Source organism: Gymnogyps californianus, chromosome 5, assembly GCF_018139145.2.
Source record: "Gymnogyps californianus isolate 813 chromosome 5, ASM1813914v2, whole genome shotgun sequence".
In the NCBI taxonomy this organism is placed as follows: domain Eukaryota; kingdom Metazoa; phylum Chordata; class Aves; order Accipitriformes; family Cathartidae; genus Gymnogyps; species Gymnogyps californianus.
In genome coordinates, this window is record NC_059475.1 from 52,323,296 (window position 1) to 52,588,704 (window position 265,409).

A 265,409-nucleotide genomic window follows, 5' to 3' on the forward strand; every position below is an offset into this window, starting at 1 on the left:
TCATCACACACTGTTTCTGCTGCTCCTTTCTCCTCAGAGGGAGGACTCCTCACACTCTTCCCCTGCTCCAGCGTGGGGTGCCTCCCACGGGGGACAGCCCTCCATGAGCTTCTCCAATGCAAGTTCTTTCCACGGACTGCAGTCCTCCACGAACTGCTCCAGCATGGGCTTTCCCAGAGTCATGGCCTTCTCTGGTCCCAGCCACCTGCTCCGGCATGGGGTCCTCCATGGGCTGCAGGGGAATCTCTGCTCCACCGTTAACCTCCATGGGCTGCAGGGGGACAGCCTGCCGTCTCACCACAGGCTGCAGGGGAATCTCTGCTCCGGTGCACCTCCTCCCTCTGCTTCTTCACTGACCTTGGTGTCTGCATGGCTGTTTCTCTCACATCCCACTCCTCTCTCGGCTGCAGTTTTTTTCCCAGCAGTCTTTTTTCCCCCTTCTTTAAATATGCTATCACAGAGGCACTACCACTGTCACTGATCAGCTTGGCCTTGGCCAGAGGTGGGTCTGACATGGAGCCAGGGAAGCTTCTAGCAGCTTCTCACAGAAGCCACCCCTGTAGCCCCTCCCCCGCTACCAAAACCCCACCACACAAACCCAACACACTGTTGAAAAGTGAACAAATAAATTTCACGGTAACTGGAAATCAGAGTTACTCCTTTTTCATCTGTTAAGTCAAAAAGAAAAAGTACAGAGTTGCAGTTCCTAACTAGGGTGATTGGGAATCGAGATTTCAAATATTTTAAGTATTCTACACACACATACACATGTAAATTAATACACCCAACTTGTCAACAGTAAAGCTTCAAAGGCTGTTCTTCAGAGCTACACTTACAGTCAAAGTTCTTAAAATGCTGGCTGAAACAAATGAAGTTTCATTGATTTTTAAATATCTTGAGATCTGAAGTTTTCACTTTGTCTTTTCACCAGAGAATATTCTTTAGGCAAAGTACACTGGTGATACTTCATCTTGTCCGTACTTCATTGCAGATTCAAACTCTTTGAAGCTGATGCGGCCATCGGAATCCTGATTGACTTCTCTGTAAGAGAGAAGAGATTTGGTATTTAAAACCCAAAAGACATTATGTAAAACAGACATTATGCTTAGCTGTAGACATCCAACACCAATATTGTTTTTGAAGAGCTCAAGAGTTTTACCACTTGAATTCTATACAAAGAATTAATGAACTAAAAAATGCTTTTTGTGTAGTACATCTCATATGAGGATCTCAAAGCTTTTTAAAAAGAACAAGTATCACTATGTGTGTTCAACAGGAGGTAAAAGTTAATTACAATGTGACTTGTGCAAATTTAGCACTTTTAGCACAAATTTAGTTTTTACACCTCATCCCTAATTCCCCAAATTCAATCACCTGTGGCAGAGATCCTCGAAGTTCCATAACACAACATGCAACCCAAGACCTCTAGGTTGGGTTAAGATACCGCAAACTTACATTTAAAATTTCCCAAATTGCCCCATGACCTTCCACATGCTGCAAGCAGCTTATTTTGAAACAAAGATTATGTTTATTAACAATTAAAACACACAGGGCTAAGTTTTATTAAATACATTTTGCAAAATTATTTGATGCAGTTATAAATTAGGCTGACAAAATAGTATTCTGTAAAGTATTTGTCTTAGTTCTGCCTAGCTTTCTTACTAGAAATACAACACTTACACAAAAGTTAAAATTAAATAATTAAAAAACTGATTAATTGTTGGATCTCAACATTCACTCATCACCTAGGAAAATATTTGATTGGTTTATACCAAGGCACAGTCCATAATTTTATTCATAATCTGGAACAAAATTTATGATTATTACTGATAAAATTTACAGACAACTTACTTAAAGATTGCTGGAATTATAGTGCTGCAGACTTTGCCATCACCATTAATGTTCAATGGTAGTATTCCTACCATCTTGCAGCATGCAAAATGGGACGCATCTTCTACATAGACAAAATTGAAAATTTCAAAATAATCCATGCTGTTTAGCAGAGACACATTTTATTATCCTTTGAGAGTGCACTGGAAATTTCAAAGAGACTCTGTACCCTGAAGAAGTAGTACAGTAATTCAGTTTTAAAGAAAGCCTTACACAAAGGGATAGGATGTCCTGTTTGACACTTATTCTAAACGCACTCTTGAGAAAAGCCTAGTAAAGGTAAAAGAAAACAGTTTATTTACAACAGCTTCAAATACAGAAACACAGTTACAAAGGTTACGAAGACTGATAAGAGAAAACAGAAAACTGCTTACATCTGCCTATCATTACCTCAGTTGCAAGCAGCTTCTCTAGATTGTCGAGCTTTCAAGACATCAATGACTATCAAATCATGGGACTAAAGAAAGATTTCTTCTGAAAAAAATACTACGTCTTTAAGTTTGTCTTCACAGAAGAGGGTCTCAATTTGGAATACGTGCTTCCCCTTTCCCTGAAGAAGTACTATTTAGATTAAAATGTTATTATTCTCCCCTTCAATAAAAATTATTAATCTTCATCTTTTTCAAGAATCCCTCAGACTACTAACTTCCCACCTCTTCGGAACTTTTAACGTCATTTGGTAAGATTCCTCTTGTCTCTTGGCAATAAACAATCTGTACAAGTGCTTAACTTGGCTATCAATGAACTATTAACCTCTTGTGAAGTAGACTTGGTCAGACAAAGTTCAAGCCTCCTGGTGCAATGATGAACCTTACATGGCCATAAACATGAAATGACACCCTGTCATTATGGAAATATTTACGTTAAATAAATTAATTCCTTCAGCTCATTGTTGGCTCTAGATTAAGACTAAAACATGCTGATATTCTATTGCTTTTCAGATAAGGACAAATTTGAGATGATGATCACCCTTTATCAAGTCTTTAGGGACAACACGATAGCTGGAGATGGACCAGTCACTCAGTTAGTTGGTGAAAGGGATCCTTTCAAACACCACATGTTAAAATACAAAGAAATGCAAACCTATTCACCAGTGAAGGATGAATGCAGGTCATAATTACAAAATGGAGATGCTGTCCTGGAAAGCAGTGACTGAAAAGGACTGAGGAGTCATAGAAAGTAATCAAATGAAGATTATCTCCTACTGCGATGCTTTACATAAGAGGGTGAATATGATCCTTGAATGTATAAGCAGGATAATATCTAAAACAAATACAAGAATGATTTCATTTCAGAATACAGTGTTAGGAAAATTAAGAAGGCAATACCGTGTCTACTTTCTGGTGCCCGCACTTCAAAAAGGATACTGAGGAACTTAAAAGAATTGAGAAAATAACTACAGTAATTATACGAGTTCTGGAAAACATGCCTTATAACGAGACATTAAAATACTCTGTTCAAAAAAAGATTGGAGAACTGATCCAATCAAATCAAGACCATAAGTATCTCTCTAGGGAAAATATTTTGGATAGTAAATATCTTTTTAAGCTTACAAGGAAAGAAATTATGATAGGCACAAGTTGAAGCCAAAGCTAGAAAATTTTTTAACTTAAATAAGGTGGGTTTTTTTAAAGGAAGTTGATGAGCTATTAGGTAACTTACCCAGGGATATGGGAAGTGATACTTCCTTGGTTTACCCTCCTTTGGTGTATTCTCTGTATGTTCAGGAGTTTCCAACCCACACGTGTATATCTGCATGTAATTATTCATAATGTATATTTATTGCATGGATTTGTCTAACAGCTTTTTGAACTGATGTGAAGCCCATGGCTTGAACACCTGCTCTGTGATTAAGTACTGCCTCTTATTTGTTTTGAACTTGCAAGTCATACGATACTACTTATAATTTAAATACCCTTCTCAGTGACTATATGTATCAAAGCATGCATAAAAGGGATCTGTTTTTAAAGATCAGCTCTTGAAGCATTTTTTAACAAAAAGCCTATTTTAATGACAGTAAATATTATTATAACCTGTGCTATTTGCAAGTAAATTAGTTCATTCAGAGAAAATGTACAGATTTAAAAACCTGAGACAATGTATAATAATAAAATAGAAAAATCTATTTTTTTATTATTATGATGTATTTTCAGAATTTAATTCTGGAAGATCACTTCATGAGTATTTTAGAAGCTAGTGTGGACAATCTGGCTAAACTGAAGTTAATGGGAGTTTTGCCATTAATTTTCAGGAGGCAAGGATTTCGCCCAAAATATCTGAGTTATGGGCGTAAATCACATCTTTAATGTTTATATTCACTACGTGTGCCTGTTTGGAAGCTGCTCTTGAAAAATGGCCCTCAACTTTACGTGGTGTTTGTTCAACACCCTGAAAGCCACTAAATGACTCTTTGAATTAAGAATCATTGTCTGAACAACCTTTCAGCAGAGATTAGCAAGATATGTTGCGTGATAAATAAATGACAAATAAACTGGTAAGTAGCTAGCTGTTGTAATCTGAAGAAACACTACATTTATTTAAATGTTATGGATTTTTAGAACCTTGCCAAAAGTAATCGGAAAGTGAGAATGGCCTTGGAGTGTTAAATTTTCATTTTCATCTAGCTGAAGCAAATGATATATTCATCCTTGTGATTATGAAAATACTATGTCACAGCATATTGATCTTTATTTCACAGGTCACTATTCATTTAACATTCTTAATAAAATATATATAGATATTTCAAGGTATGTAGTCCCTCAGGTAGATTGTCTGATCTTTCACTGAAAATTGAGTAATAATCAGCATCACAAGTTACTGACTGTGAGATATAAATTATTCTCTTATACAATTAGGTAATTGAAGACTCCCCAAATCACCTAAGTGTATTTTCATAGGAAACTGGAATAGATAAATGGTACTTTCCTTCTGACAGGAATCTTTTAATCGTAAATCTGAGTAGAGTAAATGAATAACCTAAAAGACTAATGTTTAATATAAGTTGCCTTTTGAAGTTTCATGTTTATCAATTCACTGAAAAGAGTACTTATCAGAAAAGTATCCACATGCAAATACAGCCTAGTCTTTTATTTCATAAAGAGCTGTATATATTAATCAGTCACTTAAGCTTTTTCCCAACTAACCCCACAACAATTTACATATGGTCAGATCTTGTAGTTCCTGAGATAAAAACACAAATACAGAATTTGGCCATAATATTTCTTTTTGTATGGAAAGACTCTCACATAAGCACTACCTCTTAAAGCAGGCACACAATTTGAAATATACTGTCTCTGATTTATACATCATTTTTTTCATTAATCCATCATATCTGCCCAAAACATGCAAAAACATAGATCAAACATCTTAATTCTACCCTGTATTTCTCTAGGTAATTCAGTATCTTTCCTAAGAAGTGGTAAATCACAGAATTAAGCCATCATTTCTATTACTTAAAAAAAAGAGTAGTGAATGCACTGGAGAGCCAGCAGAGACTGCCATGGAGTTGGCTTTCAACTGGTTAGCTCAGTAGGACAAGCCCCAAAAGCTGAATAAGAGCCAGCATAAAACTCTGCTCAGATCTCTGATGCCATGGCCGTACATGAGATATATGCAAGTGAAGATGGTGGCTTAAAACTAGCTTAGATTTCTCCACTATGTAGACATCCTTAGAGATCACTAATTATACTACTAAAGATGGATGGTCCTCACTTCGACTTTGAAAGAACTGAAGTTAACCCTTGGGAAGGAAGTTTTCATTTAATTTTTTTTATGCAGGCAGAAGTTTTCATAGAGATCAGTGAGGAGAAAACACCAGATATATCACATAAATGAAATATAGGAAGAGAAATAAAACATGTGGGATATACCACTGAGAATGAAAACTTCAAGATTCCTTCTCACAGCATTCTAAATGAATAGGGGTTCACTTTGGTTACTGCTCAAAAAAAAAAAAACAACCCCAAAACCAAAGAGTATTTCTTTAAAAGTGATAGAAATGGTTACTTGACTTTCCAAATAATTTATTGTCTAATGTATGACATAAAAACATAAATGATACATTTAAGTTTGGGTAAAACAGAATTAACAGTTACCATAACTAAATATAAAAAGACTGCTTTCTGTTTACAAATAAACATAACATTAGAAAATTGAGGAATTTTAAATACTTGTTTCCAAACACTTTTAGTTTCTAGTTGACTATTATGAGAAACAAGTTACAGAGGCTCCTACTTTCCCTACACAGTTGCAATTTATCAAATGCTTACATGTGGAGGCATAATACATGGCCTTTTATGCATTGCTATATAACAACCATTTTCTCAGAGCACATGAAGATATAATGACATATACCATATGTATAAGTAACTTATTTCTGTAACAGTCCCTAAACTAGAGTGATTTTCTTAATTGTCCATATTTTTTCTTCTGCACTGAAAGGCTTAGCAATATTATATGCTAGTCCTCCTGAATTAGAGACAAAAGCATGCCAGGCACACAAGGCTGGGTCTTCAAATCATGATTTCTCTGCAATTTATATTTCCCTGGTTTTAGGACATACCAAGAATAACAGTGGGTTTTCCCTATTTATTGTAGCCATACAAATGAGATTAATGAGCAATACCAATGACACATTTCTGTCATAAGCCTCCAAAATCTGTATATATCACGTTCCTTGCTATCTCATTATTTAGGTGTATACTGTGAGTAAAGGGAAGTTGTGCATTTTCTCTAAATTATTTCAGAGAAGTGCTAAGGAGTGCAGTTTCCTGAATTACCATTCTAGATTGTATATCTGAACTGCTTTTAAGTAGTGTGAACCATTCCTCAGTGCTGCCTTGCAACTCTCACAATACATTTATTGTCTCATTAAATATTTTCTACATTTCAAATGCCGTATGTTACTTAGACACCAGAGGCCAGCAGGATTGCTGGCTATGAATGATTTAGGCCTGGAGTCCTTTTTGCAAGTATTTCTGGGCATAGTTCTTTTATGCTTAAGTTCCTGGCACCATTCAGGTCTAACAATGTCTGCCTTGCCTTCACTCTTCTGACCTGGCTGTGACAATCCAAAGCCCATTTTCTATTAAAATAACTTTTCTCATTGTATTATTTATAGAAATCTAATAGGAACGTCATAGGGAGCCAGCCTACGCAGGAAACCTATGGTGATTTCATAAGGAGAAGGCACTGAAGAACCCCATTGCCTTTTTCACTAATATCAAATGATGTTAAATTTTGATCTAACTTGCAATTCTCAAGGAAGCAGAAGTACTGAAGAAATGCAACTTACCTCGTGATCCAGGGATCTTCCTTTACTGCTCCTCCACTATTTCTGACACTATCTTTCCTCTGCCTTAGTCAGAAAATCTGGATTCAATTTCCAAGGGAACCATCTTTCCCATTAAAACTTTATCATCCATTGTATGTGCCCCAGTGATGAAATTTTGCAAATTACGTTTGTCTACTGTATGCAAATTCTATTTAACCCTGACATCCATTACTGACATTACACCATCTATTACTGACATCCTTGTCTTCCACGTTCATTTGCTCTATAGAGCTACTTGTTAGTTCTCCCAGGCCTCCTCGAAGCACTGAGCTTCAAAGCAATATGGGTAATTGATACTTGGCTCTCATCCTGTTGGCCCTCATTTTAACTTATTCCTTGTGACTAGAACAATGTCAAATGATCTGCAGGGTAACATGTTGCCTGCCTGCCATGAGTTGGAGATGCTTTACTGTGTTTTTCCTCAGATTAAATGTTAAGAACATGAGGCTCAGAATTTTCTTTTATGTCTTCACTATCTGACTGAGAACTTCAATCCTGACTTCTTTCTTTGGGAATTACAATACAAATAATAACTAAAAAAACCCTAAAAATAAGACAATTTACAAATACAGCTCTGTTAAACATGTTTTCCTACTATTTGGTCACAGTTTTATGAATTAATATTGGCTCCAATAGGCAACTATCGTAAGCTAGAAAAATAAGTAATATTAACTGGAAAAAGCCCCTTTTTTTTCTCCCATGCAAACTGCTTATGGAAACAGCAATGAAAAGAACAGAACATTTTCTTAGACTTTCCAAAGTACCAGCCTGTGAAACAAACAGATTCATAAAAATATCCCATATGATTACAATATAATTCCAGAGAGTAAGCAAAAATATCACTTGAATATGCATTAAACTATATAACGACCATACAGACCTGTGGGTCTACAACAGCTGAAAACTTGTATTTCACAGTTTGAATTGCTCTGAGTAAGAAACTCACTACTTGACAATTACTCAGAAAGAAACTACCACCACCAAATAACCTGAAAACAATTGCTAGAAACTGCAGAAACTGATCACATGTATATAATCTCAACAGTTTAAGAATAAAGTTTTCACATCCAGAGTTTAAAATTGATTATATCTTTTACATCCAAATTTTATTGCTATTACATTTATTTTATATTTTTAAATAAACCATCAGGGAATAATTTAAATCAGAGCCAAGACTTTCACTGCATTTAGAACCAAAGCTGTCATACTGATTGAACAGTGAGAGTAGAAATTACACTTCATGCAAGGAGTCCCTGCCGAGGACAAAATGACCCACCAATTGAAGATTCAAGGATGACAGCTTCTTCAACAAGCTGCCTTCTCTTCTGATTAACCAGCTGGTTCTTTCTACTCATCCTGCTTACCTCCTCGTTGATGGGATTCCTGCAGAGCTCCACAGCTGCTTTGTTACTAATGCGTATATTAATTTCACTTCTTTAAAAACCTAAGTGTTGAGAAAAGCCATTCTGATCTTTAGTAAACACGAAAGAATTATGAAGATACCCCTGGTTTTGCTTCCTGAAACAGGACATGCTATTGGAGTACTAGCAGTCAGAAGTTTCAGTTAGGTAGGAGAACTTAAGGAAGCATTTAAATTGTCATAGAATTATATTACTATTAAGGTAGAAATGCACTTCGCTTTACCTTCAATGTTGCTGAATTTTTAAAAATTATTTCTAAAAGTAGAGAACAAATGAATTACTAACTGGGGGGAGAACTGCACCAACAATATACTACCTTCAGTTATTTCTTCTCTGGGATAAATACTGCTCTTTTTTTCTGAGTGCGCTGCCTGACTACTGCTCTCAATAACTGTAATATACTTTCTTCTTGATGCCCAATTTTCTGCCTGCAATATTCCTTATCCATTGATGTATGCCTTCCCTGATTTTCTTCTCTGTGAACAATGGAAATAGTCTTGGACACCCTAGTCCTGCCAAATTTTGTCCCTTCTTTCTTAACTGGTTCTGTTTTTGAAGTCTTTATCATTCGTGCCATGGCTGATCCCATCAGACTAGTAGTGGTACTTGGGTAGAGTAACTCTTCAGTTTATTTCTCTGAATGCTTCTCAGTGAGCAAACTACCCCAGACCCTCTTCTCTTGATCACTTCTGCCTTCTTTTTCTGCTGATCAGGAGAACTCCACAGAAGAACCTCTGAGCCTCTACTTCTCTGAGTATGTTTCCTAGGTTATCTTGAATTTTTTTGGTGTGCAACTGCCCACTGTAGCTTGTCTTCTCACATCTTCTCACTCTCTTTCACTTAGGAAAAATAATTTACCTTTTGAATATAAATGACCCTTGCTTATGTCAATCTTTTTTACTGCTTGTTCTTAAGCTTCTGCCCCCTAGAAAAGATCTACTGAAATCTACAAGGATCTCCAGTTTTTACAAGTGAATTAAGAAATGCCTTGCAGAGCTCAAGAAAGAACTGCCATTTGGAATCACTACCAAATGTGTGTGTTTCTGGTGGATTTATTTAATGAGCAGTTGTAGGAACAGCATCATTAATAAATATTTTCATCCCTGACTTGGAATTAAGTAGAATTTATATATTATATGTATTATAATAATATCTAATAATATAATCATACATACCACAGAATATATAATATATTATATAATACTTAATATGTAATATTTAATGTGTAATATAGAATATAATCATCATAGAGTGATACAATATTATATAATATTATAATTATAAACAATATATGATTAGTGGATGATTCGGAGAATGATGCAACAGTATGTAATGTGGAAGACATGGTAGTTGGATACAACAGTCTGAATTGTGCATTAAGCTTGCCTGTTCAAACAAAATCACTTTTTGCAGAGTCAAAAGTAGAAGCCTAGGAAAAAGAAATGCAGGTTATATCCCCAGTGGGAGGTTTCTCATAGAAAGATGATCATAAAGAGCTCTGGAATCTTAATGGAAAAGCAACACAGTGTGAGCTTTTAAGGAGCAGTCAAGACATGAAGAGTGAACCCATTTTTAGTTACACAAATAAGGGAGAAGTGTTATTTATGCTGCAGATGCAAAATGCCATGGATAACACCAATACTGGAATACTGCATTCAACCCTGCTGTCTGTTTTTTGAAAAGAATACTTAAAACATTAGACGATGCAGAAACTTAACCTGCCAAAAAATCATTTGGAAACAGAAATTGCCCAAAGGAATTCAGTTCCTCCATTTCCATCAGATGCTGTTGACATGACCATAGTGTACCTCCATAGAGATGATAATTAATATCAAAGGAATTTGATAGTGAACAAGAACCAGTGACAAAGGCTAAGAAGAGACAAAATGAAGAATAAAACAAAAATGTTTAGGAAAAAATGAGTCAAATTATATAGCCTGTAATGTACAAATATTCCAGCTAGTATCTTTAAAAAATCTTAATCACTATACTTACGTCAAAAGTTCAGACAATCCCTCAAATCTTCCTATTTTACTAAAAGTGTAACAGCTTTAAAACCATCTTCCTTGCTGAGGACTAGACACCTAACTTTAGAGCTACTAATTCTGCCTTTAGTTACTCCGTAAAAACACTGAGGCTGACTCAGAGATTTACTATTTTCTCCATAGTACTAACTCATCAGATGAGGAAAAAAGGGAGTTTAAAAATCAAGTTTTTAGATATATCTAATGTATTTAATATTTTCATCCTTTTATCTCCTCTGAATAGATTTATTTGAAAACATGAAATACTGTACTTCATGGCTAATGTGTTTAACTATTTTTATCATTAATATTCATCTTCTGCTGTTGCCTAAAAGCCCCAATCAGGCTTGAGGTCTCATTTAACAAGGAACTACAAAATACAAAAGACAAAACCTGGAAGAAATGAGCTTATACCTAAAAAAGAAAACATGACAAAAACTGATCAAAGTAGATGAGTACTAGTCCATCCAAGTTCCGTCTAAATTGGAACTTAGGTTAAAACTTCCTTAAACTCCAGGTGGCAAATGGTCACCCTGCTTTCCAGAGCTGCTGAATCTTTAGGATGGCTCATTAGACATCACTTTGCTTAGCCAAGGATCCCCTGTGTGACAACTGTTTACCCTCACTCACTCGGGTTTGGTAGAAGCAGAGGAGGGCATGTAACCACCTAAAGCTCCAGTTTGAGCAGATGGTCACCTGCACTCTCCTTGTGTTCCCTGGAGAAGTGCAAATAGTTAAACATCATCAAGCAACTACATTCAATCTAACTAGATGGTGTCCAGTTTTTGCCTCCATATCTTAACATTTTTTATTCCAATACTGAAAAAGAATACTATTCTCTAGCTAACTTGCAGACTGCAGGAAAAAACACACATATATATATTTCATGGTTTTTCTTACTATTTAAAGCTGCACTCTCAGATCTTGGAAGCCAGGTAGGATCACATCTGAAAAGTTTCAAATAAAATGCATACGTTGGAAAAGAATGGAGTAATGTTAGTGTTCCAATACTCATTCCTCTAAGTCATTCTTGAAACAATGTTCTAGCATGGACAAAGTAGATCCTCTGTGACATAGGATGCTATCTTTCTAAAAAGATTAAAAGTTGAGTATTGAAGGTCATGGGCACATGAATAGGCTGAGAGGTGGTGAGTTGAGCTCTCCTATCTGTCCAAAGCTGCAAACCCATGATGCAAACTTTGATAGAAGTGGCAAATGTCCTCCTTGATGAACGATGCAATTTTCTCGCACTCTTAAATGTTTATCTTTGATGAACAGCCTGCTTGTTTCTCCTGCTTTCAAATGTACATCTGCTCATCTGTGTGCAGCTGCCATGTTGCAGCAAAGTTAATGCTTTGAGCTTCACAAGTTAAGATGGCACCTTGATGTGGTAGTACTACACGCACACATCTGAATCCAATGTCACATTCAAAAGATATCCTTGCTAGATCTTGATTACTATATTCTTGTTGCCTACACTTTCAACTGGATACTATCAACCACCTGTCATGATCTGAAGTTATTGCGGGACGTGGGCTAGGAAGAGCATTACTATCACTGTCAGATAATCCACACTATGAGCACTGTGGTCATCCCTGCTCCTTTTATTCAACCTCTCTATAGCATTTGACATAGCTAATGAACTATGAACTGTACAGAAAAGAGGCTGACTGGTTTGAAACAGTTTATTTCAAGAGAGCCATAACCAGAGAGGAGCAGTAGAAAAATGTACCTCACAGTTCCCTTTTTCTTCAACCTTATTTAAAATACAGACACAGAGACTGAAAGAACTGGAAAGGTGTCATGAACTCCAGTGAAAACACTATGTAGGCATTACAAAATTCCACCCTTTTATCATATTGTATTGCTTACAGTAACACAATGTTACCAAACTGCCTCAGTACTTGAGCTCATGGATAAAAAGCAGAAGGTGGAAGCAGAAACTGAGAAAAAGATAAGTTACACTTGGTGGCAGGAAGAAACACTTTAAGGAGTTTGTGGCACAGTGAAGTACCTACTGGCTGATGTTACACAACCCCATTTAGGCAAGTCAGTCTATAACTTAGAACTGATCCTGGACTTCTCTCTCTGACAATAACTCTAGAACAGGTACAAGAATTCATCCTGTCTTTACTGTTAATTTGGCCTCTGTAATACATGCTTTTGTCAACTTTCAGCTGGACTACAGCAATGCAATATCCTGGGCACGAAGCCATTAGCCCTTAGGAAACTCAAGATAGTACAGAACACAGCAGCACATTTCCGCTGCAACCCAGGGTACTATAAGCACATCAAATCTGCTTTCATCTTCTGTACTAGCTCCTGTAAAATACTGAGCCAAGTTTTATGTCTTTGTCATTATCTTTAAGGTGTCCAGTAGTCTAGGAACAGAATACCTAAAGGATCAACTGAGAACCTGCAGCTCTGTCCCATTAAGGACAAAGCTTATTTTGTGCTATAGATAGAGCTTTGACAGAGAATAGTCTAAAGCAGTTGAACAAATGCTCATAACATCTAAAGCATCATCACTTGCTATTGAGTACAAGATGTACATTTTGGATCTTAATCTCAATAACTAGTTCTTTGGTAATAATAATGCAGCAGTTTGAAACAAATTCAAAAAAATCCAACAAGTTTTTGTTTGCTGTAATAGGAGGCAATGAAGGAAAAGAGAATCACACTTAAGTGTTACCCGTATTCGTTCTGGAAATGACTCAGCTACAAAGATAATAAACTACGTATAAATATCTGAGTAGAAGAGCATTCGCTGTTTCTTCCAAATATAGTGGCACTGCATGTCTTACATGAACCAGGATATTCCATGTCAGTGACGATTAATCTAATTGTTAAAAAGAAACACATCAGAGCAACATGTTTTAGAAATCTTTAGGAAAAAAGCAAAATATTAAGAGGCAATGTAAAAATTTCCAAAACACTTAAAAAGTTTGAGGATCAAAGTGTAATTTATTTTCAGTGAGACAGAATTGTAAATGCCTAACAGACCCAGAAAGTAATGTGTGTGTTAGGCACTTTTAATAATTCCATTTAAATTTTATTAGACAGTAATATATTCAAGGTGATATAAAAAACTGAATTTCTCATGCCATATCTCGTGTGCAAAGATTAAATTAAAAAAAAGGACTGAAAATCCAGAAACACTCTATTCAGCAAAGGACAAATTTCTTCAGGGATATACTAATCTTAGTGTCTCTGTACAAATTATCAAAATGGATGCCATATAAGATTAACTAAAATATTGGTTTTATCAACAAAAACTGTTCTGTAATCAATTCACCTTAGGAATACTAACAATTATATAATCATCATGCAATAAAAGCTTTTGAAAACTGATGATTATTCAAGTGAAAGGTCCTGCCTCCCATTAAGCCTTCTCTGAGGCATCAGGTTCCCATTCTCTACACCTAATTCAGGTACAGAAACATTTCTTAATTTCTTAATTGTATTTATTAGTATCAATGTAAATAAGAGAGTTTGAAATCTTACCTCTAGCATATCAGTTCCCGTTAGACAGATTTATACTCTAAATGTCACTCAAGTCTTCAAGTTAGGGGACAGTTACAAGGAATCATAAATATATTAACATTAATGGAAAGAAATCCATCTGTCTTAAACACTGTGATACCAAAAAGGAGATCAAATAATTTCTATTTCAAATATATAATCACTTCAACTGAGCTATCCAGTACCATCTTGAAGTTGATTATAAGATGAAAGAAATGGGACAGAGATGATAATAATTTAATCCCTTAAGAACAGCTATTCTGAAGAGCTTTTCACTTTGTGCTCAACAGTATTCTAGTATGTTATGATCCAGCTAGAAAAGAAGTATACTGATGAGGAAAATTATGTTTCCAGTAACAGAGAATTTTCACAGTAACAGGAAGTCCGACAAAAGAAACAATACAGGGAAACTGACCACTTTAACAGATGGTGTCATAGATGAGTGCGCCGATGCAGTCTTTGACAGTGATGAGTTCATACCATCAGATGTGGTGAGGATTTGTAACTTCAGAACTACTGTAGCAGAGATTAATACATATTTGCCAATCCTGGATGCTGACGATATATGCACATGGGAGTGGATGGGATGAGAGACAGCATGGTTCTGACTGTACATTCACTGACATGTTCAAATGAAATCCTAGTCGTGATTCCCAGACTGAAGGCGCAGACAGATGACACGTGAATACCCAAGCAGCTTCGACGTGGACTGTGGGAAAAGGAAGTGCAGTTGCTCAAGAGGGAGTTTCAAGGACCCCTTGAGGACGTTTGACTAAGTACAACCCATCTGTCCCCTTGCTGGAGTTCTTTGCTGCTACCAGACTGCGATGGAGCCCAAGAGAAAGGCATGTCTGGGATGCCCTGAGGTCTGCGGGAACAGTTAGCGTTGTTCCCGCAGAACCCTGACACCACCTTCCCCCCGGGTGAGCAGCAGAACACCACTTCAGAAATAACTCACTGCAGAGAGTTCCCTTTCTACGATGTATCTAAAAGAGCATGAACATGACTGTATAACCTTCCGATCAGGTAATTTTTGCTGAGACTGCTTTTACATTTTCAATTTCAATTTTTAAATACTTTGGAGAAGCTTGTCTATTACTGTGAAATGTTTTAAAATGTTTTAACCAGATGCTCCTTAGTGGCTGAGTAAACACAGAAGTAACACTGCATTGTGATGTAAATCAAAATTGCATGCAGTCTAAAAGACTAGTTTGAAGAAAAAACTAGTAAAAATACCACTAAAGCAACTAGTACAGCAACTTTTGATTAAACTGGATTCGTAAGATCTGTTTGCTTATAGGTTACCAAATATTTATGACTAATATAATTTCTTTTCATAATATTGTATGTGGTCTAGGGAGGACAGCATTCAACATATGTTATCCTTTTCAAACCATGACACAATTTCCTTAAAGAACAAAATAAAACAAAACCAATGCAAAATAGGAACTAACATCAGTTATTGTGCTACATAAAGGGAACAGTATACAACAGAGCTCTGGTTCTTAACATTGCTATGTGTTGTTAACAGCAGCTGGAATTAGTACATACCTCTTGACTCACCGAAGCACAGATACAGTTACAATAGATTTCAATTAATACTTCACTTGGTAGGCCGATCACACTGCATCTTCTACCTTCAGATTTACATAATTGATTTCTTAAACTATGCAGGAACCGTAATATTATTTTAAAGATTCAGTTTTTTAGGTCAACTTCAGATACATAACTTTTCCATGATATTTTATAGAAAAAGGAAGAACGTGACCATTTCATTACATGCGCTACTGGAAAAAGTAAAATGTCAACAAGACCTCTTTTTAAAACACTGGCATTCATATCAGATTTTGTAATTTGTATGTATTTGGCTTTTAATAAGAATGTTTTCTAAAACATTGTTACACTTAGTGAAAAATTAATATCTCTCAAGTAATTTTATTTGCATCAGAAAATCTCCGTGTGATCACCTATTGATACTACTAATTAACCAGAACAGACTTCTTGGTCATCTGTGTACTTTAAGAAATACAGGCACTGTGGTTTCTTGTGACTAACATTACATGAAAGGTAAATCCCTCATGAAATAAATAAGAATTAATGAAGCATGCAGTCAACCTTATACCTTTGATTATTACATTCTGCCTACCTAAACAACTCTCTGTAATTGCATACAGTAGGCCTTACGTATTGATTCCAACTTGATTCTTGCATTACCATACATTTCTGCCACATTTCTCCTCAGAGGTGCCTTTATTCCAGTGACGGGTTAATGAGTTTGCATATATGATTGTGAAATGTGAAGTGATGCAAAAATGCAAGTTCCTAAGAGTATTTGTATTCTACTCCGTAAATCATAAATTTTCTTCCAGTACCAATGGGCCAGATTATATTATTTGTTTTGAGGCATAAATCTCAAGGAACATCAATCGGGAGGTAGTACTAAATTCTGAAAATGGTATCAGGAATTGACACATTTCACTGATAGTGTCTGCACTCTAGTAAGAGTATATCATTCACTGATAGTATCTGCACTCTAGTAAGAGTATATCACATGACGGACACCTTAAAATAAATACTTTCATTCAAAGATTTGATATTTTAGTGTTCTGTTTTCTCCCACATTTTTCCTATGCACCTTTATCTCAATTTGAGAACACAGCAAATATACATTTTTCTAGATATTAAGAGAGGGCTTAGGAAATTATTTTAGGAAATTATTTTAAAAACAAATGAACCTGTAAAAAGTGTTAGTTACAATGAATCTGAAATCACTTTTGTGCTTTGTATTTTCTATTTACTAAATATTATTGGGAAAAAAAACATTGTATAAGAGGTAAAAATACCATTAACTGTGTGTCAAACGTTTTTCACTTTGAGGTTTTCAGATATTTATGACTTCTGATTAACTCTTCTCATTTTTCTCCCTGTTTAGCAACTGGATTCACCATCTGTTTCAGTATAAAGCATCACATAAGGGTAGCATAGAGCTGGATAACATAAACTGCCTCAAAAGCTGCCTTGATAAAAACAGATGGAATCATACAAACATAATCTTTAAATGTGCCGTTGCTGAAGTTATACTTTTTCTTTATAAAAGGGAACTTTCAGTATTCATTTAAAGAAAACCAGGCCAGCTATCTAGACTATTTCGGTAAAAGATATGTTACTATATACTTTGAACATTGAACTAAACTATCATTAAACCTGCATGCTTCATTAGGTGTGCTCCTATATAGCAGTATTATACTCAGCAAGAAGTAAAGATATGCATCAAAGCATAAAAATACAAATACATGCTAAAAGCAGGTTTAAGAAGAAAACAGTAGAGGTAAATAAATCTCTTTTCAGATTTACAGAAATCATAAATTCAGAAGAAATCCTAGTTATTTACTAAACTTACTAAATAAATATGTTTTATAGAATCCATTATTCTGCACTGGCCAAACTGTATTTTCATTAAACTGTCTTTATTTATGTTAAAAAAAGTCTTCATAGACATACTAAAGAAGAATAACCTGGTTTTACCAATATCACATTAAAGTTATTTCAACATGCACAATACCAGCATATGCTATGCCTCAGAAACAGAAGCAACACATTTATATTCAAAAGTCTTAAAGGAAAAAAAAGGCTATTTAGCAGTCTATGGAGCTAGAGTATTCTGTTTCTGCAAATCCCCACTACTGGGAAGTGCATGCTTTCACTGTTGAAAGCAGAGGTCTGTGAACCAGGTGTATGCTACATCACAAATACAATACTCTATACTGAATTTCATTAAAAGCTATGTTCCTTACTGTTGTAGGGGATGTCCACAGATGAATTAATTTTTTAAAAGCCCTAAAGAAGTGAGAAAATCAAACAATTTACACTTAAATTCTTCCACTCACTGGTAGAATTCCTTTTTCTTTCAGGAATCAGTTCTATAGTTTTCTCTCTGCTATTGAGATATGACTGCAATAGGTAAGAAAGGTAGTGGGAAAGAGTAAAAATAACAAGATGATGTCTTCAAAACAAGAATCTGATTAGACTCAGAGACTATAATTTTTCACTGGCACTTCACATTTTTTCAAAATTTATACATTCCTACAGCAATCTATAGAAAGCTACTTCACATTTTATGGATAAATGTTCTGGTACAACTGCACCCTCTAACACCATAAGAGGATTTAATGCAAAACCTAATCCATTTGCATAGCATCTGAAATGAACTAGCTTTCCCTTTAACCTTATGTTTTCACATTAGAAATAAAGAATATAAACACAAAAATTGCCACACTAGATCAAATCATTGGTTTTATCTTCTACCCAGCCTTTGACAGTTATCAGTAAGAGATACTTCAGGAAAAAATACTAGTACTTTCCAGTATTCTTAAGTATTGAAACAGGCATTCACAGAGGAATGTTCTTCCCAGTGCTCATTGATATGTGGCTGCCTTATACTCTAATTGTTCATATTTTCTCACCTAAATAAAAATCTACTTAATATACCTTTCTGTATTTTTACTCCTCATAGGAGTAAAAGGCTTAAGACTTTTCTGAATACTATTGAATATTAGGATGTATATAACGTGTTCTGTGTTCATGCAAGCCTCATTGCATTTTTTTCACATGGTGTTTGTACTTTTATTACAATAGATGATAAGTACTAGTTTGGAGTTCCTTTTCTTTTTTAACATCCTCTTTTTTGTTTCTTTCATTCATGCATGTTCTTATTCATCTCTTATCCAAGCTAACTGATCCCAATCTTTCCAATTTCTTCTCACATGCAAGTTTGCCCTTATCTATAATACTTTTTGCCCATTTCTGGAATTTTTCCATTAAAAACAAAGCCCTTCTGAGTCAGGAGGTAGAATTTATGTGGTCTAACTTGTCATCAAAAAGTTCTGTGTAGTTGAAACTAGTTATCTTGGTTTCGTCTAGCCACTGGAGAGAGGGAGAGGCACTTCCTGAGAGGAAGGCATCCCATCCTACCACAGGCATCTAAGATAGGTGGGATGAATCATCCCCTGTAAATAATCCTTAAAAGAAGATGAGAGATGAGACTATCAGTTTCCACTTGTCCTGGTTTCGGCTGGGACAGAGTTAACTCTCTTCTTAGTAGCTGGTACAGTGCTGTGTTTTGGATTTAGTGTGAGAATGATGTTGATAACACTCTGATGTTTTAGTTGTTGCTAAGTAGCGCTTATCTTAAGCCAAGGACTTTTCAGTTTCCCATGCTCTGCCAGCAAGCAGGTGTGCAAGAAGCTGGGAGGGAGCAGAGCCGGGGCAGCTGACCTGAACTAGCCAAAGGGATATTCCATACCATGGAACGTCATGCCCAGTATATAAACAGGAGGGAGTTGGTTGGGAGGCGCGGATCGCAGCTCGGGAACTAACTGGGCATCGGTCAGCGGGTGGTGAGCAATTGCATTGTGCATCACTGGTTTTTTTCCTTTCCCCACCCCCCTTCCTTTTTTTGTTGTATTCCTTTTCATTACTATTATTATTATATTTCATTATTACCATTGTTAGTATTATATTTTAATTTAGTTATTAAACTGTTCTTATCTCAACCCATGAGTTTTACTTTTTTTTTCTTCCTTTCCTCCTCCTCACCCCACTGGGAGGGGGAGGGGGAAACGGCTGCGTGGTGCTGAGTTGCTGACTGGGGTTAAACCACAACACCACTGAATCACATGGAGCAACCAAAGGAAAGGAATAACAGCAGTTTACACCATTATATTACAAATATTCCAATATTACTTTTTTTCTTGTTCCTTTTGCTTCCCAACACTATCCCCATATGTTTTTGATATTGCTGAATACAAGCGGAGATATTCATTGACATGGCTATGACAGTATGCAGGTCATTTCCTTGAGTAGTTGCTGAGTTAATTTAGAACCGAGAATGCACATGATTATTGCAAACCATTCCTTTGGCTATATAGAACCTTAATTCTTTAGGTAATGGTGTTCATCTCCTACTGGGCTACCAATTTACTTTGCAATGAAGGTTCCATTAGATATCTCGATAAACTCACACAGTCTCAACCAACATAAACAATCTGACATTCTTTACTAACCAGTAACTTCATTATTCACCCCATTTTAGTTAATAAATATATTTTAAAAAGTAGGATTTAATCAGATGCCATTCCACTATTCAAGTCTCATGTTTGCAGTTTACTCTTTATTTTAGGTATGTAATTTTCTGTTTTTCAGACATAGACATAGTCCTAATCCTAAAAGTGTCCAAAGCTCTGATCAGCATAGATGCTTGTATGGAACAAAAAGTAAAATGTCCACAGAGGATCTGTAGTGTCTTTGTGGAAAGAAACATATTTTTCCCTACCCTAAACTCTCTTTCTGAAAGTAAGCATGCTTTTTCTCCTACTTCCACACCTGCCAAGGCTAGGTAAAAAACAATTTAAATTAAATACATAAAAGCAGTTAGGTACACTGGATCCTCTATACCCATAAGTCCCAAGGAAAGTAATGAGATCCCATTATTTAGCAGTGTACGTTATGTAAAAAGATCATGTGAAAAGGAGACAGCCAACCTGCAATGGTGAATGTTTTAGAAAATTTAGTAAATCTTCTACCATATGATATTATTAATTTACATGTAAATTTACTTATAATTATCTTTATTTATTAGAATTCGGTTTTCTCAATGACAAAAAAATCTCTGTGATCAGATGCAGCTGTTTATTTTATGCTGAAATACTGCAAACAGTCAACAGCTCTATAAGCAAAACAGAAAAACAAATGAAAGCAGAGTAGTAAGTAATGTCTATTTTACTATTTAGATATAAATACTATATTCTTTTCCATGAAGGCTTGTAGTTGCTCTGTAAATAAGTTACATTTCTGTATCTCAAAGGAAATCATATACAATTGGAAAGGCACTGCATAAACAGTGAAATGTGTCATTCCACTTTAAAAACTGATATATGAATTTAATAACCAATCATAGACTCATAAAGAAGAAATATGGCTGGCAGACAGATGGTCTAGTCTAGAACTGGAGGCCTGGGTTCAGTTACTGGTGCTTCTATTTGTTCCGTGTGTGACACCAGCCAAGCTATTTCATCTACTCTGTGCTTCAACTTTCCTGTTTACAACACGGAGAGAATGCAACCCTTCACTCCCCAAAACCCTCTCATTATACACTTAAAAGTGGCTGTAAGATACTCAGATCCTAGTCTGAGGACATAAAAGTTCCTAAGAAATTTACTACACTCATCACTAAGGTAATTCATAACTTTATTATGATATCCAACACAAGACGACCTTTTTTCCCCGTTTTGTCCAACATATAGATAAAATCACAGCTGCTTAGTAGTTTAACCATGAGCCAACTACAGTTAAGGGGTTGTTTTCTCTTTTCATTCCTACCTGTGCTTCTTTTTCTCTGTTTTCATTCTTTGTTTCTGTTTTTTCTTTGTAGCTATTTTTCAATAGTTGAAGCTATTTTTCAATAGAGTAGCTTTTATAGCTATTTTTCAATAGAGTTGAAGTAAGGAATTTGTATTTTGGTCCTGAAGACAACAAGACTAGGTCAACTTTCTCTCTTCTGGTAAGAGATTTAAAGCTTCTTCCCTTGCATTGAGGAAACTCAGCTTTGTAGTTCACGATGGATTTAAGAGTTGAAAAGTCATTACTGGAATTTGCACTACCTCCAGCACCTTTTACCAATACTGTTAAAAGCCTTTAATATGAACACGAAACTACCAAATTCAGCTAAGCATAACAGAAAACTTTATTGCTGGGTAGGAAACATCAGACTGATGGTCTTAAACAGCTTATCTGAGCACATGGATTGCTACAGCAAAGACTAACAGATTGGAATTGCAGCGAATATCTTCATTAGTTCATGACGGCAAGCATCACTGTGGCACAGCCCACGTGTCGTAAGACAGAATGCAGTCTGCTATTTATTTGCATATGCACAAAAAAAAGACGTGTGGTTTTGCATTTTTCTGGCTTACCCAGTAATTCTGTGGATTCTAAAAGGATATCAATTGCAGTCTGAAAGGTGACTTGGCAGCTTGAAGAAAAAGTTCCTCTAATCCACCCTTGAAGTGGAACAAATATTACTAAGTTAAAGTACTACTTCCTACTAATACTATTTGTGTACTCTTTTTCTTTTCAGAGGTGTTTTAGCCAGGTTTAGTCTCATCCAGGCAGATGAAGAATTGGAAGGCAGCACTCTCTGTGACAAGTGTAAAGGAGATGTAGAGCTGGATGATGACTGCATAGAGCTGACATTAAGGACTGCCGTGTCTCAATAGCTTATATTAGCCTAATCTTATTATTAAAAATTAAAGAAAAACTAACTTTCTGAATTCCATAGGCGAGTTTTTTATGATCACAGAAGAAGCTGCTTATCATTATTTTCAATGACAAAAAGAAAGATATTTATAGAAAATTAATGCAGCTTTTGTGTATTATAATTTTTTTCTTCATTGTTGATCAGTTGCTAAAATAGTAGAAAATGTAAATATGGCATGGCCAGACTGCTCAATTCTCTTACTTTGGAAAGTAAGAGACATGTTATGAAGGGACTTTCATTTCTCTGAATAAGAATAGTTCTCCATACATTTCCAAATGAGTAGATAGTTCTTTCATTTGGAACTCCAACATCCAGTTTCTGTAAGACAAAGAAGTTTTTAGTTTCAGAATATCAGTTATGATAAAATCAATGTAATGTTGTCACAACTGAGATGGTCCAAGAATCGAAAAATTTGTGGGAAGAGGTAATATCTTTCATTAGACAGCTGGATAAATCAGGCAAGATTTCCAGCATACAAGTTCTTCAAATCTTGTTTCTTTTAAATGAATTGATTTTTTTTTTAATAGAAACAATACACTAAATGCAATATTATAATTTAAATGGAAGGAAGATAGAGAGTTTTAACAAAACCAAGAATTTTTAAAAACAAAAATAGCTCATGCTAGATTTTAGCACATTTGGAGGCCACCACTGAAAGTTCTTTTATGTATGACATCTAAACAGCTAAGGTACATAAAGCTCTTAGCTACAGTGAAAAACAATGAGAAATAATGGTCTAAATGTTAAAAGATCGACTATATCTGACTTATTCAACTCTTACTAGAGCTAGTGAAGATATTAATTCACAATTTCTATGAAGAAATTACATTTGAATTTTTATTTTGTCAATATCTGACAATAGTGGTGAGATTTTGGAAGGCAAAATGTTTGCTGACCATCATTGTCCAAAAGTAATTTTCATCATTGCATCCGACCAGCTTTATCCATTTGTGCAGAACATAATGCATTTAGTGTTTTAGAAATTACACTTTCAATCATCATCAGCCCAATAGAACAAAATATTAAAGTTAAGTGCTGAAAAGTGTATAGCTGTCTATGAATTCTGGTGGGTAATTATGCAAGACAAACAATATACATTTGTAGTAAATGGTATTTACCTTCCTTCCATCCAACTATTTTTTTGTTGCAGGGGAGAGTCATTTTTTTAATTTGTAGCTCCTCACATTTTTACTATGCAAACCAATGAAGCAATAAATTTGTTTGTAATGAAGGAATATTTCTGCCTATTGAAATTTTAATGATAGTGGCATCAAAATACAGATTTAACCTCATAACTACAAAAAGAGAACAATAAAACCAAATTCATATACCCTCTAACATATCCACAAAGAATATACAGTTCTGAAAGGTACAAAATACTGTTAATCCTTTACTATGACTTTACTGATTAGTAGATTGTTCACAGGTCATAAGTTCACCATATTTTCCAATAGATTACTTATTAAATACTTCTGTGTAGATAACATTGTTTTAATAATAATTTTTTTGTATGAACTGTTTTAGAGAAAGAAAAACAATTTCTCATGTGCGAATGGGTCAGAAAGCAGATATGTAAACTAATAAAAAAAGAGGAAATCAGTTTAATGTCTCAACACAGTTTGAATCTATAGGCTACCTGCTTCTCCTCTATTAACACAGTGGCATTTACAGCCTAATTGCCCTGTTATCATTCTTGAATTTTTTCCTTTCTCTAAACTCATATTTCTAAATTCATATTCATCTTTCCAGACTACCTTACCTTTCCTCCTATTGCTTAAATCTTCAATGCTGTTAAAGAAAATATATTCCCCTTTATTACTCTCTCTTTCTTTCTTTCTTACCAGCTCCTTCCTAAGTTCCTAATAAAATGTAAGAGTTATATTCAGGAACAGCAGCACCTATATGCACTTTTCCTTGTTACTCCAGTTGAAAACATATTAGAAAATGATGATGTTGTTAAATTAGTAATGTACTGGTTGGAAAATAATTATAGCTAAATGGTCTAAGTCAAATGATGAACATTTTGGACGTACAGCAACAGTTTCTTTATCGCTGTCTTCGGAGGGGGGTGAGAAATTGTCAATATTTAGATGGATTGATAAGAATACTACTCCAAGTAAAGTCCTATAGGAGCAATACAAACTGGATATTTCCATATCAGAAGATTCTGATGAAGGATATTTTTATAAGGATTTTAATACTGGGAAAATTAGTAGTTACTAATGCAATTCATAGCAATCATTAATACACGCTGAACACTACAGAGTATTACATGTAAGTCTTGGCGAGAACTAGAGAATAGTGCTATAATATGTCAGTGTAGGACACGTGCTGTGCCAGAACTGAGGGTCGTAACACCCACAGATAGGACTGTCAAGCAGATTAAAGAGAAACTGACAGCAGAACTGAGACTTGCAACCAGGAGGGATAAGGAATCATGTATTTAAAAGGTTCAGATAGGAAACCGAGAAACTAAGTCATCCAGCCTCTGTACTTCCATACCAAAGAAATTCTCTAAATTCTAACTGATTTGATATTGAACCTTTCAACAAATGATTTGGTTTCTTTATTTGTCAGCTGTTGCCCTATCTGCTTACTGTTGTGGACAGGCCATTTAGAAGGTCCTTACTAAAACAAACACCTCATTTTGGTACAGTGAAAAATTCAAGAGAGAGAGAGCAAAGTGATAAATATTTAGTATTAAACAATAAAATTCTTCACATACATACAAAATCAGACTGAAAAAGAAGGTCCAAAGATGGCTCTACTGTGTCTCAAAGTAGGACCCACTCCTGGAACATTTCCACTATTTAGGTTACCAAGTACTTAAACACATTTTCTAAAGTTAATTAAGAGCATTATGTCATATAGGTATAATGGTTTACAGGTAGCAAAAAACATTTCTTACTATATCAAAGTCTTAACTAGTGAAAAGAAAAAAACATTTTTTCAAAATACAGAAACATAGTGTTTCAAATGATTGTCCGTCTGACAACAGCAAAATTGTTCTTTTACCTTGTAGTGGATTAAAAAATCTAAAATTCAACTGATTACAGACAGATGATTAATAGATTCATTGGATTAAAACTAAAATGGCTTGCTCTAACCATCTAGTCTTCCTTGATGCATGACAGGTCCCAAAATTTCCAACCAATAATGCCTCTGATGAAGTAAATTATTCAGTTCAGCTTTACAGCTAGTCAGTTTAGGTTTTTACCTTAGATATAGATAAAACTGCTTTATTTTCAGCAACCTTTGAAGAAATAAGAGCGGCTTTCTATGGGATAGGTATCTATATATTCATTAAATGTTTTAATGAGCTGATTTAGATAAATGGATGAAAGGCAACAGCTTTGATCATAAAATACTGTTTTACTCTTGGAAACCATCTCCTTCACTATAACCTTGAATAATATAGTTAAGGAATATCACTTTATAACATTTTATACTGTTAAGTTATAACAGTGTCATTTGATACTGTTTATGTCTGAAATATTTGCACATCATCAAAATATTGCGTGAAATAAAACATTTAAAACCCTAAATTTTGGTTTAGTAGACTCATTCATTAGAATGTTTTGTGACAAAGATAAAAGATCAACTTAATTTACAAAAATCCACTCCTGGAACACACACTATGATGTGCACCATTACCATTCTGTGGGAGAGCCTAAATGACATCTCTCATATCTCCTTGGCTCTCAGCTGTACTAAGGTCTAATTTTTACCTCTCTGAAGAAATAAGAAGTCTGATGCTCCTGTCCATGCACCTCAACTATATAACTTAGGAATCCTTTAATTTTTATGAATATTAGGCCTGCTCGAGGCAGTGGAAAAAACTCTGATTTTTACATGAGCCTGAACAAATCATAATACAGAGTATGTTATGTTAGTAAGGGACTTACTTACTTAAACATATACTGAATGCTTTCCATCGCTCACAGACCTTAGCCCCTTGTATCTAAGGAATCTAAAGTTAACAGAAGGGCTAGCTACAAAAAGTAACATTTTCTTTTCACATATCATTTTCACATTCCGTGTTCATAGGAGAAGAGCTGAAGATACAATTCCTATCCAAAATCTTTATGAAACGTGTAGAAATAAAAAACCCCTAGCATTATATATCAATCTGTCCAGTGCTGAACTACAAAACTGGCTATTATTTGGAGAAAAGCTAGTAGGAATCATCAGACTAGATTCTGGTTGCATATGAAACTTTGCATATGAAATGAAATATTTTATTTGACAGGTCCCCTCACCTGCCTGTCTTACATGCCTATAAGCATGGAGGCAACATCTATGATGGAAGGATGCAAATTTTGCTATTGATTTCATTCAGCATGGAGTGATGCTTCTTGCATTCTATTTCTCATATGGAAAATTGAGGTAAAAGTTAATTCTTTTGCCTGATGAACAAAAAAAATAAGTAAACCATAAATATACAAAAAAGTTTGTAGTTGTAAAAAACTGTATTACCAAGATTATCAAAGATTTGGCACAGACCCAGATCATCCTAAGAATGGAACTAAATGTGTACAAAGCCAACACATACAAAGCCAATGATTCCTAGAATAGCTGAAACTCACTAATCTAAAGATTTGCATAATAATCATCCATCTGTATGAAGCACCATATGGCAAACAAGACTGTAATTTCACTAAATATGTTTTCTAGGAGAAACATGTTGCTTGTGTTTTCAACTAAGTAAAAAAACCCCAAAACCTAGTCATAAATGGTAGATACACCCAAGTGAGGGGAAGCTTTTGATGTAAATATGAGGAAGGCACGGAAAGCAGTGTGCCACAATAATCACACATCTGAAAAATATATTTCATGTGTGTAACAGAATATGTAAAAGAACAGTTTCAAGAGGAAGAAAAGCAGTGGGCTACTGGCAATGAATTACATGTTCAAATCTTCATAAGATTTTTTAACATAAATAATTTCAAGATATTAACATATCAAAAACTGAATTCCAGCTTAGCTTTTAAGAGTTACATCTGTACAAATAAAATGACCACTTCAATATTACTTTCTTACACACATTTGAAATAACAGAAAAGATAATCAAGATTACACACGCAGGGATAAGATCTAGAACTCTTGTATCTGTTTATGTAAATTCTGAGGATATTAATATTGACAGGTTCTTCAGGAAGAGAATCGAATTGTAGCATATCTATACACACCACATACCAGTCTATCTATATTTAGATAGCTGTGCTTCACCAGAAACATGAGTTCACTGATTTTATAGTAAACAACAATTTTAGCAAAGCAATACTTTCAATAAGGATTTTAGGAATGCTGTGGAACTGCATGTGCACTGAGAGGTTTCCTGGTTTTAACCATTGATGAGGCAGCTTTTTTAGGAAAAGCATTTAAATAGACTACCCTAGTCATTATGATATATAAATCCATTGCTTGCCTTTTACAGATTCAGCCGCATAGAGAAGTATCAAATCAAGGAAGAAACAGAATTCAGCAATAGCTGAATGGGCCTGTTTTGTGGATTTTTTTTTATAAATGTGGTGAGTGTGTCGAGGAGTCTCTTGCCTTTGAAGAGGAGAACAGGCAAATCTATTTTTGTAGGCATATATTCTTAGCTCTTTGGAGCTAGGTACATCGACAGAAGACCACTCAGTAAGAAGATACAATAATAGGATTAATTTTCAAGGAAGAAACCTGTTAAATCTCAAGCAATCTAGGGGAATAAGTAAATAAAAGTAAATAATAGAACAGGAAGGAAGTAAACGGTAGCAGAAACAAGACCAACTGATTGGAACTATATAGTAGAAATACGTAGGATTCTTTTATTAATCTAGACTTACATGTCTAACTGGAACTTGCACCAAAAGGAAGTACCTTATGAAATGTCATTTTCATTTTTGGCAAAAGGAAGTCCAAAAAACCACCTGAGAGATTCTGTTGAGAACACACTAATTTTTGCCTCCATTAACCACAATTTAACAATCGGAGAAAGCGTTTCCTGCATGAAAGACCCTCTTGTCAGCTGACCTCTGAAGCACTAGAAACTGCCACAGAAATTAAAACAAAAATAAATTGGAGAGATCTTTCCAAGTTAATCTAACGAGATGTTACTGAGAACACAAGTGACCAAATTAGAACTCCATTTCATCTCTTTGGATGAAATCCTGTCCCACAAAGCCAATAGAAATTCATAATTGTGATGGAATTAACCATTTAACTGAGAGTGCACGTAGATGGTGATGATTCAGTCTGCTGGACAGAAATGCTACAGGCGGGCATCTCCCTGGTATATTTATGCTTGGAGCTGACATTTTTGGTGAACCAAGAGAAGCAATGCTGAACAGCTTCTATTATTTATTGTTACTATTAGTTAAGGTTAGCCAGGAATAGAGATCCTAACAAACACATTAAAAAACTTGGTATCTTAAGAAAAAATGAGTAAGCCTCAGACTGCTACTAACTTTGGCCAGTAATGATGTTTACTATTTACATAAAATTCAGAATTTTGGATTACTATAATAGGTTACATGAGGAAAACATTAATCTGAAAACTACTGTGGTTTTCTGAAGCTGAAGAACTGAACTGATTTATAGAATAACTCGCTTACTATATTGATCTCAATTTCTGTAGATGTTGCTTGGCGCGGTGAGGGGATTAAAAATACTAAAATATTTTGAATATAATAATGTTTCAAGAAGAGTATCCATATATATACTTTAAAAAAATATTTAAAATCTCCTGAAGTATACATACAATTAATTCAAAATGAGAACATTGTGTAACTTCAGTAATTTTTTTTACTGTTTTAATTTTACATTTATTTGTACTAAGGTGAAACAGCATAAAATATAAAACACTTCAGTGCAATCACTTCAGAAAACACCATACAAGCTGAAAGAGAACCTGCACACCTGTTTCTTCACACGTGACAACTATTAGGTGATCATATTAAAATAGAATCTATTTCAGAAGCAAAAAATTCTCAAATTCCTGTGTACAATACTGCCATTTTGCTCAGAAAACTTAAAAAATGCAATGAGGTATGGAATTTCTGTCTTTTTTCCCACTCTTCATACTAGTAAGTACTTTGAATAATTGTATATTTTGGGGAACTGGGCTGGCTTCGAAGAGATTTATAATTGGACAGAGGACTCCACCTTCAATTTACCAGATCATATCTGATATAAGTTCTTTAAAATTCTTAAAATTGTGAAAACCAATGATTACCAGTGATAGTGGTAGTCTAGTTCCCTACAAGCTAGTGCCTCTGCCAAAAACCTACCACCTGCAACTTCATTGGCAGTCTCAGCAAAGAAACTAGGGGTTGAAAGCTATGAAAACACAGGAATCAAGTGGTAAAATTGGCATGAAACTGATTTTCTTACTGTTACGGTGGGCTCCTCCAGCCTAGGCTTGAAGCACAAGAAATGGGCAGTGTAGAACAGCATACAGTGGAACTGTACCTATAGTACATCATTCAGTTAAATCAAACATGATTTCATCTAATTTTAAATATAACCTCTCTATATGTTCATGTAAGTATGGTCTCTCTGTATGTATATCTAAGATAAGGAGATGCTTGGTTTGGATAATTTGAGATTATGGAATTATTTTGGAATATTTAATTTTATTATAAAGAAACAAGAGCTGTGAATTACTTTTACTTCATTTGTATGACACATTCCTACAATAAAATATTAGTTGATTTAAAGTATTATCCAGTAAACTTTTGCATATTACTAACATCTAAGGAAAAGTATACCAGTAGTATGGTTTTGATACACTGACATACTTTTGATCTTTAATAACATTATGTTTTTAGTTTTCAAAACTGGAGCACAGATTTTTAAGTCATTATTGGGGCCTGCAGATTCCATACAAGTTCTTCAGTTTTAACCATTTAAATATTTCAAATGTAAAGCTTCTGGGGAACCTTAACATTCACAGTATTTATTTTACAGAAAAAAAAAGCATAAATGCGAGATATTAATGGGCTTACATGGACTAGAAATTTCACATACTAAACTTAAGATCCTCGGTCATATCCAGCACATGTAAAAGAAACTGCTTCAGGCTCCACATTTTTCTTAGGTATCTTGCAGAACTGCTACTACTGCTTATATATCTTTATTAAAGAGAAGAGGTGGTTAAGATAATTAGTATTGGCTGGTAATCATAAAAAAATACACATATAGGGCAGGTAGGGTCTTCTATTTAAAGAAAGTCTCTTTACTGATGGAGTCTTCCAAACTTCTTATATAGTTGCACGTATCTATCATGTTCATTTTAATGAGCTCTACAAAAAGGTTACATTTTTGACCTCTGGAGCTCAAAGATCAAGTTATCACAGTTTTACTTCTTGTTAAAAACCTCTGGAATCTATTCATATCATGGGCATTATATGACCAATTGTTTTAATGAAAATTGGGCAAATACTGAAGTATGAGTCAAAGTGATGTGTTGCCTACAGCCCCAGTGTCCATAATTGATTCATCTTTCAATAATTACCATATCACCTATAACCCTGCCAAAGCATGTTTTAAGACTCAGGACTCCCTGGAGAGAGCCGTGTTTTATTACTAATTGGTGTTGAGAAGAGAAGATGGAAGGAGAAGGAGGCTAGCTTTAACTCTACTTCTTCTTCAATGTTAGCATAACAAGCAGGTAATTATTTCTTTTTATGCTGGTCTTCAGTGTTTCTATGTTTGTTCAGTGCTCACCTATATGTAACTGGGTAGCAAGACTAACTGCAGGTTAGTACCAGGTCTCCAATGACAAAGCTACAAACTTTGCCTAATTTTAGCAGCTATGGTGCAGTAATTTCAGTTTGCACTTTGCTTTCTGAGCAGAGTTAATGAAGGTGAGGCACACACAGAACCTGAGGCAAAATATAAACCCCATGTAATTATTTCAGAAAGATGGCAGTAGCCATGCAGTAGCTCTGAATTTGTTTTGTTTTGCTAAAGTACAGAGACGCATGCATATTCAGTAGTAGAACTATGATACTGAATGTCTTCTTCACAATATTAGAAAATTGAAGTTGAAATGGTTGGTAAAACAGTTGCAACAGGAATGAGTGGGGGAAAAAAGACCTGTCCAAGGAAAGGAGAATGACTTTGGGGTCACTATACCTGCCTACACTCATAAACTCTGTGTTTAGTTTCTGTTTCACCTACAGATTTTGTGTGTTATCTTCTGTATGTCTAATTTCTGTGACTCAGTTTTTGATCTGTCAAATGAGAATTAAAACCCATATTTATTTCACTTCCCACTTCCCTCAGTTCTGGCATAATTCCATTTGAGAATATAGCAATGTGAAGAGCCTGGACATATTGTCTGATAGTTCAGATTGCCTCTAAATGGTAGTTGTAAAAAGCATGGTCTTTACTGTAACTTACAAAGAAATGCTAATAGCACTTTGTAATGGTTTAGAAAGCTCAGTTTTGAGCCAAACAAGAATACCAGACACTTCAGAAACTTGTTAACCAAACACCATTATTAAAACTATAATTAAATTTCATTCCTTTTGTCCAAGATAAATGAGATGCGAACTCTCAGTGGCAATTATGCCTCATTGTTGGTATGGGACCTTGAATTTAAAGCAGATGGTTGGTTTTGACCCAGATCTAGAAATGATACATTCTGCACCTCACTGGACTGACTCACTAGTGTCATTTACAGTGCTGCTGCTAGTAGAGGTCTTGGCTATGCATGTCTACATCGTTCTGTGAGCCTGCAACAGCGGCCTGAGGAGTAGCCTGAAGACATTCTCTGTGAACGGTGAGCCATGCATATGGATATGCTTAGTAGCTGAGTACATTATTACACATACCCATATAGGCTGTCTGAGGTTTATCATAGAGATTAATATGCTAATCTGACTGATCACAACTGTTCCTAAAAGCAATACAGATAGAATTAGTTGTCTTCTGCTACTGGAACAGGCAATATGACTACTGACTATTGAGATAGTTTTTCATAGATTAATAAAATTTAAAGTTAAAAGGAATCATTAGCAAATCTAGTGGGACTTCCGGTACTGCAATGACTCTTTTTTTTTTTTGTTAATTGGCTGCATTGAGTCAAATAACTTCTATATAAAGTAACCAAAATTTATTTTAAAATAACAGGTACTTCACTATTTCTTTTGATAATTTGTTCCAGTGGTCACTCTCTACCTGCCTTTTCACCATTATTCTTTGCTATTTTGCCCATCTTAGCGTAATCGACTGTGTTGGGTTTGTGTAGCAGGGGAGGGGCTACAGGGGTGGCTCCTGTGAGAAGCTGCTAGAAGCTTCCCTGGCTCCAAACTCAGACCTGCCTCTGGCCAAGGCTGAGCCAATCAGCAATGGGAAGAAGCTGCTGGAAGCTTCCCTGGCTCCAACCCGGACCTGCTCTGGCCAAGCCTGAGCCAATCAGCAATGGTGGTTGTGCCTCTGTGACAGCATATTTAAAGAAGGGTCAAAGGCTGCTGGTGGAGAGAGTAAAAAGGGTGGAGGAAGATGGAGGAGGAAGAAGAAGAACAGCTACAGTAAAAAGAGAAGAAGAAGAAGAAGAAGAAGATGGAAGAAGAACAGGCGAGGAGAGGAGTGGGATGTGAGAGAAACAGCCATGCAGACACCGAGGTCAGTGAAGAAGGAGAGGGAGGAGGTGCTCCAGAGCAGAGATTCCCCTGCAGCCCGTGGTGAGATGGCAGGCTGTCCCCCTGCAGCCCATGGAGGTTAACGGTGGAGCAGAGATTCCCCTGCAGCCCGTGGAGGACCCCATGCCGGAGCAGGTGGCTGGGACCAGAGAAGGCCATGACTCTGGGAAAGCCCATGCTGGAGCAGTTCGTGGAGGACTGCAGCGCATGGAAAGGACTTGAGTTGGAGAAACTCGTGGAGCGCTGACCCCTGTGAGAGGGACCCCACGCTGGAGCAGGGGAAGAGTGTGAGGAGTCCTCCCCCTGAGGAGGAAGGAGCAGCAGAAACAGCGTGTGATGAACTGAACACAACCCCATTCCCGTCCCCCTGTGCTGCTCAGGGGGAGGAGGTAGAGGAATCGGGAGCAAAGCTGAGCCCGGGAAGAAGGGAGGGGTGGGGGGAAGGTGTGTTTTTAAGATATGGTGCTATTTCTCATCATCCTGCTCTGATTTGGCTGTTAACAAATTAAATTGGCTTATTTCTCCCCAAAATTGAGTCTGTTTTGCCTGTGACCATAAGTGGTGAGTGATCCCTCACTGTCTTTGTCTCGACCCACGAGTTTTTTTGCTGTATTTTCTCCTCCCCATCCCACCAGGGGGGAGGAGTGAGTGAGAGGCTGCGTGGTGCTTTGCTGCTGGCTGGGCTTAAACCGTGACATTGACATATTCTACCAGCACTGACAAATCACAAAAATATTTAATAAAATGAAGCCTTGTATTAATAACTGCAAAACCCAGAAGGAAACACCTCAATTCAATGATAAGTTTCCAATGACTTTCTGAAATCTGTTCAGTCAGTTCTTGGTCCATATAACACACGTATAATCATGAGTCCAACCTTTAACCTAGCACTGCCAAGTCCACCACTAAACCATGTCCCTAATGCCACATCTACATGTCTTTTAAATACCTCCAGGGATGGTGACTCAACCACTTCCCTGGGCAGCCTCTTCCAGTGCTTGACAACCCTTTCCATGAAGAAACTTTTCCTAATATCCAATCTAAACCTCCCCTGGCACAACTTGAGGCCATTTCCTCTCGTCCTATCACTTGTTACTTGGGAGAAGAGACTGACACCCACCTGGTTACAACCTCATTTCAGGTAGCTGTAGAGAGCGATAAGGTCTCCCCTCAGCCTCCTTTCCTCCAGGCCAAACAACTCCAGTTCCCTCAGCTGCTCCTCATAAGACTTGTTCTCCAGACCCTTCACCAGCTTCATTGCCCTTCTTTGGACATGCTCCATCACCTCAATGTCTTTCTTGTAGTGAGGGGCCCAAACCTGAACACAGTATTTGAGGTGCGGCCTCACCAGTGCCAAGCACAGGGGAACGATCACTTCCCTAGTCCTGCTGGCCACACTCTTTCTGATACAAGCCAGGATGCTATTGGCCTTCTTGGCCACCTGGGCACACTGCTGGCTCATATTCAGCCGGCTGTCAACCAACACCCCCAGGTCCTTTTCCGCTGGGCAGCCTTCCAGCCACTCTTCCCCAAGCCTGCTTTTGCCAGTTCTTACTTGGTGGCTGTGAAACTGCTTCTGTCAACCTAACTGCAAATAACTAATGTAACTGCAAATATCCTTATTATTCATACAACTGTCTCAACTTCTTGAATACAGGTAGGCTTTAGACTTTGGGTTATATTTCATGGAATGCATTCTTTAGACAACTATTCTCTGGTCTGGGCCAAAACAAATATCAAAAAGTATATCCTTTCAACAAAATTAAATACTTTCACTCAGTTCTATTACTACCCCTTTGCTTTATTACCCTCATCAGATGAAAAATGGAATTATAACATTTTACATCCATAACAGGAGCTGATACTATGTATCCTAATACTTATCTGCTTTCTAAACTAAAGAGTCCCCACCTTTGTGGTCTCCTCTCATGTGGAAGTCTAACCAGGTTTGCTCCTATTTCCTTAAGTTCTTTTTAAGCTGGAGGAAGCTAGTGTTCAAAGGCAGAACATACCTTTGATTCACACATTTTTATACTTGTTCATGGTATTTTTTCTATCCCAGTCTTATTGGATATTTTAGTGCTCTTTGAAATTAATTTCACATTTCCAGTGAAAACTCAACATTAGCACTTCTCTTAATTCGATAAAAGATATCTGAAACCCAATAAGTATTCATTCTAATTTGTATTAGCTTTATTGTTGAACACATCTCTTATCAATCATTGGGCAATTATCAGTCATTCCTCCTAGCTTTACTGGACACCTCTGACTCCTCTAAACTTTCTCTATGTATAACTAAGGTAAATAACATTATGTAATTTGTAAGTATTGCTACTTGATTGTTCATCTTCTATATTGGATTTTAAAACCCTTAGGCATTTCCTTACAAGCCTTTTGAAAATTAAAAATGGTCTAATTTTTCTTACTCTTTTATTCTCATTCACCATTGTACAGAAATACATTTTAACTGATAGCTAACATCATTGAAGTTTCTCCAAAAGGTTATTCTAAAAAGCCTTCAAAAGTCTTGGAAGCTTGACTTCAGTTAATATTTATGGAGTACTTTGGAAGCATAATCTTTCTTGAGAATAGACACACCTATCTTTTAATTCAATGTCACCACAGAATCATTAAGGTTGGAAGGGTCCTCTTGAGATCATCTAGTCCAACCTCCTTGCCAGCTAGGCTGTCCAGGATCGTCTCAAGTTGGTTCTTGAACATCTCCACAGATGGAGACTCCACAAACTCTCTGGGCAACCTGTTCCACTGTTTGGCCACCCTTACAGTAAAAAAGTGTTTTCTTGTCTTTCCACCAGCATTTAAATAGCATCTTCATTAAAGACAAGTTGCATATTGAAAATAATTTTCTAATTAAAAAAAACCCCATAAAATATAAAAATGGACATGTACAACCTAAGATTAATCTCGGCATTATCTTGGTACATAATTCAACAATTTTTGAATTGAAAGTATTTTGGAACCTACTGGATCTAATTTTTCTGTTTTCTAAGTATTCTTATCCAGTTATTCTACAAGCCTGAGCTGTCTCCTCTGGGAGACTTATTCTTGCTATGTTTGTATACAGAGTTCATTGTTTCAAGTGCTCTGCAAGTCAGATTAATTAAAGTATTCATTTTGTTTATTTCACCGCTGCTGAATCAAGGCAGACCTACATCTTGTAAGAATATAAGTACTTTACGCTTCTACTTTTAGAGCACATTCCACGCAAAGTAGTTGATTTTCCTCATAGGGACCAATTATAAAATACAAAGGAAAATGACACTTATTCACTGATATTGCACCTTTAAAAAGGCCAGCAGAAAGAGTAACAGAGGAAACATACTTTTTACTTATTTTTGGCTCCTTGCAGAAGTTGATAATGGTACACATATTCATAATGTTTTTGTTAGAACACTGATACACATTGGAGACCTTCAATAAGTTTTAAACGTTCATTTAAATCTGTTTCTTTTCTCTCTGTAAACTAGCTGTGAACTGTGACCAGAGAGTCTTAGATCTTCTTCAGCTTGGTTTTCCATACTTTACTCTTTTGCTTTCATGGCTGAAAAGAGGAACAATAGTCTTGCCGTCACTGAACTGTTCCTGTTCCTCACAGGCTTAGGAATAGGTGTTCCATGTGCAAAGAGGTAGCAGAGATACTTGCAGGTATTTACGAACAGGATTGCAAGAACTGCCCTTAATCACAGAACTGGAATCACCAACGGCTATGCAAACAGTATAAAGACTGAGGAAGGAAAGCAACCAGTTTTACTACTGACAAAGGATTTTCTTTTGGTTTTAGGTAATGTTGTATTCTGGATAACAGGAATAATTTGTTTTTTTCATTGATGTTTTGAGGGCATTCCTTTTTACATAGAGTACTTAAAGACCAGTGGTCAACTTAGTATTACATAGTACTGCTGATTTTAGTTAAAGCCGATTTTCTTTTCAGTGTTAGTAACACAGCACATCAAGTAATATCCAATAAAATCAAAGAATAATATAACTGTTCTGCTTAAATAAATGCCATCTTCACACTTAAATCTGTGATATCCTAACAGTCCTGAGACTTTCTTGTACATCAGTACTCTGGAAAACTGTATATATGGCTGTTCACTGTGACCCAGCTAAGTGCAAGACAGATAATGAGGCAAAGGCAAACACTGGAGTGAAGAAACCACTGGAACAGCCACCAGAAGCTATCAAGTAAATAAATTCCATATGCAACCTGGGACTAGGCTTTTAAAGGGCCTAGTTAACAATGGGATTTTCTTGCAAATTTAGACCTGAATATCCTTCTATTACATACCTTCAAAGATAAATATTAACCCTCCTATCTTTTGCTGTCACAAAGAAGCTTCTATCACCTAGCTGTTTTTTTTTAAAGAAGGTTACACTTTCAAGAACCACAGTCTATGACTCTGGAAGTCTCAGTACTTACTGGTGATGCAGTACCAGAGGATACAGTAACATGAAAATGGCTTTACAGTTTGATTAATCACACCTGAATTAATTTTGCAGAGTTTGAATGGTATGGATTAAACTAGGCACAAGGCCATGCACTCAGCAATAACACTGAGCAGATGATCATTAATTGAACAATTTCACTTGATGACTCTGAATGAAGCAATGAAATGGGAATTCTTTCTTTAAAACAGAAAAGAAAGCAATATGTAGTCACATAACTGAAGAACCTTATAAAATGCATAATCTCCAAGTGGCTCAAATAAAATCATGCAGCAAATCCATCTTTGATTGCTTGATTCTGCAACTTCAATATTCTTTTAAAACAAACTTGGTAAGCATAGTTTTTCCAGGTTTTCAAAAAAATGAAGTACAGGTATAATAGTATTCAAATAGCTTATGGTTAGAGTTGCAATCTATCCTATAATTAATTGAGCTAACAGAATATACATATATATGTGTATATAAATTTATATATATTAACAACTTCTATCCTTCTATGTGGAATTGGAGCACTGTAATGATGTCACAAATTCCTGCTGAGTAGGGGAATACAGAATCTCAAGAGTCTTGGGATTCCAAATTATCCCATATTTTTGGGTGCAAATTTCCAAATGTCTCCTATAGAGTCCTTCCTACTAATTTTAGATTGCAGCCCCTTGTTACAACATGGCTTCATTCAAGTCATCATTCAAATTATTATAGCCATAACAAATATAAAAATCTACATCTGAACAACAGACTAGAACTTAATTTACATTGATCTCTATTGTTAAGTAGCCTGTTTTTCAATAATTCTTACTGCTTATGTAAATTATGAGAATGTTTCATGTACTAACAGGCATACATTACAATAATATTTTGCAGTCCTCCATTATGACATGATCACTGTACGAATAGTCAAACTTTGTAAAAGCATTTATGATTATGATATGTGTGGCTGGTGAGAAACGCCATTTTGTGATGAGGAAACTGAGGCACAAACAGTATAGCAATTTGCAGAAGAGTATGCAATGACCTTTGGCAGGTATATAAACCACAGATCCTCTCACTCCTCTTACGAGACAATAATTCTAAACACATTAATTGTTCTGTGTATGTTAGACACACTTAGTGTAACTTTCTAATTCAACAGTACAGAGAAAAGAAAAAGCCTAACATTTATTTTGATGGATTTTTATTAAAAATTCTTCATAAATTCCAAACCATATTTGAAGACAGTTAAGTGAAAAACTGTACTATAAGGAATTTTGCCTAAGCATTAGAAAATGAAGCTTTAAAAGCAACCAAACGAACACACTCTTTCAAGAAGTGATTCAGAGGCAGAAACTGTGGGAAACTGGATCCTTGCTAAAAGAGAACGGTATTATTTCAAATGCTCATTTTCTAAGTAACTGAAATAATTAAAAATCTGTGTTAATTCTATGTTGCAAAATAAACTTTTATTATATTTTAAATTTATTATTGTGCGGGGTTTTTTTACATTTTTCTTTATAGTCAATTCACATTTTTAAATTTATGTTTCCTTAGGGTAAGCTATATTATATTAAGGCATTATTATGGAGGAAGTTGCTGCATATTTTTATCGTTACAGGGAAAAAGTCAATCTACAAAGAATAAAAAAAGTTTCAATATTTCTCTTAACATTCTTTAAATCATTTTTTTCTCCATCTTTGCTTTTCTCATCTTTTTTGTATTCCTGGTTATTATACCGTACCATGTCATGCACATGCCTCTTTAATTACTTTTTGTACTTACTTGTTCATCTACACTTTTACTGCCTGTTGCTAAGCAACATGCATAACATTAGGACATACATTCATTTATCTTTGAACACGTTCTACTTTCTATTTGTGTCGCTCTTTTCCAATACTTTATCCCATTCAATGTTGCTGTTGATTTCTACATTTTTTCACACCTTGTTCAGAGTAACTTGCCTAAGAATATCTATATAATTTTTTAAATAATTCCTAAACAGCTAATATAGTTTTAGTACTCGGTGTTGATGCTTTTTTAAAATTTTTATCTCTATTCAATAAAAAAAAAAGATGATACAGAAAGTATTCTGTATGAAGAAATGTATCTGTTAACTTGGGCAGAGGGATGAAGTCAAGAACAGGAGAGAAAGCCTACCAAAAATGGACCTGCAAGAAGGGCAAAAGACGACACGAGTTAGCATCTAAGATGGACCTGGTTTCATAAATATGGTGGGATCTTGGAGGTAGAGAAAAGTGTAAATTTGATGTAGTTAAAAGACACAGGAGCAAATGTAGGACTTAAAACGCAGAACGTCTTGGATAAACCAATTACTTCAGCAGTTAGGAAATGGAAGGCTTTGGTCCTGTATGTTTCTTGAAAGCTACACAGAATAGCAAACAGGTTAACTTTAGTAAGCTTTCTCTGAAAGATTTTTAAGACTTACTATATAGATATCACAGGTGTCTACTTTTAAGGGTTTGTATTAACATTAAAAATTGAAAAAGCTTGGTTATAAACTATTACAGAATATGAAAGAAATTCAACCACCTGCCATCCTTAAGCCTCCTCTAACTCTATTCATTTTTGTTCTGTTACATTCTTTCAGAGTCATAGAATATTTTAATAAATTCTTTTCAAAAAGCCAGACAGGGTTATGGCAGGGTAGAAAGGGGTAAATAATGTCCTAAGAAATTAGCCTTGCCAAATAACAAATGCTGTCAGTATCAATTCAATTTTTTGTTTTAGAAAAAAAAATTAGAGGAGCAGAAACAAGATGTTTAATGAGTAGAGAAATATTTAATCTAGCCTTCTATAGATTTGCTTCATCTACCTACCACAATAACCTGATTCCTCAGTGACTTCTCACTTTACAATACTTCCAATTCTCTTCATGTTTCTTACCCTTTTCCTTTTCCTTGTTGTTTGGCTGAGTAAGAGGCAGTATATGCCACAACTGACTGAAGTTTTATGTATGTTTAAAAACGACATATATGTAAGAAATTAGTATATACAGGCTTAACAGATAACCTGCTTCTATTACTCAGAATGAATAAACAGCATGTTTTCTGCCTCAGCTGGAAAACAACACATGTTGCTAAAATTTTAAGTTCTAGAAGCTTAGAATGGTTTAGATTTCTATTTGTCTCCAGTTTGGTTGAAATTGGCCAATGTATTCAAAATAATTAAGGCAGGATAGACAGAAAGTGTGAATGCATAAGACTTACTTCCCTAGAAAACCAGAATGGTATATGATGAAACAAAAAATAGAGGTAGTATTGATCAAAAGGCACCATGTAGAATGAAAAGTCAAGGTGTCTCCCTACTCCAGAGTAGGCAGCATGTCATAATTCACTTCAGCTACCCATTCTTAAGTCTTTCTTCTACATGTCAGCACATACATGATCCCTTCCAAAGGTCTCCAACTTTGCACTGAACTGTACAATAAACACTGACCTCTTAAATCAAAACTATATTCAAGAACTGACAAAAGTATTCTGTACCCCTCTGTGCAAGTATGCCAAATGGCACCATCAGTAAGCAATGCACAAGATGTGTGTTTCCTAAACAGCAGTTATATGATATGTCAGTCTTGAATCACTCTTTTGACATAAAGGAGAAAGCTTTATTCTTTGGCATGGAACTTTATCTTGATCTAGTTTTCCCATTTACTCCAAAAATCTTGTTCCATTTTATACATGTCTTCACAGGACTAAGAAATATTAAAAGGGCTGAGGAGGAAGCGAGGAAAAATCAACAATTCCATCAATATAACAATTTCTCCTAAGATTTTCTTTAATATATGATATCATTCATACACGAGCATGATTTAGGCCATGTCCATTTTCTACTGATTGCTTTCCTTTCCCCAAGACTTCAATGAATCTATAATGTCAACAAACTTTAAATAAAGCATTCTACTTACCCCATCTTACATGTTAGGCCTCTGGCACTTACCAAAAAAGCACAGATGTAAGAGGGGTTTTTTAGTTATTTCTCTGCAATCTGTTTAAATAGGAATCTCTTTGTTCACACTATTTTTCATTGTTTCACTTTGGCATTTGCCAAATTCTCTCTTCTGCTGTATTTGAGGATGACATCTCAAACCAAAATAAATGTGTACTTTTCTTCATTGTTATTCCCTGCAAAGCAGGCCCTGCATATACTGGCCAACAAACTCTTCCTAGACCATCAGTAACCATTGGCAGCACCAGCCTCAGCAAACAAGGCAACCAGATCAGAGACTCCACATCTCTCTGGTCACCAAAGGTAAATCACAGTTGTTCCTGGTTGTGGCTGGACATCTGCCACCATGCTGGATTTTCCTGAAGTTTCAGAAGGTTAAACCAATTTAACCTGAATGACCCTAAAGACTATCAAGAATGCTTCATGATTCCCCATTAAAGCTGCAGTAGTAGATAATAGTTCCTTTAACATCTAAAAGGCCTCCTACTATCAAGACACAAGACTATGAAAGAGTTCACATGAGACTAGGAGGCTGTATATGGTATCTTATTACATTGCAAGGTCATGCGGATTTTAAAATGTAAGATTATATGCACTAAATAAGCAGCAAATGTATATATGTGCCTCTGTAGGCTTCATTACACATTCAGTTCAGCAAGATAACATCATTTCAATTCACGCCAGTGAAAAAATCCTAATTACGTATCATAAACAGATTAAAAACTTTTTATAAATTTTTATGGGATTGTCACCAGATTTCTTGACATTATTAATTGAGCTCTTGACTTAAATTAGCATTTGTTACTACCAAAAACTATATTAACTGAGGAACAGAAAGAAGCTATTTCCAGCTTCTGTGTGGGTACTTAGGTTTTCCACCCCTAAAAGTGAAAGTATAAAACAATATAAAAGACAAAATGTCCCAACTATTACAAGCCATTACTATGGAGAACAGTTAACATGTAAGAACAGTATTTTCCAAACCCATTAAACTCTAACTACTGACACTGCTCAGGGGAAATCAATGAGCTCTGAACACCAATATTAGTCACTTGACTTCAGAAGCTGTAGTTGCTAAAATTCATACCCTCCTCAGTTATCTTTAGGCATATATATGAGGTATAACCATTGTTTACTTTCTTCTAAATGAAGGACATCAGCAAATGCAAAAGGAAATTCACTACCAGAAGGGGCTGACTATGAAAAGCTTCCAGTCCCCAACAGTCAGGATTTTAGAAGTATGAAAAACAGAGGAATGAGCCTGTAAAACAGAATGGCTGTGCTATATACATATGTGAAAATAAGCATAACACACATTCACTAAAATCAATCTTCAGAAAAAAGAACTACACTAAGGTGAGGGCTGGAGAACAAATTAGTTAATTACAGTCTTGTTAATTAAATGCATCAGTGACTTCTTACTGACCTTTTTTACTAGATGACTCCAGACAAGACTTGATTTGAAGTGTTTATGAAGCACAGTTTGTCAGCATGAAAAAGTTAGGCTGAAGAATTTATTAACCTTCCAACATAAGAAGCCAGGAGGAAAAGAGTAAATAGTTGATATAATTCGTTCAAATAAAGCTTGACATGCCCTTCAAAATTACACTAAAATGTTTAATTTTTTTCAGAATTATTATTTTTCACTATAGAATTAACATAAGGAAAAAATTATTAGGTCTTTAAATTGGAATAACACTCATGCTCAAAAATTCTAGTCACAGCATATTATGTATATTTATGCATAAGCAGAAGACAATGCCACTACGTATTTATATTCACTAACTTAGGTAAAGAATTAACATTGTATTTGGCATTGCAGTGCATACACCATATTAATGTTACTCATGGGAGAAAAACCCAGCAGACAAAGACCTACAGAAGGAAGAAGAGAATTTGCTGCCAAGTTTGTGATTTAGATGTGTAAGACAAACAGCTTAGTATTTATTAGACGAAGCAAGAGACACTGTCAGTTACAGTAGACAAGATGAATCAAAACTATCTGTCGAGAAAACAAGGGTTGTGCATTTGCTCATTTCCTAAAATTATTTGATTCCAAAAGAGATTAACAGTACTAGAAGTTTATAATCAGGGGACAAAGACACACACATAAAACACAGTAGACAGGCTGACTAGGAATATACTAAAAAAAAAAAAAAATCCTTAATACAAGATAGTTATAAAAGGATCATTATTTTTGCTTTGCTAAATGTACTTACCAGTTAAATTACAGAGATCATTGATCAATTTCTCAACAGTAAAACTCCATTCTAAGTATGGAATTTGGCTTACTTTCAGCAAAGACTCATAACTAGCTTGGAGAATAAGACTTCAAATCATGAAGGACTTGAACTAATTTCTTTGCCTGTTTCTGCAGGCTATTTGGCAATATGGCGTGATGGGTTACCTTGATAGGAAGATCCGAATCTGTTTCCCTATGCTTTTTTGAGTGTAAGAAATATGACCTCTGCATGTGTCTGAGCAACCCCAGCAACGTACTCTACTGCTTGCAAAGTGAATGCATATTCTGATGCCTTCTACTTACATAATTCTAACAGGCTTTCAACAGGCAGTCAATCAAGCAATTGATTGAAACATCATAACCAAGCAAAACTTTGGTTTTGTTGAAATTGGTTTGCAGTTCCCAAACCAATTCTTTCATAATTCCTGTAAGATTCAAACATTTAATCAAACTCTGTAAAGAAAGCACTTTAACTGGTATAAGAGACTCCACAGTGGATAAAAACCACAACCCTATCTAGCTAGGAAGTCTTGGTGAATTCTACATTGTTAGCAGAAATTTGGAATTGGGGAAGGAAAAGAGGAGGGGGATCTCTGCTTCTGAGGTAACCAACAGTCTGGACATCAGCAAAGTGCTTTAAAGCTCTAAAGCCTATCAGTACTTGATTATTAACTTGGAGGAAAACATCCTGAAAGAGAAACGACCATGATCCAAATTGTTGAATGAATTTCTCAGACATTTAGTGTTTGTTAAACACATGTAAGGATTGGGAGTAGATTGAATACATCTGCGATACTCATACAGCATATACATAGCATTTCCCATATCAAGATAGAAAGATTATGTCATGCCAAGTAGTCCTAACGGAGGACATAGAGCATAGGTGGTACATCAGATTTTGACAAAAGGCTCTTCTGCTCATTTTGTCTTGTTAATATCTGTCTGGATCCAAATATAAATAATAATAATAATAAGATGTCACACCACGTTACTCAGATGCCATATCACATGGTGATAGAATTGGAAACCTAAACCTTCAACAGCCTTGCTTAGGCTATGAAAATAAATAAATAAAAATAATTGATTTAGAAGAGTCTATGTTCAATGCAGAGAATGTAATTATAGCTATTGTACAATTCTAGGATAGAGAACCTGGACAGGGACAGTTCCTGGTTGAAATGGAACTATGAGTTTCATATGGGAAACTAATCGTTCGAATTATTGAAAAGTTTCTAAAAAGTATGACATGATTCCTAGGAAAAAGAATGTTGTTCTACAGAAATATGGAAATAACAACAGCATATCTGACAAATAAACAGTTTCTTCTCCCATTACCTGCCTGTCACAGTAGGCATCATCAGATGTTCCAAATAAAGAATAATTATGGAGCACTTTACTCACTAACAAGTTTTTTTTCCTATTCCTAGTTAATAACCAACATAGACGAAGAAAGAAAAATAGGAAAAAATAGCTGTGAATTCATAGGGATGGTGTGGGAAGGGATGAAAGAATTAGAAATGATAGGACCTTTAAGAGTCTGGAAACCAAAGACCAATGGGGTGAGAAATTGCCATGAAAGATCTTTTTTGCAAGGGAAAAGAGAATTTAGTGTGAATCAATTACCTTTCCTACAACTGGTACAGTACACAAACACAGAGTGAAGAAATCTGAAGCCACAATTTCTGGTCATGTCTGAGAGAAGGAAGTCTAGAGTGGGGCAATTAAGGCCTTTTCACAGAAAGCTCTTTTCAAACAAAATAATAACACAAGAGGGTATGTTTCTCCAGAATATGTGGCAGGTAAGTACTGCGAGCTCTCAAGGATGATATTAACAAAGGATCCTAAATGGCCAGCATTTTATTTGGAATATCTAAAAATTGTTCACAATGACAGGAAATTGAATCCTCTTGACTCCACTGAATCAATGGATTGAATAGAGCTTTCTCTGTACCAACTGCCTGGGAATTACACTGAAGTTCTGTGTGAAAGCCACATATACTCTTTCTTACGTTTAGAAGCACTATATTTGTAAGAGAAAAAGTAAGGAAAGGCATGCACACCATAAATCCACAGAAAGCATTCATTAAAAGAACTGGTTATGAAGTTAACAAAATCTGTTGATTCAAATTACCAACAATTCAACACGTTGAAATTATATCCAGAGCACATTAGTGAAGCAGTCTCAATCACCCTTTCAGCTATATTGTTCCATCACCAAATCGTCACACTAGACAATCTTTGTTGGGAGAAAAAAACACCATTTATTGCAATCCTTTTGGCATAGGACACGTCTTACCTAACATAGCCTCAGGCCTGATGCGGACTACTGACCCACATAATGATAGTAATCCAACTCTATCTAATGCAGAAGAATCTTTTGCTTTGGCCCACTGACTTCTTTTTTACCATTCCAGTTTGTGTTCTATGACAGGTGCATACGTTTCTGAGTCCTAAGATCATTTTCCAAAAACGTTAAGGATAGTCAGTTCCATATCTCTATCTAACTGAGATATATGCCACAGGTCTTAAAACTGTGGAGGTGTTGCGTTGTCAAAATGTCCTCAGCACCCAGAGAAACATAGCTCGTTTCTCTAAGATGAAGAGAAGAACTCAGGTTCTGGAATCTACTGCTTCTCATATGTATTACTATTTGCTCAGTGGTAACTCACAAGATCTTTGGGAAAGAAATGGTATTTTGCTAAGTATTTGTGTATTGCCTAGTGCAATGCATGACCCTAGTCCTTAGTTAAGTCTCTCAAGTGCTACTGAATATCCTGTGACTTCTGAGGTTCTTGTGCTGTAACAGAAATCATCGAAGCATAGAATCATACAAAGCTCTGGGTTGGAAGGGACCTCTGGAGACCACCTAGTTATGTTGAAAGTAGGGCCTTAGATTAGGTTACCCAGGGCCCTGTCAAGCTGAGCACTGAATATTTCCAGGCAGGGAGATTCCACCACTTCTCTGGGTAACCTATTCCAATGTTAATTCTCCTCAACCATGAAGATTTTTTTCCCATATTCAGACAGAATTTTCCCCGACGCAACTTGTACACATTGCCTCTTGTCATGGTACATCGTTGTGCTATGCTGGGGTCTTTTTTATGATCGTATGAATTTGTATACTGAAGACTCCTCTTCCGTAGAATCATCGATGTACCAAAACATAAGATGCAGCACATGCTCAAGGGTATCTGTAATCTTATTTTTTCTAGGATTCCGTGATTAAAAGGGAATCTTCTCTTGTCATCAAACTTATTTGAATAGAATTTGCACAATGTACAAAAGATTTGGAGGAAAAATTCAGTGGATATATTTTAAAAATTCAGAAATCATCTTAGAGTATTAAATCTTTCAGGATTTATGGCATTATACTTTTCAAACTTCTGAGGGAAATACTACAACCAAAGAATACAGCAGTTATAAATTGTACTAAACAAATAATTCTGTGAATAGTTGAGCTAACAATGCCTGATTTCCTGTAGATTTGCATCTTATGATTGACTGACTTTAGAGTCTATGATGAAATCTTTGTCTGAAGCTTCTCCACAGTTGGGCCTTTATAAGGTCTTGCTTCCATGCAGACTCTGTGATGCCTGTTAAGATTCATTAACTCACATAACAGCCCTTTCCTTTCGTGGGGGCACTTACAGCATCTCTCTCTTCTTCTTTGTTCACCTATTTTTATGAAATTTGCAGAAATCCAATTATTTATTTGATCTCAGCTCTTTGTGATTGTCGTGGTTTAACCCCAGCCGGCAACTAAGCACCACGCAGCCGCTCGCTCACTCCTCCCACCCAGTGGCATGGGGGAGAGAATAGAAAAAAAACCCCAACAAAAAAACTTGTGGGTTGAGGTAAAGACAGTTTAATAGGACAGAAAGGAAGGAAAATAATGATAATGATAATAATAATAATAATAATAAAATGACTATAACAATACTAAAAGAATTAGAATATACAAAACAAGTGATGTACAATGCAATTGCTCACCACTCACTGACCAACGCCCAGTTAGTTCCTGAGCAACCATCCACCCCTCCCAGCCAACTCCCCCCAGTTTATACACTGGGCACGACGTCATATGGTATGGAATATCCCTTTGGCCAGTTTGGGTCAGCTGTCCTGGCTGTCTCCCCTCCCAGCTTCTTGTGCCCCTCCAGCCTTCTTGCTGGCTGGGCACGAGAAGCTGAAAAATCCTTGACCTAGTATAAACACTACTTAGCAACAACTAAAAACATCAGTGTGTTATCAACATTATTCTCAGACTAAATCCAAACCATAACACTATACCAGCTACTAGGAAAAAAAATAACTCTATCCCAGCTGAAACCAGGACAGTGATATTTCGCTGAAACCAGTTGGTAAGTTCCAAAGGTATCAGTGAGAGGACACCCATTATTCTACAAGCCTTATAAGAATTCAGTTAAAAAAACTCACAGAAATTCCTGTAAAGCTGAAACAGGAACACTTCTATAAACTTTGTCCAATTCAGGAACATAAGAATTGCTAAGAGCACATACGTCATTTAAATGCTATTAATAATATTTTATCCTTAATTTAAACAAAATACTAAAGATGAAGTAAGGGGACACTGTGCAGCTATGTCATAAACAGTACGTGCTGTCAATTAACTTGAAAGCATTTATTAAATCAAGTAATAACTTTGTCATGTTAAAAACAAGCACTGTCATCAGGTATTTCTTTAAACTAGCTATTAATTTAAGTTTTGTTAGGATGTAACATTACAATAACCCCTTTTCAATTGTGTTGCAATTCTGATGCCGATTAGTTTTCTCAAAACGCAGCAGAGATTGTAAGAAAAAAGAACAAAATCTAAACCCAAAGAAAACTGGCTAACAATTTGACAGAAGGCTGTTCTTTTATTATGTCGTAGACTGGCTCATTTTTATTTTTGTCACTTTTTTTTCCTACTATAAAGGGACCCTAGACTTTGCAAACACTTCTTTGCTACTGCTATCTACTATTCATACTATTCATACTATATTATTCTACTATATTCAATGCATTTTTTGCCTCAGTCTTTAGTAATACTGATAGACCTTGAGCTGCCCCGTCCCCTGTGTCGGAGGACCACGAGTGTGGGAAGAGTGACTTCCTTTTGTGGACACTGAAATTGTAGGGGACCAGCTGTATCAGCTGAATGTTCACAAGTCCATGGGGCCTGATGGGATTCATCCCAGAGTACTGAAGGAGCTAGTGGATGTTATGGCAGGACCCCTCTCTATCATCTAACAAACGTCTTGAGAGTCTGGGGAGGTCCCTGCTGACTGGAAGCTCGCCAAAGTTATTCCAATCTACAAAAAGGACGTGAGGGAAGACCCAGGGAACTACAGACCTGTTAGTCTGACCTCAGTTCCTGGAAAAATTATGGAGAAGATTATACTGGGTGCTATTGAAAGGCATTTAAAGAATTGTGCAATCATCAGGCACAGTCAACATGGGTTCACAAAAGGAAAGTCCTGTTTAATTGGGTATCCTTCTATGATAAGGTCACCTGCCTAGTGGATGAAGGGAAGGCGGTGGATGTAGTTTTTCTGGATTTTAGTAAGGCTTTTAATACTGTCCCTCACAGCATCCTTCTGGACAAGTTGTCCAACTGTGGGATGAGCAGTTTCATGATGTGCTGGGTGAAGAACTGGCTGAAGGGCAGAGCTCAAAGGGTTGTAGTGAATGGGGCTACATCTGGCTGGCGACCAGTCACCGGCAGTGCTCCTCATGGTTCAATTCTAGGTCCAGTTCTGTTCAATATATTTATCAACAATCTGGATGCAGGAGTTGAAAGCACCTTAGCAAACATTAGAAAGTTTGCTGATGATACCAAACTGGGACATGCTGTTGACTCTCTTGAGGGACAGGAGGTCTTGCAGAGGGATCTAGATACCTAGGATGGAGTAACACTGGGCACAAGTATAAATTGGGAGAGGAGTGGCTGGAAAGCAGCCCTGCAGAAAGGGATCTGGGGGTGCTGGTTGACAGCAGGCTCCATATGACTCAGCAGCGTGCCCTGGCAGCCAAGAGGGCAAACCACATCCTGGGTGCATCAAACACAGCATAGCCAGCCAGTCAAAAGAGGTGGTTATCCCGCTGTATTCAGCATTGGTGCTGCCTCATTTCGAGTACTGTGTGCAGTTCTGGGCCCCACAATATAAGAAGGATGTAAAGGTCCTTGAATGCGTCCAGAGGAGGGCAACAGAGCTGGTGACAGGGCTGGAAGAAATGTCCTGTGAGGAGCAGCTAAGGGCTTTGGGCTTGTCTAGTTTGGAGAGAAGGAGGCTGAGGGGTGACCTCGTTGCTCTCTACAGCTTCCTGAGGAGGGGAAGTGGGGAGGGAGGTGCTGAGCTCTTCTCCCTGGTATCCCATGGTTCAAAGCTGCGCCAGGGGAGGTTTAGACTGGACATTAGGAAGCATGTCTTTACTGAGAGGGTGATCAAACCCTGGAAGAGGCTTCCTAGAGAGGTGGTCGACGCCCCAAGCCTGTCAGTGTTTACAAGGCATTTGGACAGTGCCCTTAACAACATGCTTTAACTTTTGGTCAGCCCTGAATTGGTCAGGTAGTTGGACTAGATGATCATTGTAGGTCCCTTCCAATTGAAATATTCTATTCTATTCTATTGATTAAAGTAAAAAAAAATCCAAACATATCTGGTTTTCAGTCTGTCAGCATACATCACAGATTATACTTCAAATAAAAGATGCAGTTTATTTTGCAAAAAAATCTTTTATTCTTAACACTGGAGAAAAATTTACTTTTAATAAAAAGTATGCTCTGAAAGAGCTTATGGAACATTTTCCACTTCAGGGTAGAGGTTCAGCTTTGGATGAAAATGAACAAGAATTGTTGTCATCTAATGGCTGTTTAATAGTTTATTTGAAATGAGTTTGGTGGGGTCAGTCTTTTTCCCAGTTTCTATCATCCAATGCAATTAAAAAATAATCAGCATCTGTGTAGGTAGTCCCTGTAAAGAGATCACCAAACTGAATAAATATAAGCTACTGCTAAAAGAACTGATTCACATTTGAGGCATGTTGGCAGGTGAGAAAAAAGATATCTACGCTGTTATTATCCCAGATGTTATACATAATGAAAAAAAATTAATCTTTGATGTTGTGAATTTTGTCTATTTTATAGCTGCCACATTCTAACATTTTTAATTATATGTCACAGTTTTATTCCATCTGAAAGAAATTGTCTTTAAAACAGAGCCCCAAGGATATGACCAGCTAAGCACTTATTGTGGCATTAACACATTTTAATAAGTTATATTACCACAGATGTATTATGGTAACTGACCACGTGCATATCCCTACTCCATGGCAATGCAAAATAAAATGGATTCATGTGAACTAAGAATGGTTTATGTTAAAACAATTTACTCTGCACCTCAAGGACCAATGAAAGAGGGTCAGTGTGAACGGCAGGAGTGATAAGTAAGAGGCATGAACCAGTGACTTATTTAAATTTGCTAACGTAATTGCAAATACTTGTTTGGACAGATCTTCAAAAATAGAAAAAGCACAAATTTTTAATTTAAATACAAACTTAATTTAAATTGCTAACTTTTAAAAATATTTTAAGATTTATTTCACATAGTATTTTTTCCCAAATTAGAAAAAAGTATGTTGACCTATTTAGAAGGAATGGACGTGTAAATCTGCGGCATATTGTATAACACTTACATGCTAGGTTTTGCTCTCAAACCTGCAAAAATTCACGTGTGCTTATGTCAATTGTTTTAGCAGTCCCTTTCTCTTCAGATAATATGATACACAAAAAAGTTCAAAATTTTAAATTAATTTTTTGTAGGATTGGGAAAATAGATAGACCTGGGTCATATCTGTTAGAAATTCTATTTTAAATTTTTGTTAGGATAATATGGTGTCAGATTTATTTATAGTGAAAGCTCCATGCTTTCACTCGATGTGGAAGAAATGTATAACAGCTTACTGCTCCATACAAACAGTATGCCCAGTTCCTGCAGGGTTTAGCTAATGATGTTTTTTATTAGACAAGTGTTAGAATGAATGAATAATTTGAATTTACAGCAGTGTACTAGGTCTGGCTGGGATGGAGTTAATTTTCTTCACAGTAGCACGAATGGTGCTGTGTTTTGGATCTGTGACTAGAACAGCGTTGATAACACACCAGTGTTTTGGCTACTGCTGAGCAGTGCTTGCACAGCCTCCAGGCTTTCTTTTTCCCACTCTGTTCCCCTAGTGAGTAGGCTGGAGGTGGGCAAGAAGTTAGGAGGGGACACAGCTGGGACAGCTGACCCCAACTGACCAAAGGGATGTTCCATACCATATGAAATTTGTTGCTCATGCTGTAGAGACTTATGATATCACCTATTGTTGCAATAAAAGAAAGGCTGAGAGAGTTGAGGCCATTCAGCCTGAAGAAGAGAAGGCTCCAGGGAGACCTTTCTGTGGCCTTGCAATATATAAAGGGGGCTTTTAAGAAAGACAGAGAGAGACTTTTCACCAGGGCCTTAGTGACAGGACAGGGGCAACAGTTTTAAAATGAAAGAGGGTAGATTTAGATTGGCTATAAGGAAGAAATTTTTTACAGTGAGGGTGGCGAGACACTGGAACATGTTGCCCAGAGAAGTTGTGGATGCCCCATCATTGGAAGTGTTCAAGGTCAGGTTGGACGGGGCTTTGAACAACCTGATCTAGTGAAAGATGTCCCTGCCCATGGCAACGGGGTTGGACTAGACGATCTTTAAAGGTCCCTTCCAACCCAAAACATTCCATGATTCTATGACATCATACTCAGCAATAAAAGCCCGGGGAAAGGACGAGGACAGAGGGGATGTTTGTGGTTATGGTGTTTATCTTCCCAAGTAACCATTAGGCATGCTGCTTTCCAGGAAGCGGCTAAACGTCTGCCTGCCGATGAGAAGTAGTGAAAGCGTTCCATATTCTGCTTTGCTTGCATGCGCAGCTTAGCTTCACTCATTAAAGTGTTCTTATCTCAACCCACAAGTTTTCTTGCTCTTGTTCTTCTGATTCTCTCCCCCATCCCACTGTGGGGGTAGTTAGTGAGTGACTGGGTGGGTGCTTAATTGCTGGCCGGGGTCAACCCACCACAAGTAGCAAAGTATGTTGTAATCGGATTACAAAATTGGTAACAGAGTTATAGATAGGAAAAACAAACCAAAACTCATTATTAGTATTACCCAAAAGATACATCTATCTTTAGGTGTTAACTCAGGATTCTCTACGAAATGTTTTCAACCACACGTTTTCTCGCAAAGTATCACCCCACTTAGGCAGAACCTGGGACACATACAGCCTTAACTGTGTATCGGTTCCCTGTGTAATGAATCATGAAATAGGTACTGCCTCAAAAAAGTAGAACTTGTGTTAGGGTACAGCTTCTCAATATAAAAATAATTCAGTTTGACTCCCCCTGAACACCCCTAGTACTTTTTTAGATTAATTATGAGGATCTCCTTTTTTTTTTTCTGAGTTCCTCTCATTTCTTATCTCACAAGGGTGAAACAGAGTGGGTATTATAAGACAGCTGTTGGATTTTTGTCCACCTCACAAATGCCAGCTAAGGACAGGTAGGAGAATCTGTTGGATTATTTTTACTTTCTGTCTTCCTGGAGTGAGATACTGGTTACAGAAAAACATTCTTAACTCCAGTCCCTGATAGGAGATGGTAAGTAAAGATGCTGAGCCAGGTCCTTTACACTTTGATGTTCAGTCTGGTTTACCATCTTCTTTCACCAGTTTTAGGGCAATGGTATATTATTTGTGGGCATGGGACAAGCTTTTAACCCGTGATTTGAAAAAAAAGTACATACACTGATATGCATGGGTAGACAAAAAAATGAATCTTTTCTATTAGAGATGGTTCTCAAAAGACAAGGAGAAAGACTTGTATAGGTGATGAAGTGTGATAACATGAAAGGCTGCAAGACAGTTGCTTAAGAAACAAGAACAACAAAGGAATAAACTACTGCAGGCATCACCAGAGCTGGAATGACATTGTAGTGTGTACTATGTTTCCATGGCAACTAGCCATAAGAAGATGAATGTTTCATATTCACTGTGCTCTGCAGTACATGTCTATAAATCAAACTTGCATAAAAGAGCATAAGATTTCTTCCGTGGGGTGGCTCTGAAAAACAGGTTATTTTCCCATTACTAGATAATTACATGAAAGAAATACGAGACAATTAGGTCATTTTTCGTATGGAAAGTACCAATACATACAAAAGTACTAATATACCTCTAGTGTGTGATCCTATCAATCTAAAGGCACAGCAGCATAAAATGCAGATCATGAACGCCTTCTTTTCTTCCTTAAGATCTGATTTATGCTTGCTAGCTTTAAAAACTGTATGAGACTTTTCTATCCACTTTTGGTTTGTAAGACATTTTTCATCATTTATAGGTTCACTCACATTCACATGTGATTGGTTTTCAGCTTACTTCTGTCACTATTTCCGTTATCATGGTCTAAGGATTTAGCATACAAATAACCCATCTTTTCTAAACAAATAGTACAGCTAAGACAAATATTTTCTCAGCAGCAGTAATTAATAATATTGTATAATTTGAATATGACATTCATATTCACAACAAAAAGGGAAAATAGTACTTGACATATTTTTTTCAGAATTTGAATCCCACTTTAAAAGACAACATGTTCACTTACAGACAGCCACTTATCACAAATTATTATTGCAAAGGACTTGTCACATTTCATATCCATGTAGCTACATGCAGAACAGCAGCATTATTATAAAAAAATTCTTGTGTGTGCTACCCATTACAAAAAGCCCCATCCTGAGAGAACATATCATCACACCATTTACCTTAGCAGGTACTTCTGCAACTTCTGTGTCAAGAATGTTGAGTTTTTATGGTACGATGGCATTTTAATCAGGTGCACACCAGGTGCATGATACACACTTGAGCATTTTGTTCAATATATCTGCAATATTAGCTCAGAAACAATAAATGTTACACTACTGTTCAGGCAAGATTATGGTCAGTTAATACAATCAAATATAAACTGAAAACTCACCCACATTTTGCAAACTTTAGCAACAGCTAAGTGCAGTATATTACTGACATTTGTAAGAAAACAGTCCCTCAGGAGAAAGAATGTCTACATTAAGTATTATTTTATCAGTATGAGATGAAAATATATTTATGTTTGGTCCTATTCCCATGGAATTAAAAAAAAAAACCAACAACCAAACCACCCACTTACTATACTTAGAAACACTACTGAATGAGGCATCTTTTTTCTTTCATAAAATAGAGCATTTAACAACACCGCTCCATCCTGAAGCTCTATTACCAATTCACATTAATTCACTACATCTTTACACATTTATAAAAGAATATACAATGTTAAAGTAAAGCAGAGATATTAACTGTATGTTTCATAGCCCTGTATTCCAGTAAATACAGTACAGCCATTGCTAATAACAGGCCACAGACTCTGTACTGAGTTTGCAAGGTCTGAGGACTGAGGCTTGTCAGACTTTGCCTGAACGTGCTTGACCTGTCTGGAGATTTTACTTGCTTTATCTGTTAACAGCAGTTCTTTTAAGGACCAGGTGGCTATGTCTAATTTGTTCTTCTTACCTTTATACAGTATAAACATAGCTTTATACAGACAGTAGTAACAAGAATTTCTTCTATGTAAAATGAAATATTTATGAGTTTAAGATAACGATGTCGAGAAATATAGACCTGGCATGATAGCAGAGGCCTTCAGACACGGCATATAGAGTAGAGGAGTACAAGCATGGGATGTTAAGATACAGGGCACAGGCTAACACTGGAGGACCAAGACTATAAACAACACACCAATGGTCAGTTAAAGAAATGCAGACACAGGAGCTGGACAAAAGCAGTTTTATGGATGACAAAGAGAGCAAAGAACAAGTACCTAAAATACGTAATATGTGCCATATATAGTAAATTTGGATGCAGTGTGGGCTTGCAGACCAATGAAGAAAGAGCAAGGTGTAAACTGTGTTGGAAAACATGTAAAAATGACCCAAAGAGGATGCTAGAGTGAGACAGAAGAAAATATCAATATGAATATCATACTCCTGCTGGTGAAGAAGTCAGGATAATGGCAATTCACCCTACCATGCCTGCCTTGAAACTGTCAACCTCAGGACTGAGAGGGACAGTGGAAGACTGAGAATAACAACAGAAAAAGGGGTAGATGTTAGGAGGTGTGTAACATAATTAACTGCATTGAGACTTTTTGTAGCATAGTAGTCTTCATTTTATTTTTCTTTCTTTTTTTGCAATTATTAAATCTGTACTAATAATAATTCTGTGACTATACTGCTAAGATTTCAGTATATAGTAAAAATAAATATTGGCTTTACGTATCAGGTGTGTCTCCTTTGTAGCCATAAAAAGATTTTGAGCATAACAGTTGTTCACAGGTAGGTTAGAAGAATAGTCTGTTATTCTTTAGCTTCTTACTATATCATATTAAACATTTTACGACTATTTTAATATTAATAAAACATATGAATGATAAATATAAGAATTCATTTTCAAGCCTCAAGTTTGTTAAAATCAGTTCAACATGTATGGATGCCTCATTATGAGCATTTTGCACACGAACAAATCAAATCTACTTGATCTGAAAGCTAAATGACTTTGGTGGGGCCCTTCATTCTTAATATAAATCAATTACTGATATTCTTCCTTCCTTGTGTTCTGCGTAGCTTGAATACACTTGTTCTCATTTTTATGTCTAAGAGTATGTTGAGAATTACACTCTATAGCAGAAAATAATCCCCTGCTCTCTATGGTACGTAGAGAAGCTAAGTATTATGTATGTGCCTTTAACTTTTTTTCCTACTTCCCTTTCCTTTTAGCCTTTGTGACACTAACCACAGACTTAGCTTATTCTGTAACATTTTACTTCATTTAAAGTATATGAAAATAATACATGCAACCTTCCAAATTAAAGGAACCCACCAGTACCTGACATGGTTTGGAGACAGTATTTCCACCAAAGTGAAAATTTTATAAATAAACATAAAAAACCCTTTTCATATAACAATTTCACAAAGCTCTGAAATATACCAATTAAGCTTTTTTTTCTCCTTGTCTCAACATATCGCTATGTTTTACTTAAGATTAGGAATGCTCTTTTGAGTTTAATCTCCCAGTCTTCCCCACTGATTGTGGTATGGTTAACACCACAGTGATCACAGTATACAAACTGCATTCCTTCCAGATGAAATTAAACCGAAAGATGTGCTCCCGGCGTGCACCCAAAGCACTCCAACTTCTAGTGATCACTGAGTCTGTTGACCACACTAGAATTAGTCCGAGTAACTCCCTCAATGAAAGTCATACAGATACTGGGTCCCCAGCATAAATTTCTTGCTCTATAGACCTGATCCCTATGTGCTGTATTAATTGCCAATATAGACATAGTTTTGGAACTCACACTTGATCAGAGTCATCACACCTAAAGATGCTAAACATCTTACATGTATATGTAGTGTAAATTATTCTACTTAATACAAAAGAAATATTTTAAAACTATGTTTAGTCCCAAAACTTAACTTTGATCTCTGTACTAAAAAGAGGGAAGAACAAGAAATGTATTTACAAATATGAAATTATATATGCTCTGTTTGTTTTAGCAATCCATTGTAATACGGATTTTGTACCACAAATACATTGAAGCTTCTGACAAATATCTATGTCCAAAATATTTCCTCTGGCTTTCTTTTCATACAGTTTTAATCCAATTGTACAGCTCAATTACATATGCAGCTCAATACATACACATCAAGAGTTAAAAGAAATATCCAAAAAGGATGTGCACCTAAAAGAGGATTTAGGACTCTGATTTCAGATTACAATTCTGAAGAGTTCCATGCAGATTTGGCCTGTTTAGTCCTAAAGAAATCTATATTACACAATACTATTGTGCAATTTCTTTCATGAGTAGCCAAAGAAACATGCAAACTTCTTCTTGAAAAAGAAATTTTTCTGTTTCTCTTCAGGTTCCATACCTTGTTCAAAAATATGCAATCACAAGTTCCATTTGCTGGACTGTGATATTTACAGCCTAATATGCTAGCATTAGAGCTACTGTTGATTGTGACATGTCTTCTTTACTAGATACATAGTATACTGGAACATTTGGTTGAACTTTCCTTCATTTATTAAATTCATCATGATTATAATTTAAATTTGAAATTGGGGAGTTTCATTGATAGAAAGATGGGCCAAAAGTTTTCAGAACTATTTTACAATATGAAGCTAAGTCTGAATTTATTTAACAATTTTTCAAATGAGAAAGATAATGAAAAAATATATCCAAAAATGCAAAATAAAACAATATGAAAAGCAACTACATATGCTTTTCTGACCTAAAAAGCATTAATATTCAAGAAAAACATTTTAATCACTGGACAGAAAAATTGGACATTAGGCCCTTCATAGAAGTCCTTAAAAAAAAATATTTTAAAAGGATAACACCTCAAGCTATTCTACCTATATTTTCCTATTCATTTCTTGACAATATACCAAAAAGCGATAGTAAAATCACTTGGACATCAAGAAAAATATACCACAGAACTTTTCAAGCCTTCTTAAAATAATTACTCTCCTCAAAATATATTACATCTTTAGTGCAAAAACACAGGAGTATCATCTAAGACATTAGTCACTCTACACTTTGATTTTGTTATTATATGCCAGTCGCTTGAAAGATGTATAAACCAATTCCTGTTCTGCTATAACGCTTTGTACCATGACTCCAGACAACTGCAAAAAACAACCCAAAATCCAATCCCGCCTTTTAAAGATGGTGCTCAGCAAGCTGACGCTATGTCTTCAAAAGCAAAGGACTTCTCTCAATGACTGAGTTACTTCCAAACAAATCATGCACATCACAAAACCAAAGTTTTACACTTTGCAGTGCAACGTTTTCCAAAATATTTTTTAAGTAATGTTTACTGGCAACTGCAGAGGCAAGATCAATTTTTTATGATCTGCAAATTACTCTCAAAATTTTATCCTTTCACTTCTGAGCCAATCTCAGCTTGCAAGAAATCTCACCACTACTGCCTTGCAATATACACTACAGTTTAACTGAATTTTCAAGACAGCCCTTGAATGCAGATTTCCTGATTACAGGAGGAAAATGTAACAGTAAATAATTTTAGGCTTCTTAAGAAACAGTACAGGCAACAAATTACTTTCTGTATCCGGTAATACTTATTATTTTAATTATAGTTATTATTTTTATTATTTCTATTTATACAATTTATATTCATTATTATATTATTTACACATATTATTTATAATATTTATTATTAAAGACACTGAAACAGTACTGTGCTGAAGCTTATATCTTCAGCTGCATGATAGAATCTAATCATTTCAATTAACTGAAATATATACAACAAAAAGCCTGCTATCCAGGAATAAGGAACTCTTTGTTAATCTTACCTGAAGGCTTCAACTATGATTTTTTCAGATAACTTAGGAGAAACAGAATTGAAGGCTCTCTTGAAGTCTTCAAAATTCAAAAATCGTCTATCTTTTAAATCAAGATTAGGCAAGAGAAAAATAATATAAATTAAGAGGTTTTTTAAACTACTTAACACAATTATGTTTGCATGTGAGCTAATCAATTCACATTTCTGAAATTATTATATTCTTTAAGTTACTGTATTTGCAAAATATTTTAGGATGGCTACATTATATAGACCAACAGTCTAAAAAAGATTTTATACTGACAATTCCTTTTTGCCACTGTGAACCCTGTTCAAAAGTACTGTGCCTACATCTACAAATCTCTTATTTGAGTTTTAATTTTAAAAGTAGACCTGTTGAATTGAAAATTTCAGATTTGTAAAACTTTGAAAATATACTCTAAAATATGCAAAATTACATTTCAAATCTTATAATTTTCTTTGACATCTTAGCTACTCTGTTTCAAAAATTTTCTTTCATTAAAAATTTCTCCTTCAGTTTAATCCTGCTGCAGACTTAAGATCCTGAATACATTATATCAGAGTAATATCAACTGATCAATCACTTAGGTTATGAATTCATTTCCAGATCCAACTGGAAAATAAAGCATCTCAAACAGGGCTATCGCAGATTGTGTGCAGCAGATAGCAACACAAACAAAAGCACAGTGCTTGAAACAGTTAATTCCTTTGAAATAACTCACTAAAAATAACACTTCAAAAGCTACTTTTAGTTCACGGCAAAACGCTGAGTGGATGCTTATCTGATCATCCCAACATCTGATCTGCCATATGTTTCACTTTCCCTCTTTTCAAGGACCATAGTCCTATCTCAGGTCAGGAAGAAAAAGGCAAAGAATCATCTGAATGTCCATCAGCTCAGAGGCTCCTGATGAAGTTTTTCTTTTTTCAGTTTGGTGGTGGGAGATCCTCTGCTGTCTAGCAGGAACGAAAAAGAATCACCACATCTACTTCCCAACAAGAATGAGAGAAAATCCTTGTTGCTTTGGTTTCCCTTCCTTGTCTATCATGACAAGTAAAAAAGATCTATAGCCATCACCAGGGACAGGAATCTGTAAAATATGTGCATAAATAAGTGAGTGGAGATACCTGAGTAACAGAGAAATAATGAGAGGCAGTAACAGCAAATAGGTAGGGTGAGTGGCTAGAGATTTCTTTTAATAGCTGGAAGAGCTCTTAGTACAACAGACAATCCAGAGTTACCATCTAGAACACCGCAGCCTACTGACCCTGACTTTATTTATAGTAATATCATCACGATCTTTGTTAGTCTGGTACTGTCTTACTTAACTTTGCAGCATCCAGGACATCTCATCTTAACTTTTTATTTCCTTCAGGTGTTCTGTTTTGCTTAATTGTTTTAGAATTAAATTAATACTCCAAATATTTATGAGAAAAAACTTACCTTACACATCAAAAGCTGTAAATTTTTGCCTTGTTTCATTACTGTGTAACTGTGCAGCCTTCTTTGCACTCATGAGATTTAAAAACTTTTCAAATAATAGACCTAGAAAAATGTAAAATATAAATAAATCTCCCTGCAAAAAAGTCAGTTTTATTTTTCTCCTTAAAAATATGTACGACTGTGGTCTACTAATCATGAACAATTTTAATTATATAAATAAACACAAAAATAAAACTGAAACAATAGCCTTCAAAGTTAGATCATGATCATGCAAACATTTCAATATTGTTTACATTTTCTCACATATTTTCTAGACTTGAGTATAATGCTTCTGTTTACTTCTACTTTTTTCTTCTTGTTACCTGCCATCTCATGTTTCTTTGCACTGGAGAGAAACATGGACTTTCCTAAGTCAATAGCACTTGCATGCCATGGATAAAAATCCATGCTGCATAAACAATCTATCTGGCATCATTCCCAGCAGTGAGAGAACTCTGAAACAATCTATAACCTCAGGTATAGATTCCTATGAAATTCATAATAAAACTGAATGTAAAACCGGATTGGTTATTCATCCTGTATACTATATGAAAGTCTTTACTTGTACATTTATCTTATCCTTTTAATGAACTGAAAATGAAAGAAATTGAAATGCAAACCTAGTTTGTAAGTTCTTAATTGACCACTTCTTCTAAAATCAAAGTAAAACATAAATATTAAGAAACAAAAATCTTCCCCTCAAAACTTCAGGCCTCCCCATGAAACATGCAAAAATCTTGATATAAAAATTCTGCAGATACATTTTTTTTTTTTGGCCAAAAAATCCCACTTCAGCTCAATATTTAAACACAGACAAATATTCTTTTCTCATAACTTTCTTATATATGCTTTATGCTCATTTTAAACAATTTCGTTTTCTTTAGAAGGCAACATGACTGTATCCTGAAGGAATTTATCTTTATCAAATAACATAACAAAAGCTCTGCACTTCTCTTTCTTTTGATTCATTCATATCTTATTCTTTCTGCAATAGTTCAAAAGCACAACTCCTTCAGCTCCACCTGCTGTCTCAATTCAAATCTTAAACTCCAAGCTTACAGATTTCAGGTGTTTCTTTCCTTATTTCATCTTGAAAAACCATATATTAAGAACTGTTACAGTCTCAGTTTCCAGGATTATGAAGTCTTGTTGCTTTCAACTGCTAGGTTCTGTACATGCACAATTTCTTTAATAACAGAGGTTGCCTAAACATACTGAACTTGCCTGCATGAATAGCTTTCCATTCAATTGGATAACTATGGAAGTGAAATCATAAAAAGCAATATAAGCTTTCCATCCATTTATTTTTTCTCTTTCAGAGTAACATATGAGCCCAGAAAATTATAGTATACAATTTTCCTTTTATAGAATGACTCCTATAATAGAGTGCCGCCTATTCATTGATCTTGAGAGTTGGCAATTTATGTGCTACTAGAACAGGCTGTAAAGATATCATCTCAACACACAAAAAGGTCATCTTAAAAAAAGATTCAAGCCAATTAGGTATTAACAAGTCCATAATCTATCTTTACATCTTAGTTTACTATTTTTGGTTCAGGCATTCATATGTGGTTGCTGTCTTGAAAAAAATCCGAGTAAAGTCTTTATTCTGTATTTGTTGCCAAAATTAAAGATTTACAATTAAGGGTGTGGTTTAATGAACATGGTTTTTGGCATCAATGCCAGAATAAGCAGAACCAGCCTCTACAATGCCCTCAAATGTATTGATACAAATACTTGTGCGGCCATGTGGCAAAAGGGATGAGGAAACTTATTGATAAAAGCAGCCACATTTTTTTGCCACTTCATTTTTTATATGAATCATTTCTCCAATAAAACTTGCCACATGACCCCACAAAGAGATGTATGGGCATAATTGATAAGGTGAAGGACAAGAAAAAAACAAGCCGAACTATATAAATGGGAGGGTTGTTACAGAAAGAGATATTTATTGAACTGTGGTGTAAGACTCCAGTATTTGCCCAAGTAAGCAGTGGAACAGTATCAAAAAACTGACAGAACCTTTTTCATCACTTACCAGCTTGAACACTAAAAATTACTAATTACTTTTCTCCATCACTAATCTATATAATGTTGCTATTAAGAAATGCCACTTTAAGAAGCAAGAATAAGTTCAAGCTAAATGTAACATACAAGCACTAAAAATATTACAAAGATAAATGAAATCATATGATCCTCTTTAATAGCCATGGTCAGCTCATTTATAGAATCATAGAATAGAATCATAGAATCATTTAGGTTGGAAAAGACCTTTAAGATCATCAAGTCCAACTGTTAACCTAGCACTGCCAAGTCCACCTCTAAACTGTGTCCCTAAGCACCACGTCTACATGTCTTTTAAATACCTCCAGGGATGGTGACTCAACCACTTCCCTGGGCAGCCTCTTCCAGTGCTTGGCAACCCTTTCCATTAAGAAACTTTTCCTAATATCCAATCTAAACCTCCCCTGGCACAACTTGAGGCTGTTTCCTCTGGTCCTATTTGTTACTTGGGAGAAGAGACCGACACCCACCTGGCTACAATCTCCTTTCAGGTAATTGTAGAGAGCAATAAGGTCTCCCCTGAGCCTCCTTTCCTCCAGGCTAAACAACTCCAGTTCCCTCGGCTGCTCCTCATAAGACTTGTTCTCCAGACCCTTCACCAGCTTCTTTGCCCTTCTTTGGACATGCTCCATCACCTCAATGTCTTTCTTGTAGTGAGGGGCCCAAACCTGAACACAGTATTCGAGGTGCGGCCTCACCAGTGCCGAGCACAGGGGAACGATCACTTCCCTAGTCCTGCTGGCCACACTCTTTCTGATACAAGCCAGGATGCTGTTGGCCTTCTTGGCCACCTGGGCACCCTGCTGGCTCATATTCAGCCGGCTGTCGACCAACACCCCCAGGTCCTTTTCCGCCAGGCAGCTTTCCAGCCACTCTTCCCCAAGCCTGTAGCATCGCATGGGGTTGTTGCGTCCCAAGTGCAGGACCCGGCCCTTAGCCCTGTTGAACCTCATACAATTGCATACATTATCATTAATCTACATCGGGTTCTTCAAAACTCTTGAGAGTCTAAGCTTCAGATTTTTTAAATTTATGAATGAAAAAGGAGTAGAAATCATTGACAGATAGGTGTTTGCATATTACCTGAATTTTGTGGTCTCACAGAAGACATTACTGAATCCACCACTACCTGGAACACAGAAGATATGCCACAGTGCTTTTCTACAGAAGTGATAAATCTGAACTCCTGTATGATTTCCATTTTATATCAATAGTATGTGATTTCACTAAATACTGATTTCATAATAATACATATTACACAACAGTATCATCTATGGCATTTAAGTAAGAAAATATTTTATTCTAATTAAAATAAACCCACCTCTTTTTCATCCATTAAATGAAGTATATATGTAGTCCCAATAGAATCCTAATCAATATTCAAATCTTAAAATAAGTATGTTTAAACAAACGCGCTTAACTTTATACAGATTGGAGTTCAACTACACACAAAGGAACTGTAATATTCAAAAATAACTTTCGGAGCATCAGCCCCCAAATTTGTTATTTCCTTTAAACAATGAAAGAACTTTCTGCTTCAATATTCAGATTGGAGACCAACTATTTCCTGAAACCTAGTTTGATCAAAATTCATTTGGTAAATCTGTCTAGAATAAAAACTTTAATAAAAAGGTAGAGAATAAAAAAATGAGAAGGAAATGAAAAAATCTGCTTGCATTATCCAGCTTCTACAACTATCCTGAAACCAATCTACTACTGTCTCATATTATGTACTATGTATCTCCTTTACTGTCTTTCAATAGGATCTTACCTCACAACTTTATCTGATAGGAGCACAGGAGTGACACTTAAATGTTGATTAGCGTGTTACCAAAATTCACTAATACTCACTAATATTAGTGTGCTACCAAGATTCATTAATAGTACAAAAGCAAAAAGCTAAATGACATGATGAAAACAAAAAAATTGACTTTTCAGAACTGAATTAGGAGGTGACCAAGAGATCACTGGAAAAGATCTTTGAACAATGTAAGGAACAGAAAGGGAGTGTATATCCAAGAATGCTGAGGTCCACTTTGGGCTATATTTATACTGCTTTTTAGCATGACTGAGTGCTCATGAGTCCAAACTCTCGCATCTATGTTATTAGAATTACAAGCCTGCACATAGTTGCAGCACTGAGACAACTCACATGAGAGGAGATGACACGTTCGCAGCTTCTAGTGCAACCTAAGCATACTCCATTCTGGAGAACAGACAAGCCAAACATGCCATGACCAGTTAACCTAAGACTATATGTTCCATTTGGCCTGCAACACTTTTCACATAGACTGCGTCAGGCATACAAATAGACTAGGGAGTTCTTTTTAGAAAGCTTTGATAAGATGTGCCAGAAAGGCAGCTGGAAGTTGTAAGCAGCCCTGAGATCAGGCTGCCCTTCTGTACTCTGGATGTCAGGGTGCTCTGCTGTTGGCATCCTGTTCAGCAGCAGATGCTGACCTACTGGTGTCCTGATGTGAAGGTACAGAGTTGGGTCAGGGAAAACACTGGACATTTTGGGGGGCCTGGCCTCAGGCCAGTGCAGAGAGTGCTTTTAGTCAGATCTAAATGTAACAGTACCAGGAATGAAACTTCAGCTGAGGAAACGACATATTTTCATGACTACTATTCCTGCAGTACCCTTTTCATTCGAAACACTTAACACCTGAATGTGTTGTTAGCTAGCTGAATGGTTGTTGAAATATGAGAGCATTTTAGATCAGTTCAAATAATTTTGGGGAAAAGAGGATCACTGAACCAAACTTTCAGATGAAAAAAGTATAAGTCCCACAAACATGATTCCCACAATGCTGCTAGTTCCCAGAAATGATGATTTTTATATGCTAATAACTATATCAAATATACATACAGTATCAGTCCAACAATCAGGTTAATCTCTTTCTATTTTCATGTTTTCCCAGTTACTTGTCTCAAAAGGCTTAATTTTAAACAGTAGTAAGTTCAGAATCTCTATGAATAACCACACAAAAATAATATTTTATAAAAAATAATACAGAATCGTTATAACAAGTTATTTTGAAAAAGCAAGCGGAGTAGGAATGTGATTCAAATTCTTAGGTCCCACCTTCTCCAGTGAAGAGTTCGTTAATGACATCTAGTGGGTAAAGTTAGTATTACTCTTAATTTATAGAATAAATTAAAACATGACCAAAAAAATGATGCAGCAACAATTTACTAAAAATGCAGTTGCTTGATTGCAGTTGATGATGCTAAGTAATTGCCATTTCTACTGAAAAATTGATGTTAGTATGTAGTGTAGTTGAGGAAACAGTTTCACCTTAACTTAAGAAGTAACGTGTGCACATCATTCCCTATTTCTTGGAAAAGCTCTTGAAAGTACTCTTCTTGCCAGGGCTGTTCTTAGTGGCTTCCGAAGAAATACAAGGGCTGTTACTATAGTCTCTGATTTTAATCATTTTGAAAACAAAGTAAAATGCACAATAACATGCTCAAGAACTGGATCCTAACAGTCAACTTTTAGGATTGTAACTTCTGTGTTTCGTTCCTATCTGGTGCACAGAGAAAGTTGTGTTTCTCAGAACTAGATTAAAAACTACCAAAACGTTGAAAGGAACACTTACAAGGCCTAGCCATCACCAAAAGCAAAAGCCGTGGCTGTGCCATAAACCATAGTTAATGCATGTTAGCAAAAGCCACAAAGAAAAGTATCTGTCTACCCAGGGATCTTTTGTACTTCACAATGAGCAGTTATTGGGTAAAGAGCAATAGTTGCTGGAAGTGGGCCCACTTAAGGAGCTAGCAAAACCACTAGACGACAGAATCAGTCCTGGAACAAACATTTTTAATTAATTTTTGTGCAGCTGCACAGACAAGATGGTCTACAGCCAGGTGGTCGTGGCACTGCCTAGAGACACAGCAGGTGTGACTTGGCACCTTTTCAGGAAGAAATAACTAAACCTGCACCTCCTTTCTTCCCGGGAGTCCTCCACTTCTATTCTCTTTCCAAGAAGGAGCCATCAGTGACTTATGCAGAGAACCTGCTCTTGTTTGAATGCCTTAAGCATGTTTTGAGTACTCCTCCTGGAAGAAACATTCAGGGAATTTAACAGAACAGCTAATTTTTACATGAAGGTAAAAATAGATAGGAGAAGATAGATAAGGGGAAGCTGAGCATTTTCAGATTCATAATTCAGCAGTTAAGACTCACTTTAGAACTCTAAATTATTTTTAGATCTGGCCCTAGTTCATTGAGAAAATGTTTACCCACAGCTGAAATGTATCAGAGATGACTACTTTCACAGTTTAATAAAACATTTCTGTGGTTTTTATTTTAAATGATCATAGACAAAATTTTGTTTATGACCTTGTTAAGACTGTTTTCCTAAAATACATATTTAAGTAAAAAAAAAAAAAAAATTAGTCACAAGTGGTCCTTGGGGAAGAAGATTGCTCAAACTGGAGAAGAACGATGAATCATAATTTCTATGCTAAATATACTTTATAGTGTATTGGTCAAGCTTGTAGCGACATGCCATGAGAAAGACAAAACTCACAGACACATGTATATTTATTCTGAAATCTTGCATGTGCATTCTTCATACTCTTTTTGAGATCACCTGCAGTACTAGAGTAGAAACATAACTTCCAGAACTACATTAAGCAATACAATTTATCCTGTATCTTCCTGTGAGTATGCAATACATGATTTCTCTCAATAAACCTTTCTTTTGTTAAGATTTTCATACAGCTATAGATTTATATTAGACAAGTCAAAACTAAAAATGCCCAACTGTTACTTGAAACCAAAAATATCTATACTTTTGAGAATACCTGTTTATTATTAGGACATGTGGTAGTTTCACATCTACTGAAACCACTGAGTAAAGAAATGGAGTGTACCACTAATAAAAACCAATAATTGATCAATAACAAGCTCAGTAAGTCACTTATTTCATACATCTTGTACACATATGAAATACAATGCATCCCTCGGCTCATCACAGTCTGCAGCAGGAAAGGTAGGGGTTTGATTATTTTCTTTTGAAATAAATACCCCCAGATAAGAAAATTACTTTAAGAATCTGTAGGTATTTCTGTTTACCAAACCTACAGTAATCCACTCCAATTAGTGCGGACCAGTCAGTACACTGAGTTCTAAATAGTTAGACATCTATATAAGCTGGATCTTCAGAACATAAATGAAAAAATACATACCTTTGAGGGTTTATAACCAAACAACATTACTGCAGCAACTTTAAAGTCCTCTCTGCTTAAACAGCCTTTGTTATCTTCATCACACGCTTCAAAAACCTACAGAAAGTGATTTGCATTAAAAAACAATAAACCTGACCTATTATTTTTTACTTTGAATAACTGTTGTGGGAAGAATAAAATAGGCACTTGCTGAATAAACTATGCTCTTTTAAAAAAACTATTGAAGATTAGTTGCATCTGTCAGAACTCTGTTCATCTACTGTGTTACAGTAGTTGAAAATGGACTGAGTCCATTTAATTTTAAATTTTTGTTAAGTTAAAATAAAGTTTTCCTACTTCTGTTTTATGTGCTTATTATGAAAAGGCTTTTTGCAAACTTAGAATATATGGTACAGACTTCTAGAAACCAAATTACATTAAATTTGTTTCTGCAAGATCTTGAATTTTTTCTTGAAAAATGCTAGGCATCTTTAATTCTCAGTTAAGTCACTATATAGACAGGAACTATGAGGAGAGACTGGAATGCAAGCATAGTAGAAGCCATCAAATTTTCTGAAGTACTTTTAGAAAACAAATACTGTTTTCAGAGTCTACACTTAAAACAGGAGATTATGCACATAACATACAAACCCATGCAACGTTCCTAAGAGTTTTTCCCACAGAAGACCTTCAGCAAGGGTTGATAATAAAAAAATTAATCTCATAGTACTGAAGAGTATATCCACAGATTGTTTCAGGAAGAAGCATTACATACAACTCTGCAGAAAAGTACTAATAAAATTACACAAGGAAATTGAAATTTCATTAATGTTTTTCTAGGTGTAGCTTGCCGATTTTATTGCATGCTGATATAAGACACTTACATTATTTGTTAACTGCAGTCACAAGTTTGTAATCATTTAGAGTAATGAGACCCAAATGCTAAGACAGTTCATTTTAGTAGATAGAGCAAGCTTTGATGTAGTCCATGCTCTTACTTTGATTAATTTTACACCTGTTTTCCTCCCACTCCCTTCTTGAAGTGGTCACGCAGTTATCTCATTAGCGGGGCACTTCAGCCACAGTAATTAACACCGAGCTGAATGAACGATTATGCAAATACTGCACCTGCCCTAAACTAATACTAAGGTCAAATAAAGACTTATTACACTAATTCAGGTCACTAAGACGTGACTGTTTTGCCGGATTAGCAGCTTTGAGAGAGCTGCCAGAACGCCTCTCGACGCCCGTGCGCCCCTGGGAGACCGGGAAAGCCCTTCAGGCATCACCGGGTACCGATAGGACCCGTCGCCCCTCAGGCTCCTCACCCGAACCGCGGCGGAAGGGGAAGCTCCCTTCAGGCCGCAGCGGCTGCGCCCCGCACCACCGGGACCCACAAGCGCGCAGCGTCCCCGCGGCGGCGGCAGGCCCCGCGCTGCCTAGCAACCCAGGCGCCGCCACCAACTCCCGTGGGGCAAGCGCAGCGCCGGCGTCGATTGGCTAAAACCAGACGCGCGGCATTGGCTCGGGAGGAGGGGAGGGGCGGGGCGAAGGCGGGCCTCGGCCTTCTCTTCGTCTCAGGCTTGGGGCGCGCTGCCTGGGCGGGAGGGCTGAAGGTAAGCCGCTCTCCTCCTGGAGCGGGACGGGGCGGGCGCCGGCGGCTGGGGTGAGCGGCGGGGCTCGCCGGGTCCCGGCGCGGGCGGTAGCGGCCGCCCGGCTGCGGGGCGGGAGCGGCCATTGAGGCCCTGGGCACCGCGGCCCGCACGCTGGTTCGCGCCCCCTCAGCCGGCGGCGGCTGGAGGCGGGCGGGCGGGCTGGCGGCTGCCGCTGGCCCCGCCGCGGTGCCTCCCCCGGCCGCAGGCTCCGCCTTCCCCGCGGGGCGGTGTCGAAGCCGGCGGGAACAGCGGTCCCGTCCACACGGCCCTCGGGGCGGCGGCGCCCAGGCTTCCTGCCGCCCTCGGGTTAGGGAAGAGGCGCGGCTGAGGGCCTGGCGGGGGGCGGCGGAGGGCAGTTGTGGTTCCAGGCTGTGGTCCCGCAGAGGCAGCCGGGAAGAGTGGCCCTGACTCGGCTCCGTGCTCCTGCACCTCCTCGGCAGAGCGCGCTAGACCCCTAAGCGTTAGGGTCGGTGTGAGAAATAGCTGTATGATGCAAATTGCTCTCTTGACTCTTGAAATGCTTTCCTGTACGTGCCTCTATCCTAGTCTGTTTTCCACGTGCAGATTTACACATTAGCTGCTTCCCACTTAATGGTTGCTCCCGTTGCACGTGTTTCTTTGTTTCCTGGGCACAGAAACAAATAAGCCTTGTACACGATGAAATTTTCCCGAGTCAGAAGTCGCATGGAGATTCTGCCAAATATAAAAAGCAAAGTTCCCTAGTAATAAGGAAATGGAAACTAGGAAGGGAAGCAGACTTGAGCATAGCAAAACCACACAATTTTTGTTTGGTGTTTTGTTTTTTAATCCCTAGGAACATGCTTCAGGAAGGTGCACATGGAAAATGGACAGTATCTAGCAGTGATGAAAGTACTGAGGAAAATTCTGACAGTGAAAAACCATCTACATCTTCACTGTTGGATGCTGCACGTGGCAGAACAAGTGGGCCACAATATCCATGCTCTGAAGCTAGGAAAGCTGCTCACAAGAGAAAAGCGTCTCCCCTGAAGCTCAGTGATAAAAGTCTTTCTACAGAAATACCTCCAGCAGGAAAACAGAGAGTTAGCCAAGAAGGCTTAGGCTGGTGTCTTTCTAGTAGCGATGAAGAGCCTGAAGATCGGGAAAAGCATGCCTACCAAGAAACACTGAAAGAAGAAAAATGTGATGCACCCAAAGAACATCCTCTGAATCTTTGCAAAGATAATGAACTCTCAGAGAATCAGAAAGCAGAGGAGTATAATGAAACACCCAGTGAAGCCCAAGATACCTGGAATTTGTTGAATGGAGGGAACCCTTTCAGGTTTTTTCTCACTAAAGTCAGAGGAATTGAACAGAGCTATAATTCTGGAGCCCTACACATAAAAGGTGAACAAGTAGCTTCTACTGAAATGGGAGACTTGTTTGCAAAAGAATGTGTATTTTTAGTTTGTGGGTATTTTTAAATGCATATGGTACTTGGTGTAGCTGAGGCTTCACATTCTAAATGTGTAAGTTGTAGGAATTGGTTCTGTTATCTTTGCTTTTCTCTTTTAGAAGTATAGTTTATAAAGCATTAATTTGCTGGTACTGATTCTTTTGTAACTTCTGAGTTATGCTGCACAAATGTAATGTGCATTTAGCCAAGGCAAATCATGTGGTGCTTCTTATTGCTGCTTTCCCTGTGAGTTAATCTGGGGAAAACTGCTTGCCTTTGTGGCTATTAAAGGGATGCTTTTCTTGGGTGCCTAACCATCCTCCCTGAGTAGTTGTCTGCACTTGCCTTCATGCTGCTGAGTGGTTTGGACCTAGTAATTCACTGTTACTTGATGCAGCACAAGATAGTACTTCTGAAGTTCTGTGGCTGGGATTCATGGGCCCATTTCAATTCAATTAGAAGTGAGCATAAGTCAAGATGGAGTGAAGTCTTCAGCCTACAATCCTGATGCTTCAGGAATGCTCTGTAGTTGTAGTTTGATGTAAGGGGGAACAGCTCTGTGCACCTGTAAACATCCCCTCATTCAGAAACAAAATTTCATACATCACAAGACAGAATCAGAAACAAGCATTAATAAGATATTTATTTACAGAAATACAGTAAGATGAGGCAGAAAAATTTTGTAGTTATTTGAAGGAGAACAAATGACTGAAGACCTATACAATTAGATTGTAATGTTTTCCTTAACCTCATGTGTTCCCTATGAGCATTGATTATTGATGGCAGCCTGGTGTCAGAGACCTCAGTTGCTTTACTGCTGTGTGTCTTTATCTGCTTTGTGAATTCATTGTGGCTTTTGGCCTGTCCTCTCTTAGGAGTAGTTGTCCTGCTAGGTGATTAGTTGAGCTGGTGGAGGGGCTGAGTTTTTTTGTTTAACCTGCAAAACCAGATTTCTGTAGAAATAGGGCATGAAATGTTTTGCCTATCCTAGAAGGCATTTGTAGGATATGTTTTCAAGTTGCTGCTGTTCTTCAGTTATTGAGGTTATAAATCCTCAGTTGGATTAGTTTTCTGTGTTACCATGAATGAACTAAGGATACACATATCCTACAGTCAGTCTGCAACAAGTAAGTCTTTAAGCATTAACTATGCCCTTATTGCTTCTACCCTGCCACAGTTCTTCAAGCCCTCTCTAAAGGGGAGAGTGTGGTTTGATGTCCCTTTCTCCAGATGATCTTGGTCTTTCTCCTAATGAGTTTTTTAAATTTGTTTTCTACTTTGAGAGTATTAATGCTTTTTATAAACGTAAGACCATAAGAGTTTCACAGGAGAATCAGTGACTTGAATATTCAGAACAGTAAACTTAATTGTGAATGTCTCTGTTACACCAAGTCTCTGAACAATCTGGCACTTGTGTTGTGGTAGTTATCAAACTGTTCAAGATGTGAAGTGTTTACTTAAACCTTTTTTTACTCAGTTATGCTTTAATGTTTTTAATAGATATTTTGTCTCCTCTTTTTGGGACTCTCATATCTTCTGCCCAGGTGAGTTTCCTGCTTGCCAAATTGATTTCACGTGCTTATTTCACTCTATTAACATTAAACTTGATAATCCATGTTTGTGCTGTGTAGCTGATATTAGCAGGGAACTTTGTTAAAATACAGAGGGAAATCTAAATGTTTTCAACTGTACAACAATTTATTGAAATATAAAAATCATCCCATGTTCTGCTTAGAATTCAGGCAATTATAAGACCGCTTTCTCTCTCCTGTTTTGGGGGAATGTGCAACTGAAAAATGCATATTTATGTGCATGTAAATAATTTTTTGAAAGAAGCCTTGCAATCTAGGAATGATATTTTTGTTATTGCATAGAAGCTTTTGCTAGCATTCATGGTATAAGCACATGGCAAAGAGATGGTTCTTGAACCAAAGCTTTTACATTATGTGTATGTGTTTTCTGCATGTTAAATTTTATGGACACTAACACATGCTTTTGAATAACTTTAATTCCTGAATTGTTAAGAGACATGAAAGAAAGCATGTGAGATTCAAAAATACACCTGTTTTTAAAACATGCTGTGTATGATGTAAGTGGTATTGAGTGATGACTTTACGTAGGAAGCTTTTTTGCTGTAGTTCATTGTTCTGACAAACTCTGCTTTTTCTTTTTAATGAGGCTGTTTTCTTTTTCTTATGTACAAGTTTAACTACTGTATAGATGTGGGATGGCTTGTAAGACAGTATCCGCAGGAATTCAGGTATGTTTATTTTAGGAAGATTAAATGATACAGTTTCCAAATGATTCTGTTCATGCAAGTTTCTGTTACAAGTGAATGATAAACACTTGTTTGCAGTTGCAAATTATTGTTATCAATTGTGTATGTGTAGACTCTTGGTTTTCCTTGTACACTTATTCCACAGTTGTGGTTCTCTATTGATTTCTGGCCTCTTTTCAAGACTATTAAATGGTCAGAGTTCAGTATGGCTGGCTTCTGATTTTTGTTAATTAACACTTAGGAGGTCCCATTGTGGGCCCTGATGACAATGTGGTAGATGACCTATAAAGATGGAACAAGAAGCTTTTTGCCATACAGTTTACTGAGCCCAGAGCAAGGTAATGCAAGAGAAAGGAGGGAATGTAGGAAGGGCACAAGAAAATGATGCAAAAATGATCAGGATGATATGTCGTGGATGTGATATGGTTGGAGTTGCTGGATATTGTCATGAGAGCAGTTCTTATGTTTGCTTGAAATTCCTTTCTGATAATTGCAACCTACTGTAGATTAAGTGAGTGTATGATGTACAGTTTTTTTCTCCTTTTTTTTGCGTTTTGCTGGAAATGCAGTAGAATAGAGTATTAGGAAGTGAACATCAAACTACTGCCAGAATAGACCTAGCCCTCTCCTTTTCCCTCTCATTCTTCCCATCTTCTCTGTAAGGTAGCAATGATTAAATTGTCTTAGATCCACACTGTGTATATTGATACTTCTGAAAGCTTTTATTTGTCTGTTTCCAGCTATACAGATGACAGTTCATGACAAGATCTTGTATTATTAGTTTCTATTTTGGTGTCTGATTTACTCCACAGTTCCTGTTTTCCTTTTTTTAATTAAAGTTTTCTAGTGTCTTAGAGATTCTATTGTAGTTACTACTTTTTTGAGTTAGTTAATAAGGCATATAGACTTTTAGTGCCATCTTCCTGCTGGGCTATCGAATTTAGGGGCCAGAGGTCATAGCTACATGAAGGAGTAGTTTACACTGATTACTAATTCACTTGATGTTTTAATAGTAATCTCCTTTTATTTAAGGAAGAAACCGTTGTTGATAGTTCATGGTGAAAAGAGAGAATCCAAAGCTGAACTGCTTGCACAAGCACGCCCTTATGAGAACATTAGCTTTTGTCAGGTAATTAACATTTGTATTACCTTTGGTTGAAATTAAGCCATCTGTTGCACTCAATCTTGTTATGGATGAAAAGAGACACACCTTATATGGCAAGTCAAGAATTTGTTATGCTTTAAGGAATTTACTTACCAGGAACATGGTAACTATGTTCCTGGTCTTCTGTGATTATGGTAGACTGTCACCCACAAAAGGTTTGCATGGAATGGCTGCCCACAAAAATGTTATGGGGCTCCCAGAAGAGCTGCGCACCTTCTCCACTAACATGTTACACTCAAATTCTTGTAATGGCTGAAAAGGAAGCACTTTTTTGTGTAAAGTGCAAAACTTAGTCCTAGCATCACTGTAATCTTAAGTCTCATCAAAGAATTATTATTTGTCCAAATATGTTTTACACAAGAAAAGGCTGTTACGAATAGTCTCTGCAATACTGTTAAAATTGCTATGAGCACACTTTCTGGCACATGCCATTTTCTCTCTGATGTTGTGCTCACTCTCTTGCTGTCCCTGAGTTGTAAAGTTATTGGCTTCAGCCTGGGGGAGGGATGTGGTTATGGCAACTTGCCAATGTTTCAGGATTTTGGTGAGTGGAGTGTATTATTGATCATGGGGATTTCTTACTCTTTGTTAGGAGGAGGATGATCTTGGAATTTTCTTCCTTCTCAGGCAGTCTGGTAGCCCTGAGCTTCCTAGAGGTTTCTGTGTTGATGCCAAACATAGCGAGTTCTCAAGGCCAGGATTTCTGGGCTGCTGTGTACTATCCTAATCAGGTGTTTGCACTAAGTTGTGGAGTAGCAACAATTTTAGATTGAGATTTCAAATATGCTAACCATAAATTCATGGTTTTGCATATAATGTTTCCTTTCACACACAACAAGAACTTGAATGTAATATGTCCCATATGATAAACTTGTCAGTGTAGTTGATAGTAAGTAGCAGGGGAAAGTAGCGTTTGTGATGGCTTTCCTATTTGAGTATACTGCTTCAGATTCTTCTGGTAGTCTACATGCATTCCATTATGTTAGTACTCCAAAATGAAATGTTAGTATTTTAATCTTCTCCTCCACACCCATATTAACTAGGCACAATGTTGGAGCCATCACTGGCTAAAAGTATTTTAACACCTATAACTCGTGTTTCATTCTCTCCCTAGAAATAGTGCTGTAAATACTCTTTAATTAAGAGCAAAGCACTGATGAAAAAGCATTTCTGTCTGGCTTCTGTCCTTTTCTTTGCAATGTTAGCCATTAAGCTGCTTGTGAAAGTTATTGTATGCTTCAGAATCACAGAATGGTTGAGGTTGGAAGGGACCTCTGGAGGTCATCTGGTCCAACTCCCCTGCTCAAGCAGGGTGACTTAGAGCCAGTTGTCCAGGAAAATGTCCAGATAGGTTTTGAATATCTCCAAGGATGGAGACTCCATAACCTCTCTGGGCAGCCCATGCCAGTGCTCGGTCACCCTCACAGTAAAAAAGTGTTTCCTGGTGTGCAGAGGGAACCTCCTGTGTTTCAGTTTGTGCCCACTGCCTCTGGTCCTGTTACTGGGCACCACTGAAAAGAGCCTGGCTCCCTCTTCCATGTACCCTTCCTTCAGGTATGTATACACACTGATCAGATCCCCTCTGAGCCTTCTCTTCTCCAGGTTGAATAGTCCCAGCTCTCTCACCCTTTCCTCATAGGAGACATGCTCCAGTCCCTTAATCATCTTAGTGGCCCTTCGTTGGACTCTCTGCAGTATGTCCATGTCTCTCCTGTACTGGGGAGCCCAGAAATGGACCCAGTACTGCAGGTGTGGCCTCACCAATGCTGAATAGAGGGGAAGGATCACCTCCCTTGACCTGCTGGCAATGCTCCCCCTAATGCAGCCCAAGACACCGTTAGTCATTTGTGCTGCAAGGGCACATTGCTGGCTCCTGTCCAACTTGGGTGTCCAGCAGGAACCGCAGGTCCTCTTCTGCAAAGCTGACTGTTTCTGAAAATACTGCTGCTAAGAGACCAGAAATTCTGCTGGAGCAGGTCCAGCAATGAGTTGCATTGCCATTTAAAGTCTAACTGCTAGAAATCAGAGTGCATTTAAAGGTGTTGAGGGGAAAAATAATGTATTTTGTGATCTGTCCACTAGAGAGCAGTGAAATGAAACAAAATGAAGAAGCACCTCTCCTCCTTTAACATTCTTATGTATAGGAATGCATAATAGGAATTTTTAACGATCAACTTTTTAATTTTATAGGCTAAACTGGATATTGCATTTGGAACTCACCATACGTAAGTAACAGCTATGGAGCAGAAAGCTCCACTTCTAAAGATGACCACAGAGTTGGTACATGTGGTTATCATGACTGGACTACTAACTAGTGTCTTAAAGTATTTATAGGATAGGAAGACAGATTATTACTGTTTGTGAAAACATAATTCTGAAGGCCTGATGTATATTGATGAAATTTAAAAGTAGTATCTTTCATGTTCTATGTGTATCTTTCATTTATCTGCAAGTTATTTTAAAGGCATGAAACTGGGTTTCATAGAAATTGCTGAATCTTAAAGAAAAATTTCCTTAATTATTTTGTATTTATAGATGATAGGATTGTTCCAGTTTAAGGCAACTAATCAGCTATTAGGTAGATATGAGATGTGCGAGTTAGACAATTGAAGTCAGTGAACTGCAGGTCTTGGCTCTTAACTAATGCCTTAATACCAAAACTGTGATGCAGACTTGATCAGTCATTGGCAGGTCAGACACAACACTGATTTACTGCTCAGTTTTGGCAGTTACTGTGGAGGATCTGGAAATAATTACTGAATTTTGGGGTTTTTTTGAGGAAAGAAGTTTAATTTGATATTATAGAAGTGTCACAAAGGGAATTTTGCAGATTGCAAGCTACAGATAAGAACAGATCTAATCTTATGTTTTGTAGCAAAGATCTTTGGTTTCAGGGTACTGCAGTATTTTTTAGTCAATCCTTTTGTATAACTCGTTTTATAAAACATGGTATTACGTTAAAACATTGATCTGAAATGCCCATTTAAGGTACATCTGTGTTTCTGGTAGAAAGCATACTGACCTCCTCATTGCCTGTTTGGAGAAGAATATGCCAATAAAGGAAAGAAACCAGCATTTTAAAAATGAGTCTTGCTTCTCTCTCAGATTTAGTGAGGAACGTAGAAGGAATTGAGGTTGTTTTTCAAATTGACCATTTTTAAAGCTTTAGCTTATTTTCGCTTAAGCAGTTTAAGCAGCAGCTCTCATTCTCTGTATGCTCAACTTTAAATTTATTCTTCCCCCACACTTTGGGATAAATAAGTGATAGTGATGTTAAATGCTACAGTTCTTTAACTGTATATTTTAAAGGGCTGTTCTGGGTAGTGTATTTCTGAATGCATGTTCCACTGCAGGTGGAACACAACAAGTGGGTAGCAGACCAGTAAGTCAGATCATGGTGTGTAATGAAATGATTTTGTTCCAGGAGAAACTCAACAGATTTCACACCATCAAATTTAAAGACTTACATTCACGTCATTCCTGTTGTATGACATAAAACTTAAATTACATGTCAGTGATTCTTTTGAGGTGGTGGTGTTTTGGTCAGTTATCAGTCTTATATACCTTAATCTTGCGCTTTATTTTGCTGTAAAATACTTATTTTACTGTCAACTCAATTTGTGATTAGATCAAGGCATAACAGATGTGGGGAACTATTTTATAGTTAGGGGGTCTTGCATATTGCATAAACTAATGCAGTAAGCACAGCAAAACATGCAGGTACTTGAACATTAGTTTGCTGAACTCTAACATTAAAAGCAGAAATTACTGAATAAATAATTGTCTAAATTTGAGCCTAATATGATTTGCGTAGCATTATCTCACCATGGGACAGCAATGAAAATAAGCGTGTTTTTCCTTACAGCTTTCATTCTTGAGCATTGGTTTCTATGGAAACCATCTCATCCTTCAGGGTCACATGGATATGCTGTCTTTACACAACTATTGAAAACTTGTATAGGAAAATTTGAGCACTTATGTTACAAAAAATACAGACATTTATTTTTAACGTAGTTACTAGTTTTAAAACTCCTTTGTGCTGTAGCTTGAGTTTAGATTTATGGTAGATAAATAGCTTTTTTGCCATCCCAATGGTTAGTTACCTACATACGTTTTATTTTAAAAGTTGTCAGTTTAAGAGAAAAGAACGAGGTTTTAATAAATTCAGCTATAAGCAAAAGCCTTTTAGTTAAAAAAGAAAGAATTAAGGAACACTATCTGCAAAGGAATAAGTTTATCTGAAGAACATAGCAAATATAGAAAGCGTTCTGCAAGTATTCATTTTTTTTTTCTTTGGGAAATCAGTTGCATGAGATGTTAAGTGGTGCTCTAGAATATATTGTATGATGCTGCTGACAAAATATATGGGGATAGTCTAATGACTGCCGTGCGAGTTTGGCATGCACATGGATTGAAGTATAAGTGTTTGCACTATGCAGAACAAATCTTTTGAAAATAATTATTTTGGAGCATTTTAATGAATTGTTAATTTATCTCCTACTCAGTGTACTTGAGATAGACAAAGTGTTATATATCCTTTTTTTCAAAGGAAAATGATGTTGTTGTTATATGAAGAAGGTCTTCGAGTTGTGATACATACATCCAATCTTATTGCTGAAGATTGGCACCAGAAAACTCAGGGGTAAGCGGGCGTATATTTACTTTAATACTTTCCATACTGCTGGAGACAGGATACTAGGTCAGATGATCCAGTGCTACAAGTCTTACACTCCTAAGATAGAGCTATCCTGCAAAAAAAAAAAAAATCAAACCTAGACTGGTGGTAGCTGTCTAAGCCTGAACTCTGCTTGCTTTCTATTGTAAACAAAATTATGTCCTGAGCTGGCTGTTACCTTAAACTTGGTCTGACTGGTTTAAGATCTTTTATTATGCCATACTGTCTCTTTATGAAAAAACTACCTAGCTATAAAGTACTCTTTATACAAATCTGAAGCAGCTATTTAAAAATTATCTTAATACTGCAAGAATAATGTGAATGTGCAAATGTTCTGCTTCTGCTGTGACTGTGTCTAGATTGTAACCTGATAAATGCTGGATGCCATTGGTTCCTTAATACAGTAGATGCCCCAGTATCCTTTCCTTAGAAGGAATTTTCTTCCTGGGGTTTTTTTTTTGGTAGAAGTTTTTAAACTTAACAGCCAGCTTGGGACATAGTTTTGTTTAGAGCAAAAAAAAAATAGGACTAAGTGACACATTAATATAAGGCCCCTTAACCTCTTGTTTTCTTGGCTATTTATATGGGAGCATTTTTTAGTTAGATCTCCACAGTGACTCGGTGTAAGATTTCTTTATCAAACTAATTGAAAATGGCTTTTCAGAAGTTACTGTCACCCTGACATTCATTTTTCTGCCATTAAATATGGCAAGGTTTTGAGGCTTTTCGCTTGGCTGAGGCAAGCTCTCATAAGGGTTTTTGAGTGGCAAAAATATAACTACTGATTTTTTTGCCTTTAAATCTTTTACTTAGGGATGACTTTAGTATATTTTGGCAGTTAGCTTTTCAGAAAGCCAAGAAAGCATGAAAATATCTATTTAAGATGTTTAACAAGTTGCCCTACTTGTCACACATGAAAAACATTTTTCTTTTTAGCTTTTGCACACTGAAATAATATGCAGTATCACCGATATGATGGTTCACTGGCTTCTCTGTTTTATAGGCTTCTGAATTACAAAGCATAGTATCAATATGTTGTGAAGTTGACAATGCAGAACCTTTGGTTTCCATGGCTACAATAATGTGTGACTGGAAAGAAATGCTAGATGTTTTCCCTGTGTAGTGCCCACCCTATTTTATTCTGATGGAAGTTCTGGAGAGGCAAGTTATCATTGTGGGCTACTCTTCAAACTATGCAGAACTTTCAGATGCTCTAATTGGTGTTTTTCTGTATCATTACACAAACCAGTAGCTTAGCAGAATGCATTGCAGTGTTCTATTCATACAGAAAATCTTGATGAAAGGACTACTGGTTGGTAAGTCTGAGCCTGGCCTGTTTAACAGTGGTGAAAGCTGTAAACATATGCGTGGATAAATGTGTTGAGATTAATACTTTCAAATGAAAACAACAGTTTTATGGTACTGAGCGCAAGACTGATGTTTCTATAATTGTAAAGTAAAGGCAAGTTGGTTTATAGTTAGTATCACAATAAATCTGTCTAGTATTCATTTAGGACCTTCAGATGTGCTTTAATCACTTACTAAAACCATGTGTTAATGTGTGGTGTCCTTGTTTTTGTGACTTTGTTTTTAGAATATGGCTAAGCCCTTTATATCCAAGGCTACCTCAGGGAACAACTGGTTCTGCTGGTGAATCTGAAACTAATTTTAAATCTGACCTAATAAGTTACTTGATGGCTTACAATTCTCCTACGCTCAAGGAATGGGTAGATCTGATTCAAGAACATGATTTATCAGAGACAAGGTATATGTAATCTTGTGTTTATAGTAACTTGCATGCTTTTTTCCAAAAAATTGAACATCTCTGTTTGGATCTATTAGACCATAGGTTTGTTTTGTAAGCTTACCTTGTTTCAGACTGTCCTGGTTTCGGCTAGGACAGAGTTAATTTTCTTCCTAGTAGCTGGTATAGTGCTGTGTTTTGGATTTAGTAGGAAAAAAATGTTGATAACACACTGATGTTTTTAGTTGTTGCTAAGTAGTGTTTATACTAAGTCAAGGATTTTTCAGCTTCTCGTGCCCAGCCAGCAAGAAGGCTGGAGGGGCACAAGAAGCTGGGAGGGGACACCGCCAGGACAGCTGACCCAAACTGGCCAAAGAGCTATTCCATACCATATGACATCATGCCCAGTATATAAACTGGGGGGAGTTAACTGGGAGGGGGGATCGCGGCTCGGGAACTAACTGGGCATCGGTCAACGAGTGGTGAGCAATTGCATTGTGCACCACTTGCTTTGTATAGTTTAATTCTTTTAGTATTGCTATTGTCATATTATTATTATTATCATTATCATTGTTTTTCATTCCTTTCTGTCCTATTAAACTGTCTTTATCTCAACTCACGAGTTTTTTTTTTTCCTGATTCTCTCCCCCATCCCAGGGGTGGGGGGGCAGTGAGCGAGCGGCTGCGTGGTGCTTAGCTGCTGGCTGGGGTTAAACCACGACACAGACTTAAGTGTTCAAACGTGAATCTAACTTTAGGCAGTTTTTTAAATCTGTCTTATGCAGATTATGTTGAATTGACCAACTTCTAGTTTTATAAACATGTATTTTAAAGAAATGAAAAAAGGTGCATCAGCAGTAACTTGACAGAAGGTAGCCATAAGTAATAGGAACTCAGAGTTTCATTTAAGTCAGTCTGGCTTAAATATTTGCTCCAATAAAATTACCAGTGGAAAAAACTGCATTGTATTGGGTTTGTCATGTAAGAGGGATCATATAAGCAAAGGTTATTATAATGGGGATTTTATTAAGAATAGGCTTCTGTGCTCATAAGGCAAAGTTCAAGTCATACACATATGTATAGAATTTTGCCCTTTACAGGCATGGATTGTGTCTGGTAGGCAATGTTATGTTAAATAATATACTTTGTCTTGAAACAGTGTTCTCTAATATCACATTGCCGATATTACTTAAAATATTTCAGGGTGCTTAATTTACTTCTAATAGATACATCCTGCATTTCCACTGAAATATTTACTTCAGAAACTGTAAATCTCCTTGGCTGCTTAATAGCAGTTTTATAAGCTGGCAAAAATTTGTTGACAAGAAAAGCTGAAAAAGGTCAAACTGTGGTGGAAATAGAGACCAAAACCTTGTCTAGTTTAATATATAAAATAAAAAATGTACTTTTTTCTTTACATGGAGTCTTACAAGATTGGAGGGGGTGAAAAAAAAAGTATGTACCTTACAGTCAGATGACCTAACAGCCTGAGCAGCTGTTCTTATTCACTTGGTCATCTGCATGAGCTTTGACAGGTTGGTTGAACCCTAGCTGATGTGAGTTTATGCATGGGTTAGGGAAGAGTCTCTTGTTAGGATAAGGGCCTATTCCTTACCATGTAAAATATGTAGGGGACATTCATTCATGGATAAAGCTGGGCATGAGATGCAGTAAGGAACAGCTTCTTAAAGCATCTCTTTGTTGTGACTCTGGGCAGGTTTCTTCTCTGTTTTCAGGGCAAAGTCAAACAGGTTCCTAAACCATTATTAGGAAGATGGTTGAAAAAGCTGAACTTGGCATCTGAACTATTAGATGCCCAAATGAAATCTCATACCTGAATCTGCTGATTTGGATGTAGCAATAGATTGGCTTTACTCAAAATTACATGCACAGTTCTGTGCCAAACAAGAACTATTTGCATTTATTACTGACATCCTCTATCTTCTGCATTTTTGTACACAGAAATAGATGCAGTTCTTGTCTATGCTATAGAACAGCCTGGTGGTGCATGACAGCCATATAGGATGCTAGTAATAAATTATACAGCTGAAAAACCACTTTTCTTTGTATTGTAAATCTTAAGGGTGAAAGATTAAATATTTCTGGTTGCACTTCTATGTTCAACCTTGCTGATAGGTTTTACTTAAATACCTTAATACTTTACAAAACAAGACACTCCAGAGCTGCAAATAACTTGGTGTTATTTTTTTCTTTCTGTAGAGTGTATCTGCTTGGTTCTACCCCTGGACGATATCAAGGTAGTGATAAAGAAAAGTGGGGTCACCTTAGGCTCAGAAAGGTACTAAAACTGTAACCTTTTTTGTTATATTTTTTTCACTGTAAATATAATTTTGGAGAGCATTCTTTAGTTCCTTTCAATTTTTCCAGCTATGATCAGCAATCTTTTAATACATTGTTACAGTTTAAGTTAGCAATAACATAAGCTTGCAACTTATGACAGTGTAGACTTTGCACATAATATTCCTGGGCATTATTACCATGGTCAGCTTGTGGTCTGAATTGTCATGTGCTTACAGATATCTGAGGAGTCACCATCACTCAAGTGACTTCCTGACTGCCGTTGGTGTTTCTAACAAGTGTGACACTATCAAAATCTAGTCTTCTGTGACTGGGAACCAAATATAGCTTTTTTCAAAGGCACTCACTAAGGAAAGATGTGTTGATACAGACTTGCCTGCGCATAGGGAACAGGCTTATTTTACTTAAATGTTAAGGGCTATTACAGTTTATTTTTCCCTAATGACTTGGAAAAAAAACCATCAAATTAAAAACCAGTTCGCACATAGATGTCATCAATTCAGTCAGATTTTTAGTTTTGTTCTACTACGTTTCTAAGACCTTGATTTTTTGATTATTTTTTAATCAACTGAATAATTAGGAACATGGATTTTTTTTTACGCCCCCCCCCATTATTTAGATAAGACATAATGATAAATCTTCATACAAGATTGTGTATCTTAAGTTTGTAGGGCCCCTTCTTTTTCAGTAATTATTGAGAATCAGGTAAGACATTTCATGTCATCAGTTATGCCTCTCATAAATGGGGAATTTTCAACCTGTACCTCCTGCTGAAGTGGTATTATTTCAAATTCCATCATGAATTTTACATGGAATTCTAATGCTGCCCATAGCAAACTTCAGTGACATACAAAATGTCTATTTAGCACACTGCTTTTCAACACAAGGTTACTCTTTTAGACCTCCCCTTGCTTGAAAGAGCTTGCCCTTTCTGATATATGTTGTCTGCATGTTTTTTGCCTAGTAAGACACTGAATGAAAACAAAACAGCCTGTAAAGGATAAAGATGGTCTTGTGGCAAATGCTTCTGTGATTAAAAAGATAGACCTGGTGACACTACACTGATGACTGAAGCCATTTAGTTATGTGTCCTCTTTAGAGAGGGGAAAAAGATAGCCACTACATACAATTTAATATGTGCCTATATCCATCTGTTTTTAATGTGACTTTAAATTCCATTCATGGCTGAAGAACTCCTCTAAAAGGATTATTTCAATTTTCTCTTCAATTGTTCTTTTTTCCCCTCTTATTGTAGGCTTCTATTTTAGCTGGGGCTTTAGGATACGAGAGGAATTTTATGGCCAACAACCACCAAGTATAAAAAGATTTAGTTGTTTAATTTATTGTGACTTCATGTTTTTAGGAAGAGCTGCTAGCATTCTTTTTACCCATTATTTAATGGTTGGGTTCGGTGCTTTTGGATAAAACTTGTGATGTTTGATCTTCTCTTGAAGGAACAGTGGGTTTATTTGGAGAGCCTGATTTTTTTTTTTTATTGCAAAGTTAAATAGATAATATGAATGTTAATCTATTTCGTTGTCAGAAGTGAATTATAGAGGATTTATATCAGAAGCAGTATCAAACCACTAATTAAGGTATTTGCCTGTGGAAGTCTAACAATGTTTTAATTTCCCTCACTAGCTTTTGAAAGAGCATGCTTCGTCAATACCAGCACAGCAATCCTGGCCTGTTGTTGGACAGTTCTCAAGCATTGGTTCAATGGGAGCTGATGGGTCCAAATGGCTGTGCTCAGAGTTCCAGGAGAGCCTGGTGGCTGCAGGCAGCAGCGTGACAACTCTCCTTAAATGTGATGTTCCAATTCACTTGGTATGTCTTTAGATGCTAATGACCTTTATTTAACATTTATTCATTTGTTGTTTAAATCTTAGTCATTGGGTTTGCTTTTAACTTTTGGAAGACATTAATGTAGTTTTCATCCTGAAATCATAAGGATGCCACTTAGTGACGCTTACTCATGTATGGTATACTATAAAAATGTACTATAATTTCCAGCTGCGTGACACTAGAGTATATATAATCTAATCAAAATTATATTCTCATTCTATAGTTTGTCTTCCATTGAGTTTTGTAGATGCAGCTGTTTCTGCTACTGAGATGTAACTGAACCCTGAGTGATTAATACCTAAAACAAATTATTTTCTAACCTGGTTGTTTGGTTATTAGCACAATTGAGGGGAGTAGCGGAAACAAGTTTGTGGCAGGAGCTTGTTAAATCAAGGAGAAAATGTTGTCAAACTATACCGTTACCATGTGCTAATTGCCGCTGCGTACTCATATTTGAGATATGAGTCTAAATTTTGATAAAATAATGTTAAGAGTTTACTTTGACCAATGTGGAAGTGGTTGAAGCAGGATTGTTTGAGTCTTGCTAGCTAATTTTGGTAACCTCTGCAAGAGCAGTAAAAATATTAAAGACTTTCTTACTGGCACACAACTATTTTTAAGCTGCAGTGTAATTTTATTCATTCTGAAAAATGAAGCTTTTATTTTTTTTTCCTCAAGTAAGTTTTCTTTATGGTGATTTTTGTTTGAAATTTGACAGCTTGTGTATTTAGAGCTGCGTTATTAAAGTTACTTTTTTTTCCACCCCCCACCCCCGAAGATTTATCCTACTGTGAACAATGTGAGGCAAAGTCTGGAAGGCTATCCTGGTAAGTAGATGAACCCCCATTTATTAGCGTTTTGTGGTCATAATGTCCTGCAAAATCACTACAGTGGTTGATGTTGAATGAACCTGAAGTTGTCATCTTGCTGAGAACTTCGTAGAATAGGTGGCAGTAGAATCCTTTTATTACTGTTACTGGAGCTCTGACTCCAGCTCTGCTATTGTGGCTGAATAGAAAAAGCTTTGTGGGCATTGGTATATAATGTTTAAGTCTGTATAGCCATGTTCATATGTCACTGTATAGGAAAAAACAGCTCTTGCCCACTGTTCTAACTCCAGTCATACTTTCCTTTTGGCAGAAAATTCAGGTTTGGGCGTGCCAAGTTCTCCTTGTGTTTTCTTTGCAGTGTCATCCCGCACATCAGATACAATGTAGAATAACATGTATCACTACTCATTAGTCTTTTTTTTTAATATTGCAATATGCAATTGTTCTCTTCAGTCTTCCCATGTTTGTATTCATGAAGTCAATATATTTGTATAGAAAGCATAGCCCCAGCCAACCTGGAAGAGGTACTGTAGTATTCTGATGCCGCAAAGCTGCTGTTTCTCAAAAGCAAGCACTTGCATGGGTTACACCCATGCATGCTAAGGGAGCTGGCTGATGTCAATGCAAGGCCATTTTTGATTAGTCTTCAAAAGGTCAAGGTAATTGGAAGAGATTCATGAGGACTGAAAGAAAGGAGTTTTCCTGTCTTCAGGAAGGGTAAGAAGGAGGATCTGGGTAACTATAGGCCTGTCGGCCTCACCTTGATCCCTGGGAAGGTGATGGAGCAAAGAATCCTGGAAACCATTTCCAAACATATGATGGACAAGAAGGTGATTGGGAGTAGTCAGCATGGTTTTATAAAGGAGAAATGCTTAATTAACCTGATGTCCTTCTACGACAAGATGACTGGCTTGATGATTGAGAGGAGTGCACTGGATGTTATTTATCTTAACTTTAATAAGGCTTTCGGCACTGTCTCCTATAACATCGTTACAGACAACCTGATGAAGTACAGGCTGTATGAGTGGACAGTGAGGCGGTTTGAGGCCTGGCAGTTCAGCCAGTTTTCAATGGTTGTGATCAATGGCACGAAGGCCAGCTGGAGGCCAGCCACTAGTGGTGGTGTGTGCCAAGCATTGATACTGGGGCCATGCATTTATCTTCATTAGTGACTTGGATGGTGGGGCAGAGTACACCCTCAGTGAGTTTGCAAATGATACAAACTCGGGAGGAGTGTTTGATGTATCAGATGATTGTGCTGCCATTCCAAGGGACTGTACAGGCTGGAGAAATGGGCTGACAGGAACACCATGCAGTTCAACAGAGAGCAATGCAAAGTACTGTGCTGGGGCAAGAATAACCCCAGGCCTCAGTATGCACTGGGGGTTGACTGGGGGAAAACAGCTTTACAGAAAAAGACCTGGGAGTGCTGGTGGTCACTAAGCTGAAGATGAGCCAGCAATGCACCCTTGCAGCAAGAAGGCCAACAGCATCCTAGACTGCATTAGGAAGCATGTTGCCAGGAGGTGACCCATCCCCTCTATTTAGCGCTGGTGAGACCACATCTGGAGTGCTGTGTCCAGTTGTTGGCTTCCCAGTAAAAGACAGACATGGGCATACTGAACCAAGTCCAGCAAAAGGCCACAAAGATGAATAAGGGATTGGATCCTCTGTCATACAAGCAGAGGCTGAGAGAGCTGGATAGTTCTTCAACCTGGAGAAGAGAACTTTCCTGGGAGATCTTATCAATGCGTCTAAATACCTGATAGGAGAATGCAAAGTAGAGGCAGATTCTTTGCATGGTGGCCAGTGAAAGAACAAGAGGCAATGGACATAAATTGAGATACAGGAGATTCCAGTGTACCCTTACAGCAAAAACATTTTCTGATGTTTAAATGGAACAGGTTGCTCAGAGGTTGTAGAGTCTCCATTCTTGGGGATAGTCAAAACCTGACAGGACACTGTTCTGAGCAACATGCTCTGTTTGACCCTGCTTTGAGCAGGAAGTTATTCTAGATGATCTCCAGAGGGTGCTTCCAGCTTTAACGATTCAATGATTCTTTGCATTGCTGAATCCATAAACGTGTTCCTGTTCCAAGCTGGATACCTATGCTCCTATGTAGTATGAAGTAGAGTAGCTGTTGAACTCTTCTAACAATTGGTGGAATTTGAACACAGGGCTAGCGGGAATGCTTTCGGCTATCTTTCTTACGAATTGAGCAGTGTTTAGACATATGTAGAAACTGCAGCCAGTGAGTTTATAGGTATCTATGGTTCCCACAAGTAAGGGTCTTTTGAAATACATCTGGTTGTCTACAGCATCTGTTTAGCAAAGCTGATACTCCTGAAAGTGAGAGATGCAATCTGCGCAATGACTCCTTACTGTCATTTCTTTGATATTGTGAAATAACTTGGTGAATTACATAACTCTGTATTTGTGCAAATGAAAAGCTCCATGGACTTGCGCAGTTAGTGCGTTCCTGAGAGTAGTAAAGCTTTTGTAACAGGTCCTTAAGGTGTCTTGTAGGACAAGTTCAATGCAGTTGGTTTTGCATCATGTTTTTAATACACAACACTAATATAACTCAGTATGCCATGGCTGATTCTTTGTTAAATCCATTTCAAGAAATCACAACATGCATTAGCCAAAGACCAAATCAATACAAATACAATTTCGTTAGAGAAGTTATTGCTTTTTAAAATAATTGTTTGGTGGTCTTTTTTTTTTTCCTGAAAGCTGCTTGTTTTATTCCCTCTAGCTTGTATGGGTAATGATTCTAATCTGTTGATATCAAGTGGTATCATAACAAAAAATTACCAATAAACATATATCTTCTAAGAGGACTTAATTCTATAGCCTGTGTACTGTTTCTCTTTTTCCTAGTGTAAATCTGCTACATAGTGTTTAGTAACTTGCTAAATTGTAAGAATGAAAAAAAACCCCAACTATATACCATTTTATACTACTGGAGCATTTAACCATTTTCTGAAAATGAGTCATGAGGATGGTACAGATAGCTTGTTCCCCAAGCTGCTTGCTGCTTTTAGAATGTCTTTCAAAAAACAATGTACATGTTCTATCTTTTTTTCCTTAAGCTGGTGGCTCGCTTCCATACAGTATACAGACAGCACAGAAACAGCTGTGGTTGCATTCCTATTTTCAGTAAGTAGAACCCAGTTCTTTGGGTTTTTTCCCTTAGACTGTGTGTTTAAAATTATAATGCTGTAACGTTTGAGTGTTAAAAGCAAATTAAGGGGAAGTGGTCAGAAGCATGATATTCTTAACTCCTTAAAATAAAAGCCTTTAGTTCCTTATCTGCTGGTCGTATCTCCAAAACATAGTCAAAACGTGCTATTTACCTGTAAAAATTATATGGGATACTGTTGCTAATGGAGGACACTGCCAGACTTTGGATTCTGTAAACTTCTATTTAAGCTTTCCTTCTCTGAACTGGAATAATGTTACTCCTCTTTCTTCCTTTTTTTTTATTTCCAGTTGTATTTCACTTTCCCACTTGTGCCTCGGTATTAACAGGATTTCAACTGAGCCACAACAGGGTTAGGAAGGCTTTTTTGTTTGTGTTTTTGAGTGCAGCAGTCCTGCTGCAAAAATTCTCAGTTCCTTATGGTAATATCTTTTGTTAAAGGTGCCTGACGTTTTCCATTAAGAACTTCTATTTTCACGTGCTACTAATTTTGCCAAATTCTAAGTCTGACACATTCCATGCCAGATGTCTCCCTCAGGCTGAAACTTTAAAAACTTAAGCATATTTTGAGAACAATGGGAAAAGTTGTTTTGCACAGATCAAAAAAAAAAAATTAAATCTGGTAACCTCTTACAAGACCACAGTTCCCCATTCCTTTCACCAGAAACTTAACTCTTCCAGGGGGAAGTTACTCCGGTAAGATAGTTTACTCATATCTAAGTAAGAGTGTGTAAAGTTGTGTATATATTCAGAAGGCTGAGAATACAATTGCTAGTTGCAGAGAGCATCCTCCATTCTGGAGTGAACGTGATTGCTGTGAGCCTTGCCGGTCAATGCCGGTCCAAGGAATGGAACTGGAACAGAAAGCATGTGAGGCTTTGTCTCTCCTGCCTTTGAAGTGTGCCCTCTGAGCACATTCAACAAAGGAAGAAAGCTACAAACACCTTTAAGACTTCAAGATTGTTCAGTCATGATTCAAAAAGTGAGGAGATCATAAAACTGGGGGGTTTTGTGCAGCCTTAGTTCAGTTTCAGTTAACTCGGCATATACCTCATAAGAATCTTACTGGAAGAAAACTGTAACCTTTTTTGGTTAGTCTCTTATTTAGTGCACAGAATGTTACTTGATAATGAGATTATTGATTGTTTTATTCCTGTTCAGTGAGAAAATACCCACATACCTGTCTCACTGGGCGTACTAGGGTCCTGCTTTGGCAACAAAAGGGCTGTTTTAAATTCATCTGTCGAATTGGTTGCAGATGACAAGTGGCCCTGCATAATTGCTCTGTAGTGACTACCCAGATGCAGATTCTTACCCTGCAGTAATACAAGACACTAGCCCTTGAGGAGACCCTGCATGTAAACTATTACAATAGAGCAGATGACATACAGCAGCTTCTTATCCATGATAACCTGAGACACACAGAAAATGGTAGGTCCTGTTTCATTAGAATTAAATGTAAGATGAGTTATTTTAAAGACTTGCTATAATGCAAAGCTTTGGGCAGTAGAGGGATTAGAGGAATTTGTCTTTACCTCACTGGAAAATAATACAAAACCAGCAAGAAACTAGGGATCCTACCAGAGTTGAAAGAAGAGAAATACTGACAGTAAAGGAGAAGGAATAGCTCCTTTTTACAGGTAGGGAGAGATTAATGGAGTTGGAAAATTGTCCTATAGTCTCACCCAAAGAGGTAAAACCTCTGCCCCAAGCATACAATTTTGATAATATCTGTGGGCTGCTCTTCTATCTCTTCTGCCAGTTGAGTGTATTTAACCTGTAATGCAGCTCTGAATTGTAATTTCTCAAAAGAATAAGGTGACTAAACTTAATATTGATTTCACTTTTCTGATCATAGCAAATGATTACTAGACTGTTTTGTTAGATTAGCTACTGTGTAAATGGTACAATTTGCTCAGTTTTCTCTCTGGTAGGGTTGCTGTCTTTTCCTTTCAGTATTACTAATTGATAAGGAGAGATTTGCAATGCTTAATGATTTCTGTGAATTACTGCTTTTGAAACAGTTGATCAGCTTTAGCAGTACATAAAACATTGTATTTTAATGCTCATTTTAATTGATTGACTTTTGATACCACATGCCTTATGTTTGTGCAGTTACCTTGTCAAATTTTTATTTTCAAAGAATGGAAGAAGTTGGTTTGACGAACTTGTTTGACTTGCTGTTGACAAGTCCATAATCATAGTTGTATTAGAGCTTTATGTGTTCTTTAGGCCTGTAGAGTTTTGAAGAACATCTTTCTTCTCAGTTTGAAGAACTACAGTGTTGTTCCCCTAACACTATAAAAGATGAGAGATATGGAGCACTTACACAGAGGATGTACTGTTCTCTTATGGTTGAGACTAATGGTGTGAGTTGTTTTAATTGTGCTCAAGCCTTGTTGCCAGTATCTGGAGATGGAAAGCCCATTCACTATTTGAAGTAAGAACTAAATGATGAAAGAGGTGTTGTAGAAAATGAGTTATTCCTGGCTCTGCTTATGGGTTGAGTGTGTCTGCACAGATTAATTTTCAGGGTGTTAGGATTATCTGGCTTCCCTGTTTCAGTAGCTCCACTTGTAAAGGGGCCTGTGTCTGCTCCTTTACCTCATTTGTGCCAGAAATATCAGACATTGGTGGCAATTGATACTTGCTGTATGTCTTCCAGCTAAATGCACTGTGATTGCAGTGTAGTCTCCTTTTAAAACTCAAAAATTCATTGCGGAGTAAAACAAATATTTATCAAATGTTTTAAAAAAACATACTTAGGAAATTTTGCAAGTGGGTTAAGTACATATAAAAGCAACAACTTGTAAGCTTTCACATTTGTAGTGCAGTGCAAGTGAGTGCAAAGTATTTTCTATATTGCAAAACATACCTTATTCATGGTAGAGAACATTTTTCCCCTCCCTCTTCCCCCCCCCAAAATTATGTGAAACCTAAAAATAGCTATTGGAAAAATGGAGGGATGAGAGGGGCAAAAGCTGTTGCGTTTTAAGAGTTGGAAAGTAGATTACCTCTTTAATTCAATGCACCTAATCATCACATTACAGGCTGTGTAATTAAAAAGAAAAAAGAAAACCTGCTGACTGAAATGCCACAAAAGACTGGGAGGGAGGAAATAGCAGCAAGTTACTGGTAAAAATGTCAGGATTAGTGGTCTAAAGTCAGAGTTAAGCTGTACTAGTGATAAGGAGTTCTAGTCCTAGGAATGTAAAAGAATAATAAAACTGACAAAAAGGCTTTCATGTTTTATTGTTCAAATTCTGATGATACCTACCTACATAACTCCTTTTCCTCACCCCACACTTGAGTTTTTAGTTTACATGGTACCATGACCTCTAACTGTCCAAAAAATAACTACTTCAACCTGTGGTTTTGCTCCATAAAATTTCTCGAAGCTAGTTTCATTTAACTTACCATATTTATCTCTGGGACTGAATATGCCTGAAGTTTACTGCAACATGAGATCAGTCCTGTGTACATCCTCTGCCAGCTGCATTCTGATGAAAAGTTTACAGCTTAAAATGTGTTAAGCCAATTTGACTAGAAGTAGCCTGGAATTGTTATATTGACATATGCTCTCATCCTTGCTGTCCAAAGCAACTGCTCTTATATTTTACTTTAGGCTTTTTGTAATCTGTTTTGGCTTTTTCTTCCTAAAATATGCCAGGAAAGTTCCATGGTGAAGTTGAAATTTAGCTGTATTAAGAATAGATTAAACGAGATATTGTACCCATCTGAAACCCCTTCCAGTTCTTTTGGTTTATTATTCCATTATGCAGTCTGGAGATAAGCTGACTTTTAGGCTGAAGAGAAAACATTTCTCAAATACTACTTTGCTAATAATGCTTTTACTAAAAGCATCTGAGTTTTTCAATGAGGTAATTACTTTAAAAAAACAAACCCACCCAAACAAAAAACCCAAAATAAACGAACCTGATCAGAGAACATAATCACTTTCTTTCCCCTTTTTGTCCTTAAGTATTTGTGCTGTCCTACTAAAGAAAATATGGCCAAAATGTGTGCTCCCCTTTCTGATTTTAACTTTCTGGAATACTAGTTTCAATCACTTGTAATTGAAACTAACTGGAATTAGATTACTGTAGTTAGGAAATGGAAGAGAAGCAGTAGTACTCTTGCTAAAACACAGTACTTAATTGCATCTGTCAAAGATAATAAGGAGGCATAAAGGCAGTAGACTGAGATAGTATCTCAAAATTATTGCAGTTAATAGTGGGGGGAGAGGTTTGTCCTCGAGTAAGGCAGTGAGATAGATCTAAAGAAAATCTGTGTTCAATTCCCAATTCTACTATTTTTCCTGTTTTTCATTTCTGCAATGTTACTGGAGTTACCTAATTATTTTTGTGCCTTAAAGATAATGTTTGCTTAAACTGTCAGTTGTGAGATAAAAGCTATTAACAAGAATTGTTGAGTTATGGTATAACCTTACAATCTGTATGTATGGAAAGTTTAGAGTTCTGTAGGGGAACACAAGTTTAGCTGTTTCTGTATCGTACATATCTTAGTCTGTTCTTCAGAAACGGACTTCAATGTGGCTTGCAGCAAAATATAAAGATGTCTAGTTTGCTCCAAACATGCATACAGTGTTTAAGCTCTTGCCCTTTAGGAATACAGGACCAGTTCTCAAAAACAGTTTTCTTTCCTTCATCAGAGGATAGGGTTGTTAAAGTAAGTATGTCTTGACCTCTGAACTGCAAAGGCTCTTGACTTAACTCCTGTGAAAGTTAGTCCTGAAAGTCAACTTAGGTAAATAATTCCAGCCCTTCCACTTCAGTCCTCTTAGGCTTTTAAATGAACACAGTTCACTTAAGAGGTTTTTTGGAGCTGATTGATTCTTTTTGATTTGCCTTTTAGAAGAGAATGCTAAATTAGGGAAACAAGATTGTGACAACCAAAACCAGAGCCTATTATATTCCAAACTGAGGAAAGCAAAGTCTCTGGGTGGAGGAAGGTGTATTTGGAAGCCTTCTTCCTGATTTTGAGTGAGGACTAACAGCTGTGAGTGGAAAGTGCTTCTAAATACCATGATTACGTACCTTCAGTTATGTACGTATATTCACTGCTTGCTTACAGTTTAGTTCTGTAACATTGATGCTGAATTACCCCAGCAATGGCTTGTTGTTTTAAACCAGTTTTTCTATATACACATAGATATGACCTCTCCTTTCTAAGCCCTCAAATTTCTTAGTGGCTTAGGGGCACTGAAGAGGGAAGAGGAAGGGTAGTGTCAACAATCTATCAGTTGCTCCCTGCCTCTACTTCATGCCTAATAAATTGTAATAAGCTTGGGGAATTTTGCAAGGTTTAATTTGGTGCCAAGCTCCTTTGCTTAAAGGCATAACCATTCATAGTTTTCAAAGAAGAAATATTGGCTGGAAGTTTGGACTTAGTTTCTTGAGTGCTAGTTGGAGTGGAGGAATGGAAAAACTTGTTAGGAGAGCCTGATACACTAAGGAGAATATCTGTCTTTGTAAAGAAAGAAAAATCCTGCCCTTCTGACTACTAGTAAGACTGAATTTCAGGATTAGAAATTCAGTTAAATATTTTCAGCCTTTCTGCAGAGGAAATGAGTATTAAATGTGACAAGTACAGGGTAGTATTATTGAAAACATGGCCCTGTAGTATGGTGAGTATTTTTTAGACCTGAAAATAAAACTGTATACGAAAAGAATTCCTTTTCTTTTTCTAGCAAATGGTCAGCAGAAGTCTCAGGTCGAAGTCATGCTATACCTCACATTAAGACATACATGAGAACCTCTCCTGACTTCCAGAAGATTGGATGGTTCTTAGTTACAAGGTAAACAACTAATCATACACCTCTAACTTAAAAAACTGTCATATATAAAGTTCTTGTTAATTGCAGGCCCAGGTGATTTACTGCCATAATCCTCAAATACTATTAGTAGTGATATGAATTTTTGTCCATATTTAATGTTTCTTCATTGCATTGCCCCTTTTGGAGTTGCAGGTTGAAATGATTATGTCAGGAACTGTTGGCAATCACACCAAAATCTTGTCTGAGCTGTAACTGCCGATTTCAGGGTTCAGCATCAACTGAAGTGATAAGCATTTTTAAACCTTGGGTTAAGTCTCTCTAACACATGCTGTACATGAATGTGCTGGTTTGTACAAAATAGATATGGGTTAAGCTGAAGTTTATCCTTGCGCTGCCTTATCGTTATAAAACATGAAGATACCTGGTATTTGGAATCTGACCTTTTGTGAGATTGAGTTGTTCAGCAGTCTAGATTGAAGCCTAGTTTTGTATTTCTATTATTTGGTTTTTAAAGAAGCCAAAAGAGGGAGCAAGAAATTTCTTGACAAGAGTGGAGAATGTCTTATTGTGAATGAAAAAATACAGATATGTTTCAGTTTTGCCAAAACTGATTTTTGTGCAACCCTATATACTATAGATTATGATCTTTGTATCCTTACTCTTAAATGCTCAGTTACTTTAATCTTTTTTCCTCTTTATATTCTGGCTCTTTAAATTTCAGCACTCATTGATACTGTTGCCTGCAATAGTAGTAGTGATTAAGGTGCTTTTTAAAGGATTTAAGTAATTCAGATGTGATGCTGAGTCCACCTAATACAGAAATTCATGGTTGCTTTTATTTTTTTCTCATGTTTCTTCTATTCCACCCTTTGCTACTATCAAAAAGCATCCAGTATATCTGTCAGTTAAAATGTAATGTTTAAGCTTTGTATTTTGCTGTAGAAGTAGGTTTTGACAACAGAATTGCATTTATTTTTTGACTTCCAACTTGGTCGACTTCATAGAAGATACTGATGAAGGATTAACTACAACATGGTGCTGAATAGCACATTAAAACAAAAATACCTCTTCAATAAACAATTGGTTTCATAAATATCAGAGCAAAATGCCAGGTGCAAAAGATATTGTTTAACACTTGCAAAAACGCTCTGTACTAGATGTGTTATAAGGTAACTAGTCATAACTGAGCTAGCCTTTAATCTTCCAAGTCATCAAATTGAAGTTACTTACCAATACCAAGTTCCTTTCCAAAATGTGCAGAGAAGATTCAAAAGGCTGAATTTGTCTTGTAGATCTGTGTGACACAAGTAGGCTTGTATAATTATCCACACGTGTTACGTGAATACCCTTCTACATATTGTCTCTGCTGCTCCCACCGTGCTGTAAAAATAGCAATAAGGAATAACACCCAAATCACTTTTTATGAAAAGACTGTTCTGATTGAAGTGAAGTTCTGCTAGAAGTGCATTGCTACAGCTGTGGTACTTAAGCATTTTCTGCTGTGAAGATTATGCCTCACTGAAATGCTTTGTTTCTCTTTGTAGTGCCAATCTGTCTAAAGCAGCTTGGGGAGCTCTGGAGAAAAATGGCACCCAACTGATGATCCGTTCTTATGAACTTGGAGTCCTTTTCTTGCCTTCAGCATTTGTAAGTTCATAGTTCAAGTACAAATCCTGGGATATGCTGAGAATCTGCAAATATTGATGAATACAAATGTGACTGAATAACCTACTTACGAGGTTCTGTGTTTCCAGGTTAGAAAGCTATTAGCAAGTGGAGTTTATACAAGGTATTCTTTAAAATGGAAACAGTCTGAAAATAGAAACAGTCTGTTTTCCTACACAGCAAGTATAGATATGGTATTGATGTGACTTTTGTCATGTTACTGAAAGGCAATAATATTTTAAAATTGTAATGTATACTAAATGTTGCTGGAAAGGATGATCAAATCTCTTCTTTTGTGCGAATGCATATTCACATTGAAGTGATGCATATGGGTTGTAACTTGAAAAACAATTCCTAATGTTGCACTAGTTTGCTGTTCTTGCTCTTTCCCTGAAATGCATTTGCAAAGCCATGTGATTGTCTCTTCTCAAACTTTCTGCTTTGAGAACAAGTTCTCAAATGCATCTTCTAAAATCTCCGATACAAATCTAAGAACATCTTCATAAAAGGCTGTTTAAAAGCTGAAGGATTGTATCTTCCAAACTTATGTGACAGCAGTCTCGGTATGTAGAAGACAAGTTTGACCCAAAATAACTTATTCTAGTCTGTGGAGCAGAGGATTGGGAGACATGAAATGTTTTTGTGGTAACTAAGGTCTATCTACCTTGTAGTCTAGTCTTAGTGCAGTTGTAGCAGATGCCATGGGGATTAGCACAATAAACAGTATGTATGTGATATCTCTTTAGTATATGTTCCCTATGATTTATTTTAAAGGCTTTCCAGGATGAAAACTGTATCCAGACCATGATGGTTAGTAGCCACAACTTGGCTTATTCCCTTAACATATGAAGTTCCTTATTGAACTATTCTTGCTGTTTTTTAGCCCTCTACAGAATCCTGTGGTAGTGAGTCCTGTGACTTAGTTGTGCATTGTATTTAAGAAAAAAAAGCTTCCCTTTCTTTAGATTGTGTTTTGTCTTATTTAGATCTACTGCTTGATAGTGGAGAGATGTGAATTTCTTGTTCCTGTTGTTGATTCCTCCTTATCTCTGGTGAACCTCTTAGTACCAATATGTTATCAACAGCAGTTAATCTATGATCAGAAACCATTCAACTCCTTCCTGTGTGAAATTTCTTCTTTTCCAGAGAAGAAATTGCAAGTTTCTCTGAAAAACCGTTTGTATGCTAAAAGTCCTTAGAAATATTTTTCTGATGAAGAATACATCTTTCCTAGATAATGTTCCCAGATGTTCACATATTTCATCATTTCTCTTGATTAGTAATGTACTCGCAAATGAATACTTACTAATATTATGACACTGTAAAAATGTTTACCTACCATAACTGTAGTCTCCTAAGATAGAAATATTAAGATTGATGGTTTCTGGCTGTAGCTAAAGAACTGTATCTCACTCTTGACATTTATTAAGGAGTTTACATAGTAGTGTGGTCTCTGATGTTGTGAACCGTAGAGACAATCTCAGACATCATTCTCCAGCATGGTTTATGTGGAAGAAAACTCTTAGAGAAAATGCACTGATGAGACTGAAACAAGAAAAATCCTACAACTTCCTATAGTAGGAAGCATTGGTTTTGATATCACTGCACTCTAAAAAAAGCAAACATCACTTGTGTAAACAACTATTAATAATAGAATAATGAAGTGTTAGGCAAAAACATTGTGCAAAAAGATTTGACTTTTAACAGCAACTGACCTCAAGGGATAAAATAATATTCTAAGAAGTTGGCTACTGTTATCTCCAGATGCTGCCAAGCAAGGAATTTACATGTGGTACTGGTATGATTGTACTTAGTGAATGAAGTTTTTTGTATGAATGTAACTGATCACTAGATTGCACAGTCATTTTACATAATTTGAATATTCCTGTTCTGACTCTGGCTTTTCCATGCATTGCTAGTTTTGGAAAACATACTTCAAATGGGTAGAAAATGAGGAATAATTGAGTTAGTCTTTTTGCCAAGAGTGACTATACCTGTTTCAAATCTGAGCAATCTGCAAAATTTTCACCAAAAAAAAAAACCCAACAAAAAAAGACATCCCCCCCCCCCCCCCCCCCAAAAAAGCCCTGTGAGAACTTTTGGCTTGCATTCTATCATGAATCTTGCATTCTACACAGGATTTCTTGCATGTGGAACAGAAGGGGGGATCACCAGAATATTTTTTCAGAGGGCCAAAACTTATGTAAAAAGATCTTGAATTTTCTTCCCCACACCTAAAATTGTAAGTCTTAATGCCTTTGATCTCATTCTTATGAGTTTTTCTATAACTAACTCAGTTTCATTCTAAAATAAGACTTCATTTTGATGAACAGAATTATTTGTTCAGGAGCGTTTAATTTATCAGAAATATAAAAGATTCTGAAGCACTTGAACCTTAGCAAATTTCAGCAATCTGAAGTAAAAATTTTACCTTCTTTGCAAACTAGTTAGACCTTTCTACTGTTAATGACTTTTCATCATTCTGGGTGTTTTAGACCAAAATTATTAATGTTTTTGTTTGTGCTTGCAGTCCAGTCTTAGCAGTTGGAGTAAAATCTACTTAGCCATTTAAGAGATTGAGAATTATTAAAAATGAAGTGTGTGTTTTATTCTTGTGTTGCATCAAAATAACCAGAATTTAAATGCAGTGTCTAAGCTAAGTTTATAGATGACTAAAAAGACATTGGATACTTATTAAGCATCTGCTCCAGCCTCTAGCAGAAGCCTGCAGGCCTGTTTAACAAGAAAATTTAGAGATAGATTCCGCCATAAATCCAATGTGAGTACGCTACTAGTAATGACAACTGTAAAGAATGGCTTTGGTAAATACTCTTGGGTAAACACTTCCTAATGAAGTTCAAGCCTTGTGGTCATCAGGGTGAGAGGCAAAAAAGACATTGATTGGGTCTGCTCTCATGAGAGGAAAGGTTTCACTGAAAAAATTTGACCTCCTTTCTCCCTTCTTTGCCAAACCTCTGTTTAAGGACTAGAGATAATTCTGCTTGGTGTGGGAGGGGGGCTGCATTGCTTTGAATCTTAAAAGGCTTTTCAGCAGTTTTTGCTGTGTTTTACATTCATATGCACACTCTAAATTTGTTTATGAAATGAACCCCAGAGAACACTTGATTTTTAACTGTGTGAGAGTCCTTGACTCCTGGCATTCTGTTTTTTCCTTTTGGTCAGCCTTTTGGAAAAGGCAGTTAAGGGTGTTCCTGTTCCAACCCCTGCAATGTTCAGGGAAAGATCAAATTCACCTATTGCTATATAGTTCTATGTTATTTTGACATTAGTTGAAGCAGCAAGCAGTGTGAAAACTTCCTGCAGTGCAGAAGAGTCACTGCTGACAATTTGACTGTTAAGTAAGGGGATGAAAAATGTTTATTTTGTTTTTAGTGTTTGTAGTAGCAAAAAGGAGGGAGAATTAATACACTTTCATACACTGGGAACAGGAACTGTAATCTTGTATAGTATGCCTGCAAGGTAATATCAGATTAATTAGAGAAGCAGGATTTGTCTGCTGCCAGTCTATCCCTGACAGAGCAGTCTGTCCACTGCTCCCTACTATCTGATTGTTGTGACTGTTCCCTAGAAAAAGATTTCAGGCTTTAAGACTGTAATAGTGTTATTGTGCTGTCTTATCTAACACCTGTGTAACTGTCAACCTTACAGCAATAATGAAGTTCTAGTTTTCATCTTGGGAGTGTCCACCTTCTCTTCTAATAAGAAAAAATTGTCCTGAAAAATACAGTTTCTGTACTGCTTTTTGATTTCTTTTTGAAAGCTGAAAATAAACACAACTTACATTTAATATAGTTCGTGTCAAATGCAAAAGCTAGGGGCCAGTATTTTCAAAACTGAACTTTCACTTGTACCACTAACATGGTTAGAGAAGTTAAGAAACATACATATCGGGAAGATGAGTCACTACCAACAAGTGAGTAAGTACTGCTGGAAACAAATTTAACCGTAGGCGTCAAGGATTTCAATGGCTGATGTTTTTTATTGCAGTGTAAATTTATCCTTATGATGCATGCATAACGCAATCTATATCTGAAAACCAAAAATAGCTTAATGCGCACAAGATGTTTCTTGAGAATTGCCAGTTGATGGTTATAGCAGTAGAGTTCAGGACAAATTGGCAAAACTGTCCAAGAACTGGAGTTAATACAGAGTCAATGTAAGTATCATGTTATAATTACTGTGCTAGCAGTATCCACATTAGTTCAAGGCTTCCTCAGGCATATCTGTACAAGCTGTTGTCAGTAGTGACATGCCTTTCATTAATTAAATACATTTGTAATGTTTTAGCAGACACCAATGCATTTGGCAAAGTTTTTCCTTTATGCAGCTTTAGGAGTCAGCATTTCAAGAAGATGGTTCCAAATATATTTAAATGAGATTTAATTTAGTATCCATAATTTGAGATAACTTGCTCTAAGGCTGTGTTTCAGTCTAATGATACTCTGCAGTAGACTTTCTAGTGATAGGATCTGACCCTTGGTATCTCAATCTGTCAAAAATCATTCATTTCAAAGGTGTCATTAACCTTTAGAGATGAGAATTTTGTCTATTGGGCCATCCTTTGTCATCAAAGTCTATGGAAATTTTGTAACTATATTCAGTAAAAAAGGAGCCTTCGGCAGGAATTTAAGTAGTTAGTTACTCATTAGAGTAATCCAATTTCTGTACATACAGTGGATCAAAACAACAGAAGTTACTCATACAAACCTGGCCAAGATCTTGATCTCACTAAGTAGTTGTAGGGCGAGTTCAGATTTGCAGAAAGGATGCTGATAATCTTGGGATTGTGGCAATCATTTTTGTTTGTTCAAGGCCTCTCTTCCTTAAACTTACAACTGCTGCAGGCTTAGGCTCTCAGCCTAGGAAGAATAATATATAGTGAAGCTTTGCTGCAACTCACGATCATGTTCTGGTGGCAAGTATATTGCTGTACCTGTCTGACTCAGCAGATCACTCTATTGGAGAATTAACCACCTGATAAGGTACATTGGAATCTGGCTTCTCAAACATGTCAAAGCAATAGATTAGCTTAACATGTAGAACTTATCATCAGTTGGCCCTACCATGATAGTAGCCTGTCCATAGCTGTCTTCACTCCCTTAGTGTTACTGGCACTCGTGCTCAGTGGATTCCCTGTGCTTTAAATAAGCACTGGCCAAAACCAAATTGCACAAATTTTCGAAGTGCTGTTCCATGAACCATCTCAACATGATCAGGTGAGCGCTAATGCAAGGAAGAAGTAGGAAGGGCAAGTTCAAGAGGGCGGAGAGCAGGGAGGTAAGTGTAGGATCACATTGAGATAACCTTCTTTTGACCTGGTTTTGAAACCAGAGCCTATGGAGAAGGCCTATTGGTGAAGTTTTGGATGAAAATAGGTGTAAATGGCTAGGACCTGGCTGAGGAAAATGTATCGTGTACTATAAATGGTAGAGCCAAGCCCCCAGATCTTTCCCTTTTTGTCATACTGGTTACTTTAAAGTAGCCCCTGTTAGGGGAGTAGAAGGCTTTACTTTGTCATATCAAAGGAACATCTCTCAACTCTCAGTGGCCAAAAGCAGATGCTTATGGAAAAGTATGATGGTCAGGCATGTATGTAGTAGTTTATCCCTGAAGATTTCTTGACTTAGAGGCTATAGTCTCTTCTGTGAGCATCTCTTGTCTTCTCTTAAATGCCTATAAGCTTCTAGCATTCACAACCTGCTCTGGACGAGTTCCACAACTTAACAATGTCACATGAAGCACAGTGTTCTGAAAATTAGTTTCATTTGATGGTTTTCCCATCTTGCATTGAAAGACACGATAACCATGTGATCCCTGTTCACCTTTTCCGTACCACTCTTTCTATAGACCTTTATCTGTTTCTAGGCTGAAGAGTCCTTAGCCTGCTCGTTTGCTCCTAGGGTGGAGATTGTTTGATCATTCTTACTGCTTTTCTCTATTCTTTTTCTTCTGTATCATTTGGGTTGGGAGGGTAGTGAGTGGATGGACAAAGGTGCAGATGAGATGCAAGTATAAATCTGGAGAAACAGATCCAGATATAAATCTGTGACACAATGGTGTTCTCAAGGTTCTCACTCACTGAGTCTGTTTGGCCTGCTGTATTTTTTACAAAGTGGTATGTAATAGGTTAGCCTCTGATTCTCATTCACTTGTTGAAAAACAAAGTTGTTCATCCAGAATTGACAGAAATGTGTACACATGAGAAACATAATTCTAATATATCACAGTTCATTATAAAGTTTAGTTTGATTTTGTTGAATAGTGCAATTAAAATGTATGCAATATAAAGATGCTTTGTATATGTACAATGCTTTCTCTACAGCCCTCACAACTCTTTGTTGTGCGTAAATTATAGAAAGCACGCAAATATGTGCTCCTATACAGGTGGCTGTACTAAAATCTGCCAATGTGCATGAGATAGTCTTATGTTTGAATTTCAGACCTCTCAGAACACAACTTAATTGAAGCTCGTCTAAAACTTGCAAGTATATGTAACATTTAATACATATTTTGGAAGAGAATACTTAGTTTCCTACCAGTTTCCTAAATATTGATACTTAATGGTGAAGACTGGCAACCAGAAAAAACAAGTCACCTGTCAGTAGTCACACGATATGGTGTATATGGGAGCGAAGTGGGGAGAGGAACTGCAGCTGTCTTTCCTTTCTTCACTGGGAAGTGCCTGCAGAGACACCTGATAACAAGGAGGTAGTCAGAGACAAATATTAATACTTGCCTTAGGTACGTGCAGTCATCTGATATTCAAGTTGCAATGCTTAGCTTGTGAATCTATCTTATGTATATGCCCTGCAGTTAACTCTGCATAAAAAGTACTTCTTTAACTTAGTCTAGTTGTCAGCTTTTGTTGGTTCAGTGTGGTTTTAACATGCTGTGTGGCAGAGTAGTCTTAAGTGAAGGTAATGCAGAACTAGGAATAGACTAACATTTTTAGAAACTGAATTTTCTGAAGTTTGTTTGCAATTAAAAATATACAGAGTACAAACTAGATGAAGTGCTTTGAAACATAACTGAGCGTTCCTAGGCCTCGAGAGACTTAAGTATGCTCTAGCTGTTGGAATGCTGATTTAATACTGCCAATTTCTGATAGTTCTGTTTCTTCAGGTTATTTCATGCAGTTTGATCACAAAGTTAATGACACTTAATTCTGGCAGAAGACTTAGAATCATTTAGGTTGGAAAAGACCTTTAAGGTTGAGTCCAACTGTTAAAACATTCCTGGCAGCGGTGGGATTTGAACCCACGCCCCCGAAGAGACTGGAGCCTTAATCCAGCGCCTTAGACCGCTCGGCCACGCTACCGTGATGGACTTGTGTAGCACACAGTTAATATTCCTAATCTTAACTCCACTAGCTCTGCAGTTTGTGCCTTCTATTTTCTGCTGAATACAAATTTGGAAGCGGATCGTTCTTCACTTGCCATCTGTTGACTGCCAGTTTTTGTCTGGTTTTTAAAATGCTTCCAGAACTTATGCTTTGAGGTTGGGTCTTGGCCTGATGTGCTAACGCAGACTCTCAGAAATATATTGAATGGTTGTTCTCAACATAGCAGCAGCTGTCATCGTTTAGAATTCTAGTGTTTAGGGAAAAATCAGCTGATGCTGACCTTAGATCACAAGCTTCTCTTGATTAAAAAATAATGTTTATAAAAAAGATCACGTCCTGTGTTTGAACTGCATTTCCCTTTCTATCTCCATTTCTTTCTCACCTCCTACATCTTCACTCTCACTTGTGTTCAGCTTGCTCTTTCAGCTGCTGGGGATTCCTTTCCAGAGGCTGAAATAAATTACATCTTTAACATGTTTTACATGTTAAAGAACCCTATCACCTAACAGTATGGAGTTCTGGGAAGCATGTTGCAGTAATTATTTTGTCTGAAAAATCCTGGAAGTGTCTAATGGAAAGCTTTTTAAATAAATAATTCCTCCTCACAGCTTCCATGTCTGATAAGGTTGTAAGGTAAACTGAGCTTGACCTGTAAAATGGTATAAAAGTTTCTGGAATATTTAAATCTTCTGAAAGATCTGTCGAAGAATGTGGTACTAGCCAGTCAGCTTTTGGAAATACAAACTCAGAGAAATATAGTAGTTGCTATTAAACTTACCCATGATTGCCTACCTAGTACTATCAGATGCTACAATTATATCTAGATAATCAGTCACAGACAATAGTATTTCAGATTCTGAAATGCTGTGTTTGATGGTGAATACTCACTGGTAATGAGTAAAAGACTCTTATAGTTGCCTCTGGGGATGGGTGTATAAGCTGAATCTGAATTGGAGAGCAGCCAGCCATTATGTGTGTGTCATCATCAGAAGTGAACTGCTTAAATTTTTGCTGAGTTCAAACAACTGAACTAAGCACCTTCAGTCATAGCTCAAGTTAGACCAGAAATAAAATAAACTAGGTTAAGCTCTTTGACTGTAACATTAACTTCCAAAGTACCACTTTCTTCTTTGATTTCTCTAGTTTCAGATGAAGTTTTCTATCCTGTCTGAAGTAGAGTGGGGGGTGGGGAAATAAATACAATGTAGGTAAACCAAGATTTTATATGTGGACTTTAGGATGTTAAACCTTGCTTTTAGTGTTCACAGAACTGCTACAAGGTTTTCAAACTCCAGTGGTAAAGACACCGAGAGACATGTTTTCCAAGCCAAGGAACTTCGGGTTTAGATACCCGAATTTGTCACTATGGACTTATTAAGAAAAAAATGTTCTGATACAGATGAGTAAAGCTCTGTTTTGAATAAATGCACCTCAGTGTTGAGGAAGGATTTCATTGTGTATTTTCCTGACCAGAGGAGCACGGTCACTGTAAAGTTTGTGTGCATCCTTAATTCTTTACTGCCCAAACTAGTGGGTTTTTAAATAGTTTTGCCAAAGAGTGAGCTTTTTTCTGTTTACTGGCATGGGAAAGGATAGTCCCATAATCATCCAGTGGAATAATCAGCAGTCTCCTGTAGGAGTTACCTCAGTAATATCAAAATACTGTAGTGACATCGGTGTTAATTCCCACTCAGTAGGGATAGCAATTCTTACATCTGTCTTGTGTGATGTTTTTTATAGTCTGAGATCTGCCTTGTGTTTGGGGCAAAAAAGTCTGGAAAGCAGAATTTTAAAAGCCGTTCTACTTCCTCTTCCTATTTTTCCTCCCGGTGCCTGCTTTTACAATGTATGATACTAAGGCACTAATAGAACCCACAACAGCATCTAAAGTTTCATAAGTACAAAAAAAAAAAAGCTTTCCCAACTGAGAAATGTGTCTCTTAACATTTCAAAATGTATTGCTGTGAGCAGCAATCAAAGAACAAAATATAGCTGCAGAGGGGAAAAATTCTGAAAGAATAGAATATGGCTGAGGAAAATTTACAAGGCAGGCAGAATTTTTTTAGGCAAGATCCTGCTGGTTTGTTTTTTGGAAACAGTAATGAGAGTTTTCAACATCCAGGAAATGCTAAAAATAGACAAAATGTGTGACTTATTTAAATTTCTGTGTGATCTTCTGGGTAAAGATAGACATAAGAGTTATTTTTAAAAGCATGTGAATCTCCTCAGAGAGCCTTGTTAAAGAATGTATTCCATAACCTAGACTCTTACTCTAGGATGTTTTGAGGAAAACTAAATATCTTATCGTAGATTAGCGTTTCCTGAATGGAAGATCTCTACAGGTTAAATGCTGATAGACAAATAAAACAATTTTGGGATCAACTGATGGAGTCCAGCAGGGTTGGAGGACAGCATCAGAGAAGAAATTGAAGTAATAACAGGGCACAGAGGGTAGAAGAAATGAAGCAGAAACAAAAACATTACTGAGTTGGAAAAAAGGTGGATAACTGGAAAGAAAATGAGATTTAAAATGTCCTACAAGTGGTGCTTTTTTCTTTCATGTTGTGTGAAAAGCACCCAGTGCTGTGAACTTGAGTGGAATATATGTGGCATAGTTCTTGAATTAAACTGAGATTACTATGTATGTACTTTGAGGCCTAAGTAGGTGGTGTTCTATACTGTGTGCTTTGATAGCAATGGTTATACAAATTTCAAACTCAGATGGTGCCATGCAACAGCTGTGTAACTTTGGTGCTCTTGATCAGGCATGCATATGAAGTTCATTGTAGAATAAGAACCAACTCACAATACAGCAGAGAAGCATTCTCTACCATTCCACATTTCTCTTAGCTGCATGTAGAAGACGAGAGAAAAGCTCACAGGCACTCAGGGCAATCAAACCTCATACAAGCCATTTTAGTTTGCAATTTAAATATCACCTTATGAGTAGTAGCTAGGACTGTGCACCACCCAGACCCTCCACCAACTGAAACTTGACTACTCTGAGTTGTGAAAAAAGCTCTTACCACCACCACCACTTAACAGTTCGTGTTCTTTGTGAGCTATAGCGTCCCTGGCGTATTTCATGCTCTTTCCGCTACAGACATAAGTATGGTTATTTGCATTTTTACATGAAATTTCTATCAGTCCTCGAGTGATTAAAGTTCATTGGAAGTAAAGCTGTACAACTTGATTGTTGCATTTTTTTTTCTAAGTAATTCTGAATTTTGTATTTTTCTATTCAGTCAGTTTCAAACCCTTAGATACTTATGAGTTTTTAAAAATAATCTTACATCTTTGCATTGGTTTGTTTTGAACATATTGCTTGTTACTTAAAGGCTAAGCTCTACAAAAGGCTGTAGCCAGGTTTTAATGAAGTTTTATCAAAACTCCACTGACTTTTATGGTATAAGGAGGGGAAGTTTAAAATGGATTTTCATTCACACAGTCCTTTAGCATGGACCTTGTTTGTTTTTCCCTTGTTCTTTCACTTAAAAGGCAGTGACTTTTACCTAGTCCTTGAAATAATACACAGTGTTTCTTACATCATAACTAGTAGTTTCCTATTACTTTCGTTCATGACACTAAAGAAGCATCTATATTCTAAAGGAGTTTCTTGAACTGACTTTCTAGAACTGCTGTAATACAGTTTGACATTGTCTTTGGCAGCTCTCCCTTTTCTCTGTTACTATGCTTCTTGAATATCAAAGAAAAAGGTGTAAGGCTGTTTTGCATCCCATGCTTTGTGTGGTCATATGAATGTTGCTTCCTCCAACTTACAATGCTAACATTTGATGAACTAAAACTTCAATAAAGAAGAACTTACAATACTGTAAAAGTACTGTATATAGATGGGACTATCAATTCAGCCAGCATGTATGTTTGAATAAAATGGGATTATTTAGTGGTAGTTAAGAAGCTTGCTTGTACTATCACAAAACAGTAATCCAGTAAAACTTGGACTGATGGATCCTACAGCTTGGATAAAGTGTAAGTTAATATTCGGACGTGAGCTGTCAATGTGCACTCGCAGCCCAGAAAGCCAACTGTATCCTGGGCTGCATGAAAAGAAGCGTGGCCAGCAGGTCAAGGGAGGTGATTCTTCCCCTCTACTCTGCTCTCATGAGACCCTACCTGGAGTTACTGTGTGCAGCTCCTGGAGTCCTCAGTACAGGAAAGACATGGACCTGTTGGAGTGGGTCCAGAGGAGGGCCACAAAAATGATCAGCGGGCTGGAGCACCTCCCCTATGAGGAAAGGCTGAGAGAGTTGGGGTTGTTCAGCCTGGAGAAGAGAAGGCTCCGGGGAGAGCTTGTTGCAGCCTTTCAATACTTAAAGGGGGCTTATAAGAAAGATGGGGACAGACTTTTTAGCAGAGCCTGTAGCGATCGGACAAGGGCGAATGGTTACAAACTAAAAGAGAGTAGATTCAGACTAGATACAAGGAAGAAATTTTTTACGATGAAGGTGGTGAAACACTGGCACAGGTTGCCCAGAGAGGTGGTAGATGCCCCATCCCTGGAAACGTTCAAGGTCAGGTTGGACGGGGCTCTGAGCAACCTGATGTAGTTGAAGATGTCCCTGCTTATTGCAGGAGGTTTGGACTAGGTCACCTTTAAAGGTCCCTTCCAACCCAAACTATTCTATGATTTTAGAAAGAAAAATACAGTTGTTCAGTAATGTCTTAGAAATAAATAATAAAAGCTTGATAGCCATTAAACTTTTAGTCTATTCTAATCAAATTGTACTTGATTGACAATAGGCTATTGGAAATCTCAGTATTAAAGATTTAGTTTTGTATAACTCATTACAATTGATGAATGGGATCCAGTTTCTCTGGAGAAGTGGCTAAGCAATATCATCTGCCAAAGTTACTTGAATGACTTTAAATCTATCTATCCTTATATTGTATTGTATTAGCTTTTTTTTTGTAGTGCTTGACCTTGTTTGAAATCCACTGTCATTCTAATATGAGTGTAGTCTTTGAAACTCTTATGCAAGCAGTTTTAAATCTTCATTAAATTTTTTTAGCGTACATGGATGGTGTTACCCAAGATATATGAAAAGCATAGGTTTGAAGACTCTGTATCACAAGTTGAATTTTAATTCAGTTCATGAATTAAACTAATCTAACTAATATGGTCAGGATGAAACTAAATAGCAAAGAGAAAATTTTTAAAGCTTTTCCCTTTAGTTAAATGTTAAACACCAAAGGTGTTAATATTTTGTTTAATAATTAAAATTTGATTCCAATGTCCATAGCATTTATGCCAAAGAAGCAACATCTTGTTGTATTGAGATGTGCTGCCCATATGGTACTAGCAAAGACCTTAGGCAATTTGGATAGAGTTGCTCACACAAGCAAGGCCACAAGCATGTTTACCTAGTGAACATGGAAATAGATTGGTATATGTGTAAGGGGCTGGGAAGGTAGAGTATATCCAATGTGCACCCACATGTGGGGCCAAGCCAATGAATGTAAAAGAAAGAAGAGCCTGAAATACTAGTAATAAGAGAAGCTGAGTTCTTAAGACAGGAAGGTGCTTCAGCAAGTATCTAATCTCAGTAATGGAGGCAAAACATTTTGTTTATTAAAATAACTTATTGAGAAAGAATCTATTGTGGATTAGGTTTGGTTTTTTCCCTCAAAACTAATAAGTCTTTCTTCTGTATGTTTTCCTTCCTTCATAGGGATTGGACAAAGGTTACTTTCACGTGAGAGGGAAAATGCTTTCAGAAAGTAATGATTCAGCAAGATATTTTCCTGTACCTTATGACCTGCCACCAGAACAGTATGGAAGCAAAGGTAAGGTGTGACTTCAGAAGAAAAGTAGGTGTATTATATATGGAGCAAACTAATTTGAGTAACTCCGAGTCATTTGAACACTGCTATGTTCCACAGCTTTATTTTAACATTTTTGTGGTATGACTGTATTTAAGATATCAGTCCCACATTCTGCTTGTGACTTCAAAGAAAGCAACTCTAGACTCTTTTGGTTCTAACTTTTTCTTTATTGTTTAAGTTTTGGATCAACAACCTAAGTATTATTTTTTCATTCCTCTTCTGGGATTCTTGTATGCATTAGGAAAATAGATATTCTTTATGGAATCAAAATGTTTTTCTGCAGAACTAATGGGGGAAGGAGTGTTGAAAGAGAAATGTTTGGAAGAGAGCAGGTGTGAGGAAAAAACAATCCTCTGGAAGCGGGGTGTGAAAGAAATACCACAGAGCAAATGTGAAAGAATTGCTGCAAATCAGATGAAAGAAGAGTTGCTTTTGGTCCGTTCTATATTTCATAGTTTCAGACTTCATTTTCTTGAAGATCTGTGTTGGAATCCTCCTTGGAGGGGCAGAGGGGATATATTTCATAACACTTGAAGAGATTTACAAAATCTCAACCTTCTCAGCTTCTGAGACTATCTCTAGAACATGCAAATCAGGAAAGTGATAAGTAAGTGCTGCTTTGGGGTGATGATGGCTCAAAAACCTAAAAATACATTGAGGACGATGTTGATGTGCACCTGCAATGTTTGGGAAGAGTAAATTTTTATATTTTTGTTCTTAAAACTAATGTGAAAAGATTGTAACTAACTTCTTTTTTTGAGAAGCTATGATCTAAAAAAGACATAATCTACAGCAGAGCGTGAAGTAATAGAGAGTAACGAAGAGTTCAGGAAAGATAGTGTTTATAGCAATTCAAATCTTTCCGTAGATTTTTGAACTAACAAATGATATGGGGAGAAAGAATGTTTAAAAGCTAAGAAGTAAATAGCCTTATAGAGTCTTATATAGTAAATAAAAGTAAAGACACATCATTTCAGAGTGAATGAAGTCCCCCAGCAGGATCAGAGCCTGTGAGCATGATGCTTCCTGTAGTTGAAGTAAGAATGCTTTGGCAGCATCCTCTTGATCGGGCGGCCCATAGTAAACATCAACCATGAGGTTTCCTTTGTTGGCTTGACCTCTGATTTTTCACCCATAAATTCTCAACCTGTTCATCACTGTTTTTCACACACAGCTCTGTGCAGTCAATCCACTTTTTTTTTTTACCTAGAGGACACACACCCCCCCCCCTTCTTCCTTGCATACCCCTTCTGAACAGTTTATAGCCATCGATTGCAGTGCTCCAGTCATGTAATTCATCCCACCCAGTTTCAGTGATATCAGTTAGATCACAGCTTTCTAGCTGCACAGTGGCTTCCAGCTCCTGTTTGTTACCCATGCTGTGTGCACTGGTATAGAGCCACTTCAGCTGGGCTGTTCACCGTGTCACCTTTTTAGAGGAACAAGCCCTGGTTCCTTCGCAGCATTTCACAGGTGTTTCCCTGTTGGTTCCTAATGCATCAGTAGCCCCTGGCTCTTCTGTGTTGCTCAAAACTCCATCCCCTTCTGCCACTGAGTCTAGATTAAAGCCCTACTTAAAAGTCTGGCCAGCATATTGGCAAAGAGGCTCTTGCCCCACTTGGTCAGGTGAATCCCATCAGCTCCCAGCAAACCTGGCTTCTCATGGGTAGATCCATGATCATAGAAGCCAAGGCACCAGCTACGCAGCCAGGCATTCACCTGTTCAATATGATGCATGTTACTTTTGTAACTTACAAAGATGATTTTTCTGCTTTAAGAGCTTACTGCTTACCTAAAAGAATTCTTAAATGGTATTTCAGTTTTCCCAGAGGAAAATTTCTGGCTCAATGTGGAAATGATAATACAATCTGTTATACTGTTTTATTTAGTATAAAACACACTTTCCATTTAAGTACTGTTAACGTTGTTTCGGGGAGTGGTGACAGGGGTTGTGCCTGGGTTACTAGCTAACTAAAGGGGAAGATATACTATGACTAACTGTTGTGCTCTGTGACATGTATGCACTCTCTGCTTGTTAACTAATGCTCAAACTGATGTTTTTTGGAAGTTTTTTCTAAAAGGTCATACTTAAATTTTTGGAAATTTTAAAACAAAGATTAAAACTTAGAATCTGTGTATATTCTCAAATGTGTCACATATACTAGCTTCCTCATGCAAAAATGTAGTTGTATAATTAATATTGTTCTTGTTTTAATTCCTGCATTTAACCTACTGTGTCAGTGAGTTTTATGCATATTTCAACTAAATGTAAAGATTTTTTTTCCAAATAACTTCTTTCACTTTTTGCATGGAAAGCTTATTTCTGTAGAGAACTCGTTTGTCTATAGTTCAGCTTTTGGGTCTCAGCTTTCTCCCGTGATATGAACAGATGTCAGAATTCAAGTTGTCTAGGCTTTGGCGATGGAAGCAAAGTCAGCAGCCTGTGCCTTTTCACATCTCTTTCCTGAATATTCTGTTTTAGTTCCTCAGCCTCCTGGTGGAAGAGATGTTTAAAAATTCCTATGTTACGGGATGGACTTATAAAATAATCTGTCCTTAACAATACAGTTACAAATTCCCAAAGTCTCTGGAGAGTGATATAAATAGATTTATTTTAATACAGTCTTGAGAAGCAGAAATGCAAGTAATTATCCTTTCCCTAAAGAAACCATATTGACTGATCTCTATAATTGAAGGAGAAAAGGCTCTGGGGGATTTTCCATGAACTCAGATTCTCTAACCATGGGAAAACAAAGTACACATCACTTTCGTATAATCAGAAAAATCCTATCAGGAGCAGGAGGGAGGAGGAGTGGGCGGAATAGTGAACAGATGGTCAGGAGCAGGGCCATACATACATTTGCCATGTAAAGTTCTAAGTAGAAGATAGGTATACCAAAATATATTGTGTTTTCCTGTACTTGTGCAAATTTGAATCTTGGATCAGACATAATTAATGTTACAGAATTATGTTATTATATAATGTAACAAAGTGAAAGAAAAACAGTTCCTTAGTTTGTGGAAATAATTTCATTGCAGAGATTCTTTGTCATTCTGTCACAATGGCTTTCTGTCATATAAATTGGTGTTTATCAGATGGGACTGGACTTCCAGTGTGAAAACTGTTACAGTGAAGTAAATGCATCTTGAAAAGCAATAAAATACATCTCGGGACATACATTGATAAACTCATCAGTAAATGATGTAAATAATCTGTCTGGTTTCAGCCATAATAATTCATGAGGTTGATCCGCAGTCTTTTAAAGTCCATTAAGTTCAATAATAATGAAATAATTTGGTCCCTGTCCTACTTTTCTCTCACCCCATATAACAGGGAGGAAAAAAATACAGACTTGTCCACCTTTGCCTGGTTTGCCTCAGTAGTCAGTGGGTTTCATTCTAAAACTCTAGGCAAAACAGAAAAATAGGATCTCTTGGAAAAACAATCATGAAGATTTTCTTCCTCCTCTTCTTCCAAAGATTTCTAAAGAGTATAAATTGAGATCATTGTGAGACAGATAACTTCTTGGTTTTGCACTGTTTTTCTCTCCCAGAGAGGTGGATTATCCTTCACTGAAACGTGATCATAGGCTAAGCTATAGTCACTGAAGGATGTATTGATGTGCTTTAAGATGTTATTGGTAGGGTAATTATGATGTATCACCTCTGTGACACAACATATTTAAAATTTTCCTGTTGCTTTCATTTAGTTTTCAGCTGTGTTTCAAACTTGCACAGAGCCACATTTTAGAACACATGGACAGGTAAATTCCATCTGCTTTGCCAACCAGAGTCATTTGATCTTCCTGAAGGGAACAAAGAATAAAATTTAACTGGGTCTCAAACCATAGCTGGTAGCAGCATAGTCACTTCAAGTTGAAATGAGGAGTTTGTAAGATTTCTTCTGTGAAAGAAATCATACCAGAAATATTTTCATGTCAAGTAGTTCATTTTAACTACATAGGATGATTTTAAAAAACAAAACAAAACAAAAAAACCAACCAAATAAACAAAAAAAAAGCCACCAACAAACCATACTATAATGCTTGAAAAAAATATTTTTGGACCTAAAAACTGTCAGAAAGTAATGATTATGTGATTAAATAGCTCAATGAATCAGTGAATCTATGGTTTATATGTATTGTAAACCATATTGTTGTTGTATTATAGTAAGCTTCAGTATTTTGGGCTACTTCATCTGCTTTTTTTCCTAGTGAGTTGCACTTAACTTCCTAGTTACATTTAAGTGTGATTAGATTTCTGCTTATTTGGCTCTCTTCTGCTTTTTTAGGGAGACCTCAGCAGGTGAAACATTTCTGAAACATTTCTCTGTATTATTATTCTGCCAGATTTCAGATTTATTAACCTCATGCACTTGTTACAGAACTCTCTTACAGCGCTACTGAAAAGGGGATGAGCTAAAAATATATTTATCAGCAGTTGAGTTGTGACTGGGTTACAAGGTAGGAATTTATATAAGCTTTTTCTGAGCCCTTAGTTCAAAATGCTCTGGAACTGCTTAAACCCTCTGGAAGAGAACCCCATAAAGTAGGGGGGTAAGTAATTTCTGATAAACAAGTTATTTCTCATTCAGTTTTGTCTTCAGTGTATGTATTTAAATCAAGGAAAGAAACTGGCTTTTCAGTTGCCTAATAGTATACAGAAGATATATGTATATACAAGAAAATAAGACAGGTTCCAGCTCAGTTCAGATTAATCTAAAGTTAGAGTGAAACTACATATTACTCTCTATATATGCCAATTATATGAATTACATTACTCTTTGGTTATTTTGCTCCTTGTTGAAGATTTCTTTCCTGAGCCATTCTAACGATTTGTAAAAATGTATTAAAATGTATTTCATTATTTTCCAGTGGGAAAATCTATTTTACTCTTGGTAACTGGGGGCTAAAGCTGTCAAATCTCATACTATGAGAGGCTGGAAGTATGGTGGGCAAATGAGATGGAAATTTGCTTTAATGCAAGCTGAAGCATTGTGGAGAAATGAACAGTCCACTTAACAATTCATTAGTTCTCTAGCTGAAGTTTTCAACCTCTGACAGCTGTGATTTCATTTTCTTAAGGATGCACAAAAGGATCTGTAACATGTCGCACAGGAAAAGCTCTCTCTCATGTGAAGGGCCCTGCTCACTGTTCCATATTCCATTGCCACACTTATGTGGAAGAGCAAATTGACCTTTTCCTTGTAACTTCAAATATTCAGCGCTTGATATTTTGTCTAGTTTTCAATGAGTGGGAATTGGGAGTATGGTGAAATCACATTTGGTAAATATTTGTAGTGATTTCAGGAAAGTAGTAACACTCCATCTTGTTTATTACACATAAACTACTGTTGTGTTGGATAAAAACAAGAAAAACTTTATGACATATTTGCCTCCAGCTCTGGTAGGTTTAGATATTTGTGTTTATCCTGGTATTTAAAGAGTGGGGATAATTTTCATCTATCCTGCTTTGTGCTAGTGACAGAGTGCCTAAAAGAAGAGATCGGTCTTTTGTCCAGCTAAGCTAGAGGAATCCTTTATTACTCTGAGCTCCCTTACAAGGACCTGCTGTATCCTCAGGAGGTCAGATAAGTTCTGGGAAAATGTCACTGTACGTGGCCTCTACCTTTCTCTCACCTTTGTTTTTTGTCCATAGTTCTAGAATTCTCCGGTTTTGCTGCCAAGTAATTAAAATATTTTTGAAGAAATTAAGAAAGAAGACTTCTGGGGAAGTCATTCACACTTTTCAATAACCTCCTTTTTTCTAATTAATATTGCATAGCTACATGGAACCCGTGTACTTTCTGGAGTTTGAAAGAACTTGACTGGCAGCATCCTATATGAACTTTTGGAGAACTTCAAGTCCTCTCAGTATGCTTAATATGGTACAGACTCTAACAGAATACCCTTTCTTCTGAGAAGATGACAACTAGAAGCTAGTCCTGTTTCTAGTGATACTAATACATTGAATAGAAAATATTTCACTTATTTAACACTCAGAGCAATGGTAAATGTAAATCTGAGTATGTTTAGAAGTTTAGTTTTCAGTTTTTTCAAGCAGCAAGTATACATTGTCACTGTAGTTCATACACCAGGGCGGGTGGCGGGGAGCGAGGGTTGGAACCAATCTCAGTCTGTGTTGGCATCCATTTCCTTCCTAGGTGGAACCAAAAGCATTATTATTGACTGGTAAACCTGCAATTTGAGATTGAAGCTCTCTTAAGATAGCTTGACATCAGACGCTTCCTCAGATGGCCTCCCAGAGTCCAAGTGTAACATTTGAGTACATGGCAAAACCTGTTTTTCTTCAAGCTTTTTATAACGACCGTGAAGAAATTAACACTTTGTATGAGAGGAAACTTGAGTTACAAAGTCACCATTTAGTTTGACCGCTTCTATGTATTGTTTTGATAGGGTTACAGACTTGAAGACCAGAAGGAGTCACTAGATTGTCTGATCTGATTTGCCACGTTACTAGCCAGTTTCTTTGAGTTCAAACTTGTGTTTGGCTAAGAGAGATCTTCCAAAATATGCTTCAGATTGTTAGTTGAGAGCATCATCATGAGATGGCAAATTCACCAGATGGTCAATATTTTGCTTCAATAGTTGGTCAACCCAAGAATTTAAAAAAGCACTTTATTTTGGTTATTCTTTTTCAGGATAGATGTATGATGCCCAGTCTAGTTGTTGAACTTCTGTGTCATTTGATCCATCTTGTGCAGGGTGCAAGATTTGTAGTTGAAGTCTGAGGAAATGTAACAATACGTCATCCTAACAGATCAGAGTTAAGGTTGCACAGAGAACTTTTACTTGGGCATTTTTCTTTTAGACTATTTCTTCCCAGCTGCTTTAAATTACCAGCACAAAACAGTTTTATTATGCGTGATAAACATAGCTTGTATCTTTCTCTTGCTGCAGGGAATAACATGCACGTTTTAGATCTGGCAGTTTTAAAATAAAGATTAAGATCATTCCTACTCTGAAGTGACAAAGGACCTCATTAATTTTTAGCAGGTAACATTTGTTGTGCGCAACATGTATGTTATTAACTCTTTGCAAATTGCTGCTTTGAGCAATTGCAGTTGTTCACCTCCAATAGTCAGCTGAACAGCAGAAGCCCATTTGTGGGCAGCAGGTCCATCTTCAGGGCAAAACATTCAAAGAATTTAAAAAAATAAAATTATCTGGTAGCTGATAGTGCTACCTAATATCTTGACAGATAAACTATATAGATACAACAATTTCCTGAACTCCTCTGTTGTTAACCAACAGATTCAGGCTGTCATAACAAAAAAGACTATGACAAAGCTGAATGTGTTGATGATACTAAGATAAAAGAAGCCTGTAGACCAGCAATATAATTTGAGAGTTCCTTGGAAGGAAATCAGAAGATGGTCCAGTCTGGTATGTGGGAAACATGCATACAACAGCCAGTCTTACTTAGCAGGATATCTTTATAAATAAGATTTCTTTGTGCCTTTGATAATATTCAGATTTTTATTTCCCTCTAGAATCTTTCAGATGAGTACTGCTATTTTGTTGTATAAAATTATCTTCTCATTGAGCTCCGTTGTCACATCTCAGTTGCAACATTGCTATTATTGACCTGATTCTCTCTTGAAAGCACAGCATTTCATTTAGAGTGCTCGAGGACTGATTCCGCTATCACTTTTGTTTCACCCTATTGAAAAGTTTCTTACAACAGACTTACATTACACAAAGGGATACAGCCTCAGGGTTGTTTTGTACCTTTGCATGGGAAAAGGTACAAGCTGCTTGCTGCAGTCAAGGAATATCACTTAATTTGTGATTTAAATATTACACAGTTTACTGACTGCTGAAATCATCTGCTGTATAGGAGGACCTTGAAACTTTAATACATAAGTACATCAAGGGGATTTTTTAGAACAACTTGGGAAAGGCCTCAGAAGAGTGTAAAGGACTTTTTTTTTCTCATCACATCAACACTTTGAGAAACAAAGCAAATCCTGCTTTTAAACTGCAGTACTGGGTTTTGTTTTCTTTTTTTCCCAATGAGTGGTCATTGTCCTGGCCTTCAGGAATTATTACCTTGTTTGTGAATATTATAGATCCCACATCTATACCCTGTCTGCCTTTCCCCCTTCTTGAGATCTTTCAGGTATGATTTTTGCATTGAGAGGAACAGGATGAGTTCCTTTTTAAACGCCATGCTCGTCCAAAGGGAGGGGAGAAAAGAGACTGAAGTATAGCGTGCACCTTCTGCAAATGCTGAAAGGGAGAACTTTCCAGCCTCATGCAGCAGGGAGTAAGTTTGCCACGTTAGAATGTATATGTAGAATGACTTGAAGAACTCCGGTTATTTGCGAGTAACCTTTCTATACATGTGAACACTTATTACTTCAAAGCTACATTTTTCAATTGGAAGACTCATGAAATATTGTGAAAGATGATGTAAGAATCCAGTCTCTGCATTTAGAAATTAACCAGGAATAGCTCTCATCCAGATCTCCACTCACAGTGCAAAAGACACTTGTATTTTAAACTGTAGGAAGAGGATCACAAAGATGCTTTAATTGTATTTTATACTTTACTATTCAATTGCATGTTGCTGTAATTCACAGACTTTTCTGGGTTTGGCTATACATACCATACTGCCATCTGTCATGAGAACATGAAGTTTTGACGTGGCTTGCCAGCATGTTTTTGACCTACACAATATACTACATTTGTAAAATACTATTGTTAAAATTTGCAAGACAACCTTGTTGTACCATTGTCAGCTCATGATTTCATATTCTGTAACATGATCTCGAAATGTGGGGGATTCTTTGAGTGATTAATCAGGTGTACTTGAAAAAACTTGTCTTGTTCTCCAGGGCCTCTCTATCTTTAAATGAAATGTGATAGTCTATTCAGTTGTGAGAGAATCTTCAAAAGTCTGCCTGAGTATAACTGAAATAGCACTTTGTCTGAGATTTCAGATAATCTTAAAGTAGCAGTGGGGTAGAAATGGCCCTGTTCATTTTACTGTGTGCTAACTCTAGTGCTAGAGTTCTGCTGCTTATAAGTGAGGCAAGAAGGAAACAGCAGTACTGGGTCACTAGATAACACTAATTCCAGTAAGGTGCAGTTGAGACAAAATTATTAGGGTATCAGAAATGAAGAACTGAACTTGAAAGGTGTGGAAGGTAGGTACATTGAGTACGCTTTAAAAATATATAGTGGGGCTATAAATAGGGAACAGTTAACCACCACACCCCCCCAGAAGATCAAAGGATTTAACTTTCAAAAGTTTGGCAATCATTTTAGTATGCAACAGTAAGCATCTACGGTCATACAGTATTTGTACACAGTCATTGTCTTTCTCGTGCTGCTATAGCTCCTATTAAAAGTGATAAATAATTTTAAATTGGATCTGACATTTTTAAAATAACTGAATTATAATTTGTTTCAGCAATAATTTTACACTTGGCTTATTAAAATAGTATCAGAAGTTTTATAAAACCAACAGCATCCCATTAATAGAACAAAGTTCCAAGTACATTGATAGCTACCTTAAGAAAATTTTATTAAGATAGCCACAATAAAAAAGAACTAAATTAGGTATTGAAGCCTCTCAGAGTGCTTTAAGGGGTGACTGAAGTTATTTCTGTACATCTGAGTCTTCCTCTGCCTGTATTTTTTGCTGAATTAAAACAGTGACTGCAGATGGGAGTGAAGATGGAGAGGTCCAAGCTGCATAATGTACTCCAACTGACAGATTCCAGTGCTTGAGTGGGACTGGATTTATTCTGATGTTATAGATAGAGGTCAATGATCAAATCTGAATGTACGCTTGAAATCCTCAGTGCTTTTTCTAACATTTGCTTTATTCTGTACTCATTCTTATAACTATTAAAGTTTACTATGTGGCAAGGTATTCACCTAAAATACAAAACGTACACATGGCTCTCAAGCAGGAAACTGATAAAAGAAGCTTAGGGAAATAATGGTGCTGCTTTTTTTTTTTTTTTTTTAAGAGATCACTCAAAGTCTAGATATCCTGCAGTTGACCCAGAAACCTAGAGACATTTTTTTGGCAGTGCACCGTGAGTTGAGTGCTATAGTTTCTTCTGGTTTCCGATGCCTTTTATTTTTTTGTGCTTGGAAGTCACCTATCCACTGTAACCAAAAGCTAGCCGACTACTTCTTCCACCTAGAAGCTATATCATGATTTTAAACCAGGGGAAGACATGGATGTTTGCTTTTATTGTCCTCTTATAATAACATGATGTGAAAGATGGCAGTTGTTGCCCAGGCTGTTCTTTCTCTGGGGATCACATTCCTGTGACTTGTAACTTCCCTATCAGTCTTCATAAACTCTAAATGTAAAGGTTTTTTTGAAGTCAAGCAGATTCAATTTTGTTGTAATTTAAAGTGTTTTCCTATTACCCGCTTACTACTGTAAACAGACACTTCTGTAAAACAGAAGTGCATAGCTGGGATATATTTCACTGCAACATATGGAACTACAGTACTAGAATTAAATGCAGTCTAGTAGCAAGTAATAATGAGTACTTGGTAGGAATGCTCTCCCTGCCTCATGTTTAATTGGCGTGGTACTTGTCACGGTGTGCTGTTGTGTAATTTATACATCCCTTCATTACTGCTTCTGTCACTTTCTTACTCCTCTTCTTGCTACAGTAATTCTCACTTCATATATTGTGAGAGCTGGCATTGGATCCTGTAAACTTAAAATTGGACAACAGTAATCATAATCAATAGCTTATCTAAAATTTCAATTGACAAACATGTAGCAAATCTCCTTTAGCAAGTATACATAGCATATCATGTAGATGAGTAGCTTGTTTTTGATAAATGAACTACTCCCGTCATCCTCAGTACAATTCAGTTTAATCTATGCATTGTACAGATTAATGTCACTGTCTTCCTTCAGGGCTCATTTTGTAGATGGAGAAAAGAAGCAGGCTAGATTTATAAAACTTCTTATTTGAGAAAAACCACTGAAAGGATTGCAGGAGTTTTCTCTGTATTTCAGTAGGAGTAGCCTGAGAGAAGTAGAATAATAGCTTAGCTTCATAGTCCAGCTGTGTTTCTGCAACATGTATGTGGTAGGAGAAAGAGCCTAGAGCAGGTTGCAGAGCTAACAGTTGGCTCCTGCTGTGTTGCCTTTTCTCCTTCCCAAGAGTGGGAATAGCTTCTGTATTCTGAGAAGTGGAGGGAGGGAACTGTCTGCTGCAAACCTGTTGCTCATCTAAAGATGTAATGTTTGAAGAAGTGAGGTGTGAACTTGAACATTTCAGAGTTCAGGCAGCGTCGTTCTTGGATACTGAATTCTTACTGTCCGTGTGAAAAATACTAATACGTTACAGCACTTATTTATAATTCCATTGGGTTAAAAGATATGCAGCACAAAACTTGCTGCCTATGGCCCAAACCAAATTTGGCTGCATTACTGTTCTTGTATACTGTCCGAAATACAATTCTTTTACAGCTGGTGGGGAGTATGTTGGGTTATGATAATTATATTTAAAATAATATTTGGGGGGAAAGCCTTTTGAAAACTCTAAATCTTACTGTTTTAAAAAATAGCTGAAAAAAAAATTTCCAGTAAACTGAAATTGCACATGGGGTTATGTGAAAATCAGTGGGAATTTTGAGCTTCCTCTTCCTCCAAAGGGAGAGGAGGAAGAGGATCAAAATTTTACATTTAATAACTGAATTTGTCATCAGTATGTTTTTGTTTTGGTTTACAGATCAACCGTGGATTTGGAATATTCCTTACACTAACGCCCCTGATACACATGGAAATATGTGGGTTCCATCATGAATGTTTCCAGTATTCTGTGACGTTTCACTTACTGACGCTGAGCCTGCCACGCTACTTGCAAGACTGCTTATTTCTGGTTTTTTAAGCTATAATTGTGCTATAATGGCTAATTTGTAGTTGAAAGAAACATTAAAATGTTGATAATGGGGAGATTCTTGGAGAATCTATACCCATATTATTATAAATGAACCTGCATTTTTAAATACCTTTTTATATGCTTTTTCCTTACTGTGGTTCCTAATATGCTTTTCAAGATTAAAACAAGTGTAGACTGTTCTCAGAGAGTCTCTCTGCATTTTTAGCTGTAATGAATTTAAAATTTACTGTTCCGTGAGACTGTCAGCTGGCCCCAGTAGCTGGAATAAAAGTTATTGTATGTAAAATTTAAATAAAAATAAAGTCAATTTTGTTTCTATATCCTTTGTTCCATCTTCTTCTAAGTGTCTACATTTCAAATTGGATTGAAACTTTGCTTTGCAATGATCACTTCTAATGCAAGCTCTAATATCTGCTGCTTTGGTTCTTGAAGTATTTGGCTTCTTGTCAGTTATTTCCTAATCCTCTGGTTTTTTCTCCCTTGCAGACACCCAAGTACTGCCCAAAACACTAAATTGAAGTGGATGGGCTTGGGTGCTGAAGAGTAGTCTTAAATAGTGCTGTGGGATGTATGAACAACTGGTCCTGCAGCCTGGAAATCTTGTAGTATAGTGTGGTACTTCATTCAGAATTCCCGCTGGATCCCAAATAATCTGACTGGGTAGCTGTTGCAGTCCTACCTCATTCATTTTGCAGTGTCATTCCCCAAGGTGGTTTGGAGCACACTGGGAGTGCACTACTTCCTAATGTTTATCTAATGTCTATCCCTGTTTCATTCAAAAATTACCATAGAAAAGGTGTGTGTTTAGGAAATCGTCATGGCATCTGCCCAGCAAGGAGACATTTTCTTCCGTTTTCCTACACCATCACAGACCAATCCATAGAGAAACTCTATGAAGTACTGCTTCTTTTCCATCTTTCATATCCTTTCCCTGTTGTTCTAGCCTCTCTAGTTACATTCAGGTTCTCTGGTGCAGTTATCAGATGGTCTTTCAAATCAAAAAGGTTATGGTTTTGAGTTATTGTTGGGGAAATTATTGTGCAGTCTCTTATTCAGAGAGCGAGCTAGATAGTGGAATAGCCTTGCCTATAACAGAGGAATTTTACACTCACTCTTCACAGCAAATACCAGGAACTTAGGTATTTAGGTTGCTCATTTCTTAGCTCGTGTTGGCAATTTAGAGGCCCTGTAATCATTATTATTGCTTTATCTGGTTTTGAGAACTTCGCAAATAATGTGAGCTGAGTACAGGTTAGAGTGCTGCTGGGATGTCCACAGAACAGATAGGAAGATTGCTTCCTGCTTTCACCTTCCCTCGATTCTGTATGCAGAATCTTTACTGGTTATGCTACATGCAGAAACTGATTCTGACCCTGATGAGCCTGAAAAGACAGGAATCAGGGAAGATAACATGAAAATGGAGCGGTGTGCTCTAAAAACTGAGATAACTACTTCATAGCCATTGTAATACTTTCTTTTTAACAGAGTATTATCATTTTAATTCTTTTCATTCTGTGAGAATTAGAGAAGTTCTAAGTAGGAAGATGTCTTCATATGAGGAAAGCTTTAAGAGTTCTAGAAGGTCGGCTAACAATTAATGGACATTTATCCTTAATTTGTGAAGAATGTGATTTATTAATGTTACATATATGAGTATTTCTATTTTTGTCATAGAGTGGTTTGACCAGCTCTGAGGCATTCCTGGTTAAATTCCAGCTGGAATTTTTCGGTTTCGAGGAACTTGGCATGATTTAACTTCAGCTCTCCAGGGCTCAGATTAATGCAGTGTCAGAAGATCCTTCCAAAGTCCGTCAGTGGGAACAAATGAACGAAGTGATCAGTTCTGCTAGGAAAACTCAGCAAATCTTTCCAACGCAGAGCTGTGTCCCAAAGCAACTTGGACTGTAGTATAAGCATGGAAGTGAGGCACTGCTGGGTGGCAGAGGTAGAGGAAAGAGTGAAGGCTGGGGGTTTGGTTTGCTGGACAGCCTGTGGTGTGAGGCGAACTAATGGTTCCAGTAAGGGTTGAGTTTGGTTGAAACAGATATGCATGTAGTTCTCTTTTAACTGTTTAAACAATGCTCTTCCAGAACAGCAAGGAGAACTTGTTTTGAAGAAACTGTCCGAAGATAACTAAAACTCTGGGGTGGCAACAGTCTTTTGCAGTCAGTCCTATGCAACCCAAACACAGCTGGGCTTCATGACATATTGGAGCTGGACGGAAGGCTCTTGACAAAACCTTTGGCCAGAAAATGCTGTTTAAGAACAATTTTCTAGATGTGCAGCATCTCAGGTGCCAGGACAGACTTAAGAACACTTCCTAACTGTCCGAATAAAATTTTGAAATTTTTCTTGTGCAGAATATTTTGAAATTCCATTTTTCATACCACCCTAATCATTTTTTGTTTCATGTCAGGGCCCTAATATTTGGAAAGTGGAACTATGAATAAAGAGGAGAAAACAGACAAATCAGTCCAACCCACAGCAGAATGTCTGACATATGTAACTGGATTTGACTCTGGGATCTTTGGTTAAAGTGATATTTAGGTCTGAGACCTGTGTGCTTCTTTATCTTTGAAAGGTAGTTTGAATTTAAAAAAAAAAAAAAGAAAAAAGGCAATAGCATTGTCTGTAGAAGTAATTGTTATTCAGCACAACATCTTTTTTAACCAATATATTGCTGATTAATTTCTCTTGCTACTGCTGAGAATGAATCTGTTCTGGTGCCCCTTCAAAATTAAGTGCTTTCCATTACAAAAACAGTGTAAGAATTTATTGTTAATGCATATCAATACATGCTGGTGCAAACAATGTGCATACATTTCTGCAGGGCTGCTAATTAGGTTGTAAAGAAGGAAGTAGTGCATTTTTTCTGTGCCTAAACGGCTAAAACAATTTGATCAAGCCCTAGCCAATTTTAATGGCTATCGCAATTAGTTATGTTTTGTAAAAGCTCAGCTGACTCCTAACCCCCAGCTGTACAAGGTCCCATACTGGTGTTATAAACCATCCATCCGAGAGGTCAGCACGGAAGGGAAGCAAACTCTGCAGAGCTGCCATACACCCTGCAGAAGGAGAGATCAAGGTGGACGACTGGAAATTTGGTTTCACAATGGCGCTTCAATATTAGACTGCATTGCTGTAGCCATTAACGTAATGGGATAATACCAGTTTACTCCCTCCTGGGACAAGGAAGGAAACTTAGTGGTTGCTTGTGATTCTGAAAAGGTTAAATCTTCTGTCAAGGGCAGCATAACATTGTGCAGTTTCTTATTGGAGTCAGATAGTAAAGCAATGATCTAATTTTGGTTTGTTCAAGACGGTGACACAGTGATCAATCTAGAGTCTTTTCACTGCACTTGAGACTAAATCCAGCATCACAGAAGGTAAAAAGGCGTAAGAGGTACCACGCGTTTTGTTCCATGGTAGGTGTGCAAACATGCAACAATATTATAGCTGTCTCATTTGGTGCCTTTCCTAAATGCATCAATGTGCTTTTTTCAGCAATTAGTGATATGTTAATTCCTTGTACTTTCTCTGCTAAGGCTTTCTATGGTTTTGATATTCCAGCCTGTCTTCCAGTAAACAAATACGAACACAGTAACAGAAATAACTGCACATAAAATTCCAAGTAAATGAAAATTAATAGAGATGTGATACCAAGAACTGAATATTGGAATCAGTAAATTAATGCTATATATATATTCACTGTGACACACTCTGGCTACCCAATGTGTGTATTTGAAAAAGCTAGAATGGAGATGTAATGTTCTTTGTAATGCTAGATGCTACCTAATCCCACAGATATTGCTACTGGCATCAATAAAGTTGCTGACATTTTACAGCTGCGGAATTAATCACTGTGACCCAGGATGTCAGAATTTTAGCCGAACACTGATAGTAGTCACACCATTCCCTCTCTCTTACCTCTGAGTTTCTTTTAATCTGAGCAACTGTAACTGGCATCCTGAAGGGCAAAAGAAAGAAACATAGCAAAAGGTACTGGCGGCTGAAATGAGCTGTGTAAGTTCAGAGAAATAAATTCCTATGTTAATCTACAGTCTTTATATCCTTGGCTTTTTTTCTTTTTGTAATATACTAGCTTTTCTGCTTCTCTGTTTATCAAAATTTTATCTCTACTCAAACTAATTCCCAGTTACCGCTTTCTAAATGTTGCTGCAGTGCTTTCAAGGTATTGTGACCCCATTGTATCAATCAGAGTAAACAGTTCATCCTTTAGTTGAAAGTATTTTCCATTGCTTAGAACGGAGGAATGTGAGGGGGGTCCTGAATTCTTTTACTAACTTTTTCTGACTCCATTCTGACTTTACGCAAGTTGATTCGTGTGTCTCCGTTTCTCCTTTAACATGCAAATCACTACCATGCACAGTTCTAGTACCAATAAGCATGAACAAACAAAAAACTTTGCTCTGAATTGTGGTTGGTTGTTACGCAGTTTGGAAAACTAAGCTATCAACCTGACCGTGGTTTTCTTACCTGTTGAAGTGCTGGAAGATGAACAGCATGCAAATGCAAAGTGGCTTCCAAAAGTAGAAGTTGTTCTTGAGGACAGCTCTTGAGGAGTCCCTTGTAGGGACTTTTAAGCCCTGTCTATCTCTGCCTCACTTTCCCAATTGTAAATTTAATTTGCAAGTATCTTCAAATAGAAATACCTCTATAGCGTATTTTCTAAGTATAAATTAAATATTGTTGTCCTCAAGAAGACTGGAATACGATTATGTTTATCAGCCACACTTTAGTAACTGATGTGAAAGAGATGGAAAAATTTTCACATTTCTGATTCCTGAAAATCTCTTTTATACAGCCAGGTTCAGTTGTCTTTACTGCTAAGCATCTTCTGCTTTGTGAGGGATGAGTACACTAGATAAAGGCAAGAAGCAACATTCTGGCTGAATATGAGCCAGCAGTGTGCCCAGGTGGCCAAGAAGGCCAATAGCATCCTGGCTTGTATCAGAAAGAGTGTGGCCAGCAGGACTAGGGGAGTGATCGTTCCCCTGTGCTTGGCACTGCTGAGGCCGCACCTCGAATACTGTGTTCAGGTTTGGGCCCCTCACTACAAGAAAGACATTGAGGTGCTGGAGCATGTCCAAAGAAGGGCAATGAAGCTGGTGAAGGGTCTGGAGAACAAGTCTTATGAGGAGCGGCCGAGGGAACTGGGGTTGTTTAGCCTGGAGGAAAGGAGGCTCAGGGGAGACCTTATCACTCTCTACAGCTACCTGAAAGGAGGTTGTAGCCAGGTGGGTGTCGGTCTCTTCTCCCAAGTAACAAGTGATAGGACGAGAGGAAACAGCCTCGAGTTGTGCCAGGGGAGGTTTAGATTGGATATTAGGAAAAATTTCTTAATGGAAAGGGTTGCCAAGCACTGGAAGAGGCTGCCCAGGGAAGTGGTTGAGTCACCATCCCTGGAGGTATTTAAAAGACATGTAGACGTGGTGCTGAGGGACGTGGTTTAGAGGTGGACTTGGCAGTGCTAGGTTAACGGTTGGACTTGATGATCTTAAAGGTCTTTTCCAACCTAAACAATTCTATGATTCTATGATCTACTTTTTTTTTTTCCATTTTCTATTAATTATGTTGCAGTTAAAATGCAATGGGAACGAACACTAAGGTCTTAATAATTAGAAATCTCCCTTAACGGTGGATAATCGTACACTCAGTGTAAGAGTCATGGATAGTCTCACAGGCTGAGGTGTATTTGGGTATTGGTCTGAGCCCTGGGGGTGGGCTGTGGGCAGTTCTGTGCTGCTGTTCGAGAGAGGATCACCAAGTGTGTGGCAACGAAGCTACTTGGGCAGCAGTCACAGAGAGAAGCCAAGTCCTTTTCCCACGTTGCACAGTAAACCAACAGCCAAGGATGAATGGGACTCATACTTCCTCTTCGTTTTTTCCTATTTGTTGTTATTCATAGGTGATACATAACACATCATGTTGCAGGATTTTATTCCCTCTTCATTAGTCTTCAGCATAGACTGACATATGGCAATTAAAATTAGCAGCAATGCTGGAAGACATTAAACAGCCAAAAAAAGAGGAAGATGAGATGCTAGTCAAACTTGCCAGACTCTGTGCCAAGTGCTAAAGTTAACCACAAGCCTCCATAAAAAATGCTGGTATATCTTTAAAATTATTGATAGTTCCTATTAGAGGAAAAAAAAAAACCCTATATTTCCCTGCTTTGCCAGTCTTCGCCAGCCAGAAAGAAGATGGATCTAAATCAGTGCTCTCCCAGCCAGCAGAGGCAGCAGAACTGAGCACCCTCAGTTCACACTGAAGTCTCCATCCATCAGAGTTGTTCTTGGGTGGCTTGGATTAGCACAGTGGGAACAGGAGCCTTTAACTGCTTGCAAACATGACATCAATGTGATTGCCTAAAGGAATGTGAAGAACAATCACATTATCCAAAGAATTATCCAAGGAAAATTATTCAAGGATATTGAGTTCCACTTATTATTTACATGTTATTCTGTTTGTGAGGAATAGTTATTTTTGTGTTGGTCTTGGGCGTAGAGGGAGCATTACATTAATGCAGGTAAGAACATCTGGCACAGTTTTGAAAGACAAGTATACTATTGTCACTGGGCATCAAAAACTGCAAGTTCCCTTAATTTGTCAAATCTGATCTTCACCAAACTAGAACACTATAAAGGATGTACAGTGATTTAATCTCTTGAGAAAGTGGCTTTTTAGGGACATGCTCCCTATTAAGGCATGGAGCGAGTGTGAGTTGGTATTGACTGGAATCCTGAAGTAGAAAATGAGAAGATGGCTGACAAATATCACAGGTGTGGCACCTTTTATTGTTTTAAGCTCCTTTTCTTCCTTTACTTCCCCTGTTTTAATTAACGTACTTATTCTAAAGAATACTTTCTTGTAAAAAAGGTCACTATTCCCATTGCTCTTGGGTAGATAGCTGGAAAAACTTGAGTGTGTGGAGAGCACGAACAGTGTAATTAATGATGCAGTCACCCATTCAGAGCATTTAAACAAGGTTGAATAAAGAAATGCAACGTGTTCACTGGCATAAGGAAAAAAAGTTATCTTTTAGTTTCAGGTAAAAAAAATGGTTAAATGTGTTGCTGACATTTAAATTAACCCCAAATCAATGTTAGCATCTTGTGAGCCTGAACACTGAATGCATTGCCATTAACCTCCGTACAGTCACTTGTGGCACCATTATTGGGAAACCTGCTATGTTTGCCCTACCCCACAGCACCACAAGCACGCAGCTCCCTAGTGTCTATGCGTGCAGGTATTTAGTGACAAAAAGATTGGTGGTGCTGAGGCTTAGCATGATTGTAAATAATAGAAAAAAATCAATGTATTTACTAGTTCTGTTCAAAATGTTAAATGATAACCTTGTAATTAAGAAAGCTACAGTCACTGAGTACCCTAGTAACGATTACCAACGAATGTCCAGTCAGAACAGACCTATTATTAATGCATCAGCAAATTACTTGGAAGACTTACGCAGAGATTTAGTTACTCTCTCTCATTGACAGTGTCAGTACTTTTTAATTAAACATCTCCTTTGGAAGTTATAAGCTGGTACACTTAACTAAAATGCACTGCTTATCTTTGGAGAAGCTATGGGAGAGCTGCAATTTACTCCTGAGCAAATGTTACACATAATGAAACATCTTGCTAGAGGAGCAAAGAAACCAGCCTTCTATTACCTTTGACACTGAACAAAACTTCTTCTGGAACTTAATAACCTTGATGTTAACAAACTAATTTGAAAAAAAATCCCGAAACTTCATGAACATGTGACACTTGGGGCATCTAGAATAGGCTAAACTTTTCAACATCCCTGTTGCTTTGCTAAGAGTTTCAAAGAGATTACATCTCTGAGGGAGTCCTACTGAATGTGAAGTAAGGAATCAAAGAATCATAGAATCATTTAGGTTGGAAAAGACCTTTAAGATCATCAAGTCCAACCGTTAACCTAGCACTGCCAAGTCCACCTCTAAACCACGTCCCTCAGCACCACGTCTACATGTCTTTTAAATACCTCCAGGGATGGTGACTCAACCACTTCCCTGGGCAGCCTCTTCCAGTGCTTGGCAACCCTTTCCATTAAGAAATTTTTCCTAATATCCAATCTAAACCTCCCCTGGCACAACTCGAGGCTGTTTCCTCTCGTCCTATCACTTGTTACTTGGGAGAAGAGACCGACACCCACCTGGCTACAACCTCCTTTCAGGTAGCTGTAGAGAGTGATAAGGTCTCCCCTGAGCCTCCTTTCCTCCAGGCTAAACAACTCCAGTTCCCTCGGCCGCTCCTCATAAGACTTGTTCTCCAGACCCTTCACCAGCTTCATTGCCCTTCTTTGGACATGCTCCAGCACCTCAATGTCTTTCTTGTAGTGAGGGGCCCAAACCTGAACACAGTATTCGAGGTGTGGCCTCAGCAGTGCCAAGCACAGGGGAACGATCACTCCCCTAGTCCTGCTGGCCACACTCTTTCTGATACAAGCCAGGATGCTATTGGCCTTCTTGGCCACCTGGGCACACTGCTGGCTCATATTCAGCCGGCTGTTGATGAGCACCGCCAGGTCCTTTTCCGATGGGCAGCTTTCCAGCCACTCTTCCCCAAGCCTGTAGCATCGCATGGGGTTGTTGTGACCCAAGTGCAGGACCCAGCCCTTAGCCTTGTTGAACCTCATACAGTTGGCGTCGGCCCATTGATCCAGCCTGTCCAGATCCCTCTGTAGAGCCCTCCTACCCTCAAGCAGATCAACACTCCTGCCCAGCTTGGTGTCGTCTGCAAACTTACTGAGGGTGCACTTGATCCCTACAACTATTACTACAACTCAGGATGTTGTAGTAATACCTCATTAACCTGCTTTCTAAAATAAAATATATGTAGGTTGTCTTTCACTGGAAAGAAACAGTGTTTATATACTAATATGTTTTACAGAGCTGAATCCTAGCCCCAAATTATTTAAAAGTAGGATTCAGCACTGTAGTAATTGCCAGATATTGCTGAGTTTAGCTTTTTCTTATTATAGTAACAATGATTTTTCCAGAAGGTTTGGATCGAGAGCTCTTTGACCCTGAAAATAGTGCATTTTTGAACCACACTGCAGTTGGAGAGCTGCCCCTGTCTTCCACACACAATTTCCCTTCGACTGCCCAGCGTTGGAGGACGGAGATGTAAGAACTTGCCGAGAAGGCAATCAGTAACGAGACCTGCAGAGAAAGAGGTGCCCTCTTTTGGCAAAAGGGGGTAATTTTTCTTGCTTTGATAGCAGGGGCATATCATCAACTGTAGATTTTTACTCCTGGTCTCCGTATGAGGCCCCGTTGCCCTGGGCGGCACAGCGCTCCTCAGCCCCACGGCCGCAGGCTTGGGCAAAGCACGGGGCGGACGGCAGCTCCCAGCGGGCGGGAAGGCCGCGGGCGCTGGGGGGGGCAGCCCCCCGCCCCTCTGAGGGATGGAGGCCGGGGGCAGCCGCCCTCCGGCGGCCCGACCTGCCAGGTGCCGGCCCGCCCCGCCCTGCCCTGCCCGGAGCTCCGCGGAGATCCTCGGGGGCGGCGGCCTCGCCCCGAGCGGCGGCCGCGGCTCTGCTGAGGCGAGCTTCCCTCAGGAGCCCGGCCCGGCCCGGCCCAGCCCGCGGCTCCCCGGTGGCCATGGTGCGGGCGGCCCGCGGTCGGGGGCAGCCGCCCCGCGCGGACCGGGGCGGAGGTGCCCCTTGGCGGCGGGGGAGGGCGGCGGAGCGAGCTGCCGCCGGTCTCGCCTCGCCCCCCCGGCAGGCAGGAGGCGCCTGGCGGTGCCTGTCCCTGCGCCCCGCTCCGACGTGCTCGGGGCGGGGGAAGGAAGGGGATATGAAACTGGCGGAGACGGGACCCCGGCGCGGGGCCGGGGCGCGGCGGGGCTGAGGGGCTCTCCGGGACGGGACGGGACGGGGCGGGACGGGCGGTTCCCTCGCCCGCAGGATGCGCCGCAGCCCGAAGCCCGTCCGCCGCGGGGCCGTGCCGGGCGCGGCGGGGCAGCGCCCTGCCCCCGGGGCGGAGGTGCCGCCCGGCTCCCGGGAGCGCCGCTCGCCGCCGCCGGGCTCCGCGGCGCCCTGAGCTCTGCGGCCGCGGCCCCGCGCACGCCTGGCGGGCGGCGCCGTGATGCCCGGCGGCGGCGGCGGCGGCGGCAGCGGGAGGGCCCCGACGTAGCGTGGCGGCGCGGCAGCCCGGTCCCGCGGGACGGAGGATGGCGTGTCGCGGCGGCTGCTGCTCCAGCGCGGGTCGCCTGAACGCGGACAACGCGCGGTTCCTCCTGCTGGCGGTGCTGATCGTGCTGTACATGCTGTGCGGCGCCGCCGTCTTCTCGGCCATCGAGCTGCCCACGGAGCGGGAGGCCAAGGAGCGCTGGGAGGAGCGGCTGGAGAACTTCACCCGGCGCCACAACCTCAGCCGCGCCGAGCTCCGGCACTTCCTCCGGGAGTACGAGGAGGCCAGCGTGGCCGGCATCCGCGTCGATGACATCCGGCCCCGATGGGATTTCACCGGCGCTTTCTACTTCGTGGGCACCGTCGTTTCCACTATCGGTGAGCGGCGGGACCCGCCGGTGGCCGCGGAGGGACGGGCGGGGGCCGGGGCGGCGGCGGCGGGGCGAGGGCGGCCGGGGATGCGCAACCCCCTCTCTCCTCCCCAGCTCCCCGGGCTTACAGCGGGCTTCGTGCCGGTGCCGGGCATGGTCCTGTCTCCCCGCTGCTCCTTTTTTTCCCTCCTCCTGTCAAAGAGGCACCGCCGCGGGAAGCACCACACCTGCGGGAAGCGCTCTCCTAGTAAGCGCCCCAGAAGCGTTTGGAAGCCCGAGCTCCGGCAGCCCGCCTGGCTGCCTGCTGGCTGTGCTCAGGGCGGGCAGGGCAGGGCAGGGCAGGGCAGGGCAGGGCAGGGCAGGGCAGGCAGGGCAGGGCAGCGGCTGCCGGACGTTTCCCCGGGAGTTTCACTTGCCTGCGCGGAGGAACTCGGTCTCGGCATGCGGTCGCAGACTTTGTGGGAGAAAGTCGCACCCAAAACCGAAAGCTTTCAACAAACGCTGTATGTCTTTAAATTCTGGGAAATGTTATTATAGCAAATCTGAGATCTGGAGGTAGGTGTCTTCATAGGCTGCAAGCTCAAAAGGGACCTTTCAGAGGATCTCGTCTGGTCTTAACCAGAACCGTAAAATAGATTTTGTAGTGTCCAGCTGCAAAGTGTACAACTTAGAAAGGCTGGGTTTCAAACCACTCGGCTTTTTGCTCCTCTGGCTTTCTGAGGCAGAATCAACAAGTCGGTGGGCACTGCTTATTTCGTTTGTGAATAAACCCAAGTTTATTCAGGTTGAAGGAGCCTTCGGGGGGAGGTGGTATTGAATAGAAATTCCGAGGGGGCTGACGAGAGTACATTAAGATGAAAAGGGACAGCACCAGGAACTGACATAAGCACCCCAGGGAGCCCATGGGTGTCAACAGAAAGACTTCGTTCAGTCGGCTGTGGACAGCTAAAAGCCCCGGAGAAACGGAGCTTGCTTTAGTTAAAGACAGGCAATCTTGTGTGCATTAACCACTGTGACAAATGGGGTCACTAGATCTTAGTAATGGTATCTCCAATTCACATCAGTCTCCCTCCACGTGTGAAACGCTCGCTGAGGAATGGTTGTTTAATTACCAACAGCAATTCTTCAGGAAATCGCCATTAACACTTGTTCTCTGAAGGAGTTTTGAGATGCCTTGCTTTACGCGGGACGTGTGAGAGTTTGTGCTGTCCTGCAGTTTGTAGAATACCTGATGCTTTCCAGTGGTTCTGCTCAACCTCTCCCTAATACTGCGTTTCTTAGGTCTGGAGTTAATTTTGTTGTGAAAGTTGTCATTGGGCTGGTTTTATATTTCCTCGGGGCATCACGATTTGGGTGCTTTTTGTCCTTAGAGCTTAAGTCTGTAAGACCCGAGAACTATGCTTAAATGTTCTGCTGAACTGGTAATTTAAAGTAACTTACAAACATTGTTAAGCCCGTTTTTGTGAACTCCTGTAGTTTGTTTGCCATTGTAACATCTCCCTTAAGGTGTGCTTCTTGTATGATCAAAATACAGTGTTGATGCTAACTTTGGTACAGCCATAAAATCGTAGCAAAGAGAGCTGGGACCAGATCTCCAAAGTGCACCTGGTCCCCCTCTGTTCCTAGAGGAGGCTAGTTATATGCAACTTTTTTTTTCCTGATAGATGTTTGTCCAAGCTGCCATTTTGAACCTGCACTGTTGGAGATCCCACAACTTCCACAAGGAATCCAGCCTTGTGCATTATTATCCTCACCAGAAAAAAAGGTTTTCCTGACGTCTACCTTACTGCAGTTCAGTGACTTGCATTATTTTTGTCTTACCATCCTTCATACCCAGAGAATGCCCTCTTAGGTCCTCGAAGATGGTTGTCATGTGTCCCTTCAGTCTTCTCTCAATTCAGAAGGCCACAATGTTGTAACCACCCTTTGCAGTGATACAGTTACTTCTCACATGTGTTAACTGATGCCAGTAGTTCTTAACATTAATATTTATCTTATATAAATGAGATTGTTAAGGAGAGAAGGTTTATCTGTGGTCTTATTAACTGTAGCTGCTTGCAAACACAAGCATCCACTTATCCACTCACACTTTCTGATAGTTTCTCTGGCTTGCCGATTTCCGTTGCCCACAATTTAAAGCTCCATCAATGGTTCTGCAGATAATGCCCTCGAGAACCTTCTTTCCTTCAGATTGTGTATGGTCTGTAGACTTTGGCGATTTACATCCTGTCCCTTCTTTTGACCTGGCATTGCTCTTTCTCAGTCTGATCAATGGTGTCACCTTCTCAGTGTGTTTTATCAATTGCATCATTCTTTCTTAATCCCGTCAGTGGCATTGCACTCTTTCAATCATATCAATGCCATCCCTCTTTCTTAATCTTCTCAGTAGCATTGCTGCTTTGTGAGACTGATCGTGCGTTTCACCTCTTTATCTTAGCTTGTGCTGCGGGCTAGTCTCTCCAGACATTCACAAGACTGTTGTGCTTCGGCCAGATCCCCTCAGCTGTGACACGCAGGAGCGTTCTCCTGCAGGCTCTGCAACCGCACACTCGTTTTCATCAACCGTATTGGGGTCCTAAAAATACATTTTGTTTTACAGATCTCAAATCAATATTTTTTGCTCTCTTCTCAGCCCTTTCCAAATGGTCCACATCTTCTTTCATGCCCCAGTACTGTGCCCCAAAATTAATGTATTACTCCAGCTGTGACCTTGCTAGTTCTGAGGAAAGTGGAAGGATTATTTCATGTGTTTTTCAGTCTATACTTCTGGTGGCTATATACATTTCTACAGCTAAATAAAATTTGGTGCTTTCAGTTAAAAACACTTTTTCAGGAATAGGTGCTTTTATGGCATATTCCTAATTTTAACTAACCTTCTACACTCAGTACTATGTGCTGGTATAGAAGCTTTTGATTTAGCAGGTAAATTGTTGTAAAAGCAGTCATCTTTTATTTCTTTTGTAAACTTTTTTTTTTTTCTCTTTTGCATAGTGGAAATTATTTTGCTACTCCACCAGAGTAAATTTGTTTCTTCTGCAGTAAATAAGGTGAACCTAGCCACTTTGATATACTGCTAAAGCATCACTCAAACATTACCTGTAGCATCAACTGCTTCCTGTACTTCAGCTAGAAAGAAATACCATCATGTATTTTTGGCTTTCAGAGGAAAGAAGAGAGTTTTGCAATATCTAAGGGAATAACACTGTCTTTTTAATTAAGATTCATATAAAATGTTTGTCACATAGATAGCAGAGCATGATATCAGTGCATTGAGTCAAGAGGTCAAAACTAAATATAACCAGCCTATTTTCATTTGTCAAGAAAATACAAAGCTAAACAGAGCTGAACTAATAAAAAATAAATAATTTGTCTTTTCTCAGTTTAGTAATTTAGAGTTTGTTCCATAAAAGTGTTTATTCCTATCAGTGCTCAGCCAGTAACTCCTATATTTTCATGTGTCTTTTGCTTAGTGTGATCCAGCACTAAGGTTACCTATACAGTAAGTGGAAACATTAGAAATGTAAGAAGGTAACCACAAATACCTGCCCAACTGGGAGACTACCTAGACTAGCCAGGAGGTGATCTCAAGGAAGAAGATGGGGTCAAAGCCTCTCCATCCCATGAAGGCAGGTGCCTAACTCTAACTCGCAGGGAGGAGCCCACACGTGTGTAGTGGGCTTCTCCATAAGCCCACTTCGGTTTTCGATCAGCCCTTTGTCACATAATGTAGTGTGCCTTTTGCCTAGAAATCGGGTGGTGGTAGTACTGTCTCAGGATGTGAGAGATCAAAGCAACTTCTGTCTCAGCAAGGACTTGAAGCAACATCCCCGTGCCTCAGCAGAGTGCCCTCACCCAACCGTCTGGGGAATAAGTTTAAGCCAGGACTCTCAGTGTTTTCTGTTGAAACTCTTCCACTTTGCGCAGACTAATAGAATATTCTGCAGACCAGAAAGTAAAACAGAATCTAAGTCCCAGTTTGCACTTCAGTGAATGTTTATGTGGTTTATACAGGGGGGTACAGCATTTGGTAGGCTCTGGGTGTTCAGCAGCATTAGACTGTAAAGTCGCAATCATCAGCAGGCACTCAGATATCTAAGGTCCTCTGTGGTACCTTGGGACAGTAGTGCCTCCAAGAGGTAGGGAGCTGCTGCCCAGGTGTTTAAACATCTACGCATTGGATCACTGCTTATCTTTCATGACAGACACCTGGGCACCCTCCATTCCGCTGGAAATAGGTGGACACTACTACCCTTGAGCAATACAGAGGGTTAGCATACTGGGATATTTGCAGCATCTAGATCCTCCTCTGCTCTTTGAAACCATTGGAAAAAACTGTTATTGACTTCAGTTGCATCAAATGAAGAATTTATCAATGCATCAAGACACCCTTATCTCATGTACAGCTGTTTTTCTTTGAATAACTTAAGAAAATTGAAAGGACTTTTTTTCCTTTTTCTTTTTTAAAAAACCGCCTATGCCCACCCCAGCCCGTATTATGATCTTGATTAAAACCTGTTTATTTTAACTGTGAATGGAATAAAATGTATCTTGTCATAAAGGCATAGCCTGAAGCAACTCCTTAAACTGACGTATGATATGGCTGCCCTTTTCACAGGCTGGTGGAGGTTGGAGGGGATCTCTGGAGATTGTCTAGTCCAACTCCCGCACTCCAAGTAGGGTCAGCTACAGCCGGCTGCTCAGGGCCGCATCCTGTCGGGGTTTGGATATCTGTCTCCATGGGTGGAGACTCCATAAGCTTTCAGGGCACCCTGTGCCAGTGTTCGACCACCCTCACAGTAAAAGAGGGGTTTTTTTCCCTGTCCAAATGGAATTTCCTGTGTTTCAGTTTGTGCCCGTTGCCTCTCGTCTTTTCTGTGTGAACTGTTTATAAGCAGTGAGGCAAAGGAGGAAATCATATCATCTTCACAAAATGAGGTACATTTTCTGAAGAAATTGTCAAAATTTGCATCCTTCTTCTCTGCAAGAAGCTGCAGCATGATGGGCTAGAGATGTAAAGTCTTGGTGCAAGGTGAGAAAAGAGATTTGTCCACCGATGCATTACCTGAGGCCCAAGAGGTAAAATTTCCTGGAGTGAAGGATGAGATTTTTACCGTAGGAAGTGATGAGCAACCACACAGCATCTTGTACCGAAGGGGTAGAAGAATTCACAGCATCTTCTTTAAGCAGCCTAGAGAGGGTTGCTGATGGGAGCGTCATTTAGTAACGGGGAAATCTGCATGGGGTGAGACAGCGCACAGTCCATGTTACAGCAGTCTGTTGTGGAGTGAAGGAGGGAGTGCTGATCAATGTCAGAGAAAGTGCCCGTTTCCTCATTTTCACCTGTGTAAGTGCAGTACCTACTATTGAGTGGAGTTAGAGTTCTGCAAAAAAAAAGTGTGTGTGGGGGATAATGCCCAGAAAACCACCAAGGTCATTAAAACCAGAGAGCTGGGCTGCTGCTTGTAGCCTTGAGATCACCCTGTCTTTACCATATGTAGAGTGAACAAAGGGTGGCAACTGCACCGAATGCTCCACCTGGGGCCAAGGGCCAAGCTTACTTCTGGTGTCACAGAGACCAAAGGATGTGCCATTACCTAACCGTACTATGCCTGAACTATTTGAACTTGTACAGCACAAGGTGCATTGTTCTCCTAGCTAACGTTTTTCTTCTTTAAATATTGTTTATGCTGCTAGCAGCCCTAATAATTCAAAACAACCTGCTTTAGCCACTGAGCCATAACCAGGCCCCCATAATCCCAGGTGGGACAATGAGATAAACTCACAGGAGCTAGCGTTTTCTTTTTCATAGATACATTCAGTTTCTGGATTTTTCTAATCATAGATTCTGGTCTTCTCTTTCTTCTTGGTGAGCCAACACTTCAAGAAAGTTGTGCATATGTAGCGAGTGTGTCCTACCATTTAGAGGAAAGCAATACAAGTCAGTACTTCTAGTTATGCTCCTAGCTGTGCCCCTCATTCATTAATGAAGTGTAAGTGACATCTCTCTGCTTTACTTTATCCAGCCCAACAGTGAGAATAGAACCATTCTTTGACTCAGAGAGGCTAAGCTCATTTTTATGCCCATAAAATGTATTGTCATTCTTGTCCCTGAATGTCAGTTGCCTAATTGTGAACTTCAGAAGACACCATCAGACCCCGAATCCTGTCCCGAATGCAACCCCCTATACATTTTATTTGAAAGAGATCCCTCTTTTCCTTAAAAACAGTGGCATGAGGCTGTTGAATAAAAGCATAGTGATTAAAGTTCTGCGACAAGAAGGGTAGTTTGGGTTTCAGTTCCCTGCTTTGACCACAGCTCTCACATTCTGGCTATTCTTGATGAAGGCTACATTTAGTGGAGGGTGATGTGTACATGATTTTCAGTTTTATGGATCCTTTACTGATTCCAAGATGCTTTTCACCAAGGCTGCTCTCAGTGATGGAGATGTTCCTATGAAGAACTCCTTGTTCGGCATGGGGGCTGTTTCAGATACCCTTCTGCGGTGCCTACCTTCTCCTTGGTACGACGTACAGAACCAGAGCATGCAAGGACTAGACTGCGTTCCTGGAGCCACTAAGCCTGGATATAAAGTACTTTTTGTCATCTTGCCATAGTCATCAGCAGAAGCGCAAAGATTGCGCCAGGCTGTTCAGATTCTCTTTCAGATAAACAATTAGAAATAAAACACTTAGTTCCAACAAGCTCTGTTGAAGGTAACGTATTGACTGTTTCCCTGCTTTCTTCTATTGTAGAGTGACCAGAAGGATAGGAATACCCCAAATATCAATGCAGGTCATGACTGCTTGAGTTAGTGTGACACCCATTCTCTCTTTCGCTTTGAATCTACCACATCCTGCAGTCTCTGACTTGACAAGCATATTCCATTTGTAGCCTGAAAAGGTGGAATACAGGTTACTGAATGTCATGTCTGCAGTCCTTTCCCTTTTGGCATACTTTAAAAATGATAATTAGTTTCCACAATGACAAAATACTCAAAGATCTCATAGTTTCAGTGCAGAAAACTAGGAATTCTGATGAGCAGAAATCGTATACAAGAAACAGCTTCATAAAAATGTCATTGCAGTAATTAATGCATCAACAACTGTATGGTGATAATTTAAAAGTGAAAAGTGCATCTGACTAAGTAACATTGCACAAGGAGATGAAATTTAGAAGGGAAGATTTTGCTTTGAAATATTTCACAGATATACAAGAAACAAAATGAAAAAAAAATTGTTACACTGATTGCTTTGGAGGCTGTTTTTTTCAGAAGGTATTGAAACAATCCTGCTGGCCTTCATTGTGTAAATAGAACAGAACAGGGTTGTTTTTTTTTTTCCAAATAGTGTAGCATTTGCATTAAGAGGACTGCAAAGATGATTTTAATTAAAGATAAAAAATATCTCACTGAATAGACGTCTCAAAAGCGGAGCTACAAAAGAAAGAGGAACAACAAGGCTTGCCCCGTGCCAACAAGAGGAAACAGATAGCAGCCAGAAACGATGAAATCAGAGGCAGCGAAGAACAAGGAGGTTTATTTGACATGCAGGGAGCTGGCAGAATAAAAAAAAAAAGGGAAGAACTTTTCTTCTCTCATTTTGATACTTTGAGAAGAAAGTTTTGTCTAGTGTATATAAAAAAAAGTCTTTCATTAATTATAGGTCATCTTTAAAAATGCATTGTAATACTCCTGCATTGATAGCCCAGAGAGCCTAAAAGACACATGTGCTCTGAGAGTGAGGATGGGACTGATTCCCTTCCGTTGGGCTTGGGAGGGTGCTTCAGGAAAGGCATCTCTAGAGCAAAAGGCTCTTGACTTTTCATTCCCATCCTTCATCTCTCTCCCTCCTCCCTGCTTTGTTCTGTGTTTGCCAATAAGGGGTGCTTAGGCTGATGCTTTAGGGAAGTTGCAGGTAAACTGAGGCCATTTACTTGCTTTACAGAGACAACCAAGTAGTTGTCAACTCACTTTTAATTTATAATTGCTACCAGCCTAGGACTGCATCTGTTAATAAACTAGAACATTCCCCACCTTTGAAAGACTTACATGTTCAAGTGAATGGTTCACTATAACTTTTACTGAAAGCTTTCTGTAACATATGACAGATATGTATAAAGCAAAGATGCAGGAAAAAATGTGAAACGGAGAATGGCGCTTATAATGACAGGATGGCCACCAGTCTCTGCTATACTTCAAACAAAGCAAACAATGTAATAGAAAGGAAGTATAAAATTAAATCAACCTGGAAATCCTTTTACAAGCAAGATCTGAAAAAGGTACAGGCGTGATAGCCTAGCATGTTCTCTCTTGGACTCTGGTTAAAACACAAGGTTAAACCACATGGTTGTAACCCACAAGGTTAGGGGAAAGGCCAGGTCAGTTCTCCTGTGCAAATTTTCTTACTTCTGTTAGTGCCAGAGCCTTCAAGTGATCTTCAAGTCATCCAGTTTTACAGAAGATACCTAAAATAGGTCAGATGAATTAACATGTCCTAATGTGTCTGTTCCTCTTCCCTGACTGGAAAAAACCAGCTGAGGTGCCAAGTGCAAAGGCAGATATTTATACTATTAGTGTTGAAATTTAGGTGAAGTAAATCCCACCCTAGCAATCTAAAGATGGGCGCCCAGGCAGTAGCAGAAACAAATCAGCACACCACTGTTGGCAACACTGACTGTAACTTCTCTACCACAGGTTCTCTCTCTCTCAAACAAGATCAGTAAGTAGTTAAAAGCACTCTGAAGTCTATAGAGGAAATAATTTTGTCAGTTACACCCTCTCAAAAAGATTGGGATTATTTTTTTTATGAGGAGCTGGCAAGATACTCCAAGGCATGACTTGATCATAATAGGGGATTTATCTATTTACAGGTGTATGTGCTGGGAGATGAGCACAAGTTCTCTAGCAAGTTTTTGAAACATATAAGCAACTTAAGAAGAAATCTTTCTGGATCTGACTCTAGCCTAGTTTCAATGGAAGTGTAGAAGGCAACTTCTGTGACCACAGAGTGGCAGAGTTCATTATTCTTTAGGGGAGAAGGAGGAAGAACAGAAAACCAGGGGATTTCAAGAGCAAAACTTTTAATAAACTCAGAGATCTGCAGTGTGCAATCTCAGAGTGTCCTGGTTTCAGCTGGGATAGAGTTAATTCTCAGGAACTGTAATAAAAGACCAACATGTCTAAATTTTAAGTTAGTTATTGATTTCAGTCACAAGAAGGAAGCATACAGAAAATGAGATCAGTGAAGATAAAAAACAGGAATAATATGGAAATACAGGAACAGAATAAAAAGTCCAGCCTCTCAAAACATGATGCTTTTAGCAAGGGGTATCAAGGGTGCTGTGAACTCATTCATCAGCACAATACTGATGAGAAAGTCTAAGAAAAATATTGGTCTGCTGTATAGAAAAGAGGAAGAGCTCTCAACAAATGATTCCAAGAAGGCTGAAATGTTTAATGCCTTTTTCTGCATCAGTCTCCTGAAAAGGTCAACTCTGAAGTGATGTGTGGTACAATTAACACTTGTGATAAAGGGGAAAGTAAAAGAACAGGTTAGAATCTCTAAAGCTGTCAGATCTTTTCAAATCATTTAAGCCAACTCAACTCCATTCTAAAATATTCAAAGAAATTACTAAAGCAATAGGAAGCCGTTTGGCAACTCATGGAAGGGGCTGAAATTCCAGGCAACTTATAATGGCAAACATTTTGCCAGTCTTTAAAAAAGGGATGATGACAGGAAGGAATTAAAAAAGAAAATTATAGCCCAAACAACTTAACCTTAATTCAGTGAAAATTGCTTGAATGGGTAATCTGATCAACTATTTATAAACATCAGAATGGAAACAAGGAGTCAAGTAATGATCAACATGAAATTACCAAAGTAGGTCTTGTCAAATTTAGTCTATTTTGTTGTTTGACAAGGTAACTAGCCCTGTGGATAAGAAATAAGCAACTGATATCAGGTATCTTGACTTTAGCATGACTTTTGACATTGCCTCACATTTGATAGGCGACCTGAGGAAATGTGGTTGCGATGAATTAGCAATGGGACCAGCTGGAAATTGTATTCATTGACTAGTTTTCACCAGATCGCTGTCAGAATAGAAGGATATCTCAAATGGCGTTCTGCAGGGGCCTGCCACCTGTCTCTGGTCCAGGACTGTTGCTATGCCTTTGTAAAAAATTTTTTTTAAAAATCACATTGAAATGTATGAGGAAGATTGCAGCGCAATATTTCCACTATATGCTGTACTGGGAAGCATTTTCTGGAATACAGTTTTCAGATTTGGGCTGCTTCACTTCTAGAAACAGGGTCTAGAAGGAAATAATTGATATGATCAGACATCTAGAAAACAGAACTTATGCAAAAATTGGAAGAAATCAAGGAACTTGCACAGCTGAAAGAAAGGAATTAGTGAGGGAGAACATAATATATGAAAATACAATGCAGGAAGGACTGAACACTCTATTCTTTAAGTTCATGGCAGCTAGGACATAGGTTAATGGGCTTAAATTGCAACAAAGAAGATTCAGGTTATACATGAGAAAAAGTTTCCTAACACTAAGTGAAGCAGTTGTGCAGTCTCCCTAGGAATGCCGTAGAGACTTCATCACCACAGTCCTTTACACCCAGGTTAACCAGACACCCCGCAAGAATGACACTGGAATCTTTAATTCCATCATTGGGCAGTGAATGGACAAGATGACTTTTTTATGCCTCTGCCAGAGCTTTTTTCCCCAGGTTCTATGACTGTATGTATTCATTATCCCTGTTATCCTCAAAAAAAAAAAAAAAAAGGCAAGATGTTCGGCACACTACATATAGAATCTTGTTCTTTGGCAATTTTTCACTTGTATTTTTAGAATGCAGATGAAAAGAATTTCGTGACAAATTTACATGGAACTTCATAGATTTATTTTTTTTAAACCTTCAGGAAATCATAGCAACATTTCAATATTAGGGTGAAGCAGGCTTTGACATGTGCAATTATGTTACCTTGCTTAGTATACATCTCAAATTAAATAAACTTTAAAACAGCCTAAAATAGAACTGATCGTCGACTGAGAAGCACTTAATTAAAGCAGTGAAATCAGATATAACAATATCTTTACTGCTGCTAGAATGAAAAAAAACCCCACCTGAATGGAAAAAGATTCGTCAAAAAACAGCTAAAAATGAACAGATCTTTACTTTGAAGAACTTGGTCCTATAAGGAGCTAAGTACTTTGCTGGAAGTCTCTATTTTGGCAGCTGTAATTAATTGCACCTCCTTCTGCTAGTGTTACATATACTGGTATGACTTGGAGACAAAGAGCATGAGGAAAGTACTGTTATCCGTATTCAACAGATGAAGAATTAAGGCTATGAAATTCAATTTAAACCAAGCAGTGGATATTCTCCACTGTGCCCTCCACTGCTCCCTTCTTCTCCCACTTGTTGAAAAGAGAGACCTAGCAAAATAAACCATTGCTCACTTTGGGGCTCTGCACTTGCATTTTTTTCCTGCTGATGGGGGGAAATAAAGGGAGGAAGGGTGGCTGGGCTTGCCCAGACCTTGCCTTCATATGTGGGTGGGACATGGCTGAGACCACTGTTGTGGGATCCCACTTTTCAAACACAGACAGGTAATAAGTCTTAGATATCTGAAATTGTTGGAAGGCCTAAGTGATTTGGATGGCTAAAGCCTATATTCAGGAGTGATTTAACACAATTAAACTTTCTAAAAGTCCAAATACTCCCAAGCCAAGGCTTTTTTTGCACAAAACACTGCTGAAAGTGGAACATAGTCCTTCAGGTGACGTGCAGCAGGGACCTTTGTAGGAGATCTGTGTGTCCAAAGGAAATGTTGCGAGTTCGGTAGGTGAACGATGGAAGGAACATCGCAGGCAGCGCCGGAGTGCCCGGCCTCCATCCCCAAGCTATTTACACTGCAGCCCTTTGCAGAAAGGTGAGTAGGTCAGGAAACGCACTATGCTCCTGGCTGCTTTTGCAGCTCCCTGGCAAAGACTGAGCATACAAATACCAGGCCAAGGAAAGGTCTGGTAGATGTTGGCTTTCTCTAGACGGGCCAACTGGAGAATGGGTCCATTCTCCAGATGGGCCACCCTCCAGCCTACTCACCTTGTGAAAAGATCTCCCTGCTATAATTCTACTACTTCTGCCTAATACTTCTAAGGCATCTATAATTTTCCAAGCCAGAAGTTTCCTGAGGAGCATGCTGCAGGCTGAGCTGGAGATTAATTCTACATATTGGAGCACACAGCAAATGAGGGTTTTCTCACTGGAGTGGTGACACATGCAGTAGTAAGTTTTCCTGTTTCCTGGAGGGAAAATTACTATTTTAATTGAAAGCAAAAGCCTAATCAGGGCTGCAAACATTAGACATGCCATGAAGTGGGATAAGTTGGATGGAGGAAAGAAAAACACTAATTTAAACAAATTAGTTGCTGGTTATGGGAGCAGTCTTAATTTGTCCAGTGGATGAATTCTAGGAATAAAGAGGGTCTAGGTATACGCAATAGTGAGAATGTTCAAAAAACAATGAAAGAGAGACTATATTGACTTAAGTGATTAAAAACTAGTCAGTTCAAATAATGATTTATATTGTAGTTATTAATATAATTATTTTGACTTGGATTAGCCCACATATAAAAAGAATGGGAAAGTTGTGCTAATTAAATCATAAATGCTGGGGGAAAGGGTTGCAAACTTAAATCCCAATATTAGCTGACTGTCTTAACTGAATTTTAGAATAGTTTAGTCAAGATAAAAAATACTGAAAATAAAGGCTTTGATTACTATTTATGTTTACTCATATGGATAGTACTGTTTATTCAGTGGAATTATTTCAGCTGTTAAAGTGAAGGATTTGTTCAGGTGATTGATGCACCAACAGTTAATATATTAAAGTTTTTTCAGCACAGTAAAAAATACTTCAAAACAGAATTGTTTCAATATTAAAAATGAAAAAATTACTTGTCTATATGAATAGTATTCTTTGAAATATTATTATATAATTTAGATTGACAGGAAAAATATTTAGGATTATAACATTGGGATTTTTATAGCATTCATGTGGCTTAAGTGTTCCATTGATTTCACACTGCCATCCCTGAAGGAATAATATAGCTTGTGGAAGTGTTTCAGTCTTCTTGACTTGTGAAAATTCAATATATCAGAAGGTGCTGTTGATTGCAAATATAGCCCAGGCTTTTTGCAACCTCAAACCAATTTTGAGTTTGAGGTGGTTTTGTTCTCACAGTAAGAATGTTAATAAGACCCTAAATGTGATTTTATTCACACAGAAGAAATGATGACTATTTTAAGTGTGACACTTTTTAATAGAAAGTAGTTCTGCTGAAAATCTGAGTCTTCAGTTATTAGAAAACTAAAGAAGTGGAAAGTATGTATTACTTTAGTGTAAAACTGTAACATTGTAAAAAAGCAAAGCAAGTGGCAAAACATTGAATTTAAATGTACTAAAGATGCAGACTAAAAAAAGTTTTCTATTTTAAGCATGTATTTGCATCTGTTTTGTATTTTTCCGCAACACTCTTTTGCAGCAATTAGTCAGAACTTAGACAGCAACAGCTGTCCAGCCTTCTTGCTAAAATAGACTGTTCCTTGTGTACATCTGTACTTGCTATTCTCTTACTCATGCCAGCAATGTAGATGTAGCCTGTACAGACAGCTAAGCTTTGCTGATTCTGTGTGGTAGAGTATAATGCTTACCAAACAGGCATGCTATTGAATTCCGTGTTCTTACACACACACATAAAGTTACTTATATAGTCAAGCTCAAAAATCTTAAAGCTAGTTAGAGCAAACCCAGCAGGTTCCATGAACTGCTTTGAAAATAAAGAAATGTTATAGTCCAGTTAGAAGCAGAAACTGATTTTTTTCTGAAGTTATTTCTATAAAAATATAAATAGGATAGTGCTGTTAGAGTAGAACCTTCTCTTTAAATGCAACTTTTCTTTCATATTGCAGATTAATTCCTTTTCTTTTTATTCCTTCCTTTTGTGTTCTCCCTACATCACATCTCTTTTCCATTCCCTGTATGCTGTGCACTGGCAGTGTGGTGCTGTTTGTTATAAGAAAAATTATATTTTGTAATGGCCAGTTTCTCTCTTTTTCTAAGTAGGAGTTAATTTTGTTACACAGGCTGCCCTTCTTCCTTTCATCTTTTATGTGTAATGCTTTAAATAGGAATTTTCATCTGCCCAGAGAACTAGAGTCTGCATCCTCCATCTCAGGCTGCAATATTCCTAGTTCATCAAGTAAGCAGGTGCAAGCTTGGTTTGTGGTTTAATGAGAAAGTTCTTAAGACTGTCCTACGTGCTCCAGGGAGCAGTACTGGCCATTCCTTCCTCTGAAGTTCTACTTCACCACAAATTCAAACATCCTTGTGCTGAAAGAAACACTGCCTTCCAGATGAGCTGTAAACCAAAGCCCCTTATCATTAGAACTGTCCTGGCACCCTCTGTAAGAGTAAGACTTTAGTCTTGCCTGTATTTTAATTTGGATGCTCCCGGTACAGGTACATAAAAGGAATTCTCCCCATGTTTTCAGCTGGACACTGTATTCTGGCTGTTCTCTGATACCTCATGGGTTTTTGTTTGCTATTACATTACAGCCTTGTTTCATGGCAGGGTGTCGTGGTTTAACCCCAGTCAGCAACTCAGCACCACGCAGCCGTTTCCCCCTCCCCCTCCCAGTGGGGTGAGGAGGAGGAAAGAAAAGAAAAAAAAGTAAAACTCGTGGGTTGAGATAAGAACAGTTTAATAACTAAAGTAAAATATAATACTAACAATAGTAATAATGAAATATAATAATAGTAGTAATGAAAAGGAATATAACAAAAAAAGGAAGGGGGGTGGGAAGGAAAAAAAACAGTGATGCACAATGCAATTGCTCACCACCCGCTGACTGATGCCTAGTCAGTTCCCGAGCCGCGATCTGCGCCTCCCGACCAACTCCCCCCAGTTTATATACTGGGCATGATGTTCCATGGTATGGAATACCCCTTTGTCTAGTTCGGGTCAGCTGCCCCGGCTATGCTCCCTCCCAGCTTCTTGCACACCTGCTTGCTGGCAGAGCATGGGAAACTGAAAAGTCCTTGGCTTAAGATAAGCGCTACTTAGCAACAACTAAAACATCAGTGTGTTATCAACATCATTCTCACACTAGATCCAAAACACAGCACTGTACCAGCTACTAAAAAGAAAGTTAACTCTGTCCCAGCCGAAATCAGGACACAGGGCTGCTATAGTTCAGTGCTGGTGACAAGACACCTTTATATAATCTTAAAAAAATCATTTTGGAAGGAAATATGTTTCAGAAGTTATTAGTACTGAAGCATTGCAAAGAAATAAAACATTTACTCTTGAGCACCCTCATTTACTCTTGAGGGTCATTAGTGACAGTTTCAAGGTTCCCAAATTTATTCCTTCTAATTTCTTTGTCTGGAATCCGAAAGAGCAGAGGAATAGGACTGTTGTGGTTTAACCCTAGCCAGCAACTAAGCACCACGCAGCCACTCACTCACTCCCCCCAGGTGGGATGGGGGAGAGAATCAGAAGAGTAAAAGTGAGAAAACTCATGGGCTGAGATAAAGACAGTTTAATAGGGAAAGCAAAAGCCACGCACACAAGCAAAGCAAAACAAGGAATTCATTCACCACTTCCCATCGGCAGGCAGGTGTTCAGCCATCTCCAAGAAAGCAGGGCTCCATCACCCATAACGGTTACTTGGGAAGACAAATGCCATCACTCCGAATGTCCCCCTCTTCCTCCCAGCTTTATATGCTGAGGATGACGTCGTATGGTATGGAATATCCCTTTGGTCCTTGGGGTCAGCTGTCCCGGCTGTGTCCCCTCCCAACTTCTTGTGCACCCCCAGCCTACTCGCTGGTGGGGTGGGGTGAGAAGCAGAAGAGGCCTTGACTCTGTGTAAGCACTGCTCAGCAGTAACTAAAACATCCCTGCATTATCAACACTGTTTTCAGCACAAATCCAAAACATAGCCCATACTAACTACTATGAAGAAAATTAACTCTATCCCAGCCAAAACTAGCACAAGGAGGTAGCATGTAACAAGCTTGTCATAACTGGATGCTAAATATTTTGTAATTTATGCAGCAAGAGCTGGGTTACTGCTTTGCAAATTGTCCTTTTATAAGGAGAAATGCTCCTGTTAGTGATGTTTTTTCTCTGTCGCTCCCCCAGAATGAATTATTTCCTGCTTCAAGAGCTGATTCAGGAGGGTACTGGAAAAAGAAATTAACTGGATGAGGTTTTATTGCAGAAACTTTGGCACTGTTTTCTTGATGTGTTTAAAGTTGAGCATGTAAATAACAAGGTGGGTGAGTTTGCAATCAGTTTAAAAGCCATTTGTTGCAGTATACTCCTATACAGATTGTAAAATGTTTTGCTACTCAAATCAAGGACAAAATACTGTTTTTTGAAATAACATTTTATTTAGTCTACAAGTCTATGTCATATCTTGGAGAGGCTGTTGCACTGAAGGGCAGACAATTTTAAGATTAATTTTTCATCTTACCAGCATTCAAGGTGCTAAATTCAATGTTTTATCAACCTGTCTGCAGAGCCTTCTCACCCTAAAGAAAACATTGGTATGACTCAAAATACACACAGAACAGATCTGCTTTGTTTACTAGGTGGCTTTACAGTCATGTTTCAGAGCAGACTTGCACTTTAAAAATCAAATTTTGCTCCCATTGAATAAAAAACATCAAATATCATCCATTAGTACTAGTTCATGTATTTGCTCTTCCTAAAGTTCTTTCCCGTTACCTCTGAGGCTCATTAACCTAAATACCCCATTAGAAAAGAAGATGTAAATCCTGCTTTTAATCTTCTGTCCATGCTCAAAGGCAGAGCTGCAGTCAGCTGGGTATCACCACTCTTTTTAAAGCGGGTGCCTGGGCAGTGAGCAGGCAGCAATGAGGAGGAGGTGGCCAGTAGAAGTGATCAAGGCAACTGCAGAGAAAAAGGACCTCCCTGTAAAGGGCCACCGGGCAGGCAAGTGTTTAGGATGAGGATCACAGGCTTCAAGTCACCTGCTGAGCTTCAGCAGCAGCACAGGTACTCACTACCCCTTGCTCAAACTGAAATGATCCAGCTTGTCTTCTAGTGCCACTGAATATTACCCAGGCTAAATGCCTTTTTCCCTCATTTGCATGTATTCCAGATGTTTTGAAGACATAGGTCTGGCTAAAGAACCTGTTGAATATAGACGTTTGCCTTCCAACAATGAAGCTATGCTCCAAAATCTTTTGGCTTGCATGTTCCCAGACTGCTTGCTTTAGTAAGTCCTAAGACAGATTTCGTCCCTTACACATGACAATTACAGCATCACACAGGTGCTTGTTCCTACAACATTTCATTTCTTCATTAGGGACTTAGAGCTTGAGGCTTTGTTGTTGACTGGCATATCTGTAGTTCCTGCAGAGGAAAGACCTTTAACATAATGAAAGGATCCATTCATTAATGGTGTCTGTCCATTTATTTCACACAGGGAATGCCTGTTTTTCTTCTCACTGCTTCAGTGGGAAGCATTTTAATCACTTAGAGCATTTGTAGAAAAGTATAGTCACTTGGAGTGGGTACGGTTGGTGTTTTCTTTTACCTGGGGCAAAGACTTAAAATTTGTGTAATCTCATCCTAATGAAGAGCGCAGAAGTTAAAACTTCGTCTACATGTATGGATAGGGATGGGACCCATCCTATGACTGTTGTAAGAATTTCCTGAACAAGGAACTAGCGTGAACCAGGAACCTAATTAGAGTAAAAATGATCTCTCTCTATACACACCTTCCCTCTGCCTCAGCTTCAGCCTGGCAGTCCTGCTCAGAACCTTCTCCCATGTTGTCCCAGCGTGCTGGGAACGTTCCTAGGGATTTAAAAAATTATGCAGATTTCTGCGCAATCCTTGCTGCACAGATCTAGATCACACCGCTATAGCTGCACCATGAGTGCCGCTGACAGGACCTCCCTTAGCGGCAGAAAATTCTCCTGCAGGATAACGAGACAGTCAGATCTCCTGCAGGATAAGGAGACAGTCTCTGTTGCTCCGAGACAGTCAGACTGGTATTTAAGCAGTCACCAAAGTTGATGAGGAAAGGGCACAACAAGTGTGTCGACTGTCACTGATTTCTGCATACTTATGGGGCATCCTTTCTCAGAGTCTCTTGTGCAATCCTAGCTGGAATTCAAAAGAGCTCTGATTCGGTGGAGTCCCTGGGGTGATCCTGCTGCCATTCACCCCCCCACCCCCCCACCCCCCCCAAATTGCTCAGGAGAAAATTCCCTTGCAGTAGAGCAATCTCTCTGACTATCTGGGGTGTAACTCTGTCCATACTAGGGTAAATCAAGCGCTGGCTAGAATAAATGACTTAAAGTAGTGTTTCTTCATCTATGTTTTTTTTTCTTAGAGCAATGCATTATATCAGCAGCACTTTCAACTGCAAATACATCATTTTTTCCATGACAGAACATGTTGCACAAGAAAGAAGTAATAGGGAGTAGCCCAAATCTAGCACGAAAATGAGCAGCTCAGAAGCATACAAAAATACCAGCTCAGTTTCCGATGTGTTTATTTGCTGCTAGAGCTGTGAGATACAACAGTCTCATACCTAGAATTGCCTCCCCAGCAGATTAAAGGGGGAGCATTGGCAAGTGTTTGCAATACTGACAAAATCATGTCAACTACTGACATAATGAGTAATTAAAAAAAAAGTGTGAAACACATTTAAGTATTAGTTTGAGATATCCTAGAGTTGACAGAGAATCAGCACCTGATCAGCATAGAGAAAAATCAAAGCAAGAAATATAGGTGAGAAGAAGCGCTGCTCTGACTTCCATAAGCACTTCCCAGCACTTGCTCCTAGTGCAGGCCAGTGGTCCGAGGTACAGCTGCCTGCAGTGAGGAGGCTGCCGGGGTCAGAAGCCAGCTTTTGCCGTGCTGTGATATTAGAAAGGTCGGGTGACTAAGCTGTAAGTTAAAATAGCTGTGGAAGAAAGGAATAAATGTAAAGGGCTATGAATTTACAGGAAAACAGTAAGTATGCACGGCAGGGGAGACTCATCTGATTGGGCTGAAACATTAAAATCACATCATTTATTTACCTTTCATCTTAAATAGCATCTTGGTTGCAAATGCAGTCCCCTTTTCTCCTCCTGTGCTGTTTTGACTGTTATCCTATCTATTAACTGGAGCCGTGCCCAAATTATATAACTGGAAAAACTGAACCCTCATGCCTTGATTGATGCCTGCGATTTGTGAGAAGGAAGATGCTCTCAGCAAAGCAGTATGTAGAAGCATTTATCTAATACTGGCTGCTGTAAGAGTCTCCTGTAACCAGGGATGCAGGATGTGTCTTACTGGCCCACGGCATCCAGCCCACTATTCCCTCACTGCCAGGGGATTATGCCTCTTGTAGCTGAGGAAGGACTTGTTTTTGACAAAAATATTTTCTTCCTCTTGCTTCTGTTCTGTTCTGCAAGTCTTATTTTCTGTGTAATGCCTAGTGGGCCCTGGCCCTATACTCTGCTGTAATGCCAAAATCATGGAGTGCAGATAACCAGCTACAAAGAGGTGGATATTAAGGGGGCAATCTCCTCATGACTCCAGCTGAATTTTATCTTCTGACCTGGAATAATGAGTATTCCTTTTTATCTGAGCTCTTGTAAATCCAAATATTTGGTCAGCATTTTGTCTACCCTTTAATGGTAAATTAGGTTGCAGGATATCTGTGACTTCATTTCTGCAGCGCTACTGCATAATTCAGAATTACAGACCAACTTATAAAATGAAAATGTGTTTCTTAGCAGAACTTTACTGTTTACAAAACAGACGCTGAACTTTATTAAGAAAGGAGCTAGCTAGTAATTGGTAATTGGCCCACTAAACCCTTGAACTCTGGAACTGTCCCAGGACACAGCATTAGTGCTCAGTTAGAGTGCTAGAGGACAGTTTGCGATAGCAGCATGTTCAAAGGAGTTAGGGGAAGCAGGTGACCTGGTGGAGCTAGTTCAGGCTCAAGATACCATTTGCACAGAGACTCCAAAAGTTTCTACAGATCATACACAAAAAGTTGTCTGCAGGAATACCTTTTTTTTTCTCGTTTTTCAAAGCAACATGGAGCAGCCAGATATGTAATGTCAGGGATTCTGCATGCTGCCAAGTGCACCAAGGACTCCACTTGCTGAATCTAAAAAGGAGAGTGGTTTCTGGAAAGTTTCTGGCATTGGGACAATTGGAGACCTTTTCCCGGAATAAGGGTAGTTTCTCCCCATGCCGAAGGGAGCCCAAGGAGTGCTGTGCGTCCGAAAGCCACCAGCACAGCTGGGCTGTCGTGAACCTCTGGCTCTGCGATGGGTTGTTTTGGGGTTACGAGTTACTTGTCACTGGACAACCCACAGAGCAGGGCTGTCTCTCAGCCACATGCAAGGAAACCAGGGCTCTTTAGCAGACCACTAAGGAAGGTGGCTTCTCAATTGTCAGAATCCTCTTTCTGTTTTGGGAAAAATATGTCAAAACCAAAATGTTTCTGTGAACCGCTTGGGTTTGGTGCTTTGTTATTTCCCCATCAAAAAATGTTTTGTTAGAAAATTCCTAGTTAATTCCACTACGCAGAAACAATTAGAATATAAGTCATTTTCTTTCTTTGTTCCCTTATTGTTTTTCATTTTTTAAAAGATATTCTATTTTTAAAATTAGAAACGAATCAAGCATCTGGCAACATGGGCTTTTCTTCATGTCAAGTAACTATTATGGGACTCAGTAAGAAGTCAGTTTGTTCTGCCCGGTGAAGTTGATCTATGGTGGCCAACAGAATTTTACTTGAATCCAGAGAAAACAAACAAACTTTTTTGTTCCATAAAGGATGTCAGAAACCTCTGCCTTAACCACAGAGCCAAATTCAAATTCTTCTTGGCAAAAAACCCGACAGTGCTGGTGGATGTGAACATAAGAAAGTGAAGTCGGCCTTCCCCGCCATTTCTGAGGCTTGTGCTCTTGCAGAGCTCTGACTCAGAGAACAGATAACTCAAATCAGTGACAAAACATGGATTTAGCCCTGCAGAGAGATGTGTAGCTCCCTTTCATGGCTTTAATGAGGCTTTGTCCATAGCAAAACAACAGAATCCTAATGCATTTTAAGTCTTTTGTAGATTTCACTTGGAAGAAGCATCTTGAGAGACATGAGTTACGCAGACATTTCAGCTCTTCATATTTAATTGTCACTTAATTAAGATGTTAAAATGGAATAACTTTACTGATTAATGCTCCCAGCAGCAAGGCAGGAATGCAGAAAATGTTAAGGTTACAACGTTGTGTTAGCATGCAAGAAAGGAAAGTTAAGTGGGTATGTCAAACTTTAACAATATGCTTTGTGTTAGATGTAAATATAATTGGTTGTCATTACTTCATTAATTAGGAGGTGATCAAAATATCTATAGATAGAGAGAAGCAAAAGCCTCAATTACATCAAATACAACTTTTAAGTACTTAGAATAACAGCCATTTCAAAAGAATGAGCAAAGACTTTTGAACCATATGACTACTGATTTTCTAGCAATGTACTGTCTTTAGCACTTTCCCTTTCAGAGGACATCCAAAAAAATAAATCTATGCAAGTTCCCACAAAACTAAGCAATGTAAAAGAAAAAGATACTCAGCAGAGTAGATGCATAATTAAACACTGCACGATTAGTGCTATAAGATGGGTCAGACCCTGAAATATCGTGAACTGGTTAGGTTTTGTTTTCTAAAATCATTAATTCGGTTTTGGTCAAATAGAAGCAGTAGCAGTAGGGTTTTTAATTTCAGAAGTTTATTTCTAAAATAGAGAATGTAGTGTTTACAACTAGTCCATTCAGAGAAGTATATCCCTCTCAGAGCGTCTCCAGGTCTTGTTTTTTGTTTCAGGACTCAGTAAAGCTGGGAGGTCTGATGACAGCAGGAGTCCAATAGACACTGCTATGAATGGTTTCATTCGGATGCTTTTTCCACTTTATATAAAATCGCTTTCAACAACCACAGACTTTGCACCTGATCTTTCTTTTTTCCCCTCCTTCTTTCCTTATTGTCTACTTATTCATTCGTTCCTGACCATTACCTTGTCTCTGATGACAACACAGGCGTGACTGAGGCTTTCAGGCTGTGTTGGACTGGATCTTGTCTTTTCTGAAGAGTGCTTGTCTAGGACAGAGCTCTGGAGAAGCCCCCGGGGGCCTTTACCTGAGGCAGCTGTCTGGTGTGATAAGCTAAGGGGCTGACAGGAACGGTTTTTCCAGGAGCAGGTTCCTCTGAAGAATCTCATTTTCCTAGGGCAGGGATGAAAGATGAACCCTTAACAGCATTCATAAGTGGTGACAATCAGTGTCAGGACTTTCCTATACTGGTAAAATAAAAAAGTAGAGGTGACACAGTCATTATCTTCCCTGGCAGCTCTACGTCCACGCTCTATTTCTCCTCCTGTTATAGTTGGCACTGTGGCCCAGGTTCCCTAAGAAGAGACAGAAAGGCTCTGTCGCAGCCTTGTGTTCAAGTTGGTGGATTAGATACTGCTCTGGGGCATGAGCGCAAGGCTTGAAACCTGCCTGTGGCCAAGTAGGACTTAGAGTTGAAGCTTCTGACTTCCCAGATGATTGGTTACTTCTGTCATTGCCCACTATCTGCAATAAAATACGGCACCACCACTAGTGATTTTGAACAGAATTCGTAATTGCCAGTGCCTAGTAAAGCCAAAAAATGTAAGTCAAGAGATGCAAAGAGAGTTTAGACATCTCTTTGCATGACTCCTGGAATGCAAGGTTTGGACAGTCAGGCTGAGTTGCTGTAGAGTATTCGTGGCAACTCATATTTAGGTGTTCTGGGTACTTTGTGGAGGAACAACAAGGCTCTAGGAGTTTTGTAAGTAAGTAAGTCAGGTATCTGCAAAGGGGAGAGAGTCTGAATAGCACTCTTGAATTTCTGTGTTGAAAATGTGCCTAAAATAGTTGGTGCTGTAGACAGTGTCTGAAATACAATCCAGATTCATGCAGATGCTTTATCTTACACATCCTCAGTAATAACCCTGAAGTAATGGAACTACTTACTTTCTTATTCTGGGCAAGTAATACATATAAACAGGTCTCTGCAGAAATAAGTTTTAAATTTTCCTTCTGCAATTACACATAAAACATATCATTAATGTAGTTGAAATGTCTTTTTTGCTTTTTTTTCTCCATTTATTTCTTCACAGGACAGTGAAGTATAGCTAGTTTTCTTCATACTGACATTTCTTACAGCAAGGTGAAACAGAAGAGCAAGTGAAGTCTTCTGTAAAACCACAAAAAATCTCAGAAGAACAAAAAGGTAGCTATTTTTAGATCGATTAGATTTCATGTTTTTAGTATCCATTTAATTTTGCATTTAAATTTTTCTTTTTAAAGTATTATGACAAAAATATGTAGGCTTGAAGCTCTGATGTGTGAAGTAAAAGAATAAACCCACTACTTGCTGTTGAGTAAATCCTCCTGCTGTTGATCTGAGGACTGCAGAATCTGCCAAAACTTCTCATAGCAGCACCATGGGAACCTCTGGAAACATCAAAGGGTTCAGTGATTACTGTTAAAACATGCACAAATTAGCAATAAAAACCAACAGCCCTGCAACATTTTAGAGATGATTATCTCCTTTGAACCTTTCTGGATTGTAACTGATACCAGTTTAGTTTCATTAAATTAAGAGCATTTTGTTGGAAAAACAATCACTGTCCCCTTTGACATAACATAATGAACCATGGCAATAACAGTTTCATGGTCATTAGTCAACTGTATGCATAATGTGTGAAGACCAAACTGCGTGGCTTTCTGCCCTTAAATCACAAGGTCTCGGCACAAGATGCCACACTGCCAAGGACTGCCTTGACGTGCCGCCAGGAGCCTGACTGCCAGGGCCATCGTGCCTACGAACTGTGCTAATCTGCAAGTACAGGTTAGACTTGGGTAGAAGTTACTTTTTTCAGTGCATCAGCACTTAGAAATGAAGATTTATAATCTTACAGAATGCTTCCTTGCAGAAGTTACAGAGAAGGGCTGCCCAGGCTATTGGGACACCTCTATGTGAATGTGTATTTGACACACACCATGCCAGAGAAGACCTGCATTCATTTACACACCTACACACAAACAAGTGAAGTAATAAATAGAAATGAACCAAACCTGCAAAGTTTTCCTCAAATTTATCAGTGTTTGATATGAGATTTTCCTGTTTTCAGAAACCATGTTTTCATGTAGAAACCGTATATATCATTTAGCTGACTTCTGTGTTTGGTAGGCAATTGAAATGCAGGAGTAATACTCCTGTATTGAACACCAGAATGTGTGTATCTGATCAAAGTCATAGGGAGACCAGTGATGACTGTGAAGTCCATGTAGAGGAACTGAGTTTAGGGATGGTTTTGGAGATGGTTGTAGCTGTACCTGGTGCACTCACACATCTGGTAATAACCTCAGGAAACAAAGCTGAGGTTGTAACTTAGGTTTCAACTGAACTGTGAGTGTGTAACATCCCAACTGGCCTAGATGTTTGTGAGGATGTATTGAAACTTAATTAAGATTGTATCAATTCTATCTGATTTTTTTTAATTTTAATTTTTTACTTGAACTCAGTTTCCTTTAATTTGTTCCTTTTATTCCCTCAGCCAACCCACTCTACAGTAACCATTAAGTGTCTTCAGATCCCCTTAATTTCACAAAAGTCAGCACATGCTATGCCTTATCAAGAGCTACATTGCTAAATGCTGGGCAATGTGTATATGCTGATTGCTGTCAAACAAAATATATAGAAGTTTTTTTCAGACTGCTCTTGTTTTAGAATAACATGAATTAGCATCTCTCTCTGTTACCCAAACTCTTATTGGCAGAAAATCTGTAGGATCATAATTATCTTGGAGACTTCTAGCCCTGTTTCAGATTTGACAGAGACTGATCAACAGCTCCAAAAATTACTCAAGCAGAATATGACTGACAGATAATCAGAGAGATGGGCAGATGGGCACATAAGCTCCATTTTATTGCAGAGCGCAACTAAAACGATATATATGCTTATTTTTTCAGTTGCTATCACTACTGGACTTTCCTATGCCAAGCTTTTGTTTAGATTTCTGAAAGCTTTGAGCTTCACAACATATCTGTGGGTGTAATTGCTTTGTTGTTAATTCCTGGCGAGGCATGGTACAAATGTTTTTGCATTTACATGTTTTATGTGTACGTACATAGGTTCAACAGAGGTATAGAGGGCTTCTCATAGCAGAATTAGGCAGGGAACCCATGAGTTCTAGATCTTTACAAAGTGACATGATCTTTGCCTAAAAATGTTTTTGCTTTGTAAATAATCTCTAAATAAACTAGAATGTAAAGGATGAGCAGGAAGGATATAGACTGTGGCCGTTCACACCCACTTAGATTAAAACTTGAGCAACTTCTGAGCAGCAAATGAAAATGAGTAAGACAAAACTGAAATCTTTTATGAAAATGAGTAAGATGAAATTTACTTTCATCTTTCAGACACTATCATCTGACATCATTATTGTTATTTCCACCATTTTTTCTGCTGAAAAATTCGATTTCTCCTCATTGCTATGAGACTATGAAAAAACTTGCTGGGTAAAAATGGAACAGCCATGTTTTTCCCCCCATAAAATCCAGTGAATCATGTTTGACTCTTACGCATTGCTCATGATCACATTTAGTGAAAATGAAGAGCACGATGGATCTTCCTCAGCAGCCTCAGCAGAAAAGAGTTACTGGAGAAAGCAGCCGTTGAGTCAGTTGAGGAAAATTTCTGCGGGGGAGATTTTCACTCTTCCATCCCCCAGTATAATCCTGGGCCTCGTAAATTATCAGAGCTCTCAGTACCCAGTAGGGAAAAATCCGGGACAAATAATCAGCCTTGATATGTAAAGAATGCAAACCACTCACTGATTCACCCAGGTATTTATAACTTTAAAAATACGGTACCATCATTTAGAACCAACATATAGTGCCAGCTAGAAAGAATACTATTGCAGGGATAGGCAAGGAAGCCTGCTGTCCTTATAATGTTTTTTAGTTGCTAGGAAAATATCACTGCTAATGCAGTCCTGTACCCATGTGTCATGGTTTAACCCCAGCCAGCAACTAAGCACCACGCAGCCGCTCACTCACTTCCCTCTGGTGGGATGGGGGAGAGAATCAGAAGAGTAAAAGTGAGAAAACTCATGGGCTGAGATAAAGACAGTTTAATAAGGAAAGCAAAAGCCGAACACAAGCAAAGCAAAACAAGGAATTCATTCACCACTTCCCATCGGCAGGCAGGTGTTCAGCCATCTCCAGGAAAGCAGGGCTCCATCACCCGTAACCGTTACTTGGGAAGACAAACGCCATCACTCTGAACGTCCACGCCTTCCTTCTTCTTCCTCCAGTTTTATATGCTGAGCATGACGTCATATGGTATGGAATATCCCTTTGGTCATTGGGGTCAGCTGTCCCAGCTGTGTCCCCTCCCAACTTCTTGTGCACCCCCAGCCTACTCGCTGGTGGGGTGGGGTGAGAAGCAGAAGAGGCCTTGACTCTGTGTAAGCACTGCTCAGCAGTAACTAAAACATCCCTGCATTATCAACACTGTTTTCAGCACAAATCCAAAACATAGCCCATACTAACTACTATGAAGAAAATTAACTCTATCCCAGCCAAAACCAGCACACTATGGCAATATGAGTTTATGAAGCTGAATTTGCAGCTCTCAGGTTCTTCTGGTTTCCATATTGAAATGCAAATCATCCTAAGACTTCTGTCCTCACTTCAGGAGCCATATAGAAATGAAATTAGTGGCTCTGCTATTAGGGAAAAACTGGTGATTGCACATTTTACAATGCTAATGTTCTTGAAACTCGCTGTTAATGGTGATTTTAGTTCCTCACTGATCGAGGCAGTGCCACTGATTATTGCTGGGAACTGAATGTGCTTTGAGCCACAGGTCTACTGTCTTAGATTAGAGCCTGATGGTAATTATCTAAGTCCAGGAAGTCCTGAATTTGGAAACTCAGCAACACTTTTATTTCTTGGTAGTCAATTCATAATAGGGAAGGAAAAAAGGAAAAGGAAATGATATCACAGTTTCTCACCTACACAAGTTTGGATTATGTATTTTTTCTTTATTCTGAACTCTATATTACTGGATATATTCCTTGAAAAGTGGTGCTTTGTTCTTAAAAATAAATGTGTGATTTGGAAGGAAATAGATGTCTTTAAGGAATGGATAATTTCGTGTTTTCATGATGATGCAGCCAGTTGCGTTAGCTGTAGTGATTTGTATTTAATTCTGGAATATTGTAAGATTGGCTCAGTGCTTTGGAATGGGAAATGGGCCAAAAAATCAGCAAGCTACGCTTGCCAGGAAGTGCTCAAAGGTATGACTTGACTGAGATCTTTATGATACTGCAAACAGTGTCATCTTGCAAAGGTGCCTCCCTTGACAAGGTATTTTAAGTAGAAAATTAGAATAAAATTGTCCTTTTGGACTATATGGACTTGGTTATCTCAGTGCAAGAGACTAGACCCTGAAATTAATTTTCACACTTGGACAGACGTGGCAGCCAAGGTGTTGCTGTCAATTTGTTGCAGATGGTCTTGAACATTAAAATTGAAGTGGACTATGCTATGATCTGAGTCTGAGATACCTCAGAGTTCCCATTTATATAAAAGTCAGGGATGATTTGCAAGGTACTGAAAGTTAGTGTTTAGTTAGCTCTGAAGTGATGTTTTCCGGCAGATCTTTCTGTCTTTCCAAATTTGATCTCGTACTACGGTGATACTTGGGGCTTCCCCTTCTCAGAGTGAAAGGGATCCATGCCTCAGCAGATGGGCAGGTGGGAAGATGGAAATATGATTGGGACTGCAGGACTTCCCCACGCTTTTTAAATGCTGTAGGATCTTTACATCCCACCTCCACAGCAACCATGCATGAATAAAAGAAACACTGGCTTAATGTCTCAGTATGAGGAGAAGCATTTGTTGCCTTTTGGCCTTACATAAGCACTGCTCATCTTTCCTTGCAGGAATAATTCAAAATAGAAATAGAGGCAGACTGACTTCACTGGAAGAACATCTTGTTTGCCTAAAGATTTCTTTGCAAAGAACTGAGGCCCATGTATACCTGCATCACATAGGAAAATTGTGCTAGTGCCACTCCAAGATTTTCTGACATCTTTTTCTTCCTATATGTCAGCTGAACAGCATACTTAAATCCTACAAGAGAAACTTGTACTCACTGTCACAGATATCACACTACACCGTACTTTGCATCGCTACCTCGTTTAAAGATTGCCAGATTATCCCCTTGTTAATAAGAGTATATGTATTTGGTGTTATTTCAATAGGAAGTTGTTGTTAACTGTATTGCATAAAAAGGAGAGCCTGTCATATGGTTCCAGCTCAGAAATTGCTGTCTTTGCTACTATATAATGTCAGCTGGCCATACCATAGAGATCTTGCATGCTGCACTATACAATCTGTCCCTACCTATGTGAGCAGGAAAAGGAAAGAAAATTGAGTTTGTTCCATGCAATATCGTTGAAAAGAAAAGGGCTAAGTTTAGCTCATAATTTGTGAGCTGACATACAGCTGAATATATCTGAGTTTATTAGCAAAACAATCCTTCAATTAAAAATTATGACACAGCCAAAATATTCAGTAATTATATCCTGTTAATACTGCTGAAACAAATTCTTCAATGCAAAATTTGGCTAGGATGGGATCCCAAAGGGTTAAATAAACTAAAGAGAAGAAAGTACAAAGTCCACTGTCAGTAGGAGGCAAAGATGAGTATGCAAAAGAAGATGCCATAGAAATTTAAGCAGACGTAACAGGGTGTTTTGCTAGAAGTGAAAAACAGGAACCATTCTCAGATTGTTGTGTGTTGGGTTTTTTTTCCCCTGTATCTCTGCTAAAAATGAAGACAGTGGTTGTCTTTATGGTCTTGACATGGCCCACCATCACCACAGTACTGTAGTGGCCGTCTGAACTGGGGGAGTTGTGTTAGTCTCCCGGAGGAGACAGGTCGGCTGTGGCTGAACTGCACAGCGGGCAGTGGTCCAGGTCCAGCTCCGCACTGGGGCAAGACCTGAGCGCACCTGAGATGTTACTCCAAATGGTCAGAGATTGTCAGAGAATATATTTTATGAATCAGCCAAGTACATAATGCAAATACAAAGAAAAAATGCTTACATGCTGTTAAGGTATAATGTATGTGTATATATATTATAAGAGATATGTAAGATATGTGTACATATATGTGTATATATATGTATATATAGCGTTTATGAAGTATTTGTGAGGGTGCACACATTAGTGTTATACGCACATTCTTCATGTTTTGCAACATGCATAAATGCTGTTGATTTGAGCCTCTAGGCCTTTACTGCAATAGGAATAACGATCTGCTTTCCCTGCTTCCCTAAGAAGCTCTCTAACCAAAAAGAAATAATTTGTGATATTCCGCCAGGGTAAAATGCAATCAGGAGAAAAATGCTCACCTTCATGAGGTTGTCATCACACATCTTCCCATGCAGTGATGAAGCATTTTACTTCATGGTATACCCTTAAACGACAAGTAGGCAAACAAAATGGAGCATTTGGAGGTTTTCGGCTTACCGATATTTATTACCTCTTGTGACGGCTTTGCTGCTCGCTTTGTATGAAATAACCACTTACTCACTTGGAACCTAAAGACAATAGAAAGACAATGAAAGAGCGTGAAGTTATCCACTGAAAATGAGCAGGTAGAAGTTTAGAAGAACACCAGGAAACTACGGGAAGAATATTTTGTGATTGCTTTCCTGGAAGAGGAAAGATGGAGTTCGACTTAAATTGTCAGGGAACAGCTGGGCATAGTTTGCAGAAGAAATCATTAGCTATTTAAGAGACATAGAATGAGCTGCTTAGGTAAATACGTAGGGGGAGTTATAAAGAGACAAAATGCTAAAGTATTAGTAACAGCTTCAAAGACAGATTTGAAGTGGACCAGTGACTGCTGTGGTGACAGACAGACAGCTGGAGAGTTACTGTTAGCCGAGGATTGACATGCAGCAAGCAGTTACAGATCAGACGGTAACTTCACTAAAAAGGAAGATATCAGAAACAATTATGCAATATCTTGACAAGTTAAGCTGTGACAAATACAAGTGGACTTCAATTGACCGACTTCTGTTTATGAAAATAAAATGTTCTTGATTAAATTATGATAATTTTATAAAATAAATCATTAAGCACCTAGTTCAGGAGATGTTATATACTGTGCTATGCTATGCCATGCTATGCTATACTGTATACTCTTTCATAATATATAACTTGTATATAAAACTATATACTCTTATATATTTGATAATTTTGCCAGATATGGATTATTTAATTTGAAAAAAAAACTCAAATTTTTATTGTCCCTTTGGAATAAAAAGAAACAAGTTAAGTAAAAAGTACATTTTCCAATTAACAACCAAAATATAAAAAGAACCAATCATTTAAATCAAAACCCCCAAATTTTCAGGAACTTTTTTTTATTGATTGAAAAGATATCTGGAATAAATTGGAGCATGTTCATTGATTCAAATGGCTTGGTTACAGCTATTGAATAGTTACAGCTGTTTATTACTGGTACTAGATTTGGGGGGCGGGGGGAAACGTTCCACTGAAATAATTAGAAAATATCCTTTTAAAGAATAAGTTTCTTCTATAGAAAAAAAATTGCTGGATTTTTTTTTTGAACAATGAATCTCAGGTAGGAAGAAGAAAGAACAGATCTGACAATCAGACAGGTGAGGTGGACGTGCTAGGTGGTAATTTGTCTAGTTAAGCATTTTTTGTTTTTTCATTTGCTTTCTGTGAATAATTGTCTTTTGCTTCTCTGAACTTCTCCCCCTCCCCCCGAAATTCCTGCCTGGTCGCACTTCAGTACTTTTAATTTTAGATAATTCCAATTTTAGACCATTTCAAGAAAAAACACGTTTACTGATGTGTGTTGCTGGTTTCTAGTCCACTGTAATTACAAAGTCAGGGAAAAGGGCAGCCTGAAGTTTGGATCCCTGCATCTACAGGGACTACAGTTACAGCTAGAATCTTTCCTCTATGAACTGGACATTTTCTTTCTTCCTCTTTTTTAATAATATGGAATACAGAACAGCAGAAATACATTTCAGGCTAAATATATGTATATATACTGATATACTGACAGATGGAAAAGAAAGAAAATAATTTTCTTCCCTATAAGCTGAGAAAACTTGAGTAGGAAGGAGATGAGGGGCAGAAGCATGAAAGCCAGTGTATGAGGGATGGCCTGCGTGAATTAATTTCTTTCCATGACAAGGTAATGGGCCTTTTCAGAAGGAAAACAGAGAGGTCATCATTTTGGCATAAATTTTGATACTGTCTCACATGGCTGTTCATGCACATCCTGCATAAACATGGTCTAGATTATATTACTTTAAAGTGAGTATAAACTCTGTTCAGACAGAAGTCATCACTGTGAGTGTGTGTACATCTATCAGGTGGTGCTCCTACGGCCGGGTAATCTGGTCCCAGTGCAATTATTCAGTATTTTTGCTGGAAGTCTTTCTCTGAAAAAGGAGATAATTTACTTATTGAACTCACAGCTGTCATAATAGTGGGAGGAGTGCAAGCCTTTGGAATGGCAGGATGAGAACTCAAATTGGAGGAAAGATCTGCAAGAATGGGGTGAAATCTAATACACAGGAATGCAAAATCCTGCACTGGAGAATGACCAAGTATGCAAGTACAGAAGCTGGGCAACAGGTCGCGTACAAATTCTTCAGTAACAACACCTGGGCATTATAGAGGATCACGAACTGAACATGAGAAGGTATCTTGCTGGAAAAAAAAGGAAGGTCTCCCTCTGTGGCGTATAAGGAAGAATATTGCTTGTAAGGCGTGCAAAGCAAGCACTGCCATCTGTTCGGACCCTGTTTGCAATTACTGGAGTACTTCTCAGCTCTGGGCACTGCACCCCGAGAAAGAAGTGGAACTAAGTTGGAGAGAGTCCAGAGGAGACGGCTGAGAATGATCAGAGCCTTAAAACATTGTCTGTTAGCAAAACCTGAAGATTTAAGATTGTGCTGAAGAAAGAAAGAGGAAGGAAAATGGGATAAGAATCTTCCACTACGTGAAAGGAACCTGCAAAGGCAGAGGAAGCAGTCTGCTCTCTCTCCGGTGAGCAGGGCGAGATGTGTTAGGGGGACTGAGAAAGATTCAGGCTAGATGTTAGCGGAAATGTGTTTCAGTGCCTTTCGGATCTTACTAAGCAATTAGACAACCTTACTTAGCCTTGCTCTGGGTGGAGTAATAGATGAGATGACCTTTTGGGTTTATTCATATTTAAATTGCAGTAGTGTATAGAGTTCTCATACCCACTTCTGGGTTGCTTTGTGGAAGTGTGTGGTAAAGTGCAACCCCCACCTCCTGTGATTTATATAATGTGAAAATATTTTCCCTTCTTCATCAGTATTTGCATTTAAACAAATACCCCCTTGTTCTTGGGTTAGAAAACATAAGCAAGAATGCTTCACTTTCTTTACACCATTAAGTATCTTTTTTAATTTTTATCATAGTATATCTTCTCTTCATATTTAACAGCCAGAGCCTTTTCAATCTCTCTTCATTCAGCAGTTTTCCCATGCTTTTCATCGTTATTGTTATGACCCCGAATCCTCTTTCTCCTACGCTGAGAGAAGCTCACAGCTGAAGATAATAGCCACGATGAGATCACACCGGTGATGTGGACTAGGGCTTTGCAGTCCTGCACACTCTGACCCCCAACTCCAGCAATTTACAGAAGTGCTTAACTTTAATTATATCTGTAGTACCTTAGTCTGTACTGTATTTTAGATGAATCTTATCTCCTGTTCTTTATGTTCTAGCATTTGTTAACTACTTTGATTGTTACTCAGCTCTACGTCTTTTTGATGATAGAATAGTTGGTATGGCAAATCAGCATCTCTTTTTATTGTGGAAGGCTGTGTCCTCTCTTGTCGTTCCTTCCAGAGGCATGTATTTGACTTGTTTAGACAGGTTCATATTAGACTAATTTAGTTCATTAACCATTCTTTTCTTATTTTACTTTATGCCTCTTCTTCCGTATCTATTTTCCTATTTTTTTCCACAGTCTGATGATGTTTTCTGTTTCTTTGGGGAGATTCTTTACTGAACCACTCCCTCAGCAAAATTCAAGGCCCAGTTGTGGTCTCCCTGGCTGAGGATGAAATCAGGAGGAGAGCCAGTGCATGCATGCAGTTTTAGACAGGATCAGATCCAGATGCTGTGTTGAAGCTGTCATGAAAGCCTCAGAGCTGTGACCGACATGCGAGGACATGGGCTGGCAATGTTTTTCAACAAGAGAAAAGCCAGAGGTGGATGTAGAAGTGATTCATATATGAAAAAGGGGTTTAAGTATCTCTGGGATGGTTTGTTCTTACAGAATTGGGAGGATAACAGCATGGGGACTTACAGCACTGCAAAATCCTGCCTTAAATAAAGGGAATGCTTTCACACTTGCCATAGTAACAGCAAAATTGCTAGTGGTAAAATTAAGTTAGCCTCTGTATACTTTATATTATTGCCATTTTAGCACTTGGTATGCTTTTTACCTTTGCCCATGGCCAGGATATATAATGAAATCAGAAAGGCTACAGTCTATTAAAGTAGCCCTTGATAGTGGTTGCAGCGCATACATGTGAATGGTGGCTTAAAGTCGATGCTTGGAAGTAAAGTTTTCATTCAGAGCATGTCTTCATCAGAGAAAAACTGAAAAAATGCCATTTAATCTAAAACACAGGACAACTTGAGGGATAAATTTACTGCTAACTGCATTTCATCACTGAGGCTGTGTTTGGATTTTGGAAAGTCACCACAAGCTTTAACAGGGACCTACATACAGACTTTTCTCCTAAGTGCTCGTTAGAGCTGCCCTGAGTAAACTCTGCTAATAGATCATTGTTCAGAACATGAACATGAGTGGAAATTGAGTTTTAGAGCAAATGACAGTATTAGACTGCAGATAGCACGAGTTTCCTAATAAATATATTCATGCGATTGTTGTAGGTATGAATATATGACACATTTCAGTAATTTTGAAAAAACTGTGAGGAATCTAAGTGACTTTTACAGACTTTTAAAATAAACCCTCCCTTTTCTAATAAAGTATTCCAGCAAGTATTTTCTTTGAAAAACAACCCAACAGTTCCCTTCCCTTTCTGGGTCACGAACACTAAAAGCAGTAATAACATGTCCTCATGATAATGCTTTAGTGGCAAGGAAAATACAATTGGTTTTTGCAAGTCAGGTTATGTATTTCCATTGTACTTCTAGAAATCAGAAAACTCAGTTATTGCTTAGTCAATTCATTGAGTTTTGTGGAGGTGACAAGGAACTAGAGGAAAGATGTCCTTCTCCTTGCTCTGCAGATGTCTGCATTTGGGAGCTCCGCCTAGAGCACCTCTTACCCTCCGTTATTTCGCTAGCAGGGTAGCACCAGCTCTCGTACTGCCTCTCTAGCACTGAGCTTCTCTAGAAAACCCTCAAGCCAATACCTCTCGAAGCCTCCTAGAAACTTGTTTGGGTATTGGTGGGCTGCACAGGGTTCGGCAGCGGAGCAAACAGGTCGTCTGCCACCGTCCTTGTCCATGGCCAGGCAGAGGAGAGGTGAACGGTGCCAGAGGGTGGGCACCAAGCTGGGGCAGCTCCTCACCTGAACCAGTCCCTCCACATGCCTGGCCAAAGTGGAGAAGGCTTTTGAGGCCCCAATGTGCTTACTTACAACTTCATCCGGGTAAACACACATAGCTTTTTGGACCCTTTCAATTAGGTTTTTTTTTCTATTTTGAGCAAAATTTTTACAGAATAAAGGGAGTCTAAGGGAGAGCCACACAAATTTCCAGTGGGTCGAGGTGCGGATAGATAAAAGAGGATTTAAAAAGGCAAATATTAATCGCATGGTAAGAGGCAGTTAAGTAACAGCCTGTAAATATTTGATAGTACACGATAAACTGGTGACAATCTATAAATATTTGAAAATGTAAACATATGGGAGGAGTGGATTTACTTAGCATGAAAAAGAGTATGATTAGTAGTAATGGGCTAAAATTAAGCAAGAAAAAGTTTAAGATGAATATCAGGGAAAAAAATTGGAAATTTTATTAACCATTAGCTGTCAGATTGTGGTTTTGAATCAGCAGTGGTCTAGAAGATGCTTGCTGTTAAGTGTTCTAGCAACTTTGATCTGTTAAGTTGTGTTCAAGGCAATTAAAAGTCTTGTGAATCTTTTCTTATTATTTCCTTCCAAGTTTGCAACTGTGCCAAGCTGGGCATGGGGATGGACTACGATTACAAATGCTGAGGGAACTGATGTGCTCAGTCACAAGTAGAAGAGGCACCTATGAAACCTCTTCTAGTAAGATGTGGTTCTTGCACAGGAAAAGATTTTTGAATATCTTATGAGTCAATGAGGAATATTTTATTAGAAGTTATGCAGATCCTACTACATGATATATTTTAGCCAATTTAGTAACTTCAGTGGGTTAGAAGTCTTGATTTAATAAGGATCCCACTTTAAATTCTGGAATACCATGTAACTTTATTTTAATGGAAAAGGTATGCCCAACAAGTAGCTTTCAGCATACTAAATCTTTTCAGATTTTTCCTATGTAACATAAAAGTAATGTAGCTGAAATTTTACATAGCTTATTACTCAACTAGGCTATTAAAATGATTTTGGGGTTTTGATGGTTTCCCCCTGAATTTTTGTCATCCCTATCAGATAATATTTATTTTGTTTGCTAGATACTGAGTCATTTGTGCAAAGTTTTACATCTGTTGTTTACAGCACATTTATATGTCACTGAATTTGCTATCTTGGTGTCTGACTCATCATTGTGTTTCCCCAGGGTAAACAAATTTTTTGTAATGGAGTTACAAAGGCATAAGAAAGGAGTAACATAGCACTAGAGCAAACTCCTTGGCTAGTGTAAAATTCTCCTCTGTGAATATCTGTGCATGGCTAATGAGAATATACACAAACAGAGACAAATTTTCAGAGGTTTTCTTTATAAGCTGTGTAAATAGTTATGCTTTGGGGTCTAAACTGCTCTCTAACTGATATAGACAGAAGGAAACTTTCCGTGACCAATTTGTCGTATAGTCAATTGGCAGCAGCCCTTCCCTTTCTGAAGACTAGTTATCTGGTTATTTTCAGAGGCGGGATACACTATGCTGGGCACGCAGACACCGTCATGCCGTATCTATATTCCTCGGGAAACCAAACAGTAGCACAAGAGTGGTGATGCGAATGCAATTTTAAAAACATGCTCTCACCTTTATTTAATGCCATTTACAATCTTTTCCAGCTTGTGACCCAGTGCAGGGCTCCCATGCTAAGCATGTTGCCTTGTACTGTGTAACAAGCAGAATATTTGAACATCAATGCCTGGGTCTCTTTTAAAACCGCAGATGTAATTAGGTGACACTAACATGAGGAACAGCACACAAGGGTGAGCGCAGCCACTGAAACTGGCCTCCAAACCTGGATGGGTGGAAATCTTAACTGTGCTGCAGGGTTAACGTGCTGCCTTGTCAGGGAGGCTGGAAATGTGGGAATATCGCAGTGAATAGACCAGAAAGATGTGAGGCCGTTGCTGTTCGTGGCCTTTTGCAGTTCGTCCTTTCTGCCACAGCAACAGTGTACTGAAGCTTTAGCAATGGAAGTGTACATGGAATCAAATGTAGAATAACTTGTCCATGGGAAGTCAGTTAGAGGTCAGCCGTGCACTACCATGAGATGCCTTATGCCAATGTGATTAATCTGTTAGATGATAAGAGTTGCAGTCTTTTTGTTACATGTAGTACTTTAATATGTTTTCCTGATAAGCATTCATTTTATACTCATGGGACAGATGCTTAGTCAAGGAATTAGTGCTGTAAGTTGTTTAAAGAAATGGGAGTCAAAAATTTTTAGTATCTATTTGAGGTTTTGCCACTAACTGATAGACAGGCTTTGCCTCTCCTGTGCCTCAGTTTAAACATCTGCCAAATTAGGCAAAAATGCTTAATTATCTAATACAACTGCAGTGAGATTCAGTTTAATCACATATGTAATGGAATGGAATGTAATATTTGAGTTTATGAGTTATGAAAAGTACAAATAAATACCAGTGTTAAAGCCTTGTTAATCATAGTTTTCATTAGTTTCTTCAGTTTTCAAGGTGATGCTTTGCCATTGATTTCAGCCAAGCCGAAATTTTACTCAAAAAGTGCAGGGGTTTTTTGTACATTTAACCCAATGGAACAGTTTCTTTAGCTTACCCCATACAGGTTTACAATTACAGAGAAACATTTTGTAAATTCTGTGCCTATTGCCTCACCTGGTTTGAGAGTAAGTAATGTCGGGGCACTGACAGTCATTTGTTATGACAGACTCTCTTTAATAGCCTGCTTCATTGCTTGGGTTTTTTCACTTTATCTATTTTTTTCAATAGGACACTTGAGATATATTAGTAAACTCTTTTCCAGGTTTCTGTCCCTTGGTCAAGTCTATGCTTTGTCTTTCTTGCTTCAAACTGCATACAAAGAATAGGGAGAGAACATGAAGTTTTAGGAAAGAGTCATGGGAGTAGTAGAGTATCACAAGACTTGTTTTTAAGGAAAGTCTTGAGTTCATTCTATTTTATGAAAAAGGAGGGGGTGCGATGCTTTTGTGACCACATGAGGAACAGAAAACTGATTTTAGAGATAGCCAATCTAGCAGATTGGTTTGTATGAGTTGGCCAGCTCAGGCTTTCAATTTTTTGGTTTAGCTATTGGAGTTAAGGCAGAATTTGCCCATCAGCATTTACAGATAGGGATTCTTTCATTCAGAATTTATGAAGAAGGATTTTTTTGCCTGCTGAAGATTTCATTGCCTTCCCATGTCAAAAAGAATTGCCAGCAAGAATATTGATGTAACTGAAAGTAAACAACTATGTATTATTTTTCTTAATCTAAATAATTTTATTGCTTTAAACATAATCGTCTATCTTGGGTAATATGTTCCCTTTCAGACATGAACAGTTTTTCCTTTTTTCACTTGCTGTGTTTTCTGAACTTCATGTGATACATGGGAAAAAAGTGACTCCTCCCATATTTCTCTGCATTCTAGGCCTTGAAATACATGAGCAGATGCTCTGTGGAAGGTATTTGTCTCCAGGGACAGTCTAAATCATAGAAAGAAAGCTAATTTAATGTTTTCTTCTAGCCTTTAATTACCATTCCATATGGTGATGAACACATTATTGTGGCAGGCATGGTGATTATTTAATGGAAATATTTTTAAATCATCATTTTTCTGTAGTGTTTGCAGCCAAAATATTATGGCATTGTATATTGCTGCCTGAGAATCTGCCCAGATATAAAAGCAGAACTCGTACCTGTTTTCGCTAACTGCAAAGTAACTGAAAAACCCCTCAGAAGGGCCACAGATGGCAATTACTGAAATGCTTTGTTGTTGTTGTTTTTCTCACTTTCAGTAGTCTATGACTGTTACTAACATTGAAGAAGAAAAAGAAATACTTGACTTTTGAGGTCGTTTTGATTTGAATTGTAGAGACAAAATTTATCTCTGGGAGAACCAATCATGATTTTATCAGGATCAACTTAAACCATTGAAAAAAAAAATAAAAGCACAGAGAATCGGATTTCTGTATCACTGAAAGAAAATTTCAGACCCATCCATTGTAACTGGAAGTGCACTAAAAAATCATCGGTGGGATTGAATGGCCATCCATCGGTTTATTCATCTGTCTTCCAAAGATATACCCATGCGCTTCAATTTGTCATGGCTTCAAGCCAGTAATTTCCCACCATAGGATAAACTAAGCAAATGTGTAAGTTTTTGAAAGCAGTGACTATTTTCAGTCATTCACCTTTTGGTGAGAAACTCAAGGGGAAGTCTGTGTGTTTGAGACTCAGCCTCACTGCACACATTGCACACTCAGTTCTTGTCTGCATGTGCCATCAACAACTGTTTTTCTTTTTAAAAGAGTTGAAGTTCCTGTTTCCTGTCACCACTTCACTTTTTTCAAGGCATAAGCCCCATACCATCTGTGCACATGTCATTGCAAGGCTCTAATTTCTATCTGTCAAGCTAAAAGGAAGCATCTTTTCATAGCAGTTCAATATTGCTCATTGACATTCAGTGGGATTCATCCTGGAAGGCAGGAAAAAACTTTGTAAGAAAAAGAGAAGTATTAGGGTGTGGGAATAAGACTCAAAAGTGTCCATTGCCCATGGAGATATGCTTAACTTTCCATGAAGAGCAAATATGGCAGTTTCCTGCATCTTGTTACTTTAAATTGGCAAGACCCAGCTTTTATTAATGGAATTGTTCACTTGTTCTATAGTGGGACATGTTAGAAATTACTTCTTAATTATTGGTGTCAACAATTGCATCTTATCCAGTGTGCTAAAACATAGTGCTTCATCTGTGGATGCACATGTGCTGTACATCTGCTTTAAAGTGAAATCTTGTCCTATTCTGTATTTCCTATAGAAAGCTATAATTCTCTCTTGCAATGTTCCAGTTAGTTTACGTGCACATAAATAGCAGGGAAGAGAAGCTTGAAATCTTAAGAAAGTGAGATTGTTCATTTCTAGCAGACTATGCCTGTATCAAATGTGAGAAGAGAAAAAACAGGGGCAGGAAAGCTGGATGTTGTCTTCAGGCAGAATCACACCTAATTAGAAGATGTCTCAGGTTTTTCCATGAGGTGCTAGCAGACTTCTTACTGTACCTGTTTAATGATGCTAGAAAATAATTGGAGACCTGAAGATGTGACAGTTCCTGATATGATTTAGTTCAATTTATTAAAGTTTGGCTTGGATAAAATCATCCTTCATTGAAAAAATGGCAATGAAATATAAACTGGCAATGACTATTTCACTGTGACTTCTTCATAGAGCTTGCTTCTATCCTCTGGGAAATAAAAGACTGAAATAAATGATATGAAATTAAAAAGCTGCTTGCAAATTTCAGGATAAGTTCTTGTATATCTTTGTAATTGATTTCTTGCCTTAGAAACAAATGTCATAACACGTGAAACTCAAAGCCGTGCATGAATAACGTTTGGCTGAATGAGATCCCAGGAGACTGTAGTCTCATTTGGGTTTGTGTTAAAAAGTGAGTAATTTGCTGTATTTGAAAAAAAGGTTGATTTAGCCAAATTGCCTTCATATAAAACAGAGGTGGATGGAGTCTAATCTGGACAAGTGTGTCCCGAAGGAGCCTCGTTGTGTAATGTCTCAGTTCAGTCCCCTCCTCCTGAGCTGGCTGGACCTCCGTCAGCGAAGCGTCTAAGGAGAAGTAAAACAGGCAAGCAAGGTAATACTTTATCTTGGATCTGGGAAGAGAAAGGCAACTGCAACAGGATGGAATATTAAATTAAGAAAAATCAATTAATTGATTGTCCAGGTGGCCTTTGAGATGGAAGCGGCAGTATTGCGCTCCTGGCTCCCCTGCGCCAGTATCCGAGGGTGAGACCAGGGCAGCAGGGGAAGGCGAACTGGAGGACACAGAGGAAAAACAGTTCTGTCATGGGTTTCCAGCAGTAGCATTGACATACCTGATATCTTGCTTTCACAGTGCTTCCTGGCTCAGTGCTATACAGTCATGGGAGGGTTACCAAAGCTGAGACATGGTGGCATGCATGGAGTTGTCCATCTTAGACTCCTAAATGCAATTGCAAAACAAGTGGAGATGAAAGTCAGCTTTTAAACTCAGGGGTATAGTAGCTGTTTCTGCTACTTTCTGTGTTAATGGAAAGAACTAATGTTTTTCTTCAATGGAGGATTGCACAGAAGGTTACCTGCTCCTTTCCTGGACAGCTAAACTGCTCAGATTAAACTGGCTTGTACAAATGCCTGTCAGACACTCTGCAAGTGCCTTTAGAGAAACTAAACATGAATTTTCCTAATGGTTCCAACATAAAAAAAAAAAAAATTGTGCCCAGCTAGATGTGAGGAAGGTAGTAAATTGATCACAATGGACAAATCTCCCTCCGCAGATGTCAGCTCCTCCTCATCTTTCACAAGAGGAGAGAAGACAGCAGAGGAAGGTGCAGAGCTGACTACTTCACTGAGTCTCTGCACCTCTCCGTTTGCTCCTCATCCGCAGAGGAACAGGCATCTCTGCGCCCTCATTTTAGGAAGCATGAAAACACACATCTGCTGCCAGGAGTGATAACTTTTAGCCCATTGGTGCATTGGCTGTGATTTTTTGCAATTGCTGTCAGACTGCTTGAGTTGCCATTTTATCAGCATTTATACCCGCTCTGAGAGCTGTTCCTGCTGGGCTGGTGTTTCTACTTCATCCCCCTGGCCTTCTCTGCCTCTGCCTATGTTCTCCTATATACAGTTGCCCATAGCAACACCCATTTGAAAAGACCCCCGGTGCTCTCTCTCCGGTCCTCCAGAGGGGAGCTCTGCCAGTGCCAGCAGCAGCACTGGAAGAGCTTAGCTCTCCGAGCCTCCTCTGGTGAGCAGAGACCGAAGGAAACAAACCTTCAGAAAACAACAGTTTCCAGGAATGAGAGGACAGCTTATCCAAAACCAAAAGCATCTGATGAATCACTTGCTCACTAGGAGCTGGTCTGGTGGAAACACCACATCCCTAACGTTGCGCATCTTTCTTCAGAGGCAGTGCTGCACCCTGTAGCCCCGAATCCCTTCCACATCCAACACCCAGAGCCACCTCCTCTCTCCCACCTACCTGCTTCTTGTGGGGCTGTGCAATTAGCTGGCTCAAGGAACTCATCTGGTTAAAAATACTCTGACAAAAGGGTTATTTTTAACCTCTCCTCTGGATCAATGTGCGGCCACAGACAATTGCACTGGCATGACAAGTAAGCCAATGCCAGGGTTAAGTGGGCAAGAGCTGCTTCTGCTGCCATTGCCACTGAGATAAATGCTTATCAAATTTCAGTGTAAATTGAGAAAGTTACATTTTTTTGTCAGTGTAGCTGACAACTTCTGTATTTTTGCTGGCAATGCTGGTGTAACTGCAGCAACAGGGCTCAGACAGAACTTGGTAGGTGGCACCCGCTTGCCCTGAAGTCCTGCACTCAAATTTGCCATCATCTGAAAGTGTAAAGGATTTGGTAAAAGATGCCCAATGCTGATATGGAGCCAGCATCTGTCAAGTCTGTGTTCCTGGAGATCCAAGTCCCAGTCTTTTTCAACCTTAATGTTGGCATGTTTAGACTCAGATCTAAGCTCTCTACATCAGGTCATTTATCCTCACGCCAAGCTCCTTCGGCGTCCTCTTTCTTTCCTGCTTCCCCAACATATGCCACCACCTGCCAGTTATGTGAAACCATGGATCTGTAGCTTTTAACCCATCAGATTACACAATTCCATTTACTCAAATAACAAAACTGCAACAGCATTTAGCAAGGCTCGACGCAGTGAGGTCTCTGAGCAAGAACCACTGAAGCTGGTATGTTGTAACTCAGAATAGTGGTGCAGCTCAAAACCGGGCATTGAAGCTTCAAAGTCCTCGAGCCTGCCCCTCATCAATGCTAATAATGCCTTCATTTTCTTATTTGGTGTGCATTACACTGAATTTATCTTAATAGGAGGGAGTTTATTATTTCTGTTCTTACAGCTATGGCTGTTCTCATGTCCAAATACAAATTAGAAAAGAAGTGTATGTGGCAGATCTCTAATAAACATGGTGAAGCAGAAGTATATTATAGCTTTTCAAACTGAAAGTGAATTTCTGTTTGTTATGTAAAGCATGTGTTTTAGAGACACTTGGAAAATACATAGCAGGTGTGTAAATCCTGGAGGAGAAGCCTATGGAAACAGTGGGAGCCTAGATTTTCCTTAGCCAGTGCAGTGGGTAGAAAAGCTCAAATACTCACAGATACTTTCCTACTCAAAGCAGTCAATCCCTGTTTTAAGTTTTTAAATTAGTTCAGCCTGCAAAATTGTTGGTATGCCTGATCCAGCTCTCAGGGGATCAGTACAGGCAGTGCTGTATGCTTTGCCTCACTCCAAAGAGAGCATTGCTGCAACAGAGTTGTGTAAAATGGGGAATTTAGAAGTTTTTAAATGATGTACTAGCATCTTACAAGCCAAAGCAGTAAAGGATGTTTCATTTTAAAGACATCTATACTCTACCAGTCTGTATTGTTACATTGTGGCAGACCTGATCCTTCAGCAGGCTGCTTGAGCGTGTGCCTACTCGTACAACACTGGAATAAATCTGTCATTTCCTCACACCTGCTCACATCATTAAGTTGTGACTATGCTGAATTACTGCCTCACTGTTCACACTGCTCAGTTTAAAAACAGTCACTTCAGCCTATTTAAAATAGAATTAATTGGAGGATGCCATAATAAAGACTCAGAATTTACTAATCTGAGTAGAACAAATAAAGCAATATTCATTTGTAATGTAAGAAGCATAACTGTACAGTCTCCTTAAAAGGATGAACTCCGATTTTTATCATTTGCTTTTTATGGGGATATATAAAAGGTGGCAGTTTGGTTTTTTTAATTTGCATTTTGTCATGTACCAAAGTAAGAGGATACCATAGGCATCAATGCTTGCAATAAACCTGCAGTGAGCAAAGTCCCTGAAAAAAGCAGTTACCATTCTTCATGCTGAATGCACTGCAAAGCAAATGGTGTCTTTGCCTGAATCATCAGAGATCTCCTCAGACTCAATTGTCCAAGGTAAAAATAGCAAAGTCTTCAACTGAAATTGTGAATGTTCTGTGGAAAGACAAGAGTGCAAGAACGGCACATCCTCTTCCTCACAAGCTCCAAGGCCTCGGCTGTGGTAAGAGACGTAGGAGGTCATCTACACAGCACTGTGTATTTTCATAATTGAGTTGTGAACAAAAACTGAAATACATGTAGTCATGATTATTCTGTGTTGAAGGGAAATATGTACCTTAATAATGTATGGAGACACTACAGTGATTTGCAATTCAACCTGTATATTTTTAGCCATAGAATCTTGTACTCAAATTTAAATTGACATGCAGTAAAGTAATCCTGATTTGCTAATATCCCTTAATAATTTCATGAAAACAGATTAGTTCTCACATTAAAACTTGTTTGGGAGGAGGTACCCAAAATTTAATCATGTGCATGATGTCAGTCAGCCCAACATCCCTCATCTCAGTGTTGTTTTTTATTGTGTCAGTAAGTATATCATGTTTGATCTCTATGAAATGCTGGAAGCTGATTAATTAGATGTTTCTAAGATGTTTTCATAGTAGCTATTTTCTAAGACATAAGCTTTATTAAGTAATGAAGCAAGGTAAAAAGGATTTTCTGAGCTTGAATTAATACTTTTGCTAAGGAACGCAATAGAAATGTGACATCTAACCCAAAACTAAAGGAGAAGATGGGAGGAAGGACAGAAGGAACCTTCCTCCCAAATTTTCAGCAGAGTTGGAGTGACATGCAAAGTCTGACTGGGCAAGCAGAGAAACAAGGCTCCTATAAAAACACGAGAAATTCTCAGTGAAGCCAGACCAATGGCCCCTTTAGTCCCGTCTCATGTTCCAACAGCAGCAAGAGGTGATGCCATTTGGGTATGTGAGCCTGGTCACAGTCACAGGTCCATTCCCCTTGTACTCTCTCAGCATGCACAATCACTGGATGTGGATGTTGTAGAAGGTATGTTCTGACCCATTCCAATTACTCTCTGCTCATGGACCCTTTGTCTATGAATTTGTCCAATTCTTTTTTGAGTTTGCTCATACTGTCTGCCTGTATGGTCTCCTTTGGAGGCAAATTCTAGACATTCACAACCCTTTGTGTAAAAAAGAACTTTCTTTAAGTTTTAAAGCAGTTTCTTACTTGTTTCATTGAATGATGTGCTAGTTCTGGTATTTCAGAATCTGGTCAATACCATACCCCAACTCAGCTTTTCTACTGCATGGATTTTGCAACCCTTAATCATATCCAGCCTCAGCTCATTACTCTCTAAATAGAGAAGTTCTCTCCTCATAAAAAAGCTACTCCATTCCCTTAATCACTTTAGTCATTGTTCTTTGTACCTTCTTTAACTCCAGTATCTCCTTCTTGAGATGTAGAAACCAGAACTGAATGCAGTTCAAGATGTTTACACCAATATTCTTACATAGCAGCCAAATGATGCCCTCTTTTCTCTTTTTAGTGCCCTTTTTCTGGCTTGCCTTTTCTTTTTTTTTCTGACTACTGCTGCACATTGAGCCAATCATTTCAGAGAAATGTCAATGGTGACTCCAAGATCTTCTCCCCATCGTGAAATGGCCAGGTCTGAGTTCAGCATTGTATAGGCGTGTTTTAGGTTATTTTTCCTTCGCTATGTTTCCCTACATTTCTACACTGAAGTTCATCTGCTACCCTTCTGCAAACTCACTCTGTTCTGTGAAATCCTTCCTTGCTATCAGTGGCATTTGATTACCCAAACAAACTTAGTGTCATCCACAAACCTGGGGATCTCACAGTGCGCTCTCTTCTCCCAGTCATTGGTGAAGATGCTAAATAAAACTGGTCCCAATACCGATATACCGATTCCTGGGGAAGCGGCACATTCCGAAGATCTCCTGTCTATATCAATGTACAGAATCTCTCTTCTACATTTTTGCTGACAGTGACATAATGATAAAAAATAAAGAACTAAGCCAGCTTCACTTCGAAGGTTCAGATGGACTCATTGATATCTAGTAAAGAAGGAATATAGGAAGAAAAGAAAGTTTGGACGTGAAGTAACTCTTAGAGCAGAATGTTTAAGAGGCTGCATCCATAGTTCTGACACCTAAAGTGAAACCCTGAGTTAGAGTCTGAACAGAGACTTTTTCAGGTAGATATTTGATGATTTTTTTTTTTTTAATATTGTTTCCAGTCCTCTAATCAGGTGTGCAACCTCATACTTCGTTAAAACAATTGTGATTTATTCCTTTTCCTATTCTTGGCTTGCTCTAGAGTCCCTGGAGACACCTGGCATGCCGCTCTTCATGAAAGCTATCTAGTTGGTGTGCAGGTGTATCTGATGGCACCTTATATTCAAGACAAGTTCAGGGGATGTCAGGAGCCTGAAACATTTCATATAGCGCTGTAAAGGTCAGTTTAAATGTGGGTAACACGAGGGGCCAAATTCATCTAGAGAAGCATCCACTGCCAGCACCCACTCACCAGCAAAACCCATGGAATTTGATTAGCGGGTGCTGGCAGCACACAGGAGGAACGTACCAGTTTGCCTGCAGCAGCCACTCCATAAATCCTTTTGAGCATCCTGAGTAGGGGCTCCCCATCTGTGAGTGCTCTGAGACTACATGCAGGCAGAGGAAGCAGGAGCCGCAGCTGTGTGATTACAGCACTCACTGCTTCGGCTGCGAGGTGCTAAGTAGCTGTGCTGGGGCAGGGAGTGCTGGAAAGCAGCTGGACTGGGATGCTGTGCCTCCTAACGTCAGCTTCGCTCCTCCCGGCGTGGAGGGGAATCCCATACCATGCTTTACACAAGGTCCGTGTACGCTGCTTCCACGCCGGTGCTCTGCACAAGGGAGCGACGTCAAGAGGACTGAATCCAAATCTCAAACTTCCCATAACAGGCAGACATCGCCAGCTGGGTTTTTAAGTGGAAGCGGCAATAGCTGTTGTGTTTTGTGCTAAATGCAGTCCTGCTGCTGCGCGTTAGCTACGGTTAGAGTACAGCCAGTGATCCAAGCGCTGCGGGGACCTCGGCAGAGGACTGCCTTGCCTGTGCATCCCAGAAATGCTCATGCCAGTGGAGGTAACAGCATCTATAGGCACACATGGGCAAAACTAAGCATCTAGAGAAGTTTTGGGGGAGGGAACATAATTACCCACAGACTTTTCAATATCTGGGGTTTTGTGCATCTCTTTCTTAGACTTTGTCACCTAAATTTTTCATGAAGCACACTTTAGGTGCTGCTGTACCATTTTTGCTTGGTCAGTCCTTGGTAAATATTTAAAGATTTACTTTACAATCAATATATCCTCTTGTCTTCCACCAGTAGGTCTTTGACGTACATCCAACTGCTAGGTGCTCTTCACAGCACAGGAGTTTTTACTTCAGCAAGTAAATTCCCAGCTGAGTTTATTTCCAGAGAATGTTAATGAAAAGGTTATGTGCTTTGAAGTTACTCCCTCTGACTTTCATCCTACTGAAATGGAAGGGTGTTTCTTGCAAGGATGGGAAGGAGATGGCAAGGACAATTTATATGGAAGTGCTTCAATAAGGAAGGGGCTGCAAATGTGAAAGGAACTACTAATAATTCAGAATTCTCCTTGGTGTTCAGATTAACACAGAGCAAATATTTGCTAATGCCGAAGCTTCTTGTTGAATTGAAAGATTTAACTAGCTGCTTCTCTTACTGCCAATAAGTTTTTGGGGAAGGGTTTGCACATGCATATAGTCGTATTGACCCATGCTGTTTTCCTATTTAATTCATTTATCTTTCCCATGACATTGACGTTTCTATTAAATTAAATCTGGGAAGCATGTACCTATCACATTATGTTCTTTATCTGGAATATAAGAACTCTTTGGGTGTGAGACCTTATGCACAGTGATAAGAAATGAAGTAGGAATGCCAAGTGTGTTGTTCTGTCTTTATACAGTCTTTTAGGTAGGAATAAGTATTAGGTCTGGTTTACAAGAGATGAGGAAATGCATTTTTGTAAGTTGTGGAAAAGAACATAAACATTTTGCAGTTGGCAAACTTTCCCTTCCTTGTGTGGTCACTTGGAAGAGAAGGCAGCAATGGGCTGCTCAGGCTGGGGCTGTACTCAAAAGGAGCAGTTTTCAAACAGAAGGACAAATTATCCTCCCCAGGAGCTGGAATGTAATGTGGAAATGTGGATGTCTAGAAGGCAGCTCCTAAAAACAATTCATCACTTTACCTTCGTTGATCAGTGATGGCTACCCAGACAGCAAGGGCAAAGACCATTCTTGGTCTGAATGCTTGTTGGAGAAATGTTTTGGTGAATCCATACAATGGTTTGAACGAAGGAACAAATTTGCCCGGGCAAATAGATAACAAACAGCAAAAGGGGCTAAAAGTGAAAGGCAGTGTGCAACCAGGAGAGCAATTGATCAACTACATGAAAAGCAGAAGCTGTGATTTATTATTGTTTCTTCTCTTCATTCTCAATAGCTGGATGATGGCTTTTAAAGCCTTTCAGAAACTACACACTAGCAGTCCTGCAGAAGTCAATAGACTGTTTACCCTCCATCACTGTTCATGCCTGACAGGGGTGTTTAAAAGGACACTGAGAGTATGAAGTAAATGATATGAAAATCATCTCAAACACCATATTACCATAGTTTGGAAGGGAGTTGCTTTTATCAAACAGCTGTAAAACACTGTATATTATCACCTCATTAAATAATTTTTGTTTGTATTATTTAATATTTTTATAATCTATGTAACCAATATGTCTTCACTAGTCGACAACATTTCAGATCAAGATACATTCATACAGAAAGTGTTTTTAAAGATAACGTATCACTCCTCAGATGAAATGGGAATTTTGAAGTAGTGAATGTTGTTTTTTACAAGCAGCCAAAAAGCACTTACTAAAACAGTAGGCAGATAACAACTCGATTTCCAAGCCAGGAGGCTTCCATTGTAACCACCAGCACAAACACACTTAAAAAGAAAAGTGTGTCAGACAAGGAGGTTCAGTGATAGGCAGCTGTGGTGGCAGGTCACCAAACACAGTTTGAAACTTTGAGTGAAATTTTAGATGTTTTCTCTAAGTAACTCAGTCCTTAGGTCTGAAAGACAAAAGAGTTGATGAAGAACCCAAGTTCTTCAAAGCCTTTTAAGAAGAAGACACATATACCAAAAATTTTAAACAGAGAGGGGACATTTTTAATAACTTGTGAAGCAATTTGTTAAAAGCTTTTGCTTCATCAATCACAGAAACAAAACGAAGCTTAATATCTAGGACGTGGAAGCATTTTCTGATCCAGAGCAGCATTTGCTAAAAAGCATTTTGTTGGAGTTTGAAGATTTTTAACACAAAATTTGTCAAACGCCTGTCACGTATGTACTGACATTTCCCTACAAATTTTCTGAGAGCATGGAAAGGGTCTATGAGGACAGTTGAAAATGTAACCCATTTTCAAAGGCAGATCATTTGAGGCTTCTTCCCATAATCAAAGGCAGCTTTGAAAGGGTTGTGAACAGTTGTTTATTGCTGAACTGTTCATCATGAATGATACCTTAAGCAAGAGATTGAGACCTGAATACAGGTAAAATTATTATAAAACAGTTCTTGTTTCTGATTGAAGAATTACTTAGCCCCCAAAAAGACAGGGATTAAAATGTTCCAGCTGAGAAGAAAAGGCCATTTAAAAATGCTTCTTAATTAATTACTTTGGATGATCCAATAGATACAACAGTTGTGGGGAAGCCTTTCAACTCTGCATTATTATACATAAGAAAGAAAACCCAGAGATCATAAGGTTAGACTTCAATGCTGTGACGCTTCTTATACAGTGGATTATTAGTATTATTAGTATTATCCATTGATTTTATTCATGGGGATTATCCAACATCTTCAGTAAGAATGAATACAGATTTAAACTGGTTGTTTCTGTACATAATCAAGTAACAACCACTTACAGAGGATTTTTTTTAATATCCTACTGCATTGCCTCCCTATCTAAAGAATAAATAATAAATACATTACCAGACTGCATGCAAACCCTTACGGCAAACTGCATTGCATCTGTAAATAAACACGACCCTGACATGATCATCATTCAGAACAGAGCAGAACAGACACATCTCCATTTGCTGTAGCAAAGTTGCTGCAGTGCAATAGGATTTTAAACCCCAAAGACTCCAGATCCTAAAAATGGAAACCTACTGCAAAGTAGAGGCTGGGCACATCCTCTGCCCACGCTGCCTGGAACCAGTATGTTTGGTGGGAATATTCAATGCCTCCTTTCAACGTCATAGCTCTTTTGAGAGTGGCAACCATGTAAAAAACAGCATCTCCAAAATAGCCAAGGATATAGTGCATCACTTTGCCCAATGTCTTTTGACCAACATGGAGGATCTGGGCTGAGAGGATGCTGACACCCCGGGTTTTCTGAATTCTTTAAGCTGTCATATCTGCCATTAAGGAAAGTCTAAGAGGATGCCTGGGCAAAAGAGGGAACTTCCTGGATAAAAGGAAACCCTTTAGCACCCGTGTGGTTTTGCCCTGTGACTGTTCCAGTGTGCCAGTTCCAAACTGGTTGTGCTCCAGTTTGTTGCCTGGCAGACCAGCATCAAGTACAAGTAGATCATTTCCCTCCTAGCATTACAGAGACTGATCAGGAATCCTGTTTGACATTTTTATTCCTGCATAAATTATATGGTTTTAAACGGAATATTGCCATTCCTTTTCTGAAATTTTCTGTGGCCTCTACTGCTCATGCAAAGACTGATGCTTAACTTCAGCATCAGTACTTCACCTAACAATTTTCTGTTGGTTTATTTTATAAATATATCTGGTGACACAAAACAGCAGAAGTGGACAATAGGAAACGGATTTAAGAAATAAGTAGAACTCATTGCCAGACTGAAAAAATAGAGTTTCCGAGTTACCTGAGCAACAACCAGGTCTTTTTCAAGACAAGTTTACTAAATGACATGGAAATGGAAATTAATATGACTTTCAATAAGCTCATCTGCTCAGTTAGTGAAGATCTAACCAAACATGGTAAACTACAGGCTGCACCCACACCAGGGTTTGGGGAGGAGGTGAAGGTATTGCTAGGCCTTCCTCACTGATAAATACTGCATGGGTTGTACGGTAATGACACGCAGATGTTCAAGCAGCTGGACCAGTTACTGGCAGTACAATTCTTGAGGTAGTTCTCTAAGCTAGGTGTCGGGTTTTTTGAAAGTTATGTCTTCAGTAGAAAGTCTGCTAAAACATCTTCAACTTTAAATATTGTGCTGTCAGTTGTGAGGCTTGTAAGTGGATGTTGAAAAGATCCTGATATTCAAAACCACAATATGAGGTCAGAAGACACAAGGAAGAGAACATGAATCAGCTGTAACACGCATATGAAACAGCTGCCATTGCTAGCCAATGGTGCTCTGAATGCATTCAGATCTTCTGTCTGATGACACCTTACCATCACTGTTACATGAGCAATTAACAGATCTTACACAAAAGAAAATTTCTTTGGGGCGGCAGGGTGTCTTAATGTCCTTGGACTTATCTGTCAACGCACATTCACAGAGATGGATGAGGTTTAGTTTGCTGTTCACTCATCAGGACATCTTCATTCCTCTTTCCCTGAAGCGTGTATACTGTTCCAGAATAGTCATTAAATGTTCAAGTAAGAGTGGAATTTATGTTATATTTTGCACTGGATACTTAAAATACCTCTTACTCATGGACAGCATTGGATGCTTTTTTTCTTACCTCAACCAGAAGGATTTATCATTTGAATGTACTTAAAGCTTGTTATTCCAGTGCTTCTGTTAAAGAGGACTTTTAGTGGTGCATTTTGTAAAAGATAAATCAGAAAGCCATAAACATGTCAAGATTAGCTAAAAACATGTTTTAGCAAGCCCAGACATGCATCTGGTAAAGAACGTCATTGTCATGTTTCTACGTAAAACATTACTCTTGGGACTGCAAGACAGCTGGTGGCTGGTTTTAGTTTTTTGTTAGTTTTGCTTTAACCGCTTCTAAGACAACATTCATTGTAACATTTTTTAAAGCGAAATTTTATTCAAAGTCAAACTTTAAAATAACATTTTTAAAATACATAAAAAAATATATACTGAGCAAAAAGTATTTTAGCCAATTTTCACTTTCCAGGAGGCCAGAGAGGATGGGACAGTGGTGGTTTTTGGTCAAATCCAGCGTGTGTGATACAGATTTTCAGGTGTTCCCAGAGATCCTGGAAGGCAGCAACACTCAGCACACAGCAAAATATAGCATCCTTAGTTCAGCTACAGTTTTCATTAAAGTATCAGCACCCCAGGAGCTCCAATAGCCTTGATGAAGCTGAGTGCATTGGAATAATTACTAAACAATTTTTGGTCTACAGCTCCCTTTTGTTATTTCACAAAATATTTTTGTACTGGACCAGCTAACTTGGTTGTTCAGCATTTTAATGTTAGTACGTATTCAAATCATACTATACTCCTAACAACAGCCTGGTGTATTTTGTTTTTTTTTTTTTCTTATTTTGCACTTATGGGAGTTTGGCAGTTATGGTCTCCCTATTCTGTTGAAACGGGGTTAATTTTTCTCTGTCTATATCATTCTGCATCATAGGTGTTGAGAATTTTTTTAAAACACAACAACATAAAAGCTTAATCTTTTCCCATTCATTTAAAACTGTCCTTGGAGAGTGTCACTTATTTCTCTACCTGTTAAGAAAGTTGCTGTGACTTTGAAACCATTAATTTCTTCAGCTCCTGCTTGGGTGAAAAAAAAAACTTTTTTTTTTTTCCTATGTAGTTCACAAGCTTTGTTTTCAGAAGAAAACGAGCCTCTAATGGAAATCTGATAAATTCCTCTTCAACTACTTCACTGACAGGCTTTTTATTTTAAAAGAGATTCCTTTGTGACACAGGCTTTTGCACCTATTTTTCAGCATGTGTATTATATGCTGTATCAAAGCACTATTTTCTTTTCATGTATGGCAAACTGGTTTGGACATGGCTTCCAGGAAGCCATTATAGAGAGACAAAAGACTGCAGAGAGTCCTATTAGTGCAGAAAGGACTTGATAAATGCCCTCAAAACTTTCAGATTTGTTTTCACACAGTTAGCGACGGCACTGGTCGCTTACACTCCTGAGAAATCCTATTATTTAATTCTGTGCTGCTTTTCCAAAGTAAAACGTGCTGTTCAGCTGGGGAATAAGCACTGTGAATGATGAGGTTAGAAGCATATAAACCTCTTACTGGTACAGGTGACATCTTCAGAACTTCTAGAAGAGCCAGGACTTTGCTTTGCCGTTTCATGATAACTTTTTTCCAAGGGTTTTAAAGTGAAGTACTTTGTATTTAGAGTTATTCATGCATTTCTTTTTCCCCTGGCAGAATACACTATGCGCTAAATAGGTGATACTTCAGTTCCTGGGATAAACATACATAGTAAAAGCTTTCTGGGCTTCACCATTTTCATAAGCAGAATCTGTAAAATCATTTTCATTAACTGTAGTTATTTAACTGATCAGCATTAAAGTATCAAGTAAACCATGACACATCTGTGAAAACGGTATTTACAAAGGAGGGCAGGGTCCACAGGCTGCCAACAGCTGAACCTCTCTGCTTCCAGGCTTAACAGCTTCCCCAACACTGGGAAAAGCCATCTTCCAAAATAATCTGAAATCTCTAGGATGATTCTTGTGATAAATTTCTCTTTGTGCTTTTTAAAATGTCTTCCCTTCATTTAACTCCGATGTTTGAAATGATGGGCCTTTCTTAAGTGACTGTTTCTTAGTGCAGAGGCCAGGACCTAGTCCTAGGTTAGGTCTTTCAGACTTTACGAAAGTGAGTTCGTATGTTGCACTCCGAAGTCCATGTAATCTCTTTAAAGTTCAGCCAGGCATTTCCCCCCAAAGTTTTCACTCTTAGATTGTCTTCAAGTAATCGCGCAGAGAAGAGGTCGCTTCTCCTGGAGGCTCACAAGTGCTGAGCTCTGGTAGGAATCTCCTTCGTTGGGCCAGGCAGCTGCAGATACCTGTGGGCAGAGGTGAGAGCCCCTCTGAGACAGCTTACGTTTCCAACAACAGTGCAGTGTTTTCTCACAAACAAAAGCTGTCAATTCAGTCAAACTTGCAGAGAGAAACCTCACAAAGCAAGATAAAAAGTAAATAAAGAGTTTCTGTGTGTCTCTCAAAGGCTCCTACTGAGTGTTTAAGCAAAAGTATTTCAGAAGCAGTTTCACAATTTTACTTCTGAAAGGATTCACTTCAGTTTTATCTTTGCATATATGAACATCTCTGTTTCCAGACATCATTAAAGTATGATTTTATTTCCACAAATCTATAAATATCTGACTAGAAAGCCTGGCATCCCTTTTACCCTCTAGATGAATTCACATCCAACTGGACACCTGCTGTGTATGGGAGGCCCTGCTCTGAGCTGGGGGGCTGGACTAGCAAGTCTCCAGAGGCCCCTTCCAACCTCAGCCATCCTCTGATTTTGCGATGTCCTTAGTACGTCACTTGTCTAGTTATACCAGAAAACGCCCAGCTTTGTAGCTTTTGACCACCTTTTATCATCTTGTTATAATCTTATTCAATTCTACCCTCCTCTGCATGCTTGTCTTGTTCTTGTTTAATTGTTTGCCTGGGTAAGGCAGCTGATGCTGAGATTTTGAGTATGCCTGATGCACCGAGAGCAGGATTGGTCATCATCCAGATAGGTAAGAAGAGAATTAGTCCTTGCAGTAGGTATTGTGTTGGGGTTTTTTTAACATTTGCAATGGCAAAAATACTTGGACAACAAGCCAAAGTTGCTATGGAGGATTTGGAGTAGTGCAGTGCGAACCTATCCTATTTTAAATATAGGTCCTTTTTTACATAAATGTTTGGACCTGTAAAATCATATGAGTAGGCTGGATCATTTAACTTGGGCTTGTCTTACAGACGTATGCCACTAGACCTGTCACTAAAAGAGCATCTCTGGCTTCACAGGAAGGGGCAGGTGCATTTCATTTAGGACATCCGTGAGCCAGGGGCTTAGCAAGTCCTTGCCTTTTGAAAAAGCCAGACATTTAGAAAACAAAATTATACACCTTGTCGTTGTGTGGATAGAAGCCAGCACACTGTTTGGCAATGACTTACTATTTTCTCCAAGCCAAAATTCACTGTGCTCTCTATTGCTGTCACTAACATTTCTTCGATTTTTTTTCTTCTATATAGTGTCCTAAGTTTGTCATGACATTTTTGCACCTGGTGGCAATAATGCTTCTTTTGTAGGTGATGTACTCTTTGGATTAGCCTGACATTATTCAGGTTGGACGGGGCTTTGAGCAACCTGATCTAGTGAAAGATGTCCCTGCCCATTGCAGGGGGGTTGGACTAGATGATCTTTAAAGGTCCCTTCCAACCCAAACCATTCTATGATTCTATGATTATTTCACAAACTCAGCTTTTATTCCCGAGTGTCCAGCTATCAGCCCCCCAGCATAAGTTTTTGCTTTTAACATGTCAAAAAGGGTGAGAAATAGGCTTTGCCCCCTTCATAACTCCTAGCTTTTGAGATATCTTACACAGATTAATGGACAAGAAATTCAAAGTTGATAAAAGAGGTGTTCAAGTTTGTCATCAGATGCTCATCGCAAGTACTCATAGAATTGGCAGTTCTACGTCACCAGTTCTCCAGTGATAAATATTCACTGCAATCTCTGATAACATTTGCTGTCAGCACTGTCTACCAGTTTTCGTAATTTTAATCGCAACATTAATATCTGCTTCCTTTTTTATACAGAAGATTTAAAAAATCTTACCACATACCATACCAACAGCCTTTTCTATATGGTGTGAGCTCATGGTCCTTGCTTTGCACTTGCAGTCCCTGCAGCACCTGCTTGGGAACTGTGAATTTTTTGTCTTTATTCTTAGCTTTTGGGGGCTTTCTTTCAGTCTCCGAGGAACTAAGTAGTGTTTGTGCTGTCTTTTATGTTATGCTCCTTTGATCTGTCCTTCAGTTTGATGTATCCAAGCATCAGGCTAACCTAATTTTCCGGGTGAGGTTTTCTGTTCCTTGGAGGTAGCAAAGCTGAGGCCCTTGGCATGTGGTGGTTCTGGTAGGGATGGCTCCCAACCTTCCTCTCTGCCATCAGGATAAGGCTTGAAGTTGGTTAGGAAAATGTAATCACACACAAACACACATGCACATACACTATTTCTTCATGTTACCAAAAATTAGTTTTCCTTATCTGTGTCCAGCTTCCTTCCAGCCTGTAATGCTGGAGATTTTTTTTCTTTTCTTTACTTTTTTGAGCTTAACACTCACAGCCGAGGTCTTTCTGCTTTAGCTGAACCACAGGTGACACTGTTGCATAAAATTGCTCTGATTGTGTTAGTATTTAAAGCCAGGGAAGAGCTTTAATTTTACAAAATCCCCTTCAATAAAATGCCACTAACAGCATTTCCCCAGGCTCATGTTACCAAGAGGATACAAACAGACACCACATTTTCTCACTTGGTTTTTTCCACTGGGGGAAACCAAAAAACCTGCCTTACTTCCCATAGTTTTACCCCTAAATGAGAAGAAACACTAAAGCTTTACTCCAGAGGAAAGCTGTATATGCCAAGAATAAAATTCACAATAAGCAAATTTAAACTAACCTTTGAAAACTCTTAAAATCCAGGCAGATTTGTACTATTTAAAAGGAAAATTTTAGTGTAGATGAACCTTATAGCTTAATTAGTACAGAACATTATGTTCCTGTTCCTTAATAGCTGAAGTTATTATGTTTACACTGACTGACTGACTGAAAACAAACCCTTGAAGCAGTGTTAATTACGTTCACAATTCAGATAAAGTAGTATCCTGCCAAGAGGAATTATGGCTTGAAGTTACTGCTTATTGTCAGTACAGTAGACTATTCAACAGAAAAAAAGCTTTATATACATGTCTATATATTTGTCATATATACTCATGCTTATCTGACACAGATATAATTATACATATTTTTCAGTTTTGCATATATATGAATCCATTCACGTTCTCTTAAGTTCCTTCTGCTGTAAGGAACTGAGACAAAGAGGTATTTTTTAATCCCTGTTTCAGTAATGCTTCAAGATCTTTAGGTCTGGTTTTGACTCTTCAACACATCACAGACACTTCATATATACAGTGTATACAGTATATACCTGTCTTCAGAACATACTCTTCTGGGATCAGTAAGAGAAGGCCAATATTTTAAAGCATTTTTTCCTATAAATACGTCTTTACAGGGACTTCTTTTGGTGCTAAATGTTAACCAAACATACATTGCAAATCAGACTGTTACTGCATTTCTCAATGACCTTAAATCCAAAAGCATATGCCTTTGGCTTTCAAATTGAAAATATTTCTGTTGTGATTAAAATTTTGGTTTATTTTTAGTTTTATGGGTTTTTTAACAGGAATGGAACTGGTGATACTGCTGTTTTTTACTGTATTATATACTGCCACCTCAGCCATGGCATTTTTTAACTGTGGAAAGGATCAGTTCGTTCTACCATATTTCCTTTTTGTTCCTTCAATAAATTTGTGTATAGCTTGGAGTTTAGGATATTGCAGCTATTATAATTTTAAGGAAAACCAGTTAGTGTGAAATAATCTGCTGACCCACGGGAGGGGTCTAACACTTTGCTGTAGTTTGAACTTGAGTCACACCTATTTACCACAGTTTTGCCAACCCCTGCGAGGCATGTTGGCACCCACCCCGGGGAGAGGACTTCTGTGGTGCATTGGGTTAGCGGCAGGGTCAGATGAGTCCCCTGGTTTTGGTGCAGTCGGGCTGGACGAACAGGCGCACCCTCCCCTCGAGGCACAGGCTGGGCACTCCTCCAGCACATAGCAATCTAATTATTTTTAATTTATTTACTTTGAGCAAGAGAAACACTACTGCTTTAGCATCCTTCTTTTATCAAGGCATCAAATAGAACTTTATTTTTTTGTTGTAAAATGTAGGGCTTCTGTTTCTCAAAAAAGAAATAGCAAAAAGCTGGTTCCCAATAGACTCAGACAGCGGCCTTAGGGCTGCAGCGTCTGCCAGAGGCCTGAGACGGGGGGACAGGAGCGCTAACAAACAGCTTCACTCGCTGAATTGTAGTTGATGCTACTTGTCCACTGAACTAACACTCGTCATTATTATGGTACCCATACCAAGGTATCAGCTGCTAAGCACATTTCAGCATAGGGTTTCAGGTTGTCTTGGGGCCACGCACGTGCAGGTTTGCACCCAGAGAGGGCTCTGAGCCCCACTGAAGCTGGGCTTGCTGTCACCATCAAGGCCAGGCATTTCTATGGAGGAGAGATGTGGAAGTTGGTGTCTGCAGCGCATTTGCGAATAGCTGCGGGGACTGAACCCTTACTGCCTTCCCAGGGGCTGGGAAGTAGTAGTATAGATGTCATCGAGCACTTGAATGCTCCTGCAGCCCCAGCAGAGTTACCGATATTATTCTGCCTTTTAGAGCCTGCCAAACTATTGATGGCTGGCTTTGATGGGTGTTCCGGCTGGACCAGCTGTGATGTTGCACCCATATATAGGGCTCGAGTACCTTTTCATACAACATATTAAAATTAGTATTTAATTACATACAAATGAGTTAATAAAATTTAGATTATTTAATTAGATAAATGTTTTTATGTTTTAAGACTAAATAAAAACTACACAAACCTTTAAATGACTGTTCAACAAGTCACAAAAAAGTCTGAAAGTAATAATAGGGTGTTTTCAGAACTGAGCCCTGTTCTATCCCTATAGTAACACAAAAGGTGTACAGACTTACAAATTTATCTAGGGATGATGGAAAGGCACTGGGCATAGCACCTCAGGCTTCAATAACTACATAAAAATTATAAAGGGAAACCAGAAGTTAGGCATAAAATATTTATACATTGAATTTATGATAGCACAGGAGCTGTAACAAGGCTGTGTACATTTCCAACACAAGACCTTGAATGAACCTTAAATAAAATATAACCTCAGTTATATAAAGCAGAATGGCAGGGTTCCCATAAATTATCTTATACAAAAAACTTACAATAATGAAAATTACAGAGGCTCACTCTCCCAAAGAGTTATGTATTATTTAAGGGCTACACAGACATTATACCAGAGGTATCAACAGACTCATAAAGATGTTGTCTATTAAAATCGAATTTTTACTACATTTTTCATCCAATGTTGTCCCTTTAGCACTTTTTTTACTTACATCTTTTAGATTTCTTAACATTGGAAGCTTTTCTTAAGCTATGTTTCTGTTCAAGGCAGACATGCAGTTTATATATGTGAAATGAGAGAAGGGCAGTAACAGGTATCCAGCTCTCCAGACAGGTTTTAACAGTGACTCACTGTGAGCTGAACTTCGCTGTGTTAAATACAGACATTGCCTCACACTAACACAAAAACATGCCTCCAAAAACAAATCCGTGAAAGCCTCAAGATTTTGCTATTTCTACCCTCAAAGTCCCATTCACACACTCAGCGTGACACTAACTGACATCTGTGTTACAAGGTTGGGTTCTCAGAAGGCTTTTCTCGGAGGCAAAGAAATGTTATGCACAATCTTTCACACAAGTCTTATATCCCCACAGTGGCCAGACTGAGCACGGGACTCGTGCAGTCCTCGAAGCAGTATCTCCCTCCTGTCCTTCAGCCTCCATGGTGAGAGTGCTGTCTGCCAGGCCTGACAACTCTCCAAACAAGTTAGAGAGGGGAAAAAATCTCAATATGTATGAGAAAGTGTAGATTGTACTTGGATAACTATATTTATTGTTTCATCAAAACATCTTATATCATTAGTTTCAACATCAATATTGCCCTTTAGGAATGGACTTAACCCTGCTAGGAGCTCTGCAGAAGGTTACGTCTCTCTCAGCCTGCTTGAGCACGACATTGCGAGTGCAGATCGGCACAGAAGGAAGCAGCAGCAATGGCACTCAAGGCAGGGTCCCAGGTCACCAAGCAGCCAGTCACTCAGCGTAGCGATATCTCTGCGGATATGACTCAGCTCTAATAGCCCTGGAGACATTTCCAGCCTTTACAGCTCCACAGAGCACTCGGGATGCCCAGGCGGGAGGCACAGAGCTCGCTCGGGCAGGCACATCTGGAAACAGAAGAGCATATAGCACAAAGGAGCGCTGTCAGCCATACATCCCTGCCATCCTGGGCAGGCTGAGCCCTTCTCCACCACGTAGCCATCTGCATGAGAAAATAGCATTGCCAATGAAATAAATGCTACCACACACCAGGCTGTCCCTGATAAAATATTATTTTATCAAATAATTGTTGCAGTAAAGGAGAGTTTCGGGACATGGCTAGCTCATTCTCCCCTCCTAGTCAGAGAGAAGGTCAAGACGTTGAAATGAATGGTTGTGAAAAAATGTATGAATGTGTGTCTCGCTAGCCAGTCACACAGTTCAGATGCCGAGCTTCCACTGATGGGAAATCACAGAGGTGTGTGCGTGCATGTGTGTGTGTGATTTTCTGCGTACACTTAGCAAAATGAACCACACTAGACATTTTTTTTCGTATCAGAAATTGCACCCAAGTCCAAGTTTACTGCTGTCAGGTAGCTGTGACAGCACTGTGCCTGCTTCCATGGATGTCTCCTCTCATACAGTGAAAGTCTTCATAGAAATGTGTCTTTTTCTTCTCTTCCAGGGGAGGACTTAATGTCCTCATTCCTTTCCAGAACAGGACTCTGTTACAAGCTTGTTGACATAGGAATGTCATAAGGGGAGCAATGTGACATGATTTGAGAGTGCTTTAGCTGTTCCTACAAGAGTTCCTACAGGTGACAATTACTCCAGCAGAACTAGAGTTTTGCTAGGACTACTTATTCTACTCAGAGAGCACCAGAGTAGGCTATCATGGCAGAAGTGAATTTTGCCAAATTATTAGTGTCTGCACACTGTAGGAACAGTGCACAGTACAGGACATTTTCTCAATAAAGTCTTTGAAGTACAGCTTCTCTTAGAGTCGTTTCTTCTGCCTCTCCTTTAGAAGCACAAAATATCCTTACGTAGATAGCTCAGTGCAGAATGTGTCTGAGGGAAAGAGGGTCAGCATCTTTGCAGGTATCTAAGACTTTCTATGTTTCTTTTTCCTAATTACTATTTTCTTGATGATCTTTTCACTGCAGTTGAAAGTCTTGGTCCTATGTAGTTTGGTTCACACCTGTCATGATCCTCAATCATTTTCCAGTGACTCTTCCACTGGCGAAATTCATCATTTCCCCAGTGAGTCATGACCAAAGTAGAGCTGATAGAGAAAACCAAGGAAAAGAGTTAATCAAATAAACAGAAAATTCATTAGGAATACAGCCAGAACATCGCAGACAAAGAGCTCTGATCGTAGGCTAAACTGGAAGGCTGCTCCATGATGATGTTTATATTTCTAACATCACAATGATCTGTTATTGTTGCTATAGTGTTACCCCCTCTTTCTACCCACTTCCTCTTTGTGGGAAAGGCAGGAGCAGCAAACTGCACACATTCAAAAAGGAAATGAAACCTCTCAGAAAAGAGAGATCTTTTGCAGAACAATAGAAAGACTCAATCTCATGATCCAAAATTAACTCTAAAATCTATATGTCTCTCCTAGTCTTCCTACATACACACTATATTCAGCGCTCCAGGTTTCATTCGTGAGGGATTAGGATTGATGAACTGTTTCTCATACTCTTTCATGACATCAAGTGTACCAGGAAATGAAAACTGAAGGTTTAATTAATGTAACCTGTGAATGTCAGGACATTCAGAATTAAAACACGTGCCAAACCAAGTACCACCAGGCAGAGGGAGATGAGTATGGGTAATGATCCAGGAGAAACACTTACAGCAATTGGTAGCGCTGGTGTAGTTTACAACAGAAAAGACGAAATGATGTAATATTGGCCTGGAGTAGGCAGCAGGATTCCCTGAGGCTGTGTGTTGTGTGTGTGACATGCCAGGACGTGGGTGGCACAAGTCCCCTGGGCTGTGCCTCCTTGGCTGTGTCTGGGGAACGGGATGTGATGGGGCTGGGGGACCTGGGCAGAGTGAGCACGGCTGGGTGGGATGGCTGCACAGCTTTGTCCTGGGGTTTGGCTTTTGGAGGCTGGTGCTTGTTTTAGTTCAGCTTTTCTAGATTTTCAGAGGCTGATAAGGCATTGAGGAAAGAAAATAGAGAAGCTAGATTTTTTTGTAGAGTTGATTAATTACAGAAAGTTGATGCCTGTTTCCTCTTGTTAGATTTCAATATAAGCATGTTACTGTTAGATTGAGACCAATATTTGCTTCGTGTTATTCAGTATTTACCTTCTGTTGGAGGATTCTGCTTTAGCAGAACTTCCTGTTGGACCTCAGTCCTTCTTACCAAAATATTGATAAGAATTACAACTGCTTGCTTTTCTTTGGTTATACCCAGTACTTGCTTCAGGAAATCATTATATTATACTATCGATGTGTTTACACTTTTTAATTGTTCTTTTGTATAAGTAACCTGTATCCTCTTGGAATATGCACACAGTATAACCTGAACACACAGGAGGATTTTAGAGCAGTTTGCAGTAACAATCTTCATAATAGAAGTTTTGCTGCCATGACAAATCTGCAAAATTGTTTTGCATAGGAGGTGTGCAGTGCTTTAGAAAACTCTTACTGACTCTACTTGGAGTTTAAATTCCTTCCAACTTCTGAAAATGTAGCTCTGCTACAGAGCAATTCAGCATTAGTATGAATATTCAGCAAACAAATCTGAATTCTTGCTTAAGCAATATGTGAAAAAAACCAAACCACAATAGTTGAAGGAAAATTGAAGCTACAAGGAACGTAGTTGCTCAGTTCAGCTGAATATTAGGAAAGATAACAGCAGTTTATAGTAGTTAATGGATCATGGGACACAGGCAAATCAGTATCATACTGATTTCAGAATAGAAATCTGAAATTTTTACTAAGAAGGCCTTCTTCATTGCTGGGCTGGTAAAGTTAGGATTTGTCATGCATATCTATCAATGGTGATAATATAGTGCCGTATCTGCAGACACATGTAACAAATCAATTGAAACACTTTTCAGTACCTTAGAAACATTCATTTTTCCCAACTCAGAATGATCTGATTCCCACTTGATTAACTATAATCTCAATTTCTACTTGAAATAACTCTTTTTCAAGAAATGTCATCCAACTTGTAAAATAAAGTTCACTAAATTTCATCAGCATTCTCATACCATAAAAAAAATCACTAGCATTTTTTTAACTGCAGTTGTTTCCTGTTTTTATTTCTTCATCACAAGAAGCAATCTTGTATTTTCAAATAATCTCCAAGTGTCAGCCACTGCTTTTACTTCCTCTTTTATATGATTTCATACTTTCATTCTGTATTTGCTTCCCAGTCTGCAATTTAACATCTTGCTCTTTCACTGTTATGCTGTATGGATCAGACTGCTGCTCTAATTGCTAAGTCATTGTCCTTCTATATATTTGACTGTTGGTTTCTCCTCTATTTCTCATATTTGAGTAATCTCTTTCAAACTGCCAGGGCTGAAGTTTTCATGCAGGACTTATAAAAGAACTCAAACATGAAACTGCTGCTTAACTAAGTGTGGTTTATAGCCTAAAATCAGGTTTGGTGCAAGGAGAAGAAAAGATAGCAAATGTAACAACAATTTGTAGAAAAGGCTGCAAAGATGTTCCTGGAAACCATAGGCCAGTAAGTCTGTCTTCCATAGAGGCACATTAGTAAAGTGTAAACAAGAATATAATTAGTCAGGACGTTCAAAAAGGTGATACAGCTTTTGCAGAGGGAAGTCACCTCTCACAAAAATTACAGTGTACCCAGGTACACTGGATATTCAAAAAGCTTTTTCACAAAAGTCTTCATCAAAGCGTCTAAAGAAATAAAGAAATAAAACTCTAATGGGATGAAAAGTGGAGTCCTATCATTGATAAGTAACTGTTTAAAAAGAATAGAAGAAAAGTCTAGGTATCAATATTCAGTATTCAAAATGGAAGCAAATTAACAACAGGGTCTCTGAGGCTTTCTGCTGACACCTGCACATTTCAACGGTCATGAACAATGTAAGAAAAGAGATAAATAAATAGATAATAACATTTCCTTAGGACAGAGAAGTATTCAGGATAGTCAACTATAAACCTGAGTGTAATGAACTGTAGAAGAATCTCATATTACTGAATAACTAAGTAAAAAAATTAGGTTAAATTCAGCGGTGACAAATGCAAAGTAATGCACATGCAAAAAGATAGATGTAACTACAGCCAGACATTGAAGAGCTCCAAGACAGCCATCACTTGTTGAGCAAGGGAGCTAAGATCCGCTGTGGATAGGTTGCTGAAAATATATCAGTTCAGTGGTCAATAGCAATTAAAAAGACTGTCCTGGTTTCAACTGGGATAGAGTTAATTTTCTTCCTAGTAGCTGGTATAGTGTTGTGGTTTGGATTTAGTATGAGAATAATGTTGATAACACACTGATGTTTTTAGTTGTTGCTAAGTAGTGTTTATACTAAGTCAAGGATTTTTCAGCTTCTCATGCCCAGCCAGCAAGAAGGCTGGAGGGGCACAAGAAGCTGGGAGGGGAGACAGCCAGGACAGCTGACCCAAACTGGCCAAAGGGATATTCCATACCATATAACGTTGTGCCCAGTGTATAAACTGGGGGGAGTTGGCTGGGAGCGGTGGATCGTGGCTCGGGAACTGACTGGGCATCGGTCGGCAAGTGGTGAGCAATTGCATTGTGCATCACTTGTTTTGTATATTCTAGTTCTTTTATTATTATTATTGTCATTTTTAATTTTATTATTATTATTGTTATATCATCATTGTTATTATTATTTCCTTCCTTTTCTGTCCTATTAAACTGTCTTTATCTCAACCCACGAGGTTTGGTTTTTTCTTTTCTATTCTCTCCCCCATGCCACTGGGTGGGGGGAGTGAGCGAGCGGCTGTGTGGTGCTTAGTTGCAGCTGGGGTTAAACCAGGACAAAGACAAACAGGAATTCCTATGAAAAAGAGAGCAAAGCACAACACATCAGTATGCCCTGCATAGATTCAAAGTACTTTTGCATTGCAAATACTGTATATATTTCTGGTCCCGCTCCTTTATCTTTGAAAGACTGTATTAAGGTCGAAAAGAAACAAGAAAGGTAATAGGGCTGGTTAGAAGTATGTCTTAGCAGACTGAAAACTAGAGACTATATGTTATAGACCTCCTCAGACTGGGGGAGAAATAAGAAAGAAGAAAATAACAGAAGTCTATAAAATCAGAAGGGTGAAGGTGAATGGAGAATGTGTGTGGAGAATGATGGTTGCTACGGCTATCTGCAAAAAGTGGGATGCCTGAAATGAACTGTCAGGCAGCAGGTTAGACAAAGACTTCTTTTCCACAAAGCATAATTACATTGTGGAACTTACTGCCTCAGGTTTAATGGAGACCAACAGTATAAATGATTTGAAAAATGATTTGACAAGATTGATGATGGAATCATTAAACGTGATGTCCTCAAAGCCTCTAAAATGCTGATTTCTGCAACCTGGGAGGATATCCCAGGGAAAGATCACTCTGTTCATATTTTCTTCCCTATCCACACTTTCTTATATCCTTTCACTGTCAAAGACAGGAGTCTGACCCAGTATGGCAATTCTGTGTCCTCGCAGCTTAGTCCTGCTCACCTGAAGTCTCTAATCCCAGGGCAGCTGACGCTCCTCAGCTGGCACGTAGAACATGGATGACCGCCTCCTGCAGTAGGTGGAAAGCAAAAATATGGCAATTGCTTCTAAACCCATCATTTTTTGCTGTAAGAAAAGCCAAGCAACTAAGAAGGCTTAGTTACACAACAGTAGGATGTATTTGGATGGTTGATCTGGCAATGGCAATACCAAGAGCTACACATTTTCTGATAAACATGACTTGCAGCTGTGAAAGATATGTAGGTCCAGTTTGTGAATAAACCTGATCTTATAATTACAGCGGAGAAGTACTTACATGTGACACTCTTAGCTATCTCAAGGAGACAGCAAAAATGAACTGGCAAGGCTATATGCACAGTCTTTTCTCTAGCATCTGCAGGCATCATTGAAGTTATAAGGACCTTGTCTTTGGTTAACATTTTAAGGGATTGGAAATGAAAAGTCTGCTGTTTGTAAGCCTGTACTCTGTTACAAAGAGAGGACAGTTCAGGGGCAGTTCTGCCTGTACAGGCCACGGGCATGGAAATGGGGGCTGCTGGCCCAGTTCTGGGGTACCCCAACAGGAAACAGGGGAAGCGTGATTCTCCTGGGATGGTGCAGGGACTGGAGGAAGACACCAGGCAGAGCAATAGGTGTCTTACCATTCTGCTAAGACTTCAAACTGACATATTTCAGCTGCAAAATTAAATATTTTGGATTAAAAATGCTGCCTCAATCAAGCATGTCAATAGTGATTCAGATGCCTTGTGGCCTGTTCATCTCTGGTTCAGTTTGTCAGGTAGACAGCATCTCATGTGGCATGTCAGAGAAAGTCTCAGCTGCTATGCAAAGACCTGCCAGGCATTTATTCACATTACATTTTTGCAAAAAAAATTAAATTATTCAATATTTCAGTTTTTAAATGCTGTAGTGGCACCTCAGACTCCATTCTCCTTTTCTATAATGGAAGGAAAAAAAGGCATTTTACAAGCAAAGCACGGAATCCACATTTTTTAGTCCCTTGCCCTGTAGAGTATCTGAAGCAGAAGAGGGGATAAATACTGCTTTTGCTAGTGTCTCATCAATCTTCTGAAAAATATATGGTGCGGCACTAATGCTGTCTCTGGGTGGGGGAGCATAGGTGCACTTGGCAGCTACCAGGTGTGGGTGCACGTCCCACCTTCATGTGGAGACGTCACCTGGCTCTGCACCAGCCTTCACTCATGTCCCTCCCCACAAAAGAGCCACCGCAAGCCCTGACCAGGTCCAGGACGCAGAGGGGGATGCATGGAGATACCTGCCCCCAGGACAGACATTGCTCTGCTAAGCGTTGTCTTTCCTTTCAGAAAGAACAGCTCACAGCTCCTGTGATGCCCAAGTAATGTGTATTAACCCAGCACCTAGACAACAGGCTTATTTTGGTGTCCTTAGGTTAGAGGGCAGAGTTTTAGTGTGAGAGCTTTCACTGACCTCATGAAGGAATTGATTTATCCATAGATCCTCTGTGTTTGCAGAGCCCAAGATCATCAGTAATAGTACTATAACAAGAACGAATCCTATGGACGTGCCTCTTTGTCCATGAATGAGCCACATTTTTCCTTACCCAAATTTAGGGAAAAGAAGAGGCAGATCCCACCAAGATAACCATTTACTTCCAGCTAGTGTTTGCAGGGCTGTTGTAGGAAAAGGGTTTTTGAAAGAATTCCTGTTTTAGTAGAGATTAATGAGCAGTGCATTTCTTATTTGATGGCCAGCAGGAAAAATTAGGACAAAAACTTAACCTGAAGTTGTGTTGGAACAGATTTTTTTTAGGTCTTTCGGAAGGACAAAATCTAATGAAATTTTTAATAGGTTTGATTTGACCATTAGTGAAATATTGCATTCCATTTTAAGATGATGAAGCCTTTAAAACTCTGAAAGATTTTTCAAATAATTTTTTTCCATTCTTTTTACTTCAAAATGAAATTTTTTTAACCAAAAGGTGATTGATATTTTGAAATGAAAAGTTTTATCATAAAAATGCCAAAAGAAAAGATTTAATTTCATTTCAACTGTTTCAGTCTTTTACAATTTTGCCGTCCTGCATTTCTTGGCTGAAACAATTCACCACATTTACTTGGATTTATGAATATTTCAAACACCCCAGGAGTCCGTTTGGAGAAAAATGTACTTACTGTCAAACAAGTCCTAGTCTATAATACAGCATCCTAAATTAATCCCAGGTGTAATACAGTGATAGTCAAAATTAACCAGGCATAGTGTGGCCCAATACATGTAAATACAAGGCATTTTAAGAATTAAAATTATTTCTGGGACTAAAAGCTTATAGCTCATTTTTGATAAATGATCTTTAAAGGAAAATACTTGTTAAATTAATATCTTTATACTGCTTTCAGGTTTTCCATTTCAGTGCTTCTTTGGAAATGTTAGTATTGATTGCTACTTATTGAGATTTGTAACTAGAAAAATGAACAAAAAACTACATTTACTCCAGGAGGTAAAAAGAGTGCCCCTCCTGAAAAGGAGGAGCTGACAAGGGACAGTCACACGCAGAGGCTCACTGCCTCTCTGGATCAATGTTCTGCATCTTTTGGTATTTATAGTTCACCGTGCATTTCCTGTCATGCCTATTTGGGTGCCTTTGTAAAGCCTTTGCTAGTGGGCTTTTACCCACGCAGAACTGAGCTCAGAGATAAAATCCAGTCGACTAAACAAACGAACCTGAGGAGCTTAGGCTCTGGCCGCGATGCCAGCAGCAGGATCCGAGAGGGGCCTGTGGGAAGGAGCCCAAAGGCGTAATGCCACGCTGGAGGTGTGAGCCTTAACTGCATTTCTTTTGCCAGGACTTTTGCTTTATGCTGTGAGAGATGCATGCCAGTCCCTGATGCTGTTCAACCTGTGCCAGAGGCTCCCCACCTTTCCGTCTCTGCCCAGCCTGCAGTTGCTTCTCTTCTTCAACAAACAGGGTGGGCCAGGGACACGGCAGCCCCCCACCTCCTTCCCCACCGGCTGCTTTGGGCAGATCCCACCAGCTGCAGAGGTTCCTCTCGTCCGTCAGTCTTTACGTGTCTGTCCACAGGGTGGAGGTCATGACTTGCATATCAGCCAGCCTGCACAGAAAATAAGCATCAAAACTAGGATTATGGGGGGATCAGGTCATGGAGCAGAAGAGGAAGGTAGAAAGCAAATGGAGATATTTGTGTGCCAAGGGGAACAACTGCAAAAAGTTCTTGTCACGAAGAACTTTTTGTCTATGATGTGGTTTGTCTCTTGTCGTGCTGTTCCCCACGACACAGAGCTGCAGTCCAGCTCTCTCTAGCGCAGAAATTTGATGAGGAGGCTTGAGCCTCCTGTAGGTCCTCTGGATGCTGCAGGTTGGCTGTGGATGCAGGTGAAAATGCAGCAACCCCTGAGAGCCCACGCTTGGGGCTGTGGTTCAGAGGGGGTCGTGCCGGAGGGGTGAAGGCGAGGGCTGTCGCTTAACCGTATGAGGCAGGAGCAGTGTTAGAGAGGAATCTGTGCTGGTAGCAGGTTTCCAGTGAAGGGAAGATGAGTGCAATTCAGCACTGTTGGAAACATGGTCTCTTCACACTGCAGTTGTCTGTCTTCCAAGCACAAGCGTATCACACTGAATATGATTTCCTTTATTTCCCAGAGCCTAATGTCTTTATTTAATAATTAGCATCTCACAATTGCAAAGAGAGGGAAACAAATAACTGTGTCTCTTGTCCAACATGATTTTTCTGTCCTCTCAGAAAGATTGTTTTGGTTTAATTGATCAGTTATGTAATCCCTTATTAATCCTAATAAAACAGCAACAAAGTTATATATCATGAGTATGACTCCAATTTGCTCAATGATGTTCTGGACATGCTTTTTATTCTTTAGTAATATCTTATTAAAGCAAGATTGTCTTATCAATAGTTTTAACCAAAACAAAATTACTATTTGCAGGCTTTAGGGCAGGAGGGATTTGAGAGAAGACTGAAGCACCTCTGACCTGAGAAATCCCACGACGGGGAATGAGACCAGAGGATACTTTCGTTAAGACTCACATACAGACTTGACCTGTGGAGTGGGACACAGAGAAATAGGAGAACTTCAGCAATGCTGATTTCAAAAAGGGCTGATAGTGACAGACACCAGGGTCAGGCGCAGCGCAGCTCTAACGCCTGCTGGGGATCCCCATGAGAGGCTGCTGACCCTGTCAGGAGCTGCGTCCTCCGGTGTGCGCTCCCAGCCTGGGCTTCCCCAGCCGGGCTGCAGTGGGTGCTGAGTGCTGGCTGATGTGCCACCCACACTTACAGCACGAGTTAAGTGAGGCTTAGAAAAATTTCACTTGCGTTAAAAAGGTCTGGTGGGGACGGACCCCTGCTGTCCTGGTTTCGGCTAGGACAGAGTTAATTTTCTTCCTAGTAGCTGGTATAATGCTGTGTTTTGGATTTAGTAGGAAAATAATGTTGATAACACACTGATGTTTTTAGTTGTTGCTAAGTAGTGTTTATACTAAGTCAAGGATTTTTCAGCTTCTCATGCCCAGCCAGCAAGAAGGCTGGAGGGGCACAAGAAGCTGGGAGGGGACACCGCCAGGACAGCTGACCCAAACTGGCCAAAGAGCTATTCCATACCATATGACATCATGCCCAGTATATAAACTGGGGGAGCTGGCTGGGAGGGGGATCGCGGCTCGGGAACTAACTGGGCATCGGTCAACGAGTGGTGAGCAATTGCATTGTGCACCACTTGCTTTGTATAGTTTAATTCTTTTAGTATTACTATTGTCATATTATTATTATCATTATAATTGTTTTTCATTCCTTTCTGTCCTATTAAACTGTCTTTATCTCAACTCACGAGGTTTTTTTCCTGATTCTCTCCCCCATCCCACTGGGTGGGGGGCAGTGAGCAAGCAGCTGCGTGGTGCTTAGCTGCCGGCTGGGGTTAAACCATGACACCTGCAAGGCAAGAGCCACCCCTGGGTCAGACCCGTGGTGCAGAACAGCATGAGAGAGAAGGAAGCGGGTGCGATAACCTGGAAGCCTGGAAGTGATCCGAGGCACAAAGTGGGATGGAGCAAGCCTAGCAACCAGACCAAAATTCAGACTGCCGCTAAACTCTCTTTTCTTTCCAGTGTGTTTTCTTCTGCTTTTTGTTTCATTCTGATTCTGGAGGAAATGCTGGCGTGAGTTTCCTTCCCCTTACTGCTGGGGCATGGTCAAGCACAAGTGGGTAACAGCTGGGGAGAGTGTCTTCCCTTTTTCCCAGAGCTGAGCTGTACCACAGGGATTTGCTGCCAGTTTGTCGGTCTTGCATGTGACAAAAATCCTGACACAATAACTACAGGTTTATTTTTTTCAACTGTTCTGTTTTGTCTTCCAGGGTTTGGCATGACCACCCCAGCCACCGTTGGAGGCAAAATTTTTCTGATATTTTATGGCCTTATAGGATGTGCAGGGACCATTTTGTTCTTTAACCTGTTCCTGGAACGCTTGATCACTGTCATAGCCTACATCATGAAGTCCTGCCACGAAAGACAGCTGAGGAGGAAAGGGGTCCTCCCTCACAACAGCCGGCGGGGCTCGGGGACCTCTGAGGTGGACAGCCTGGCGGGCTGGAAGCCCTCTGTGTACTATGTCATGCTGATTTTATGTGTAGCATCACTCATCATTTCCTGCTGTGCCTCTGCAATGTACACACCGATTGAAGGGTGGAGTTACTTTGATTCACTTTACTTCTGTTTCGTGGCCTTCAGCACCATCGGTTTCGGTGATCTGGTCAGTAGCCAGAACATCAAGTATGAGAGCCAAGGCCTTTACCGCTTTGGCAATTTTGTCTTCATACTCATGGGTGTGTGCTGCATCTATTCCTTATTTAATGTGATCTCTATTGTCATCAAACAATCCATAAACTGGATATTAAAGAAGCTGGAATGCAGGTGCTGCCACAGATGCCAAAGAAAATTATTCCGTTCACGGAGGAACGTAGTAATGCCGGGAAATGTGCGCAGCCGGAGAAACATCTCCATTGAGACTGATGTTGTCAATGAGAGTGACACAGATGGACGGCGGCTGTCAGGCGAGATGATCTCCATGAAAGACTTCCTGGCCTCCAATAAAGTCTCACTGGCCATCATGCAGAAACAGCTGTCGGAAACTGCTAATGGCTATCCCAGGCAAATGAGCTCTAATTCAAAGCAAAATGGATTCTCTGGTGGGGTTGGAGCCCTAGCAATTATGAATAACAGACTGGCAGAGACAAGTGTGGATAGGTAAAATAATAACAGTAATAACAGTGAAACAGTGTGAACCGTTTCAACAAGTATAGAAACAGCGTGAATCAAGTGCAAATAGCTGGGGAGAGAGTGTCGCCAGAGGGTGGGATGGATGTGAACGGCATACCTCCTGTTGGAAGACCTCGGACACTTTTTGGGGACTGTCACTTAATGTCTTTGCTCTTTGAATTGCACCAGTCTCAGCCTTCCTTCTTCCCCTTCCTTTTGTTCCTCAAGCAGGTCACTGCAGGAGAAATTTAATTTAGCCTTCAGATCAATTTTCCATGTCCCGTTCTCCTCCATTTATGTGAAATACAGATTTCAGGATAAGAAATCTGTGGTATGGGAAGAAACCAAGTGTGTCCACTGAACACATTCTTAATTCAAAGACTGTTCTGAGCTTTCTGTCTTACTCTTGTCATACCTGTTTTCTGAAAGTAGCCTATCTGAGACCAAAAGAGGAATCAGCCTTTCTCTGTGATATTGCAGATCTAATTTAATGGAATAAAAAAACCAAATGATTTTCTTTTATATATCACTTCTTAAAATGTATTCCTATTGTGAAACAGCTTGGCTTGAAAAGCCAGCTCTTGCTGCCATTAATATTTGTGTAAATCTGGAGTAATTCTATGAAAGTTAGTAGCACTATTCTGGAGCTATTGTGATGTGAATGAGAAGAGAATTTGGCCTTTAAAATTTAATTTAGTCCTTTTAAAAGGATACTGTCAAAAGTGACAGAATAAAAATTTATCCTACTTTTTTTTTCTTCTCTCCATTTGCAAAACACGTGATTTTTTTCTAGGCTACTTTTTCTTCTAGAATTGAATCACTGTGGCTTTCTGTTTCAAAAATATCAAATTACATTGAAAACTGCCATATTGATGAGTTGTATGAATTATTCCACAATAACAGTCAGAGACTTTTCCAAATTTCTGTTCATATTTTGCTCAGTTGTGACTGAAGCAATTGAGCATCAGCATTATGTAATGCAACTAGTAACTGAGTTTACACAACAGGCTTTAGTATGCAATTAGATTGCCATGCCAACATTCAGTGTATTATTATAAGTGACTGTGATCACAAAATCACTTTGGCAGTGTCCTTTTTACCTTCCAAGTAATTCTGTCATTCTTCACCTGTTTTTCTGGCTTTCGGTGATGATAATGACAGGATCTTGATTAGGGAAATAGAAAATATTTAACTCCTCATTTTTCTCAATGAAATGCTCCAAGTGTTCCTTATGACTAGAAAGGAGACTTCAGTGAGAAGAATAGTAACAGTGAGAAGAATATGAAAACAGGAAAAGAGGTGATCTTTAATGACAGTGAAATCATCTTTTGTATTAGGTAACTGGAGAAATAAGGGATTAAATTAACATAAAGTCTAGCAAGAATTTAAGGAAGACTGGGCTGAATTCCTGATTCTCCTTTAACCATGCACTGCATTAAATCTAAACAGTATATGAGAGTGTAAATAAGCAGAATTGGTCACAAAGGACCTGATCCAATTCCCCCCGAAAAGAATAGTACATGCATCAGGACTAAATGTTTTCTCACAGCTAGAAAACCTTGCAGAATACTACAGTTTTAGGGGATTTAAAACACCATTATGCAGTTCTTAATTTCTCTCATACAGAACAATGCAGATAGCCTCTTCAGTTTAATTTGTATTAGGAATTAATATCATATCGTTTTTCTTCATTCTGGCCAAAAGTTCTTTTATTTAGGTTCCTAGTACTGTAGAATAACATTTTACTACTCATTTTAAGCAATATTTTAATTTGAAAACAAAAACATACCTCTTGGAATCCTTTCATATAATAAAGTAAAACCATATATTAAACAAATGTACTTAACTAGTGAAAAGAATTGCAAGCTCTTTTGACATATTACAGCTAAAATGTCCCGATTAAAAGTCAAATCCTGCTGTCCTTAGTTACAAGGAGAGCTTCAAGCTGAAGCCATTAGTCCAAATCCTGATATCAACTCAGCTGTGCAGCAGTGCAATAACCCTAATAGTATCCCTTCATATTTGCATCCATGTAAAATCTGAATCAGCTCCCAAACCCTAACTTTGGTGAGAAAAGCAGTCTGACTTGGTTTTGGAGGGGTTATGCATTAGCAAAAAATTGCTGCTGAGTTATTTTAGATGATATTATAGTATCCAAGATCCATTATACTGTTACACCTTTTCTTTTTTTCTTCTCCCAAGACCTTCTTTGTCTCAACCTCACTGAATAAAAATACTTGGATATAAAAAGAGAAAAGTAGTGCTCTGAAGCCTTCTTTCCAAATTCCTTCAGCAATGCCTCTGTTCACTGCCTGTAACCCTAAGATCTCATTGTTACAGAAGTATTCCTCATGCTGCCAACTAGCAGAAATAGTTTAGGACTTGACCTGTCGCTTAAGCAGGGGTCTCATCCTGGGCAGAACAGCCACAGTCTTGAAAAGTGCAGCTTACTTCTCCATTTACGCCAGTTATTAACTCTAAGTTGCAAATGTCAGATTTTGCTGAGCACTGAAGACAGAAGTTACTCAACACTACTCCCTTTTCCAGATGATTGAGGCAATGCACATTATCATCTTTTACACAAATAAACAAAACATGCAAGTTTCTTTAGTTCATTTATTATATAGTTCTGTGTCATCATTAATGAAGGATCTGGCTTCCATATAGGATTTTCACTCAAATCCGTGTGTATCTAATTAGCTTTCAAAATTTGGTTCTGGAAGTCTAAACACAGAGCAATATTCATAGCAAATAGGTGAGAAAGCAAATCGAAGGAGAGAAAAACATATATACACTGATGGAAATAGATAAAACACTACAATATGTATAGTCAATTCAACAGAGATTATTTAGCTTTTAGAATATGACACATCCTAGTAGCAGATCATTAAGATGGTCTTCAGATGGTTTCAGCTGCTCCCAAGACAAGACAGTTACATTACTCCTTTCTATTCTTTGTGATACCAAGCCTCGGTTACCCGTCAGCACAGAGGAATCTTTATCAGCTATTTTCAATAGATCTGAAAACATCTATGGTTATGAAAGCAAGGGACTAATACGTAGTCTTGATCAAATAGATTGGGCAAGGCTGTATGAGATCTTTGGTGTACGCCAGCTCTGCCTTCATTGATCAGTCCTGACCTGCTCTCTCAAGCACTGGCTTCCTCATGACCTGAGCCTGCCAGTTGCAAGGCTCTCTGCAGTGATTTTGTGGTCTAATTTCATGTCCACCGAAGATAAAGAGGGAATAAAAGTGCACTAATTTTGTCTGATCATCTCTATTCAGATGTGAATTGCTGTTCCAGAGATGAAGGACCAGTACATTCTGTGACTGTGCCATCTTGTATCATGATGTTATCCTGTCCCCAAAAGACCTCTGACTTTGTCATTGAGTTCCCCCTCTAGCAGCCATGCTGAACGTTGAATGAGGTAGCTTTATCTAGGATACCAGTAGAATTCTTAGAGAATATTTGGGGATAAATAAGAACACTTTTAAGATCGGAAAAGGAAACTGCTGACTCCAGTCCAATAGTACTACTACAGTTGTTTTTTCTAAAGGCATTGGACAGAGAAATTCCAAAAAGCTCAGTTCATAATGTAGCATCAGGTTATTAAAGTTACAAAACATGTGGAGATATAAACATACATGTGCCAAAAAAAGCAGAATTTAGCAAGGAGTGACAAATGCCCATCCTGTGTGAAAAATAAGTTACAATAAAAATACAGACAACATCATATTTCTTGCATTACTTTTTAAAGTAGTGATGAGGAATTAAAGGAAATAGTGTCAAATAGCCAGGGATCTATTTTCAAAGCTGTGTAATCTAAATTTTAATGCCGTATTACTTAGCACTAAAATCTCAGTCAACAAGACAGAAACCTGCTTTCAAAAGTACTGAGTTTCCCTATTGCCTGCTATGAATTTGCATGAGGGCTAATGAGATACGGGTGTGGTTTTTTAAATGCAAAAATGTTTTGGGGAAGACCTTGGATGTACTGAGGCTCCGAATCTGCACTTAACAGGTCAGGAGTACCACTAAAATCAGTTGGTTAAACTGCAAGTTGCGGCCTGGCAGACTGAAGCTGAAAGTCCTTAATGGAGTAATCTCCTGGAAGTTAAGCTTATAGTTATGTCACACCTTAATAATATCATTATTGTACAATATAATTATTGCACATTGAAAGGAAATATTTAGTGCTAACCAAAATAAAATCAAATAAGTAAAGGTAGCTCTTAGGGTTTTCTGGCTAGTCTTAGGTTTTGTACAATTTGTGTATCATCAGATGCTTTGCTGGGTATGTAGGTGTCAAAGGAGTTACGTTAATTTATCTCCATGAAGGACATGGTCTTCAGTTTGCAAGGACATGAATAGGCGTTTCAAAGGCATCTAATTCCTGCTGAAAGTCAATTCACTTCCCACCACACATTGACTTTCAGTAGAAGTCAGGTACCTAATTCCCTTAGGCAATTTCAGAATCCCAGCCGTGTATTAGGATTTGAATCTAAGCTGACCTGACAGTGTCCCTGAAAAGTTCAAACACTTGGAGCAAGGTTTCAGTGCTGCAGCACAGTAATAGCTGTATTCATTTATTTAAAAGCCTTTTATGGTGAAAGCTTTGCATCAACCAAATAGCACAAGCAATATTTACAGTTTGTTTGATTTAATCTTGGCCTCTGCCAGTTTTAATTATATTTGACACATTTATAAATTGAATAACAAAGAGAAGGTTGGGCTGGGCATGAAAAACAATCCATTTCTCAGACTGAATTAATCAAGAGAAAGAGGTCAAGTTGGGGAAACCTTTGTGATTAACGTTATATTTGAATAAAGTTCCTCTGGAGGTGGAGGGTATTAAGTTGTTTGGATGACTCCTCTCCAACGGCTATGGAAGTGGAACCGTTTGGTGTGACCCGCCGATGTCCCTGCTCTGGGAACAGCAGCTCAGTGAGCCTTAGCTGAGAGAAGGGTCAGCCATTTCAATCAATACAGTTTGCATCTTTTGTTGTTTTGATTAAGGTTACTAACATTTGGCTAATATCATAATTTCTCAAACTCTTCAAGAAGTAGTAAAGTTATTTTGTCCAATTTCATGTGCAAGCTGTGGAGAATCATCAAGTGTTGTCTTTCCCCTGGGCAGAAAACACTGCCAAACATACGAGTACAATCTGTCTATTTGAGAACTTTCACAGTAGTTTTTTGCTTAATCCAGGAAATAAGAATACAGTCCCTTCCCTCTTCCCTATTTTCCAAACATCTCTTGGCAACAATGCCTACACAATGATCTGTGCTTACTGCTTAAAAGGTCACATTTCACTAGGAAAATTAAAGCCATTGCTCATCAAGGTGGACCAACACAGTCCTATTCTTTATTAGATTTAAGAGAAACACAGTATGAACACAAAGAATGACATTTCAGGTCCAAGTAGTCAGAAGCTTTTTGATATGGCCCGTGTTTATAGAGCAGTTTCACATCAAACCAGAGAAAAACCCCATCCCTGCAGACTTTTAAAAGCATTAGTAAATACAAGAACAACCTTGTGGAATAGATACACTAATTTATATTTTGTTTTTCTACAGTTCCACTCTAATATTTGCCTGCAGTTTTCATTATTTGAAATTATTTGCAATAATAGAATGAAGAATATAAATTTGCAAAGATTTTGAGAGGCATGATAGTGAGACTTGTTTAAAATGAAATATCCTTTTCCTCAGGCTGCCTAGCTTTTTATAAAGGGAAAGTTTGATTAAAAGTAGAATCAACGTGCTCTTTTTCCAAGCAAGTGTGCCAGTTTCTGGATTCCAAATAGATTTCCTATTAGGTGTCCATGCAGAAGCTCCCAGAGAGAGGCAAGATGGCTTAGTTTTCAAACGTTATCTTTTGAAATATCTTTCAAAGCTATTCCTGCTTTCAAAGCAATAGAACACTGTCAGTGTTTTCTGTTTGTGGTCTTATCTGAGAAAACTTAACCTTGCTTTTTGATATCCTTAGAAGAAAAAGATGCACATGAAGAAAAATGAAAATAACCTTACATAACCTTTACATGTACCACTTGAAGCTGCTAAAATCCTCCTCTTTTTGCTAACTCGAAGTTTGCATCAGAGTTTAATTTCTCCAGCTCACCGAAGAGGTTTGGTCTTATTAGTGAATAGTCACAGTTCAAATCAAAGAACTTTAAAGTTGTATTTGTTCATCTGTTCTAAATGCTGGAAATGAGCTGATGGTCTGAATAGTGGGTGCTGTGCTAAGTCTGTTAGAGTTAAAAAGGCTGGAATCACCATTGCTCTCATCTCTACAATGGTCAGGGAGACACTCTGTGACCAGTAGAGCCCATATTGCTGCAGTAGCAGCAATTGCTGGCTATTAACCTCTGGGTGTCATATTGTCTGTATCTAGCATACAGGGCCAGAAGTAAATAGAGATGATGCTGTCCAGAACCACCACTTCAGAAATTCACAGAATAATTTACTCTGGAAGAGGCCTCTGGATGCCATCTAGTCTCCAAACCCTTTTCCAAAGCAGGTCCAGCTAGTTCCTGCCCATCTCAGTGCAAATATCTGTAATTTGTTGGGTGATGCTGCTTCTGCATGTAGCACTCTGTTCGCAGTGTGCTGAGAAGTGCCCTTCTCTCATGAAACGTTGACCACCACCCTGTACCAAGAGGAAGTCACAGCCCTTCCTCTGCAGCTATTGCATTTGGGCAAATATTTAGCTTTAAGTTTAACACATTTCTTTGTAAATAGCATCTAGGCAGCTGCTTTTCTCAGTCTAATACATAGCAGATGGGTATGTTGATCCCTAGGTATCATTATTGTTGGCGGTCTTATTAGAGATAGCAAGGACTGAAAAGGTCAGTCAGTCTGTCAGCCCTAGGCTCCTAGGCAGGGGTATTACCCCTTTGGCAAGCAACCCATGGCATCTTGGCTTGGCTCTGCACATTGGATTTGGCTGCGTACTTGGCTCAGGAACTGATTCTGCTCCACTGAAATCAATGGAGACTTTGCTACTGCGCTCTTTATCTGGTATTTTTCACAATAATTAACTTCACTTCTTTACAAAATAATCCAAAGAAATGTTGACTAGCCTTTTGCTTTGCTTTTACCACCAGCTGTGCAAATGCTAATTCTACTTGTGTAGTACTGTGTTCTGCACCAGCTTATTACCCAGGGACCATTATTTGGTCTACAAAATAATAATCTACTTATAAGGAAGACTCATTTAAAATTGGAACTATCCAGATCATTATCTCTAAGAATTGTTTGGTAGTCACTCATTTCCTCAGCTGGAAAACTCTGACAAATATCACATTTTCCCTGAAACTTCCTGCAGTTCTGCAAGAGCAGGTTTTGCTCTGTGCTGACTGCCTGTGTCAGCTGCTTCTTTCCCTCAACTTTCTTCCCTCGGTCCACACCTGCAAGATCCTCTTCCCTCCTTTTTTTCTTTCCATTCATCTTTCTCTCAGTTCATCAAATTATTCTCCTAGCCAAATATACCATGGGGTTTGCCTCTGCTGAACATTGCACTTGAAAGTGGACTCACTGTCAAAAAATGATTCTTGTAAAACAACCACCTCTTTATTCAATATGGATTCAGAGCCATACCTCATCCGTTAAATGCAATGATAAAGATGTGGGTTTATTATTTTTCATTCGTACTTCCACTGAGAGTAGCAAGACAGTTTTTAGGAAGTTGGAATACAAGTATCACATGCAGGTACTTGGATGGAGAGCAGCAGAAGTGACTTCAACACCTTAGCAGCTGGAAGGGATATTCTGCCTCTTTTTGTACATCAAATTGGCCGGCAATTTGCATGGACTCTTATGTTATCAAATGATGCCTTCAATAGAGGCTGCTGAGTTGATTCGGCCTCATAGAGTCAATATTTGTTGCTTTTGGCTTACTACATTTTTAATAATTGAATGGGTCTGCGTTGCTTGGTGAGCACAGTAACAATCAGTAACACTCCAGACTACCCCACATACTAGGGAGACAATAGTCTTGACTTAACTTTCTTCCTCTGATAAGGACTAATCTTCATGGCTGCCATAAAACACAACCATGGCATAGATGTTCAAGATTTTTATCTCATCAGCTTCTCAGCCATGATTTCACTGGCATTTGAGTGGAATTTCACACACCAGTACCAGAGGCAGTAATAAGATGTTCTTAAAGTATTTTTGCCTGATGCCTTATGGAAACAAAGTGCATGGGATCAGACTGTACATATGTGTCTGTGTGCCTCTGCTCTGTTTTAAACATTGGCCAGTTTAAAAAAAAATTGCCAAAGGGGGAGAGGTCTCACACAGAATTGACTTTGTACACCTTTTGATAAATGTTAGCACTCCACCTGAGAAAAAGTCTAAGAGGCAGGCTCACAACCTGTTAGATACAAGAAAAGCCACACAAAGCAGGTCAGGAGGAAAAGAAAGTGAGGCACACAGAGAGAATGATGTTCTGAATGTCCCATCAGCAGAGAAGGTGTCAAACAGAACTTACACCTCCTCAGACTTGCAGCACAGATCCAAAGGGAAAACAGCGAGTGTTGTGATATTTTAGCATTGCTAAAAAAAAAGATGCCTTTAATCTGCCAGGATTCTAACTTTTTTAATTATAGCTCAATCCCTGCCCTGAGCTCTGTTACCTTCTTTGGATGCCCAAGGCTTAAAGGCCCTGTGCTTAAACAACCAAAACTACAGAAATGTGTCACCATATTTGCAAAAGATTTGGTCCTTGTTTGACACCATGTAATAGGTCTGTGCAATAGCAAGAATTAGTATCCGCAGACCACAGTCTATGAAGATAAGAAAACAGAGAACTTTGTTGTGCTCTTAATGAATTTCCAGTGTTAGAGATTCCACAGTTGTCCCAGGCAATCTATTGCAGAGCAATATTAATTTTACTTTTAAACACTTTTCCAAATGCTTCATTTCACTCTCCCTTGCTACAGCCGAGGCACACTGTTTGCATTCTAGCCACGCTGAATGTGGAGAACATAATATTCCCTTCCTTTTCCAAAGGAAGGTATTTTTTACAGTATCTCCTCTCAGTGTTCGCTACCCCAGACTAGCAAAATCCCCTTCCATATGTGACGTTTTCTATAGTTGCTCTACTGTCCTCCAGACTGTCTGCTTGATCCACCTTTTTTTTTCCTTTGAAGTATGGTGCTCAAAATCAGATACAGTAACACAGAAAATATTTTGTTAATAGAGCACAGAGCAGCATGATTATTTTCCACATCTTCCATACAATGTCCTTTTCATTTAGGTTCTAGGCTGGTGCTTGCTATTTTAAAACACTGTTGATTCATCTTCAGTTTGTCATGTGCTATTAATGCCAAATTCTTTTTGGCAAAACCGTTACCTAAACTGTAGTGCCTCCAGTCTACACAGGTGATTATTCCTATGTACTGTCTTACATGTATTGCTGTTGAATTGCTTCTATTTTTTCAGATCCCTTTCCCATATCCATTTCGGTTTGAATCCTAGTCCTTCAGCATGTTTGCCACCCCTGACTGCCTGGGATCATCTTCAGATTTAAAAATTGTGTTCTCTATTCCATCATCCAAGTTATTAATAAAAATATTGACCCAAGGCAAGTTTTGCAGAACCCAGTAGATACCTTCTTCCAATTTGAAACTAAACCATCACTCTGTACATACTCTTGTCTGAATACTGTTTCCCAATCAATTTTGCACTCATCTTGTGTTAGTTTCATCAAGCGTAAATGACAGTAAGCTGCAATTGCAATACATTTATTCCAGGTCGTGAGATGTGAGCCAGAAAAGATTTAGCTTTCAGATCTCTGAGTGAATTTGCACAACTGATTAGTGGGGGGGAAAGTAGTTAAAATTCAAAATCAAACAAAAGTAAATCGTGATTAACCAAGCCTCCAACACAAAACTCCACTCTGTCCTTTTACAGTTATATCTTATAAAATAATTGTGTTCCTAGAGCTACAGAGGTAGATGAAACTACTTGAAAGATTACCTGGAAGAATTCAATCTGAAAAATACAAAACTACTTTGGCAATACATGGTAGGACTTGGGTTGGTTTTTTCCTCCACACCATGTATTTCTGTTCTACTGATTCAAATCCATTTTAAAAAGTCAAATATCAGCATGGAATATTTTTCTATAAATATGAGTTCAATTTTAATTTAAGTTTGCACATCAAATCCTATTTTAGGTGAGATTATGCTAGACATATTTAACCTGATTGGCTAAAAGTACTAAAACACAGAACAATTTTTTGTGTGTGTGTGTGACGAAAAGGTTTTTCAAGAACAATTTTCTCTTGATGTGTCAGACTGTTGATTATCTTTTTGAAACATTGATCGCCATGAGGACAGCAGGAATAGCGCCGTGTGACCTGCAGATCGTAGAAACTTCCTTGCTTCAATCCTCCCAAAAAACTCGTGGATTTATAATGAATGTGCTGAATGTGAGGGAGTTCTTTATTCATTTGTCTAAGGCATCTTGGCTTATGGTCCACTAGCAAATGATTGTCTGACAGCAAAAAAAAGGTGTAAAATGTACTTTGCGTTACCATCAAATGATACCCATTGTAAGGAAATCTTCCTTGCAGGGAAGCTGGCCTGAGCTAAGGCTTGCTGGAGGGAAGTCGTGCTGCTCCCTCTCTGAACCCTGGAGAGTTACACATTAAATATACAAAATCCGCTTTGTAGGAAGTAGGTCAATACTGTAAAGCCATCACTCTCTTGATTTTGATAAACTTTGAATGGGCTCATGAGAGAAGTTGTATCATGAGTGGCAACAGTAATAACTGCAATAAGCAGTCTCCAGCACAGAACAGCACAGAGCTAAATGGGGCTTCTGGAAGCAAATATAAGTTAATAATAATAGCAAACAACAGAGACAATGTAGAACAGGACCACAGAGAGGAAAGTGATGAGAACTCACTAAACATACTCCTCATCTTCTTACTACCATTAGGAAGTGACATTGGATGTCGATGAGGACTGGATGTAGGTTGGGACTTTTAAAAGGGAAGCACTGGTCTCCTTTCAGATGCATGGTAAAGTGGGACATTTTTAGGGCTGCTTTTTCAAGAAGTTGCCCCTAAATGTGTAAGCAAAAGAGCCTGCTGCATGCAGCATCCTGGTAATCCTATTGCCATGGTGAGCTGCAGCAGGGGAATATGCGATAATCAAAGCATGTTTGAGTTGTTATTACAGGAACAGAGTATTCTTCTGAAGGGAAGAGAAGGACTTAAGTATCTTAAACAGACTAGGTTCCTCCCAAATAAAATTTCCAAAAGATCTAGATTATTTAGGTGCCTGAACCTGAAATTAGAGTTATTTGCAGTCAGGTTCCATGAGCCACTTTAAAACAGCAGCTATGTTTCCAATACCAGCCCGCTTTGACAGTCCCCTTATACCACAGCTCCATAGAAAGTGGGCAATGTGGCCGTGTCACCCCAAATGCCTCCTTCGACATGAACACAGCCACCACATTCTTCCCGCTCCACACAGCGAGCTGAGGCCCCTCTGTGCCTGGAGGTTCGAAGGCACGCACAGCCCCATCTCACGAGGGCTGCTGTGTTTGCGGTAGCAAGGGATTTCCCTGCTCTTGCAGTTTGTTTTCATGATTATCCAGCTCCAATTTTCCCGGGGAGTGGGCTCACCAGCCAGGTAGCCACACGTGCTGGGGGCCTCCCAGGCACCATGTCCCAGGGCGCCCACCCGTAGCCCTGAGTTCATGTACCACGGCAGCAGAAAAGGCTGCGCCTCGGGCTGTCTGCCCGGCCTCCGACAGAGGTTTCGCTGCCCAGCCGGCAGTTCAGGTGCCTGGACCCCCTGCACGTTCCTGGGGCAGATGCTCACAGGGATGGGCAGTTTTGGAAGAGCTTTAGGATGAAATTGTAAGATTCTGCTCAGACGTTCCTTTACTTAAAAAGCCTCTCTACTAACATAGCTAGCAAAGATCACCATAAGCAAGTTTTCCTGTGAGCAGCGGAACTAATAATGCCTGTTTGCATACAAATTTATGTCTGATGTCCCCTATACTTGTTCCCTGAAATGACTGTAACATCCACATATTCCCTATATGACCAACAAAGCAATCCAGGCCCTTTCTTTCTATTCCCAATGACACCCTAATCCAATACTCCATTGGATATCCAATATCCAATATTCAGATAGTCTCAGCTCCTTCCTGTAGCCATAGCAAGCCCACTGTGATATCCTATTTTCCACATTTTTAATACTCCTGTCTCCTGCATTGCCCCCTGCCCCCTGGCCAGCACATCCTAAGCTGGCGGTGGCTGGGCAGGCTGCTAACAGGCCAGGTAACAGCTTGCTCTGCCCTTCCCTCAGGCACACTTCTGTCCTAGGCACTTATCTTCACAAAATTTGTAGAAATTTAATATCTTTCATATTTCTACCCCTGCATCAAATGTGGCTGGAAATAACCAAGAGGTTCAAATGCTTTCAAAGAGTCCAAACAGTTGTGTTCCCAGCTCACTACCAACAAAAAGTGTGAGCAGGAGGCTGTAACCGTGACACACCTCTAATACTAAATAGGTATTGTGATGGAGGGAAAGGAATCTGCATCTGACTTAGTCCAGCCACCAGCACAAATACTCTAATAACTAATTAGAATCAGGGTATTCCAGGAAAGAATATCAGAATATTTCAGGGTCAGTGGAAAAAGTGAACAAAGAATAATATTTCACATTCATAGAGTTAGAGATAACTCTGAGGCACTCCAGAAACACTGTGTGATAAGCAGATGTAATACCACAAACCACGTGAGTATATTCTGTTTTAAAGGGAAAATATTGAATTGCATGAGATGGGTTCTGAATGATATTTATAGAGGCAAGTAAAAAAGCTATTGCCTGTATCTCCAAAGGCAGCTGAATGATGACATCTGCTCAAGGTGCAAAGCAAGTGAAAAAGAAGTAGCATGTTAAACTGTATTAAGAAGATGTGTTATTGTGCTATATAGATCAGATATATGTCCTCGTCCTGGTTATTATTGTAATAGCTTGACAAAAAGATGATTACAAAAGTAAAAAAATAAAGCCCAAAGAAAAGCAATTAAAAAAATTCAAATCAGAGTTCCCTAAATGCTTACTTCCAAGGCACACACACAGGAAAACAAAAAGTCAGGACTATTTGCAGATCTGAGTCATGAAATAAGTGTGAGTCTTGCTTATACTGTGACTGAAAAGAAGAGGAAAAACAAGGGGCACAGGGCATGACTGAGAAAAGTCAGTCCTTCAGCATGAGCTCTGCCGGGTGCTCAGGAGGGCAGCTATTCCCTCCTGTGCAGGTACAACAGGAGCAAGGATCACACATCTCACTCGAGTCCCAGGGTGCCCGTTAGAATGACCAGTTGCAGAAGAAAAGGAACAGAACAGATAAATATGGGGACCCATTTGGTTATCTCCATTGAAAGCATTAAAAAGGACTGAATTGGAATAAAATGCCAAAGAAAAGGCAAATAAAAGGAAAAAAAGTGCAATTTTAAGATTGTGTTTAATTAAAGCAGAACAATAATCATGTAAAAATCCAGTAGAATTTAAAAAATGGATGTCTACATAAATAATAATTGTGCTATCTGATATAAAATAATGCTTCTGAATTGTCATTCTTCCAGGCAGATAAAGTTAAGAAAAAATTGCCCTCTCCTGCAAAAGATAAATTTTTATAAAAAGTGCATGTGAAGGTTTTCTCTTTAACAGTTGGCATTAAGGACTCATAACCAGACCAATAAGCCTCTGCAGTTCTCCTAAACACTGTTTCCCATGTTACTAAACTGCTCAGGAAGTACATGAGCAAAGGAAATTTGCTTTAGAAGTATATCTGTGCTAAAAGCAATATGGATCCCATAACAGAATATTTATTGAAAAAGCAAAATGTATGTTTATATACTGCAACCATATCATACATTTAAAGATTTTCTTCTCTGCTGATGAATGCTCAGGAAAGCAACAGCTTTGTTACAAATGGATGCAAACTACCAAGTTGCTTTCCAGCTTTGGTAAATGCTGTGAACTCTTTAAGGGCAAAGCAGTTACATGAACAGATTTTTCAGGTGGGGGTAAACTGACAGATTTACACCAAAGAAGGATTTGGCCTTTGGCACTGTATTTTGGCTCTTTCCCATTAAAATAATGTAGTGCTCTCTCCAAAGCCTTCTGGAGTGCCCACATTTCTGATTCTTGCAGCAGTTATGTCCGAACAACAGTAGGGTTACAGTGTAGAAGGACATTTACATTAAAAGACCTGTAAGGAAATGCATACGACTGTGGCTAATACATGTAGCTGTATGAACCTTTCAGGCTGCACTTTAAGTGTTGTATTCCATCATCTTATTCTACTTTAACAGCTATTTGCTTTTTGCAGAGGTTGGGAATTGGTACATAAGCTTAGCATCAGGGATTAGGCTAACGTTCCATGAAGATAGGCAACTGTGATAATATATCATTCAAAACGCAGATTTTATGAGATTCAAGTCTTTTGAAGTGATTTTCCCCCTATTTATTGAATTACCTATTCACTTGATGACACTTTCTCATTGAGAGATATTCAGTTATCGACCAGCTATTAGAAAGATTGGTGCAGCATGCTGAAAGCAGTAAGGAAGTTTAAAATCTGACCCTATAAAAGTACTATTGTCACTGAGTTTGGCTACCGCAAATGAGAAGCTATGAGTATTAGTAGCATGCAATCCATTTATTTTTGTGCCCAGAAATGGTTTGTAAGTTATTTAAAAATTAAGATACTAATATTTTTCTATTCAATAAAAGATAGCAATGTTATCATACGTGCATGGATTAATTTTTTTCAGGTAACACTGACAAAAATGACTACTTACTTAACACTACAAACCAGCAGATGTTAGGCAACATGTTGGGCTTTTTTCCAAACACCTTTTCAGAGTGTGTACAGGCAGGATGAGCGGCACTGCTACAAGGCACAAAAACTTATGGCTGGTGCTTTGGGGTGAAAGTGGGATTTGGCACTTTGCGACACAATACAAAAGTGTTTGCACAAGTCAAAAGGCTGCTGTATGAGCAGAGATTTCAAGCCGTTCAAGCGAGAGGGCTTTTTGTTGCTCCTGCTGCATGACAGGGACACAGCCTGGCCCCCATAGCGGCCCCCATAGCAGCCCCCCAAAGCAGGCAGCTGCTCTCAGCCCCACACGCAGGTCCTGCTCCCCTCACAGCTGCCAGGCATTTTGGGGAGGCACCAGACGATCCCCTGACACTCGGGACGAAAGCCAGTGGTGAGCTGGTCCTTCGGGGAGCAGTGTGCCTTGGCCTGTCCCCACCCGGCTGCACTGGGTGGGGAGGGCTGAGGAGAAAACCAAGCTTGTGAGGCACCGTGACAGACCCCTGTCCGAGATCTGCCGAGGGTGAGGTGGGTCTGGATGAGACTCTGCTGAGGGGAACCAGGGCCAGACACAGCCCTGGGATGGCTGGGCAGGGTTGCAGGAATGGGGACAGGCCGAGGCCAGGCCAGGATGTGGGTCCCATGGGCAGGGCAGGGCTATGGGGAGCTGGAAAGCAGCCCTGCTGCCGTGGGCAGGATGGGAGAGGCTGGTCAGGGCCAGTGAGGCCCTCAGTGCCCTGACTCATGTAGGGTTTGCCCTGGTGAGGGCGAGAGCTCCAGCTCAGACAGCCAGGGCTGCCACTAGGCACGGGTCTCTCAGCTGGCGGAGCTAAGAAACAGCCATTTTAGGCAGGAACTTCTCAAGGGGCAGTGAGAGCGTGACGAGGTTTGTGGTTTGCTTCAGCTATGTTTCAGTTCCCCAGAGAAGCCCTACCAGCGATCCCCCCAGACCCCACCAGCCGTTTGCTCGGCATGGCGCAGCACAACGTGGCTGCTCCCTCACAGCGCTGCGAGGCCCTGCCATGTCCCGTGACAGGAGAGACAGTCAGCGCTTGCTGCTGAAACGAAAGCCTGTCAATTAAATGCTCTCTAATTTAATTTGCCTGTCACGGACTTGGGTCATTTGGTGTGAGAGTGTCTCTAACCCAGTCTATCAGTATGTTAGCACAGCTTGTCAAAATGCTGTCATGGTCTCAGCAAACAGCTAGATGAGACACTTGTCCCTTCTAATGCGATGTATCAAATCCACGCATACAGCTCCCGTGCATGCTGTTTGCCGAAACGCAGATGTTTCTGTTCATTGAAACTCAGTTGCTATAATTAAGATGATTTTTATGTCTTCAGTTCTGTTTTTTTGGAAGCTATTCGTGCGGCTGAGTTTGTGCTCCTGACAAATACAGTATCAGTGGTGAGTGAGGGGAGAACTCAGTTCCCACATGGGAAATAAATGATCATGTTGTTCTCAAAGCATAACCTGGGGTTTGTGTTTTACAGATTCCTGAAAGCCTCTTGCCCTGCTTTGCTTGGTATAAGATAACAAATGCTGCAGGAAAATCCATTGGCTTTGTGTAAGCGGAGGACAAATATTCAGATTGAAATTCCTGTTGTAAACAAATGATCAGACCTAATTTTTGTTCTTCTAAAGAGCAGACTCCTATATCCCAGGTTAGTGTCTCAGTCACGGAGTCATGGAATGCTTTCTCTGGGTTATATCTGTCTTAGAAAAATGTTAGTACGGGCCTGAAAAGTTCTCCAATTAGTAAGTGACAAAAAAATTCAAATTATTTCAAAGGAGAATTAGGCAAACTGGTGGGGAAAAGGTCTGTTAAGGGTGCTTCCAGGTACTTATTTATTTGAAAACTAACCTCTGTGATACTGCTGTGATCATTGTTGAGGTTGAGTCTATGTGGTGGGACAAGAGATCTCCCTAGTATCCCACAGTTCAGGTCACCCTTTCCTCCACGCCAGGCTTTGCTGGAGACTTGTTGGAGAGCAGCTCACATCACCCCCTTCACTTGTGCCACCACTTCTTTTTAAGGAAACCTGGAGGTAAGTGTAGGTCTCAAGCCCAGTCTCTGGATGTGCCACTGATGCATGGCCAGGGAAAGCTGGGTGACCAGAGCTGCAGTGGAAGAGCTCAGTCCTGTAGCCTCCACTCAGCATGTTTCACACCTTCAATTTCTTTATCTTCCTAGCACAATTATACAGAGGAAAGGCAATAACTAATGTCACAGCGGAGACATTACTCCGCTGCCTTTTTTTTTTTTTGACCAAGAGTATGGTAGTTCTAAGGCATAAAATTCTATGTGATCTATTTTAGTGAATAGCTGGGATAGTGAAGGACTCTGCTGTGCTAGCTGAAAAAAATCCCCAAACCATCATTTTCATCTTGACTGTAGTGCACTGTCTGTGGCACGATGGACTGATGATGGAGCAGGCCTGATAAGTACTTAGCAAGCTGAGACAGGACAAATACATGTAAATGTCAGTGTGAATCTGGTTGTTCTTTATTCATTGGCTGTCAGTACCTTTGAATTATTTTCATTTCCTCTGCTTGTTCCTCATTTCCAGTGCAATCAATACCAACCAACAAGTACTCTGTTAGGAATGTGTTGTGCTTTACATTGAGCAGCAGGCTCGTTTGATGTTAATAGCTTTGAGCACATGACACTAGTTTGTCATTACCTGATATTACCCTTCCTTCATATCAATGCCAACGAGACTAGAGGAGCTTCTGGGAAGCTACAGGTATTGAAGATTCCTGTTCTGCCCCTTTACTCTTTTTGGTATGTTCAAATCCAACGTTTAGGATCTTGCCTTCTAGACACTGAATCTTCATCAATTACAGTGAACTTTAGAGTCAGAATTGAAAGCCTATCCAAAAGATTAGATCTTCAGACAAGGCCAGTGCACTAGCATGATAATGGAAGATAATGGAAGAGGCTATGCAATGGGTTTTGTACTCTTCATTTGTTTGCATTCTAACTTGGCTTCCTTTAGTGAGTAACCTCTTTTGTTGGGGGTTTTTTTTCAGTCTTTGGGTTCTAAGAATCTCATTCTTCAGATGAAATAACCACAAGTTCTGCCATTTTTTTCCAATTAAAAGTGTTACTTCTGACATTTATTGGGTGATTGGTTTCTCTTAGTGCTTATTAGAATAGTCCTAATGAAGTGGTGAGGCAGATTTTGCTTTTTTTTTTTTCAGTTTGTATGTTTTCTACTTTGTCTGGTTACTCTAATCATCTTTGAAAGCCTTGTTCTTACTCTAAGGTGTAGGCACGTAGATTAAACTAACTTTTGACAATCCATTTGGTTTTACCAATACTGAGAGCAGCTGAGGGGAGAATAGTCCTTCATGTCAAGTTTCACAGACCTTCCTGCTAAACTTGTCCTCTTTTTTACTTTTAAGACTCCCACAATTTACTGATTACTTCCTGTTACTTCCTGATTGACTCAGAGGTTTTCATAGCATGCCAGTGCCACTGTGATAATTTAAAACCACTTGTTGCTGATGAAAATAAATGTAAGTGGTCTCATTTACCTCTCTTGACCATTATTTTTAATCTGAATGTCAGAAGCTGTGCTCAGAGGAAGTCTACGTATGCAGATTGATAGAAATCTGTGGACAATCCTGAAAATTTGCTACTTAGTACGCTGGCAGTTTCCTCTGCATTTATGGCACTCCCTTTTCCCCCTGCATATAGCATATGTAGCACCCTTATGAATTAATTATCTGATATACAGGAGCAGAATGAGTTTCCATATCTTCCTGTGCTGCAGTCTTCTGCTTCTAAATTGTTTGATTGAAAAGGAGATGATTGAAAGTTCCATTTCTCCCTGATTATTACACCAGGGTTCTTGTAGCCTATTTAAATGGAATTTGTGATGGGACAGATGACCTCAAAAAGAGCAAGGAAACATGTTTCTCCTTTCCGTTCTTTATTTGCAGAAAATACAGAATACTTCATTCTGTCCTCTTCAGGAACATCTACAGGAAAAAATTATATTGAGTCATGTGATTTTACCTCAAGTCTTTTGCCTTAGACAAAAGTTTAGTATTTTTCTTCAGAGTTGCCAATTTTACAGGTGAGGATGTCTATGCAGTTTTGGAGTGCACATGTTTGCAAGTCTATAAGCGCACAGTTCAAAACCATGGGTATTTTTTCTTGCCCTCCAAGAGGAAGTAACTGTAAAAGCAACAACACTGAGGAGATCTGGAGTATGTTCAGATAAGAAGTTTCAGGCATGACTGCAGTAGGGAAAAAAGCAGAGTAAAGATCTGGCAGTCTGGGTTTTCTTGTGAGCCAAGAACCAGAGCACCAAGTGCCTAGGGATTCTGCCCATGCAATTGCTGCATGTAGAGGCAATCTGCTAATGTGTTTAAGGGTTGTGTTTTCATTGCCATTGTTGTCCAGATAGCTAATTTAAAAACTAGCAGTGGATTTATTTGCACATGCTACTGTCATACCTACAGTAGAAACATCAGCTTGTTCCTAGATGTTAAAGTTGCTTGAATTTATGCAAGTGGATTTTCTAAGATTCCTGCAGAAAAGAATCCAGTTTAGCTTATTTGAATTAACTCCTCCAAGGCTTCTCCTTTATTTTGCAAATGTTTCCCTTATCTGTGTGCTTTTCCTGGGATGGTAGCCAAACGTTAAGAGAATGATAACACTAAATAGATTAAACAGCAGCAATATGTAAGGTAATGCTTTTTCCATATTGTATCTGTAGCAGTCTAGGAAATGAGGCTGAACTGAAATGCCCAGTATAAGCCTATGCCCCAGATTGTGGCAGAGGAATGATTGAGATACATCCCAGAGACATATTCAGCTAAACTTCCTTTGAAAATTGCATGATTTATCTCTTGCATGTATGTATGTGCCTTATATTAGCTCTAAACAAATCTTAATATGTTCACCTTACATAATCCTTTTTCATGCATTCACTGTTTTTACTGCTGTGTAGCTCTCCTCCCAACTTTCAGAATTGTTTGTCTCTTAATGACTTGGTAGCAGACAAGTTTTACGGTAAAAATACTTAAAATTACTTACTCTACCATTTCATCTCCTGGAAATAGAAGTAACAGAAGTATCTGTAGTAGGAAAAGGGATGACAATTTCATTTAACTGTAAGCCTTTTAACAAATCCATGTCCACCTGGCACTTCGTGGTTATCACCATGCAGCACATTATGGTGATCTGAAATTTCTCAGTGACAGTGGACAAAAATCTGATCATCCTACTTCAAAAGCGCTTACCTTTTGTTCGAGCAATATGAGTTAACTTTGCTCCAGCTTTAGTAATGTAGCACAACAGGTAACTTTGCTCCAGCTTTAGCAATATAGCACAAAGTCGAGCAATTCCACTTGCAGCAAAAATGTAAGAGCAAGCCAAATACACTTTCCAATATTAAAAGAATACCTGCATCTGATCATTAAGTATATAATCAGACACTTATTGTACTTGCACAATTATCCCCAAAGCAGCACTGCTTTAAGCACACATTTTGTTAAAATAGCTTTGATCTACAATAGCTCTCATGTTCTGAGAACATGTCACAAAGCTGCAAGGTAATTTGTAGATATTCTATTTCTTGACAAGTTGGTTTAGATGCCTTACTAGCACTTGCTTTAATAAAGCACCACAGTATGGGTGGTTCCCCGGTGTATTATTTAAGACATTTCTCTTTTGTTGTCACTAGTGATTACCTTGATGAATCTCTTCTGAGAACATTGGCTTCCAGTCCACTTTACCGCACTCCTCTCAGGGAGGAGACCTAAATTTAACCATGCGCAGTAACGGGTTACATTCATACTTGGATAAAGTGTATTAAGTGTTTTGCATTTACATCATACTTATTGGTGTTCCTCTGGAGTGGCCTGTGCTCATATTTGGTAGGGAATCATTCAAGTCAACAAACTGATCCATCTGAGAGAAATTAGATCAAACTCCAGTTGTAGCAGACGTACTGAACATGGGCTATGGGTAGGGATGCTAGACAAGGTTCTGGGTGTTGGGTTGTGGAGAGGGAAGAGGAAAGTCCTTCTAAGACATTAAAAGTAAAGATCATGTCTGCAGGGATCAGAACTCGAAACAGCCAAGTGGCTCTGTGCTAATCATTACACTACTGCAAATGTTGTGGCAAAGACAGGGACTGGTTAAACATCCTTAGGACCAGGGTTGTGGGTTCGAGCCCCACATTGGGCACCAAAAAGGACTGTCGTGGTTTAACCCCAGTCAGCAGCCAAGCACCACACAGCCGCTCCCTCACTCCCCGTGTCCCCCCCTGCTCCTCGTGGGATGGGGAGGAGGAATCAGGAAAGAAGGCAGAACTCGTGGGTTGAGATAAGAACAATTTAATAACTAAAGTAAAATATAATACTAACAATAATAATAATAAAATATAATAATAATAATAATAGTAATGAAAAGGAATATAACAAAAAAAAGGGGGGTGGGGGGAAGGAAAAAAAACCCCAGTGATGCACAAGGCAATTGCTCACCACCCGCTGACCGATGCCAGAGCTGCGATCCGCCCCTCCTGGCCAACTCCCCCCTGTTTATGTACTGGGCATGATGTTCCATGGTATGGAATATCCCTTTGGCTAGTTCGGGTCAGCTGTCCTGGCCATGCTCCCTCCCAGCTTCTTGCACACCTGCTTGCTGGCAGAGCATGGGAAACTGAAAAGTCCTTGGCTTAAGATAAGCGCTACTTAGCAACAACTAAAACGTCAGAGTGTTATCAACATCATTCTCACACTAAATCCAAAACATAGCACTGTACCAGCTACTGAAGAGAGTTAACTCTATCCCAGCCGAAACCAGGACACCAGGCTCTCTCTTCTGAATGTGAAACAAGTGAAATTCAAAACTGTATTTATTAATGAAGCATTTTGAAGCGAATGAGCTATAGAAATTATTTTTTTCCCCAGCAGCCTGGACTGTCTTTTCTTATCAAAGTAAGGCCCTGCAATTTCTGTCCACCAATTATAGCAGCTACATCTCTTCCTGACAAGACTCAGAAATCTCATCAATCTCAAGTGGCTCAACTGAATATTTTCTTGGCAAAAATTATCTAAGTCTAGAGAAAAAGACACAATGGTACTTTCAGTCTTCAGAGAGCAGCTTGGCTCTGACGATTACAAAACGGGGCCCATAAGGGGAGGGAGGTAATTCCATCTTTACGAAATCACTCATTTGTGTTCTCTGCTCCTCAGATAAATGCTTCAGAAGGAAACTGTTGCTTCCTTCTTCGTCTCGCTTATGGATGTCCCATTAACTAACTGGACTCTTTGAATATGCATTCATATAGAGGCAGCCTATGGTTAACACAGGCTACTTGGAACTGCGAGTTTGAAAATCTCTTTTACTGAACGACAATATTTCTTTTATGATGTCACTTGGAGACACTTTTTTCTGTTAACTGCAGTGAAACAGCAGCAGTTGTCTGCTTCAGTTCCATTTTGCTCCAGTGGATAGATATTCCATCTCCTCTCCTTCAAGTGCTCTACACTTGTGCCAACATTTCATAATGGATGTGGAAACACTTCTGCAACATTTGGGCTTCGTGAGACATTTTTGAGCTAGGGATTATGCAGAACTAAACAAACCTTCCCTGGCCTTGCCAACTACAGACTAGATCTGCAACGGCCCTTTAGTCCAGCTCTGTTGTCACCATGTAACTTCTAATCCTTTCTCTATCCCTCCCTGTATGGACTAGGAAGTTGCTAGGCCAGGCTTAAATGTCATGTTCCCATCTGTAAGGTGTATTACACTGCCCTCATTTGTCATATGCAGCCTTCAGCCCCACCAGCTTCATTGTCCATTTGGGCACTCCTGCAGCTGTGTTTGTGCTCTCCTCGCACAGCTCCATCTGAGTGGGAACGCTCTTCCTGAGCCTGCCTCTGCTCAGAGCCAACTCCTGGTATCATGGTGATCTATTGCTTGGTACTTCACTTTTTTCCTTAATTATCTTCTCAGGTAATGGGAGTTTAATAGAACAGTACATTGACAAGAAAAAAATACCCATTTTAATTGTCTCAGTCAGAAAATTCAGATGTTGGCCAAATGGTCACAACTGAGCAATAAAAAAACCTCTCTCTTATGGCTAGCCTTGATACTGATCTTATAGTTCCTATGGTTGCAGTATATGCTCAGCTTGAAAGAGATCTATCTTCAAGTTGCACCTGTACCCAGGTGTTTCTTCCTTCTCCCAAGGAATATCTTGCTGACAGTCCAGTTTTCATATATAGACACTTATTTCCACAGGAACAGGGTCTGAAAACCTGGTATTTCACTGCTAGGTTACCTAAGAGGTCATGTTATTGCACTGTGACTGTTTAAATATTCCATACAAATATTAGTATGTAATACAGCTGCAATAAAAGAGAGGGAGAAAAAGACCTACCCTGGAGTAGCCTGTCATCTGATAATTAGATTACGCTCCAACAGATGGGATATCTCAGGCCTCTGATTCTTCAGAACCACTGCTTCTTTCTGAATTGTTCCTCAGCTAGTTATTGAAAGGTGAAAAAAGCTGATTTACATTTTGTCTGTGCTTGGTCTTTTCTTTCATTCACTGCTGGACGTGATGGGATCATGCTTAAAGGGCTGCAGTTCACTGATTCTGAGGTCTGCTATCAATTCTGTCATTGCAGTCACTGTAGTGACTCCCTTCCCCCTCAGTCCAGTGAGTTTGAATAACAATTTCAGTATAAACATTGTGGCATGTCCTAGATGCAAGAGTTAATATCAAAGTTTTCTGGCAGGCTTGTGCAGTTAGTGCTGGTGCCTGTCGTAGCTTTGCTTCTGTTATTACTCAATTAAGCCGTATAAAGGCATCCTGGGCATGACGGATCCCATCCAACTCCAACATACATGTGTCTGGCTCCAAAATCTGTTGTCATGTCAGTCTCTCTTTTAAAATAATGCCTTTCAAAATCAGCATTCTAAAGAATGTCAAGACTTGCATAGGGAAAATGTTATCACAATGTAATAATTTTCTTTTCTTTTTCTGCACCTAAATTCCAAATTCCAATGCTTTTAAGGGTGGAAATACTTTGGATTTAGTGATAACTTTCTTTTTTCCCCCTGAAGTGCAGTTAAACTACTTCTATTATAAATGTAATGCATTTGAAGTTAAGATGTGGTAGGGAGCATCCTGATGCAAAAACTTCAAAACCATAAATCCTCCAACTCCTTGTCTCATTCCACACATACACCCCCCAAAAACATCCCAGAATAAACAACTAGGACTTTCATTTATCTTTATGGGGAGAGAAGAATATAATACTGGATTCAGATGAATGGTGTATTCAAATCTGTGCCTGGCAGCAACCAGTGCAAGATGCCTTAGAGAAGACTGCCTGAATTCTATTAAGGGATAGCTATGAAATAATCTGCTTATCTGGGCAACTTCTCTTTAATGTCTTTCACTTAGAATGCAGCTTATGTCTAGAAACAGTACAGTTTATATTGCTTAGAAAACTGTCATGTCTAATATTGAATGGTCCTGTTCAGATGGATGTTACTGTCTTTGTTCTGTGTAAAAGAAATCATGCATTGGAGTTTCATGGGTTGAGTGTAACATTTTAAACATCTAAACAAAGTGCATAAGAGAAAAGCAGTGGAGAATAAGGGCAGTGCTACTAAAACTGGGATGTTTCTGTGGAAAAGGTTCCTGATCAAAGCTCTCCAAGACCTTAAGCACTGAACCGTCTTCACCATCTTCACTCTCATCATACGATATTCTAGCTGGCCCAGAAAAGTCTCACTGATTTGCCTGTTTCCCCATCCTTCCAAATTTACAGGGAAAACATTTTTTTCATTTCTAATAAATTATTTTCTATTATCCCTATGCAAAGATCTGTATCCCTTTCAGCTACACACTTTGCAAAGTTGGTGGCAAAGTACTCATTTTTCTTGTAAGCCAACATGATATATGATACTACTTCAATAAGGTGATAGCAGCAGTAGCAAAAAGAACAACGATATTTCGTTGTCTTCTGATAAAGCATCCTTCATATGAAAAACTACCTAAGTTTTGTGAACTCTAACTAAATTATTAATAATTTCATTTTAAGGTGTCTGATTGTACTGTGGATTTCAGTTATTGCTTTCTGATTTCTCATAGTATAATAGATGCACATCCTTCATCCAAAGGATAGTTTTATTGCTTTGAAATTGTCATTTCTGCATGTTCCCATTCTGCCCCAGTTCAGCTCATTTAGAGGTGCTAGCAGGCCTAAAATTAATAGTATGGTGGGCATGAAACCATTAGATTCAAGTGTAAGGGGAAGCAGCAATATACAGATTTATGTAATCTTGAAAGTGGCTAGGGAAAGCTGGAACTTGATTTTTATGTTTATACACCTCCCTCTGGTTTGGTTTCTTGGTGACAGTTGCCACCACAATGTTTGAGAGGGGAAAGAAGCATCCTCCTCTATGGGTGTGAACAGGGCCTTCAGCGCACTGATGAGCTGCCCAGGGTCACGTGCAATCTGAGGCTATCAGTACTTGAACCTGCAAAATGTTCAGCTTAAAAACTGTTCTTTGCATTACAAAGCTGTATGGCAAAGCCATACATTGAGTAGCAGTAGGACATTGCTCCACACATAGGGAAAGGGTGCAGGTGGCCCATTCAGACGGATGTGAAGGTGTCTATTGCTCCTGGAGGAACCCATACATAACCTGTTACAGAACAAAAGCCAAGGTCTTTTTGTCCTCCCCAGTGTTACCCTGGAGTAGTAAAAAACCAAAATAGGTAGCTTCTGAGCACTGTCAAGAAGTACAGAAATGTGTACACACATATACACTGTACAGGTAATTTAGGGGCTGAAAAGCTGACACTGTAGTGTGAGACAGCACAATATTGCTTTGGAAATTGTGTCTGGCACAGACACTCGCAATGTTGGTGTGCTCCAGTCAGTCTGCCATCAGTACTTGGTTTCAAGCAAGTTTTCTCAGCTTTGGCTCTTGTTCTAAAAAGTTCTTGGTAAAAATACTTGTAGTTCAATACCGCATTATTTGTTCTGTGCTATAAAGTCTCCTTATATTAGTGGTCTAACTACACACATGATTCCAGGTTTTGCTCATGGGTAATGAAATTGGCAGATGACTAATGTTAAGTCAAACACGGAGAATTTAAGTTCATGTGACAGTCTCTGGGAAAGACACAGTTATATATTTCCCCTGAGCCCCAGCAACTATATAGTCATCACTTACCACTTCAGCTTTCCAGTTTTAACATGCGGGAAGGGGGAGTTTTTGGCACTTGTTCATTAAAATTTAATCCCATGTTTTCAGTATGTCATAGTTTACTGTAGGCAAAATGATGAGTGAGAAGTGTTAATGAGCATCATTAGTGTTACAGGCTGTTACTCTGGACTTCTACTGCTTAATTTTACACCAGGGGTTCCCAAACTGTCTTTGCTATGTACCATCACAAACAGGAGCTCTGTGGTGTAGGGCAAGTTGTGTACCACTGTGAAATGTTCTGTACACTATTAATGTTACATGCACAGCTCCTTGTGCAGTATAAACTTGGCACTCCAAAACTGTACTAGGATACTGTTAGATAATCTCATCTAATTTAAAGATATTTGGCTAGGTTCCAAACGCCTAAGTTTAAGGAATTTAGTTACATAAAATATTAGCTATGTTTTTGAAGCTGGAGGGAGGAAAATTAGGTTGAAAATTTATTCCATTTAATCAGTAAGCTGCTGTGAGGCTTTGCAATCATTGATCTGACCTAATCATTCATCTAATTACCATAATCACTCCTGACATCTGATGCTCACATTTTCTTGTATTCAAAGAAAAGTATAAAATAATGTTCTTAGAATTATTTCTGCAATGCAGGTCTGTCCTGTTTGAGCAACAGCTACCTTTACTCTCAACAAGACAGAAAGCCTTGTGATGCCATTTCCAGAGAACTTGGGGTGAGGGAGCCACAGTCTGACCCCTCTCAATGCTTCTGCCCTCAGCTCCTGGCTGCTTCTGCCATGCGCTATTCAGAAACACCCCATGACGTCTGTAGTGCGAATCCCAGAAAAGCGAGTATTAACTCTGACCTGTTCATTAGTGAAAATGTAGAATTATACCAAGCCCCTTTTCCTGCATTTTGATGGTGAACCATGTCTCTGACACAGTTTTCAGTCAGTTCTGATTCACCTTTAGGCAGTCTTGTTTGGGCCACATTTCCCTAGATTGCTTATGAAAATACTGTGGAAAGATGGCATCAGAGCTTTGCAAAGATGTATGGTCTCTACCTCTTCTCCCTTAGCTAGAAGGTCCCCTCTTGTAGAAAGGAATTACACTGATTTGCCATAATTTGTTGTTGACATACCCATGTAGGTATGCTTCATCTGCTTGGAGCCGGGGAGCAGGCCTGCTCTTTGTTTGTTTTTAGAAGCACTTACAGACAGTTTGGATGTTTATTTGCAGAGATAGGACTCTGACTATAGCTATTGAACTCTGCCAAAACTCATATAAAATAAAAAATTGTAATTGTAGCCTAATGCACCTGAATAAGGAGACAAAATCACAATCAGATAACCTAGAATTTCTAACAGTTCTGTGCTTGGCTTAGCAGCTTCAGCAGGTATTCAGTTAAGTATTTTTAAATGGAACTTGCATTAGACGTCCTCCTTTAAGAGATACTCCAAGGCACAAAAAGTGGGAAAATTTTCTTAGAATTTACAATGTGATGCCCCTTCTGTGATTTTTTGTAATCTCTCTCAAGAAAATTAGAAGAATCTTAGGACAAAGGTATGTTCTCTTCTCCCAAGTTCTTCACAGGTTGCCTAATAAAAATAATTGCAAGTTACACTAAGAGTAAGTGTTATTTTCTCTGAACAGAGTATTAGCCCAGACTTTCCTATTTACAAGTAAACCAGACAGCCTAGGTGAGATGAAGATCACATTAGTAAAAGTACTAACAAATCAAGCCAAAATGGGACTGACCACTTGCATATATGTGTTTATAAACTCTGTGTTTTATAAACTGAGCTCACAGTGAAGAATGTGAAAGTTGAATCTTCTATTGACACTTCATATCCAAATCTTTACCAGTGAGGTAGCTTAGTACAGAGCTTAGAAAGACTGTCTTAAAGTGAGTACTGTTAAGATTAGCTGGAAAATTAGGTAAATCGCTGTGCTCTGTGTGGTTATGAGAAACTCTCTGAATTTTTTGGGCTCAATTTCAATTAGGGCCAGTGTTCTTTAACGGTTTTATAAATGATCTGGATGCAGGAATCGAATGTACATTAAGTAAGTTTGCCAATGATACTAAACTAGGAGGAGCTGTGGACTCCCTTGAGGGTAGAGAGGCCTTACAGAGAGATCTGGATAAACTAGAGAGCTGGGCAATCACCAACCATATGAAATTAGCCAGATTCTGCACCTGGGATGAGGTAATCCTGCTTACACGTACAAACTGGGGGACAAGAGGCTGGAGAGCAGCCCTGCAGAAGGAGATCTGGGGGTTTGGGTTGACGGCAAGTTGAATGAGTCAACAGTGTGCCCTGGCAGCCCAAAGGGCCAACCGTGTCCTGGGCTGCATCCAGCACAGCATAGCTAGCCAGTCGAGGGAGGTGATTGTCCCACTCTATACTGTACTGGTGCGGCCCCACCTCCAGTACCCTGTGCAGTTTTGGGCACCTCAATATAAGAAGGACATCAAACTATTAGAGTGTGTCCAGAGGAGGGCGACCAAGATGGTGAAAGGTCTCGAGGGCAAGACTTACAAGGAGCAGCTGAGATCACTTGGTTTGTTCAGCTTGGAGAAGAGAAGGCTGAGGGGTGACCTCATGGCAGTCTACAACTTCCTCAAGGGGGGCAGCAGAGGGGGAGGCGCTGATCTCCTCTCTCTGGTGACCAATGATAGGACACAAGGAAATGGAATGAAGCTGCGTCAGGGGAAGTTCAGATTGGACTTTAGGAAAAGGTTCTTCACTGAGAGGGTGGTCCCCGGGGAAGTGGTCACGGCACCAAGCCTGTCAGAGTTCAAGGAGCATCTGGACGACACTCTTAGTCATATGGTTTAGTTTTAGGCAGTCCTGCAAGGAGCAGGGAGTTGGACTTGATGATCCTTATGGGTCTCTTCCAACTTGAGATATTCTATGATTCTATGATTTTCCTTGTATGTAGAGGGACCTGGCTCCTGCTCCAGAGCAAGGCCTCTCCTCTCCTGATTCCTGGCAGGCAGCTGTCCCTCCTGCCCCCCTTTACTATACTTTTCTTATGATTTGTACTTTTGGTTTGGAAAGAGAAAAGAGTTTTGGAAGAAAACAGTAAAGGAGAACCATGATGTGGAGAACAATGTTACACTGAGTGCTGCCCATCTCTATCCTGTAGGCTGAGAAGTTCTGAATTGTTCAGATGAACATCTCAGCCTTTAGGGGATATTGAAAGCTGTCCCCAGTCTCACTTGAGCTAGCATTTGGTTTGTGAACACCTCCAAGAGATGGAAAGGCCTCCTCCAGCTCTGACAGGTAAGGCAAACCTGTTCCTCTGCTCCATGGCTTCAGGAGGCATCCTTGCTCATTGTGCTGCATCCAGCCCCTGCTGCACAAACACCCTGTCCCAACAGCAGACAACCCATGGAGGAGGCAGGGCAAGAAGTATCTTGGTCAGGGCCATGCAACAGGCGAACTGCAGCAAGCAGCACCTGGCTCTCCTGGCTCATGACCACTGCCCTGTCTGCTCTGCCGCTGCCAGAAACCTTCCAGCTGTCTTGGGCATGTTGTGACTCAGAAAGACATAGATGGGAAAGACTTTCAGAGCGCCCTGGGGCAACCTTTGTCCAGCTGCAGATGACGCTTACAATGATTTCCTTTTGAGCCAACTAAGTGAACTGCTCACCCTGCTAGGTGTGAATAAACAGGATGGGTGGTTTTTACACTAGGAAGTATTTTGATTTTTGTTGAGAAGCTGTTAATTTAAAGAAGGCAAGTAGGCAGGTCCAGAGGCAGAAAATCACTTTCGTTGTTTGTTGGATAGTTATCTAATAAAATCATTTTTCCCTGTGGTAACTTTAATATCCTTGAGCTAGGACTTAAAAAAAAAAAAAAAAATTATACTGCTACCCTAGGGATAACTGGTGAAAGAAGCAAATTTAAGAAAGAGCACACCCTTCCCTTGCAGCCCAATTATACCAGCCCTTCCTGGGAGGGAGCCAGAAAATGGATTTTCACTTTTTACTAGCAATAGTCAGGCTTCTATGGTGGCTGCATGCCTGGATGTAGCTGTGATTGAATTGGATTTTGAATAAAACACTATCAAAGGTTGTAGAACAGAAAAAATTGTTTTTTGCCTCCCTAACTGAAGGTGTTAAGAAATTAATTTATCCAAAATCAGGGTTACTTTCTGCTCTATTTCATCATCCTGCACAAATTTAATATTAATTATTCTTGAAATAGTAATGTAAACACTTTTAAAGCATCTTCTTCCTATGTATTTTAAATACAATGATGAAATTTAAAAAAAGGTGCAGAAAAGAACTCAGAGTTTATGACAAGCAAGTCTTTTGGCACTAAGCAGGCAATTGGGGGCCATATCCTGTAAAACATTTATGCAGGTATTTATACAACTCAGCAGCTGTGTACACCAGTAGTCACTTGTGCTATAAAATTTATGTGACTCTTAGGACCCAGATCCTGCTATTCAGTCATCCTGTTGGCTTTTTTGTCCTCTGTGACATTGACTCTTGAGGATGGTGTGTGCTGCCCTGTGAGCAGAGGACAGCCTCATGCCTGGATTCTTGAAGGTATTTGGGCAGGCACAGATGCGAATAGCAGCTTGCAAATTCCCCTCAGCACACATAGCCCTAACACATATTTTTCAGCCTTGTCTCAAAAGTTAGATTTGGTGGGGTCAGGAAGCTGTGCAGGAGCAGCCCCAAATTCAGATCATGGCCCCACGTGGAGCTGACACTTTGGCATAGCCATCGCAGCAGCTGGTGAGGAGAGCAGGAATCACCAGAAACACCAGGCAATGCCTCAGGAGTGTTTGGCAGTTTTGGTGCTGATGTTCCCGTATGCTTTATAGCTTGTGTTAAGTACACTGTCATAGGATGTAGAAAAACTTCATGGAGACTGCCCTAAGGATTGCCCAAAAAGGATGGCACTACCTTTTCCCAAACGTGTGGTGTTTTGACATTGTAATGCTCTTAGCTTGTTGGATGAAGGTTCTGCAAGCTGTGTGGGTCGGAGAGCGCTCAGTGTACCACCACTTTGTAGGCTTGAAGAAGCTGGATGCCACTCAGACCTTGGTTCTTGTCCACATGCCCATAGGCTGTGTGTTTACTGGATCTGTTTTATATGTCCTCAAGAGCTGGGTACTAACAAGACATTCATTTTGAGAATCTAAATTTTTTATAAAGATGTCTAAAACTAACATTAACTATGCTTTGTGAATCTACTCTGAAGTCCCTAATTTGATTTTGCAGTTCTTGTTAATGGTTCTGAGGCTTTCTAAGGATAACTTGAAAAAATACCCTAATTTTGGAAAATCTCAGTTACTCATTGTATCTGACAATCTTTGTAACTACTTAAACAACTTCATTGTTCACACACAATGTGTCATAAATCTTGTCTGCTGTTCATGCGTTTTCCAGTCTAGTGAAATGATTCTGCCTCTCAACAACACTGTTTGGAGAGTAGACTGCCATCAGGATAATTAGCAATCAGCCCCAGGATCTCCCACAACCTACTTGCTGATTTAGGGTCTCTGAGGCTCTAAGGAACACACCATGCATGCTCCTCCTTGCGGCTCTCAGCCATACTGCTTTATTACAGGATGCCTCACACTCAGTCTCGATTCATAATCTCGATACCATGGATGAAGAAAATGACACACACGGACACCTCTGCCTCTACTCCGTTCTCACTGACGTCAAGGGCTATCAGTGGCACTAGAGAGAGTATATAGCCTTCATGATATTACCAATAAACATGGACAAGCCCTTTCGCATCAGGGATCAGCTAGTTTAGACATTATCTCTTCGTATGCATAAAATGGCTAAGACTGGCTGAGACATTTGTGCTGTCAATACAGAGGACTAAACCTCCCCGTATCAGCAGCTGGAAGTTGTCAACTGAAAGATGAATCACCCCCTGTAAAATCTGGCCCAGTCTCTCAGGATTTGGGGCTTGTCAGTCTGCCAAATTCTAAACCGGCGATGAGGTGCTCAGATGCCTTGGCAATGGGCAACCTGCCATACAAGCAACTGAAGCAGCTAAATAAATGGTGAGTCAAAGATTCTTGATAAAAATGAAACATAATGGCTTAAATCAAATTTAACATCCAAATACTTCCTGCAAACTGGGGCAATTGAAGCATGACATAGAAACAGGAATGACTTCGTCGGGTATGGGATATATCAGGTTCTGAAACAACACAGACTGGATTGTAGGAAGCTAATTAGGTGATGCAAGTGAAAGCCATGTGTGCTTGGTGAGAAGCAAGTCTTCCCCTTCTGAGTAAAGCCTCCAAACCCCTTGTTTTGTGCCCGCAATTTGTTCTATAGGCAATTTGAAAAAGGGGAAGTCTTATCCTCAGACAAATACATCAAAATGCCCTACACTGGTGACAGTGGTGACCCTGTTCCCTTCAGTGAGGTGCTTTGACCAGTACCTCTAACAGCTGCAGCTCCCTTAGTTTGCCATACATGCACCCCCGCTTGCTCGCTCAGGCCCTCCCCTGCAGCAGCCCTTCTGCTGCTCTGGCAGCACTCTGAAAGGCACAGCTTCCTCGGTGGGACACCGCAAAAGCTGGGTTTGCTTTGCCTCTTACTCTCTTTCCTCGCTGTCCTGAGAGGTGAAAGGGTGACAGCAGCAGCAGCATGGTGGCCTCTTCTGCTGTGGTCTTTGTGTTGAGACACGAGCAGGGTGACCTGCGCTGAAAGGCGCAGTGCAGGGAGGGAAAAGTGCATCACTCTTACAGGTTCTTCCTGGCACAGCCAGTTCCTTGGAGCAGCCTATGTGTGCCACAAGCTCTGCGTCATGAGCAAGTGCCACAGTCCTTTTTGGCTCTTAGCTGAGGCAGACCTCTCCAAAAACATACCATCAAAACAAAAGCGAGGCTGATGGTCCAAAAAGTACATGAACTGCTGTGTTGTCTGAGATGGGGAACAGAGGCAGTCTGGGACACGGGGGCAGATTTTGTACAGTGAAGAAAAGTGCAGGGAGGGAGGCAGCAGGAGCAGGAGCTGAATTGCACAAGTTGGATGGTGTAGCACTGTTGAAGGGTGTGAGAGCACCAGCTCCTCATGTGGATTCAGGCAAGAGGCCATGGTGCAGCAGCTGTGTTCTGTTTGGGTGGAAAACTTACTTGATGCAAAAAGCAAGTGTACTTGGGCTTGTGCGAAATGGGACAACAAGACTTGCTGGCAGCATGTATGGTAGGAGAAGGGAGACTTTGAGAGAGGTCATTATATGCAGAGAGGTGCACGGCCAGTGGCAGTGGGTGGCTGTCTCGCCGTAAGCACGCACTCCGGCTCATGCAGAGAGTGGTTGGTTGGTTGGTTGGTTGGTTGCCTGTGCAGGAAAGGAAAACAACTGTACTCGCTTTCCAGTCGCTGTTGCTCTTTGCAATGGTTTGCTGTAACTGAGGGATTCTTGACCCTCCACCATCAGAAGCAAAAATTCCTGCCATCTGTTCAAGAGTGAGCCATATGCAGTAAACGAATTCAAACAAACACAGGAATGATAACACTAAATACCCAAATATATCACAGCATTTCAATATCTTAAGATCACAGCTAATATTTCCCTTCAGCAATTTAAAGCTGCCATGGTTTGTTTGAAAAACAAGAATAATATCATAATTTAATTCTCAATTAGTCACCAGAGAATATGATCATGATTAATTATAGCTTTGCTTTACTGACTGACAATGGCCTTTACACCTCCTTGAAGTACACTGACTCTTTTTGAGTCTATAGCTTGCTATGAGCTGTGAATAGACTTCTAATGAGGCTTGTTGTGCTTGAGATATAAAAGCAGATGAGTGTTTATCTTCCCACCGTATAACGAATAAATCAGTGTACATGTTTTGGCTATGTGGCTTTTTCATGGTTCTCTTTTGTGAGTTGAGTTCTGTCCTCAGTGAGGGTGCAAGTGTGTTACATTTTTTGTGGTTACCTGAGTTCAGATAACCACAGGAGATAAACTCTCCTAGTTTAAGAGGTTAGCTCTTGAATATCCTTCTTTACTGAGCAGCTGGAAGAGGCTGAAGGAAGTATTCATTCACTGTCATGGTCTGTGATTGTTAACAGCAGATTCATATACCACACAATAATACTTCAGCCCTGGAGTGACCAACACGTACATGCAACTGCATTTTTATTAAATTAGCCAGAGCACAGAATAAGGAGTTTATACCAGCTTCATGACTTCGTGGAGATGAAAATAGAAGGTTGGCAAGCCTGCCAGTGCAAATATTTTGAAAGAACTTCAGCTACTTCAGTGAATTCTTGCCAGATCAGTAATTTGCTCCATGCTTGATTCTGCATTATGAGACAATAGATCCAGCTCTAGAGACCCTCAAACCACAGTCAGACGAAGTGCAAGCTGTTTCAGGACACAGCTCGACAAGACCACTCAGACCGGAACAACAGCTTGCTGCCAGAGGAAGGGAGGGCTCTTGTCCACACTCCAAGCATATTGGGAAAAAGAAAGGTCTATTCACTAGAGCAGCAGAAATCTCAGCTGGCCCTCACCAGAAGGTCCTGTGGGAGCCAGAGCCTTGGTGAAGGAGGGAGGAGCGGGGAAGGTGCAAAACCACACCCTTAGATGTATCTTCTGATCCCAGCTCACTTTCAGTCCAGGTGAATCGCAAGTCCTATGGGTGCTTTAGATGATAATTTCTAGATGTGCAGACCCAAATGAGGGCTCAGACTACTTGTTTCACTCATTTTCCCTTGGACCTTGGAAAAATCAGACCTTGGCACTCAAGCTGCACTGCATTTTGCATTTAGTAGCCTTTGGTTGAGAACTTCCAGCACACCTGCCCACACAAACACACCAATGCACCCGAGGCTTGGGAAATGGGTAGGCTGGGCTCCAAACTGAGATGTGAAATCTGTGGCTCGGAGCACAACTCTACTGCTTTTCTATATGTGATTAGTACTTCATGCACTATGGTGCATCAGATATGGAATTATGAAGCCTGGACTTTGCCTGGATGATGTTGGTTCAGAGCAGGGGTTCGGAAAGGTAACTTAAACTCTCTGTAACTCAGTTTCCCCACCTGTAGAATGGTTTGTAGTGGCTTACTTTTGTAGGATGCATTGAGACCTACAGAAGAAAAGCACTGGTAATAAACAGCATTTATGCACTGCAGTTGTGCATTAAGTGCTTTTGATTTATCTTTATGGACTTGAAAGTAATTACAAGTTGTCTTCCCAAATGAGTTTGATTGTTGAGACAGTATATTAACTTCTACTCCATTCCAGTGTGTTCTTGTGCTTCTGCCTGACAATTTGAAGGCTTTGAGTCTCTTAAGACTAATAAATACAAAAGCTGAAGGGAGTTGGAAATGCAGTCTCTTCTGGGAGAAACCCTGGTAATACAGACCACATGAATCAACAGCAGAGTGCATCTCACTCAGGAATCAATGTGCTTAGTTGTTGAAGCATTGGAGGCACAAACTCTTCTCATAGTAGCTGTTACTTTAATGTTATTAGTTTTGAAAAACCTGGATTAGTTTGTCCAATTAGTTTGGACAAAACCAAAAGCCCTCCAGAAGGGGCTGTTCTGAACTGCAGGAGCAGCACACTGACCTGTTGACTGTAACCAAACAGAAGTCGGAGCACTTCGCTCCCAAACAGTTGCTCCCAAATACATCTCACTGCTTTGGCAGCGGCACTGTGCCAGGGCTCCTCTCTTTATGAAGCGGATGCTCTGATGCATCAAACGAGGGGAGTTAAGTCAGACCAATGAAGACAAGACCTGCAAAAGGCTCACAGTGGAGTCCAAATGACAAGATTTTTTTTTTCTAAATTTGCAGCTGTCATATGATTCCGTTGAGAGTTTTACAAAATGAGAATCTCAGCAAGCTGTGGGAGGACATGGTGTATGGCTCAGGATAGAGTATGTTAAATGAGTATTTTCTGCATCTGACTGTAATCTTCAAGGCACAAGTGCACCACATGGGAGCAACAAGCTCCCAGACAAAGCACACTGTGATCCTTGGAGCTGACAGAATTTCACAAGAAAGGTCAAACTGAGATCCATAGGGATGAAATCACTGACTGGCCCATGTCTTAATACAGATTAAATGTTTAAATAGGTCTTCATGCCAGTGAGTGGTCTGCTTTTATACCCATGGTAAGTCATACCACTAATAAATAAGCGAAGGGAAAAAAAGTACTGTTCCCTCTCTTGAGAGGGTCTGAAGAACTGGAGACATCTTATCAAATACAAGCTGATTTCATAATGCTATACTGATACAGTACCTCCTGGCAAGGTTGAGTGAGGAGTTCCCCGGGGAAAAAAAAGTTAGAACTCTGTATTACCAACAGAAAAAAACCCCACAAACAAAGCAAAAAACATTTTTTTCATCCTCTCAGAAGAAAACTTTTTATGTCTGTCCTCTTCAATCCAAAGGAGAGAGTTGCACGGTTGGGTAGGAGATCTGGTAGTCCATTCCCAGGTTTGCTCCCATGACATGAGCATCACAGTTATTCCTTCACACCTCAGCCAGCGCTGAGCAGGCAGATTACCAGGGAATATGCTGGGGTATGAACAATAAGCCACGTAGCTTTCCACTCCAGCTGCCCAGACTGCAGGGATTGCAAGGTTGTTCAGCCCCTCTCCAGCACTTCCACATTGTAAACTCCCATGGTATCTTGCTTTGCAGTAACTTGTCCATACTGTAGAAAAGGAATTTGGGGATTTTAATTTGATTATAGCATTTTAGTCTACTAACTGCAAGGTACCGAATAAGCTCCAAGGATTATAATTGTTAATAAAACAGTGAGTTAATTTAGGTGGCATCCTTTGAGTCTTTTAAAGGTTGCCACAGTCAGATGTAGGTTTTGAATGGCATTTGGTACCTTTTGGAACAGGTGAGTTTTCACAGGCTTTGCTGGTCCTCAGCAGATCTCCTGCACCCTGAGATCTGCATCGGTGGTTGTCATGGTACACCTCACTTGGATAAAATGGTGCTGTGGAGAGTACACACAAAGCAGCTTTTAACGGCTCTCCCTTCTTCCTTTGAACAGAAGCTAGCAAAGAAACAAATCTTTTTCTGAAAAAAAAGTGTTAAGATTGTCAGCCTTAGTGTAGGAGTGAGCCACTACAGCACTACGGGGCTCCAGTAGCTCCCACTGAAGTGTACAGGAGAGCAAGCACACAGCCCTGCGGGGTTGCAGTGGGAGGCAGCAATACCAGCTAGCATGTACCTTCAGGTCAGCATGGATTTCAGTCCAATTATCTGCAGCTAGATTTAAGCATACGTTCTTGCTATACTGATCTGGGGCCAAGACCCTCAAAAACACGAATCAGATGAAAATGCTGCTGCTGACTCTACCGGCATCCCCTACCTCCTGCAGAGAGCATCTGTATAACACTTGTAAGATAAGCAGCTTTGTTGGAGGTGCATCGCAGCTCTCCTGTGTGGTGTGTGCTGTAAGGGGCAGATACACTGTTTTCATACAGCTGAACTCTTTCAGTTCCTTCCCTGACACAGCAATGCATCATTCATTTGCTGAAACACATGCTGAGTCCTGGTGACCTCCTAGCCCATAAGCATGGGCTTAAATGCTCTGTTGAACTGGGACCAAAACGATGTAATTTAAATACAAAATGCTTTCGTTTCCTGCTGATTATTGAAATGATTGAGCCTCAAGTGATAGATGCAACACTGATGCAGAGCCGACCTATAATAATCAGACCTTATGGGAATTCTGTACTGTAAAACTAATTGAATGGTTTGCCACCCTGATAAATGGAAAAATTGAAAATGTGATTTGTAATTCAGAAAATAATGGGATTAATTAAATAGTCATGTAAAACCAAAGATTCCTTGAGTAATAAGGAACTGAACAGAGACCCATAATTATAGCAGAAGAGAGGGGAAAAAGCTGACTGGCAGTCACATTATCATCTCTTGTTCCAAAATTTATTTGAATGGTACAGTGAAAAAATGCACTGAGGAAAGAGTGATTGCAGTGAGCCATGGTACAAAGCCAGATGGTAGCTACCTTATTTCTTCTGAAAATGTTTCGAATCACGTGGTTTGATTCCAGCTGCCGAACTCTGGAAGATGACCAGAGGTTAATGTCTATTTTGCATTTAGTTTGGGATATTTCCTGCCCTGTACCGACATTGCTACTGATATGCCCATGCACATGGCACTAAAAGCAAGGCCACAATTGCTAATTGGTCTATGAATGGGACTTTGATCTAGGGGGATAGCAACATATCCATAATCTGCAGACCATAAACACTAGGATTTTGGGTAACTTTTGTGAGAAGTGGTTTTCAGCTGTTCTTACTCTGCCATCTCCTCTATGAGTACAGATTTGTTTATGCTTTTGGGCGTAGGCAGAAAAAGAGCATGTCTGTTTGACACCCAAGGCAAACCAGTGTTAACAGCATGTGTTCAAAATGCTACAGATACTGCCAGATTTGAAGGAAGGGTAGCTGGGATGTCCTGTTGCTCCCAGGTCCACTCTGTCCCGAGCCCAATCAGGTATGCTCCAAAAACACCTGCAGACAAAACAGCTGGAGCAGCATCTAAATGCACCACAGTGTAAGCCAGATGCTCAGCCAAAATGCAGCTGCTTATGGGCCCACTTTGAGGACATAACAATGGAAATGATTCCAGGCACCTCCAGGGCTGGGCAGCAACTGTGTTTAGAGTTTAGCATTTCAGACTTTCTGTATTGTCATGCTATGGCCATTTGTGTGAGTCTGGGCACATGAATCCTTTGTGGACCTAACTGTTACTCATGCTAGCAAGTCTTGCCCCGTGGAGAAGGGCTGAGAGAAAAATTGGGACCAGAGGGTCAGTGTTAGCTAGATACCCTTCAGTGGGGAAAAGTAAGAGTTAAACCTTACTCTACTGTGAGATACTGTGTGGGGCCAGAGAGTGAGATCTTGACCATGTGTTAAGGGGGAGGAGGAATGTTTCTCTCTGCTTCCAGTTTTCCACTGTGCATTAGTCCAACGTAGACTGTGTATGGGAATGGAAAAGGAAAATTCATACTTACCTCTCTGACCAGAAAGCCCAAACAACAATTTATTAACCTATTCATTTTAAAAATTCTGAAATTTTAGGAGAGAAGCTGGTTTGCTGGGAAGGTTAATTTTACCAAGCCCTTACCATGACGATAGCGGTTCTATAACAGCATGACATTGGAAGCAAAGAGAAATCACAAAGGAGAGAATAGAGAGCCAAAGACGCATGTGCCTGTTGGGCCACGCTAGCAGGGATGCCAGTCACTCCACCTTTGCTCAGCTCTCCCAGGGGATTTATGTAAATATCAATCCCATGTTCACTTTTGCAACATGCAAAACAACCACAGTTCTGTGATTAGGCTTGCAGCAGCTACAGCCTTGTTCTCCTTCCCATGAGAGTGCTACAATGTAAAATGTGTGTCACTCCCTCCTCCCACTGCTTTAAGACTTATTTCAGCAGAAGTCACATATTCAGCTCCATTGAACATAATGGCATCAGATTGACATGAATGCTCTTTTTAGTTATCTAAGTGAGTGCTTTTGCCTTTGAGCAGGGAAATCCTCTCTCTAAAAGCTTCCATTCTCCACATTGTGCCAATGGATGGCACCATTAGCTACCAATTGCAATGTAGCTACATCCTGGGGGGGTGGTTGCGCCCTGCTGATACCTTTTTGGCATTCTTGTTCACTTCCCAGCTCCAGAGCTCTGCACCAGTATGTAAAATTTCCTCCAATGTTTAAGAAGGAGACCTACAAACTTGGTAAAATCATACAAAACAGAACTGTCTTTCTGGCATCAGTCACCTATTCTTCAAGCTGTTTATTCCTGTAAAAACAAAGCAATAAAAATCGAAACCATAGCATGTTGTGAGAACTAACAGATGTTGCAGAGCAGCTGGGGACCTGGGGTGCAGCATGTTCACAGCATGGCTGTCCCAGTTTTGTGAGGCAGTTCAGTCCTTCTTAGATGTTACAAATCCAAATGCTCTCCCCAGCTGGCATCATGAGCAGTAGTGGCACATATGCCTGCTAGGATGTACTTGTGCTAACTTCTCAGAGTGATTTCTAGAGGTATGAAAAAGACATAAGGTGGTTCACTGCAGTTAACCCCAAAGCACTCTCACATCTCCCACGGGCAGGCAGATGCACCGACATCTTGTACTACAAAATCCTGGGAGCTGCTCTCCTGTGGCATGCTCCTTCCTTCGTGCCTCACTCCACATTGAAGCCTTGCAGGTTGCTTCTATGGGAATGAGTTAATTCCTTCAGCTTGCATCTCTAGCTCTGAGTTTGCACCTTGGTGTTAGGACAGTAACAGCAGCTGCTGCAAAGTCAGGTGTCAACAAAATATAAAAGCCTTTGTATTACCACAGTTGTGCTTTCCATCCTAATGAGAAGACAACCAGCCGCTGCAGGGAGAGAGGTGGCTGCCCTGACCCCAGCTGTGGGAAAAAGTGTGTTCCCTGGGAAGCTCAGGCTGATCTCTGTGGGGCTAATGTACAAAGCAGAAAGGCAACTGAAAGGTTGGGAGTGTTGGCACTGCCCTTGTGCTTCATCATTGTCTTATAGTTTCCTCTGGGTGGGCATTTGTATAGACACTTCTGCTCATGACAGGCTCTCTGCCCTCTGCACACGTGCTTCTAGCCCAGCCCCTGCCAAAAGACCAGCATTAGCTGCCTGGGCAACGAGTGTCCCTGCGGTTTGCTTGCAGTGCTGGGGAACGTGGGGACTGATGCTCATCTGCCCATCATTTTGTCATTCCACAGACCAGTTCCCTCCTGACAGACTTCAGATTCACTCCGTGCCGCGGCTTAGACATGACGCAAACAGCCCCTTCCAGCTTTTTGAACTTGGACTATGTTATGTGCTTGATAGCTCTTTGATTCTGATGCACAAGGTAAAGTTTTGCTTGATTCTAGAATTAAAATTCCTGAGGACAGAGGCAGCCGAGCCCTGGCCGAGCCTGACTCAGGACAGATGGGTGCTGCGGCTGCCAGCCCAGGAGACAGGAACGCGGCTCTGCTCTGAGCAGACTCTGGCGAGTTAAGGAAGCACATTCTTCATTCACCAGGGCCAGCAGGGGAAAGGATTAGATTACTTTAGCCCATTCCCCTCCCCCTCATAAGCCTGCATGGTATGCGCAGGTGTTGTTTTCCCTCATTTCTCCTGTGTTAGCATAAGCTTTTTGTAGGAAACCAAGCCATTGAGCACATTCTGTGAACGCACTTCTTTTTGTCTCCTGTCCCGCAAGTTACCTTCTGCACCTCAGAAACAGGATGCAAACCAGAGACCTCTTGAGGCAGGATTTGGTCATTCCTGGGCGTCCCTTCACTAAAGAGATGCTATCCGAACATGGATCCCTCGTAGCCTTCCTAAAACGAAGTTGTTAATGGAACAAAAAGGCTTCTTCATCGCATAGTGCTATGCTTCCTGTGGCTAGGAATGAGCTTTTATTCCTCATGGAGCACAGAATAGATGCGAGTGTCTTTGTGGTAGCAGTATATGCTCATTTCAACATTTTCCGGTATACAAACCAGCCTCTGTATTACAATGCACTAAAAGCTAAGATGCTTTATATCCACTCATGGAAGATGCCTTAATGAACCTATACCAAATCAGGTCAGGCCAAAGGTCTAGTCATGCTTCCAACAGCAGTCAGTAGCAGTAGTCCAGGGGACTTCATGCAACAGTATCTCCATACAGCCTTCCAGCTGCCAGGGATTTTTCTACTTAAGGATTTCCCACACAGATTGTGAGGGAACAGAAATCACAAAGAGACACCTCATGTCCCTATAATGTGGAAAAGGAGCAAAGAAAAGGAGTCCAATAGTGTAACTTAGAGGGAGAGTGAGCAGGGGAAAAGAGAGCATCAAATGATATCTGCTGGCTTGCAGATCGATACCAGTCCAGCAAATCCTCCCATAGTTCCCAAACATTGTGTTATCCTGCAGTCAGGAGAAACACCGGTATTGATGCTAAATGAATCCAGTTGCAAAGCTAACTTGGTATTTTCCTTCTCTGAAGAGGCTGCTAATGAAGGTACTCACTGTGCTGGTGCTTGCCAGGCGGCATCAGGTTGGCTGCAATGAAAGCAGGGCTGTGTGCCAGAAAGGAGTACCTAGCACCTTGTAAGATGGGGTCATCAGTGTTTGCATGCACCTGCACTCCCAGCTCCAGAGAAGTGTGCAGGCAATCCAGGCAAGTAAATTAATGAGCTTTGCTTAACAAACTGCCCCAAATGAATTCCTGAAGCAATTTACATGTTAGGTATATAGCAGTAAGGATGTAAAAATTCAGGCTAGCTCTTTATAAGGGATAAAATAGCAGGGGGTTTGTAACGAAGAGGAAATATGACTTGGTAATTAGATAGGAAATGAATAACTCAGCTAAAGGTAGAGTTCAGACAATGAACTGAAATATGCTTTCAGGAGGATTTTTCTGTTAAGCCTAATTACAACAATAGCTGTTCAATAACATAGTCCTCAAGCAGCATGAAATGCTTCTGGTCCCATGCACCTAAGCTTAACTAAAAGAATTTACAGGCCTGTAATAGAATTCCACTTTTTTAGTGAGAAAACTTCCAATATTTGTATTAGTTCTGCTTCTGGACTTTTATCTGAGCTCTTAGTCCTGGCCACTGCTTACTGCAGGCAGACTCTTACAGTCAGCCCTGGTGCAAACTTACTTTCAGCAAGTTGAATTAGCCTAATGACCAAACCAAGTTCTGGTCCTGAGTGTTGCATTCATGTTTAGACAGTGGTGGTTTATTCTCAATTAGCTGTGTAGACAAAGGACTTCAGAGCTTCTCCGCAGTGCCAGAGATAACACGGAGGTGGCCAAAAAGGCAACAAACAGCTCACATGTTCCAAACAGATATTGTGTTTAAATACAAAAAAGATGTTAATCTGACACTTTCCATGGTCTCACAGTGAGTTGCTACAATAATCAGCTGCAACAAGCCACGTGGGAGGAAAGCTCATCTCTTCTTTTTCTCAACAGTGCACCCATTGAAAAGTAAATCAATGAGCTAGTGCCTTGGTGCGGCAAATGGCCCAACTGCATATATGTCTATCATTGAACAGCATGTGCAGGGAGTTTCCTGACACACCGTAGGTGATACTGTGTAGATTTCCATTCCTCCTTATTGCTTGTCTGTTCTGGAGGGCTGGGAGCACAAGGGTTGCAGTCAGTGATTTTCCCTCTGGGCTGGTCACTACAAGTTTCCAGGTGGCTGCTGGGTCTGGATGCTTTCAGTAGCTGGTTGTTCCTCAGCGGCTGTTCTGGGAAGTGAGCTGTCTATGCCCAGTTCCTCTGGGGCTGATGCTCCTACCTCAGGCTATTTTGCAGCTGGGATGCCTGGCCACCACATGAGCTGAGGGGAAAGGATGAAGAGAGATAGGATCATGAAAACTGAACTCTTCTGCCTGTTTGGAAGTGTATCCCTCCCCCCAGGTCACACGAGTAGGGATGAAATCCAGGCTGTCTTTGGCATGTATAGAAATCCTCAGTCACCAGGTTGTCAGTGAGTATGTTTGGTCATGACGCATGGAGAATGGAAAGGAGAAGGAAAAAAGAAGCTCTCCTGGTCCTTCTGACCACTTGGCCACTCACGTTTCTGTGTGACACTGTCTTTCAGCTGCCAGCAGCGAGTGCAGGAGCTCTCCAGTAGCCCCGAGTCTCTGGGAAGCCTGGCTAGGCTGGCTCCAGTGGACTTGTAGTGTTGTCAGGATATTTCACCCCAGAACTGATACTCTTGGCATTGTTTTCCTCCCTTGCATCTCTTTTACCATGGGAGGAATAGAATTGTTTACAAACTCAGGACATCAATGCAAGTAAAACGTTAAGGGTTCCCCCAGCAATTTTTGCCTCCTGCAAGGAGTCTGACAGCACAGACAGAGATGTCATATTCCTGCTGGTTTTGTTTTAAATGAGGACATGTCAGACCTCTGCCTGCCCAACACTCCTTTTTTATTTGAGGTGTATGTAAACAGTGACTTTCCAATGTTCCTACCACAAGCTAATGATGAAAATGAAACTATGGTCCCTTTTTTTTCTATTCACTGTTACACATTTGCTCCAGACTCTCACTTTCCTCTTCTGGAAATACCTTCTCTGGCTATAGGTGACAGGAATCAGCTGAAATCCCTTCATACTTCAGCCAGCAGCCAGGCAGCACAGCCCTGTAAAGTGCTGCTCCCTTGCCTCTCCCTTCATCGCTTCAGCTGCTGTTGCTGTCATGGTTTAACCCCAGCCAGCAACTAAGCACCATGCAGCCGCTCGCTCACTCCTCCCCGCTCACAGTGGGATGGGGAGGAGAATTGAAAAAAAGAAGTAAAACTTATGGGTTGAGATAAGAACGGTTTAGTAACTAAAGTAAAATAAAATACAATACTAACAATAACAATAACAAAATATAGTAATAATAATTGCAATGAAAAGGAATATAACAAACAATAAAAAGAGAGAGAAATAAAACCCAAGAAAATACAAGAGAAGCATAATGCAATTGCTCACCACCCACTGACAGATGCCAGAGCCACGACCCACCCCTCCCGGCCAACTCCCCCCTGATTATATACTGGGCAAGATGGTCTATGGTATGGAATACCCCTTTGGCTAGTTCGGGTCAGCTGCCCCGGCCGTGCTCCCTCCCAGCTTCTTGCACACCTGCTTGCTGGCAGAGCATGGGAAACTGAAAAATCCTTAACTGAGGATGAGCGCTACTTAGCAACAACTAAAACATCAGCGTGTTATCAACATTATTCTCACACTAAATCCAAAACCCAGCACTGTATCAGCTACTAAGAAGAATATTAACTCTATCTCCGCTGAAACCAGGACAGTTGCCCTCTGTCTAACCAACCAGTTCTTACTGTTTTATCATTTCCTTGCAAGGTCTCCACTTTGCTCTTGGAGCGATCATCAATAATCATGTTTTTTGTCAGCACCATTGATTTTATTGGTGTATTGAGGATATTGAACACTTTCCTTGGAACTCCCAGCCCCTGCGTTACTGTGATCCAGGAACATCTCAGCTTTCTTTTATAAAAGAAAGTACTCATGGTCACAAAGAAAAGTTGGAACACAACGTTCTGGTTCACTCTGTAAGGTCACAAAGCTGAGGGCAGAGGGACCATTAAAATGTGTTTCTAAAAATCATGGAAAAGATTGTGATACTCATTTCGGTGTTTACAGCGTGGCTTTGCGATTTGGAGTTGGCAGTGCTGTGAATGTTACACACAGGCATTGCAGCCAGCAGTTGTTAGCATGGGGTTGGATTGTCAGCAGCCTCCACAGAAGATCATCAGGAGGAGACAGCAGAAAGCTCTGAGAAGAGCCTCTTACAAAGGATTTAGCATCCTTGATGGGGAGAGTGTTTGGACTTCGCAAACCGGCAGGAACAGAAGGCACCCAGTGCTATGAACCTGCAGACTCTCAAGCAAATGGTGCTGACTGCCTCCCCAGGGGCTGCACTGCCTTCAGCCAAAACCTTTGCCTGCTTGGCAAGGACACTGGTGACTTCTGACACTGCAATTCAAACCTGGCTGCTGCCCTGAACAGCCCATGCACCAGCCTCCCACTGCTTGTCCAGTACCCGCATGAGTTGCCCTGCTCCAGATTCAGATGAGATACCTCACCTAGCAGTGATCCAGCTCTGCTATCTTCCCTGCCATGTCTGGATCACTCATCAAACCTGGCTCCCATTCCACACTGCGTGAGTAATCTACAGAACAGACTGACGGGAACATCAGACATTGACCTACTCAGAGGAAGAAAAACAGATGAAATGATAGTTTTCTTGAAACTGCTATTTCAGGATGTCTTATGGCCTTTTCATTCGACAAGCTTAATAAAGAATGCTTATGTTGTACAGGAAATCTGGTTAGTCTCCATGAGAGGACTTCTCAATTGTTAATCTCATTTCTGCCAGAGACTAAAATCTGGCTACCATGATTATTGTCAGCCTGTTGATCTAATATTCGTAATCATATCCGTAATTACATAGCCAATCACTTTTTAACTGGCAGTAGGATCTCTGAAAAATACATCTGGTTGGGGTAGTAAATCCACCTGCTCTAGAGATTCCTGCTTCTGGTTTGTCTTGCTTATGATATTGAACAATTTGCAGACTTTCAATGAAGTCCACACAAGCCATAATTGGCAGTGCTGCCATTCACTGTACAAATGCATCATTTGTGTACCATTTATTTTGATACCATTGTGATACTGTTGTGGTATAGCCAATAACCCAGTCATGACGTGAAAGACAGATCAGCTGCTCCAAATACCTTGGGGAGACACAGATTGCAGTTAGTAATAAAAAGAGAGACAGTCTCCTTACAAGCCAATGAGTCATATTAGATTCTTTTTAAATTTCCTTATATTTTAAAGTCAGCATACTAGTAGTTTGTGATCTAGCGTAAGTGCAAAAGACCATGGCTATACAGGCTACAGATTTTTCTGGCTAAAGAACAGATATTTAATATTAAGAGTTTTACCTAGGTATCATAATTTCTTACAGTAACATGCTGGCTTCTCCTCTGCCTGGGTATGGTTCATACTAGTACAGGGCAGTTTGTAGTTACTATAGAGGTAAAGGCCATAAATCTAGATCCTCAAATGGGTAAATGCCAAGCTGGGCTTCAGACACCCACCAAAATCCTCTGGAATCACATGACTGAATTCTTTTTCGTCACCTCTTGGAAATCATGACCTTGACTTGGGTGTGTGGGCTCCCCTGGGAAATGCATACGGAAAGTCAGGACCTCCAGAACAAGATTCACAGGTGTTGTGCTGTGTTTAAGACATGCTGTGTACTATCTGCTATAGAAGAAGTGTGGCATCTTTAAAGAATAGACCAGGATAAACAATAGAGAAGTTTTCACTCTTCGTGATCACAGCTGATTCCTGAGACTTACTGGCTTTCTGGGAACACACCATTGCTGTCTAGGTTTCAGAGGAGTGCCCTGCTTCTCTGTTGTGAAATCAGTTTGTAGATAATACGGTTTGCATTTACCCAAGCCCTGGCATGGGGATTTCGCCTTTGTTGGCATGCTCACTTCCAAGGACTCAGGTGTTGCTCCAGAGGAACGATGCTTATGTTAGGAAAAAAAGGCAAATACTGTCTCATTATCAAGAAGATGTAATGAAGAGACAAATGAATGTTATTTGTCACCCATACTGTAGAGAAGAAAACCATTTCATCTCCATAGGAAGTCCCACATTCAGAGCAGAGTGGAGGTGGAGTAACAGTGGCAATCAAAAACAACGGGAGAGGGCTCTTGTGTACCTTCTAGGGAACAGTGATAGTTCCCATTTAATTGCTGTAACACCAACTTGGAAGTGCTTCTAATTTACGAAGTAGTAGCTGTGCTCCAGTCTGAAAAGCCAAAAGCCTGGATTTATTAGGAAAATGCCCTGAAGTCCTTACCAATACTCTGAAACTTCAAAGCTTAAATTGGACAGAAGAATGAAGTATGAAACAGGTTGACAGTGCTGCTAAGGAACAAGTAGCAAATTTGGTAGGTTCCCCTTGACTGTTCTCTGTAACCTTTTCTGTAACCCTGCCCCACAGAAGCCAGCAAGGCTCTTCCCCCTGCAGAGCTGCTGCATGGCCAGGGCCAACTCCAACCAGCTGGGCAGGGACTCTTCAGTCTGGCCACAGCCCCACACCTGTGGGCCCAGCAGGCTGGCTGTGAGATAGGAGGATGGAGGGAGAGTGCCTTGAGGGGTACTTATGAGTTTTGTGTAAACAAAATAACACCACCCCTTGAAAGCTCCATTTTTGACAGTTCTTCCTTTGTGCACTTTTGCATCACATGAGAACCTGAAGTGATGTTTGGAGTCAGTCGGAGCTGAGGGACCACACAGACAACATGAGGAGAGATTTGCATGTTCAGAGGGCACTTCCCAAGAAAACTGCACAGTCATTATGGAAATAGCTGTACTCAGCATTGTTAATAATTGTTTTCAGGGAGTTTACAGAGCCATAGGCAATACAGTTGCCCAGAATAACAATATAGTACCAACAAAGGGTTTCCAACAGCCGCCTAAATGCAGAAAAGGGGGGAGAACTCTGGGACTGTGTAACATAAACCATGCAGTGTTCCCAGCTGTTGGAGGCTGAACTGAATTTATTTTATTGCAACAGTGCTATATTCAGTGTCAATTAAATGTGCTCAAGAGATCCATTTTCAAATGTTATCATACTGTATGACCAATTCTTCATTTACAAAAAGAGCATCCTGAGCTAAAAAGACCACAAAGTGAGTAATTCCTGTTGACAGGGAAGTCCCAAGAAAGCAGGCTTCAGCAGAAGGAAACGACGTGCCACATACTGCTGGGAAGCAGAAAGTCCCTGCCCCATACCCAGAGCCACTCACGACCAGGGTGGGACATTGCCAGCGGTGTGTGCCCAAACATTTGGCTCATTGTACATTTAAATGTCTTTATTCCAATCTCTGTTTAGATGAATACTCCACAGACTCATCTCCGGGCAGCTTTTTCTGTGCAGTAACATTATGTTCTGCTTGTTTCTGTCATCCCAGTATTCCTATTTACATACTACCTTTCACTTCTTAGTGGTTATATTCTTCTATTATTCTGTTCTTCCCAATCCTAGCCATGTATATACCCTGACATACATTTAGATACTGCTTAAATCTTTTTTTCTTTTCTATTTATTATTGGTTTTGCAATGTTAAATATTTCCTCCTTGGTGATTGGTATTATCACATCCCATTCTGTCATTGTTTAGTCTCTCACTTTACTATGTATCTAGGATCAAGCTAAACTGGCCTATAAGTGCCTCGCTTATTTTTCTCTGCAGCTGTGACCTTTCCGTGTAGGGAGATAGTTTACTTAGATGGTATGACCACTGCACAGATGTGCACTGTCAATAACAGCAACAGCAAACAATAAATGAGTAACAATGGGGAAAAACATGATATCCTAGAGCAAAAAGTGCATCTCTTCATGAAGACAGAAGCACACGTACACATGAAAATCTCTGCTGGCAAGCTCTGTTTGAGAATCACTGAAATGAGAATGAGAGTCTAAAAATGTTAAACTGTTTAATGAATTTTACTTCTAACCATAAAATATCACTTGTGTATTTGTGGAGGAATATTGTCATGTTGTCATGGCACTCTTTCTTACAATGCATGATTTGTTCTCAATGTGTATTTTCTACCAAATATACTACTAATGTAGTTTGAAAGGTCCAGGCAGTTGTCTTCCACTATTTCCCTTGCAGTACATAGCCTGGGCACTGCTGCCTTTCCTCCCTGATTTGTCCTGCCATAAGCTCCTTCTCAAATTCCACCCCTGGACTCTGAGTTGCACAGTTACCTTATCCTCTGCACATGCATGCACACTCCTAGCACACCTAGACGAACTGAGTAATTAATCTTTCTTCAAATCAAGCATTTTGTTTCTCTAGTCAGAAGTGTCTTTAGTAAGCTAAATACATGTTAAACAATGTTGTTGTCTTTCAACTTTATCTGGTGAAAGTATAAAACTAATCTTACAGGCAGACCTTGTCTTTGATACTTCCAGATCTGTTTTTTTTCTACAGCATAAACATAAAATGTATGCTGGCTCAGCTAAGGCTTGTATGACAGTCTGGGTTTGGGAGAGAAGGAGAGAAACATGCTACTTATTTTACTTTTAGCCCTAAACTGAGTTTGGAGCCAGACCTCCAGGAAATTAATTAGAAACAACTTAAATCTGACACTCAACACCAGACAGTTTTTGAAATTGCAAATGCTTCTCTACTCTCAATCCTGGCGATATATGGTAAACACCATGTTACCTCCAAAGCTGATCACAGGGAAGCACAAGTGGATGGAGCACATACATTCACAAAGACAGATATTGATAATAAAAGCACAATCAGTCATGGGAAGACATTAACTTCTCTAAATTAAATTATACTCTTAGGTCCAATGATAGATACAATCCTGTATAATTATTGCTAATGGTGCACTGTGTTTAACATACCATTTTAGCTGGAATTCTTTTAGTTTTGCAAAGGACCATTGTTTCTCTGAGTGGGCATCTGCCTTTTTCATTCTCAGGCTGGGGAGGTTTGGTTTACCATGAGCGAAAGAGTTCTCCTTTTAAGAGCTGACAGTAGAATACGTTGACATTGTTGTAACTACTGTCCTTGTTTCATATTTAATTAACTGGAACACTTCCATGAGGTTCCTGAAGCCATGACTGTGCCATGATGCAATCACATTTCATGTATAAATATGTGTGGGATGGATCATTATTTGGATGTGAGACCTTCCAGCAATATACTGCTGCTGCAGAAAGCTGTCTTTAGGTGTTAAGAGCAATGAAAGCAGGATAATGGACTAGAGAATTTTGCATCTTGCCGTTGATTCACATGTAGCCTGTGTCAGACAGGTCAATTCAGACTCAGCTTGGGGGTACTCTCATGGGTTACATCAATTTTTTTTTGCAGATTGAGAAACACCTTCTGCAAAAAGTAATGTCTCTTCTACCTCTAACTTGTATAATTCTATATATCTTTGGTTGAAGCCTTTTTCTTGTGTTAGAGGGGATACAGACAAATCCTACCAAACAATCACAGCACAGACAGTTGCAGTCCTCGCACTGATAGGGTGTAATAGTTTTGACATGAAGAACTGTGCACATCAGCCTGTTGCCAAAGCATTACAACCTCTTCATGTTGCCATTCAAGAAATCACTAATACAACAGGTGATTTTACATGTTTTAAATGCAGTTAAGAGTAAATAGCATAGCTTCTAAAACAGAAGATTATGAAAGAAGAGGTGACACCCAAAATGTCATAGTATGACCCCAGTGCAGTTTGATGTTACTGGAAAACAGTATAATCCTACAAATCAAACTCATGTGGTCTCTAAACACTTCACACTAGAGTATGAAGTATATTATCCTGATAGATGCAACATGTGAATAATACAGTATGAAGGAAACTGCTGTGAATGAAAAAGAAGGAAACTGAAGTAGACAGCTATTTTTACAGCAAGGAATACGGACAATTTCACTAACTATAAACCTATATCTGAAAAACTTTGCCAAGGCTGACTTTATATGGATTGGGGGGGAAAAGAATCTGTATCAGGGAGGGACAAAGTTTTTTCAACAGACATCTCTGTAGAAGGTAAAATACAGCTTCAGAGCCACAGCACCTGCATGGCTCCTATGCTTGTCCAGAGGAGACTGGCATCTCCAAATACTCCTGAATTCATCACAGGAATTCATGCATTTCTCATTTCTCACTCCGCATGCCAGTACCACACTCATTCCACTGAATTCAGGGCTTTCTCCAGCTGTTTTGGATAGACAAGATTTCTGCACAGCCTCTATAGTAAGTGCTGACACTTCCACAATGGGGCTTTGGTTCTTATTTTCAAAGTTATATTCCAATAAAAGTATCTTTTGTGTAAATGAGCAAAGTAGAACTAGAAAAAAACAGTCCCTCAGCAGCTGAAGAAATGGTCTGTAGAAACTGTTGCTTGCAAGTGAGGATGACTGATTTGACTAACTCAACAGATTCAATTTGCATTATTAACAGTAAACATAATTACATATCAACCGTACCTCCAGATAGCGCTGCTATTACAGGCTGACTGAACAGACTATGCATCATGAAACCGAAGCCACAATTATTCAATAGAGGATGTGAACATGGTGAGACGCTTGTGCAGTATTAGATTACAGTGTTGCAGGAAATGACAGAGAGGAGTGATTACATTATAGCCAATAGATTAATGCAGAACCAGTACTTCAGTGAGGAGCAATTAAAACCAACCTATCTTCATCTGAATTCCAGTGGTAAGGTGGTAAAGCTAGTGACTCCTAGGTTCCTAGGGACATGAAGATTTTTCCACTTGTTTTTCTGATGTCTCAGACAATGACTTCCGATTCTCCTACACTGACGATAGCTCTCTCCCTTCTCTCCACTTTCTGCTTCCCTTTAATACTCCGGTGCATTCAGTCCACTTATGCTATTCATTGTTAGATTCAGCCTTTCTTTCCATTCGCTTCAGTGGGCTTTGGGACTGTCCCTAAATGCTTTCCAACTTCAAGTCTCTCCTCAAAACTACTGTCTTTAACAAACCCTTCGCTGGTGTATCTGCGCTGATGTGCTTTGCCCTCTGGCCTCCTTCCTGCACTGCACTGTGAGGAGAAGCCCCGTGGAGCGGGCATAATGCCTTGCTTGGGTTTTGCAAAGCATGAGCACTTGCAGCATTAGATAAGTAATTATAACAACTCTGCCCTTTCACGAGGAAAAAACATACAAATCATTAGCAGTCAGTAATTCAATGGAGCGCACAGACTTGGCAAACATCTATTACTGTCTAAGGATTTCAGAGTCACAGCCTAAATAGTAGTCAGTATAATATTTAGAAAGCATTCATATGTGTCTTTAGAAAAATTACTTTCTGTAAAATGAGGGGAAAAGCCTATTTCATGTTTTCCTCTTTCCATGAAAATTATTTCAGTGTCTCTTCATCAATTGACTGAGTCCTGCTCAGGAACAAACAAGTGGCTCTGGAACAAACTCAATTTATGTGAATGTTGATGTAATTAATGATGAAGTATTCAGTTTGTTAAAACCATTCTAGGCTATTAGTATATCAATGGTTCGACTCTGAGGAGTGCTGGGTGATGGCATCTTTTCAACATCAGCCACTATTAATCGGCCAAGTGAAGAACTCCGTATTCCATTTAGATGATATCTCTGTATTTTGTCACTTCTCTTTTTCTCTTTTCCCCAAATTTAGTAATTTTTTCATCAGGCAGTCTTTTGTATCAGCTTTCATAAAGCTACCAAAAGCCCTGCAAAATATAGACTGGCTAATATGTTAGACCTTACGAACAAATCAACTGACGATTACATTTGCCTGCCACGCAACAAAAAGTCACCATAGCAACATCGTTCTTCACTCACTGCTGAAGTACTACACGATCTTTTCTTACAGAAATACGAGAACTAATAAGCCACACTACCTAGTATTTTGCCAACCGCTGTTTCAAAAACAGGGAGAAAGGCATTTTCTTCTTACGCTCACTTTCAGTTGGGTTTAGGATGCCACTTTGCTCTTGTGCTGCTTTCACTCATTGGAACCCTTTTGGCCAAACTTTGCCATCACTTACGGGAATGTATTTGCCACCAGGTGAATGAGGTGAGTCTGATACTGCTTACACTAAGGGAGAAGTAATTTCACTTCAGCTGTTGGATGGTAAGACTGAGACGGTCTCCTTCACCTACCTGCCTACCTACAAGGCTATGAGGTTTAACTTAGGGGAATTGTGTGTTGCCTTGAGACTTCCAAATGAGACCATGTGAAGACACAGTATATTACAAGCATAACTTTTAATATAATGACTTGTTCTGCAGTATTCAGAAAACATGTATGAGTCAGTCTTCAAGGTGTCAGACTTTGCTATAGCACTGACAGATTCCCAAGAATTTTATTATCAAAATTTTTGAAAGCGTCCATTCACTTCGGATGTTTTGAATTCTGCTTGTCCAGTTCCAAATAATTCCTACTCCAAGAAATCTGCTTTTCAGTGGTACTCAGACTTCACAACACCAACACGTATCAGTGGGAGCTGTTGTGCAGACAAATAAGTACTTGAAGATAAAGTGATGCAGATGAGTCAGTAGCTGGAAACTCAGGTGAGTTGGACTTTATCCAAATGAATAGATACTGCAGAAAAATAGGTTTAAACACATCAGTTGTGGCACTAATCAACCCCCAACACAGCCAGCAGGGAAACGGGATGGGACAGATATTTTACAACATGCCAGCACACTTCAACTCCTAGACCAGAAAGGGGAAGTAAAAACTACGGCATCCTGTTTACACTGTAGTTAGGTGCAGTGTAATTAATGCAGCTCCTGAGAGTGAACATTTTCTGTACTGCTCAGCTGTCCCTTTAATAACTGTTAAGTTAAAAAAGAAACATATATTTGTATTTCCTTATGATTCTTGCTATTCAGCAGTTGATCATTTTTCCTTATTTCCTGATCTCCCTCTCTCAAATATACACATTTAAGTGGAATACCTTCCTGTAACTGTAACGATATGTTGGAATGAACTGTGTCCTTTACAGATAGAAATTGTATCCTCTACTCCATTCAACTTGGCATCATTTGCCCTTCAAATAAATCTTTGATGTATTAAATTTGGTCTTTTTGGCTACAGGACCAAAACCAGCTTTGCTCAGCTTTATTTAAAGTTGTTGTCCATCTGGAAAATGAACAAACTAGTCACTTCCTCCCATAGCTCATTAGGAATATCTGGTTAGACATTTTTTCTTTGGAAAGTGTTTGTTTTGGGTTTTTTTTTCCCCCCAAAAGTAAGACTATAGAAAGGGTTTGTTACAATTAATTTCTTTACTCAAGAAAAGCTTGGGGGAAAACTTCAACATTGTCAACCCACTCTACTTGCTTTTTTAAATAAAAAAGATTTTGTTAATGCCTTTCTGTTTACAAATTTTAGCTAACTTTTATATTTAAAAAGTGAAAAATAAACATGTCAAAATGAAATAAATGTTTAAGAATTTTTCTAAATTTTCATTCTTTTCTAATTTATTCTTTATCATCATTTTTATTGGAAGCAAGCAATAATCTGAAGCTTCTCATATTTCAAAAACAGAAGTAACTTGGAAATTTAAATGGTTAACTAGATCCTTAAACTTCATGACAAGAAATAGATTTCCTCTGACTAATAAAAAGTGGTTTTTTAAAAAGTGATTTAAAACTTCTTAATAAAGAGGAATTTTTGATTAGCTAGTAACCTCTTAAACTGAAAGAATGAGACAGATTAAAGCCACTATCAGGCAATTTTGGTAGCACACAGAAATTTTTTGAATTATTGTCATGGTTTAACCCCAGGTGGCAACTAAGCACCAGGCAGCTGCTCGCTCACTCCCCCCACCCAGTGGGATGGGGGAGAGAATAAAACAAACAAACAAACAAACAAACAAACAAAACCTCATGGGCTGAGATTAAGACAGTTTAATAGGACAGAAAGGAAGAAAAATGATGATAATGATAATAATAATAATAACAACACGACAATAATAGTACTAAAAGAATTAAAATATACAAAACAAGTGATGCACAATGCAATTGCTCACCACTCACCGACCAATGCCCAGTCAGTTCCCGAGCAGCGATCCACCCCTCCTGGCCAACTCCCCCAGTTTATACACTGGGCATGACGTCATATGGTATGGAATATCCCTTTGGCCAGTTTGGGTCAGCTGTCCTGGCTGTGTCCCTTCCGAAATTCTTGTGCCCCTCCAGCCTTCTTGCTGGCTGGGCATGAGAAGCTGAAAAATCCTTGACTTAGTATAAACACTACTTAGCAACAACTGAAAACATCAGTGTGTTATCAACATTATTCTCAGACTAAATCCAAACCATAACACTATACCAGCTACTAGGAAGAAAATTAACTCTATCCCAGCCAAAACCAGGACAATTATAAATGCAAAGACTGGCAAATGGATTTTTGTGGTGACAGTGGAAATCATTTTCATGGGTTAGAAACCCTCACACAGAAAGTTTTTGTGTAGGTGTGCCTGTCTTGCCAGCTCAGGTTAGGAGGGAGGAAAGGGCAGCCTGGCAATTACTGTAATACACCATGCCGTAACCAGCAGTGGCTCAGGACCAGAAAACCACCTGTAGGGGCAAGGGGCAACCCCAAGCTCTTAGAGAAAAGCCAACAGATAACAGGGAACATGGCGGTAGCTGCTGCAGGTTAATACACTGCAGCATGTGAGTTACTCCGGCTGCCGACAGCACCTCAGCCCACCCCATGCCGAAGCTCCGTGTCTAGGGAACAGCCCTTCCTGCTTCCACTCGCCTCCGCAGCCCTGCAGCCTTCCAGAGACCTGTGTATACCGACCCGATGGCAGAGTGTGGTCCAAAGTGTATGACCAAGAAAACCAAAGAAACACGTGCAGCACTATTACTGGTTTTACACAATCTGTTTAGATGGTTGGTGAAGTTTAACACACAGTCTGTTAAGTTACCCTTCATGACCCTCGCTCTAGGTAGAGGGTTAAGATTCGTGTGTCCAGTAAGGTATCTCCTTTCCATGAGGATTAAAAAAACATTAATTCTGTGTTCACAGAAAATTTTACAGTATACTCCAAGCTTAAATAATAAACCTCTTAAGCTAGTTATTGCAAAAAATTAAGTGCATAAAACCTTATCAGCTACTTTTAAAGAATGGTCCCAGTAACCTTTCTTATCTGACTTTCTTCTAAACAAAACTTTAGTAATCAAAGCTTCAAAGCAAGTCTATACGTAATGCTGTCAAGACATTTGATTTTTAGTATATCTAAATGTTGCTTTAATGTGGTTGCAGTCAAGAAATAAAATTTCATAACAGAAAAATAAGCATAAGGATGCTTAGGAATATAATAAATGCCAACTCAGGTTGTGTGAATGGAGGACTTCATATCCAAGAACATGAAGTTCACCCAGATTATTCCTAACCATGCAGAGAAAATGTGGTTTTCTAATTCTTCAGGAAGTCAGACTGTAAGGATTTCTCCTCCATTTTAGCATCTCCTTTCCAATGCACAGTAGAATCTATTCACTTCGGCATTTGCGTCAATTTGAGCAGGTAAAGTCTCACTGGAGTCTTTGCTACCACTGGTAGGAACACGCATTAATGTTTTAGAGGGATAAGCCCATAGTCGCAGTCCTAATCCTCCATTCTGTTAGTTACAGCCACTTGGTGCTAATTCACTAACATAAAATCCCGCACTAAAGCTGGGGATCCATCTCGAGGCCCTCCACTGAAATAAGGAATTGGCGAGTTGCCTTCAGTTCCTGTTTACTCTCTTCTTTTAAGTAATAAATAGCATGGCGACTACATGCAGGGAAAGAAAGGCAGGGCAAGAGCTCTTTGTGCCTTCGGGATGCAGCAGAGCCACTGCAGATCAGAGGAGGCTGAAAGCTGCTCTGATGCACACCGGGAGCAAGGCAGTTACAGAATATCCCGGGGATCAGGAAGGCATAAGGACCACCACCGTTCACAGTTTAGAAACACAACACTATGTCAAGGAAGGTCACAGAAGTTATGACTAATGATTCAAGTTGTGAAACATCAGGTGAATCTTTTCTAAAAGGGAATGCTGTCTTTGTATATAACCAGTAATTAAAATCAAATGGGTTTTAGCTAAGAGCCATTGATGTAGTCAGGGCTGAAGCTAACGGGCTTCCACTCCTTTTTGAAAATGAACTGGTGCAAATGTAAAATACAGACTTCAGGAAAAGAATGGAGGTGAAGGTGACATGCCCATTTTTAAAATCATCATATTTGAGTCTTGGTGATGGGAGAAGGAGGAAGTAATCATGCTGCCTGACATAAGGCACTTATTTGAGCAGCTTAGTGAAAAAAAGCTATGTATGTCCCCTAGCTCCCTGGATAGGCAATGTGAAGTAAAAGACTCTTCCAGAAGATGATGAGCCTTGTTCTGAATTGAGGGAGAAACTTCTCTTAGTTGATTCTGTGGGGAGCCTATAAGGAGTAAGTAACCTGCTAATAACTACCCTTCACATAATTACCTGCCAGTTAGTAGGTGATGGAATACCTTCCATTGCTAAAACGTTTCAACAACTTGTGAGCAGCACAGAAACTCAATGGTTAATTGGGTACCTAGACACATACACACTTAAAAAAAAAATCTTTTCCAAATGGTCCTTAATAACCTGTAGTTTTATTCATTTATTAAAGGGGATGTAAGTTCATAACCCACTTATGAAAAGAGGGAGTCCAAATTGCAACTTTTGAAAATGTAACCCGCTATATGTAGCTACAATAGCAAGATTAATCTTTTTCTTATCTGTAGATTTGTTTATTTAAATTTATGGAAACATAAAAAGCTCTGGGCGCCTAGACATATATTAAGAAAGACAAATTAACATCAACAACACGAGCAATCCTAGTAATTTCCTCTTGTGCAAAGGGAAAATAAACCTCTTTGCTATGTACTAATCCCAACCCCAATATTCCCCCAGCCCTCAGCTGCCCTCTTCCTCCTCAAAAGCCTGAGAACAGAGATGAGGGCTTTACAATATGCCTAAAAGATCAGCAGTAAGCTTACTTCAGAATAAAGAAGAGGGAGTAGAAAACACCAAGAAAAACAAAGCACAAAAAACCCCACTCTCCCTGAACAATTCTTAATATTTGTTGATACGAAGACAAGTTTTTTGACGCCCCCAAGGCTATGTTCATCTTTGGCAAACAAGGACTGCGTGTTCTTTTCTGTTACCCCTGCTCACTTGCTCTCTTGGTTTTTTCTAGTGAGATTTTTTCTAGTAACACAAAAAATCAGAGGCACTTGGATCATCAAATATATATATTGTTTAAAGCTCCTAATTTGACATTATCTGTACTCTGCAGCCAAATCAAAAATCTGGATGTGGAAAGTTAAGACAAGCAGCCAGGTTACAGAACCGCATTTCTATAGCACTTACAGTTAGCTAGCATTACCAACCCCAAGAACTGAAAACCATTAACCAGATCGCCCCAAATCAAGAAGTTGGTTCAAACATCACAGCATTTCCCTTCCGTGATTCATGTTTTCTGCCACAGCTGTTCCACAGCATTTATTTAAGCAAATGAGCTGGGAGACAATCTTGACAACACCCTTTTACTGTTGCTCCCATATATAACTTCCTAATATTTATCAAGGCTACAAAACCAGATATGCTGTCACAGATGTGTCTTGCGAGCTCACAAACGCAAAGCTGAGCTTTTAGATTCACTCTACACCCCTACCATTTTGGTCAGCTTATGAAATAATTCTCCCACTTCCAATGACTGCAAAGCTACAAGCTACTAAAACCAGGGTTTTAGAAGGAAAAAGTGACAAGAAATCTGAATCATAACCAGTACTACCAATTACAGGTATAATTGTAAATAAATATGGGTATGCCTGAATCTAAAGTGAGGCTGAAGAGAGGAAAAATTGCATATATTTGAGAGAGAGGATCTTCTAGCATCTGTACACTGTAAGGTTAAAAGAAATACAGATGCAATCCTGCAAGACAGTAAATTCCATAAAGTGAATGTTGTTAAAGCAAAGAACATGTTTTCATTTCATTTCATTTCATTCCAAGTGTCCTTAAAAGTTACAGAACAGCTGATACCATAACAAAAATGCAGCTAATTCATAAAAGAATAAAAATAGAAAAGTCAGATTAAATCCGCAGTGCAAAACAGTAACCCTTGTGAACAAATGGAACCAAACCAAAGCAAATGATCAAAACCTCACACCTTTCTACACAGCTCAGCCAGTTACATTAATATTTCATAAATAAGGTTCCCTACTCAGACGTTATTTCTAGAGAAAGTGTGAAAGAAAAAACAACATCAAAGCAAAGAGCAAATCATACTCCACATCCTACTGACTGCTCTAAAGTGAAGGCCCTTTCCATGAATGCTCTGATCTTTACATTGAAAACAGTGACAGACGTAAATATAATCTATATGCTGGTTAACAGGGTGAAAGCAGAACATAAGTATTTTTAGACTATACCTTCATCTTGATAATAACCTTTCTGCTGATAGTGATGCTCACAAAAGACCCTGTCCTTCTATAGCATCCTGTCCTGGTTTCGGCTGGGATAGAGTTAATTTTCTTCTTAGTAGCTGGTACAGTGCTGTGTTTTGGATTTAGTGTAAGAATAATGTTGATAACACCCTGATGTTTCAGTTGTTGCTAAGTAGTGCTTATCTTAAGTCAAGGATTTTTCAGTTTCCCATGCTCTGCCAGCAAGCAGGTGTGCAAGAAGCTGGGAGGGAGCATGGCCAGGACAGCTGACCCGAACTAGCCAAAGGGATATTCCATACCATAGACCGCCTTGCCCAGTATATAAACTGGGGGGAGCTGGCCAGGAGGGGTGGATCATGGCTCTGGCATCAGTCAGCGGGTGGTGAGCAATTGCATTGTGCATCACTGGGGTTTTTTTCTCCCCCCCCCCCTTTTTTTTTGTTATAGTCCTTTTCATTACTATTATTATAATATTTTATTATTATTGTTAGTATTATACTTTACTTTAGTTATTAAACTGTTCTTATCTCAACCCACGAGTTTTACCTTTTTTCCCAATTCTCCTCCCCATCCCACTGGGAGCAGGGGGGGAGTGAGGGAGCGGCCGCGTGGTGCTTAGCTGCTGGCTGGGGTTAAACCACGACACATCCCCACACAACCCCGCAGTATCTTGTCACAGAGTTTTCAGCCCAAAGAAGAGAAAGTATCTGAAGATCCCCTAAGTCCATTAGTGACACAGCCAGCGCTCCCGCAGAGGACGCAGGCGCTTCAGTTCTGCGGCAGGCAGACAGGGGACAGCCGCTGCGGGCCCCAAACAAGGACGGGGCCTCTAGTGCGAGGACACGGTGTAAAACAGACTCAACCCAAAACAGGCGTCTGGTTCCGGATTGAGCACATGCTCGTGTTCAGTCTGTGCTTTACCTTTGGGAATGTCAAAAGCAGACACTGGAAGTCTCTACTGCATGTCCCCAGGAATGTTACAGATTGGTAGAGCTCATTGAAGATATAAATGTTATGTTTATCTGGAGGGAGGGATTTCCTGAAAACTTTACCAGTGTTCTTACAGTGCTACCCAAAAGAAAAGCAATTCTTACACAAAAAAAAAATTATGCTTTTATATTGACTAGCTGATGCAAGAGATGGAAGGAAGCATCAGGTCTAGGAAAAAACCCTGTGACTTTAAATACAGGTCACAAAGAATATTTGCCAGTCTTCCTCCTCTGGTTCTACACTCCCACACAGGTCATCTCACAGCAAGAAGTCCTAAGTGTCTTAGAAAGGTCAGAGTTTCTCTTCTTTCTCGGCAGTTAAAACTCCTGAAGCTTAGATTTCATTCCTAGACATTCAAAAACCTCCTCGCTTCCTTTGATTTGCATTTCCATTCTTTCAATGCTGAGCAGCTTTTCTGGTTACTCCCTCTGCAAATAACTTCAAAACAAGGTTGGATGCCTTCATTTACTTTGAAAACACAGATGGAAAAATGTTACAGGAAAACGAACTTTTGGAAGAAGAGCTACTGGCATTTTATACACAGAATGAATGCCTGTTTATGTTGTTGGAAGTCAAAACACATGGCAGCTCACGCTACAGGTGGAGAACAACCAGCACCAGTAGCACTCTGAAAACATTTGCTGCAAGCAGTACTCAACATACTAGTCCAGACATGATCTCAGCAGGAGATCCTTCCATCAATGTTGTAAAACATTAGCTCTGGTTTTGTGCCTTTCCAAAGTTCAGGCTACTTTCCTGAGCTTTAAAGCTGCTGTC

At 39.3% G+C, this 265,409-nt stretch overlaps 3 protein-coding genes and 1 non-coding gene across 5 annotated transcripts; 2 read left to right on the forward strand and 2 right to left on the reverse strand.

The window, feature by feature from the left end:
* Positions 1-941: 941 nt before the first annotated feature.
* EFCAB11 (EF-hand calcium binding domain 11) lies at positions 942-68,067 on the reverse strand. Its single transcript, XM_050898314.1, is given in 5 exon segments — positions 942-1,041; positions 59,275-59,365; positions 60,727-60,828; positions 63,913-63,958; positions 68,026-68,067. Coding segments are annotated over 5 exon segments (366 nt in total). The 5' UTR covers positions 68,053-68,067.
* A 2,410-nt stretch (positions 68,068-70,477) lies between these two features.
* Positions 70,478-122,007, forward strand: TDP1 (tyrosyl-DNA phosphodiesterase 1). 2 transcript variants are annotated; one of them, XM_050898229.1, is made up of 15 exons: positions 70,478-71,024; positions 72,574-72,617; positions 73,278-73,333; positions 74,384-74,480; positions 76,707-76,741; positions 79,066-79,158; positions 80,786-80,956; positions 83,156-83,234; positions 84,896-85,081; positions 85,878-85,926; positions 89,026-89,092; positions 94,846-94,953; positions 96,477-96,579; positions 109,651-109,765; positions 121,545-122,007. In XM_050898229.1, exons 1-15 carry the CDS (start codon positions 70,478-70,480, stop codon positions 121,616-121,618), a joined length of 1,824 nt encoding a protein of 607 aa, XP_050754186.1. In that variant the 3' UTR covers positions 121,619-122,007. The 2 variants fall into 2 exon arrangements, with proteins under 2 accessions (XP_050754186.1, XP_050754188.1); XM_050898231.1 differs by lacking the exon at positions 121,545-122,007 and adding an exon at positions 116,725-116,814.
* Positions 103,855-103,936, reverse strand: TRNAL-AAG (transfer RNA leucine (anticodon AAG)). The gene has a single exon. It is a non-coding gene; the product is annotated as a tRNA-Leu (tRNA).
* A 9,929-nt stretch (positions 122,008-131,936) lies between the features above and the next one.
* KCNK13 (potassium two pore domain channel subfamily K member 13) lies at positions 131,937-204,006 on the forward strand. Its single transcript, XM_050898224.1, has 2 exons — positions 131,937-132,273; positions 203,114-204,006. The coding sequence occupies exons 1-2, from the start codon at positions 131,937-131,939 to the stop codon at positions 204,004-204,006; spliced, it is 1,230 nt and encodes a 409-aa protein (XP_050754181.1).
* Positions 204,007-265,409: the final 61,403 nt, after the last annotated feature.

Bases quoted from the DNA above. Each gene is read 5' to 3' on its own strand.
- KCNK13 (XM_050898224.1), top strand. From the start codon at position 131,937: ATGGCGTGTCGCGGCGGCTGCTGCTCCAGCGCGGGTCGCCTGAACGCG. The intron at 132,274-203,113 runs GTGAGCGGCGGG...TTTGTCTTCCAG, and splicing joins CACCGTCGTTTCCACTATCG to GGTTTGGCATGACCACCCCA.
- TDP1 (XM_050898229.1), top strand. From the start codon at position 70,478: ATGCTTCAGGAAGGTGCACATGGAAAATGGACAGTATCTAGCAGTGAT. The intron at 79,159-80,785 runs GTAAGCGGGCGT...CTTTGTTTTTAG, and splicing joins TGGCACCAGAAAACTCAGGG to AATATGGCTAAGCCCTTTAT. The intron at 94,954-96,476 runs GTAAACAACTAA...TTCTCTTTGTAG, and splicing joins GGATGGTTCTTAGTTACAAG to TGCCAATCTGTCTAAAGCAG.